Genomic DNA, 288,358 nt, shown 5'->3' with positions numbered 1-288,358 from the left:
CGGTTTGAAGTGCAGAACTGAGTGCTGCCCTCTGCGGGGGAAACCTGGAATTAACACGCATTATAATTTCCAGTTATCCATTTCACCCCAGCTCTGGTTGAAGAGTTATATCTCCGGCGCGCTGCGTCGGATTTCCTCCAGGAATGAATCGTTTCAATGAGCAAACTGAGGCACAGCAGGCAGTGTCAAGTAACAGGATATGTGATGCTGCACGGCGGTGTTAGCATGATAGGATAGAAAACCACTGTACGTCCTATATCTCAGCGGGTCGATGGCCGAATGTGTCACTTCCACACCTGTTCCTAGGGTGGGCGCAGGGGCACCGAATGCTACCCGAATGAACTCGGTCCGACACTGGGAAGCGGAGTGACGGTCCCTGATACCGAGCCAGAGCGGCCGGTTTAAAGTGCGGACAGGAGTACTGCCCTCTGCGGGGGAAACCTGGAATTACCCTGTTTTATAATTTCCAGTTACCCATTTCACCCGAGTCATAGGCTCTGGTTAAAGAATTATCTTTCTCGGGCATACGGAGTCCGATTTCCCCCAGTCCTAGCTCGTTCTGAAGAATAGTCGCAGACGCAGTAAGTTGTACCAAGGATGTGGAGCTGTCGCTCTGTTGGGCAGAGTTACAATAGCCGGACGGAATACCGATGTGCGTCCCATATCTCAGCGGTTCTGAGGCCAACCGTGTCCCTTCGACAACTGGTTCTGGTGTGAACTGTAACAAGTTCCATGCCGGACTCTAGCTATGGATCCAAAAATTGTTTTATTGTATGACACTAAATGTAAATACATACAATATATTCTAACATTAGACGTACAGATAAATAAATCATACAACCGCGTGCACTTTCCCTGGGTAGAGAACTCTTGTTGCTCCTTCCACTGATGATTTTCTCTACAAATTGTACAGAAAAGCTCGGAATCTTTATACTGGGATTCTCACGAAACAGTCAGCAGCAATGAGTTATCAGTAGCTGGTGTTGTTTTTTTTTATTTCAAAATATACTTTATTCATAAAAAGAATCTGTACAGTACATTCAATGGCATTTCAGTACAAGCATTGAACAAGACTCCTGGAAAGATTATTTCCTACGAAGGATCAGATGCATCTTGTTTTTACCCTGTTAACCATTGTTCCTTACCCTGGCTAACTCTTAAGTGGGCACAAAACAAGTCACGAATCCTACGTCATGTGTTGCAGCAAACAATTGCAAAGCAGTGTCTGTTGAAATAGATGCTGCCCTCATCGAAATCTAAATCATCTTAGAAATGATCATCTATAATCTTTTCATTCAGTAAAAAGCAACCAAAATCTCTAATTATATGAGATTAAACCAAATCCTAATCCTATGTATATGGGTATACACAACAAAGGTATCTAGGGCGCAGGTACACCAAGTTTGAGTGAACTCAATTCGTTACCGGCGAGTGGCTCAATGGGTCGAACTCTCGACATCTGCGCCAGAAGGTTGTTGGTTCAAGTCCCACTCTCGAAAATTGAGCACAGAAATCTAGGCTGATATTCCAGTGCTGTACTGGGGTGTACTGCACTGACGAAGGTACCGTCTTTCAGATAAGATGTTGAACTGAGTCTGTGTGTGATCTCAGGTGGGCATATGTGATCCCGTGGAACTATTTCAACAAAGAACACGGGAGTTAACCTAATAGCCTGACCAATATTCATCCCTCCATCAACATCACCAAATACAGATTATCTGGCCAGTATCTTATTGCTGTTTGTGGGAGCTTGCTATGCGCAAATTGGCTGCAGCGTTTCGCATATTACAACAGTGGCTACACTTCAAAAGCACTTCATTGGTTTTAAAGTGTTTTGGGACGTCCTGAAGTCGGAGAAGGCGCGAGAGAAATGCCAGACTTTCTATCTATCTTTCTTTATAGGGCGGCCGGTTTAAAGTGCAGAAATGAGTGCTGCCCTCTGCGGGGTAAACCTGGAATTACCTCACTTTATAATTTCCAGTTATCCGTTTCACCCCAATCATACGCTCTGGTTGAAGTCTTATATCTCCGGCATGCTGCGCCGGATTTCCTCCAGGAATGACTCGTTTCAACGAGCAAACTGAGACACAGCAGGCAGTGTCAAGTAGCAGGATCTGTGACGCTGCACGGTGGTGTTAGCTTGCTAGGATAGAAAACCCCTTTATGTCCTATATCTCAGCGGCCCAATGGCCGAATGTGTCACTTCCACACCTGATCCGAGGGTGGGCGCAGGGCACCGAATCGTACCTGAATGAACTCGGTCCCACACCGGGAAGCGGAGTGACGGTCCCCGATACCGAGCCAGAGCGGCCGGTTTGAAGTGCGGACAGGAGTGCTGCCCTCTGCGGGGGAAACCTGGAATTACCCTGTTTTATAATTTCCAGTTACACCTTTCACCCGAATCATGGGCTCTGGTTAAACGATTATATCTCCGGCGTGCGGAGTCGGATTTCCCCCAGCCCTGGGTCTTTCTCAAGATCAATCTCAAACGCAGTGGGCCATACCGAGCATATGGAGCTGTCGCTCGGTTCGGCAGAGTTACAATAGCCGGACGGAAGACCGATGCGCATCGCGTATCTGAGCGGGTCTGAGGCCAACCGTGTCCCTTCTACAACTGGTCCAGGTGTGGGCTGCAACAAGTTCGATACCTGACTGTAGCTGTGGATGCAAAAATCCTTTTATTGAATGAGACTAAATTTAAATATATATAATATATTTCAACATTAGACGTACAGAGTGATAAATCATACAACCATAGTCTCAGAATAAAGGGGCCATCCATTTAAAACTGAGATGAGAAGAATTTTTTTCTCTCAGAGGGCTGTAAACCTGTGGAATTCTCTGCCCCAGTGAGCTGTGGAGGCTGGGTCATTGAATATATTTAAGGCAGAGATAGACAGATGTTTGAGCGATAAGTGAATAAAGGATTATGGGGAGCGGGCAGGGAAGTGGTGCTGGGTCCATGATCAGATCAGCCATTATCTTATTAAATGGCGGAGCAGGCTCGAGGGTCCAAATGGCTGACTGCTGCTACTATTTATTAAGTTCTTTCGAAGGCCGCCACATCCTTCCTAAATTGTGGTGCCCAGAATTGGACACATTACTCCAGTTGGGGCCAAACCAGTATTTTAGGCAGGTTTATGATAATTTTCACACTTTTCTATTCTATACCTCTATTTATGAAGCCCGGGATCCCGTAAGCCCTTTTAGCTGCTTTATCAACCTGATCTGCCCGAATTATGCACACATACCCCCAGATCTCTCTGGTCATACAACCACTTTAGGATTGTACCATTTAGTTTATATTTCCTCTCCTCATTCGTTCTGCTAAAATACATCACTTCACACTTTTCTGCGTTAAATTTCATCTGCATGTGTTTGCCCATTTCACCAGCCTGTCTATCTCTCTCTGAAGTCGAGCACTCTCCTCCTCACTGTTCACTATACTTCCAAGTTTTGTGTTATCTGCAAATTTTGAAATTGTGCCCTGTACACCCACATCCAAATCATTAAAATATATCAAGATAAGCAGTGGTCCCCCAACCGACCCCTGGGGAACACCACTGTGTACCTTTCTCTAGTCCGATAAACAACTGTTGACCACTTACTCTGTTTCTTGTCACTTCGCCAATTGGGTATCCAGACTACCACTGTCCCTTTTATTTCATGGGCCTCAATTTTGCTGGCAAGCCAATTATGCGGCATAATAGCAGATTATTGTTGGACATGATTCGGTGATTTACAATAAAAGAGAAGCTGGAATGTACCCAGCGCTGCGCAGTTCCACAGAGCTCAGAGGGAGGGCCGTTCAATCTGCCACACAGGGTATTTGTGCGGGGAAATCCTGATATCACTTTCAATCACCAGTGGACCTCCTGTGAGGGGGTTAATGGTCAGTTAACACATCAAATTCTAAATCATCTTGGGAATGAACATCTATATTCCTTTCATTCAGTAAAAGGAAACCAAAAACTTGAATCATTTGAGATTAAACACAATCCTAATCTGACATATATAGGTTCGCCCAACAATGGTATCTCACAGGGCACAGGGACACACCGTCTCAGTGAACTCAGTCCGGCACCAGGGAGTGGCGGTCCCCAGAACCCCAGCCAGTGCCAGCCGTGGCTCAGTGGGTAGAACTCTCACCACTGAGACAGAAGATTGTTGGTTCAAGAACCACTCCAGAGAATTGAGCACAGAATTCTAGGCTGGCACTCCAGTGCTGTACTGTGGGTGTGCTGCACTGACAAAGGTGCCCTCTTTCAGTTAATATGTTAAACTCAGTCCCTGTGCGTGATCTCAGGTGGATATAGATGATCCTATGGCAATATTTCAAAAAGAGCAGGGGAGTCAACCGGCTTGCCTGGCCAACATTTATCTCTCCTTCAACATCACCAAAAAAAGGTTATCTGGTCAGTATCTTATTGCTGTTTGTGGGAGCTTGCTGTGCGCAAATTGGCTGCAGGGTTTCGTATATTACAACAATGACTAAATTTCAAAAGCACTTCATTGGTTGTAAAGCGCTTTGGGACGTCGTGAAGTCGTAGAAAGCGTGAAAGAAATGCTGGACGACTAACCATTTTCCTTTCAGGGTGGCCGGTTTAAAGTGCAGAAATGAGTTCTGCCCTCTGCGGGAGAAACCAGGAATCACCCTGTTTTATAATTTCCAGTTACACATTTCACCCGAATCATAGGCTCTGGTTAAACGATTATATCTCCGGCATACGGAGTCCGATTTCCCCCAGCCCTGGATCCTTCTGAAGACCAGTCTCAGACGCAGCGGGTTGTACCAAGGATGTGGAGCTGTCGCTCTATTGGGCAGAGTTACAATAGCCAGACGGAAGACCGATGTGCGTCCCATATCTCAGCGGGTCTGAAGCCAACCGTGTCCCTTCGACAACTGGTCCTGTTGTGGACTGTAACAAGTTCGATACGGCACTCCAACTGTGGATCCAAAATTCCTTTTAGTGTATGAAACTAAATGTGAATACATACAATACATTCCAACATTAGACATACAGAGAAATAAATCATACAACTGCGTGCACTTACTCTGATGATTTTCAAATTATACAAAAAAAAGTGGAATCTTTATAGTGGGATTCTCACGAAACAGTCAGTAGCAATCAATTATCAATAACAGGTGTTATTGAATAAGACTCCTGGAAACATTATTTCCTTCTAAAATAACAGATGCAACATGTTTTTCCCTGTTAAGAGTTAGCCATGGTAAGGAACAATGGTTAAGTGGGCACAAAACAAGACACGAATCCTACGTCATGTATTGCAGCAAACAATTGCAAAGTAGTGTCTGTTAAAACAGTTCCTGAATTATCAAATTATAAATCATCTTGGAAATGAACATTAACAATCTTTTCATTCAATCAAAAGAAACCAAAAACTTTAATCATTTGTGAATAAACACAATTCTAATCTGACATATATAGGTTTGCCCAACAATGGTCTCAGTGAACTCAGTCCAGCATCGGGGAGTGGCGGTCCCCACAACCCAGCCAGTGTCAGCCATGGGTCAGTGCGTAGAACTCTCATCTCTGAGCTACAAGATTGTTAGTTCAAGTCCCACTCCAGAGAATTAAGCACAAGAAATCTAGGCTGACACGGCTGTGCTGCACTAACGAAAGTGCCGTCTTTGTGATCTCAGGTAGACTTAAATTATCCCATGGCGCTATTTCTACAAAGAGAAGGGGAGTGAACCTGGTAGCCTGGCCAACATTTATCCCTCCTTCAACATCACCAAAAACAGATTATCTGGTAGCTATCTTATTGCTGTTTGCGTGAGCTTGCTGTGCGCAAATTGGCTGCAGCGTTTTGTATATTACAAATGTGACTGTACTTCAAAAGCACGTCATTGGTGGTAAAGCGCTTTGGGATGTCCTGAAGTTGGAGAAGGTGCTAGAGAAAGACCAGACTTTCTAGCTATTGTAGGGGGTGGTCTCAGGGGTCAGGTTCCCTTCTGACCTTCTGAGTGGTTCGAATCGCTCCCACTCAGCTGGGTTCTAGACTTTGGATTTATTTGGGGATGTGACAAAGTGGAAGAGACAACTGATTTTGGTGCAAAAAACTTCGATTTTGTTAAGGACAAGCAAGTACAATGTGAAAACTGCAATTACTAGAAAAAAGAACACTTTATTACACGTTCAAAAGGGCTAACAGCAAATAATACACCTCCCCCCTCCCAATGCCTAACTCTGACTAGGTTGAACTCCAGGGCAAACAGAGATTATGCTCACCAATCCTTTCATTGCCAGTTGGTGGTAGTTTGTGATTTCAGGGTTCGCTGGACTCTGTAGGTTCTGCTTGCCTTACCCCGAACGTCATGGAAGACTTCTTACTGCATAGTCTTTAGTTGGGTGGTGTCCGCTGATGTGGTAGGGCGCGTATTGGATTTATGGAGTGAGTACCCACTTTTCTCCCATCAGCAATAGGTTTTAAAGTTCTTCAGGTAATGTTTCATAGAAACATAGAAACATAGAAAATAGGTGCTGGAGTCGGCCATTCGGCCCATCGAGCTTGCACCACCATTCAATAAGATCATGGCTGATCATTCATCTCAGTACCCCTTTCCTACTTTCTCTCGATACCCCTTGATCCCTTTAGCTGTAAGGGCCATAACTAACTCCCCCTTGAATATATCCAATGAACTGCCATCAACAATTCTCTGCAGTAGGGAATTCCACACGTTAACAACTCTGAGTTAAGAAGTTTCTCTGCATCTCAGTCCGAAATGGCTTACCCCTTATCCTTAGACTATGTCACCTAGTTCTGGACTTCCAACATCGGGAACATTCTTTCTGCATCTACCCTGTCCAGTCCCATCAGAATTTTATATGTTTCTATGAGATCCCCTCTCAACCTTCTAAATTCCAGTGAATACAGGCCCAGTCGATCCAGTCTCTCCTCATATGTCAGTCCTGCCATCCCGGGAATCAGTCTGGTAAACCTTCGCTACACTCCCTCAATAGCCAGAACGTCATTCCTCAGATTAGGAGACCGAAACTGAACACAATATTCCAGGTGAGGCCTCACTAAATCCCTGTACAACTGCAGTAAGACATCCCTGCTCCTATACTCAAATCCCCTGATGAAGGCCAACATACCATTTGCATTCTTCACCGCCTGCTTTGTGTCTTAATGCAAGGAGTATCCGCAATAAGGTGGATGAATTAACTGTGCAAATAGATGTTAACAAATATGATGTGATTGGGATTACGGAGACGTGGCTCCAGGATGATCAGGGCTGGGAACTCAACATCCAGGGGTATTCAACATTCAGGAAGGATAGAATAAAAGGAAAAGGAGGTGGGGTAGCATTGCTGGGTAAAGAGGAGATTAATGCAATAGTTAGGAAAGACATTAGCTTGGATGATGTGGAATCTATATGGGTAGAGCTGCAGAACACCAAAGGGCAAAAAACATTAGTGGGAGTTGTGTACAGACCTCCAAATAGTAGTAGTGATGTTGGGGAGGGCATCAAACAGGAAATTAGGGGTGCATGCAATAAAGGTGCAGCAGTTATAATGAGTGACTTTAATATGCACATAGATTGGGCTAGCCAAACTGGAAGCAATACGGTGGAGGAGGATTTCCTGGAGTGCATAAGGGATGGTTTTCTAGACCAATATGTCGAGGAACCAACTAGGGGGGAGGCCATCTTAGACTGGGTGTTGTGTAATGAGAGAGGATTAATTAGCAATCTCATTGTGCGAGGCCCCTTGGGGAAGAGTGACCATAATATGGTGGAATTCTGCATTAGGATGGAGAATGAAACAGTTAATTCAGAGACCATGGTCCAGAACTTAAAGAAGGGTAACTTTGAAGGTATGAGGCGTGAATTGGCTAGGATAGATTGGCGAATGATACTTAAGGAGTTGACTGTGGATGGGCAATGGCAGACATTTAGAGACCGCATGGATGAATTACAACAATTGTACATTCCTGTCTGGCGTAAAAATAAAAAAGGGAAGGTGGCTCAACCGTGGCTATCTAGGGAAATCAGGGATAGTATTAAAGCCAAGGAAGTGGCATACAAATTGGCCAGAAATAGCAGCGAACCCGGGGCCTGGGAGAAATTTAGAACTCAGCAGAGGAGGACAAAGGGTTTGATTAGGGCAGGGAAAATGGAGTACGAGAAGAAGCTTGCAGGGAACATTAAGGCGGATTGCAAAAGTTTCTATAGGTATGTAAAGAGAAAAAGGTTAGTAAAGACAAACGTAGGTCCCCTGCAGTCAGAATCAAGGGAAGTCATAACTGGGAACAAAGAAATGGCAGACCAACTGAACAAGTACTTTGGTTCGGTATTCACTAAGGAGGACAGAAACAACCTTCCGGATATAAAAGGGGTCAGAGGGTCTAGTAAGGAGGAGGAACTGAGGGAAATCTTTATTAGTTGGGAAATTGTGTTGGGGAAATTGATGGGATTGAAGGCCGATAAATCCCCAGGGCCTGATGGACTGCATCCCAGAGTACTTAAGGAGGTGGCCTTGGAAATAGCGGATGCATTGACAGTCATTTTCCAACATTCCATTGACTCTGGATCAGTTCCTATCGAGTGGAGGATAGCCAATGTAACCCCACTTTTTAAAAAAGGAGGGATAAAGAAAACAGGGAATTATAGACCGGTCAGCCTGACCTCAGTAGTGGGTAAAATGATGGAATCAATTATTAAGGATGTCATAGCAGCGCATTTGGAAAATGGTGACATGATAGGTCCAAGTCAGCATGGATTTGTGAAAGGGAAATCATGCTTGACAAATCTTCTGGAATTTTTTGAAGATGTTTCCAGTAAAGTGGACAAAGGAGAACCAGTTGATGTGGTATATTTGGACTTTCAGAAGGCTTTCGACAAGGTCCCACACAAGAGATTAATGTGCAAAGTTAAAGCACATGGGATTGGGGGTAGTGTGCTGACGTGGATTGAGAACTGGTTGTCAGACAGGAAGCAAAGAGTAGGAGTAAATGGGTACTTTTCAGAATGGCAGGCAGTGACTAGTGGGGTACCGCAAGGTTCTGTGCTGGGGCCCCAGCTGTTTACATTGTATATTAATGATTTAGACGAGGGGATTAAATGTAGTATCTCCAAATTTGCGGATGACACTAAGTTGGGTGGCAGTGTGAGCTGCGAGGAGGATGCTATGAGGCTGCAGAGTGACTTGGATAGGTTAGGTGAGTGGGCAAATGAATGGCAGATGAAGTATAATGTGGATAAATGTGAGGTTATCCACTTTGGTGGTAAAAACAGAGAGACAGACTATTATCTGAATGGTGACAGATTAGGAAAAGGGAAGGTGCAACGAGACCTGGGTGTCATGGTACATCAGTCATTGAAGGTGGGCATGCAGGTACAGCAGGCGGTTAAGAAAGCAAATGGCATGTTGGCCTTCAAAGCGAGGGGATTTGCGTACAGGGGCAGGGAGGTGTTGCTACAGTTGTACAGGGCCTTGGTGAGGCCACACCTGGAGTATTGTGTACAGTTTTGGTCTCCTAACTTGAGGAAGGACATTCTTGCTATTGAGGGAGTGCAGCGAAGATTCACCAGACTGATTCCCGGGATGGTGGGACTGACCTATTCAGAAAGACTGGATCAACTGGGCTTGTATTCACTGGAGTTCAGAAGAATGAGAGGGGACCTCATAGAAATGTTTAAAATTCTGACGGGTTTAGACAGGTTAGATGCAGGAAGAATGTTCCCAATGTTGGGGAAGTCCAGAACCAGGGGTCACAGTCGAAGGATAAGGGGTAAGCCATTTAGGACCGAGATGCGGAGGAACTTCTTCACCCAGAGAGTGGTGAACCTGTGGAATTCTCTACCACAGAAAGTTGTTGAGGCCAATTCACTAAATATATTCAAAAGGGAGTTAGATGAAGTCCTTACTACTCGGGGGATCAAGGGGTATGGCGAGAAAGCAGGAAGGGGGTAATGAACTCATTGAATGGCAGTGAAGGCTAGAAGGGCTGAATAGCCTGCTCCTGCACCTCTTTTCTATGTTTCTATGTTTCTATGCTGTTACCTGCATGACAACTTTCAATGACTGATGTACCATGACACCCAGGTCTCATTGACCCTCCCTTTTTCCTAATCTGCCACCATTCAGATAATATTCTGCTTTTGTGTTTTTGCCACCAAAGTGGATAACCTCACATTTATCCACATTATTCACTTGTTGGTAGCTAGGAACAGATTGTAGAGTGGAATCTTTCGAATCTTCGGTTTCTTCTTGAAGAGTTTTGTTCTTGGAGTTTATCGATCGCAGTGGTTTCAATGTTACCACGTTGGCTGTGGTCAGTTGCTGCCGTGATGGCGATGTCCGAGGTTGCTGGGCACTGCTATTCTCTGCCTTGCTGATGGTTTTCCTTCTTCTTCGGTAGCAGAGCAGTGTAGCCCAGGAGTGTTGTCGAGGCAGAAGATGTTGGTGCTCAGAAGAGCTGCATAGAAGGCTGTGTAGCAAGCTGTCTGGAAGGCTTGTTAAAACTGCTGCAGTGGCCTCTCTCTTTTTTCCTTTCTTCCCCTCTTCCAACTGGTTAAAAACAGGGCCCCAGTTATTCTTTGGGAGCCATTCTAATCTGCGCGTCAAATCAGCCCCGATTCTTTGTCTTACTTTTAGCAGGCTTGATACTTCTTTGTAATATTTTGGCGGGCTCGTTAATGGAAACCTGTCTCGGATGTGTCGATCTGTCGAATTTGTTTCTTGATCGGGAAAAAATTGTTTTGGTATTTGCGATTTCTGCCTAAGCCTGGGTTTTCCATGCGGGCTGGATGGGCCATTAACATGATGTATGCGCTGGATGGGTTTCCTGCTTAGAGCAATGGCTGGCTACCTCTGGGTTGATTGTTGCCATATTAATGTCTCCCGGGGAGAAGGGTTTTCGAGTTTACACAATTCCCCTGGCAATTTGTTTAGCTTCAATACCCTAGACAGCTTCAATACCCTAAAACTGGTTTCTTTGGAGGATAGTTATCCTTTAGTTTTCAGCCCTTTTCGCACGGACCCAATATGCCTTGTGAAATCCAAAATTCGAATAAAACTCGTAGTTTCTTCCATGTGCATGTTAGTTCCAAATTGAACTTCCTTTCCAATGAGTCCAAACACTGTGTGAGGTTAGGGGAAGGGGTTCCCACGAATTTTGCTATCTTTCCAGGGCAACCGGTATAAAGTGCAGAAATGAGTGCTGCCCTCTGCAGGGGAATCTTGGAATAAGCTCGCTTTATAATTTCCAGTTATTCACTTCACCCCAATCATACGCTCTGGTTGAAATCTTATATCTCCAGTGTGCTGCATAAGATTTCCTCCAGGAATGACTCGTTTCAACAACCAGGCACAGCAGGCAGTGTCAAGTAGCACGATCTGTGGATGTGGTGTAGTTGGACTTGTCAAAAGGCTTTTGACAAGGTCCCACACAAGAGATTAGCATGCAAAATTAAAGCACATTGTATTGGGGGTAATGTACTGACGTGGATAGAGAACTGGTTGGCAGACAGGAAGCAAAGATTAGGAATAAACGGGTCCTTTTCAGAATGGCAGGCAGTGACTAGTGGGGTACCGCAAGTTTCAGTGCTGGTATCCCACCTATTTACAATATATATTAATGATTTAGACGAAGGAATTGAATGTAATATCTCCAAGTTTGCAGATGACACTAAGCTGGGTGGCAGTGTGAGCTGTGAGGAGGATGCTAAGAGGCTGCAGGGTTAGGTGAGTGGGCAAATGCATGGCCAATGCAATATAATGTAGATAAATGTGAGGTTATCCACTTTGGTGGCAAAAACAGGAAGGCAGATTATCTGAATGGTGACAAATTAGGAAAAGGGAAGGTGCAACGAGACCTGGGTGTCATGGTACCTTGTGTCCCTCATCCACCCTGAACTTCGGAAACTTAAGCTTTTCCAGGACAGATGTTGTGATCGTCGACTTGTCATCCAAACTCTATTCTAATTCCTTCCATGCTTCCTGGTAGGCCGTTTCAGGGTCGGCAATGTACCGCTGTTGGAACCTGTCTACCAATTCCTTTGGCTTATCCTTTGTATCCTTGACGAGAAAGGTAAGATTCTGCGTGGGTGGTGTGGCCACCTGGTCTGCCATAACTTTGAATGCATGGCACCATGGCTGAAACATGATCGGGTCTCCCATCAAAGACATCGGGCCTTTGTGCAGGCTGGCGCTGACAAGCAAGAGTGTCAGCTTGAGGGTTGGCTCCCCTCCTCGAGAGGATGGAGGTTCAAGTAGTTCAGTGCTATGTCGTTGGCTGGTGGGATAGCTCTTCATTCCCTTCCGGATGGCTGAAAGATCAGGGCCACTGGCTGAAGCCGGAATGCAGGGGAAGATTGAGCTGACCTGGCTGCGAGGTGCCGAAACTGTGAGGCATGGTCATTTGAGGTCTGTTCCGTTCATACCAAAGGCCTCCGTGCCTCTTGCTCGGCTTGCTGCATCACCTCTACCCTTGCTTGTTGTACGGCGGTAGTTTTCCTGGCTTGAACTATAATGAGGTCCGCCTCGGCCTCCATTTCTGCTACTTTCACGTAGGCTGTTTGTCTCGCTATGACCTCCTCGAAGTCAGCGTTCTTTGGAGCAGTCCGAGGTAGTCCGACCTGAGGTCAATTTTCTGGAGCTCCTTGTTGAGCATCCCGACCATCTGCCGATTCTCGACCTGACACTCGACCACGATTCTAGGGCCATGGTGTGGAGCGGCTCCATCTTGTGGGTGATGGTGCTGAAGCTCGACCATAATTGCAGGGACTCGGGGTGGAGCCGTTCTGTCATGTGGGCGATGGCGGTATTTGCGAGTTTGCAGTTCTCTAGGAAGATCAACAGTTTGTTGACCATCTTCCTTGAATGCTCCTGCTTTATCTTGAATGCAGAGGTCGCAGAGCGCAGCCCACAGGTCCTGATACATACGGAGTGAAGAGCAAACCTTAACTGTGGCTGTTTGTAGAGTGTTCTCATCGTCTGGAGCATCTTGAAGTTCTTATTTGGGTTCCCCACCAGTAATGATGTAATTTATTTTTTCTTGCTTTGATGTCATTGCTGAGGGCTTTTAGGGAAGGGTACCTCTCTCCGTGATTGACACAGAGGGTCTTACTCATGGGGAGAGATCGACTCAAGCTCTGAACATAGAATTTCCTCATGCAGGGTATTTGTGCTACCAGGGCTGCTTGATATGATAATCTTCTGCTGGTAACATGGGCGATTACTCGGGGTAATACTTAGTTCATGGTTCAAAGTGATTTTGCGCTGTATTGGTCAGAGTGTAGCATAATGTGAGCATAGCTCTGATTCTCCAGCTAACTTCAACAATACACCAAGAAATATGGCCAAAGGTCAGAGCTTCAGAATCCAAATCCTTTAATAATAGTGTGAAAATTGTTGATAAAGAATAAAAGACAGATCTAAAATTCTTGTAAATCAACATTATCAAATACAAGCAGTAATCAAGAAAAGTTACTTATCTCCTTCTGTACATCACATACAAATATAACAATTCCAGAACAATTGGATGAGAAGAATTTACTTACATCAATGTACATCTGGGAAGGTTTAATACAGCAAGAGGTTAATTTTTAATCACTAAAACTACAGACAGTTTCAGCTAAAATGGAAGCTTGTGGCTTCTCTGCTGCAGCTGGTTTTCCCTTTGGACAGAAAAGAACAAAGAAAGCAAAACCAATCTGAAAAATGCCACCCTGTGGCTGGAGTACTTCATGAAACCTACTGTATCCAGAATTAAACTGGTTCCAACCAATACAACCATTGTTCCTTGATATGGCTGACTCTTAGGTGACCACAAAACAAGTTACGAATCTGACATCATGTGTTACAGCAAACAATTGCAACATAATGTCTGCCAAATCAGTGCCTTGACATATAAAATTATTTTCAGTCAAAAGAAACCAAAAACTTTAATCATATTACATTAAACCAATTCCTAATCTGATGTATATAGGTATGCACAGCAATTGTACCTTACGGGGTGCAGTGACACCGGCTCAGTGAACTCAGTCCAGCACCGGAAAGTGGTGGTCCCCACAACCCAGCCAGTGCCAGCTGTGGCTCAATGGGTGCAACTCTCACCTGAGCCAGAAGATTGTCGGTTCAAGTCCCATAGCAGAGAACTGAACACACTACTCTAGGCTAACACCCCAGTGCTGTACTGTGTGTGTTCTGAACTGACGAAGGTGCTGTCTTCCAGCTAAGTTGTTAAACTGAGTCCCTGTGTGTGAGCTGAGGTGGAAATAAATGATCCCATGGCACTATTTCAACAACAAGAAAGGGAGCTAATCTAGTTGCCTGGACAATATTTGTCCTTCCATCACCAAAAACAGCTGATCTGGTCAGTATTTCATTGCTGTATTCGGGAGCTTGTTATGTGCAATTTGGCTGCAGCGTTTGGTACATTATAACAGCGATTACATTTCAAAAGCACTTGATTGGCTGTAAAGCGACTTGGGACATCCTGAGTTGATAAATGTCTGATTATATAAGTGAAGACGCGCGAGGTAAAATTACCATTGACCCTTTTCAAAGCCACCATCACTGTGTCTGCTGGGCACATGGCCTTCCTATAACAGGGAGCTTGGCGCCGTGTTCAACTTGGGGAGCTTGCAAACAGTGATTGTCGAGGCATTGACACACACCTGCCTGTGCATCTTTGATCAATTTGCCACAGAAAGCACGTGCTCAGCTACCAGAACGGGACGCATTGTGCAAACTCCCATAGCAAAACTTGCAGATTCGAGACGGCAGATATCTGCTCCAGTGCTTGAATCAGACTACTGCTGGACAAAGGCAGGTGGACGTCTCGGAATCACGCGAGAGCATACTGACCAAAGGGCAGGCTAGGAGAAGCTGGAGCCGTGCCATCAAAACTCACTACTGGATGTCCGTGTGCCACTGGGGACTGGGGACAGAACGAGGGGAACCACTGAGCCTGAACACCAGCCTGAGCTGGCCCGCCCGGGCCCTCCACATCGAACACTAGTCGCTAAATCGATCGCTGTATACCGAGCGAACAACGCAGGGGAACTTGGTGAAAAATGCGTGCTTACTCGGCAAAACAGGCCCTAACAGTGGCATCTGAGTGCTGGGAACTGCTCCGCTGTCTATTCTGAGCCGGGGGCCGAGGCTCAGTACGATTTCAGAAACACACAAGAGTTTGAAAACCTGTTTTAAGCCTCACAATTGGTGACTTTCAAGTGCTCTATTAAAGGTTGTTTGCCTGAGAGTGGCAGCCTTTTTGCAAAGTGTCTCTACGTGCATTTTAAAACGTACTCACTTTCGGAAATGTGTCCTGAAAATCATGTTCCCAAAAATCTCCAGGCACGCCGCCAACCCCCAAGGACCCGAATGACAAGTGTCAATTGGGCGGGATACTGTACCACTTCCTTCAGAACATCTGCACCGAAATCGCCGCAATGGAGCTTTTTCATTTCGGCATCTGCCCTTCCGACATTTTCCATGTTGCGATCATCGGACTTTAACCTCCCCGTCTTATTTTGGCCTTTTTGGTTATTCATTTACAAATGTTTAAATGCCAATTTTAAAATTTGTTTAACCAGCTTCTTTGGTTAATGATTTCTCAGTTTCTTTGGTTAATGATTTCCAACTTCTTTGGTTAATTATGTCCCAGCTTCTTTGGTTCATGATTTCCACATTCTTTGGTTAATGATTTCCCAGCTTCTTTGGTTAATCAGCCACCGAATCAAGGTCACTTTTTTGCCCGTAGATGGCAGCCTTCATTATCGTGGTGGAAACAGGCCCGCAACGGAAAAGCAATCAGTGACCCAAACTTAAAAAACCCCACTAATAAATACACCCTAATTCCCGCTACTGACAGTGATGCACGCACGTGGTGCGCATTAAGCCCCAACAACATGTAAAGATATAATAGCAGCGCATTTGGAAAGCAGTGACAGTATTGGTCCAAGTCAGCATGGATTTATGAAAGGGAAATCATGCTTGACAAATCTTCTGGAATTTTTTGAGGATGTTTCCAGTAGAGTGGATAAGGGAGAACCAGTTGATGTGGTATATTTGGACTTTCAGAAGGCGTTCGACAAGGTCCCACACAAGAGATTGATGTGCAAAGTTAGAGCACATGGGATTGGTGGTAGTGTACTGACATGGATTGAGAACTGGTTGTCAGACAGGAAGCAAAGAGTAGGAGTAAATGGGTACTTTTCAGAATGGCAGGCAGTGACTAGTGGGGTACCGCAAGGTTCTGTGCTGGGGCCCCAGCTGTTTACGCTGTACATTAATGATTTAGATGAGGGGATTAAATGTAGTATCTCCAAATTTGCGGATGACACTAAGTTGGGTGGCAGTGTGAGCTGCGAGGAGGATGCTGTGAGGCTGCAGAGCGACTTGGATAGGTTAGGTGAGTGGGCAAATGCATGGCAGATGAAGTATAATGTGGATAAATGTGAGGTTATCCACTTTGGTGGTAAAAACAGAGAGACAGACTATTATCTGAATGGTGACAGATTAGGAAAAGGGGAGGTGCAAAGAGACCTGGGTGTCATGGTACATCAGTCATTGAAGGTTGGCATGCAGGTGCAGCAGGCGGTTAAGAAAGCAAATGGCATGTTGGCCTTCATAGCAAGGGGATTTGAGTACAGGGGCAGGGAGGTGTTGCTACAGTTGTACAGGGCATTGGTGAGGCCACACCTGGAGTATTGTGTACAGTTTTGGTCTCCTAACCTGAGGAAGGACATTCTTGCTATTGAGGGAGTGCAGCGAAGGTTCACCAGACTGATTCCCGGGATGGCGGGACTGACCTATCAAGAAAGACTGGATCAACTGGGCTTGTATTCACTGGAGTTCAGAAGAATGAGAGGGGACCTCATAGAAACATATAAAATTCTGACGGGGTTAGACAGGTTAGATGCAGGAAGAATGTTCCCAATGTTGGGGAAGTCCAGAACCAGGGGTCACAGTCTAAGGATAAGGGGTAAGCCATTTAGGACCGAGATGCGGAGGAACTTCTTCACCCAGAGAGTGGTGAACCTGTGGAATTCTCTACCACAGAAAGTTGTTGAGGCCAATTCACTAAATATATTCAAAAAGGAGTTAGATGAGGTCCTTACTGCTAGGGGGATCAAGGGGTATGGCGAGAAAGCAGGAATGGGGTACTGAAGTTGAATGTTCAGCCATGAACTCATTGAATGGCGGTGCAGGCTAGAAGGGCCGAATGGCCTACTCCTGCACCTATTTTCTATGTTTCTATGTTTCTATCTCACCAAAACATATGAAATTCTGACAGGACTGGACAGGTTAGATGCAGGAAGAAAGTTCCCGATGTTGGGGAAGTCCAGAGCCAGGGGACATAGTCTAAGGATAAGGGGTAAGCCATTTAGGACTGAGATGAGGAGAAACCTCTTCACTCAGAGAGTTGTTAACCTGTGGAATTCCCTACCGCAGAGAGTTGTTGATGCCAGTTCATTGGATATATTCAAGGGGGAGTTACATATGGCCCCTATGGCTAAAGGGATCAAGGAGTATGGAGTGAAAGCAGGAAAGGGGTACTGAGGGTGAATGATCAGCCATGATCTTACTGAATGGTGGTGCAGGCTCGAAGGGCCGAATGACCTACTCCTGCACCTATTTTCTATGTTTCAATGTTTCTATGTGATAGATTAGGAAAAGAGGAGGTACAACAAGACCTGGGTGTCATGGTACATCAGTCATTGAAATTCGGCATGCAGGTACAGCAGGCAGTGAAGAAGGCAAATGGCACGTTGGCCTTCATAGCGAGAGGATTTGAGTAAAGGAGCAGGGAGGTCTTACTGCAGTTGAACAGGGCCTTGGTGAGGCCACACCTTGAATATTGTGTACAGTTTTGGTCTCCTAATCCAAGGAAGGACATTCTTGCTATTGAGGAGTGCAGCAACAGCTCACCACACTAATTCCTGGGATGGAAAAACTGATGTATGAAGAAAGACTGGATCGACTCGGCTTATATTCACTGGAATTTAGAAGAATGAGAGGGGATCTCATAGAAACATGTAAAATTCTAACGAGATTGGACAGGTTAGATGCAGGAAGAATGTTCCCGATGTTGGGGAAGACCAGAACCAGGTGTCACAGTCTAAAGATAAGGGGTAAGCCATAGAGGACTGAGATAAGTAGAAACTTCTTCACTCAGAGAATTGTGAACCTGTGGCATTCTCTACCACAGAAAGTTGTTGAGGCCAGTTCATTAGATATATTCAAACGGGAGTTAGATGTGGCCCTTATGGCCAAAGGGATCATGGGGTATGGAGTAAAAGGAGGAATGGGGTACTTAAGTTGCATGATCATACTGAATGGTGGTGCAGGATCGAAGGGCCGAATGGCCTACTCCTGCACCTATTTTCTATGTTTCTATGTTTCTATGCTCTAATTTCTTTGCGGTTGGCAACCGGGGTGCTACCGCTGGAAATCAGACAAGGAATTGCAGAGCAAAACACTTTTGGCCATCCAAACCGAGGGAATGTTTGATCGAAAGATTCTCCCACTGGAACGCAGAACTCACCCCTATCACTTTTCCCCAGCCGACCAAGCTCACTTCCGAGGAGCAGACCTCGGGTTCCCTGTGTCGCACCGAATCCGTTGTGGTACCGTTGGATGCCCCTTCGCCCACACTAGCCCCCGTGGAGGGATGGTTCACCGTCGGCCTGAGCTAGTCACCGGGGCCTGATGGACTGCATCCCAGAGTATTTAAGGAGATGGCCTTGGAAATAGCGGATGCATTGACAGTCATTTTCCAACATTCCATTGACCCTGGATCAGTTCCTATCGAGTGGAGGGTAGCCAATGTAACCCCACTTTTTAAAAAAGGAGGGAGAGAGAAAACAGGTAATTATAGACCGGTCAGCCTGACCTCAGTAGTGGGTAAAATGATGGAATCAATTATTAAGGATGTCATAGCAGCGCATTTGGAAAGAGGTGACATGATAGGTCCAAGTCAGCATGGATTTGTGAAAGGAAAATCATGCTTGACAAACCTTCTGGAATTTTTTGAGGATGTTTCCAGCAGAGTGGACAAGGGAGAACCAGTTGATGTGGTATATTTGGACTTTCAGAAGGCTTTCGACAAGGTCCCACACAAGAGATTAATGTGCAAAGTTAAAGCACATGGGATTGGGAGTAGTATGCTGACATGGATTGAGAACTGGTTGTCAGACAGGAAGCAAAGAGTAGGAGTAAATGGGTACTTTTCAGAATGGCAGGCAGTGACTAATGGGGTACCGCAAGGTTCTGTGCTGGGGCCCCAGCTGTTTACACTGTACATTAATGATTTAGACAAGGGAATTAAATGTAGTATCTCTAAATTTGCGGATGACACTAAGTTGGGTGGCAGTGTGAGCTGCGAGGAGGATGCTATGAGGCTGCAGAGTGACTTGGATAGGTTAGGTGAGTGGGCAAATGCATGGCAGATGAAGTATAATGTGGATAAATGTGAGGTTACCCACTTTGGTGGTAAAAACAGAGAGACAGACTATTATCTGAATGGTGACAGATTAGGAAAAGGGGAGGTGCAATGAGACCTGGGTGTCATGCTACATCAGTCATTGACGGTTGGCATGCAGGTACAGCAGGCGGTTAAGAAAGCAAATGGCATGTTGGCCTTCATAGCGAGGGGATTTGAGTACAGGGGCAGGGAGGTGTTGCTACAGTTGTATAGGGCCTTGGTGAGGCCACACCTGGAGTATTGTGTACAGTTTTGGTTTCCTAACTTGAGGAAGGACATTCTTGCTATTGAGGGAGTGCAGCAAAGGTTCACCAGACTGATTCCCGGGATGGCGGGACTGACCTATCAAGAAAGATTGGATCAACTGGGCTTGTATTCACTGGTGTTCAGAAAATGAGAGGGGCCCTCATAGAAACGTTTAAAATTCTGATGGGTTCAGACAGGTTAGATGCAGAAGAATGTTCCCAATGTTGGGGAAGTCCAGAACCAGGGGTCACAGTCTAAGAATAAGGGGGAAGCCATTTAGGACCGAGATGAGGAGAAACTTCTTCACCCAGAGAGTGTTGAACCTGTGGAATTCTCTACAACAGAAAGTTGTTGAGGCCAATTCACTAAATATATTCAAAAAGGAGTTAGATGAAGTCCTTACTACTAGGGGGATCAAAGGGTATGGCGAGAAAGCAGGAATGGCTTACTGAAGTTACATGTTCAGCCATGAACTCGAATGGCCTACTCCTGCACCTATTTTCTATGTTTCTATGTTTCTATGAAAGCAGTCTCGCAGGCTTCTGCTGTAACTCAAATGAACAGCTTGATCTACCAGAGAGATTAGGCGGAAATGGCCCGTATACGTAGAAAGGTTGTAGAATTGGCGCCTGGTGCTAATGATTTGGACTGATTGCACATCTCGTGCTCACTGATTGGATTCCTACTTCATGTCTGTCAGCCAAAACTCATTAGTTATACACTCAAAGGGAGGGCCAGGCACAGGCACAGTCTAATCGCACCTCATGATTGCCACAGATTATTCCAGTACTTAAAGGGGAGGTTCGTTGATGCTACAGAGAGTTATTCTCAGCATTACGACCGAAGGGGCTGATGGACTGCCCCATACAAGAATGTTTTGTTGTTCCAACAGGTGTTCTTGCTACTTCGAGAGTCTCTCTGTGAGAGGAGGAGATGCCTGCTACTGCGATAGAGGTGCCTGGAGAGAGGGGAGGGGAGAAACACTCTGAGGGGTGAACCACCCCTTACAGCCACCCTCCTTCCCACACGCCTCTCTCTCTCCGTCTCTCCGTCTCTCCTCCTTTCTCTGAGAGATACCTCTTTCTCTTCTTTTTAAATAAACTAAAACTACCGAGCACGGGGAAAAGCCCTCTCCCCCATTGTTAAAACAAGGGGAGAGATGTGCCTCATTAAGAGTTCGCTCTGCTCAAAAATAAGGCCAATTAAGATCTACAGGCCTGTGACTTGAGGTGGTTATAGCCCTTACTGGGACCCTGAGAGGGCGAGTCCATCTTTGCCGGTGGCGGGGCCAGCAAAGACCTATGCACACATGGCAGCCACGGCCACGGTGGCTACTGTTGCTCCTGCTGCCCCGCCACCATTTAAGTTATTAATCAAAATAATGGGGTCAAGAGCTACACTCACCCCAACATCACCATCGAGGAGTGCGTGAGGGCAATGGGTGGGGTTGTCGGCCGCTGGGCCATTGTTGCCACCTCCAAAATGTACGGGAAGACTGTGTTCTTCCTGGCATCAGAGTGGGTGGTGTCCCTGGCCCTTAATAAGGGGCTCACGGTGGGCGGGACATTCCTGCCGGTGGATCCTTTCGAGGCCACCGTGCAGAGAAGTGCTATTTCTAACGTCCCGCCCTTAGTTCACAGTGAGCTACTCCTCCCCCATCTACGTCAACTGGGGAAGGTGAGGTCGGGGATAAATCCCATACTGCTCGGCTTCAGGGAGGCTAGCGTCTGTCACGTGTTCTCCTTCCACCGCCAGCTTTTTGTTCAGCTGGCCTGGGAGGAAGTAATGCAAGGGGCCTTTAATGTGGTCCATGAGGGAACGGCATACCGCGACTTCTGGACGTCGGACGGTGTGCGGTGCCACGCCTGCAAGGAGGTGGGGCATGGCTGCAAGAACTGCCCGCCTCCAAGGCCACAAAAATATCTAAACGCCGAGGCTGGTGCCTCCGCCACTCCTCCCCCACCCCTGTTACCGTCTGTGTGTCAGGAGCCATAGATGCGCGGGGGCCAATGTCATCACAGCCTCCGGCGGGGGAGAGGGAGAGCGTCTGTGCGGATGGAAGGTGCGTTAGAAAACAAAACACCTGCAGGCGAGTCCCCTCAGTGGGCCAAACAGCCCCATTACTGTGCTCGGACTCAACTCATCACCGGCGAGCGCGGGGCGTTCCATGCCCAAGCCCTTGACCACACCTGCTCCTGCGGATGGTTTGATGTCCGCAATCGGGTTCGGGCATGAGAATGAAACCAAGGAGGAGGGAGCGGAGGCCTCAGCAGACATGGAGGTCTCCCTGCCTCCGTGTCCTTCCAGACAAAAAGGAGGCGGACCACTCCGGGGAAATGGAGGAGGACCTTGATCCCTCCGTGCAGAAGGAGTTGGTGCCTGCCGCATGAACCGCGTCCCCCACCATCGCTCCCAATGCTCGCCGAAGGCGGGAGGGTGAGTCTGTCCCTCAGGAGGGTGCCGTAGCCAAGGCTGTCCAGCCTGGGCCTCCCGGGGATTGGGAAGAAGACCTGCCTGTTGCGGGGGCCGTGGGGCCGCCGGGTCGAGCATCCTGGGGGTCTGCTCGACCTGACAGAAAACGTTTCACAGGAACCCCCGCCCACTGGAGTGGAGGGTGGTGGCGAGGAGGGTGAGGAATCTCAATCTCCAACCCTGACATTGGTGCCGGAAAAGAAGTAGAAAGAAATCAAAAGGTGATGTCACAGCCAAAGGGTTAAGTGATTGGCTGGTGATTGGTGAGTAGCTTTTCTTTTTCTTTTTAATATCAGTAAGTAATCTGTTTACATTGTTGTCACCAAATTAAGTGTATCTAAGGTTTAATTCATGGCAGGAGAGCTTAGACACGTGATATGCGCCTGCTGCACCACGTGGGAACTCAGGGACACTTCCGGTGTCCCTGACGACTACGTGTGCGGGACGTGTATCCGCCTTCAGCTCCTGACAGACCGCGTTGCGGAATTGGAGCTGAGGGTGGATGCTGAGAATGAAGTGATTAGCACGTGCAGCGAGTTGGTCTTACCGCAGGTAAAGTGTTCACAGCCAGATAGGGAATGGAAGACAAACAGGAAGAGCAGTGCAAGGAAGGTAGTGCAGGGGGTCCCTTCGGTCATCCCCCTGCAAAACAGATACACCGCTTTGAGTACTGTTGGAGGGGATGACTCATCAGGGGAGGGCAGCAGCAGCCAAGTTCAAGGCACCGTGACTGGCTCTGCTGCACAGGAGGGCAGGAAAAAGCATGGGAGAGCGATAGTGATAGGGGATTCAATTGTAAGGGGAACAGATAGGTGTTTCTGCGGCCGCAACCGAGACTCCAGGATGGTATGTTGCCTCCCTGGTGCAAGGGTCAAGGATGTCTCGGAGCAGGTGCAGGACATTCTGAAAAGGGAGGGTGAACAGCCAGTTGTCGTGGTGCACATTGGTACCAACGATACAGGTAAAAAAACAGGATGAGGTCCTATGAGATGAATTTAAGGAGCTAGGAGCTAAATTAAAAAGTAGGCCCTCAAAAGTAGTAATCTCGGGATTGCTACTAGTGCCACGTGCTAGTCAGAGTAGGAATCGCAGGACAGTTCGGAAGAATACGTGGCTTGAGCAATGGTGCAGCAGGGAGGGATTCAAATTCCTGGGGCATTGGAACTGGTTCTGGGGGAGGTGGGACCAGTACAAACTGGACGGTCTGCACCTGGGCAGGACTAGAACCAATGTCCAATGGAAACCAATGCAGGGAGACAGAGGGAAACAAAAAGGAGACAAAAGCAAAAGACAGAAAGGAGATGAGTAAAAGTGGAGGGCAGAGAAATCCAAGGCAAAAAGCAAAAAGGGCCACTTTACAGCAAAATTCTAAAGGGTCAAAGTGTATTAAAAAGGCAAGCCTGAAAGCTCTGTGCCTCAATGCGAGGAGTGTTCGGAATAAGGTGGATGAATTAACTGTGCAGATAACTGTTAAGGGATACGATGTGGTTGGCATCACAGAGACATGGCTCCAGGGTGACCAAGGCTGGGAACTCAACATCAAGGGTATTCAACATTTAGGAAGAATAGACAGAAAGGAAAAGGAGGTGGGGTGGCATTGCTGGTTAAACCTACAAATCGATTGGTCAACTCAAATCGCACGGGGTAGCCTTGAGGAGGAATTCATAGAATGCATATGAGATTGTTTCTTCGAACAGTATGTTACAGAACCTACAAGGGAGCAAGCTATCTTAGATCTGATCCTGTGTAATGAGACACTAATAATAAACGATCTCCTAGTAAAAGATCCTCTCGGAATGAGTGATCACAGTATGGTTAAATTTGTAATACAGATTGAGGGTGAGGAAGTAGTGTCTCAAACGAGCGTACTATGCTTAAACAAAGGGGACGACAGTGGGATGAGGGCAGAGTTGGCTAAAGTAGACTGGGAACACAGACTAAACGGTGGCACAATTGAGGAATAGTGGAGGACTTTTAAGGAGCTCTTTCATTGTGCTCAACAAAAATATATACCAGTGAAAAAGAAGGGCAGTAAGAGAAGGGATAACCAGCTGTGGATAACCAAGGAAATAAAGGAAAGTATCAAATCAAAGATCAATGCGTATAAGGTGGCCAAGGTTAGTGGGAAACTAGAAGATTGGGAAAATTTTAAATGACAGCAAAGAATGACTAAGAAAGCAATAAAGAAAGGAAAGATAGATTACGAAAGTAAACTTGCGCAAAACATAAAAACAGAGAGTAAAAGCTTTTACAGATATATAAAACGGAAAAGAATGACTAAAGTAAATGTTGGTCCCTTAGAAGATGAGAAGGGGGATTTAATAATGGGAAATGTGGAAATGGCTGAGACGTTAAACAATTATTTTGCTTTGGTCTTCACAGTGGAAGACACAAAAACCATGCCAAAAATTGCTGGTCATGGGAATGTGGGAAGGGAGGACCTTGAGATAATCACTATCACGAGAGGGGTAGTGCTGGACAGGCTAATGGGACTCAAGGTAGACAAGTCCCCATGTCCTGATGAAATGCATCCCAGGGTATTAAATGAGATGGCGGAAGTTACAGCAGATGCATTTGTTATAATCTACCAAAATTCTCTGGACTCTGGGGAGGTACCATCAGATTGGAAAGCAGCTAATATAATGCCTCTGTTTAAAAAAGGGGGCAGACAAAAGGCAGGTAACTATAGGCCGGTTAGTTTAACATCTGTAGTGGGGAAAATGCATGAAGCTAACATTAAGGAAGAAATAGCGGGACATCAAGCTAGGAATAGTGCAATCAAGCAGACGCAACATGGATTCATGAAGGGGAAATCATGTTTAATTAATTTACTGGAATTCTTTGAGGATATAACGAGCATGGTGGATAGAGGTGTACCGATGGATGTGGTGTATTTAGATTTCCAAAAGGCATTCGATAAGGTGCCACACAAAAGGTTACTGCAGAAGATAAAGGTATGTTGAGTCAGAGGAAATGTATTAGCATGGATCGAGAATTGGCTGGCTAACAGAAAGCAGAGAGTCGGGATAAATGGGTCATTTTCGGGTTGGAAATCGGTGGTTAGTGGTGTGCCACAGGGATCGGTGCTGGGACCATAACTGTTTACAATATACATAGATGACCTAGAAGAGGGGACAGAGTGTAGTGCAACAAAATTTGCAGATGACACAAAGATTAGTGGGAAAGCGGGTTATGTAGAGGACACAGAGAGGCTGCAAAGAGATTTAGATAGGTTAAGCGAATGGGCTAAGGTTTGGCAGATGGAATACAATGATGGAAAGTGTGAGTTCATCCACCTTGGAAAAAAAAACAGTAAAAGGGAATATTATTTGAATGGGGAGAAATTACAACATGCTGAGGTGCAGAGGGACCTGGGGGTCCTTGTGCATGGATCCCAAAAAGTTCGTTTGCAGGTGCAGCAGGTAATCAGGAAGGCGAATGGAATGTTGGCCTTCATTGCGAGAGGGATGGAGTACAAAAGCAAGGAGGTCCTGCTGCAACTGTACAGGTTAATGGTGAGGGTGCACCTGAAGTACTATGTGCAGTTTTGGTCACCTTACTTAAGGAAGGATATACTAGTTTTGGAGGGGGTACAGAGACGATTCACTAGGCTGATTCCGGAGATGAGGGGGTTACCTTATGATGATAGATTGAATAGACTGGGTATTTACTCGTTGGAGTTCAGAAGGATGAGGGGTGATCTTATAGAAACATTTAAAATAATGAAAGGGATAGACAAGATAGAGGCAGAGAGGTTGTTTCCACTGGTCGGGGAGACTAGAACTAGGGGGCACAGCCTCAAAATACGGGGGAGCCAATTTAAAACCGAGTTGAGAATGAATTTCTTCTCCCAGAGGGTTGTGAATCTGTGGAATTCTCTGCCCAAGAAAGCAGTTGAGGCTAGCTCATTGAATGTATTCAAATCACAGATAGATAGATTTTTAACCAATAAGGGAATTAAGGGTTATGGGGAGCGGGTGGGTAAGTGGAGCTGAGTCCACAGCCAGATCAGCCATGAATGGCAGAGCAGGCTCGAGGGGCTAGATGGCCTACTCCTGTTCCTAATTCTTATGTTCTTATGTTCTCATGTAAGAGGAAATTAATGCAATTGTAAGGAAAGACTTTAGTTTGGATGATGTGGAATCGGTAAGGGTGGAGCTACGGAATAACAAAGGGCTGAAAACGCTAGTGGGATTTGAGTACAGTCCTCAAACAGTGGTAGTGATGTTGGGGAGGGCATCAAACAGGAAATTAGGGGTGCATGCAATAAAGGTGCAGCAGTTATCATGGGTGACTTTAATATGCATAAAGATTGCGCAAACCAAACTGGAAATGATACGGTGGAGGACGATTTCCTGGAGTGCATAAGGGATGATTTTCGAGACCAATATGTCGAGGAACCAACTAGCGGGGCAGCCATCTTAGACTGGGTGTTGTGTAATGAGAGAGGATTAATTAGCAATCTCGTTGTGCGAGGTCCCTTGGGGAAGAATGACCATAATATGGTGGAATTCTACATTAGGGTGGAGAATGAAACAGTTAATTCAGAGACCATGGTCCAGAACTTAAAGAAGGGTAACTTTGAAGGTATGAGGCGTGAATTGGCTAGGATAGATTGGTGAATGATACTTAAGGGGTTCACAGTGGATGGGCAATGGCAGACATTTCGAGACCGCATGGATGAACTACAACAATTGTACATTCCTGTCTGGCGTAAAAATAAAAAAGGGAAGGTGGCTCAACCGTGGCTATCAAGGGAAATCAGGGATAGTATTAAAGCCAAGGAAGTGGCATACAAATTGGGCAGAAATAGCAGCGAACCCAAGGATTGGGAGAAATTTAGAACTCAGCAGAGGAGGACAAAGGGTTTGATTAGGGCAGGGAAAATAGAGTATGAGAGGAAGCTTGCAGGGAACATTAAAATGGACTGCAAAAGCTTCTATAGATATGTAAAGAGAAAAAGGTTAGTAAAGACAAATGTAGGTCCCCTGCAGTCAGAATCAGGGGAAGTCATAACTGGGAACAAAGAAATGGCAGACCAATTGAACAAGTACTTTGGTTCGGTATTCACTAAGGAGGACACAAACAACCTTCCGGATATAAAAGGGGTCAGAGGGTCTAGTAAGAAGGAGGAACTGAGGGAAATCCTTTTTAGTCGGGAAATTGTGTTGGGGAAATTGATGGGATTGAAGGCCGATAAATCCCCAGGGCCTGATGGACTGCATTCCAGAGTACTTAACTGGGTAAAATGATGGAATCAATTATTAAGGATGTCATAGCAGCGCATTTGGAAAGAGGTGATATGATAGGTCCAAGTCAGCATGGATTTGTGAAAGGGAAATCATGCTTGACAAATCTTCTGGAATTTTTTGAGGATATTTCCAGTAGAGTGGACAAGGGAGAACCAGTTGATGTGATGTATTTGGACTTTCAGAAGGCTTTCAACAAGGTCCCACACAAGAGTTTAATGTAAAAAGTTAGAGCACATGGGATTGGGGGTAGTGTGCTGACGTGGATTGAGAACTGGTTTGCAGACAGGAAGCAAAGAGTAGGAGTAATTGGGTACTTTTCAGAATGGCAGGCAGTGACTAGAGGGCAGCCACAAGGTTCTGTGCTGGGGCCCCAGCTGTTTACATTGTACATTAATGATTTAGACGAGGGGATTAAATGTAGTATCTCAAAATTTGCGGTGTGAGCTGCGAGGAGCATGCTATGAGGCTGCAGAGTGACTTGGATATGTTAGGTGAGTGGGCAAATGCATTGCAGACGAAGTATAAGGTGGATAAATGTGAGGTTATCCACTTTGGTGGTAAAAGCAGAGAGACAGACTATTATCTGAATGGTGACAGATTAGGAAAAGGGGAGGTGCAAAGAGACCTGGGTGTCATGGTGCATCAGTCATTGAAGGTTGGCATGCGGTTAAGAAAGCAAATGGCATGTTGGCCTTCATAGCGAGGGGATTTGAGTACAGGGGCAGGGAGGTGTTGCTACAGTTGTACAGGGCCTTGCTGAGGCCACAGCTGGAGTATTGTGTGCAGTTTTTGTCTCCTAACTTGAGGAAGGACATTCTTCTATTGAGGGAGTGCAGCAAAGGTTCACCAGATTGATCCCCGGGATGGCGGGACTGACATATCAAGAAAGATTGGATCAACTGGGCTTGTATTGACTGGAGTTCAGAAGAATGAGAGGGGATCTCATCGAAATTTTTACAATTCTGACGGGTTTAGACAGGTTAGATGCAGGAAGAATGTTCCCAATGTTGGGGAAGTCCAGAACCAGGGGTCACAGTCTAAGGATAAGGGGTATGCCATTGAGGAACGAGATGAGGAGAAACTTCTTCACCCAGAGAGTGGTGAACTTGTGGAATTCTCTACCACAGAAAGTTGTTGAGGCCAATTCACTAAATATATTCAAAAAGGAGTTAGATGCAGTCCTTACTACTCAGGGGATCAAGGGGTATGGCGAAAAAGCAGGAATGTGGTACTGAAGTTGCATGTTCAGCCATGAACTCATTGAATGGCGCTGCAGGCTCGAAGGGCTGAATGGCCTACTCCTGCACCTATTTTCTATGTTTCTATGTATTGGAGGAACTGGAGTTGTTTTTCAGCCCGGTTTCTCCATGCATCCCGGTGCCTGAGGCGGAGGGGTCCCCCATCCACTGACGCTTCCTGACTAGGCACCCCGAGAGGACTCCTCTGCCGTCGATCCTGGCGGTGGGATCGCGAGAGAGGTAGGGCCGGATGGTACAGCCAGGCCATTCACAATAACCTGTGGGGTCCGGCTGCTGGTCGTGACCTCCCGGTGGTGGATTCGGGCTCGGTGGTGGGCGCGGGAGAGGATTTTGAATCCATCGCCAGTGAGGCAATGAATCTCCTCGTACTCGCCGCTGAATCACCAATCATTCCTGCCAAGGAACTCCAGCACTTTATGGCAGAATGCCAGGGTTGCCGCAATAAAGTCCAGCTGGCCATGGTCAAGTGGTCCAAGCGGCGTTGCTCATCAGGTCCGTCCGCGCCGTCATCAAAACCTTGGTCGCAGAGAGTGGATTCACTCTGGAGCATCCACGATGCTGAGAATGATGTGAGTAGCACGTGTAGCAAGGTGAAGGGTCCACAGCCAGCTAGGGAATGGAAGACCAGCAGGAAGAGCAGTGCAAGAAGGTAGTGCAGGGGTCCCCTGCGTTCATCCCCCTGCAAAACAGATACACCGTTTTGAGTACTGTTGAGGAGGATGATTCATCAGAGGAGGGCAGCAGCAGCCAAGTTCATGGCACCGTGGTTGCCTCTGCTGCACAGGAGGGCAGGAAAAAGAGTGGGAGATCGATAGTGATAGGAGATTCGATTGTAAGGGGGAATAGATAGGCGCTTCTGCGGCTGCAACCGAGACTCCAGGATGGTATGTTGCCTCCCTGGTGCAAGGGTCAAGGATGCCTTAGAGCAGGTGCAGGACATTTTAAAAAGGGAGGGCGAACAGCCAGTTGTCGTGGTGCACATTGGTACCAACCACATAGGTTAAAAAAATGGATGAGGTCCTACGAGATGAATTTAAGGAGCTAGGAGCTAAGTTAAAAAGTAGGACCTCAAAAGTAGTAATCTCGGGATTGCTACCATTGCCACGTGCTAGTCAGAGTAGGAATTGCAGGACAGCGCAGATGAATATGTGGCTTGAGCAGTGGTGCAGCAGGGAGGGATTCAACTTCCTGGGGCATTGGAACAGGTTCTGGTGGAGGTGGGACCAGTACAAACCAGACAGTCTGCACCTGGGCAGGACTGGAACCAATGTCCTAGGGGGAGTGTTTGCTAGTGCTGTTGGGGAGGAGTTAAACTAATATGGCAGGGGGATGGGAACCAATGCAGGGAGACAGAGGGAAATAAAAAGGAGACAAAAGCAAAAGACAGAAAGGAGATGAGTAAAAGTGGAGGGTAGAGAAACCCAGGGCAAAAAACAGAAACGGCCACTGAATATAAAGGGGCTGCATGAAGGATCAAAACTAAAACTCATGGTTTAAAAACTAGGATTAAAACACTCGACATAAATGCACACAGCATTCGAAATAAAGTAAATGAGTTGACGGCACAAATCATTACAAATGGGAATGATTTGGTGGCCATTACAGAAACATGGTTGCAGGGTGGCCAAGACTGGGAAATAAATATACAGGGGAATCTGACAATTCGGAAAGATAGACAAGAAGGGAAAGGAGGTGGGGTAGATCTGTTAATAAAGGATGATATCAGGGCAGTTGTGAGAGACGATATTGGCTCTAATGAACAAAATGTTGAATCATTGTGGGTGGAGATTAGAGATAGTAAGAGGAAAAAGTCACTGGTGGGCGTAGTTTATAGGCCACCAAATAATAACTTCACAGTGGGGCGGGCAATAATCAAGGGAATAATGGAGGCATGTGAAAAAGGAACGGCAGTAGTCATGGGGGATTTTAACCTACATATCGATTGGTCAACTCAAATTGCACGGGGTAGCCTGGAGGAGGAATTCATAGAATGCATGCGGGATTGTTTCTTAGAACAGTATGTTACAGAACCTACAAGGGAGCAAGCTATCTTAGATCTGGTCCTGTGTAATGAGACAGGAAAATAAATGATCTCCTAGTAAAAGATCCTCTCGGAATGAATGATCACAGTATGGTTGAATTTGTAATACAGATTGAGGGTGAGGAAGTTGTGTCAGAAATGAGCGTACTATGCTTAAACAAAGGGGACTACAGTGGGATGAGGGCAGAGTTGGCTAAAGTAGACTGGAAACACAGACTAAACGGTGGCACAATTGAGGAACAGTGGAGGACTTTTAAGGAGCTCTTTCATAGTGCGCAACAAAAATACATTCCAGTGAAAAAGAAGGGTGGTAAGAGAAGGGATAACCAGCCGTGGATAACCAAGGAAATAAAGGAGAGTATCAAATCAAAGATCAATGCGTATAAGTTGGCCAAGGTTAGTGGGAAACTAGGAGATTCGGAAAATTTTAAACAACAGAAAAGAATGACTAAAAAAGCAATAAAGAAAAGAAAGATAGATTACGAAGGTAAACATAAAAACAGATAGTAAAAGCTTTTACAGATATATGAAACAGAAAAGAGTGACTAAAGTAAATGTTGGTCCCTTAGAAGATGAGAAGGGGGATTTAATAATGGGAAATGTGGAAATGGCTGAGACTTTAAACAATTATTTTGCTTCGGTCTTCACAGTGGAAGACACAAAAACCATGCCAAAAATTGCTGGTCATAGGAATGTGGGAAGGGAGGACCTTGAGACAATCACTATCACTAGGGGGTTAGTGCTGGACAGGCTAATGGGACTCAAGGTAGACAAGTCCCCTAGTCCTGATGAAATGCATCCCAGGGTAATAAAGGAGATGGCAGAAGTTATAGCAGATGCATTCGTTATAATCTCCCAAAATTCTCTGGACTCTGGGGAGGTACCAGCTGATTGGAAAGCAGCTAATGTAACGCCTCTGTTGAAAAAAGGGGGCAGACAAAAGGCAGGTGACTATAAGACGGTTAGTTTAACATCTATAGCGGGGTAAATGCTTGAAACTATCATTAAAATAGAAATAGCGGGAAATCTAGATTGGAATAGTGCAATCAAGCAGACGCAGCATGGATTCATGAAGGGGAAATCATGTTTAACTAATCTACTGGAATTCTTTGAGGATATAACGAGCATGGTGATAGAGGTGTACCGATGGATGTGGTGTATTTAGATTTCCAAAAGGCATTCGATTAGGTGCCACACAAAAGGTTACTGCACAAGATAGAGGTACGCGGAGTCAGAAGAAATGTATTAACATGGATAGAGAATTGGCTGGCGAACAGAAAGCAGAGAGTCAGGATAAATGGGTCCCTCTCGGGTTGGAAATCGGTGGGTAGTGGTGTGCCACAGGGATCGGTGCTGGGACCACAACTGTTTACAATATACATAGATGACCTGGAAGAGGGGACAGAGTGTAGTGTAACAAAATTTGCAGATGACACAAAGATTAGTGGGAAAGCGGGTTGTGCAGAGGACACAGAAAGGCTGCAAAAAGATTTAGATAGGTTAAGCGAATGGGCTAAGGCTTGGCAGATGGAATACAATGTCGGAAAGTGTGAGGTCATCCACCTTGGGGAAAAAAACAGTAAAAGGGAATATTATTTGAATGGGGAGAAATTACAACATGCTGAGGTGCAGAGGGACCTGGGAGTCCTTGTGCATGAACTCTTTTGGGAGCAATCAAGAAACATTAAACCATGCCCCCCGATCTGGGGGAAACACCAAACATTTACAAGGCCCTTTTATTTTTTTTTGTGTTTTTTTCTTGTTTTTATTTTTTGGGCACAAAATCGTATTTTTTCTCCAAGTGCCCCCTATAAAAGGGGAGGTGGGTACTAACAGCACCGGCAATTAAAACAAATGAACTTAAAAACATAAAATCAAATTAAAATTTGGTTGCGGGGCGTGATGATGCACTCCAGTCCCTCCGGTGCCCACCTCTCGCGGAAGGCCGCGAGCGTACCGGTGGACACCGCGTGCTCCAACTCCAAGGACACCCTGGACCAGATGTAGGCGCAGAACAGAGGCAGGCTGTCTGGCTGAACGACCCCCTCGACCGCCCGCTGCCTGGACCGGCTGATGGCACCCTTGGCCGTGCCCAGGAGCAGTCCTACAAGGAGGCCCTCAGACCTACCCGCTCCCCTCCGCACAGGGTGCCCAAAGATCAGGAGTGTGGGACTGAAGTGTAGCCAGAATTTCAGGAGCAGCCCCTTTAAATAACAAAACAGGGGCTGCAACCTTGTGCACTCAATAAAAACATGGAACACGGACTCTTCCAGACCGCAGAAATTGCAGGCGGCCTGGGAGCCCGTGAACCGGCTTAAAAATGTATCGCACGGCACTGCTCCGTGCACCACCCTCCAGGCCAAGTCCCCGATAAACAGTGGGAGGACCCCCGCGTAGAGTGCCCTCCATCGGGGACCCCCGCCTCCTCCGGACGGCAAGATGGTACGCCATGGCGTGTCCGGACGGCAGGCGAGGATGGCAAAGTTGAGAGTGTGCAGGAGCAGCCCGTACAGGAAACCCCTCCGCGCGGAACTGAAAGGCACGGAGGGGATTTCCTCGAGGCGGCTCAAGTTGTGAGGCGCTGGCCCCCGAGGGAGGTTCCGGGGTTTGGCGCCGATGAGGAATTCCGTCCGGATGGGGGTCAGTTCCGACGGGATCTCTCCACGTGCTTGAGCCTCCTCGATGCACCTAACGGAGTCGGGGCCCAGAGCTCTTTTTAGCGACGCGATGGCATCGGCCGCGCGGCGGACGTTGGCAGAATTTAGGCACCACGCCAGCACGTCTGGTGCCATCCAGCCCGCTCCTCCACCATCGAGCAGGTCCCTGACCCTGGTCACCTCACCAGCAACAGCCCTCTCGTCCGACCGCCACATAAAACCTCGGTCGTGGAGATACGGATTCCAGAGCAGCGGCACCTGCAAGACGGCCGCCACTCCAGCCGGTGGAGAGCTGCGCTTGGTGGAGACTTTGTTCCAGACCCTGATGAGTTCCTTGTAAAAGACAGGCAGCTCCTGGAAGGCGGTCCTGATGCCCCCCATACTCACAAACAGGAGCTGCGTGTCGTAGTTGAGGCCGTGCCGCTGGCGGAAGAAATACATCGCCAGAGCACGCCACCTAGGAGGGGGCTCGACGTAAATGTATCTCTGCAGGGTCTGAAGACGGAAAGTCGCGAGCTGGGTGCTGATGCACACCAACGACTGACCGCCCTCCCCAAGCAGGAGCCTCAAGACCGCCGCAGAGAACCAGTGCTTCCTGTTGTTCCAGAAGATGTCCACCAGCTTCTTCTGTATCTTGGCTACAAACGCAGGGGGAGGGGTCAAAGTGACCAGCCGGTACCAAAACATGGCGGCCACCAGCTGGTTTATGACTAGCGCTCGACCCCTGTAGGACAGCACTCGGAGCAGTCCTGTCCAGCGCCCTAGGCGAGCGGCGACCTTGGCCTCCAGCTCCTGCCAGTTCGCCGGCCAGGCTTCCTCGTCGGGGCTCAGATAGACTCCCAGATAGAGGAGATGGGTCGTGCTCCAGGCAAAAGGCCTGAGCTCCTCAGGCAGGGAGTCCACCCGCCACTGACCCACCAGGAGTCCGGAACATTTCTCCCAGTTGATTCTAGCGGAGGATGCGGCCGAGTAAATCTCCTGGCACTCACGCATCCTCCGCAGGTCAGCAGGATCCTCTACCGTGAGGAGCACGTCATCGGCGTAAGCCGAGAGGACGACCTCCACGCCCGGCCCTTGCAGAGCCAGTCCCATCAACCTCGTCCACAGGAGGCGCAGGAAAGGCTCCACGCAGACGGCATATAACTGGCCGGACATGGGGCATCCCTGGCGCACCCATCCCAAAGCGAAGGGGCGCTGTCAAGGACCCATTAACCTTAATCAGACACTCTGCGGTGGCGTACAAAAGTCGGATCCGGGCGACGAAATGCGTCCCGAACCTGAAAGCGCGCAGAGTTCCGAGCAGATAGTCGTGATCCACCCTGTCGAACGCCTTCTCTTGGTCGAGGGATAGGAAGGCGACCGACAGACCAGCCTCCTGGGAACAATGGATGAGGTCCCGGACCAGATGGATGTTATTGTGGATTGTCCGGCCCGGGACCGTGTAGGACTGGTCGGGGTGGATCATGTTGTCCAGCACGGCGCCGAGGCAAGCAGACATCGACCTGGCGAAAATTTTGTTGTCCGTGCTGAGGAGGGAGACTGGGCGACAGTTCTTAAGGAGGCGGAGATCGCCCTTCTTAGGCAGCAGGACGATGACTGCCCTGCGCCAAGAGAGGGGCATCTCCCCGGTCGCCAGACTTTCCCCCAGGACCCGCGCGTAGTCGCCCCCCAGGACGTCCCAGAACGCCCTGTGGAACTCCACGGTCAGCCCGTCCAGCCCCGGGGATTTTCCCCTCGAGAGCCGGTCGAAGGCGCCGGTCAGCTCCGCCAGGCTTAGCGGAGCTTCCAGATTTTCGGCGCCCTCTGGGCTGACCTTCGGCAGGTCCTCCCACAAAACTCTACGCGCTTCCTCACTGGACGGCTCCGGAGAGAACAGGGCCCCGTAATATTCACGGGCCCTGTTGTTGATGCCCTCCGGATCCGAGACGAGAGAGCCGTCGTCGGCCAGCAGCGTCAAGAGCTGCTTACGGACACTCTGTCTTTTTTCCAGCGAGTAGAAGAAGGCGGAGCCGCGGTCCAGATCCCGCAGGAACCGGATCCGCGATCTCACGAACGCGCCTCGGGACCCGACGAGCTGTAGGTCCTTCAGCGCGGCCTTCTTCGCTTCGTACACCGTCCGCAGGGCCGGGCCCTCGACGACTTGACCGAGACGGGACTCCAGGTCGAGCACCTCTTTTTCCAGGTGCCCGACCCTGGCCGCCCGCCTCTTGTTCGACCCCCTCACTTACTCTTGACACAAGACGTGGACGTGAGCCTTGCCCACGTCCCACCATAGCCTCAAGGAGGGGAAGCCCCCCTGCTTCCTTCTCCAATCGGCCGAGAAACGACGGAACGAGTCCTGGAACCGCACGTCCTCCAGCAGGCGGTTGTTAAAATGTCAGTACGCGGACCCCGTCCTCGCGCGGAGCGAAGCGAGCTCCGCCCACACCAGGTGGTGGTCCGAACACGGCACCGGCTGCAAGGAGGCCCCCGGGACGCAGGAAACGTACGCCCGAGACACGTAAAGGCGGTAGACTCTGGACCATCCTACTCCAGGCCTCACCCAAGTAAAGGCGCTGGAGTCGGGATGAAGATTTCGCCAGACGTCCACCAAGTCGAAGGACCCGACCAGGTCCCTCAACTTCCCCATCACCGTCATGCTCTGCGGGGCACCGGAGCGGTCCCTCGCCTCGAGGGTGCAGTTAAAATCCCCCCCGAGGACAGTGCAGTCGCCGACGCCGACGGAGCCAAGAAGAGCGGACACTTCTTCGAAGAAGCGCGTTTGCTGCGGGCCGGGCTGAGGGGCGTACACGTTCACGAGATGGAGCGGCACGTCCCCCAGGCGAACCGTTACGTACAGCAAGCGGCCTGGCATGGGCTCCTCGACCCCCAAGATCTCCGGCTGAAAATGCGGGGCCAGCAAGATGGCCACCCCACAAGAAATGGCGGTGAGGTGGCTCATGCGGACCTCTCCTTGCCATTCCAGGAGCCACGTGGCTTTGTCTCCCGGAATGGTGTGGGTTTCTTGCAGGAAGCACACCGCATATTTCCCCTCCCGCAGGAGCGAAAAATTGTTAAATCTACGGCGTGCCTCTCTGCCGCCGTTGATGTTGAGGCTGGCTATGGTTGTCTTCATGACCAGAGCATAGTGCAACCTCTACGTAACCTATTGTGGGGGGGGAGTGGAGTCGTTTGTTGACCTTCACTCCCTCAGCAGCCCAGCGAGGAACTTTTTGAGCCGGCGCAGCTCAAGGCCTTGCGCCTTTGATAAGGGCCCGCCCGCGGCCATGGTTTTAGCGGCGAAGCGGACGGAAGCGATGAGCATCCCCGGCTCGGACCATCTTTCCCGGGCCAGATAGGTTCGGTTGCAGCAACCCTGGCTCTGGACCAAAAAGTCCTGGAGTTCCTCTACGGGAATGAGGGGGGACTCAGCGGCGGGCACGAGGAGATCCACCACGTCACTGGCGATGGACTCGAGATCTTCACCCGCGTCCTCCACTGAGTCCCCGTCCTCCTCCGGGAGGTCGCCGCTAGCAGCCGGCCCGTCGCCCGCACGAGGTACGGCAAACGGCCCGGCCGCTCCATCTGGCCCTGGCTCCACCCCGATCCCACCCCCAGGATCCCCACTGGGCTCTTTTAAAATTGGTGCTGGGTCGGGAAGCGACAGCGGAAGGGGTTCCTCCTCCGCCCCAGGAACCGGGGAACACGGAGAGACCTGGTCAAAGTAATGTTCCAGGTCCACCAAGTACCCCAGCTCCAAAGTAGGGGGCGAAGGTTGTTGTTCTTCCCCTTCCCCGCCGCCACCCCCCGGCCCAGCATGTACAGAATTGTTAAAATGATTCATAATTGCCGTTTCTTCCGGGCCGAGCGACACCCGGGGGAAGTTGGTTAATAGCTGGGCGGGCTCAGGTTCGGCCCTTTCGGCCCCGCCCACCTCAGTCCCCTGGACGCTCGACCCGGCGGCTACGCATTCTTCCGCTGGCCCCACGCCCCCCACGACAGGCAGATCTTCCACGCCATCCCCGGGAGGCAGAGGCTGGGCAGCCTCGACTGACCCACCCTCCCCGGGGACAGACTCCTCTCGCCTACAGCACAGTTTGGGGGCGCTGGTGGGGGACGCGGGACACGCGGCGGGCACCGACTCCTCCGCGGAGGGAAGTTGTTCCCCCTCCGCCTCATTGGAGCGGCGCCTCCTTTTGTTCCTGGGGGTGCGCGGAGGCAGGGAGACCTCCATGTCTGCCGAGGCCTCACGCTCTGCCCCCCCCCTTTTTCTTATCTTGCCCGCGCCCGAGCCCCTCTGCGGTATTGGTCAAGGGCTCGGGCACGGGCTCAGGGCACCCCGCGCTCGCCGATGACTGGGTTGGGCCGAGCGCGGTGGTCAAACTTTCTGGCGCATTGAGGGGACCCGCCTCGAGATGTTTTGCCTTCCTCCGCGCCTTCATTCCGATCGGACGCTCTCCCTCCCCCCCGCCAGAGGCCGTGAAAACAAAGGCCCCCGGCGATGCCCGCGCACCTACGGCTCCCGGCACGCGGACACAACTAGGGGGAGGGGTGGCGGCGGCACCAGCCTTGGCCGCCCTCGGTGGTTTGGCGGCCTTGGAGGTGGGGCAGTTCTTGCGAACGTGCCCCACCTCCCTGCAGGCATGGCACCGCACGCCGTCTGACGTCCAGAAGACGCGGTAGGCAGTCCCCTCGCGCACCACATTGAAATTGCCCTCCGTCGTCTCCGCCCGCGCCAGCCGGACAAAGAGCTGGCGGCGGAAGGAGAACACATGGCGCAGGCTGCTCTCCCTGAGGCCGAGTGGTATGGGGTTGATCCCCGACCTTACCTCCCCCAGTTGGTGTAGGTGAGGGAGGAGGAGCTCAGCGGGAACAAAGGGCGGGACGTTTGAAATGATGACCCTCTGCGCAGTGGCCTTGAGAGGGTCCACTGGCAGGAACGTCCCGCCCACCGTGAGCCCCTTTTCGAGGGCCAGGGTCACCTCGAAGAACACGAGGGCAATTCTCCGACCCCAAGAAGAACACGGCCTTCCCAGACATCTTGGAGGCTGCGACAATGGCCGAGGGGCCGACTATTCCAGCCATCGCCCACACGCACTCCTCAATGCTCATTGTGGGGTGAGTGTAGCTCTTGACCCCGTGTTTCTTTGTCATCAGTCTGAACGATGGCAGGGCAGCAGGTGGCGCAGGAGGCGCCATGGATGTGGACGCCGCCTGCGCATATGTCCTTGCTGGCCCTGCCACCGGCATGGATGGGGTCGCCATCACGGGGTCCCTTTAAGGGCTACACCCACCCCAAAGTCACAGGCCTTAATGGTCTTTATTGGCCTCGTTGGTTTTTTGAGCAGAGGGAGCTCTTAATGGGGCACACCTCTCCCCTAGTTAACGAATGGGGAGGGGCCTTGCTCCCTCTGCTCAGTTGTCTTAATTGTTTTTTTTTTAATTAGGAGGAAAGGGCTCTCAGAGAGAGAGGGGAGAGACAGAGAGAGAGAGATAGAGTGAGGGGGTGTGGGAAAGAGGGAAGCTGCGAGGGCAGGTCTCCCCTCACAGCAATGGGTGGGTGCTTCTTGGGGTGCACTCCCCAGATGGCAAAAAAACACAGTCTTTTAAGAATGGTCTTCGGGTGTGGGGAGATGTCTTCACCTGGGGTAGCTGGAGCCACCCAGGCACACACTCCCAACGATGTTTAACAGGGTAATTAATAGTTTTCAGCCAGGTAGCTCCAGCTATCCCAGGCTAGGCAATGGGGAAGGGGTGCTTCAGTGGTGTGTGGGGCCTAGTTGTCAGCAAGACCCCCACACACACTTCCACACACACACACCCCCCGCGATGTTCCGGCCCTCGAAAGGTCTTCTTTCCTCCCCTCACCGATACAACAATGTCTTTCGGGGAATGCACCAACACGCACCTGTAGAATGTTGCAGAATCTCCCTCCTTCCACACAGGTTGTTGCTCTTTTCCCACTCTCTCCAACTCTCTGTAGTTATAATAAAGTTAGTAAATTTTTCTGCTCTCCTCTCCCTCCGGATGTTGAACTGCAGTAAGCCAGCCCTTCCCTCCTCTTCCTGGGCTGGTCTCAGGGCTCTCAAAGGCCTTCCAGACAGGAGCAAAAGCAGTAGCTCCTTCCCTCACTGCTCCAGGCTCCAACTGAATAGGCCACGCCTCCAAAGCTCCACCATTGGCCCTTGTGCATGAAACTCTTTTAGGAGCAAACAAAAAACATTAAACTGTGCCCCCCGATCTGGGGGAAACACCAACATTTACAATGCCCTTTTTTTTTTGGGGGGGGGGGTGGTTTTGGGCACAGAATTGAATTTTTCTCCAAGTGCCCCCTATAAAAGGGGAGGGGGACACTAAAAGCACCGCCCTTGTGCATGAGTCCCAAAAAGCTAGTTTGCAGGTGCAGCAGGTAATCAGGAAGGCGAATGGAATGTTGGCCTTCATTGCGAGAGGGATGGAGTATAAAAGTAGGAAGGTCCTGCTGCAACTGTATAGGGTATTGGTGAGGCCGCACCTGGAGTACTGCGTGCAGTTTTGGTCACCTTACTTAAGGAAGGGTATACTAGCTTTGGAGGGGTTACAGAGACGATTCACTAGGCTGATTCGGAGATGAGGGGGTTACCTTATGATGATAGATTGAGTAGACTGGGTCTTTACTCGGGGCTCAGAAGGATGAGGGGTGATCTTATAGAAACATTTAAAATAATGAAAGGGCTAGACAAGGTCGAGGCAGAGAGGTTGTTTCCACTGGCCGGGGAGACGAGAACTAGGGGGCACAGCCTCAAAATACGGGTGAGCCAATTTAAAACCGAGTTGAGAAGGAATTTCTTCTCCCAGAGGGTTGTGAATCTGTGGAATTCACTGCCCAGAGAAGCAGTTGAGGCGAGCTCATTGAATGTATTCAAATCAGAGATAGATAGATTTTTAACCAATAAGGGAATTAAGCATTACGGGGAGCGGGCGGGTAAGTGGAGCTGAGTCCACAGCCAGATCAGCCATGATCTTGTTGAATGGCGGAGCAGGCTCGAGGGGCTAGATGGCCTACTCCTGTTCCTAATTCTTATGTTCTTATGTTCTTATGTTCTTACGTTGAGCCGACATCACTCTGATGTCACCCTTGCGATTGTTGCCTCTGTTGAGTCGCTCCCGCTCTCCGAGCTACTTTATCCAGCTCCTCTGCTGCCCTGCTCCGCCTGCTCTTGGCTCCGCCCACATGTGTTTTATTTAAGTCATTTGGTTTTTAAGTTTTGAAATATCACTCAATTATTTAGTTACAGTTTCTAAGCTATAATCACAGCTCTTAATTTACACAGTGCCCTAGTTTTAGAGAAAAAGAGGGAAATAAAGAGAAATACTCACCAACCACTTATCTTGTTACTGCACTCGTAATTCATCAGACGACTAATGATCCAGGGACGTAAGTTCAAATCCCATTGCAGAAGCTGGGGAATTAAATTCAGTTCATTAAACAACAACCTGTAATAAAAACAAAGCTAGTATCTGTAATGGTGACCATGAAATTACCGGATTGTTGTAAAAACCCATCTGGTTCACTAATGTCCAGTATTTTGACCCAGCGACGATGAAGGAATGGCCAATATATTTCCAAGTCGGGATGGTGTGTGACTCGGAGGGGAATGTGGAGATGATGGTGTTCCCATGCGCCTGCTGCCCTTGTTCTTCTAGGTGGTGGAAGTGAGGGGTTTGGGATCCCAGACAGACAGCTGAGAGATTTATAATCTGTTTATTAAATGTGTGGAGACACCAAAACACTGAGGACATTTCAACAACTTGACAACATTTCTGTGAGAAATTATCTTTGAGCTGAAATCCAACTCCCTCCGTGATCCAGGGCAGAGATGAGATGACATCACTCCCTCAGTGCTGCACTGGGAGTGCTGGCCTGGATTATGGGCTCCAGTCTCTGGACTGGGGCTTGAACCCCTGACCTTCTGACCCCGAGGCGAGAGTGCTGCCCACTGAGCCACGGTTCACACCTAAAGTTCAACTTTCCTTTAAAAAGCTCTTTGAGATTTCACCAAACCTGTTTCTCATCAACTGTCGGTCAGAACCCTGAGCAAACAATGACACCATCACACTCCCCAATGAAATATTTACTGCCTCTGCTGACAGGATGTCCAGTGAGAGTTAAAACAAGTTGAAATAAACAGGTCGGAAAGATCAATAATTCAACGATGTGTTTCTTATTTCTGACTGAAGCCAGCTGGAATATAAATCTCAGCCCTGGACACATGGGACAGGGAGAGTCTGTGGGAAGTATTTGGGTTTCTGGGTGTTCACTTTAAACTGACCTTTTTATCATTGTTGATGTTTATTTGTAAATTTCTCCCTTCTTCCTCCTTCATTGTTCCAACCATTCCATCTTTCCTTTCCCTCCCTCTCACTGGCCAACACTGACTGGATGGGAGGGTGGGCTTGTAACTCAGTCCCAGGCCTCTGACACAGCTGCTGCATCATCTGGAAGGGCCTTAGTCACAAACTACAACATCCTTTAAAGGAAGACAGAAAATGCATTGATATAAATGGTGCTCAGGAGATAGAAAGTCCTTCAATATTGAAATATTTCTGTGAGCTCCATTATTTTTCGAATTGTTATTTGTGTTAATGCAACAACCAGTTTGGAACATCAGTGACTTCAAGGGAAATGACCTCACTGCGTTAACATGGCCGCTCCCAGTGCTGGCTCCTCCCCTTCCTTTCCGGAGTCATACGGCCAGGTGACTTAATCTCCCAGAGTGCAGTGCGGCCTGAGCTGGCAATGGGCATTTCCCCGGCGCACTGCATTGTGGGAAGGCGGGGCCGCCATTGTCGCCTCCGTTCAGCCCGTCTCCTGGAATCCGCAAACCACCCGCCCGAACGGCCCGGGCACCGGCAGAGAAAGAGCCCGTGGGAGGGAGGGAGGGGGGGTGGGAATCACACGCCAGTGTGGGACAGAGAAAATGCCCGCTGGGGTGTGGGCCACACCACGGATATAGACAGAGGGACTGAGGGAGCGCTGGAGGGGCAATGCTGAGAGAGTGCTGCACTGTTGGTGGGGCAGTATTGAGGGAGTGCCGCACTGTCGGAGGGGCGGTACTGAAGGAGCACTGCACTGTCGGAGGGGCAGTACTGAGGGAGTGCTGCACTGTCGGAGGGGCAATACTGAGGGATGGCTGAGCTGTCGGAGGGGCATTACTGAGGGAGCACTGAGGGAGTGCTGCATTGTCGGAGGGGCAATATTGAGGGAGTGCAGCACTGTCGGAGGGGCAGTCCTGAGGGAGCGCTGCACTGTCGGAGGGGCAGTACTGACTGACCGCTGCTCTGTCGGAGGGGCAATACTGAGGAAGTGCTGTGCTGTGCTGTCTGAGAGAGACAGTACTGAAGGACTGCTGCACTGTCGGAGGGGCAGTACTGAGCAAGTGCTGCAGTTTTGGAGGGGAAGTGCTGAGGGAGCGCTGCAGGGTTGGAGGGGCAGTACAGAGGGAGTGCTGCAGGGTTGGAGGGGCAGTACTGAGGGAGTGCTGCACTGTCGGAGGGGCAGTACTGAGGGAGCACTGCACTATTGGAGGGGCAGTACTGAGGGAGTGCTGCATTGTTCGAGGGGCATGTGCGATGCTGGGGACCTCGGCCTTTCTGGCTAAAGATAGTTTTTGCGCTCACGTGCTGGGCTCCGCCATCATTGAGGATGGGGATTATTCATGGACCCTCCTCCTCCCGATAGTTGTTTAATTGTCCACCACCATTCACGACTGGATGTGGCAGGACAGCAGAGCTTTGATCCTATCCATTGATTGTGGGGTCACTTAGCTCTGTCTATAGCATGCTGCTTCCGCTATTTACCATGCATGTAGCCTGTGTTGCATATTCCCCAGGTTGGCACCTCATTATTAGATACACGTGGTGCTGCTCCTGGCATGCTCTTCTGCACTCCTCATTGAACCAGGGTTGGTCCCCTGACTTGAAGTTAATGGTAGAGTGAGGGATATGCCGGGCCATGAGGTTACAGATTGTGGTGGAATACCGTTCTGCTACTGGTGATGGCCCACCAGTGCCTCATGGATGCCCAGGTTTGAGCTGCTCGATCAGTTCTGAATCTATCCCATTTAGCGTGGTGGGAGTGCCACACAACACAGTGGAGAGTGTCCTCAGTGTGAAGACAGGACTTGGTCTCCAAAAGGACTGTGCACTGGTCACTCCGACCAATACTGTCATGGACAGGCACATCTGTGATAGGCTGGACTGTTATTATAAATTAGACAAGCTGTCTTCATGGGTTTTTGTGTTAATAGTTCCTGGTGATGGTAATCCGATCTCTGTCATGTTCCGGTAATATATCAGTCCTGGGTAATCTTATCTCTGTCATGTCCCAGTAATATATCAGTCCTGATTAAGCAGAAATGAGTTAAACAATCAACAATTATTGTCCCATAATTGCCTCGGTGCCGACACAGTAAAACCAGATTCAGCCCAGGGATGTGTGAATACAAAGCCCCTAAATGTACACTGGGTGAATGCTAATCTAAACTCAGCTCCCAGTAACACACCCGTGCCTCTTAATACATTTTAATGCCATCCCATAATGATCCTGCTATGACTGTGTTTCTGGCCCCGTGTCCACTGTCAGTGGGTGAAGCCCACCGCAGGCGATCAGCCTGAAAGGTCTCAGTCTAGAAAGTGCGGCGGGAATCTGGAGCCCCGGGATTGTCTCAAACAACGACTCCCTTTTTAATGTTGGGACAATCAGAGACACTTCGTTCCACACCAATCCCAGCAAAGTTTTACTCTGCACCAATCGGGGTGTTTGAGTACAGATCCAGCCCATGATATACAGGGCAGGAAAGATTTGGAGCTTCAATTCCAATAAATTAACATGACAACAAATAATGGGAGGTAATGAGCTCGAGTGATTAGCATCGATTGTGGCCAGCAGCTGAATTATTAATGCTGGGAAATGATATCCACAGCTCTTCATTGGAATAAAACATCTCCTGTTATTGGTGGATTTTAGCAGGTTCGTTACATTAGAACTGGAGACTTACCCTGACTATTCCCATTCACCCTGACTACTGCCCCTCCTAGCCTGACTATTGCCATTCACCCTGACTATTCCCAATCATTTTGACTACTGCCCCTCCTAACTTGACTATTCCCATTCACCCTGACTACTGCCCCTCCTAGCCTGACTATTGCCATTCACCCTGACTATTCCCAATCATTCTGACTACTGCCCCTCCTAACTTGACTATTCCCATTCACCCTGACTACTGCCCCTCCTAACCTGACTATTCCCATTCACCCTGACTACATTTGGATTGTAAAATCACTGAGTGTTTTGCAGCGATGGGGAAATTCTTCTAAAGATTATTTCCAAATGTCTCCTGTCTGTCACAGACCCTGTACAGCTCGATTGCAATGTTAGAATCTTACTAGTTTTACATTGCACCGACACAACGTGAATTTAATCAGCATCACAGCAAACTGCAGAGTAAAAGAGTAACGAACTGGGCAGGAAACAATCTCTAAAGCTGTCTGTGGATCATCAGTACACAGGACATCGGCCCAGAATGTTCATCCTCACAAATCATTGAATCCTCTTCACTCAAAATAAATATCCATCATTTCTTGCAAACAAATGTAATTCCTCATGAAAATTGCTGATCTAATCCACTCCAATATCGAATCTTTTCTGATATCACCATTATAAAAAGCTTTCCCTCTCCCCTTTCCCCAAATATGAAATCTCAGGAACAGGTTGTATGTCGAAGGCCCCAGTCTTTGCTATCTGGACTCAGACACTGCAATTTGATTTCTGTTTCATTTCTCCTGCGATTTGTCAATGAAAGATTTCTGATGGTCACCACTCAGTCCAGGGGTCAAGGGTCAGTCTGATGGACACCACTTGGTCCTGGGGTCAAGGGTCAGTCTGATGGATGCCACTTGGACCAGCGGTCAAGAATCAGTCTGATGGACACCACTTGGTCCAGGGATCAAGGGTCAGTCTGATGGACACCACTTGGTCCTGGGATTATGGGTCAGTCTGATGGATACCAGGGTTGATTAAGTTGATTGGACTGGGAATTGTTGAAAGGAAAGTTGTTTTTATTTCACAGTTTAATAACGGGTGTGAAATAAAATTGAAATCCAGAGAATAGAAGCAGGATGAGAATCTCGATAACCCGTCAGATTGCAAACACTGAAATCTCTGATCCTTTGTGTGTAGGAAGCTCTTGATAGAATAATCCCAGGGATTAGAGGAATGAGACTGACATTGTCCCTGCCTGGCTACATTTCATTCTTCATTCTACCCACTGACCTCGTTTCCTCATTCGATGTATCACCGAAAAAACAATTTCAACCCACAGCTCAGTGTCAGCCGTGGCTCAGTGGGCAGCACTCTCACCTCTGGGTCAGAAGGTCGTGGGTTCAAGTCCCATTCCAGAGACTCGAGGACATAATCCATGCTGACACTCCCAGTGCAGAGCTGAGGGAGCGCTGCACTGTCAGAGGGTCAGTACTGAGGGAGTGCTGCACTGTCGGAGGGGCACTACTGAGGGAGCATTGCACTGTCGGAGGAGTAGTACTGAGGGAACATTGCACTGTCGGTGGGGCAATATTGAGCGAGTGCTGCAATGTCAGAGGGGCAGTACTGAGGGAGTGCTGCACTGTCGGAGCGGCAGTACTGAGGGAGCGCTGCACTGTCAGCGGCGCAGTACTAAGGGAGCTTTGCATTGTGTATGTCACTCATTATACAGCACAGTTTGAGGAATATGCTGTCATTGGAAATAATTGTCCAATACTTGGGACAATATATCATGGAATTCTGGAAACCAGTGCGAATTATCCAATGATTAATGGTTGTAATAATCGAGGCCACCACACTCTATAACTGAACGTTAGCGCTGGTAATTCTCCATCTATGCAAGGCCATTACTGCGAGTAATGGGACTAGACCATTGAGTGAGACTGAAGCTGGTCTTATTGCAGTAATTCTCTGTAATTTTACTGCCTGTTAAATGTACAGATGTTCTGGATGTTGATATTTTGTGAACACAATGTGTCAGGTTATTGGTGAGTTTATTAATATTGTTAGCGCTCCCAGTAATACCAGAGGATCTGAGTATCAATATAATCCCAGGAAGAGTCACAGAGAGTCCACCCTCAACAGACTGCCCCAATCCACGGGGCCAGGAGGCACTCGCTGCTTCCCGGAGAGTTTGGGCTCAATTCAGGCCATTGTTAGTTAACACTGAGCTCTCTCGCAGTAATTCTTCATTCATCACTATGGTAACAGTATCATGGGATGTATCAGTGAGGCACGGTTAGTGTAGTGGTCATCTTACAACAACATCAACTTGCATTGATACAGCACCTTTAATGTAGTAAAACATCCCAAGTCGCTTCACAGGAGCGTGAATCTGACAAAATATGACACTGAGCCACAAAAGGAGATATTAGGATAGGGGACCAAAAGCTTGGTCAAAGAGATAGGCTTTTGTTATGTATGTAAAGCTCACCAATGATTAAGACTTGCCACCAGGGGGCACACCTGCGGGAGACCTAAGGGTCACCTGTGCACCCTGGGCAAGCAGGTATAAAAGGTAATCTACCATGCTGCTTCCTCACTCTGGAGTTACAATAAAGAGACCCAAATCATTACAGTTTGAGCTGAAGATGTACAGTCTTTTGGAGTTATTCTAAACATAACACTTGTCGACGAGTAACAGATTATTTTAAGTTCACCATCCCCCCGTCCCCCCCAATAGCCCCTTGATTATCAATTATTGGGATGCTTTTTACTGTCTTCTGCCGTGAAGACCGATACAAAATATTTGTTCAACGTCTCCGCCATTTCTCTGTTCCCCGTTATTAATTCCTCAGTCTCTTCCTCTCAGAGACCAACGTTTACTTTAGCTACTCGCTTCCTTTTTATATACCTGTAGAAGCTCTTACTGTCTGTTTTTATATTCCTTGCTAGTTTACTCTCATAAGCTATCTTCTCTCTCTTTTTCATTTTTTTAGTCGTCCTTTGCTGGTTTCTAAAAATTTCCCAAACCTGTGGCCTGCCACTCTTCTTCGAAACCATAGTTTATATTTCTTCATTGAATCTCACAGCACAGGAAGATGTTCGGCCCATCATGCCTGTGCCGGCTCTTTGAAAAACCTATCCAATTAGTCCCACTCCCCTGATTTTTCCCCGTAGCTCTGAAAATTCCTTCCTTTTCAGGAATTGGTAAAAGCACCGGGAGATGAGGAATCATTTCTTTGTGCAGCGAGTTGTTGTGATCTGGAATGTGTTGCCTGAAAGGGTGGTGGGAGCAGATTCAATGCTAACTTTCAAAAGGAAATTGGATAAATACTTGAAGGGTAAACATTTGCAGGGCTGTGGGGAAAGAGCAGGGAGTGGGACTAATTGGATCGCTCTTTCACAGAGCCAGCACAGGCACGATGGGCCGTATAGCCTTCCTCTGTGCTGTATCATTCAATGATTCTATGATTTTATGAATTGTACAAAGTCACCTCATCTTCCTGAATGTTCTTCCTGTTCTGATCAATTTCGAGACACACATTACATCTTTATTGTCTCTGTGTTGTTACCAGGGCGATCTTCCAGATTGACATAGAGCAATCAACAACACGATAAGCCATTCATTGCTCTGGCCCAGATACCACAACACTTCAATATTACATTAAAGTCCCAGATTCCTGTAGCCAGCTGCTCTCTGTTTAGGTCGAGTGCATCAGATCGTTACAGATAAGTTGCTGTAATGGAGAGAGCGGCTTTAGTGAAGTCTGATTGAAGGTTCCGCATTTCTGTAACCTCCTCCCGCCCTACACCCCTCCCCATCTCTGTAACCTTGTTGAGCCCTACACGAGTCCCCATCTCTGCAAACCTCTCCCGCCCTACAACATTCCGAGATCTCTGCATTCCTCCAATTCTGGCCTCTTGTCCATCCCCCACTTCCTTCACTCCACCATTGATGGCCGTGTCTTCAGCTGCCTGGACCCTGAGCTCTGGAATTCCCTCCATAAACCTCTCTGCCTCTCTACCTCTCCCTCCTCCTTTAGGACAATCTTTACAACCTACCTCTTTGACCAAGCTGCTGGTCACCTGTCCAAAGAACACTGTATGTGGTCCAGTCGTCTTGGTTAATCCTTGCCACTGGACCAAGACCTCGCTCTGTCAAGCCCGTGTGGTGGCTGGTGTGCAACGGCCACCACACATTAAAACTTTCACACACAGGCATCTGCCACCCTTCAAGATTTATTTTGGGACCCGGAATATTAGGTCCTTCATTCAAACACCTGTGAACTTTTTGGCGTGGGAGCAAGTCATCCTCGATTTGAGGGACTGCCTATGATGATGATGATGATGACGATGTATGTGGATCAAATTTTGTTTAATAATACTCCTGTGAAGCACCTTGGGATGTATTACTATAAGCATGGAATGAGGATTGGTTAACGGACAGAAAACAGAGAGTAGGAATAAACGGGTCATTTTCGGGTTGGCAGGCTGTAACTACTGGATCAGTGTTTGGGCCCCAGCTATTCTCAATCTATATCAATGATTTGGATGAGGGGACCAAATGTCATATATCCAAGCTTGCTGATGATACAAGGCTAGGTGGGAATGTAAATTGTGAGCAGGATGCAAAGATGCTTCAAGGGGATTTAGACAGGCAAAGTGAGTGGGCAAAAACATAAAATGAAATGTGTGGAAATGTTATCTACTTTCATAGGAAAAGTAGAAAAGCAATGTATTTTTTAATGGTGAGAGATTAGGAAATGTTGATGTTCAGAGGGACCTGGTTGTCCTTGTACACAAATCACTGAAAGTTAACATGCAGATACAGCAAGAAATTAGGAAAGCAAATGGTTTGTTGGCTTTTATTACAAGAGAATTTGAGTATGAGTAAAGATATCTCACTGCAATTATATTGGGCCCTGGTGAGACCACACCTTGCGTAGTATGTACAATTTTGGTCTCCTTACCTAAGGAAGGATATACTTCCCTAAGGAAGGATATACTTCCCATAGAGAGAGTGCAATGAAGGTTCACCAGACTGATTCCTGGGATGGGGGGATTGTCCTATGAGGGGAGATTGAGTAGACTAGGCCTATATTCTCTGAAGTTTAGAAGAATGAGAAGTGATCTCATTGAAACACACAAAACTCTTAAAGGGCTTGACAGGGTAGATGGAGAGAGGATGTTTCCTATAGCTGGGATTCTAGAACCAGGGGCCACAGTCTCAGATTAAGGGATCGGCCATTTAGGACTGAAATGAGTATACATTTCTTCACTCAGAGGGTTGTGAACCTTTGGAATTTTCTACCCCAGAGGACTGTGGAGGCTGAGTCATTGACTAGATTCAAGACTGAGATCAATAGATTTTTGGATATCAAGGGAGTCAAGGGAAATGGGGATAGTGCAGGATAGTGGAGTTGAGGTAGAAACATAGAAACATAGAAACATAGAAAATAGGTGCAGGAGTAGGCCATTCGGCCTTTCTAGCCTGCACCGCCATTCAATGAGTTCATGGCTGAACATTCAACTTCAGTACCCCATTCCTGCTTTCTCGCCATACCCCTTGATCTCCCTAGTAGTAAGGACCTCATCTAACTCCTTTTTGAATATATTTAGTGAATTGGCCTCAACAACTTTCTGTGGTAGAGAATTCCACAGGTTCACCACTCTCTGGGTGAAGAAGTTCCTCCGCATCTCGGTACTAAATGGCTTACGCCTTATCTTTAGACTGTGACCTCTGGTTCTGGACTTCCCCAACATTGGGAACATTCTTCCTGCATCTAACCTGTCTAACCCCGTCAGAATTTTAAATGTTTCTATGAGGTCCCCTCTCATTCTTCTGAACTCCAGTGAATACAAGCCCAGTTGATCCAGTCTTTCTTGATAGGTCAGTCCCGCCATCCCGGGAATCAGTCTGGTGAACCTTCGCTGCACTCCCTCAATCGCAAGAATGTCCTTCCTCAGGTTAGGAGACCAAAACTGTACACAATACTCCAGGTGTGGCCTCACCAATGCCCTGTACAACTGTAGCAACACCTCCCTGCCCCTGTACTCAAATCCCCTTGCTATGAAGGCCAACATGCCATTTGCTTTCTTAACCGCCTGCTGCACCTGCATGCCAACCTTCAATGACTGATGTACCAAGACACCCAGGTCTCTTTGCACCTCCCCTTTTCCTAATCTGTCACCATTCAGATAATAGTCTGTCTCTCTGTTTTTACCACCAAAGTGGATAACCTCACATTTATCCACATTATACTTCATCTGCCATGCATTTGCCCACTCACCTAACCTATCCAAGTCACTCTGCAGCCTCACAGCATCCTCCTCGCAGCTCACACTGCCACCCAACTTAGTGTCATCCGCAAATTTGGAGATACTACATTTAATCCCCTCATCTAAATCATTAATGTACAGTGTAAACAGCTGGGGCCCCAGCACAGAACCTTGCGGTACCCCACTAGTCACTGCCTGCCATTCTGAAAAGTACCCGTTTACTCCTACTCTTTGCTTCCTGTCTGACAACCAGTTCTCAATCCATGTCAGTACACTACCCCCAATCCCATGTGCTCTAACTTTGCACATCAATCTCTTGTGTGGGACCTTGTCGAACGCCTTCTGAAAGTCCAAATATACCACATCAACTGGTTCTCCCTTATCCACTCTACTGGAAACATCCTCAAAAAATTCCAGAAGATTTGTCAAGCATGATTTCCCTTTCACAAATCCATGCTAACTTGGACCTATCATGTCACCTCTTTCCAAATGCACTGCTATGACATCCTTAATAATTGATTCCATCATTTTACCCACTACCGATGTCAGGCTGACCGGTCTATAATTCCCTGTTTTCTCTCTCCCTCCTTTTTTTAAAAGTGGGGTTACATTGGCTACCTCCACTCCATAGGAACCGATCCAGAGTCAATGGAATATTGGAAAATGACTGTCAACGCATCCACTATTTCCAAGGCCACCTCCTTAAGTACTCTGGGATGCAGTCCATCAGGCCCTGGGGATTTATCGGCCTTCAATCCCATCAATTTCCCCAACACAATTTCCCGACTAATAAGGATTTCCCTCAGTTCCTCCTCCTTACTAGACCCCCCGACCCCTTTTATAACCGGAAGGTTGTTCGTGTCCTCCTTCGTGAATACCGAACCAAAGTACTTGTTCAATTGGTCCGCCATTTCTTTGTTCCCCGTTATGACTTCCCATGATTCTGACTGCAGGGGACCTACTTTTGTCTTTACTAACCTTTTTCTCTTTACATATCTATAGAAACTTTTGCAATCCGTCTTAATGTTCCCTGCAAGCTTCTTCTCATACTCCATTTCCCTGCCCTAATCAAACCCTTTGTCCTCCTCTGCTGAGTTCTAAATTTCTCCCAGTCCCCAGGTTCGCTGCTATTTCTGGCCAATTTTTATGCCACTTCCTTGGCTTTAATACTATCCCTGATTTCCCTTGATAGCCACGATTGAGCCACCTTCCCTTTTTTTTTATGCCAGACAGGAATGTACAATTGTTGTAGTTCATCCATGCGGTCTCTAAATGTCTGCCATTGCCCATCCACAGTCAACCCCTTAAGTATCATTCGCCAATCCATCCCAGCCAATTCACGCCTCATACCTTCAAAGTTAGCCTTCTTTAAGTTCTGGACCATGGTCTCTGAATTAACTGTTTCATTCTCCATCCCAATGCAGAATTCCACCATATTATGGTCACTCTTCCCCAAGGGGCCTCGCACAACGAGATTGCTAATTAATCCTCTCTCATTACTCAACACCCAGTCTAAGATGGCCTCCCCCCTGGTTGGTTCCTCAACATATTGGTCTAAAAAACCATCCCATATGCACTCCAGAAAATCCTCCTCCACCGTATTGCTTCCAGTTTGGTTAGCCCAATCTATGTGCATATTAAAGTCACCCATTATAACTGCTGCACCTTTATTGCACGCACCCCTAATTTCCTGATCAGCCATTGATTGGCGGAGCTGGCTCGAAGGGCCGAGTGGCCTACTCCTGCTCCTATTTTTTATGTTCGTATGCTAAAGTCACTATATAAATGCTGGTTCAGTTTTTGAATAAGTGTTGGAGGGAGTTTCAGAGAATCGGTCCCATTCGGCCATGAAGTGAAAATAGTTTAATTTCTGTTGCTTGTTGACTTGATGCAGGGCTGTAATGAGCTGACTGGATATTCACAGAGTGAGCAAGGTTATATTGGGCAATGTCTGGGCCAGACAGCTAATGGAGCAATAACTCTGTGTTGTGGGCCATTCAGATTACCCACGACTCCATCCCTCTCCATGACCTCCGACTCCATCCCTCTCCCTGACCCACGATTCCATCCCTCTCCATGACCCCCGAATCCATCCCGTTCCCTGATCCCCGACTCCATCCCTCTCCATGACCCCCAACTCCATCCCTCTCTCCTACCCCTGACTCCATCCCTCTACCTGACCCCTGACTCGATCCCTCTCCCTGACTCCCAACCCCATCCCTCTGCCCTTTTTTTGGCACCACTACCCGATTACCCCATAGGAGGCAGTCTGTCTGTATAGACATTTCATCTCTGCACCGCTGGTATGGCTTTATTTTTTCCTGCATCTCTAACTGGACACTCGATCAACTCCCGTGGAGCACACCGTTTTTTACTAAAGACAGTAAGGGGTCCTGGCTCATCCATGTTCTAATCTGACGGGCAGCAACAGGTGATTGCTCACTCTCGAATGCTTCCATTACCATAACTAAATCTGCGGGCTGTGCCATCTCCACCCCTGTGGTGGGCATTGGCAGCCTACTGAGGGCATCAGCACAGTTTTCTGTGCCTGGCCTGTGGCGGATGGCGTAGTTGTATGCGGACAACGTGAGCGGCCATTTCTGGATGCGGGCCGATGCATTCGTATTTATCCCCTTACTTTCAAAAAAGAGGGATATAAGTGGCTTATGGTCAGTTTCCAATTCAAATTTGAGCCCAAACAGATATTGATGCATTTTCTTTACCCCATAAACACATGCTAACGCTTCTTTTTCGATCATGCTGTCGGCTCTCTCGGCCTTAGACAGACTTCTGGATGCACAAGCAACCGATTGCAGTTTCCCAAGTTCATTAGCTTGTTGAATACACACCCGACACCATATGACAATGCATCACATGCTAGTACCAAATGCTTACATGGATCGTACAACACAAGCAATTTGTTTGAGCATAACAGTTTCCGAGCTTTCTCAATGGCATTTTCTTGGCTTTTACCCCATTCATCTCCTTTATGCAGCAAAGAGTGCAGTGGTTCTAACAATGTGCTAAGACACAGTAAGAAGTTACCAAAGTAGCTTAAGTGTCCTAGAAATGACCGCAGCTCCTTCACGTTCTGTGGTCTCGGTGCATTCTTGATTGCCTCCGTTTTCGAATCGGTGGGCCTGATGCTGTCCACCATGATTCTTCTCCCCAGGAACTACATTTCAAGCGCCATGAAAACGTACTTCGAGCATTTTAACCTGAGCCCCACGCGATTAAGCCGACTAAAACCTCCTCCAGGTTCTGCAGGTGCTTGACGGTGTCCCGACCTGTAACCAAAATGTCGTCCTGGAACACCATGGTGCGCGGGACCGACTTCAGCAAACTTTCCATGTTCCTCTGGAATAGCTCCGCGGCTGATCGAATCCCAAACGGGCATCTATTGTAAATGAAGAGATCTTTGTGCGTGTTGATGCAAGTGAGGCCCTTCAATGATTCCTCCAGCTCCTGCGTCATGTAGGCCGAGGTCAAGTCTAGCTTCATGAATCTTTTTCCTCCCGCCAGCATCGCAAATAGGTCGTATGCCTTTGGTAGTGGGTATTGATCCTGCTGGGAGAAATGATTGATAGTTCCTTTGTCATCACCACAGATTCTGATGGTGCCATCTTCCTTGAGGACTGGAACAATCGGACTGGCCCACTCGTTGAATTTGATCGGCGAAATGAAGCCCTCTCATTACAGTCTGTCCAGCTCGATCTCCACCCTCTCTCTCACCATGTATGGTACCGCTCTCATTTTGTGATGGCTGGGTCACACCCCCGGAATCAAGTCGATCTGCACTTTTGCTCCTTGGAACTTCCCGATGCCTGGTTCGAACAGTGAGGGGGACTTGTTTAGGACCTGGGCACATGAAGTGTCATCGATGGACGAGAGCGCTCGGACGTCATCCCAGTTCCAGGGTATCTTTCCCAGCCAGCTCCTGCCGAACAGCGTGGGGCCATTGCCTGGTACCACCAGAGTGGTAAATTGTGCACCGCTCCATCGGTGGAGACTTTTACGGTAGCACTGCCGATTACGGGAATCAGTTCCTTTGTGTATGTTCTCAGTTTAGCACTGGGAGTCAGACTGGCCTTGAGGCCTTGCTGCACCACAATTTATTGAAAGTCTTTTTGCTTATTATGGACTGGTTTGCGCACGTGTCGAGCTCCATTGACACCGGGAATCCATTTAATTCAACCTTCAGCATTATCAGGGGGCACTTTGTGGTAAATGTGTGCACCCCATATACCTCTGCCTCCTCAGTCTGAGGCTCTGGTTCATCGTGATCCACCGTGGATCTGTCCTCCTCTGCAACATGGTGGTTTGCAGGATTCACAGGGTTTGCAGCTTACCTGCACATACATTGGAGGTGTTCCATTGTTCCACAGCCCTTGCAGACGTATCCTTTGAAGCGGCATGAATGGAAATGATGATCACCCCCGCAGTGCCAACAAGGTGTTAATGGCATTGCATTAACCTCCTTGATGGTGGGCTCTGAGTCACCTGTGGACGTGCAGCTGCAGGCATGTAAGTCCTGCCCTGTACATTACGATTCGAAAACAACATTACTTTGTTCATAGTACTTGCAGCAGCAATCTTGTGCTGAGAGATTTGTTTGGTATTGTCACTGGTGGCGCTAAACGCCTGGGCTATCACTATGGCTTTAATCAAGGTAGAGGTCTCTGCAGTCAAAAGTTTGCGAAGTATTACTTCATGGCCAATGCCAAGTACAAAGAAGTCCCTGAGCATGTGTTCCAAGTGTCCTTCAAATTTGCAATGTCCTGCAAGGCGCCTTAGCTCGGCAACGTAGCTCGCCACTTCCTGGCCTTCAGACCTCTTGTACGATAACTCACCGTCAAAATACTTTCCTTCGGGTTTAGTTGCTCCCGGACCAGTGTGCACAAATCATTGTATGACTTCTCTGTGGGTTTTGCTGGAGCGAGCAGATTTTTCATGAGGCCATATGTTGGTGCCCCGCAAACGGTGAGGAGGATCGCTCTTCATTTGGTAGCGTTTGTTTCTCCTTCCAGCTCGTTGGCCACAAGTATTGGTTGAGTCATTCCACAAAGGTTTCCCAATCATCTCCCTCCGAAAATTTCTCCAGGATGCCCACGGTTCTCTGCATTGCTGCGGTAGGGTTCGTCATCCATATCTCGTCGCCAGTTGTTATGACTTGAATAAAGAGTCTGACCAGATACTGCAAGCTCAAAGTAAGGTGTGACCGTAGTCCTTTATTACAGGTCTCAGAGTGCCTCTCCAGCCTGTGAGGCCTCCTTATGTACAGATGCTCCCAAGGGATTGTGGGATTCCTTGGGATGCCAGGGGATGAGCCCTCTGATGGTTAAAATGTTATTTACAGGTTTACATATATAACGCAGATATTAAACGTAATCGACCATACTGCTTCCTCACACTGGAGTTACAATAAAGAGACCAAGGTCACAAAAGTTTGAGCTGAAGATGTACAGTCTTGTGGAGTTATTCTAAACATAACAGTTTTAAGGAGCGTTTTAAAAAGGAGAGAGAGGTGGCGAGGTTTCGGGAGAGAGGTCCAAGCTTAGGGCCCAGGCAGCTGAAGGAACAACCACCAATGGTGGGTGATGGAAATTGGAGATTTGCAATTGGCCAGAATTGGAGGAGAGCAGAGAGCTCAGAGGGTTGGAGGGTGGGAGGAGGTTACAATGATAGGGAGGGGCAATGCCGCAGAGGGATGTGAACACAAGGATGTGAAAGTTGAGAGGCCGGCTAGGAGAGCGTTGGAATAGTCGAGTCTGGAGGTAACAAAGCCATGGATGAGGGTTTCAGCAGCGGATGAGCTGAGGCAGGTGTGGAGTTGGGTGATGTCACGGAGTTGGAAGTAGGCGCTTTTGGTGATGGTGAGGATATGGGGTCGGAAGATCAGCTCAGGGTCAGATAGGTTCCAAGGTTGTGAACGGTCTGGTTCAGCCTCAGACAGTGGTCAGGAAGAGGGATGAGGTCGGGGGTCATGGAGAGGGATGGAGTTGGGGGTCATGGAGAGGGATGGAGTTTGGGGTCAGGGAAATGGATGGGGTCGGGGGTCAGGGAGAGGGATGGAGTTCGGGGTCAGGGAGAGGGATGGGGTCGGGGGTCAGGGGTCAGGGAGAGGGATGGAGTCGGGGGTCAGGGAGAGAGATGGGGTTGGGGGTCAGAGAGAGGGATGGGTCGGGGTCATGGAGAGGGATGGAGTCGTAGGTCAGGGAAAGGGATGGGGTCAGGGAGAGTGATGGCGTCCGGGGTCAGGGAGAGGGATGGGGTCGGGGGTCCGGGAGAGGAATGGAGCCGGGGGTCACAGAGAGGGATGGGGTCAGGGTCAGGGAGAGGAATGGAGTTGGGGGTCAGGGAGTGGGATGGGATCGGGGGTCAGGGAGAGGAAAGGAGTTGGGGGTCAGGGAGAAGGATAGAGGAGCCAGGTGACTTAATCTCCCAGAGTGCAGTGCGGCCTGAGCTGGCAATGGGCGTTTCCCCACCGTGCTGCATTGTGGGAAGGCGGGGCTGCCATTGTCGCCTCCGTTCAGCCCTTCTCCTGGAATCCGCAAACTACCCGCCCGAACCCCCCGGGCACCGGCAGAGAAAGAGCTCGTGGGAGGGGAGGGGTGGGGGATCACACGCTGGTGTTGGGACAGAGAAAGTGATTTGTCCTTACTGTACAGTATAAATGCACACGAGGCCCATGCTTGAGAGAAGGCCAGTCTGAAACCTGTCCTTTATTCCACAGCACTCAAGTGATGAAGGTGGGTGGAGCTTCCCCTTTTATACCTGAAAGTCCAGGTTAGGACAGTCTCCCACAAGTTCACCACCTAGTGGTCATTGTTCTCACTGTGTACAACTTGTCAGTTTATACATGGGTTACAATGCTGGTTGAATACATGACATCACCTCCCCCACCCCCCCGCCAAAGTCTTATTGGGATCAAAGGTTAACTCTCTCTGGTTGTTTACGCGCCCTTGTAGAGCGCCTGAGTTTGGGCTCCGGTTGTTGGGCGCTGGCCTGAGTGTCTGCAGTTTGCGGTGCCTCAGGCCTCTCCGGACTGCTCACAGTGACTGGGCTCTCCTCCCTTTGGTTCCGGTGTTCGGTCACCTGTGGTGGAGTGAACTCTATATTGTGTTCTTCCTCTGCTTCTTCTATGGGGTTGCTGAACCTCCTTTTTGTTTGATCCATGTGTTTGCGGCAGATTTGTCCAATGGTAAGTTTAACTGCCAGAATCCTATTCCCCTCTTTTGCAATCATGGTGCCTGCGAGCCATTTGGGTTTTGCAGCGTAGTTGAGGACAAAGACAGGGTCATTTACATCAATAAATCGCGCCCTCGCATTCCTGTCAAGTAGTCACATTGTGACTGGCGCCTGCTCTCGACAATTTCTTTCATGGTGTGGTGTATAAGGGATAACCTGGTTTTGAGCATCCTTTTCATTAGCAGCTCTGCTGGTGGAACCCCTGTGAACGAGTGTGGTCGGGATCTGCAGGCCAACAGGAAGCGTGATAAGCGGCTTTGTAGGGAACCCCCTTGGATTCTGAGCATCCCCTGTTTGATTATCTGCACTGCTCGTTCTGCCTGGCCGTTTGAGGCCGGCTTGAAAGGTGCCATTCTGACATGGTTAATTCCATTGCCTGCCATGAAGTCCTGGAATTCAGTGCTTGTGAAGCGCAGGCCATTGTCGCTGACCAAGACGTCCGGTAGACCGTGGGTGGCGAACATTTCCCGTAGTCTTTCTACCATGGCAGAGGATGTGCTTGAATTTAAAATGTCACACTCGATCCATTTGGAGTAGGCGTCTACTACAACCGAAAACATTTTTACCATGAAAGGACCTGCATAGTCCACATGGATGCGTGACCAAGGCTTGGCGGACCAGGACCAGGGGCTAAGGGGGGCTTCCCTGGGTGCATTGCCCAGCTGGGCACACGTGTTGCACCTGCAAACACAAAGTTCCAGATCTGCGTCTATTCCTGGCCACCAAACGTGTGACCTCGCAATTGCCTTCATCGTGACAATGTGCTCATTGTGGAGTTCTCTGATGAACACCTCTCTGCCCATCTGGGGCATGACTTCGCAGTTTCCCCACAGTAGGCAATCGGCCTGAATTGCGAGTTCATTCCTGCGCCTGTGAAATGGTTTAAATTCCTCAGGACGTGCACTGTACGTGGCTGCCCAGTCCCCATTCAGGACACATTTCTTGACTAAAGACAATAGCGGGTCTCTATTTATGCAGACTTTAATCTGACAGGCTGTCACAGGTGAGCCTTCGCTTCCGAAAGCTTCAACAGCCATGACCATCTCAGCAGCATGCTCGGTAGCCCCCTCAGTGGTGGCTAGTGGGAGCCTGCTAAGTGCAACAGCGCAGTTTTTGGTGCCCGGTCTATGCCGAATTGTATAGTCATAGGCGGCAAACGTGACTGCCCATTTCTGTATGCGGGCCGATGCGTTTGCATTTATGGCCTTGTTGTCGGCCAAAAGGGATGTTAGGGGTTTGTGATCTGTCTCCAGCTCAAATTTCCTGCCAAACAGGCACTGGTGCATTTTCTTTACCGCATATACACATGCAAGCGCCTCATTTTCTAACATCCCATAGTCCCTTTCTGCCTGGGACAGACTTCTGGAGGCATAAGCTACCGACTGTAACTGACCCTTGGCATTGACATGCTGCAACACACACCCAACACTATAGGACGACGCATCGTACGTTAGCACAAGTTTCTTACATGGGTCATATAGCATTAACAGATTTTTGGAACATAACAAATTGTGTGCTCTATTAAAAGCCCTTTCCTGGCTGTCCCCCCCCAGACCCATTCGCGACCTTTGCATCGGAGTACGTGGAGCGGCTCTAGCAGCATGCTCAATTTTGGAAGAAAGCTGCCAAAATAGTTCAAGAGCCCCAGGAACGAACGCAGCTCCGTCGTGTTATGGGGTCTGGGTGCTCTCTGGATCGTCTCCATCTTGGACGCAGTAGGGCTGATCCCGTCTGCTGCTATCCTCATTCCCAGGAATTCTACCTCTGGAGCTCGGAAGACGCACTTCACCTTTTCCAGTCACAGCCCTACCCGGTCCATTCTGCGTAGCACCTCCTCCAGGTTGTGGAGGTGTTCTTCAGTATCGCAAGCTGTGATGAGGATGTCATCTTGAAAAACCATCATCCCTGGACTTGACTTGAGGAGGCTTTCCATATTTTGTTGGAAGGTCGCGGCGGCAGAGCGAATCCCGAATGGACATCTGTTGTACTCAAACAACCCTGTGTGTGTCATGATGATGGTCAGCTTCTTGGACTCACTCGTCAGCTCCTGGGTCATGTAAGCTGAGGTCAGGTCCAATTTTGAAATATGTTTGCCACCGGATAGCGTCGCAAAGAGGTTCTCTGCTCTCGGTAGCGGGTACTGGTCTTGCAGTGACACCCGATTGATGGTGGCCTTGTAATCACCACATATCCTGACCGACCTATCCGCCTTGAGCACCGGCACTGGCGAGATGATGCCTTCCCTCAGCAGGCGATCCAATTCGCCTTCTATCTTTTCCCGCATCACGTACGGCACCGCTCTGGCCTTGTGGTGTACTGGCCTGGCGTCCGGGTTTATGTGAATCACTACCTTGGCCCCCATGAAAGTGACAATGCCGGGTTGAAACAGTGAGTCAAATTTGTCCAGGATCTGTGAGCATGATACTTGCTCCAAGAGAGGAAATTGAATTGACATCGCCCCATTTCCAGTTCACGACAGCAAGCCAACTCCTTCCCAGTAGTGCAGGACCATCCCCCGGGACAATCCAGACTGGCAACCTGTTCTCCGAACCTTTGTGGGTCACGACTACCGTGGCGCTGCCTAGCACCGGAATGATCTCCTTTGTGTAAGTCCGTATCTGTGCGTCAATCTGTGATAATTTTGGCCTCCTGGCCTTGGATGGCCACAACTTTTTGAACTGTTTGATACTCATCAGGGGCTGGCTGACTCCATGTCTAGCTCCATTGAGACTGGGATGCCTTTGAGGAACACTTTCATCATTATCGGTGGTGTACTGGTGTATGAACTGTATACGTGCTCCACATGAACTCGCTTCCAGCAATTTCCCCCAGCGTTCATTTCTGCAATTTCTGCAGTTATTTTGCTCATCTCTACAAACTCCGGCTTAGTGTGTGCCTCCACACCTCCAACATGAGATGTTGTTGGAAACAAAAGGCCCCTTGCCAGTCGAACATCTCTGACTGCCTCTGTGACTGTCCTTAAGTGCGCCATTAACAGGTCTTGATGGCCCCATTATTGGCCGCATTGTCCCTTGCAATGGCGTGAATCGCCGTTCGGCTAGCCATTGTCTCTGTCGAACTCCCCCTCTGGGCTCGACTACATGTTGGGGCATGCCCGATTGCCTTTGTCTACCTGGAGAACTGCGTGCTGCTTTAACAATGTTGATTCTCTGTCCCAACCATTCCTTAACACAATACCTCTCGTCTGTTCTGCTAGTGGCCATGCTAGCGTGGTTTAAATCCCAGTTTCTCATCGCCATTGATACGTCCTTACTACACAGTATAAATGCACACGAGGCCCATGCTTGAGAGAAGGTCAGTCTGTGACCTGTCCTTTATTCTTAGCACTCAAATGATGAAGGTTGGTGGAGCTTCCCCTTTTATACCTCAAAGTCCAGGTTAGGAGTGTCTCCCACAAGTTCACCACCTAGTGGTCATTGTTCTCACAATGTACAGCTTGTCAGTTTATACATGGGTTACAATGCTGGTTGAATACATGACAGAAAGTGCCCGCTGGGGTGTGGGCCACACCGCGGGTATAGACGGAGGGACTGAGAGAGGGCTGGAGGGGCAGTGCAGAGAGAGTTCTGCACTGTCGGCGGGGCAATACTGAGGGAGCACTGCACTATCGAAGGAGCAGCACTGAGGGAGCACTGCACTTTGGTAGGGGCAGTACTGAGGGAGTGCTGCTGCACTGTCGGAGGGGCAGTGCTGAGAGAGGGCTGAGCTGTCGGAGGGGCAATATTGAGGGAGCGCTGCACTGTCGGAGGGGCAGTACTGAGGCAGTGTTGTGCTGTTGGAGGGGCAATACTGAGGGATAGCTGTGCTGTTGGAGAGGTACAGTACTGAGCGACTGCTCCACTGTCGGACGGTCAGTACTTAGCAAGTGCTGCAATTTTGGAGGGGCAGTGCTGCGGGAGCGCTGCAGGGTTGGAGGGGTAGTGCAGAGGTTACGCTGTAGGGTTAGATGGGAAGTATGGAGGGAGCACTGCATTGTTGGAGGGGCAGTACTGAGGGAGCGCTGCACTGTTGGACAGGCAGTACTTAAGGAGTGCTGCACTGTTCGAGGGGCATGTGCGATGGTGGGGATCTCGGCCTTTCTGGCTAAAGGTGGTTTTTGCGCACACGTGCTGGGCTCCGCCATCATTGAGGATGGTGATATTCATTGAGCCTCTTCCTCCCGTTAGTTGTTTAATTGTCCACCACCTTTCACGACTGGATGTGGCAGGACTGCAGAGCATTGATCCTATCCATTGATTGTGGGTTGCTTAGCTCTGTCTATAGCATGCTGCTTCCGCTGTTTAGCATGCATGTAGTCCTGTGTTGCATCTTCCCCAGGTTGACACCTCATTATTAGATACACGTGGTGCTGCTCCTGGCATGCTCTTCTGCACTCCTCATTGAACCAGGGTTGGTCCTCTGACTTGATGTTAATGGTAGAGTGAGGGATATGCCGGGCCATGAGGTTACAGATTTTGGTGGAATACCGTTCTGCTGCTGCTGATGGCCCACAGCACCTCATGGATGCCCAGGTTTGCGCTGATAGATCTGTTCTGAATCTATCCCATTTAGCACGGCCACACAACACGATGGAGGGTGTCCTCAGTATGAAGACGAGACTTGGTCTCCACAAGGACTATGTGATGGTCACTCTGACCAATACCGTCATGGACAGACACATCTGTGATAGGCTGGACTGTCATTATAAATTCGACAAGCTGTCTTCATGATTTTTGTATTAATAATTCCTGGTGATGGTGATCCGATCACTGTCATGTCCCAGTAATAGATCAGTCCTTGGTAATCTTATCTCTGCCATGTCCGAGTAATATATCAGTCCTGGGTAATCTTATCTCTGCCGTGTCCCAGTAATATATCAGTCCTGGGTAATCTTATCTCTGCCGTGTCCCTGTAATATATCAGTCCTAGGTAATCTTATCTCTGTCATGTCCCAGTAAAATATCAGTCCTGATTAAGCAGAAATGAGTTGAACAATCACCAGTTATTGCCCCATAATTGCCTCAGTGCCGACACAGTAAAACCAGATTCAGCCCAGGGATGTGTGAATACAAAGCCCCTAAATGTACACTGGGTGAATGTAATCTAAACCCAGCTCCTAGTAAACACACCCGTGCCTCTTAATACATTTTAATGCCATCCCATAATGATCCTGCTCTGACTGTGTTTCTGGCCCCGTGTCCACCGTCAGTGGGTGAAGCTCACCGCAGGCGATCAGCCCGAAAGGCCTCAGTCTAGAAAGTGCGGCAGGAATCTGGAGCTCTGGGATTGTCTCAAACACCGACTCCCCTTTTAATGTTGGGACATTCAGAGACACTTTGTTCCACACCAATCCCAGCAAAGTTTTACTCTGCACCAATCGGGGTGTTTGAGTACAGATCCAGCCCATAATATACAGGACAGAAAAGAATTGGAGCTTCAATTCCAATAAATTAACATCGCAGCAAATAATGGGAGGTAATGAGCTCGAGTGATTAGCATCGATCGTGGCTAGCAGCTGAATTATTAATGCTGGGAAATTATATCCATAGCTTTTCATTGGAATAAAACATCTCCTGTTATTGGTGGATTTTAGCAGGTTCGTTACATTAGAACTGGAGACTTACCCTGACTATTCCCATTCACCCTGACTAAATTTGTTTTTTTAAATCACGGAGTGTTTTGCAGCGATGGGGAAATTCTGCTAACGATTGTTTCCAAACATCTCCTGTCTGCCACAGACACTGTACAGCTCGATGGCAATATTGTAAAACGAGTTAGATTCTATTAAATTCACGTTGTGTCGGTGTAATCAGCATCACAGCAAACTGCAAAGTAAAAGAGCATTGAGCTGGTCAGGAAACAATCTCTAAAGCTGTCTGTGGATCATCAGTACACGGGACATAGGCCCAGAATATTCATCCTCACAAATCATTAAATCCTCTTCACTCAAAATAAATATCCATCATTTCTTGCAAACTAATGTAATTTCTTATGAAAATTGCTGATCTAATCCCCGCCAATATCGAATCATTTCTGATATCACCATTATAAAAAGCTTTCCCTCTCCCCTTTCCCCAAATATGAAATCTCAGGAACAGGTTGTGTGTCTTTGCTCCTTCTGTCTTCTGCCTGGACTCAGATGCTGCAATGTGGTTTCTGTTTCATTACACTGGGATTTGTCAATGAAAGATTTCTGATGGTGACCACTCAGTCCAGGGTTCAAGGGTCGGTCTGATAGTCACCTCACAGTCCTGGAGTCAAGGGTCAGTCTGATGGCCACCACTCAGTCCAGGGGACAGGTGTCAGTCTGGTGGACACCACTTGGTCCAGGGGTCAAGGGTCAGTCTGATGGACACCAGGGTCAGTCAAGTTGATTGGACGGGGAATTGTTGAAAGGAAAGATGTTTTTATTTTACAGTTTAATAACGGGAGTGAAATAAAATTGATATCCAGAGAATAGAAGCAGGATGAGAATCTCGATAACCCGTCAGATTGCAAACACTGAAATCTCTGATTCTTTGTGTGTCGGAAGCTCTTTATAGAATAATCCCAGGGATTAGAGGAATGAGATTGACATTGTCCCTGCCTGGCCACATTTCATTCTTCAATCTCCCCACTGACCTCGTTTCCTCATTCGATGTATCAGCGAAAAAACAATTTCAAACCCACAGTTCAGTGTCAGCCGTGGCTCAGTGGGCAGCATTCCCGCCTCTGGGTCAGAAGGTCGTGGGTTCAAGTTCCACTCCCGAGACTCGAGAACATAATCCAGGCCGACGCTCCCAGTGCAGAGCTGAGGGAGCGCTGCACAGTTGGAGGTGCTGTACTGAGGGAGCGCTGCACTGTCGGAGGCACAGTACTGAGGGAGTGCTGCACTGTCAGAGGTGCATTACTGAAGGAGTGTTGCACTGTTTATGTTGCTCATTATACAGCACAGTGTGGAGAACATATTGTCATTGGGAATAATTGTCCAATACTTGGGATAATGTAAATAAAACATTTTTCATGGAATTCTAGAAACAAGTGTGGTTTATCCAATTGTTCATGTTTGTAATAAATCGAGGCCAACACACTGTATAACTGAACGTTAGTGATAGTTTCATCCTTTATTATGAACGTGAGTACTGTGTACAGTGAGCAAGTGAGACCTTAGCTCCTTTAATAAGACTCCAGAGTGCAGGTACCACGTGGGTAGGCCTGCGTATATATGGTGCTCCCCAGGGATGCTGGGATCCCTTGGGACTCCAACAAGTATGCCCTCTGGTGGTAGTGTAATACAGGTTACAAGGGGTTAAATACATAACATCACTCCCTCGTGAAGTTAATAGTACACTTATTTACAGGGCGAGACGATCTGGGGCTTTTCTCTCCCTTGTCGATCGTCTCGGTATAAATGCAGGTGGGGTGAGTTGGTTCGTTCTTCGCTGGGCTGCTGGCCTTGCCGGATTGCTGGAGATGGTGAGTTCAGCTTCGTGGTCAACCATGATGTCAGTTGCCACTTGTGTATGTGTGGGAGAGTTAAAGTTGGTGGTGTCTTCTTCGGCTTGTTCGTAGTGGTTAGTAAACTGCAATTTGATTTGGTCCAAATGTTTTCTGCGCGTTAGTCTTGGCCAATTTGACCTGAAACACCCTACTCCCCTCTTTCGATATGACTTTGCCAGCGCGCCATGTACATAATTGAGTACAAACACAGGATCATTGACCTCAATATCGCGTGACAAATTTGCGCAGTTATGCCACACACTTTGTTGATGCTGCCCGCCCTTCGTGCGATCATGGCGATCAGGGTAGACAAGAGAGAGCCTTGTTTTGAGCGCTCTTTTCATGAGCAGCTCAGCTGGGGGAACTCCAGTGAGTGAGTGGGGACTGGTACGGTAGCACACAGGATAGTGGGGTCTGCAGGGAGCCTTCCGACATGCGTTTCAAGCGTTGCTTGATGGTCTGAACTGCCCGTTCTGCCTGGCTGTTGAATGCAGGCTTGAACAGGGCAGATATGACGTGCTTCATCCCATTGCGGGTCATGAATTCCTTGAATTCAACATTGGGGAAACATGGCCCATTGTCGCTGACAGGGATATCGGACAGGCTGTGCATGGCAAAGATGGTTTGTAGGCTTTCAATAGTGGCCGTGGACATACTTACAGACATTATTGCACATTCAATCCATTTTGAGTAAGCGTCCATGACAACCAAAAATATTTTGCCTAGAAATGGGCCCGCATGGTCTACGTGGATCCTGGACCACTGTTTTGAGGGCCATGACCACAAACTTAGCGGTGCCTCTCTAGGTGCATTGCTCAGCTGAGAGCAAATATTGCACTGGCGCATGCATGACTCTAAATCGGAGTCGATATCGGGCCACCACACATGGGATCTGGCTATGGCTTTCATCATTACAATGCCTGGGTGGGTGCTGTGTAGTTCACAAATGAACATATCTCTGCCTTTCTTGGTTAGGACCACGTGATTGCCCCACAACAGACAGTCTGTCTGCAGGGACATTTCATCTTTGCACCTGTGGAATGGCTAAATTGCCTCCTGCATCTCTGGTGGGACGCTGGACCAGCTCCCATGGAGGACACAGTTTTTTTTACCAAGGACAGTAAAGGATCCTGGCTGGTCCAGGTCCTGATCTGGTAGACCGTAACGGGGGAATTTTCGTCTTTTGAATGCATCCATTACCATGAGCAAGTCCGCTGGCTGTGCCATTTTCACCCCGGTGGTGGGCAATGGCAGCGGACTGAAAGCATCTGCGCAGTTCTCTGTGCCCGGTCTGTGGCGGATTACATAGTTGTATGCCAACAGTGTGAGCACCCATCTTTGGATGCGGGCAAAGGCATTGGTATTAATCCCTTTGCTCTCAGAGAACAGCGATATGAACGGCTTGTGGTCAGTTTCAAGCTCAAACTTGAGGCCAAATAAGTACTGGTTCAGTTTCTTTACCCCATAAATGCACGCCAGAGCCTCTTTCTCAATCATGCTGTCGGCCCTTTCGGCCTTGGACAAACTCCTGGATGCATGAGCGACCAGTTGCAAAATCCACGATTCGTTAACTTGTGGTAACACACACCAGACCCCGTATGACGACGCATCACACCTGGCACTAATCTTTTGCAAGGGTTATACAGGACAAGCAACTTGCTTGAACACAGATTTCTGGCATTCTTAAAGGCAGCCTCTTGTGAATTCCCCCATACCAGTCATCTCCATTGTGCAGTAGCGCATGTAGGGTTTCTAGCAGGGTACTTAACCAGGTAGGAAATAGTTAAAGAGTCCCAGGAATGACCGCAGCTCCACCACATTCTGTGATCTCAGCGTATTCTTGATGGCCTCCGTCTTGGCGTCGGTGGGTCTGATGCCATCTGCTACGCTTCTTCTTCCCAAGAACTTGACCTCCTGTGCCAGGAAAACACATTTCAAGTGTTTCAACCTGAGCCCCACGTGATCCAACCGACTAAGAATCTCTTCCAGATTCTTCAAGTGCTCAATGGTGTCCCGACCTGTAACCAGTATATCATGCTGGAAAACCCTGGTGCTAGGAACCGACTTTAGCAGGCTCTCCATGTTCCGTTGGACGATTGCCGTGGCCGACCGAATCCCGAACGGGCATCTGTTATAGATGAACAGACCCTTTGTGCGTGTTGATGCAGGTGAGGCCTTTCGAAGACTCCTCCAGCTTCTGCATCATATAGGCCGAGTTCAGGTCCAGCTTGGTGAACGTCTTCCCACCAGCCAGGGTCACAAATAGGTCGTCTGCCTTGGGTAGCAGGTACTGGTCATGTCGCGAAGAATGGTTCATCGTTACTTTATAGTCCTCACAAATTCTGACCATGCTAGTTGTGGAAGAACTTTAGTTCACGATATAGGAAGGGGTTAAATTTCTCTTTTCCTTTTAGTAAGTTTAATTCTGTGCTGAGACTGCAGAATCCTGCAAGGCCAGAAAATACTTGATGTCTCTTCTTTGTTAGAAAAGAACAGGTAACATGAAGGCTGTACATCTGGTATTTGTATATGTTAAGATACCCCCATTGCCTGGACAAACTGATTTCTCTGATATGCGAAAACAGATAAGAGGGGCTTTTAGTGATGATCCTGCTGACCCTCGAAAAGATTGAATAATGACGTGACAAGATACTGTTGGGCTGTGTAAACTGACCTTTGTGCCCTGTTTAGAATTGGTAATGTTCCTGAATAATGTAGTTGTCAATTGTAGAGATAGAATTCCTTTTTTTTTCTGTATAAAGATGGAACAAGTTTTCTGTAGAATTCAGAGTTTTTGCCTTGGTACGGTCCAAGCAGGCTCTCCGAGATATATCTCGCATTTTAAAATAAATTCTCTCGAAGTGCAGTTCTGAACGTCTCCGCCTGAGTTAATTTAAGCTAAATATTTCCTCGACACTGTCCTCTTTAAGTACCCAGACAATCAGACTAGCCCACTCATTGAATTTCACCAGTGCGATGATGCCCTCTCGCTACAGCCTATCCAGCTCAATTTCCACTTTCTCACACATCATATATGGTACCAGCCGTGCCTTGTGGTAGATGGGTTGCATACTGGGAACCAAATGGATCTGCAATTTCGCCCCCAAGAAGCTTCCAATGTCTGGCTCGAACAATGATGGACACCTGCTCAGAACCTGGGCACATGAGGCATCGTCAATGGATGAAAGCACTCGGATGTCATCCCAGTTTCAACGGATTTTTCCCAGCCAGCTTCTGCCAAACAATGTGGTGTCATCCCCTGGCACAATCCTCAGTGGGAGTTCGTGTACTGTTCCATCATAGGAGACTTTGACTTCTGCACTGCCAATTACAGGGATTAGTTCCTTGGTGTAAGTCATTAGTTTGGTGTGAATGGGGCTGAGCTTGGGCCTGTGTGCCTTTTTGCCCCACAGCCTGCCAAAGGCCTTTTTACTCATTATGGACTGACTCGCACCCGTGTCCAGTTCCATAGACACTGAAATTCCATTCAGTTCAACTTTCAACAATATTGGTGGACATTTTGTGGTGAATCTGTGTACCCCATATACTTCTGCCTCCTCGGTACAAGTCTCCAATTCAGCCTAATACACAGTGGACCGATCTTCCTCTGCAACATGGTGGTTTGCAAGGTTTTCAGCTCGCCTGCACATTCGCTGGAGGTGTTCCATTGTTCTGCAACCGTTGCATGCATAGTGCTTGAAGCAGCACTGATGGGGCCGATGATCACCTCCACAGTGCCAACAAAGTGTTAACTGCCTCGCATTAACAATTGATGGCGGAGTCTGGGTCATCGGAGGTTGGGCAGCAGCAGCCAGCATGTACGTTCTGCCATGTATATTCCTGCTCGAAAACAACATTACTTTGTGCACAGTATTGGCCGAAACTTCTTTACTCTGCGAAATTATTTGGTGTTGTCGCTGGTGGACATAAATGCCTGGGCTATCGTTATGGCTTTACTTAGATTCGGAGTTTCAACAGTCAACAGTTTGCGAAGGATTACCTCATGGCCAATGGCCAGAACAAAAAAGTCTCAAATCATTTGTTCTTGGCATCCCTCAAATTCACAATGTCCTGCGAGGTACCTTAGTTCGGCGACATTGCTCACCACTTCCTGGCCCTCCGAACGTTGACACTTGTAGAACCGATATCTCACCATCAAAACGCTTTCCCTAGGATTTAGGTGCTCCCAGACCAGCATACACAATTCTTCATAGGATTTAGCTGTTGGTTTTGCCGGAGCTGGGAGATTCTTCACGAGGCCATAGGTTGTTGCCCCACAGACAATTAGGAGGATCGCCCTTCATTTGGCAGCGTTCTCGTCCCCTTCCAGCTCGTTGGCCACAAAGTATTGGTCGAGTCTCTCCATGAAGGCCTCCCAATCATCCCCTTCTGAGAACTTCTCCAGGATAGCAACTGTTCTTTCCATTTTTGCAGTTGTTCGTTACCTTGTCGTCAATTCATACGTTCATAATAAAAGGATGAAACATAGAAAATAGGTGCAGGAGTAGGCCATCCGGCCCTTCGACCCTGCACCACCATTCAATAAGATCATGACTGATCATTCCCTCAGTACCCCTTTCCTGCTTTCTCTCCATACCCCTTGATCCCTTTAGCCGCAAGGGCCATATCTAACTCCCTCTTGAATATATCCAATGAACTGGCATCAACAACTCTCTGCGGTAGTGAATTCCATAGATTAACAACTCTGAGTGAAGAAGTTCCTCCTCATCTCAGTCCTAAATGGCTTACCCCTTATCCAAAGACTATGTACCCTGGTTCTGGACTTCCCCAACATCAGGAACATTCTTCCTGCATCTAACCTGTCCAGTCCCATCAAAAGTTTATGTTTCTATGAGATCCCCTCTCATCCTTCTAAACTCCAATGAATACAGGCCCAGTCGATTCAGTCTCTCTGAGTACTGTGTACAATAAGCAAGTGTGACCTTAGGTCCTTTAATAAGACTCCAGAGTGCAGGTACCTCGTGAGTGGCCTGCTTATATACCATGCTCCCAAGTGATGTTGAGATCCTTTGTGACTCCAACAGGTAGTCCCTCTGGTGGTAGTTTAATACAGGTTACAAGGGGTTAAATACATAACAGTTAGAAATTCTCCATCTGTACAAGGCCATTACTGCCATGGGACTAGACCACTCAGTGAGAGCATTGACCGAGACTGAAGCTGGTCTTATTGCAGTTATTCTCTGTAATTTTACTGCCTGTTAAATGTACAGATGTTCTGGGTGTTGATATTGTGTGAACACAATGTGTCAGGGTTATGGGTCAGGTTATTAATACTGTTAGCGCTCCCAGTAATACCAGGAGATGTGAGTATCAATAGAATCCCAGGAAGAGTCACAGAGAGTCCGCCCTCAACACACTGCCCCAATCCACGGGGCCAGGAGGCACGCGCTGCTTCCCGGAGAGTTTGGGCTCAATTCAGGCCATTGTTAGTTAACACTGCACTCGCTCACAGTAATTCTTCATTCATCACTATGGTAACAGTATCATGGGATGTATCAGAGGGGCACGGTTAGTGTAGTGGTCATCTTACAACAACATCAACTTGCATTTATATAGCGCCTTTAATGTAATAAAACATCCCAAGGCGCTTCACAGGAGTGTAAATATGACACCGAGCCACATAAGGAGTTATTTGGACAGGTGACCAAAAGCTTGGTGAAAGCGAGAGGTTTTAAAGAGGAGAGAGAGAGAGGTGGAGAGGTTGAGGGAGGGAGATCCAGAGCTTAGAGCCCAGGCAGCTGAAGGCACGGCCACCAATGGTGGGTGATGGAAATTGGAGATTCGCAAGTGGCCAGAATTGGAGGAGTGCAGAGAGCTCAGAGGGTTATAGGGTGGGAGGAGGTTACAGAGATAGGGGCAATGCCGCCCAGGGATGTGAACACAAGGATGTGAAAGATGGGAGGCCAGCTAGGGGAGCGAAGGAATAGTCAAGTCTGGAGGTTACAAAGCCATGGATGAGGGTTTCAGCAGTGGATGAGCTGAGGCAGGGGCGGAGTCGGGTGATGTCACGGAAGTGGAAGTAGGCGGTCATGGTGATGGAGAGGATATGGGGTCGGAAGGTCAGCTCAGGGTCAGATAGGATTCCAAGGTTTTGAACCATCTGGTTCAGCCTCAGGCAGTGGTCAGGGAGAGGGATGGGGTCGGGGGTCAGGGAGAGGGATGGGGTCGGGGGTCAGGGAGCGGGATGAAGTCGGGGGTTAGGGAACGAAGTTTGTGGCGGGACTGAAGACAATGGTTCTGGGCTTTCCAATATGTAAATATGTAAATACCGTGTTTCAGTGTAGATTCTGTTCTCTAACAAGGGACCTGGTGATGGGATATTCCCCACTCTCACACAATAACAATGGGAAGAATCCCAATGGATAGTCAACAGAAAATTATCCTTCACAAACTGTGAATAATTCCAGCACTCTGCCAGTTTCTGAGCAAGATCTTTAACTCTTTTCCTGCTCATAGTGGAGATCCTGAGACAGACGTTCCCTGGCCTGTGAGTCTGTTCCTGCAAATTATTCCAGTGTTCCCAATAAATATGAACTGTATAAATCCCAGCATTGTTCCTGAAATGAACAAATGAGTAAAGCACAAAATACAAAAGGGTCATTCGGAAATGAAGCAATCTTATTTCAAATCCAGCTGGCCATTAATAATGGGAATGGTTGGAATCTCTCCCAGGCTGGTCCTCCCCTCTCAGAATCTGTGTCCTGCTCAGGGTTACGATTACAAAAGGTCAGAAGTGGGGATGTTCGCTGATGACTGCACAGTGTTCAGTTCCATTTGCAACTCCTCAGATAATGGAGCAGTTCGTGTGCACATGCAGCAAGACCTGGACAATATTCAGGCTTGAGCTGATAAGTGGCAAGTAATATTCACGCCACACAAGTGCCAGGCAATGGCAATCTCCAACAAGTGAGAATCTAACCACCTCACCTTGAATTCAACGGCATTACCATCTCTGAATCCCCTACCAGCAACATCCTGGGGGTCACCATTGACCAGAAACTGAACTAGACCAGCCACATAAATACAGTGGCAACAAGAGCAGGTCAGAGGCTAGGTATTCTGCAGCGAGTGTCTCACCTCCTGACTCCCCAAAACCTTCCCACCACCTACAAGGCACAAGTCAGGAGTGTGATGGAATACTCTCCTCTTGCCTGGATGAGTGCAGCTCCAACAACTCAAGAAGCTCAGCACCATCCAGCACAAAGCAGCCCGCTTGATTGGCACCCCATCCACCACCTTAAACCTTCACTCCCTCCATCACTGATGTACCGTGGCTGCAGTGTGTACCATCTACAAGATGCACTGCAGCAACTCACCACGGCTTCTTCGACAACACCTCCCAAACCCGTGACCTCGAGCACCTAGAAGCACAAGGGCTACTGGCTTATGGAAACATTATCACCTCCATTCCCCTCCACGTCACACACCATCCTGACTTGGACATATAATCACTGTTCCTTCATCGTAGCTGGGTCAAAATCCTTGAACTCCCTCCCTAACAGCACTGTGGGAGCACCTTCACCACACGGACTGCAGCGGTTCAAGAAGGTGGCTCACCACCACCTTCTCACGGGCGACTAGGGATGGGCTATAAATGCCAGCCTTGCCAGCGACACCCACATCCCAGGAACGAATAAAAATAGTTTAGGCTCAATGAGACTCTTACCGAGATCCTGGAGGCAAATATGGGAATAAAGCCGGTCTAAAACAGAACACAGGGGGAGAGGTTAAATCCCCCGTTTCTGGTCACGATGCGATCTACTGCTCCCGCTGTATCCGTCCCTCCAGTTAAATGAAACGCCCCGTGTTCACCAGCTGATATATCACAGCTCCCACACACTTCAATCTTATTAGATTGTTTCATCTGAGAGCCGTTGAGCCTCAATAATCTGTTTAAAGATTCTGATTAAACGCAACAACACTGAACATCGGAGTATTGTCTTAAGTGCGTTCTTTCACAAAGATTTCTGCCTCTGGCAGCTAACGAAAGCTGACCTCCCAAACAGCCCATAATCCGGTGGCTCCGCGCTCTCGCTCTGATGTTCAGTTCTGCTTTAGGCCACATTTGACTAATAGTGATCTGTTCATCGCTCTAATTACTGTGTTATTGTGTTAACCCGGGTCCCACAGTCCATGGGATTTAATGCAACACTCGCCCATATCTCCGATCCTCAAACACTGCTCAGTGCGTGAACGGGAACATCTGAGAGAACTGCACAGAAATGTAACTCCTTAGTACTGCCTCCTTCTGGCATTCTCCTTCTGCCTGAGATTTCTGGGGATCAATCGATGTGATTAACACCAGGGCAGGCCAGGATACAAAGGGCACAATTCGAGCCAGCAATCTGTCAATCAGCCTCGCTAATTGATATCACGCGGCTCAGTGTTAGAATAGAACCATAGAATCATAGAATGGTTACAGCACAGTCGGAGGCCATTCGGCCCATCGAGCTGGTGCTGGCTCTCTGTAGGAGCATTTCAGCTAGTCCTACTCCGCTACCCTTTCCACACAGCCCTGCAATTTATTTTCCTTCAGGTACTTATCCAGTTCCATTTTGAAAGTCACAATTGAGTCGGCCTCCGCCTTTCAGGCAGAGAATTCCAGATCCTAACCATTTGCTGCTTAAAAATCTTTTCCTCATTTCGACTTTCGTTCATCTGCCAATCACCTTAAATCTGTATCCTCTGGTTCTTGACCAGTCTGCCAATGGGAACAGTTTATCTCTAACTATTCTGTCTAGACCCCTCGTGATTTTGACAACCTCTATCAAATCTCCTCTCAACCGTCTCTGCTCTCTGCTCGAAGGAGAACAACCCCAGCTTCTCCAGTCTATCCACGTCATACCTCATTCTCAGAAACATAATAAGAACAGAAGAACATAAGAATTAGGAACAGGAGTAGGCCATCTAGCCCCTCGAGCCTGCTCCGCCATTCAACAAGATCATGGCTGATTTTGCCGTGGACTAAGCTCCACTTACCCGCCTGCTCCCCATAACCTTTAATTCCCTTATTGGTTAAAAATCTATCTGTCTGTGACTTGAATACATTCAATGAGCTAGCCTCAACTGCTTCCTTGGGCAGAGAATTCCACAGATTCACAACCCTCTGGGAGAAGAAATTCCTTCTCAACTCGGTTTTAAATTGGCTCCCCCGTATTTTGAGGTTGTGCCCCCTAGTTCTAGTCTCCCCGACCAGTGGAAACAACCTCTCTGCCTCTATCTTGTCTATCACTTTCATTATTTTAAATGTTTCTTTAAGATCACCCCTCATCCTTCTGAACGCCAACGAGTAAAGACCCAGTCTACTCAATCTATCATCATAAGGTAACCCCCTCATCTCCGGAATCAGCCTAGTGAATCGTCTCTGTACCCGCTCCAAAGCTAGTATATCCTTCCTTAAGTAAGGCGACCAAAACTACACGCAGTACTCCAGGTGCGGCCTCACCAATACCCTATACAGTTGCAGAAGGACCTCCCTGCTTTTGTACTCCATCACTCTCACAATGAAGGCCAAAATTCCATTCGCCTTCCTGATTACCTGCTGCACCTGCAAACTAACCTTTTGGGGATTCATGCACAAGGACCCCCAGGTCCCTCTGCACCGCAGCATGTTGTAATTTCTCCCCATTCAAATAATATTCCCTTTTACTGTTTTTTTTCCCAAGGAGGATGACCTCACACTTTCTGACATTGTATTCCATCTGCCAAACCTTAGCCCATTCGCTTAACCTATCCAAATCTTTTTGCAGCCTTTCTGTGTCCTCTACACAGCCCGCTTTCCTACTAATCTTTGTGTCATCTGCAAATTTTGTTACACTACACTCTGTCCCCTCTTCCAGGTCAACTATGTATATTGTAAACAGTTGTGGTCCCAGCACCGATCCCTGTGGCACACCACTAACCATCGATTTCCAACCCAAAAAGGACCCATTTATTCCGACTCTCTGCTTTCTGTTCGCCAGTCAATTCTCTATCTATGCTAATACATTTCCACTGACCCCGCGTAACTTTATCTTCTGCAGTAACCTTTTGTGTGGCACCTTATCGAATGCCTTTTGAAAATCTAAATACACCACATCCATCGGTACATCTCTATTCACCATGCTCGTTATATCCTCAAAGAATTCCAGTAAATTAGTTAAACATGATTTCCCCTTCATGAATCCATGTTGTGTCTGCTTGATTGCACTATTCCTATCTAGATGTCCTGCTATTTTTTCCTTAATGATAGTTTCAAGCATTTTCCCCACTACAGATGTTAAACTAACCGGCCTATAGTTACCTGCCTTTTGTCTGTCCCCTTTTTTAAACATAGGCGTTACATTAGCTGCTTTCCAATCTGATGGTACCTTCCCAGAGTCCAGAGACTTTTGGTAGATTATAACGAATGCATCTGCTATAACTTCCACCATCTCTTTTAATACCCTGGGATGCATTTCATCAGGACCAGGGGACTTGTCTACCTTGAGTCCAATTAGCCTGTCCAGCACTACCCCCCGAGTGATAGTAATTGTCTCAAGGTCCTCCCTTCCCATATTCCTGTGACCAGCAATTTTTGGCATGGTTTTTGTGTCTTCCACTCTGAAGACCAAAGCAAAATAATTGTTTAAGGTCTCAGCCAATTCCACATTTCCCATTATTAAATCCCCTTTCTCATCTTCTAAGGGACCAACATTTACTTTAGTCACTCTTTTCCGTTTTATATATCGGTAAAAGCTTTTACTATCTGTTTTTATGTTTTGCGCAAGTTTACATGTGTAATCTATCTTCCCCTTCTTTATTGCTTTCTTAGTCTTTCTTTGCTGTTGTTTAAAATTTTCCCAATCTTCTATTTTCCCACTAACCTTGGCCACCTTATACGCATTGGTTTTTAATTTTTAATCCTCAATCCATGCTTATAGTAATACGTCCAAAGGTGCTTCATAGGAGCATTATTAAATAAAAATTGATCCACATACATCGTCATCATCATCATCATCATAGGCAGTCCCTCGAATCGAGGATGACTTGCTCCCATGCCAAAAAGTGCACAGGTGTTTGAATGAAAGACCTAATATTCTCAGTCCTGAACAAAATCTTGAAGGGTGGAAGATGACAGTGTGCGAATTTTTTAATGTGTGGTCGCCATTGCACACCAGCCACCACATGGGCTTGACAGAATTAGGTCTTGGTCCAGTGGCAAGGATTAACCAATACGACTGGACCATATACAGAGTTATTAGGATAGGCAACCAGAAGCTTGGTCAAAGAGGTAGGTTATAAAGAGTGCCTTATAGGAGGAGAGAGAGATAGAGAGGCAGAGAGGTTTAGGGAGGGAATTCCAGAGCTTAGGGACCAGGCAGCTGAAGGCACGGCCGCCAATGGTGGAGTGAAGGAAGTGGGGGATGGACAAGAGGCTAGAATTGGAGGAATGCAGAGATCTCGGAATGCTGTAGGGCAGGAGAGGTTTGCAGGTTTGCAGAAATGGGGATTGGTGTTGGGTGGGACGAGGTTACAGAGATGGGAAGTGGTGTAGAATGTGGGGTTACAGAGATGGGGAGGTGTGTAGGGGCTGGAGGGGGTTACAGAGATGGGGAGGGGTATAGGATGGTGGGGTTACAGAGATGGGGAGGGGTGCAGGGCAGGAGGAGGTTACTGAAATGCAGAACCTTCAATCAGACTTCACTAAAGCCACGCTCTCCATTACACAGTGAGCAGCTTACGACAGGAATCTGGGACTTTAATGTAATATTGAAGTGTTGTGATGTCTGGGCCAGAGCAATAAATGGCTTATGATGCTGTTGATTGCTCTATTCCAATCTGGAAGATTGCCCTGGTAACAACACAGAGACAGTAAAGATGTAATGTGTCTCTAAATCAATCAGAACAGGAAGAACATTCTGGAAGACGAGGTAATTTTGTACAATTCATAAAATCATAGAATCATTAAATGATACAGCACAGAATGAGGCCATTCGGCCCATCGTGCCTGTGCTGGCTCTGTGAAAGAACGAATCAATTAGTCTCACTCCCCGCTCTTTCCCCCACAGCCCTACAAATGTTTCCCCTTCAAGTATTTATCCAATTCCCTTTGGAAAGTTACCATTGAATCTGCTCCCACCACCCTTTCAGGCAGCACATTCCAGATCACAACAACTCACTGCGCAAAGAAATGATTCCTCATCTCCCGGTGCTTTTACCAATTCCTGAAAAGGAAGGAATTTTCAGGGCTATGGGGAAAAATCAAGGGAGTGGGACTAATTGGATAGGTCTTGCAAAGAGCCAGCACAGGCATGATGGTCCCAACATCCTCCTGTGATGTGAGATTCAATGAAGAAACATAAACTATGCTTGCGAAGAACAGTGGCAGGCCAGAGGATTGGGAAATTTTTAGAAACCAGCAAAGGACGATTAAAAAAATGAAAAAGCGAGAGAAGATAGCTTATGAGAGTAAACTAGCAAGGAATATAAAAACAGACTGTAAGAGCATCAACAGGCATATAAAAAGGAAGCGAGTAGCTGAAGTAAACGTTGGTCCCTGAGAGGAAGAGACTGACGAATTAATAACAGGAAACAGAGAAATGGCGGAGACATTGAATAATTATTTTGTATCGGTCTTCACACGAGAAGACAGTAGAAAGCGACCCAATAATTGATAATCAAGCGGCTATTGGCGGGGGATGGGGTGGAGGGTGAACTTAAAATAATCACGATCACTAGAGAAAACGTACTCAGCAAAATAATGGGACTAAAGGTAGAAAAGCCCTCTAGACATGATGGCCTGCATCCTAGGGTCTTAAAAGAAGTGGCTGCAGAGATAGTGGATGCATTGGTTGTAATCGACTAAAATTCACTGGATTCTGGAGAGGTCCCAGCGGATTGGAAAATTGCAAATGTAATGTTCCTATTTAAGAAAGGAGGGAGGCAGAAAGCAGGAAATTATAGACCAGTTAGCCTAACATCTGTCATTGGGAAAATGCTGGAATCCATCATTAAGAAAGTAATAGCAGGACATTTATAAAATCATAATTCAGTCAAGCAGAGTCAGCATGGTTTTATGAAAGGGAAATCATGTTTGACAAATTTTCTCAAGTTCTTTGAGGATGTAATGAGCAGGGTGGATAAAGGGGAACCAGTAGATGTTGTGTATTTGGATTACCAGAAAGCATTTGATTTGGTGCCACATAAAAGGTTACTGCACAAGATAAGAGCCCACGGGGTTGGGGGTAATATATTTGCGTGGATCCAGCATTGGCTAACTTACAGAAAGCAGAGAGTTAAGATAAATGTGCCATTTTCAGGCAGGCAAACTGTAACTAGTGGGCTGCCACAGGGATCAGTGCTGGGGCCTCAACTATTTACAATTTATATTAATGACTTGGATGAAGGGACCGAGTGTAATGTATTCAAATTTGCTGATGAAACAAAGATAGGTGGGAAAGCAAGTTATGAGGTGGTCACAAAAAATCTACAAAGGGTTATAGATAGGTAAATGAGTGGGCAAAAATTTGGCAGATGGAGTATAATGTGGGAAAAAGTGAGGTTATCCACTTTGGTAGGAAAAATAAAAAAGCAAATTATTATTTAAATGGGGAGAGATTACACAATGCGGTGGTACAGAGGGCTCTGGGGGTCCTTGTACATGAAACACAAAAAGTTAGCATGCAGGTACAGCAAGTAACTAGGAAGGCAAATGGAATGTTGGCCTTTATTGCAAGGGCGATGGAATATAGAAGTAGGGAAGTCCTGCTGCAACTGGACAGGGTATTGGTGAGGCCACACCTGGAGTAATGTGTACAGTTTTGGTCTCCTTATTTAAGGAAGGATACACTTGCATTGGAGGCAGTTCAGAGAAAGTTTGCTAAGTTGATTCCTGAGATGAAAGGGTTGGCATATGAAGAAAGGTTGAGCAGGTTGGGCCTGAAAAAGCTAATGTTTGACATCCCAAGGCAGCATTCTATCCTGGAAATTTTATTCGCTGTCTCGCTCCTTTCCTTCGATCAGAAACACCAATCAGAAGTTTGGGACAAAATCTATTCCTGAACCTTCTTGACTGAGGCCTCTCCATCTTTCTCTTTCTCCAATTTACCAACAGTTTTATAGACACAAACCCTGAGAGAGACGGAACCAAATTAATAAAAAATAACCCCGGACCGATTTTAAAATTCATTCTGGGGATGTGGGCATCGCTGGCATTGCCGCATTCCCATCCCGCGTTTCCCTGAGAAGGTGGGATGGGTCTTCTTGAACCACTGGGAGCGGGTTTGATACAAACTGAGTGTCTCGCTCGGCCACTTCAGAGGGCAGTTTAAGAGTCAACCACGTTGGTTTGGGACTGGAGTCACATATAGGCCCAGACAGGGTAAGGGCGGCAGGTTTCCGTCCCGAAAGGACGTCAGTGAACCAGTTGGGTTTTTACAATCCGACAGCTTCATGGTCACTTTTACTGATCCCAGATTTTTATTTCCAGAGTTTGTAAACTGAATTCTAAATTCCCAGACTGTGTGTAAATGTAGTGGTTCTATTCCTGGACCAATAATCCCGGGAACAGGATGTGAACGCCCGTTCCCTGGATTATTGGTCCAGGAACAGAACCACTACATTTACACACAATTTCACCAACATCACCGTCACGGAGCACAATCCCCTCGGGAGTCAATATTACTTCCAGTGATTGCAAACATTGACAGATTGACCTGGTGTTTGTTCCATTCTGATACGCTGTTTATCTGTTGGAATTGTAGTGATTTCAGATTCTTTTTCACCAGCCTGACCCACAATGTCCAAACTCTGGGCTTGTTGCTGCATTTTATCTGCCTTTTTATTTCTGTTGTGATCGGGTTCCATCGGGAAATCTCTCTCCTCGACCACAGCAGTTTTCAAGGTTATCTGTGGGACAGTTCCTGGAAAATTCACGCTCGGCCCATTGTTCACCCCGTGCGGAGATTAAACCTCACCCCTCGGGCTTTGTGTCTCAATCTGCAGTTTGTTTCTCTGCTCAAGGCAACGAGCAAATCAAAATGTTCCCAAGGAGTGAGGAGGGGGAAATGATCTTGGAATAATTCAGACACAAGACCCGAGGGAGTGCGGGCGAGTTGGGGACATTCTCTAAAGGGGCGAGGGGACAGTGGATTCATGTCTCAATCTCCAGAAAACCCTGCGTGGCCGACAATTCATCAGCTCAGAGTCTGCCCCTCCCCACCTCAGGGTAAACACATTGATATATCACTGCCTCTCCCCACCTCAGGGTAAACACATTGATATATCACTGCCCCTCCCCACCTCAGGGTAAACACATTGATATATCACTGCCCCTCCCCACCTCAGGGTAAACACATTGATATATCACTGCCCCTCCCCACCTCAGGGTAAACACATTGATATATCACTGCCCCTCCCCACCTCAGGGTAAACACATTGATATATCACTGCCCCTCCCCACCTCAGGGTAAACACATTGATATATCACTGCCCCTCCCCACCTCAGGGTAAACACATTGATATATCGGATCTCACAGCCCGGTGTAACTGTGTATAATTATTACCTCAGGGTATAATTAAGCTGCTGTTTATCTCGATAATCTGGAATGTTTTCCCCAAAGGCCTCGCAGGAAATCAGTGACATCTCTCCCCCGCTCAGTAACATCTCCCCCACCCTCAGTAACATCTCCCCCTCGGTAACATCTCCCCCCTCGCTCTCAGTAAAATCTCCCCCCCCCCCCCCAACCCCCTCACCCCACTCAGTGACATCTACACTGGCCCATTCCGCCTCCCCGTCCCCTTCCCTTCCCCACTGCCAAACCTTCCCTCCTCTCCACTCCACCTCCTTTGCCCTCCTTACCAGTCCTTTACATTCTCCCTCGCCCCTCTCACCCTCCCTCCCCCCTCCCATTGCCCCCCCCCCCCCGAGTTGTGCGTGGGCAGAGAGTCTCCCCCAGGAACAGCGTGCGTTGGATGGGGATTTTACGGCTGTTTATTCTCCAGCCATCGAGGCCGTGGGTGGTGAAAGTGCTGGAGATATGGGGAAAATGTGGAGTGGAATCTTGTCTCCATATTCCCTGTGACAGTGTGATCGATCGACTGAGTTCTCTCCCTCAGTGTCATTACAATCTCTCCTCAAACCTCCAGTTCCGCTCAAAGTCTGGCATCCTAATGACACTCTTTCTATGTGTCCCTGTGAACAAATCTTTCCCTCGACAGCCTCACGGGGTGGTGCAGTGGGCCACTAGGTGGAGCTGTCGGCCACTGGGTGGAGCAATGGGCCACTCGGTGGAGCAATGGGCCACTGGGTGGAGCTGTAGGCCACTAGTTGGAGCTCTATATTACAGACAGCCTCAAAGACTCGTTGTTTCACAGAGGAAGCTGACGACTTTCACCCGCAACATTCCGGCTTTTCAACAATTATTTTTGTTTAATGTTTAATATCAACAACAACTTGCATTTATACAGCGCCTTTAACATAGCAAAATGCCCTAAGGCGCTCACGATAGTCGCAGAAGAAAAAACAGATACATTTGACATCAAGCCATATAAGGAGATATTCGGTGACCAAAAGTTTGGTCAAAGAGTCAGGGGTAAGCCATTTAGGACCGAGATGAGGAGAAACTTCTTCACCCAGAGAGTGGTGAACCTGTGGAATTCTCTACTACAGAAAGTTGTTGAGGCCAATTCACTAAATATAAAGTAAATGAGTTGACGGCACAAATCATTACAAATGGGTATGATTTGGTGGCCATGACAGAATCGTGGTTGCAGGGTGGCCAAGACTGGGAATTAAACATACAGCCGTATCTGACAATTCGGAAAGATAGACAAGAAGGGAAAGGAGGTGGGGTAGCTCTGTTAATAAAGGATGATATCAGGGCAGTTGTGAGAGATGATATTGGCTCTAATGAACAAAATGTTGAATCATTGTGGGTGGAGATTAGAGATAGTAAGGGGAAAAAGTCACTGGTGGGCGTAGTTTATAGGCCCCCAAATAATAACTTAATGGTGGGGCGGACAATAATCAAGGGAATAATGGAGGCATGTGAAAAAGGAACGGCAGTAATCATGGGGGATTTTAACCTACATATTGATTGGTCAAATCAAATTGCCCAGGGTACCTTGAGGAGGAATTCATAGAATGCATACGGGATTGTTTCTTAGAACAGTATGTTACAGAACCTACAAGGGAGCAAACTATCTTAGATCTGGTCCTGTGTAATGAGACAGGAATAATAAACGATCTCCAAGTAAAAGATCCTCTCAGAATGAATGATCACAGTATGGTTGAATTTGTAATACAGATCGAGGGTGAGGAAGTAGTGTCTCAAACGAGCGTACTATGCTTAAACAAAGGGGACTACAGTGGGGTGAGGGCAGAGTTGGCTAAAGTAGACTGGGAACACAGACTAAACGGTGGCACAATTGAGGAACAGTGGAGGACTTTTAAGGAACTCTTTCATAGTGCTCAACAAAAATATATTCCAGTGAAAAAGAAGGGTGGTAAGAGAAGGGATAACCAGCCATGGATAACCAAGGAAATAAAGGAGAGTATAAGGTGGCCAAGGTTAGTGGGAAACTAGAAGATTGGGAAAACTTTAAATGACAGCAAAGAATGACTAAGAAAGCAATAAAGAAAGGAAAGATAGATTACGTAAGTAAACTTGCGCAAAACATAAAAGCAGATAGTAAAAGCTTTTACCGATATATAAAACGGAAAAGAGTGACTAAAGTAAATGTTGGTCCCTTAAAAGATGAGAAGGGAGATTTAATAATGGGAAATGTGGAAATGGCTGAGATCTTAAACAATTATTTTGCTTCAGTCTTCACAGCGGAAGACACAAAAACCATGCCAAAAATTGCTGGTCACAGGAATGTGGGAAGGGAGGACCTTGAGATAATCACTATTACTACTGGGGTAGTGCTGGACAGGCGAATGGGACTCAAGAAAGACAAGTCCCCTGGTCCTGATGAAATGCATCCCAGGGTATTAATAGAAATGGCGGAAGTTATAGCAGATGCATTCGTTATAATCTACCAAAATTCTCTGGACTCTGGGGAGGTACCATCAGATTGGAAAGCAGCTAATGTAATGCCTTTGTTTAAAAAAGGGGGCAGACAAAAGCCAGGTAACTATAAGCTGGTTAGTTTAACATCTGTGGTGGGGAAAATGCTTGAAGCTATCATTAAGGAAGAAATAGCGGGACGTCTCGATAGGAATAGTGCAATCAAGCAGACGCAACATGGATTCATGAAGGGGAAATCATGTTTAACTAATTTACTGGAATTCTTTGAGGATATAACGAGCATGGTGGATAGAGGTGTACCGATGGATGTGGTGTATTTGGATTTCCAAAAGACATTCGATAAGGTGCCACACAAAAGGTTACTGCAGAAGATAAAGATCAGAGGAAATCTATTAGCATGGATAGAGAATTGGCTGGCTAACAGAAAGCAGAGAGTCAGGATAAATAGGTCCTTTTTGGGTTGGAAATCGGTGGTTAGTGGTGTGCCACAGGGATCGGTGCTGGGACCACAACTGTTTACAATATACATAGATGACCTGGAAGAGGGGACAGAGTGTAGTGTAACAAAATTTGCAGATGACACAAAGATTAGTGGGAAAGTGGGTTGTGTAGTGGACACAGAGAGGCTGCAAAGAGAATATACTTGCTTTGGAGGCAGTTCAGAGAAGGTTCACTCGATTGATTCCGGAGATAAAGGGGTTGACTTATGAGGAAAGGTTGAGTAGGTTGGGCCTCTACTTATTGGAATTCAGAAGAATTTATCAAAACGTTTAAGCTTATGAGGGGGCTTGACAAGGTGAATGCAGAGAGTATGTTTCCACTGATGGGATAGACTAGAACTAGAGAGCATAATCTTAGAATAAGGGGCCGCTGATTTAAAACTGAGATGAGGAGAAATTTTTTCTCTCAGAGGGTTGTGGATCTGTGGAATTCGCTGCCTCAGAGAGCTGTGGAAGCTGGGACATTGAATAAATTTAAGACATAAATGGACAGTTTCTTAAACGATAAGGGAATAAGGGGTTATGGAGAGCGGGCAGGGAAGTGGACCTGAGTCCATGATCAGATCAGGCTCGAGGGGCCATATGGTCTACTCTTGCTCCTATTTCTTATGTTCTTATGTTCTTATGAATACCAACATTAGTTTCCCAGTATCAGAATTGGCAGCAAACTGGCTACAAAACAGAAAACAGAGAGTTGGTGTTCAGGTAAGTTACAGAAACAATTTGGACTCGGAAATCGGAAGCATAATTTCAAAATTTGCGGAAGTTAACAAACTGGTGGTTGGAGTTAATACAGATGGGGACTGCAACACTAACAGGAATATATTAATAAACTACAGAATGGGCGAGTATTTGAAAAATGAATTTCAATCTAGCTCAGTGTGAGGCTGTACATTTTGTTGGATGAATAAGAAGGCTATATACTCCTTGGAAAATAAGTCTAAATGGAACAGACGTCGCTACGGGCACAGATGCACAAATCACTAAAAGTAGCTTCGCAGGTTAATAAGGCCATAAATAAAGCACATTTAAAGGGACCGCGCGCAAAAAATATTGAAGGAACATTGCATAAACATTGCATGAACATAAATTCAAATCGTCATCAGATGCTATCTTACACACACAAAATGTATTCGGTACTGCTTAGAAATGACTTAAAGATAAAAGTTGAAAATATGTTATCTTCTGGTCTCTGTAAATCAATGCTGTGAAATAGAGCTGTACCCTCTTTAGAGCCTGTGTCAGCATCAATTCCCCACTTCAGTCACCCTCATGTCCCTCTGCAAAGATTACTACTGCCATCTCGCTTGGTGCTAGATGAGAACTCCCCTGCTGTCGTACTGTGGATATTGGGAGAGGAAAGATGCAACGCCAGTCACTTTCTTCGGGTAAAAGAGTTGTGGAGATGAGCAGTCAAACTCCACTCTAAAATGGATAGGGCACATTCCAGTACGCAGTGCATTCTGGATACAGATGTCTGCCATTGGAGCCCAGAATCTAGGAAGAATAAGGAGGCCACATATCCTTGGAAAATAAGTGTCTAAGAGCAGAGGAACAGATGTCTCTATGGGCACAGATACACAAATTACTACAAGTAATGACGCAGGTTAATAAGGCCATAAATAAAGCACAGTTTAAGATCGTGCCAGGGAGAATTGCTTTTGCAAGTTATAAATTTGAATGAAGTACTACTATGTTTTTTCATTGGCTGCAGTTTGAGTCTGTCTGTGACCCATGAGAAGTGAAAGTGGACAGACGAATGTGTAGCTTGCGCTCCGGCTCACGTTCAATTTCTGTCCCATCCAGCGGGCCGATAGAATGACCTGGCCGGCCGGATATGGCCCACGGGCCGTATTTTGCCAACACTGGTATAGATACATTTATGGGGAAACTAAATAAACACATGAGGGTGAAAGGAATAGAAGGATATGCTGATAGGGTGAGATGAAGAGAGTGGGCGGAGCTTGTGTGGAGCATAAACACCAGCACGGCCGAGTTGGGCCGAATGGCCTGTTCCTGTGCTGTACATTCTGTGCAATGTGACAACCTTCTGTACTATTGGGAATAGTGTCAGTGACACAAGTAAATCCCCACACTCCCCTGTTAATTATTGCCTGCTCCTCAATCTCTCACTTCCAACCCTGGGTCTCATTAGTAGGACTGTGTGAAGGGAATCAGTTCCCAACAATCCACTTCCTTTCAACACACAAAACCAGCAGCCCAGCAAGCTCAGTAACTCAACATTCCTCTCAGTTCAAATCTGCTCCAGTAACAAATCCTTTCATAAAGTGATGTTACTGCTCTGAGTAAACCTGTCAGCCTTTAATTACAGCCGGCTTTCCACTCACCAGGCCATTCACCAGACGGGCTGTTCAGTTCTAGTTATTAGATTGAAGATTGTTTTCATACAAGGAGCAACCCGGAAGTGAACTCCCAGAGGCCCCACTGATGGACTGTGTACTTGAATGGGATCGCACTGTGTAACAATGAAAGTGTACTGGCCTTATAGTGAAGGCCCGCCTGTCAGTGCTGCAGGGAGAGGGTGTGAGAGATGGACAGGAAGCAGGAAGCCAGTCACAGATGTTATGTATGTAAACACTACCAATGTGTAAGACTTGACACCAGGGGTTGCACCTGTGGAAGACCTAAGGGTCACCTGCACATCCTGGGCAAGCAGGTATAAAAGGCAGACTACCATGCTGCCTCCTCACTCTGGAGATACAATAAAGAGACCAAGGTCACAACAGTTTGAGCTGAAGATGCACAGTCATGTGGAGTATTCTAAACATAACAATTGGCGACGAGTAACAGAACACGAACTTTCACGCAGTTGTGGCTGCCATTGGTATTCTTGAGAGTTTTTTTGAAGGTGATGATTGGGAAGCCTTCATTGAGCGTCTTGCCCATACTTCGTGGCCAATGAGCTGGAAAAGGAAGAAACCACGGTCAAGCGCATAGCGATTCTCCTGACACTTTGCGGGTCCACGATATATGGCCTCATCAAAAATCTGCTAGCAGTGATGAAACCAATGGAGAAGACATATGAAGGGTTGTGCATGCTGGTGTGGATACACCTCAAGCTGAAGGAGAGCATCTTGATGGCCAGGTATCGCTTGTACATGCACCACCGCTCTGAGGGCCAGGACATGGCGAGCTATGTCGCCGACCTAAGACGTCTTGCGGGACTGTGCATATTTGCTGGATTTTTGGGGGAAGTGTTGTGAGACTTTTTCGTGCTTGGAATCGGCCACGAGGTCATCCTTCGCAAACTGCTGTATGCCGAATCCCTAGATCTGAGCAAGGCCATCACGATAGCCCAGACTTTTATGTCCACGATAACACTAAACAGATATCATTGCAGCATTGGAACTCACCGGCAAGTACTGTGCATGAAATAATGCCTTCAGCAGGCAGAACTGTACATGGCAGGGCCTACACGCCTGCAGAGGCCAGACCTAGGATGACTCAGAACCCGCTGTGGGGCGTGAATGCAAATCCATTAGCACCATGTTGGCGCTGCGGGGATAATCATCGAGCCCATCAATGTCGATTCCAAAACTACATGTGCAAGAGCTGTGGAATAATTGGGCACCTCCAGCGAATGTGCAAACGTACTGCGACTCACCACGTGGCAGAGTCAGCAGAAGATGACCGATCCGGCGTCGACCACACTGAACGAGTAGGAGAGACAACTCAACCTGAGGATGAAGAGGAAGTGTATGGGATACACACCTTCACCACCAAAAGCCCTCCGATAATGTTAAAAGTTAAACTTAACAACACTCCAGTCTCCATGGAATGGGACATGGGGCCAGTCAATCAATTATGAGCCAGAAGGCATTCGAGAGGCTGTGGGGTGACAGAGCACAATGACCCAAACTGATCCTGATTCAGGCAAAGCTGCGCCCCTACACCAAGGAACTGATACCAGTTATTGGTAGTGCAGACATAAGAGTATTCCATGAGGGAGAGGTGCACAATTTACTACTGTGGATTGTTTCAGGTGATGGGCCAACACTGCTTGGTAGACGGTGGATGGGGAAGATTCGATGGAACTGGGAAGACTTCCGTGTACCTTCTCCGACAAACGACGTCTCCCTTGCTCAAAGGCTGAGCAAGTCCCCACTTTCAGCTGAACCAGGCATCGAAGTGCAGATCCATTTGCAGATCCTCGAGGCACTGGCCGCTCATCACGACCACAAGGAGGTAAAGATCATCCGAGCAGCGGTACAGGCACGGTACCCACCACCCAAAGCCGACGACTACTTCGTGACGATGGAAGAGGATCCAGGTCGACCAAGCAGAGTGGGATTCTGGCCAGAACGATCCGAATTCGTCTTCCCGACGCCAGAGGCAAAATCCTTGGGGAGGAAGATCACAGCTGTCGGCATCACGGACACGGACAAGATTGCGTCCAGACCACGGAACGAAAGTGCATCCAAACCACGGGACGAGAGTGCGTCCAGACCACGGGATATTGCCGTAACGAAACAGAGGCATGTGTTGCCCAGCAAGGAAGATGACTGGGCTTGGGGCAAAGGAAAAGGGGCGGCCACTGAAAAGGCCAGGAACCCACTACTTTCCAATAAGTTGTTAGCACTGTGTAACTCGTGAACGCACATTCGTGGCAAATGATGAATTATTATATGGGGTTGGGGGTACCTTACAACAAGCTAAAGTAGTGGGCAAACACCAAACGGACATATATGTATCTAACAAATTACTTGTAGCAAGTGATGTGTTATCACACGGGGTCGAGCGTGTTGCACTGCAAGCCAAAATAGCGAGCAAACCCCAACCGGTTGTACATGTATCCAATAAGTTACCCAAGGCCGTAGCCTGCGTTCACGGGACAAAAGAGACATACCAAAGTGAGTTCCAACATTTGCTTGAGTCAGGCAAGCTGCCTATCTCACAGTTTTTGCCTCGAATAGGTCCAACACCGTCTGTGCACTGTAACATGATCCGCCACGGGCCAGGCACAGAGAACGGCGGCGATGCCCTTCTGTCGCAAAGACATAATGCTCATCCCATCAGATTGGTCCATATGGGGCAACCCTGCAATGTTGCAAAGAAAGGCAGTGAGGCTACACACAGTTGGTGATCCTGGGCCTCCAATCCATGGCCCAGGATTCACGGGGCTCACCCTGCTATCCCCGGTGCTACGCAGTCACTGGGCTGAATCACTCAGAACCAGGCCTTCCATATGATTTCAGCAAAGAATGCACCATGATCCTATGGCTCCTCTATGCGTCATCAGAATAAATGATGTAGACCATGTTCATGGCCGCAAATAGGCTGCTAGCACTGTATGAGCCAAAGAGGGGAATGGAGTGTTTGTTGTGAAACCATGTACTGGGCAAATGCAGAAAACATTTGGACCAGACCAAACTGTGAACTACAGGTAACCAGAACCTACTGGAAAGGACCTGGCCCCCAGTGACCCACTAACATAATCGACCTCGCTGTCAACCACGAGGATGAACCCACCATGTTCGACAGTCTGATCAGACCAGCCGCACGGCTGTGCAGCAATGATCCAACCAACTCACCCATGCCAGGATTTCAACTCAGGTGATCAACCCGGGAACGCAGAGCCCTGGATCGCCTCAAAATGTAAATAACTTGTACATAAGAATTTTGGGGGGAATGATGTTATGTATGTAAGCACTACCAATGTGCAAGACTTGCCATGTGGGTGCACACCTGTGGGAGACCCAAGGATCACCTTCACAACCTGGGCAAGCAGGTATAAAAGGCAGACTACCATGCTGTCTCCTCACTCTGGAGTTACAATAAAGAGACCAAGGTCACAACAGTTTGAACTTAAGATGTACAGTCATGTGGAGTTATTCTAAATGTAACAACAGGGATAGTCATTACTATCTATTGTGTTCCCAACGCAGATGAGACTGCACACAGGGAGATTAAAGTAACAGTGACCTCAGTCTTTATTAAGACACTCCAGAGTGAGGAACAGGCCTTAGGTGCCGGCTTATATACAGTGGTCCCAAGGGATGCTGGGATCCCTTGGGACTTCTGAGGATGCATTCCGTGGTGGCGGAACATGGGAGTACATGTTGTACAGATACACAACATCATTCCCCCCTAAAGTCAAAGAGAAAACCATTTACGACATGAGGCGGTTGGGAGCCTTTCTTTACCTGGTTGTCCTCCTCGGTACAAATGTCTGTTCTGGTGTGTTGGCTGTGCCCTCGATGGGCTGGCATGTTGTTGGCCCTGCAGGGCTGCTGGGTGAGCCTGGCCTTGCTGGGCTGTTTGGCCTGATGGGTTCGATTTCCTGGTCTGGCGTGGTGTCATTGATCCTTTGGGTGTGTGTTCTGGGCTCGAAAAAGGTGGTGTCTGCTGTGGGTTGTTCAGGGCAGTCTACGAACTGCAGCCTCATTTGGTCCAGGTGCTTTCTGCAAATTTGTCCATTGTCTCATTTGACTACAAACACCCTACTCCCTTCTTTAGCTATCACCGTGCCCGCGATCCATTGGGACCATGTCCATAATTTAGCATATACACAGGGTCATTCAGATCAATTTCCCGTGACAGTGGCGCTGTCATGTATCTTACATTATTATATATAACTGTATCCTAACATGCTATACATGACTGTAATAAGATATGTCCTGTAACCACCAGCATACCTTACCACCAGGGGTGCACTTGCAAGAGACAGGTATATAAGGACAGGTCTCAGGCAAGTGCAGCATTCCAGAGCTGTGAAATAAAGGTGCAGGTCCAGAGTGACCTTGACTTCACTATATGCCTCGTGTGAATCTGTACTGAGGGGACAAGACTTTACAGTGGCAACGGGTTACGGGATTACAGAATCCACAGAATGTCGAACAACGGATCAGATGAAAAGTACAATGCGGGAGACAATTGGGAGGACTTCATAGAAAGGCTCCAGCAAAGCTTTGTAACCAAAGACTGGTTAGGCGACGATAAGGCAGACAAGAGAAGAGCCCATCTCTTGACCAGCTGTAGCTCGAAAACATACGCTTTAATGAAGGATCTGTTGGCACCCGAGAAACCAGCAAGCAAGTCGTTTGAAGAATTGAGCACACTGGTAAGAGACCACCTGAAACCAGCGAGCAGCCTACACATGGCCAGACACAGGTTCTACAACTACAGACGCTGTGATGGCCAGAGCATACCCGACTTCATGGCGGAACTTCAGAGGTTGGCTAGTTTATGTGAGTTCTCTGATGAACTGAGGAGAGAAATGCTGAGAGAGTTTTTCATTGAAGGAATAGGCCACGCAGGCATATTCCAAAAGCTCATAGAGACCAACAACCTGACCTTAGAGGCAGCAGCACTGGTTGCACAGACATTCTTGGTAGGGGAAGAAGAAACGAGGTTGATTTACAATGCAGGTACGACAACTAACGAAATATCGGAAGAAGTTGTTCACAGCAATAAACAAGCTGCTACCCCCACACACAGACAAAACCGGGAGAATAGGCTCTCGATAGCAGGCAGAAGCCATCAAGGGCCACAGGAATGGCCTTTCACACCTCATCAACCCACAATGCGAGCAATCAACTACAAACTGAGAGAAGCTCAAGAGAGATCAGCCAGGCGCAGCTCATTCTTTGGGAACTCTTTGAACAATGGAACAGGTCTGTGCTGGAGGTGTGGGGGTGGGCACTCGTCAAGGGGATGTCGATTTCAGCAGGCTGTTTGCAGAAATTGTGAATATACAGGGCATTTGGCCCGCATGTGCAAAAAATCGGCAGCTCGGCTGGTATACGAATCGGATGGGTCAGAAAGCGGACCAGAAGATAGGGACAGTATCTGGGACACCGGTGTACAGTGGGTCAACACGATCAATGGCCACTGCTCCTACAACAGGACGCCTCCTATAATGATGAGGGTCCTACTCAATGAGATATCTGTCAACATGGAGCTGGATACGGGAGCGAGTCAATCACTCATGGGCGCTCAACAATTTGAACAACTGTGGCCGCATAAAAGAGACAGACCAAAACTCACAAGGGTCGACACCACACTAAGGACCTATACCAAAGAAATCGTACCAGTCCTCGGCAGCGCCATGCTCTCTGTCACACACAAAGGGACAGTGAACCGACTTCCCCTGTGGATTGTCCCCGGAGACACCCCCAGCACTGCTGGGGAGAAGCTGGCTGGCAAAACTAAACTGGAAATGAGATGATGTCCATGCCATGTCATTAGAGGAACGGATCTCCTGCTCAACAGTTATAAAGCGATTTGAACATCTCTTTCAGCCAGGTGTGAGCACTTTCAAAGGGGCCAAAGTCAAAATCTACATCACACAGGATGCTAGACCAGTCTATCACAAGGCCAGAGCTGTACCCTATGTGATGAGGGAAAAGATTGAACACCAACTAGACAGGCTTCTGCGGGAAGGCATTATATCACCTGTGGAATTTAGCGACTGGGCAAGTCCCATCGTCCCAGTCATGAAGCCTGATGGATCCGTACGAATCGGTGGGGAATACAAATCTACCATAAACAGAGTATCCCTACAGGACTAGTACCCGCTGCCAGAGCGGAGGACTTATTTGCCACATTGGCTGGAGGTAAACTTTTCTCAAAATTAGATCTCACATCTGTGTATATGACGCAAGAATTGACCGAGGAATCCAAGCTACTCACCACCATCAACACACATCGAGGCCTTTTCATGTACAATCGATGCCCATTCAGCATCAGGTCGGCAGCTGCCATATTCCAGCGCAACATGGAGAGTCTGCTCAAGTCCATCCCGGGGACGCTTGTATTTCAAGACGACATACTTATCACGGGCAGGGACACCGACTCCCATCTCCGTAATTTGGAGGAAGTACTAAAGCAGTTGGATCGGGTAGGCCTACAAGTCAAGAAATCCAAGTGCCTGTTTCTCGCACCCGAGGTTGAATTTTTGGGCAGAAGGATTGTCACTGATGGAATCCGCCCAACAGAGTCCAAAACAGAAGCAATTCGCCTGGCACCCAGGCCCCGGAATGTCTCAGAACTGCGGGCCTTTCTCGGGCTTCTCAATTACTTTGGGAACTTTATGCAGAACTTAATCACGCTGCTGGAGCCTCTCCACATGCTACTCAGGAAGGGGTGCGATTGGTTTTGGGGGGACGCCCAGGAACGCGCCTTCAATAAGGCACGCAACCTTCTGTGTTCCAACAGTGTTTTGACTTTCTTTGACCCGGGTAAAAAGCTAGTTCTCACATGCGATGCGTCAGCATATGGGGTTGGGTGCGTTTTGCAACATGTCAGTAGTGCGGGCAAATTACGACCCATAGCTTATGCCTCCAGGTCACTTTCGCGGGCGGAACTTCTCTCCAGGATGCCCACAGTTTGCTGCATCTTTGTGTTGGATTCGTATATTCATCGTCAGTTATGGTGTTCCTAACACAGATGAGACTGCACACAGGGAGGTTAAAGTAACAGTGACCTCAGTCTTTAGTAAGACACTCCAGAGTCAGGAACACGCCTTAGGGGCTGGCTTATATACAGTGCTCCCAAGGGATGCTGGGATCCCTTGGTACTTCAGGGGAGGTGCTCCCTGGTGGCAGAACATGGGAGTGCATGCTTTACGGATACACAACACTGTCCACACCCTTCCCTTAATTACACCTTGTGAAGAGAACTCATTCTGATTGAGTCGCTATTTCCACTGGAATCTTTCGATAGAGAAAGGACTTGCATTTCTACAGCGCCTTTCACAACCTCAGGATGTCCCAAAGTGCTTTACAGCCAATTACGTACTTTTGACATGGAGTCACTGTTGTAATGTAGGGAACGAGGCAGACGATATGCACATAGAAAGATCCCACAAACAATAATGTGATAATGACCAGATTACCTCTTTAGTGATGTTGGTTGAGGGATAAATATTGGGAAGGACACCCGGGAAAAATCCCCTGCTCTTCTTCAAAGTAATGTCATGGGATCTTTTACGTTAATATGAGAGGGCAGGTGAGGCCTCGGTTTAACGTCTCAACTGAAAGACAGCACCTCCAGGATTGCAGCGCTCCCTCAGTACTAGCTTCTGACAGTGTGGCATTCCCTCAGTATTGCCCCGCGACTGTGCAGCACTCCCTCAGTATTGCCCCTCCGACAGTCCAGCAGTCCCTCAGAACTGCCCCTCCGATAGTGCAGCACTCCCTCAGTACTGCACTGGGAAAGTTAACCTGGATTGTGGGCACGAGTATCTGGAGTGGGATTGAGCCAGAAATGAGAGTGCTGCCCACTGAGTCAAGCTGACACAATCCAAATCTTGATCACGTGACTTCGTTCAATGGCACCTTTGTGAAACTTCCTGTAACTAAAGCGGTTTGGGTGTTCAACAAGAGATCTGCTCTCCTCTTCAATGCAGCAGCACGTTGCAGGAAGGACGCATTCAGTGAGATGTTGTTGAGATATTGAGAGCTGGATCAATCCGATCACACACGGTCAGTGTCAGAGAATGTGGGGAGGGCAGTGAAAGAAAATCTGCATTTATCACCATGTTAGGCTCACTGGGTTTTGCAACATCGAATCCACGGGCAGATCGAACGATGAAACTGTAATCTGGGTTAGTGAGGGTGACCGAGTTACATGTCGCAGGATGTGGTTTATCTTCGGTTCAATACGAGGGAAATGAGCCTGGACTTGGAGGGAAGCAGAAATCAATGAAGATCAGAGAGTGATTGTGGCCCAATCTGGGTAATTTCAGATTCTGGCAGTGATTTCTATCAGAAGCGTAGGTCCTCGTTTATTGCACAGCACAGGCTTCACTTTCGCTGGAACATCTTTCTCTTTCTTTTCAAAAGCAAGGAAGTTATGGTGAACCTTTGTAAATCACTGGTTAGGCCCCAACTGGAGTATTGTGTCCAATTCTGGGCACTGCACTTTGGGAATGATGCCAAGGCCTCGTAGAAGGTGCAGAGGAGATTTACTAGAATGGAACCAGGGGTGAGCGACTTCAGTTATGTGGGGAGACTGGAGAAGCTGGGATTGTTCTCCTTAGAGCAGAGAAGATTAAACAGTATTTTGATAGTCGGGATAAACGGGTCCTTTTCAGAATGATGAGTGGAGTGCCGCAGGGCTCAGTGCTGGGACCCCAGCTCTTTACAATATACATTAATGATTTGGATAAAGGAATTGAGTGTAATATCTCCAAGTTTGCAGATTACACTAAACTGGGTGGTGGTGTGAGCTGTGACGGGGATGCTAAGAGGCTGCAGGGTGAGTTGGACAGGTTAGTTGAGTGGGCAAATGCATGGCAGATGCAGTATAATGTGGATATGTGTGAGGTTATCCATTTTGGGGGTAAAAACATGAACGCAGGATATTATCTGAATCGGCGGCAGATTAGGAAAAGGGGAGGTGCAACGAGACCTTGGTGTCAGGGTTCATCAGTCATTGAAGGTTGGCATGCAGGTTCAGCAGGCGGTGAAGAAGACAAATGGTATGTTTGCCTTCATAGCTAGAGGATTTGAGTATAGGAGTAGGGAGGTCTTACTGCAGTTGTACAGGGCCTTAGTGAGGCCTCACCTGGAATATTGTGTTCATTTTTGCTCCCCTAATCTGAGGAAGGACGTTCTTGCTATTAAGGGTGTGCAGCGAAGGTTCACCAGACTAATTCCAGGGATGGCTGGACATATGAGGAGAGATTGTATCAACTGGGCCTTTATTCACTGGAGTTTAGAAGGATGAAAGGGGATCTCGTAGAAATGTATAAGATTCTGATGGGATTGGACAGGTTAGATGCGGGAAGAATGTTCCCGATGTTGGGGAAGTCCAGAACCAGGGGACATAGTCTTAGGATAAGGGGTAAGCCATTTAAGACTGAGATGAGGAGAAACGTCTTCACTCAGAAAGTTGTTAACCTGTGGAATTCCCTGCCGCAGAGAATTGTTGATGCCAGTTCATTGGATATATTCAAGAGGGAGTTAGATATTGCCTTTACGGCTCAGGGGATCAAGGGGTATGGAGAGAAAGCAGGAAAGGGGTACTGAGGGAATGATCAGCCATGATCTTATTGAATGGCGGTGCAGGCTTGAAGGGCCGAATGGCCTACTCCTGCACCTATTTTCTATGTTTCTATGTCTCTGATAGTGGTGATGAAAATCATTAACCTTTTGATAGAGTTAATCGAGAGAACCTGTTCCCAGTGACAGGAGGTTCAGTAACCAGAGGAACAGATTTAAAATAATTGGCAAAAGAACCAGAGGGGGAAAATAGTAGAATTTATTTTACACAGCGAGTTGTTGTGATCTGGAATGCGCTGCCTGAAAGGGCGGTGGAAGCAGATTCAATCGTAACTTTCAAAAGATAATTGGATAAATACTGGAAAAAATATAATTTGCAGTGCTATGGGGAAAGAGTGCGGGAGTGGGAATAATCGAATCGTTCTTTCAAAGAGCCAGCACAGGCACGATGGGCCGAATGGCCTCCTGGGCTGTGAGATTCTGGATTCACTGCCTGCTGCCCTCCAATCATTGGGATAAACCAGTTATTCTCAGTCACTCTCCCGTTCATCATTCTTTGGGTCATTCCCAGTTCAGGGCGATGGGTTTGGGTGTGAGGAATATAAATGCTTGAAACAGACTGTGTTTTGCTGGCAGTGATTGAGCAGCTGTTGGGACCATCAGTGTGGGGTGATCGTTAGCGCTGCCGCTGGGTTTCTGTTATTGATCACTGTAGAAAAACACAAACACAATATCAGCTTTGGGAATCAATCTGCAGGAACACTGGCCGAGGCAGAACAGGGAGTGTGTGGGTGCAGCGCTCCCTCTGTCCTGCTCCTCCGACAGTGCAGCGCTCACTCAGTACTGCCCCTCTAACAGTGCAGCGCTCACTCAATACTGCCCCTCCGACAGTGCAGCACCCCCTCAGAACTGCCCCTCCGACAGTGTGGTGCACCCTCAGTACTGCCCCTCCGACAGTGCAGTGCTCCCTCAGTACTGCCCCTCTGACAGTGCAGCGCTCCCTCAGTACTGCCCCTCTGACAGTGCAGCGCTCCATCAGTCCTGCCCCTCTGACAGTGCAGCGCTCACTCAATACTGCCCCTCTGACAGTGCAGCGCTCCATCAGTCCTGCCCCTCTAACAGTGCAGCGCTCACTCAATACTGCCCCTCCGACAGTGCAGCACCCCCTCAGAACTGCCCCTCCGACAGTGTGGTGCACCCTCAGTACTGCCCCTCCGACAGTGCAGTGCTCCCTCAGTACTGCCCCTCTGACAGTGCAGCGCTCCCTCAGTACTGCCCCTCTGACAGTGCAGCGCTCCATCAGTCCTGCCCCTCTGACAGTGCAGCGCTCCCTCAGTACTGCCCCTCCAAAAGTGCAGCAGTCAATACTGCCCTGCCGACAATGCAGTGCTCCCTCAGTACTGCTCCTCTGACAGTGCAGCGTTCCCTCAGTACTGGCACTCCGACAATGCAGCACTCACTCACTACTGCCCCTCCGACAATGCAGCACTCCCTCAGTACTGGTACTTCAACAGTGCAGCGCTACCTCAGTACTTCCCCTCTGACAGTGCAGCACTCCTTCAGTACTGCCCCTCTGACAGTGCAATGCTCACTCAGTACTGCCCCTCCAACAGTACAGCACTCCATCAGTCCTGGCACTCAGGCAGTGCAGCACTCCCTCATTACTGCCTCTCCAACAGTGAAGGGAGAGTTGGCTAAGTTAGATTGGGAAACTTCATTAAAATGTATGACGGTAGTCAAGCAGTGGCTAGCATTTAAAGAATTAATACATAATTAAGGCCCAAAAGCCATACAAGAAGAAGTAATCCGATCGTGGCTAACAAGAGAAGTTAGATATAGCAGCATTAAACCACAGGAAGAGGCTTATAATGATGACAAAAAGAGCAGTAAGCCTGAGGATTGGGTGGATTTTAGAATTCAGCAAAGGAGGACCAAGAACTTGATAAAGAAAGGGAAAATAGAATATGAGAGTAAACTAGCTGCAGATATAATAACAGATTGTAAAAGCTTCAATAGTTATGTAAAAAGGAGAGGATTAGCGGAAGTAAATATGGGTCCCCTACAGACTGTGACAGGAGAAATTATAAAAAGGAATAAGGAAATGGCTGAGAAATTAAACAAATACATTGTGTCTGTCTTCACGGAAGAAGACACGAAAAACCGCCTGGAAATAGTGCTGTAACAGGAATCTAGCCAGAATGAGGAACTCAAAGAAATTCGTATTCGTAAAAAAATAGTACTGGAGAAATTAATGGGACCGACTGAAAGCCGATAAATCCCCTGGACCTGATGGCCTACATCCTAGGGTTTTGAAAGAGGTGGCTATAGAGATAGTGGATCATCTTCCAAAATTTCATAGATTCAAGAACGGTTCTCACAGATTGGAAGGTAGCTAATGTAACCCGCTATTTAAGAAATGAGGGAGAGAGAAAACAGGGAACTACAGACCAGTTAGCCTGACATCAGTAGTAGGGAAAATGCTAGAATCTATTATTAAGGATGTGGTAACAGGGCACTTAGAAAAGAAAATAGGATTGGGCAGAGTCAACATGGATTTATGAAAGAGGAATCTTGTTTGACAAATCTGTTAGTTATTTGAGGCTGTAACCAGCAGAATAGATCAGGGGGAACCAGTGGATGTGGTGTATTTGGATTTTCATAAGGCATTCGATAAGGTGCCATACAAGAGGTTGTTGTTCAAAATTAGGGCTCATGGGATTCGGGGTAATATACTAGCATGGATTAAGGATTATTTAAAGGACAGTAAACAGAGATTAGGAATAAACGGGTCATTTCCAGGTTGTCAGGCTGTAACCAGTGGGGTACCGCAAGGACCAGGGCTTGGGCCCAGCTATTCACAATCTATATCAATGATTTGGATGAGGGGATCAAATGTAATATATCCAAGTTTGCTGATGATAGCAATCTAGGATGCAAAGGGACTTCAGGGGGATATAGGCAGGCTAAGTGAGTGGGAAAGAACATGGCAAATGGAATATAAAGTGGAGAATGTTAAGTTATCCACTTTGCTAGGAAAAATAGAAAAGCTGAGTATTTTTTAAATGGTGAGAGCTTGGAAAGTGTTTGTGTGCAGAGGGATCTGGGTGTCCTTGTACACGAATAAGAGGGGGCTTGACAGGGTAGGTGCAGAGAGGATGTTTTCTCTCATGGGGGAATGTAGAACTAGGGGGCATAGTCTCAGAATAATGGGTTGCCCATTTAAAAGCAGAAATGAGGAGAAATATCTTCTCTCAGAGTGTCGTGAGTCTTTGGAATGTTCTACCCCAGCAAGCTGTGGAGGCTGGGTCATTGAATATATTTAAGGTAGAGATAGATAGATTTTTGAGAGATAAGGGAGTCAAGGTTTATGGGGAGAGGGTAGAGAAGTGAAGTTGAGTCCAAGATCAGATCAGCCATGGTCTTATTGAATGGCGGAGCAGGCTCGAGGAGCCAGATGGCTTTCTTCGGCTCCTATTTCTTATGTTCTTATGAATCACTGAAAGTTAACATGCAGGTACAGCAAGCAATTAAAAAAGCAACTTGTATGTTGTCTTTTATTACAAGAGGATTTGAGTATAACAGTAAAGACTTCTTACTGCAATAAGATAGGGCCCTGGTGAGACCGCAGCTGGAGTATTGTGTACAGTTTTGGTCTCATTATCTAAGGAAAGATATACTTGCCAGAGAGGGAGTGCAACGAAGGTTCACCAGACTGATTCCTGAAATGGGGGGATTGCTCTATGAGGAGAGATTGAGCAGACTAAGCCTATATTCCTGGGATGGGAGGATTGCCTTTTGAAGAGTGATTGAGCAGGCTAGACCTATATTCCTGGGATGTGTCGAAATCTCGACTCTCAATATAAGACTCTAACACAATCAGTTACGGTAGATGTTCCTTTAATAAGTTTTACTTGCAGCAAGGAAAAGTCTCACTCAGTCAAAGGCTAAGCGACGACTCCCAATATGGTACAGTTTCACAAGGTATTTATACAGTAAAAAACAAGTTATGGTTCCATCCTGTGTATTGGTTCTGCCTTTGCAGTCAGCAAAAACAGATAAAGAGTTAATGATTGCCACATCCTTGTCTTGATATTTTTCCCAAATGTCTCCTTTGTCCTTCACAAGGACAACTTAATCCATTCTAATCTTGCATAGTCTTTCTATTTCCATTTCCACACAAGAACCTTCAGTAGTTGTTGCTACCATAACCCGAGCGGTGGTCTCGGTTGGTAACACTGTTTTTCCCAACCTGGACAAACAAAAAATATAGGACAAAGACTATCAGCAAGAATATGATCAAACCCTGTACCAAAGATCTCCCTAGGGATCCCAACCATCCCGAGGCCCAATCCCACAAGGTGGTACCGTCCTGGCCAATAGTTTGTTTGTAATCTATTACCTTTTTCCTAATATATTCAGCTGGACTGCCGATCTTTTCTGATTTATCCGGGATATACATACAGCATTCTCCACCAATTAATGCACATGTCTCTCTTTCTTGGCTGGGAGATAATCTAAGACCATACGATTTTGGAGAGCCACTGTTCGAATGGCTACCATTTCATCATTCACCCATACGAAGGCTTGGGAAGTTGCGTTGGCTACTGATTCTACTAAATTAGCCAGTTCCCGTAATTGCCATTTGGTTGATGCTATTCCAAAGAGTGGTATCATTACCTTGAATATTCCATTTTGCCATGTCAAATCCCATTTAAGTCTATGACTTCCCTAGGCATCCCTTAGAATCTTTGTTATCCTAATGAAGGGTACCACATATCATAAGTAACAGGATCCTGTCCAGTTGGCTGGTAACCATGGGTAGGCTTTATAGCCACAAATAAAGTAAGTGTAATTATAAGACATCAGCCTTTGGTCCTTTCGTGCCATCCATACTCGAGTGGTCACCCCGTCCCACCCTTCACCTGAGGTTTTATTATGGACTATAGTCCAGTTAACGGTTGCTATCTTTCTCCCGTCAGTGAGATTTGTCATGGCTTGCCATTTAGTCATTTGGGAACACTTGCTGCATCCCATTTCTGGTCCTTTAGTCTCATTACTCACTAGGCATATTATACCTTCAGGATTTCCTATTCCGGGAGTAATACATAGGAATGGTGGCTGAAGGTTATTATTATAATTTGGCTGGTACCATCCCTGGAAGGTTGTAAGTTTATACCCTGCTGACCTCCATTCTGTTAGATCCTTTGTTTCTGACATCTTGGTTAGGTTTGTCCTATTTTGCACTATCAACCATTCTATCATTTCTGATTCATTAAAGGGGACGGATCTTAGGGGAATACCCCCTTCGGAGTGGACAGATACATGGGAACATATCCAACAACGAGACAAGTTTCTTTCTTGAGCAGACTTATAACTCAGCGTCATAAATACATTTACCTGCAGTTCCCTTCGTTCAAGTTTCTGTAGCCCTGGTATTATCAATAACGCAAAGCAAAACCCTGTTAAGCATAGCACTATCAGTCCCCATAGTCCGTACAGTTCCTATTCTGTAACATCTCACAAATCAACTCGTGTACTGAATGGTAAAATAAATCCTGTTTTATTCCCATTGTTCCACAGAATATTTCCCTTCCTTAATATCCTGCCCAGCAGACAGAAACATCAATATAAAGTCATCAGCGTTCCAATCTCACTCTGACAGCAGCTCCCTGGTGACTAACCCACCATTACTGATGGCCTTGCACTTTACTCCCAACAACACACACACCTCAAGAAGATTCTCTTCCACTCCTCTCGCTCTCCTGCCTCAATCAGCAAACAATTCACAAACTCCGCTTCACATCTTCCTTTGCCCACTCTCCCACTCCTCCCCTCCTCAGCTCTTCCCCATCTCTTTCTCTCGCTCCCTCGCTCCATCCCCTCACGGGGTAGGTTCCAAGTTTGTTCCCCTTTAATATTTCAGTAAAAGACCCCTGAAATCCCCCGACTGCCCCGAGGAAGCTCCTGAACCTTTTCTTTATGGTTACACAGCAGACAAGGAGGTATATCTTCCTGTCACAGTCAACACACAAACCATCCCAGCACAGCACAGGGACACATCTGGAAACAGCTGCTCCCAGCAAGTTGGGAAGAGGATTGTATCCATGGAATTGAAGCAAAAACCAGCCCAGTCCCTGAGTTTGTCTCCCCATAAACGAGAGCAAAGGTCCCGGAGCTGATTCCTGATCCTCACTCGGAGAAGGTGCAGACACGGAATATTGGTGAAAGTCCAGTTATTCTGTACCCTCTCATTCCTAGTCTTGGAGTAAGTGTCACAAACTGAGCCACAGATCATCGACTCATCCCTAATCACCGGCTTAATGAAAACTCCAAACCCAACCCTTCATAAACACATCATTCATTGTGTGAATCATTCACTCATACATCCTCATCCTGAGAGTGAGCGGCAAAAACCACATCGCGCTCTATATTATGGGCTGTGTCTAGTTTCAGTGCTTTGTGTGTCAGCTGTGGCTCAGTTTCTTGCCTGTGAGTCAGAAGGCCGTGGGTTCAAGCCCATAATCCAGATATTTGAGCACAAAATCAAGGCTGACACTCCCACCGGAGGGACAGTACTGAGGGAGCGCTGCACTGTCGGAGGGGCAGTATTGAGGGAGCGCTGCACTGTTGGAGGGGCAGTACTGAATGAGCGTTGCAAAATTGCACCTGTCTAATTTGGTCATGTAAGACCGGGACCAGGCAGCGGGCAGTTGAGGTGGTCGTTCAGCCAGACTGCCTGCCTCTCTTCCACGGATAGATTCGAGCCAGGGTTTCCCTGGAGATGGAGCACGCGGTGTCCACTGGTACGCTCGCGGCCTTCTGCGAGAATGGGCACCCGAGGGACTGGAGAGCATCATCACCCCCGGGAACATGATTTTAATTAAATTTGATAGGGTTGCCAAATTAATTTGTATTTATGGGTTCTAGTGCCCTTTAAAAAAGGGGTACTTGATTTAAACATTCAACTCAAAATAATTGTAAGACCACGAATATGGTGATGTTTTACCAAGGGAATATTGTGATGTTATACCTGGGGAATATGGTGATGTTATACCTGGGGAATATGGTGATGTTATACCTGGGGAATATGGTGATGTTGTACCTGGGGAATATGGTGATGTTGTACCTGGGGAATATGGTGATGTTGTACCTGGGGAATATGGTGATGTTGTACCTGGGGAATATGGTGATGTTATACCTGGGGAATATGGTGATGTTATACCTGTGTATTATGGGATGTCCATGCACTGGGTGTGAACAGTCTGGGTCCAGTCCAGTTTGATACAGATGCTGATTCTCCAGTCATTTCTTGTTGAGGTCACACTGTTTAGCTCAGATTCTGATGCCAGTGACATCCTTATAATCTCCCTGATTGGAGCCTGTCCCATTAATTATCCCTCAAGTGCCCAGAGGAACAGAAGGAGCTCATAATCTGCCAACACTCTTATTATCTGCTCGATGTATAATTGGACCCGTCGCCTGTGTTGAACCAGCAGAGATTTTCTCCAGTGAGATGTCTGATTTCCAGCCATTGCCCTGAAGTGAAGACTTGGTTTGATTTGAGATTGTTCTGCATTTCACTGGTTTCTGTGCTTCACAGAGAATGGGTTCAGGGGAGTTTGTCTGCCGCGCACAGTGTGTGTTGATTCAGCTCCAAACTAGCGTGATCACTGTTGCCTTAATGAGTCAGGTAATTAAATATTCTCCTCCATGTAAGGAGGAATGAATTGCACTCAGCATGACCTTTCATCTCTCACACGGCAAAAGACAGATGCTGAACACAAACTGTTTATGAACTTGTTGAAAATAAATATAAATATTCTTCGTGCTTCAGATGTAATGAGAGAGCCACTACACTGAGACAGTATCCATAGAATATAGGAACAGGTGGAGGCCATTGAGCCCCATGAGCCCATTACACCATTTGTCAGGAAAATGCTGCAACCAATTATTAAGGAAGTGGTAACAGGGCACTTAGAAAATGATCTTATGATTGGGCAGAGTCAACCTGGTTTTATGAAAGGGAAATCATATTTAACAAATTTATTAGAGTGTTTTGAGGATGTAACTAGCAGGGTAGATAAAGGGGAACCAATGGATGCAGTATATCTGTGAATTAGGAAACGTAGCAGCCAATTAGCACACAGAGAATGGGTTAGAAACATAGAAACATAGAAAATAGGTGCAGGAGTAGGCCATTCGACCCTTCGAGCCTGCACTGCCATTCAATGAGTTCATGGCTGAACATGCAACTTCAGTACCCCATTCCTGCTTTCTCGCCATGCCCCTTGATCCCCCTAGTAGGAAGGACTACATCTGACTCCTTTTTGAATATATTTAGTGAATTGTCCTCAAAACTTTCTGTGGTAGAGAATTCCACAGGTTCACCACTCTCTGGGTGAAGAAGTTTCTCCTCATCTCGGTCCTAAATGGCTTACCCCTTATCCTTAGACTGTGACCCCTGGTTCTGGACTTCCCCAACATTGGGAGCATTCTTCCTGCATCTAACCTGTCTAAACCCGTCAGAATTTTAAATGTTTCTATGAGATCCCCTCTCATTCTTCTGAACTCCAGTGAATACAAACCCAGTTGATCCAGTCTTTCTTGATATGTCACTCCCGCCATCCCGGGAATCAGTCTGGTGCACCTTCGCTGCACTCCCTCAATAGCAAGAATGTCCTTCCTCAAGTTAAGAGACCAAAACTGTACACAATACTCCAGGTGTGGCCTCACCAAGGCCCTATACAACTGTAGTAACACCTCCCTGCCCCTGTACTCAAATCCCCTCGCTATGAAGGCCAACATGCCATTTGCTTTCTTAACCGCCTGCTGTACCTGCATGCCAACCTTCAATGACTGATGTACCATGACACCCAGGTCTCGTTGCACCTCCCCTTTTCCTAATCTGTCAACATTCAGATAATAGTCTGTCTCTCTGTTTTTATCACCAAAGTGGATAACCTCACATTTATCTACATTATACTTCATCTGCCATGCATTTGCCCACTCACCTAACCAATCTGCAGCCTCATAGCATCCTCCTCACAGCTCACACTGCCACCCAACTTAGTGTCATCCGCAAATTTGGAGATACTACATTTAATCCCCTCGTCTAAATCATTAATGAACAATGTAAACAGCTGGGGCCCCAGCACAGAACCTTGCGGTACCCCACTAGTCACTGCCTGCCATTCTGAAAAGTACCCATTTACTCCGACTCTTTGCTTCCTGTCTGCCAACCATTTCTCAATCCACGTCAGCACACTACCCCCAATCCCATGTGCTTCAACTTTGCACATTAATCTCTTGTGTGGGACCTTGTCGAAAGCCTTCTGAAAGTCCAAATACACCACATCAACTGGTTCTCCCTTGTCCACTCTACTGGAAACATCCTCAAAAAATTCCAGAAGATTTGTCAAGCATGATTTCCCTTTCACAAATCCATGCTGACTTGGACCTATCATGTCACCTCTTTCCAAATGCACTGCTATGACATCCTTAATAATTGATTCCATCATTTTACCCACTACTGATGTTAGGCTGACCGGTCTATAATTCCCTGTTTTCTCTCTCCCTCCTTTTTTAACCCTCCACTCCCTAGGAACTGATCCAGAGTCAATGGAATGTTGGAAAATGACTGTCAATGCATCCGCTATTTCCAAGGCCACCCCCTTAAGTACTCTGCGATAAAGACCACCAGGCCCTGGGGATTTATCGGCCTTCAATCCCATCAACTTCCCCAACACAATTTCCCGACTAATAAGGATTTCCCTCAGTTCCTCCTTCTTACTAGACCCTCTGACCCCTTTTATATCCGGAAGGTTTTTTGTGTCCTCCTTAGTGAATACCGAACCAAAGTACTTGTTCAATTGGTCTGCCATTTCTTTGTTCAGAGAAGTTTGTCTACATACACAGTGTGTGTTGACTCAGCTCCAATCTGGCGAGATCAGTGTTGCTTTAATGAATCTGGTAATTAAATATTCTCCTCCCTGTTATGAGGAATTAATTGCTCTCAAATTAGAAAGAATGATTTGCATTTCGATAGAGTCTTTCACAAGCTCAGGCCAGCCCAAAGTGCATTATAGATAATAAAGTACTTTTGTTGTGTAGTCATTGTTGTAAAGTAAGGCAAGTGGCAGCCAATTTGAAGACAGCAAACTCCCACAAATAGCATTGTGATCATGGCCAGAAAATATGCTTTATCACTGCTGCTTGAGGGTTAGGTATTGGCCAGGACTGCTGAGAGAATTCTCCCGCTCTTCTTCAAAATAGTGGGACTTTTTTACGTTCACCTGAGACAGAATCTCGGTTTAACATCCCATCCAAAAAACGTAAGTTGCCAATGCAGCACTCCCTCAGTACAGCCTCTCCGACAGTGCAGCAATCCCTCAGTACTGCCTCTCCGACATTGCAGCACTCCCTCAGAACTGCCCCTCCGACAGAGCAGCACTCCCTCAGTACTATCCCTACGATAGTGCAGCCATACCTCAGTACAGCCCCACCAACAGTGCAGAGCTTGCTCAGTACTGCTCCTCTGACAGTGCAGTGCTCCCTCAGTAGGGCCCCTCTGACAGTGCAGCATTCCCTCAGTACTGCTCCTCCGACAGTGCAGCATCCCTCAATACTGCCCCTCTAACTGTGTAGCGCTCTCTTAGTACTGCCCCTCCGACAGTTCATTGGTCGCTCAGTAAGCCCCTTTGACAGTGCAGGGCTCCCTCAATGCTGCCCCTCCAACAGTGCAGCGCTCCCTCAGTACTGCCTCTCCAAAAGTGCAGCGCTCCCTCAGTACTGCCCCTCCGACCGTGCAGCGCTCCCTCAGTACTGCCCCTCCAACAGTGCAGCACTCCCTCAATACTGCCCCTCCGACAGCACAGTATTCCCTCAGTACTGCCCCTCCCACAGTGCAGCGATCCCTCATTAACACTGGGAGGTTTCTAAGCTGCCCCAACAACAACTTGCCATCTCTATGGTCCGTGTCTCAAATAGTGAGAGGCCCATCTTCCCTTCCATTTAAAAGCTTCCCAGTGAGGATTTGACAGAGTGCGGTCTGACAGATTTGTGTTGTGATCACAAGCTGTGTGTATTTTCTATCAGGAACCACTGCCCTGCCTCACTGAGAGAGATCAGCTTGCAATCAGCTCCAGTGTAAGATTCAGCCAATCACTGCACAACGGAGGCTCGGCTTCCAACCTTCACCGTTTATCTCCGCTAATGGATTCTCTTTGTCAACACTTCACTGGAGGACAAACACTCAGACAGGAAGGTGGGAATGTGATTGGCTCGGAAGTCACATTAATGACTGTGGGGAATGTTGAGTGAGGTTTGGGAATGTTTGTCGGGACTCAGTCATCAGGCAAAGCCCAAAAGGTGGCTCCAGCTCGAAACGAGTAAGTTTACACGTGTTCACAAGATGATTCCATCTCTTCCCCAGGACAAAGCAGTCCGTGTGATCCACACCCCATCCACCACCTTAAACACCCACTGCCTCCACCCCTAGCGCACCGTGTCTGCACTGTATACCATCCACAGAATGCACTGCAGCAACTCGCCAAGGCTTCTTCCACAGCACCTCCAAAACCCACTCCCTCCACCACCTCGATGGACAAGGGAAGTAGATGTCTGGGAATACCATCACCTCCAAGTTCCCCTCCGAGTCACACATCATTCTGAGGCTGTTAGCAGGGCTCTGGGGAAAGAGCGGGGAATGGGACTAATTGGATCGCTCTGTCACAGAGCCGGCACAGGCACGATGGGCCGAATAGCCTCCTTCTGTGCTGTGAGATTCTCTGAACATCTACAGCAGCCCTAATTAATTCTGTGTCTCCCAGAATTGCTGCTTTTCCAGGTTATTAAAGAGAGCCATCCTCCAGCAATCCCATCCTCTGGGCTGCTGGGAATCACTGAGCGTTCCCAATAACAGGATCCCAACTCAATGCCTGTTACAGGAAGGCCAAGGTTTCAGCCAATCACCTGCAACTGGACAACTGACCAATCGGCTTCAATTCCCCAATACGGGTTGGTTGTAAATAAATCATTACTCAAACATCAGAAGTGGGGAATGTTCTTCCTGGGTGAAGGTAATGTTCCCGGAAGGAAAACTGTGCGTCTGTCCATCAATCAGAGTCTTATTTCCATTTACAAGCTCACTCTGCCCAACTCTGGGCCTCGTTCTGTCTTCCTATTGATTGGTGTTAAAGCGGGAATTGGTTTTCAGCTTTTAATCATCAAATGAACCTCCGCGCTCACACATGCTGAGGAGGCAATAATGTGCTGCGAGCTAATTGAGAAATGGATTGCCTGCTTTCCCGTTCCACATTGCCCAGGATTTATATTGTGGATCAGTTACCCATCACTCTGGTGTTAATGAGCCTGGGCTGAGGTTTGGAGCTGGTTATCGGACAGTGCTCGACCGAGACTTCAATAGTCTTTGTGTGTCAGCCGAGGCTCAGTGCCTGCACACGAGCCCCTTTCACCTTCTCAGCACGTCCCAAAGCGCTTTAGACCCAGTGATGTACTTCTAAACTAACAAGGAACAACTTGCAGGGCTCTGGGGAAAGAGCGGGGAGTTGGACTAATTGGATCGCTCTGTCACAGAGCCGGCACAGGCATGATGGGCCGAATGGCCTCCTTCTGGGCGGTGAGATTCTGTGATGTTTATCCAGACCTTTAAAGACGTGTATCAGATCATCTCTCAGTCTGATTCTCTCCAGTGAAAGTCAATTCTTCCTCATTTAAAATATCTCCTCTCAGTATTTTACATTTGCGAATCAATTTTATGATAAATATAATAAGAATAAAATGTGGAAAATCTCACCGGGTGTCACCTTTAAAGGGCAGGAATGGAGATAAACGATACCGGGGTGAGGGGCTGCTCATTGTCTGTCTGTGTCTCTCACTGGGGGTGTGGGGCTGCTCATTGTCTGTCTGTGTCTCTCACTGGGGGTGTGGGGCTGCTCATTGTCTGTCTGTGTCTCTCACTGGGGGTGAGGAGCTGCTCACTGTCTGTCTGTGTCTCTCACTGGGGGTGAGGAGCTGCTCATTGTCTGTCTGTGTCTCTCACTGGGGGTGTGGGGCTGCTCATTGTCTGTCTGTGTCTCTCACTGGGGATGAGGAGCTGTTCATTGTCTGTCTGTGTCTCTCACTGGGGGTGAGGAGCTACTCATTGTCTGTCTGTGTCTCTCACTGGGGGTGAGGAGCTACTCATTGTCTGTCTGTGTCTCTCACTGGGCGAAGTGCCTGCATTATTCATCGGATGTCTAGCTCATGCTGAGAGTCACATTGAAACTGATTCAGATCTTTTACAAAGCATTGATAATACTGCGGCAATAGAACGCTTCATTCAATATCATTTAAATACGGAATAATCGGCCTGAAATTGCATCCCAAGACTAAACAAAGAGGAAAGAATTCATCAGATTGGAAATTTAATTTAGCACCCAGGTCAGAATCACAGAATCTTACTGCTGCGTAAAACTGTTTCATCATCTCCCCTCTGGTGCTGTTGCCAATAAAAAGAAGAAAGACTTGTATTTCTATAGCGCCTTTCACGACCTCCGGACTTCCCAAAGCGCTTTACAGATAATGAAGTATTTTTGAAGTGTCGTCACTGTTGTAATGTAGGAAACACATCAGACAATTTTCACACAAGCACGCTCCCACAACCATCAATGTGACAATGGCCAGATAATCTGTTTTAGTGATGTTGGTTGAGGGGTAAATATTGGCCCTGGATATCAGGGAGAACGCCGTGCTCTTTTTCAAATAGTGGCTATGGGATCTTCTACGGCCACCAGAGAGAGCAGATGGTCCTCAGTTTAACGTCTCATCTGAAAGACAGCACCTCTGACAGTGCAGCACTCCCTCAGTACTGCACTGGGAGTGTCAGCTTAGATTTTTGTGCTCAAGTCTCTGGAGTGGACTTAAACCCACGACCTTCTGACTCAGGTGAGAGAGCTACTCACTGAGCCACAGCTGACACTTAAATCTGTATCCTCTGTTTACTGACCCTCCTGTCACTGGAAATTATTTCTCTTTAATTATTCTATCAAAAACTTCCTGATTTTGAACACCTCTATTAAACCCCACCTTAACCTTCTCTGCTCTAAGGAGAACAACCCTAGTTTCTCCGTCTCTCGACATAACTGAAGTCCCTCATCCCTGGTACCATTCTAGTAAATCTCTTCTGCACCCTCTCCAAGGCCTTAACATTCTTCCAAAATTGTGGTGCCCAGAATTGGACACAATACTCCAGCTGGGGTATAACCAGGTTCCTCTGTCCCAGGCCTGTGATTGGAGAGATGGAATCCAGAACTTTTTTTTTAATATTGTCGTTATCGAAAGTGAGTATTAAAGATCAAAATCCGTGCACCTGTCTTGGAATTTAAAAAGATAATTCCAATAATGAGAAAGAGCTTGCATTTATACACTTAACAGGACTTCATCGGCTGGGAAGCACTTTGGGACATCCTGAGGTCATTAAGGGCGCTATAGAAATGCAAGTTTGTTCTGCCTTTTTTTTTCTTTCCTTCTCTCTTTCTCTCTTCCTTTTCTTCTCTTCTCCTTTCTTGTATTTGAGTTGCTGATTCTGCAGGAGCTCCTTTGAACAAACTCTTGGAGATCAAAACCTTTCCCTTTCCAGCAGTCGATGCAAAATCTCTCTGTGAGAGATTTCCGTTGCCAGGTTTTGTACACCGAGGATGATAAAGTTCTTTTTAGACACAGAAACAAAGCTCTCTCCTCCCTCCAGGGCCCTAACATGTTCAGATTACAGATCATACATTCACAAATGTTGTGAATTTCATAACTTGGTCACAGAGTAAGCACAGATAGAAATATTGCTCTATAAATGTCCCAGACACAGAGTTTAATGTTTCTAGTCACTCCCAGCTGCTATTTTATCCTTGCACCCTAATTAGCTGATGGTCGGGGTCGGGGGTCAGTGTGGTGTAAACGGGGCAATAAATGAAACGCGTCTCAGTGACTGAGACACAAATGTTTATTCAGTCTGTGCACGACCTCAGAGAGAATCCAACCCCCGCTCAATCTATTCATGGAGGATCTGAAGCTAAGGCTTCAAACCAGTGATTTGACAGCTCCTTACGAACAAGGACACCTTCTGGAACAGTGCGAGGGGAGACTGAGAGCTGACATCACTCTCCGCCAGCACTGTGAACTGATAGGGTAGATGGAGAGAAACCTTTCCACTGGTGGGGGAGTCTAGGGCAGGAGGACATAACCTTAAAATCAGGGCCAGGCCATTCAGGAGAGAAGTTAGGAAACACTTCTTCACACAAAGACTGGTAGAAGTGTGCAACTCTCTCCCTCAAAAAGCAATAGATGCTGGCTCAATTAATGGTGTTAAATCTGAGATCGATAGATTTTTGCTGCCCAAGGGTATTATGGGATTATGGAGCCAAGGTGGTTAAATGGAGTTAGGATATTCTAAATGGGTCACAGCTCCACTAAAACACTGAATGGAGAAAGAGAGAGAGGGAGAGGGTGAGTAAGAGTGAGAGAAAGAGAAAGAAAGGGTGGGCTGGAGAAAAAAGGGAGTGAGACAAGCAGAGACACAGAAAGAGAGGGAGAGAGAAAGAGAGGGACAGAGGGAAAGAAAGGGACGGAGAGAGAGAGAGAGATAAAGGGAGAGAGCAAGAGAAAGGCAGAGAGAGAGAAGGAGAGAAAGAAAGAGAGGGAGGGGGTGAGAGGAAGAGAGAGAGAGAGATACTGGGAAAGAGGGAGAGAGAGAAAGATAGAGAGAGAAAGAGGGACAGACAGCAAAAGAGGCAGAGGGAAAGAGAGAGAAAAAGAGAGACAGAGAGAGAGAGAGAAACAGGGAGTGAGAGAAAGAGGTGGTGAGACAGATAGGCAGAGATGGAGGAAGAGAAAGAAAAGCTGAGAGAGAGAGGGACAGAGAATGCGAAAGAGGCAGAGAGTAAAAGAAACAGAGAGCGAGAGACAGACAGAGCGAGAAAAGAGGGTGCGAGAGAGATAGACAGAGACAGAGAAAGAGGGACAGAGAGAAAGGCTGAGAGAGAGAGAGGGACAGAGATAGTGAAAAAGGCAGAGGGAAAGAAACAGAGAGAGAGAAAAAGAGAAAGAGAGCGAGAGACAGACAGAGAGAGAGAAAAGAGGGTTAGGGAGAGATAGCCAGAGACAGAGAAAGAGGGAGAGAGAGAAAGACAAAGACAGAGAGAAGTAGAAAGAGGCAGAGAAAGATAAAGATTGGAGGGAGAGAGAGAAAGACGCCCCAAAGTGCTTCATCGCCAATGAAGTTTTATGTTTGGTGCTGTCACTATTATAATGTAGGTAAACAGGGCAGCCAATCTGCACAGGAAGAGCCCACAAACAGCACTGAAATATCATCATCATAGGCAGTCCCTCGAAATCGAGGAAAACTTGCTTCCATTCTAAAAATGTGTTCTCAGGTGACTGAGCAGTCCAATATGGGAATTACAGTCTCTGTCACAGGTGGGACAGACAGTCGTTGAAGGAAAGGCTGGGTGGGACTGGTTTGCCGCACGCTCCTTCCGCTCTCTGTGCCTGGTTTCTGCACGCTCTCGGCGACGAGATTCAAGGTGCTCAGCGCCCTCCCGGATGCACTTCCTCCACTTAGGGTGGTCTTTGGCCAGGGACTCCCAGGTATAGGTGGGGATGTTGCACTTTATCAAGGAAGCTTTGACGGTGTCCTTGAAATGTTTCCTCTGCCCACCTTGGGCTCGCCTGCTGTGTAGGAGTTCCGAGTAGAGCGCTTGCTTTGGGAGTCTTCTGTCAGGCATGCAAACAATGTGGCCTGCCCAGCGGAGCTGGTCGTGTATGGTCAGTGCTTCGATGCTGGGAATGTTGGCCTGGTCAAGGACGCTAACGTTGGTGCGTCTGTCCTCCTGGAGTATTGCACAATAATGCAGAGACATCTTTGGTGGTATTTCTCCAGCGACTTGAGGTGTCTACTGTATATGGTCCACGTCTCTGAGCATACAGGAGGGCAGGTATCATAACAGCCCTGTAGACCATGAGCTTGGTGGCAGATTTGAGGACCTGATCTTCGAACACTCTTTTTCTCAGGTGGCCGAAGGTTGCGCCGGTGCACTGGAGGCGGTGTTGAATATTGTCGTCAATGTCTGCCATTGTTGATAACATGCTCCCGTGGTATGGAAAGTGGTCCACGTTGTCCAGAGCCATGCCGTAGTGCTCTGTGGCAGGGACAGGCAGGTGGAGGACCTATGTCTTACGGATGTTTAGTGTAAGGCCCATGCTTTCGTTTCCCTCAGCGAATATGTTGACTATGACTTGGCGTTCAGAATTTGAATGTGTGCAGACGCATGCGTCATCTGCGTACTGTAGCTTGACGACAGAGGTTGGGATGGTCTTGGATCTGGTCTGGAGGTGACGGAGGTTGAACAGGTTTCCACTGGTTCTGTAGTTTAGTTCCAATCCAGCGGGGAGCTTGTTGAGTGTGAGGTGGAGCATTGCAGCGAGGAAGATTGAGAAGAGGGTTGGCGTGATGACACAGCACTGCTTGACCCCGGTCCGGGTGTGGATTTGTTCTGTAATGGATCCATTGGTCAGGATCAATGCCTGCATGTCATCGTGGAGCAGGCGGAGAATGGTGATGAACTTGTGGACCAGATAACAAGGCAGAAATACTGAACCCTTTTTATCTTCCTATTGTCGGTGAGAAATCAACTTCCAGAAGTTAAGAAATAATCTATTTAATTTGAGGACCAATGTGTGCTTTCAGCTGGAGATAACCAACTCCTTGAGAGTTCAGGCTAAGGCCCAGAGTTAGTGCTTGAAATATTGTGACATCAAAACTCAGACAAAAGCTGCAGTTCTGGTTATGCTAATTGGCCAGATTTCCCGAATTGGACTGGGGTGGAAGTGTCGGAGGTTTTACGAAAGTGATTTTACCAGCGGGGAGCCTGTGATTTGCGTCAGTGAGTGACCTTGTATTGAAAAGAGACGCTGAAGGTGAGCAGAATAATCCAGACCATGAGAGAGCAGCAGCTTTATCACTGCTTCAATCCATCAGGTTCAAGTCTGATTCTCTCAGATAATGAAGAGAATTTAAACTTCTCTCCATCTAATGACCAGAAAATGTATTTGTGGGGAAAAGACTGAATAAGATTGTTAAGAAAAGGAAAACTCCACTAGCCCATCGATTAACTCCACCCAACAATATCTGCAGTGTTCGTGTAAACTATCCCACCCAACCTAATCCCACTCTCCCCCTCACTCCCCGTACCCTTTAATATCCCACCCAGTCTAATCCCACTCTCCCCCTCACTCCCCGCACCCTTTAATATCCCACCAAGTCTAATCCCACTCTCCCCCTCACACCTCGCACCCATTAATATTCCACACAGTCTAATCCCACTCTCCCCCTCACTCCCCACACCCTTTAATATCCCCCAAGTCTAATCCCACTCTCCCCTCAGTCCCCATACCTTTAATATACCACCCAGTCTAATCCCACTCTCCCCCTCACTCCCCAAGCCCTTTAATATACCACCCAGTCTAATCCCATGCTCCCTCACTCCCCGCACCCTTAAATATCCCACCCAGTCTAACCCCCCTCTCCCCCTCATTCCCCACACCCTTTAATATAGGGGAGATCTGTTACCCCTCACATTCCCGGTGTTGAAGGAGCACAGTGATCTCGGAGCGGTGTAGGGTCCACAGTGAGACCTGTTATCCCTCACATTCCCGGAAGGATCCAGTGACACTCTGAGTCTGCCTTACGTCACCCTCCACATTATTGCACTTGGTCGATGTAAACTCTTCATTGGTTGGTGGAGGAAAGTTGATCAGGACACCGGGAGATCTCTCTGCTTCTCTTCCAATGGGGCAACAGATGGATTCCCAATGGCTGATGAGTTCTTGCCCCATGAAAGTGAGTTTCTGCGAGAGCTCGAGTTTATAAAAGGAACTTTTCTTCCTTTAGATGAACTGTTTAAGAGAAGCCATTTATGGACCTGAGCTCCAGCCCACTGACTCGTGCACTGAGCTGAGCAAAGTCCTGCCCTCGGTCCCATTACTGTCAGCTCCAACTCATCCTTAACCCTTCACCTCACTCCACACTCTGACACCAGGCAGACCAACAAGTTCGTCCCCCGTCCTGCGCTTCAGACACTGAGCGACAAGGACACAAAATCATTGCAGTCAAAACATCTCAACCCAAGGCTATTATAATCGCAAATTAAATCAGTCCCCTTGAGAGGGAATAATGTGGCTGGTGCGGGCTGGAAGATGAAGGAATCAAATGTTTAACACCCATTATACTGAATATCATAGATTCAGCGGGACTGCTACATGACAGGTTGGGGCAACTATTCAGCAATTTAATATCCTGTTACTGGCTGCCGGTGATTAATGGAATCCCAGACAAGGTGTTTATTCCAAGGTCCATCTGCACATCATTCCATCAGATGATGGGATTAAGCAGACAGACGTCCCCATGTCCCTCAGCACACTCGTTCCCCAGTCACTGCCCGAGGAATGAAACTGAGGGACACTCTCTGTTATTAAAGCAGGGACAGTACTGTAATCCCCATCACTATAAACTCCTCCCACCCTACACTCCTCCCTATCCCTGTAACCTCCTCCCACCCCACAGCCCTCCCTATCCCTGTAACACCCTCCAACACTACTCCCCTCACTATCCCTGTAATGCCTTCACAACCTACACCCCCTCCTATCCCTGTAACCCCCTCCAGCCCTAGACCCCTCCCTATCCCTGTACACCCCTCCATATTTCTGCTAACCCTCCCTATCTCTGTACCCCCTCCAGCCCTACATCCCCATCCCTGTAAACCCCTCCCACACTACGTCCCTCCCTATCTCTGTAACTCTCTCCCACCCTACAAACCTCCCTATCCCTGTAACCCCCCTCCAGCCATAAACCCCTCCCTATCTCTGTAACCCACTCCCACCCTACACCTCTCACTATGACTGTAACCCCCTCCCAACCTATACTGCTCCCTATCTCTGTAACCCCCTGCCACCCTTCACACCTCCCTATCCCTATAACCCACTCTCACCCTACACCCCTCCCTATCTCTATAACCCCCTCCCACCCTACACCCCTCTCAATCCCTGTAATCCCCTCCCACACTACACCCCTCCCTATCTCTGTAACCCCCTCCCACACTACACCCCTCCCTATTTCTGTAACTCCCTCCCAACCTACTCCTCCCTATCTCTGTAACACCCTCCCATCCTACACCCCTCCCTATCCCTGTAATACCCTCCCACCCTACATCCCTCCCTATCTCTGTAACCCACTCCCACCCATCACCCTGCCCTATCTCTGTAATACCCTCCTACCCTACACCCCTCCCTATCTCTGTAATACCCTCCCACCCTACACCATCCTCTATTCCTGTAAACCCCTCCAGCCCAACAACTTCCATGATCATCCAATTCTGACCTCATCCATCCCCCACTCCCTTTGCCCCACCATTGGTGCCGGTGCTTTCAGCTGCCTGGTCACTAAGCTCTGGAATTCCCTCCCTAAATCTCTCTGCCTCTCAAGCTCTCTTTCCTCCTTTAAGATGCTCCTTAAAACCTACCTCTTTAACCAAGCTTTTGGTCACCTATCCTAACATTTCCACAAGTGGCTTAGTGTCAAATTTGTTTGATAACGTTCCTGTGAAGTGCCTTGGGACGTTTAATATCATTAAAGGCACTATATAAATGCAAGTTGTTGTTTTTAGCGTTGCCAATTGTTGTTGTTACCGATGCCAGTTGTTGTTGTTACCATGCCAGTTGTTATTACCGATGCCAGTTGTTGTTGTTACCATGCCAGTTGTTATTACCAATGCCAGTTGTTGTTGTGACCGATGCCAGTTGTTGTTACCGATGCCAGTTGTTGTTGTAACCGGTGGCAGTTATTGTTACCAATGCCAGTTGTTACCAATGCCAGTTGTTGTTACCGCTGCCAGTTGTTGTTCTTACCGATGCCAGTTGTTGTTCTTACCGATGCCAGTTGTTGGTGTTACCGATGCCAGTTGTTGTTGTTACCGATGCCAGATGTTGGTGTGGGGCTGGGTCTGTTACCGAGGCCGGGGATAAGATGCTGTTTTCTCCAAAAAAGTGAGCAATGCCTCACTGACACGGCGAGATTTGATTATTTGATGTTCAGCTTCTTACAATCTTTGATCAGTTGATCGCTACAAGGGTTGGAACTGGATCACAGGCTTCAGGTGGTGTCATGGATCGTGAGAGTAAAGCTCGGTGATTGGTCATCCAAATCCTCAATTAGAATGTAGCCTGGTGTTGGTCGCATTCAGTTCCTACAAACCAAAGATTTTGATTGGTTCAGCCAGTCCCTGAGGCTCCAGTTATTGTCTACATGGTCCCAAGTGAGCAGAAGGTTACAAAGGGATATTGACCGATTGAGTGAGGGGGAAACTGTGGCAGATGGAGTTTAATGTGGAGAAGTGTGAGGTCATCCACTTTGGACCTTAGAAAGATCGATCAGATTATTTCCTACATGGTGAGAAGCTCGGAACTGTGGAGGAGCCGAGAGATTCAGGGTCCAGGTACAGATATTGCTCAAAGCTAGTATACAGGAGAAACAATAATTAACAAGGTTGATGGAATGTTGGTCTTTATCTCGGGGGCAGATTACAGAGGGGTGGAAGTGATACGTCTGGTCAGACCCCACCTGGACACTGCATTCAGTTCTGGGCACCACCCCTCAGGGAGGATATATTAGCCTTGGAGGGGGTGAGCGCAGATTCACCAGAATGATACCGGGCTAAAAGGGTTAGATTATGAGGACAAGTTGCACAGACTAGGCTTGTATTCCCTCGAAAATACATTAAGGGGTACTCTAATCGAGGTGTTTAAGATGACTAAAGATAAATTAAGATTAATACAAGAGCAGCGGTGTTATACTTAAATTGTATAAAACATTAGTTAGGCCACAGCTAGAGTACTGTGTGCAGTTCTGGTCACCACATTACAGGAAAGCTGTGATTGCACTGGAGAGGGTACAGGCGAGATTTACGTGGATGTCGCCTGGACTGGACAATTTTAGCTATGAGGAAAGATTGGCTAGGCTGATGTTGTTTTCTTTGGGACAGACAAGGCTGAGAGGAGACCTTATTGAGGTGTATTAAATTATGAGGGGCTTAGATAGAGTGGATAGGACAGTCCGACTTTCCTCAGCAGAGGGGTCAACAACCAGGGGGCATAGATTTAAAGTAATTGGTAGGAGGTTTAGAGGGAACTTGAGGGGAAATTTCTTCACCCAGAGGGTGGTGGAGGTCTGGAACTCACTGCCTGAAAGGATGGTAGAGGCAGAAAGCCTCACCACAATTAAAAGTACTTGGATGTGCACTTAAAGTGCCGTAACCTACAGGGCTACGGACCAAGAGATGGAAAGTGGGATTAGGCTGTATAGCTCTTTGTCGGCCGTCACAGACACTATGGGCTGAAATGGCCTCCTTCTGTGCTGTAAATTTCTGTGATTCTGTGATTAAAGAGTTTGATCGGGTAGATAGAGGAACTATTTCCTGGGCTGGGGGGAGTCCAGAACAAGGCGGCATAACCTTAAAATTAGAGCCAGGCCACTCAGGGTGATGTCAGGAAGCACTTCTTCACACAAAGGGCAGTGGGAATCTGGAACTCTCTCCCCAAAAGGCTCTGGGTGCTGGGGGTCAATTGAAAATGTCACAACTGAGATTGATAGATTATTGTGGGTAATGTTATTCAGTTTTACAGAACTAAGATGTGTAGATGGAGTTAAAATACAGATTAGCACTGAACTCATTGAATGGTGGAACAGGCTCGAGGGGCTGAATGGCCTCCTCCTGTCCCTATGTTCCTGGGTGGTTTGTGGGAGCTTGCTGTGCCCAAATTGGCTGCCGTGTTTCCTACATTACAACAGTGACTACACTTTAAAATGTATGTCATTGGCTGTGAATCGCTTTGGGACGTTCTGAGGTGGTGAAAGGCTTTATAGAAATGGCAAGTCTTTAATTAGAGAGGATTGCCTTAAATCCACAAACCTCAGTGAATTGCCCAGTCTGCCATTTTCACCTCAAACCCTTCACTTTATAACACTTCTGTGAATTTGAAATGTATGGGTGGTGAAAATGTCATCTTGCTCTTTGTCACATTTATTGCGGTATTTCTGTGCAGCGAATCTTGTGTTGAGGATCCTAAGGGACTGAGTGGAATGTGTGAAGCTATTAAATCTGTGCTGACAGTCTCTGAGCAGGTAATGGTCACACAGACCATAATACCAGTCTGTAAGCACAGTCTCCCCTAAATAAACCTTCGCCTCACGTTGGCTGTTAAAGAATGTAAATGCTCATCAGAAACTGGAAAAACAGGCAAAAAGCAGCAATAATTTCCCCCAATGATTAAATGGACAATCGTGGCAATAAAATGAAAGATACTGAGCTCACTCAGTGAGAAAGGTCAAAGGCCTATCGCAGGAGAAAGTGAATCATCTGTGAGTCGCCTCACAATCTGCGCAGAGCTGCTGTCAGAGATTGGCGCAGTTTCATAGAATCACAGAATCAGACCGCACAGCAGGAGGCCATTCGGCCCATCGTGCCTGTGCCAGCTCTTTGAATGAGCTCTCCAATTAGTCCCACTCCCCGCTCTCTCCCCACAGCCAAGAAAATCTTTCCCTTCAAGTATTTATCCTTTTCCCTTTGGAAAGTTACGATTGAATCTGCTTCCACCGCCCTTTCAGGCAGCGCGTTCCAGATCACAACAACTCGCTGCGTAAAAACATTTCTCCTCATCTCCCTCTGGTTCTTTTGCCAATTACCTTCAATCTGTGTCCTCTGGTTACCAACCCCCCTGCCACTGGAAAGTGTCTCTTGATTTACTCGATCAAAGCCACTGATAATTTTGAACACCTCTATTAAATCTCCCCTGAACCTTCTCTGCTCGAAGGAGATATTTGTTGAGCAGAAATATCTCTCTTGGTGTAGGATTGTGCTGAGTGCCTCTGAGTGTTTAATGCTCCTTCCTAACCTCGCATTCTCTTCTATAATTCTCCTCACTGGAACCAAACGGCTGAGAAGCAATTACAGGGAATGGAGTCCCATTCCCAGAAGTTCCGGGCTTTGGGAAAGTGCTGCTGATCACTCGCAGCTTATTCTGGTTGAAATCTTTCTGACATAAAGTGAACCTTGTTAGAAAACGAGATTGTTTCCACAATCATCTCCCATCCCAGAGCATGACATCGTTCTGTGACCTCAGGAAATCACGTCCCTGGACAGATCACGCCGCTCACTATAGAGAAACGCTATCCTCTAATAGTTGTTTAACAAACCCTTTCCACAGAGTCTGACCGATATATAAAACGGAAATAAGTGACTAAAGTAAATGTTGGTCCCTTAGAAGATGAGAAGGGGGATTTAATAATGGGAAATGTGGAAATGGCTGAGATCTTAAACAATTATTTTGCTTCAGTCTTCACAGTGGAAGACACAAAAACCATGCCAAAGATAGCTGGTCACGGGAATGTGGGAAGGGAGGACCTTGAGACAATCACTATCACTAGGGGGGTAGTGCTGTTCAGACTAATGGGACTCAAGGTAGACAAGTCCCCTGGTCCTGATGAAATGCATCCCAGGGTATTAAAAGAGATGGTGGAAGTTACAGCAGATGCATTCGTTATAATCTACCAAAATTCTCTGGACTCTGGGGAGGTACCAGCGGATTGGAAAGCAGCTAATGTAACGCCTCTATTTAAAAAAGGGGGCAGACAAAAGGCAGGTAACTATAGGCCGGTTAGTTTACCATCTGTAGTGGGGAAAATGCTTGAAGCTATCATTAAGGAAGAAATAGCAGGACATCTAGATAGGAATAGTGCAATCAAGCAGACGCAACATGGATTCATGAAGGGGAAATCATGTTTAACTAATTTACTGGAATTCTTTGAGGATATAACGAGCATGGTGGATAGAGGTGTACCGATGGATGTGGTGTATTTGGATTTCCAAAAGGCATTCGATAAGGTGCCACACAAAAGGTTACTGCAGAAGATAAAAGGTACGTGGAGTCAGAGGAAATGTAATAGCATGGATCGAGAATTGGCTAACTAACAGAAAGCAGAGAGTCGGGATAAATGGGTCCTTTTCAGGTTGGCAATCGGTGGTTAGTGGTGTGCCACAGGGATCGGTGTTGGGACCACAACTGTTTACAATATACATAGATGACCTGGAAGAGGGGACAGAGTGTAGTGTCACAAAATTTGCAGATGACACAAAGATTAGTGGGAAAGCGGGTTGTGTAGTGGACACAGAGAGGCTGCAAAGAGATTTAGATAAGTTAAGCAAATGGGCTAAGGCTTGGCAGATGGAATACAATGTCGGAAAATGTGAGGTCATCCACCTTGGGAAAAAAAACAGTAAAAGGGAATATTATTTGAATGGGGATAAATTACAACATGCTGCCGTGCAGTGGGACCTGGGGGTCCTTGTGCATGGATCCCAAAAAGTTAGTTTGCAGGTGCAGCAGGTAATCAGAAAGGCGAATGGAATGTTAGCCTTCATTGCGAGAGGGATGGAGTACAAAAGCAGGGAGGTCCTGCTGCAACTGTACAGGGTATTGGTGAGGCCGCACCTGGAGTACTGCGTGCAGTTTTTGTCATCTTACTTAAGGAAGGATATACTAGCTTTGGAGGGGATACAGAGACGATTCACTAGGCTGATTCCGGAGATGAGGGGGTTACCTTATGATGATAGATTGAGTAGACTGGGTCTTTGCTCGCTGGAGTTCAGAAGGATGAGGGGTGATCTTATAGAAACATTTAAAATAATGAAAGGGATAGACAAGATAGAGGCAGAGAGGTTGTTTCCACTGGTCGGGGAGACTAGAACTAGGGGGCACAGCCTCAAAATACAAGGGAGCCAATTTAAAACCGAGTTGAGAAGGAATTTCTTCTCCCAGAGGGTTGTGAATCTGTGGAATTCTCTGCGCAAGGAAGCAATTGAGGCGAGCTCATTGAATGTATTCAAATCACAGATAGATAGATTTTTAACCAATAAGGGAATTAAGGGTTACGAGGAGCGAGTGGGTGGGTAAGTGGAACTGAGTCCATGGCCAGATCAGCCATGATCTTGTTGAATGGCAGAGCAGGCTCGAGGGGCTAGATGGCCGACTCCTGTTCCTAATTCTTATGTTCTTATGTTTTAATGACAGGTGATGTAAGCCAGTAATGCCAATTCTGGACAGAGATATATTATCTCAGGCTGCTGATGATGATCACTGGGACTGGATTGAAAGTGACGGCAGGTTAATGGGTGTGAAACTAGTGTGGAGGATGAGTTTGGAGCGGGTGACTGGGGTCTGATGGGAAGATGTCTGATGATTTGTGATAAGTTTATTGGGGAGTGGTGTCTGATCCTCACTAACTATTTCCTCTTGCTGAAGATTTGAAGTTTCTCTTTCCACCTCTGATTTATCATCACGGCTTTTCACTTGGAGCCTTTGCTTGTTCCACTTTACTGTCGTTCCTCGTTTTGAGGTTGCATTCTGAGATTCACAGCCCAGTCACACCTCGGTGGATTAAGCCCATTATCCAGGCCCATGCTCCCAGCACATCAGTAAGTCTCGTACCCAGTCCCGCTCACCCATCACCCCTGTGCTCACTGACCTACATTGGCTCCCAGTCCCGCTCACCCATCACCCCTGTGCTCGCTGACCTACATTGGTCCCCCAGTCCTGCTCACCCATCACCCCTGTGCTCGCTGACCTACATAGCCGCCCAGTCCAGCAAACCCTCGAATTTAAAATTCTCATTCTTGTGTTCAAATCCCTCCATGGCCCACGCTCTTCCCTATCTCTGTAACCACCTCCCACCCTATATCCTTATCTCTCTCTGTAACCCCCTCCCACGTTACACCCCTCCCTATCTCTGTAACCTCTTCCAGCCCTACAACCCTCCCTATCATTGTAACCCGCTCCCACCCTACACCTCTCCCTATCTCTGTAACCTCTTCCAGCCCTACAAGCCTCCAAGATATCTGCACTCCTCCAATTCTGGCCTCTTGTAAATCCCCCGATTTCCATCACCCCACCATTAGTGGCTGTGCCTTCAGCTGCCTGGGCCCTAACTCTGGAATTCCCTCTCTAAATCTCTCCTTCGCTCTACTTCTCTCTCCTACTTTAAGACTCTCCTTAAAACCTACATCTTCGACTAAGCTTTGGTCACCTGTACAAATATCTCCTGATGTGGCTTGCTGGAAAATGTTCTTACCGTCAAACTGACACGTACAGATAAAGACACAGACTCACTGACACAGCTACATATAAAAAGATGCGCACACACTCACACACGCTCTCGAGTACACATATTCTCACACGCTCACATTCACAAACACTCACATACACTCTCACGTACACACACACACACTCATGCACTCACACACGCTCTCACATACACACACATGCTCTCACGTACTCACACACTCACGCACGCTCTCATGTACACGCGCACTCACACATGCTCTCACGTACTCACAAACTCACACATGCTCTCACCTACTCACACACGCTCTCACGTACTCACACGCTCACGCACGCTCTCATATACACGCACTCACACGCTCTCATGTACTCACACACTCACACATGCTCTCACGTGCTCACACACTCACATGCTCTCACATACTTACACGCTCACACACGCTCCCACGTACACACGCACACACGCACACTCATTCTATCAAGGACTGACACACTTATGCAAACACACAAAGACATAAACACACACAGCTTTCCACAATCGACACACTCACACACACACACACATTCACAATGATTGACACACTTACACAAACACACAGATACTTACACATAAATATACACACAATCACATTCACACTCACACTCACACACGCGCACACTCACAATGACTGACACACTTACACAAGCATACAAAGACACAAACACACACACATGCAGATATCCACAAATGGACACAGATACACTCGCAGACACAATAAACTACCAGCGACAGGCTTATTATTCCATGAATAAAGATGATTTGTCGCTCTCTGAACCTTCTATAAACTCTCCGAAGCAGCTCATCCATCCCAGCAAATATCCCTGAGGATCAGGTTGGGGCTCCAGAAAGCCCACATCAGGCTGGAGAGATTCTCACTTCCAATATCCTCTTCAAACACGTTTCCTTCTGCGATGTGCAGATTGAAATGTCACTCCCATCAATCTGTTTGTCTCAATATTGCTGCTGCTTTGATTTTGCTGCTGTTGGGTTGTGGTGAGTTTGATCTGTCCCGGGGTAAAGATCGTCCCCTTTAGATGTGCCCGTGTCCCTCAGCTGGTCCGGAAACTCCAATCCCACAGGAAGATGATCGGGGAACACGGGAAGAGCTGGGAGTGTGGAATGTCTCGATTCTGGTGACGTGGTGTTCAGAGAATCACAGAATCTCACAGCACAGAAGGAGGCCATTCGGCCCATCGTGCCTGTGCCGGCTCTGTGAAAGAGCGAACCAATTAGCCCCACTCCCTGCTCTTCACAATAGCCCTGCTAATTTATCCTTTTCAAGAATTTATCCAATTCCCTTTTGACATTACTATTGAATCTGCTCCCACCGCCCTTTCAGGCAGCACATTCCAGATCACAACGCGCTGCGTAAACCAATTCTCCTTATTTACTCATCCACAATCCACTCAGTCCCATTAACTGCTGCTTGACTGGGACTCAGTGAGAGACTTGCCCCGACACTTTCAGCAATATCTAACCTCCAGCTTCCAGCTCCTTCCGACACAGTAACAGGAGGCTGGTCCACCCCTTGAGCCTCGTCCACCATTCGTAGAAACAAGAGGCCATTCAACCCCTCGAGCCTGGTCCACCATTCATAGGAACAAGAGGCTATTCACTCCCTCAAGCCTGTTCCACCAGTCGTAGGAACAGAAGGAGGCCATTTAACCCCCATGCCTGTTCCACCATTGAATTAGACCATGGCTGATCTTTATCTTAACCAGAGGCCTTCAAAAGAAGATATTCACTAATAAATCCAAACAGGAATTCAGGAGAAACTTCTTTACCCAGAGAATGGTGAGAATGTGGAACTCGCTACCACAGGGAGTAATTGAGGCGAATAGTATCAATGCATTTAAGGGGAAGTGAGATAAACACATGAGGGAGAAGGGAATAGAAGGATATGGTGATGGGGTGAGATGAAGAGGGGTGGGAGGAGGCTCGAGTGGAACATAAGCACCACATGGTGCAGTTGGTCCGAATGGCCTGTTTCTGTGCTGTACATTCTACATATATTTGAATGATTCCAACACACGGCTCATTCCCTAAGGTGCCTCCGATCAGCAGCGGAGTGACGATTGGAAGTGGATTTATTCACAAAGCAGACTGGAGAATGTGATCCATTTCCACAAACATGGAAATATATTCACAGGGGAATATGGAATAATCGTCAGCTGGTGAAAGAGAGATTGCACTGAGTGTGTTCATTACACACTCCAGACACGCTCAACAGCCCATAATCAGTGCTCAGAGCGGTAACATTATCCTGTCAGCGTTATTACTTTATTACACGCTTCATTATAATGGATAAACACAGTGTTTGAAACTGTGCTCCCTGGCTCGCTCAGTAAGGGGACTCAGAGCCGCAGTGACTGGGCCAATAGGAGGCTCATGTCTCTGATCTCAGTTCACCCGTAGCCCAGGCCCAAAAGCTGGGGGAGGCCCGTCATTTCCAGCTCCGTTTTCTGTCCACAATCTTTGTGTTAAATCGATGGGCCTCAATCCCAGGCTTTGGGCCTGTGCAAAACAACAATTGACCCTCAATAGAAGCTGGTTGGAGCGAGCTGGAGACCAGGCCCACAGATAAAGGAGGCTGCACTGAGAATTCATTCACTGAAATGTCGGCAACATTGAGAAATATGACATTATACAGCCAGACTCATTTTCTGCGAGCGAGTAAGATCTCGATTTCCTCCTAATGGTCGGATTGAGTCACTCGTGGAAAGGAGAATCTTTTATTTAAGATTCTTCGTATCATCAACATCGACTTTTATCTCCTTTTAGATTTGAGAGTTGGTAAAAAGTCCCGTAATAGAATTTTAATGTAATATAATTGTAATGTAATATAATTGTAATGTAACAGAATCATAGAATGATACAGCATCGGAAGAGGCCATTCACCTTCAATTTGTGTTCTCTGTTTACCGACCCTCCTGCCACTGGAAACAGCTTCTCCTTATTTACTCTATCAAAACCCCGCATAATTTTGACGATCTCTATTAAATCTCCCCTTAGCGTTCTCTGCTCTAAGGAGAACAATCGCAGTTTCTCCAGTCTCTCTATGTAATTGAAGTCCTTTATCCCTGGTACCATTCTCGTAAATCTCCTCTGCTCCCTCTCCAAGGCCTTGACATCCTTCCAAAAGTGTGGAGCCCAGAATTGGACACAATACTCCAGCTGGGGCCTAACCAGTGATTTTGTAATGTAATATAAGTGTGCTGTAGATCGAGTAAATAAAGAGAAACTCTTCCCACTGGCAGGAGGATGTGTAACCAGAGGACACAGATTGAAGGTATTTGGCCAAAGAACCAGAGGGAGATGAGGACAATGTTTATTACGCAGCGAGTTGTTGTGATCGGGAATGTGCTGCCTGAAAGGGCGGTGGGAGCAGATTCAATAGTAACTTTCCAAAGGAAATTGGATAAATACTTGAAGGGGTGATAATTGCAGGGCTATTGCAGATCCTGCATGTTTCCCTACATTACAGCAGTGACAACACTTCTCACGTACTTCATTGGCTGGGAAGCGTTTTGGGAAGGCCCACCACCTCCTTCTCAGGGCAATGAAGGGTTAATGTGACAGACCTTGAAAGGGTGAACAATCTCACAGTAACTGGGGACGGGCAATAAATGCCGGCCATGCCAGCGACGCCCACATCCCAGAATGAATTGTTTAAAATACAAACAGCTGAATATAGGAGAAAATAATCACATCCGGAATGTTGATGTGAAATAATTCATCTGATCACCGATGGAGGTTGAATATATAAACCTGATGATAATGTCACTGTATAAACGGCCTCTTCACAGCAATGTTTGGTGAATTAATGCGGTGTGTGAGAATCTTTAATAGCTCTGCAAGACGCTAATATTTAGCACACAATCCTCAATGTTGACTGTAACAGACAGTGGGGAACAAATGATGTTGTGCAGGTTGTAAGAATGAGTTGAAGTGTTGAAGTATCTCACCCTGTGCATGGTGCAGGAGTGGGGCTGCAGGCTCAACTGTAAAGAACAAAGGAAGTGTGATATATTCATACGACATCACTGAGAAACTCACTACACAAGATGGGTCCAATACAGAAACTGTCATCATGTGATTTTGCCACATGACCCTTTTATTGTACTTACATCAGTAGATGCATTATCACAGTAGTCCACGAAGTGGCGCAGTAGTCCAATAGGGGGAGCTCTATTAAGCTTCTCCCTCCTTATTGAAGAAGTAATCTTATTCCAATCCCGCTTCAGGGATCCCACCCAATTTCGACCTATCAAGGCAGGCTTGTCTCCTGTCACTACTATGAAAGACAAGCTCTGAAACTGATCCTTGTATTTCACCAGTATGGTGATGCATTCTACCAAAGGGATTTGATCTCCTGAGTACCCTCGCAGCTCTTCTTCAAATTCTCTAGTCGAAAATCATTCAACTTGTCAAGATATAGCGATTTCTGCACTATGTTCATGGATGCACCAATGACGATTTCTATGGGTATCCTGGATCCTGCAACGTCTTGAATGACAATACTTTGCGAATCACTGTTAGGTATCCTTGTGCTTCTGATAACGTGTCTCTCCAGAACCTCCTCGTCCTGTTGCTTCTCTTCATTGCTATGTGGTGTCTGGTGATTTCTACTTCCAGCATTGAAAATCAGTTTACTCTTCAGTTGGCACGCCTTCGCAAGATGCCCAGTTTTCTGGCAGAAGAAACACATATGGGCAGATTTGAGCAATGTGTTGTCCCAGGCACCGATAGCATGACTTCACTGCATTGTTACATTGGCCAGTTGCTCAAGTCTTGGGGCCCTACTGCCTTTTATTTTTAACCTGTAGGTGATTCACCTCGGTTGCCTGATGACTGGAAATGGCGCAAAATTCGCGAGTGTATTGGTCGGCCATATTGATCTCATCATCAGAGGCAGTCCCTCGAATCGAGGATGTCTTGCTTTCACATCAAAAAGTTCACAGGTGTTTCAATGATGGACCTAAAATTCCAGGTCCAAAATATATCTTGAAGAGTGGAAGATGCCTGTACATGGATGTTTTTAACATGTGATGACTGTTGCACACCAGCCACCACACGGGCTTGACAGAGTCAGGTCTTGGTCCAGTGGCAAGGATTAACCAGGACCACTGGAGACCAGCTCTGCTGCACGGACCTAGCACGCACACATATTACAGTGTGGGCTGGGCCCGTGCTGCCCCTGGGTCCTCGCCTCTTCTGGGCCCGGAACTCGCGCCTCTCCTGGGCCCCGATCACGTCCCTCTGCAGTCTCTCGCCGCTCCTTCGCCCCGACCTCGCCGCTCCTGCAGTACCTGCCCACGCTCCAATCACCGAGCTGGACCTTGATGACATCCCTTTTCACTGCTGTTGCTCTCCTGCTCCAGCACCTGGTGATCCCTGTGCCGCTACGCTGCTCCTTCTGGTGCCCGGCCTGCTCCGATGGTGCTCGCAGGCCGGGGGCCGCTACATAGCTGTCTGACGAACGAAATCAAAAGTCAGTTTCGGGGTTGTCAACAACTTCCCTCTGACTGCTTTATTTTTCATCCCACAAACAAAGCCGTCACGCAATGCTCAGTCCTGAAAGTTTCCAAAATGACAGAGAATGGATAGCTTTTTTAAAGCTGCAATGTACTCACTGATACCCTCATCAATTAACTGATCTCGTATTCTAAAACGATAACTTTCAGCAATTTCCAGGGATTCAGGACTGTAGTGCTGAATCTCCGTCAGTGATGTGTCCATCTGAGCTCTGCACCCAACTCACTTCACCTCCCTCCCCCACCTCCCCTCTCTGACCTCCCCTCCCTGACCTTCCTTCCCCACACCTCCCCTCCCCCCAACTCCTCTCCCTGACCTCCCCTCCAACTCATCTCCCTGACCTCCCCTCCCCCCAACTCGCCTCCCCCCACCTCCCCTACACTACCCCACCTCCCCTCCCCTCCCCGCAACTTCCTACCCCCACCTCCCCTCCCCACACCTCCTCTCCCCCCAACTCCCCCCACCTCCCCTCCCCCCAACTCCCCTCTCCACACCTCCCCTCCCCCACCTCCCCTCCACTACCTTCACTCTCCCCACCTCCACTCCCCCCACCTCCCTTCCCTCACCTCCCCTCCCCCCAACTCCTCTCCCTGACCTCCACTCCCCCCAACTCACCTCCCTGACCTCCCCTCCACCTACCTCCCCCCCACACAACTCGCCTCCCCTCACCTCCCCTCCCCTCCACACACCTCCCCTCCCACACCTCCCCTCCCCTCCCCGCAACTCCCCTCCCCCACCTCCCCTCCCCCAATTCCCCACACCTCCCCTCCCTCCAACTCCCCTCTCCACACCTCCCCTCCCCCCACCTCCCCGCCACCACCTCCACTTTCCCCACCTCTCCTCCCGCCATCTCCCCTCCCTGACCTCCCCTCCCCCACCTCCCCTACTCACACCTACCCTCCCCTCCCCCACCTCCCCTCCCTCCAACTCCCCTCCCCCACCTACCCTTCCTGACCCTCCCCCCACCAAACTCCCCTCATCGATCTCCCCTCCCCACACCACCCCTGCCTGACCTCCGCTCCACCCAACTCCACTCCCTGACCTACCCTCCCCCAACTGCCCTTCCTGACCTCCCCTCCCTCAACTCCTCTCCCCCAACCTGCCCTCCCCCTAACTCCCCTCCCCCCAACTTCCCTCCCTGAACTCCACTCTGCCCACCTCCCCTCCCCAAACATCCGCTCCCCTCAACTCCCCTCCCTGAACTCCCCTCCCCTGAGCTACCCTCCCCAAACCTTCTCTCACCCGACCTCCCCTCCCTCCACCTCCCCTCCCGCCACCGCCTCTCCCCCACCACCTCCGCTCCCTCCACCTCCCTTCCCCCCACCTCTCCTCCCCACACCCCAGCCCTCTCCCGACCTACCCTCCCCACACCTCCCATCCCCCACCTCCCCTCCCTCCACCTCCCCTCCCCTCACCATCCCCACTCACCCCTCCCTCCATTTCCCCTTCCTCCAACTCCCCTCCCCCCACTTCCCCTCACCCCACCTCCCCTTCCCTCAACTTCCCTCCACTCCCCCCAGCATCCCACCCCACACCTCCCCGCCAGCTCACCCACCTCCTTCCCATCACTTTCCCTCCCCTCCATGTCATGTATGCAACCTTCATGTAACTGTAACCTTCATGTAACAACACTGCATACTGTTACACCTAAGAAATGCACATCTTGACCACAGGGGGTGAACTTGTGGGAGACACTCCTCACCCAGTCATCCAGGTATATAAAGGGAGGTCCCACGCAGGGTCATCACTTTTTGGTCCTGTGAATAGAGGTTAGGGTCATAGAGTGACCTTGTCTGCAGAATGTGCCTCATGTGAATTTATAGTAGTGTGTAAGGATACAACATTTGGCGACGAGAAACAGGAATCAACGACTCACGAGAATGGCCACCGGTAGCACAGAGGAATGGGACTGTGTTGGTGAGGACTGGGATGATTTCTTTAAGAGGCTCCAGCAGAGCTTTGTCATGGAGGACTGGCTGGGAGAGATAGCGGCTGACAAGCGAAGGTCGCATCTACTGACCAGCTGTGGACCTAAGACGTATGCGCTGATGAAAGACCTGCTCATACTTCCAAGATGCTCTGGAGCATCCACGATGCTGAGAATGATGTGATTAGCACGTGTAGCGAGTTGGTCTTACTGCAGGTAAAGGGTCCACAGCCAGATAGGGAATGGAAGCCCAACAGGAAGAGCAGTGCAAGGAAGGTAGTGCAGGGGTCCCCTGTGGTCATCCCACTGCAAAAGAGATACACCGCTTTGAGTACTGTTGAGGGGGATGACTCATCAGGGGAGGTCAGCAGCAGCCAAGTTCATGGCACTGTGGCTGGCTCTGCTGCACAAGAGGGCAGGAAAAAGAGTGGGAGAACGATAGTGATAGGGGATTCAATTGTAAGGGGAATAGATAGACGATTCTGCAGCCGCAACCGAGACTCCAGGATGTATGTTGCCTCCCTGGTTCAAGGGTCAAGGATTTCTCGGAGCGAGTGCAGGACATTCTGAAAAGGGAGGTGAACAGCCAGTTGTCGTGGTGCACATTGGTACCAACGATATCGGTAAAAAACGGGATGAGGTCCTACGAGACGAATTTAAGGAGCTAAGAGCTAAATTAAAAAGTAGGACCTCAAAAGTAGTAATCTCGGGATTGCTACCAGTGCCATGTGCTAGTCAGAGTAGGAATCGCAGGATAGCGCAGATGAATATGTGGCTTGAGCAGTGGTGCAGCAGGGAGGGATTCAAATTCCTGAGGCATTGGAACCGGTTCTGGGGGAGGTGGGACCAGTACAAACTGGACGGTCTGGACCTAGGCAGGACCGGAACCAATGACCGAGGAGGAATGTTTGTTACTGCTGTTGGGGAAGAGTTAAACTAATATGGCAGGGGGATGGGAACCAATGCAGGGAGACAGAGGGAAACAAAATGGAGACAGAAGCAAAAGACAGAAAGGATATGAGTAAAAGTGGAGGGCAGAGAAACCCAAGGCAAAAAACAAAAAGGGCCACTTTGCAGCACAATTCTAAAGGGTCAAAGTGTGTTAAAAAGGCAAGCCTGAAGGCTCTGTGCCTCAATACGAGGCATATTCAGAATAAGGTGGACGAATTAACAGTGCAGATAGTAGTTAACGGATACGAAGTGGTTGGCATCACGGAGACATGGATCCAGGGTGACCAAGGCTGGGAACTCAACATCCAAGGGTATTCAATATTTAGGAAGGATAGACAGAAAGGAAAAGGAGATGGGGTGGCGTTGCTGGTTAAAGAGGAAATTAATGCAATTGTAAGAAAAGACATTAGCTTGGATGATGTGGAATCGGTATGGGTGAAGCTCCGGAATACCAAAGGGCAGAAAACGCTAGTGGGAGTTCTGTACAGACCTCCAAACAGTAGTAGTGATGTTGGGGAGGGCATCAAACAGGAAATTAGGGGTGCATGCAATAAAGGTGCAGCAGTTATCATGGGTGACTTTAATATGCATATAGATTGGGCTAACCAAACTGGAAGCAATACGGTGGAGGAGGATTTCCTGGAGTGCATAAGGGATGGTTTTCTAGACCAATATATCGAGGAACCAACTAGGGGGGAGGCCATCTTAGACTGGGTGTTGTGTAATGAGAGAGGGTTAATTTGCAATCTCGTTGTGCGAGGCCCCTTGGGGAAGAGTGACCATAAAAGGGTGGAATTCTACATGAGGATGGAGAATGAAACATTTAATTCAGAGACCATGGTCCAGAACTTAAAGAAGGCTAACTTTGAAGGTATGAGGCGTGAATTGGCTAGGAGAGATTGGCGAATGATACTTAAGGGGTTGACAGTGGATGGACAATGGCAGACATTTCGAGACCACATGGATGAACTACAACAATTGTACATCCCTGTCTGGCGTAAAAATAAAAAAGGGAAGGTGGCTCAACCAGGGCTATCAAGGAAAATCAGGGATAGAAATATAGAAACATAGAAAATAGGTGCAGGAGCAGGCCATTCAGCCGTTCTAGCCTGCACCGCCATTCAATGAGTTCATGGCTGAACATGAAACTTCAGTACCCCGTTCCTGCTTTCTCGCCATAACCCTTGATCCCCCGAGTAGTAAGGACTTCATCTAACTCCCTTTTGAATATATTTAGTGAATTGGCCTCAACTACTTTCTGTGCTAGAGAATTCCACAGGTTCACCACTCTCTGGGTGAAGAAGTTTCTCCTCATCTCGGTCCTAAATGGCTTACCCCTTATCCTCAGATTGTGACCCCTGGTTCTGGACTTCCCCAACATTGGGAACATTCTTCCTGCATCTAACCTGTCGAAACCCATCAGAATTTTAAACATTTCTATGAGGTCCCCTCTCATTCTTCTGAACTCCAGTGAATACAAGCTCAGTTGATCCAGTCTTTCTTGATAGGTCAGTCCCGCCATCCCGGGAATGAGTCTGGTGAATCTTCGCTGCACTCCCTCAATAGCAAGAATGTCCTTCCTCAAGTTAGGAGACCAAAACTGTACACAATACTCCAGGTGTGGCCTCACCAAGGCCCTGTACAACTGTAGCAACACCTCCCTGCCCCTGTATTTAAATCCCCTCGCTATGAAGGCCAACATGCCATTTGCTTTCTTAACCGCCTGCTGTACCTGCATGCTAACCTTCAATGACTGATGTACCATGACACCCAGGTCTCGTTGCACCTTCCCTTTTCCTAATCTGTCACCATTCAGATAATAGTCTGTCTCTCTGTTTTTACCACCAAAGTGGATAACCTCACATTTATCCACATTATACTTCATCTGCCATGCATTTGCCCACTCACCTAACCTATCCAAGTCACTTTGCAGCCTAATAGCATCCTCCTCGCAGCTCACACTGCCACCCAACTTAGTGTCATCCGCAAATTTGGAGATACTGCATTTAATCCCCTCGTCTAAATCATTAATGTACAGTGTAAACAGCTGGGGCCCCAGCACAGAACCTTGCGGTACCCCACTAGTCACTGCCTGCCATTCTGAAAAGTCCCCGTTTACTCCTACTCTTTGCTTCCTGTCTGACAACCAGTTCTCAATCCACGTCAGCACACTACCCCCAATCCCATCTGCTTTAACTTTGCACATTAATCTCTTGTGTGGGACCTTGTCGAAAGCCTTCTGAAAGTCCAAATATACCACATCAACTGGTTCTCCTTTGTCCACTTTGCTGGAAACATCCTCAAAAAATTCCAGAAGATTTGTCAAGCATGATCTCCCTTTCACAAATCCATGCTGACTTGGACCTATCATGTCACCATTTTCCAGATGCACTGCTATGACATCCTTAATAATTGATTCCATCATTTTACCCACTACTGAGGTCAGACTGACCGATCTATAATTCCCTGTTTTCTCTCTCCCTCCTTTTTTAAAAAGTGGGATTACATTGGCTACCCTCCACTCCATAGGAACTGATCCAGAGTCAATGGAATGTTGGAAAATGACTGTCAATGCATCCGCTATTTCCAAGGCCACCTCCTTAAGTACTCTGGGATGCAGTCCATCAGGCCCTGGGGATTTATCGGCGTTCAATCCCATCAATTTCCCCAACACAATTTCCCGACTAATAAAGATTTCCCTCAGTTCCCCCTCCTTACTAGACCCTCTGACCCCTTTTATATCCGGAAGGTTGTTTGTATCCTCCTTAGTGAATACCGAACCAAAGTACTTGTTCAATTGGTCTGCCATTTCTTTGTTCCCCGTTATGACTTCCCCTGATTCTGACTGCAATGCCCCCAGGGAGGCCACACTCAGCCCGTGGCCCTGGCCCACCAGGCCATGGTCACGCATTCACGTAGACTACGTGGGCCCGTTTATGGGAAAAATGTTCCTCATTGTTGTTGATGCATACTCAAAATGGATCGAGTGTATCATATTGAATTCGTGCATGACATTCACCACTATGGAGAGTCTGCGTGCGGTTTTTGCAACCCACGGCTTGCCGGACATCCTGGTTAGCGACAATGGCCCGTGTTTCACTAGCTATGAATTCCGGCAGTTCACGTTGGGTAATGGTATCAAACATGTCAGTACGGCACCGTTCAAGCCGGCTTCCAATAGCCAGGTGGAACGTGCGGTCTAAATCATAAAACAAGGCATGCTCCGGACCCTCCCTTCAATGCCGCCTATTGCGCCTCCTGCTGGCCTATAGGTCCCGACCGCATTCGCTCACGGGAGTCCCGCCTGTGGAACTACTCATGAAACGTACACTAAAAACTCGGCTGTCCCTCATTCATCCAGTCCTGTCAGACATTGTTGAGGGCAAGCGCCAGTCCCAAAATGAGTGCCATGACCGTAACTCAAAGGGGAGATGTATAGAAATCGATGACCCTGTATTTGTTCTTAATCACGCTTTGGGGCCCAAGTGGCTTGAGGGTACTGTAATTGGCAAAGAGAGGAATAGGGTCGGAGTGGTCAAACTTAACAATGGACAGATATGCCGCAAGCATCTGGACCAAGTAAAAAAAAGGTTCAGCATGGAAACTGAGGAATCTGAGGAAGATCATGAGATGCTGCCCACACCACCGCCAGTGAATAAGCAACAAGAACTTTCAGCAGCATGCACAGTCCCTGCGGCCAGCCCGGACAAGCCGGAATCACCACAGAGGACAGAGACGCATGCCAAGGCTCAACAACCAGAGCCCCAACTGCGGCACTCCACGAGAGAGCGTCGACCGCCCAAAATACTTCATCTTTGACCCCACAAGACGTTGGGGGGAGGTGATGTCATGTATGTAACATTCATGTAACTGTAACCTTCATGTCACAACACTGCATACTGTATACACCTAAGAAATGCACACCTTGACCACAGGGGTTGAACTTGTGAGAGACACTCCTCACCTGGTCATCCAGGTATATAAAGGGAGGTCCCACGCAGGGTCATCACTTCTTGGTCCTGTGAATAAAGGTTAGGGTCACAGAGTGACCTTGTCTGCAGAATGTGCCTCGTATGAATTTATAGTAGTGTGTAAGGACACAACACTCCCCACAACTACCCCTCTCCCCACCTCCTCTCCCCGACCTCCCCTCCCATCACATCCCCTTCCCTCCCATCCCCACCTCCCCTCCTCCCTTCCCCATATGCCACTGAGATATTCATCATGAAACGCCAGCATTTTAATTCCATGTAAACTGCGCTGTGGGAGCAGTGACTGATGGTGATGGGATGTCGAGATCAGGGCAATCATTTCATTCATTTACATTCACTGCGTCTGAGGAGAAAATCGATTGTTTGTTCCCCACACCCACAGCAGGACAGATAGAGGGCAGGCAGGAGGGAGAATCACTTCATTCGTTCTCTGCATGTAGGCATCGCTGGAGATGGCACCGGAGAGCATCATCACCCCCGGCAACCAAATTTTAATTTGACCGTTTAAAGTTTAAAGTTAAATTTGTTTAATTTCTCGGTTTTAGTGCCCCTTTGATAAAGGGGCATTTGATTTACAGGTTCAACTAAAATAGTTGTGGGCATCGCTGGCAAGGCCAGCATTTATTGTCCATTCCAGGTTGCCCTGAGAAGGTGGTGGTGAGCTGCCTTCTTGAATTACTGCAGTCCATGTGGTGAAGGTGCTCCCACAGTGCTGTTTAGGAGGGAGTGCCAGGATTTAGATCCAGCGACGATAAAGGAACAGCTGATATATTTGCATGAAATTTGGAGGGGGACTTGGAGGTGATGGTGCTCCCATGTGCCTGCAGCCCTTGTCCTTCCAGTTCACGGGTTTGGGAGGTGCTGCCGAAGAAGCCTTGGCGAGTTGCTGCAGTGCATCCTGTGGATGGTACACACTGCAGCCACGGTGCACCGGTGGTGGAAGTAATGGGTTTGGCACTAATGAGTTAATAGATGTCAGCCGTGGCTCAGTGGGCAGCACTCATACCTCTGAGTCAGAAGATCAAAGATTCAAGTCCCAATCCACAAACTAGAGCACTAAATCCAGGCGACACTTCCAGTGCTGTACTGAGGGAGCGGCGGACTATCGGAGGGGCAGTACTGAGGGAGCGCTGCACTGTCGGGGGGGCAATACTAAGGCAGCACTGCACGGTCAGAGGGGCAATATTGAGGGAGTGCTGCACTGTCGGAGAGGCAGTACTGAGGGAGTGCTGCACTGTGGAAGGGGCAGCACTGAGGGAGCGCTGCACAGTCGGAGGGGCAGTACTGAGGGAGTGCTGCACTGTCGGAGGGACAGTACTGAGGGAGCGCTGCACTGTCGGAGGTGCCATTATGCAGATGTTAAATCGAGGCCCGTCTGACTTCTTAATTAGATGTGAAAGATCCCACGGCACTCATATTGAAGATATTGCTGTTTGTGGGAGCTTGCTGTGCACAAACTGGCTGCCGCGTTTCCTACTTTACAACAGTGATTGCACTTCAAAAATAATTCATTGCCTGTGAAGCACTTTGGGCCGTCCTGAGGTGGTGAAAGGTGCTAGAGAAATGCAAGTCCTTTCTTTCCTGTCTGCGGCCCAGAGCTGGGGGTTTCAGACCTGGTTCTCGCTCAGAGTGAAACGGCTGCATTTGTTCCCTGGAGATGGACGATAAATGACGGCAGATTTCAGATTCCGCTCTGCCTCCGAGTCTCGGCCTCAGCTGATGTTTCCCGTCGCGTTTCTCAATTTTCCCAGTTTTTATTTTGATCGATCGGGACGTCGAGGATCTAATTACATCGAGCTTTGCTCATTTATCTTCCCCTGTTTACAGATCGTAGCGCTGTAAATCCTGTGAAATGAGCAGAGCTGGGCGTTGGGGATTGGGACTAATTTCACACGGTGTGACTCCTAGAATAGAATCATAGAATGGTTACAGCACAGAATGGGATTGGGACTAATAGCACACGGTGTGACTCACAGAATAGAATCATAGAATGGTTACAGCAAGGAAGGAGGCCATTCGGCCCGTCGAGCCCGTGCCGGCTCTCTGCCCGAGCACTTCAGCTCATCCCACTCCCCCGCCCTTCCCCACAGCCCTGCATATTATTTTCCTTCAGGTTCTTATCCAATTCCCTTTTGAAAGCCATGATTGATTCGGCCTCCACCACCCTTTCACGCAGTGCATTTCAGATGCTAACCAATCTCTGCGTAAAAAAGTTTTTCCTCATGTCGCCTCTGGTTCTTTGATAATCACCTTGAATCTGTGTCCTCTGGTTCTTGACCCTTCTGACAATGGGAACAGTTTCTGTCTATCTACTCTGTCTGGACCCCTCATGCTTTTGAACACCTCTGTCAAATCACCCCTCGACCTTCTCTGCTAAAAGGAGAACAACCCCAGTCTACCCATGTAACTGAAGTCCCTCCTCCCTGGAACCATTTGTGAAAAGCTTCTCTGCATCTTCTCTAAGGTCTTCACATCCTTCCTAAAGTGTGGTGCCCAGAATTGGATACAATACTCCAGTTGCTGACCTGACACTTTCTCAAACTGCTGTGCTATCTTCAACGATTTGTGCCCATATACCCCAGGTCTCTCCATTCATCCCTCTATAGGATTGTACCCTTTATATTGACTCTCATCGTTCTTCCTACCAAAATGTATCACTTCACACTTTTCTGTGTTAAATTTCATCTGCCACGTGTCCGCTCATTTCACCAGCCTTGAAGTCTTTCAATATCCTCTTCACTTTTCACAATACTTCCAAGATTTGTGTTATCTGCAAATTTTGAAATTGTGCCCTGTACTCCCAAGTCCAAACCATTAATATATAATCAAGAAAATCAGTGTTCCTAGTACTGACCTCTGGGGAACGCCACTGTATACCTTCCTCCAGTCTGAAAAACAACCTTTACCACTACTCTCTCTTTCCTGTCACTTGGCCAATTTCATATCCATGCTGCCACCGTCCCTTTTATGCCGTGAGCTCAATCAAGTTAGTTAAACATGATTTGCCTTTAACAAATCCATGCTCGCTTTCCTTAATTAATCCACAATTGTCCAAGTGACGGTTAATTTTGTCCTGGATTATCGTTTCTAAAATTTTTCCCATTACTGAGTTTAAACTGACCAGCTTATAGTTGCTGGGTTTATCCTTAGACCCTTTTTTGAACAAGAGTTTAACATTCCCTAATCAGCCCCACCTTCCTCTTACTACCCTTTTATTATTTATATGCCTGCAGAAGAATTTTGAATTCCCTTTTATGTTAGCTGCCAATCTATTCTCATAATCTCTCTTTACCCCTCTTATTTTCATTTTCCTTTCTCCTCTGAACTTTCTATATTCAGCCTGATTCTCACTGGTATTCCCAATCTGACATCTGTCACACGCACCCTTTTTCTGCTTCATCTTACTCTCTATCTCTTTTATCATCCAGGGAGCTCTGGCTTTAGTTGCCCGACTTTTCCCCCTCGTGGGAATGTACCTCAACTGCAGCCGAGCTAGCTCCTCTTTAAAGACAGCCCATTGCTCGATTACAGTTTAGCCTACCAATTTTTGATTCCAATTTACCCAAACCAGATCCATTCTCAACCCACTGAAATTGTCCTTCAGAATTTAACTCTACGTTGCTCCCTATCCTTTTCCATAGTTAATCTAAACCTCATGATACTATGATCACTGTTCCCTAAATGTTCCCCTACTGAGCTCTGCTCCACTTGCCCCACCTCATTTCCCAGAACCAGATCCAGCAATGCCTCCTTCCTCACTGGGCCGGAAATAAAACAAATAGGAGCAGGAGTTGGCCAATTGGCCCCTCGTGCCTGCTCTGCCATTTAATAAGATCATAGCTAATCTGATCTTGGGCTCAGCTCAACTTCCCTGCCTGCTCCCCATAACCCTTCACTCCCTTATCGCTGAAACATCTGTCTGTCTCCACCTTAAATATATTCAATGGCCACTGTCCACAGCTCTCTTTGGCAGAGAATTCCACAGATTTACGACCCTCTGAGAGAAGAAATTCCTCCACATCTCAGTTCTAAATGGGCGATACCTGAAACTAGGCCCACAGTTCTAGATTATCCCATGAGGGGAAACATCCTCTCAGCATCCACCTTGTTGAGTCTCCTCATTATCTTATACGTTTCAATAAGATCGCCTCTCATTCTTCTAAACTCCAATGAGTCTAGGCCCAACCTGCTCAACCTTTATTCATAAGTCCTTTATCTCAGGAATCAACCTAGTGAACCTTCTCGGAATTGCATCCAATGCAAGTATATCCCTCCTTAAATAAGGAGACCAAAACTGTACGCAGTACTCTAGGTGTGGTCTCATCAATACACTGTACAGTTGTAGCAGGACTTCTCTGCTTTATACTCTATCCCCCTTGAAATAACGGACAACATTCCATTTGCCTTCCTGAATAATTGCTGTATTTGCATACTAACTTTTTTCTGTTTCATGCACAAGGACCCGCAGGTCCCTCTGTACTGCAGCATTGTGTAATTTCTCTCCATTTATATAATAATTTGCTTTTTATTTTTCCTGCCAAAATGGATAACCTCACACTTTCCCACATTATACTCCATCTGCCAAATGCTTGCCCACTCATTTAGCCTGTCTATATCCCTTTGCAGATTTTTTTGAGTCCTCCTCACAACTTGTTTTCCCACACATCATTGTATCATCAGCAAACTTGGCTACATTATACTCTGTCCCTTCATCCAAGTTATTAATATAGATTGTAAATAGTTGAGGCCCCAGCACCGATCCCTGTGGCACCTCATTAGTTACCGTTTGCCAACGGGAAAATACCCATTTATTCCACTCTTTGTTTTCTGTTAGTTTGCCAACCCGCTAACCATGCTAATATATATCCACAAACCCCTTGAGTTCTTATCTTGTGCAGTATCTTTTTATGTGGCACCTTATCGAATGCCTTCTCGAAATCCAAATACACTACAGTCACTGGTTCCTTCTTATCCACCGTTACATCTACAAAGAACACCAGCAAATTTGTCAAACATGATTTCCCTTTCATAAAACCATGCTGACTCTGCTTGATTGAATTATGCTTTTCCAAATGTCCTGTTACTATTTACTTAATAATGGACTCCAGCATTTTCCCAACTATGGATGTCAGGCTAACTGGTCTATAGTTTCCCACTTTCTGTCGGCATCCTTTTTTAAATAGGGGCTTTACGTTTCCAATTTTCTAATCCGCTGGTACCTTCCCAGAATCCAGGGGATTTTGGTAGATTACAACCAAAGCATCCACTATCTCTGCAGCCATTTCTTTTAAGACCCTTGGCTGCAAGCCATCAGGTCCAAGGGACTTGTCCACCGTTAGTCCCATTATTTTACTGAGTACCTTTTCTTTTGTGATAGTATTTGATTTAAGTTCCTGCCTCTCTATAGCCCCTGGATTATCCATTATTGGGATGTTTTTAGTGTATTCTGCCGTGAAGAATGATACAAAATATTTGTTCAAAGTCTCTCCCATTTCCCTGATCCCCATAATTAATTCCCCATTCTCATCCCATAAGGGACCAAAGTTTATTTTAGCTACTCTCTTCCTTTTTATATGGCTATACAAGCTCTTACTATTGTTTTTATATTTCATGCTAGTTTAGTCTCATAATCTATCTTCCCTCTCTATTATTTTTTTAGTCGTCCTTTGCTGGTTAAAAAATTTCCCAATCCTCTGGCATCCCACTAATGTTGGCCATTGTTTTCAATTCGATACCATCCTTTACTTTCTTGGTTAGCCACAAAAGATGGATCTCTCTTTTCTTAAAGTCTTTCCTTCTCACTGGAATATATTTTTGTTGAAAGTTAGAAAATATCTCCTTAAATGTCTGCCACTGCTCATCGTCTTACATTTTAATCTTTTTTCCCAGTCCACTTTAGCCAACACTGCCTTCATACCTTTGCAATCACCTTTATTTAAGATCAGGGCACTGGTTTGAGATCCAACTTTCTCACCCTCCAACTGAACTTGAAATTCAACCATGATATGATCATTCTTTCTCAGAGGATCCTTTACAATGAGATCATTTATTAATACTGTCGCATTACACAGTTTCAGATCCAAGATAGCCTGCTCCCTGGTTTGTTCTGCAAGGTACTGTTCAAGGAAACCATCCAGGACACAATCTATGAACTCTTCCTCAAGGCTACCTTGGGCAATTTGATTTGTCCAATCAATATGAAGATTAAAATTGCCCATGATTATTGCTGTGCCTTTCTTCCAAAGGTACTGGTCAAGAAATTTCTCCTGAATACACTTCAGGGATCCTTCCCCCTCTCTGCCCTTTACACTATTACTATCCCAGTCTATATTAGGATCATTGATTGCAGCTCCAGTGTTTCGATATCTTGGCTATTTCTCTCATTCCAGGTCTCAGCATTCACTCTGCCTGAAACCAGTTCCTTGTTGCTGTTTCTATTTGTTTCAATCCCCTTCCCTCTGCCTCCCAATGACTCTGTGTTGGCCTGTCATTCACCAGCTCTGGTCCCCCCTCCGCATGGTACCTCGCCCCCAACTGCCCATTATTTATTTGCGAGCCCCGATATCAGCTGGCTGTTCCACCATGCGGGTATCACAGCTGTCTTCAACCATTGGTTGATAAAACTGGTAAAAAGCGCATGGGATGCTGGGCTTTATAAATGGAGGCATTGAGTACAAAAGCAAGGAAGTTATGCTAATCTTTTATAAATCACTGGTTAGGCCCCAGCGGAAATATTAGCCCTGAAATTCCGGTAACACCATTCCCGCCGGCAAACAACCTAAAAAAAGAAAAAAGATACGCACTTACCTGTTGCTGCTGCGACTGTCCGAACTACCGAGCCTGAGGCCCAGAGGTGACTGCGCGCAGCTCGTGCACGTGGGGACATGAGCAGGCCGGGATCTAGTGACAGCAGCCAATCAGGTACAGTATAGTTTCTCATTCATAACAATAGGAGTTCTGTAAGTACCGAACTCCTATTGCTATGAATGAGAAACAGCCCAAAACATTTAAAAACCAATAAAAAATAGAAAATAAAGTACACAATTAACATGCATTTAAATTTAAATTGTTTTCAAAAAATAGTTTTCCGACTTAAAACTTTTTTTTTATTAACACTTAAAATAAACTCACCTTAGCGGGGAGTGCTTTTATAACTTTATTTTTTATTTGTATGTGTTTTTTTAACCACTTGCACCTGTAAAAGTAGGCTATACACCTGGATTTTAAAGGACATTTGCAGGGCAAGATATTGGTAAATATTGGAAATCTTACCCTGCAAGTGTCCTAGCTCCTGCAATGCGGCCATCTGTCATGACCAAAAACTTGACAGATCGGAAATGTTGGTTTACAGCGCATGCGCATTGTGCGCTGGAAACCGGCTTTTCCGATGCCTTCCCGGGTCTGCAGGAACTTCTTACGGACCCTGGACATCGGAATTTCAGGGTCACTGTGTCTAATACTGGACAGCGCACTTCAGGAAATATATCAAACACTGAGACAGGGTGCAGAAGGGATTAACTAGAATGGCATGCTGTACCTGCGCTGGGAGTGTTTGATGGGACAGTGTAGAAGATAAGAACATAAGAATTAGGAACAGGAGTAGGCCATCTAGCCCCTCGAGCCTGCTCCGCCATTCAAAAAGATCATGGCTGATCTGGCCGTGGACTCAGCTCCACTTACCCGCCCGCTCCCCATAACCCTTAATTCCCTTATTGGTTAAAAATTTATCTATCTGTGATTTGAATACATTCAATGAGCTAGCCTCAACTGCTTCCCTGGGCAGAGAATTCCACAGATTCACAACCCTCTGGGAGAAGAAATTCCTTCTCAACTCGGTTTTAAATTGGCTCCCCTGTATTTTGAGGCTGTGTCCCTAATTCTAGTCTCCCTGCCCAGTGGAAACAACCTCTCTGCCTCTATCTTGTCTATCCCTTTCATTATTTTAAATGTTTCAATAAGATCACCCCTCATCCTTCTGAACTCCAACGAGTAAAGACCCAGTCTACTCAATCTATCATCATAAGGTAACCCCCTCATCTCCGGAATCAGCCTAGTGAATCGTCTCTGTACCCCCTCCAAAGCTAGTATATCCTTCCTTAAGTAAGATGACCAAACCTGCACGCAGTACTCCAGGTGCGGCCTCACCAATACCCTGTACAGTTGCAGCAGGACCTCCCTGCTTTTGTACTCCATCCCTCTTGCAATGAAGGCCAACATTCCATTCGCCTTCCTGATTACCTGCTGTACCTGCAAACTAACGTTTTGGGATTCATGCACAAGGTCCCCCAGGTCCCTCTGCACCCTCTGTAGAGGGAGCTGTACTCTGTATCTAACCCGTGCTGTACCTGCCCTGGGAGTGTTTGATGGGACAGTGCAGAGGGAGCTTTACTCTGTATCTAACCCGTGCTGTACCTCGCTGGGAGTGTTTGATGGGACAGTGTAGAGGGAGCTTTACTCTGTATCTAACCTGTGCTATACCTGCCCTGGGAGTGTTTGATGGGACAGTGTAGAGGGAGCTTTACTCTGTATCTAACCCATGCTGTACCTCACTGGGAGTGTTTGATGGGACAGTGTAGAGGGAGCTTTACTCTGTATCTAACCCGTGCTGTACCTGCCCTGGGAGTGTTTGATAGGACAGTGTAGAGGGTGCTTCACTCTGCATCTAACCCGTGCTGTTCCTGCCTTGGGATTGATTGATGGGACGGGGAGAGGGAGCTTTACTCTGTATCTAATCCATGCTGTACTTGTCCTGGGAGTGTTTGATGGGACAGTGTAGAGGGAGCTTTCCTCTGTATGTGACCCTTGCTGTACCTGCCCTGTGAGTGTTTGATGGGACAGCGTAGAGGGAGCTTCACTCTGTATCTAACCAGTGCTGTACCTGCCCTGGGAGTGTTTGATGGGACAGTGTAGAGGGAGCTTTACCCTCTATCTAACCTGTGCTGCACCTGCCCTGGGAATGTTTGATGGGAAAGTTTAGGGGAGCTTTACTCTGTATCTAACCCATCCTGTACCTGCCCTGGGAATCCCCGACCTGGATCTTGGTGACATCTGTCATCATTGCCGTTACTTTCTTGCTCCAACACGTGCTGCTCCTTCCACTCCCCGGCCTGCTCCGGTGGTGCTCGCAGGCTGGGGGCCGCTCAGCCTGTTGTGCCAGGCCGCCACACTGCTCCTTCCACACCCCAGCCTGCTCTGATAGTGCTCGCAGGCGGGGGGCCGCTCAGCCTGCTGGGCAACAAAGGCATTGATGCAGGCTTCAGCAGCAGATGAGCTGAGACGTGCGGGGACGGGCGATGTTACAGAGGTGGCAATTGGCAGTCATATATGTTCACCTTCACCTTTGGAGCACAAAATAAATGAAAAACGCTCCAGATACATGTTTGAAAAATTGCAACGTGACTTTATTCAGAGTCCCAGACCATAAATAATTCATTCCTTGATCCGCAAATATTCATTGCGTGAGAGCTAGGCTTGTGACTGGAGCTCTGCAGATTAATGGTAACCTAGTTACTGTCGGTCACTCTAATTACAGGGTGTCTGTGGGACAGAGCCCAGTATCCCAGCATAGTCTCCCATTCCCCTGTGGGACACAGCCCAGGTTCTGTATATATAGGGTTAATGTATACAGATAATAAAATAAGCACGCCCATACACACACACACCCACATGCCCAAACACACACTCAGACACATGCCCACACACAGACACTTACACACACACATGCGTCCATACACACAAATCCCCCCCCCCCCCCCCACACACACACACACACACAGCGTGTCTGTGGATCAGAAGCCCATACTGCCGCCCTTGTGCCCGCACAAAGGACTCTGCCCCTCAGTCATTCTTCTGTAACACTGCCGGGATCCAGCCTGAGGAAGGGGATTTGCAGGAAGAGTGAGAGCAGTGTCTCAGGGTGAGTGAGGGGCTGCTCATTGATTGCAGGCTCCAGTTATTGATCACTGTGTATTGATCTCCCAGTCACCTGCCCACAGGCAGTGTGTGCAAAGCTTTCACAGGCCAGCATTGACACTGAATGAAAGGGCTGCGCGGCCCCAATCTGCCCAGTGACCAGCTTCCCCTGTTGGCTCATTCAGTGCGGATGCTGCTGTGGATCCTGGGGCTGGACGTGTCGGAGCTGTCGAGAGAAGGGAACCTTCGGCCGTCTCTAGTGAACACATGACTCTCAGAAACCAACCCCACTCAAACTGGGAGTTTTAAAGTGGGGCTGGGTCAGTACAATCAGTCCCTGAAATAATCCGTGCAGGAAATAATCTTCAGAAATAGGCGGTGAGTGAGAGAGAAATCGGGGGCTCCGGGCAGGTGGGTCTAGATAGTGCAGCTTAAGACCATCAATTTATTACAGTGTGTGGACAGAGTACAGCCCACAACAACAACAACCTGCATTTATATAGCGCCTACAACACAGTAATTGTTGTACGTTGTTCCTTGAGTAGAATTTCGAAGCTCTGTTTATATTTGGATCGATTTGTTTGTCCTCAGATATCTTTTAAATCTAATCTGAGGATCAGTTTACAGAACTCTCTAAATACTAATCAATGCCCAGTTATTGCTGGTGTTGTTCTGGGGTTTATCAAACGGACACGTTAATTGTTGTACATTGTTCCTTGGGAGCAGAGTGTGGAGCAGAGTTTGGGAGAGTGTTCCTTTGGCCGTTTCTAACCGCACGGCCGAGGGTTTGATCGAGTCGATGGTCCAGTCAGCGATCCCAAGCAGCTGGATGTGGGTGTGTGGCGACGCTCTGATCCCGATTCACGGCCTGAGGATTTGCTGCTGCAACAATTGAGATGCCTGAAGGACAGAAGTTTATTGGGCGAGTCTCTGCGATCGGGACACTGGGCGTGTTGGTCACTGAGGCTTCGGAGCGGCAAATGTGCGGATGTTCCCAGATTGGGAGGTGTGGGGAGTGGTTCAGGTCCAAGGGCCCGGCACAGGGATATTATGGGATGGCCAATGGGTGGGACAGGGACACAGGGAGATTATGGGATGGGCAATGGGTGGGCCGGGCACAGAGACATTATGGGATGGCCACTGGGTGGGCCCGGCACAGGGACATTATGGGACGGGGAATGGGCTGGATAAAGGGATATTATGAGATGGGGAATGGTCTGGACAGGGACAGAGGGAATTCAATGTCAGTCAGTATGAGGTGATATATTTGGGTTAAATTAACAAGAGCAGTGTGAATGGGAGTGGGCTCGGGGCCGGGGGGAGCAGAGGGATTTTGGGGAACAGGGTCACAGGTCATTAAAGGCAGCACCTCAGGGGATAATGCTGTGAAAAAAGTTAATGGCATTCTTGGTTTATCTGGTATGGAATATAAAAGCCCAGAGGTAACAGTGAGTTTGTCTAAAACCTCAATAACTCTCAGTTCGAGCACTGTGTGCAGTATTGGGCTCCACACTATAGGGAGGGTAGTGAGGCTTTAGAGAGGAAACAGCACAGATTCACTCGGATGCTGTCTGGTGCGAGGGAATACAAATATGGAGAAAGACTTGGAAAATGGGTCTCTGTTTTTCTCTTTCTGTGTCTCTGTCGGTCTCTCTGTATCTCTATCTGTTTCCTGTCTTTCTCTTTGTCTGTTTCTGTATCGGTCTCTGTAGCTCAATCTCTCTAAATCTGTCTCTGTTTCTCTGTTTCTGTATCTCTGTATCTGTATCTGTGCCTGCCTCTCTACTACTTCTCTCTATCTCTCCCTTTCTCTTTCCCTCTCTCACTCTCTCTGTGGGGATGAATGAGATGGGATCTTACAGAGCTGTATATGACACTAAGTGGAATGGGAAAGGTGAATCCCCCGTCACTGTGTGAAGTTAAGCGGTGACTGCAGGACAAGGAGACACAGGGACAGACTGGGAAAAGGCAGGTTCAGGACTGGTGTCACACGGACAGTGACCAATATGTGAAATGGGCCCGGGGCAGGGAGTGGGATTGAAACCTCTGGGACCATTCACAAGGGTCAGTGGGAGGCTGTGATGGGCGGGGCTGGGGGATTTGTAGCATTTATTGGAAAGTGGGACTGGATGGGCTGAACGGCCTCCCTCTGCATCTCTCTTAAAGTTGCCGGACTTGCCTTTATTTCTTGAGTTAAATGCTGCAGGCACGAAGGGTCCAAGAACCCACACCCCAAGGTGCATGTGTTTAATCCTTCCACAGAATCTCACAGCACAGGAGGAGGCCATTCAGCCCATCGTGCCTGTGCCGGCTCTTTGAAAGAGCGATCCGATCAGTCCCCCTCCCTGCCCTTTCCCAAGAGCCCTGTATAGAAGGGACATTAGTCAGCTCTACCGGGAAGATTGTAAACAGAAACAGGACAGGTCCCTGAAGCAGTGCAGGAATCTGATCTCCACCCTGGACTTTCACCTCCCTCTCCCCCATATTATTAAACCTGTAATTACCGTATTTCATGTGGGTTTTATATATAAATAACAGCAGAATACTTTTCACAGCACAAACCATGCTGAATATGCGGGTCATTGTGATTGGGGCAGACGAGTGTTAAAGGAATGGGACTAATAACAGGGTTGGCTTTAGGACCGCGCGGAATGCTGAGCTGGGATGTTCCCAGTCTGAGCCCCTGGATTGAGATTTCATTTTTCTCTCTGAATCTCGGGATCTCTATTTCTCTCTCTCTGGTTTTCTTTGCCCCTTTTCTCTTTATTTCTGTCTCTCTCTGCTGGTCAAATTTTCTTTTTCTGTTTCTCATTCCCTTTCCTCACTTCTATCTCTTTCTCCTTTCTCTTTTGCTCTCTTCCCTCATTCACTCTGCCTGTTACTCCCGCTCCGCCCTCCGCCCCCCCCCCACCCCGTCTCCCTCCCTCTCCCCCCCTCCCTCCCTCTCTCCCTCTTCCTCCCTCCCTCTCTGTCTCTATCTCCCTCTCTCATTCTCTTCCTACCTCTCCGCCGCCCCGTCTCTCTCTCTCTGTCTCCCTCTCTCACTATCTCTCCCCCTCCCTTCCTCTCTCCCCCCCCTCTCCCTCCCTTCCTCTCTCTCCTCTCTCCCCATCCCTCTCTCTCCCTCTCTCCCCCTCCCTCCCTCTCTCCCTCTCTCCCCCTCCCTTCCTCCCTCCCCCTCTCTCTCTCTCCCCTCGCTATATCTCCCCTCTCTATCTCTCCTTCCCTCTCTCCCTCTCTGTCTCTCCCCCTCCCTCTCCCCCCCACTCTCTCTCTCCCTCCCTCCCTCTCTCCCCCTCCCTCCCTCGCTCTCTCTCTCTCCCCTCCTCCCCTCTCTATATCTCCCCTCTCTGTCTCTCCTTCCCTCTCTCTCTCTCTCTCTCTCCCCCTCCCTCTCCCCCCCGCCCCCCCGTCTCTCTCTCTCTCCCTCCCCTGATTGCGGATTCTGGGCTAAACTCCTCGGGTCCATTGAGAAGGATCCTGGACTTGTTGCTGAGCAATGCGGAGCTGGCTCCGGGATCTCGCCCCGTCCGGAGCTCGCTGATCTCCCCCAGAGTGAGTCAGACTCTGTCCCGGGATCTCCCGGGATCGCCTTGCTGTTTCCAGCAGCGATTGGCGGCTTGGCCCGGGGATCAGGCAGGCTCCTGTGTGTATTGTGTGGGAGGGCTAGAGAATTGGAGAGGAAGATTCTGTGTGCATTCTAGAGCAGCAATGTCCCATTGGATAAGGGGCTTCTGTGCATTGTATCTGAGGGTTGCAGTATTGTATAGGGGCTGTGAAATGTATAGGAGGGCTGTATAAATTCTATAGGATGGGTGATCGCATTGTACAACAACTTGCATTTATATAGCACCTTTAACGTAGTAAGGCGCTTCACAGGAGCGTAAATTGACAAACTTTGACACCAAGCCACGTTAGGAGAGATTAGGACAGATGATCAAAAGCTCGGTCAAAGAGGGAGGCTTTAAGGAGCGTCTTAAAGGAAGGGAGAAAGGTAGCGAGGTTTAGGGAGGGAATAGTGGAATTTAGGGCCCAGGCAGATGAAGGCACTGCCACCAATGGTGGAGTGAAGGAACTAGGAGAATGGACAAGAGGCCAGAATTGGAGGAGCGCAGAGATTTGAAAACAGGGAGCTAATGTGGGTCAGTGGGCACAAGGGTGATGGGTGAATGGGACTTGGTGCGAGCTTTGGATGAGCTCATGTTTATGTAGGGTGGAGATGTGAGGCCAGCGATGAGACCATTGGAATAGTCGAGTCTGGAGGAAACAAAGGCATGGATGGGGGTTTCAGCAGCAGATGAGCTGAGACAGGCACGGAGACGGGCAATGTTATGGAGATGGCAGTATGCAGTCTTGTTATTGGCGAGTCTATGGGGTCGGAACATAAGAACATAAGAATTAGGAACAGGAGTAGGCCACCTAGCCACTCGAGCATGCTCCGCCATTCAACAAGATCATGGCTGATCTGGCCGTGGACTCAGCTCCACTTACCCGCCCGCTCCCCATAACCCTTAATTCCTTTATTGGTTAAAAATCTATCTATCTGTGATTTGAATACATTCAATGAGCTAGCCTCAACTGTTTCCTTGGGCAGAGAATTCCACAGATTCACAACCCTCTGGGAGAAGAAATTCCTTCTCAACTCGGTTTTAAATTGGCTTCCCCGTATTTTGAGGCTGTGCCCCCTAGTTCGAGTCTCCCCGACCAGTGGAAACAACCTCTCTGCCTCTATCTTGTCTATCTCTTTCATTATTTTAAATGTTTCTATAAGATCACCCCTCATCCTTCTGAACTCCAACGAGTAAAGACCCGGTCTACTCAATCTATCATCATAAGGTAACCCCCTCATCTCCTGAATCAGCCTAGTGAATCGTCTCTGTAGCCCCTCCAAAGCTAGTATATCCTTCCTTAAGTAAGGTGACCAAAACTGCATGCAGTACTCCAGATGCGGCCTCACAAATACCCTATAGAGTTGCAGAAGGACCTCCCTGCTTTTGTACTCCACCCCTCTCGCAATGAAGGCCAACATTCCATTCGCCTTCCTGATTACCTGCTGCACCTGCAAACTAACTTTTTGGGATTAATTTGATTTTACGTTTTAAAGTTTAATTTGTTTTAATTGCCGGTGTTTTTTAGTGTCCCCTTCCCTTTTATAGGGGGCACTGGGGAAAATTGTGATTTTAGTGCCCAAAAAAAAACCCAAAAAAAGAAGAAAAAAAAAAAAACCAAAAAAAAAACCCAAAAAAAAGAAAAAAAGGGCCTTGTAAATGTCTGGTGTGTCACCCAGGTCGGGTGGCACGGTTTAATGTGTTTTGTTTTGCAGATAAACTCCAAAAAGAGTTTCATGCACAATGACCCCCAGGTCCCTCTGCACCGCAGCATGTTGTAATTTCTCCCCATTCAAATAATATTCCTTTTTACTGTTTTTTTTCCCCAAGATGGATGACCTCACACTTTCCGACATTGTATTCCATCTGCCAAACCTTAGCCCATTCGCTTAACCTATCTAAATCTCTTTGCAGCCTCTCTGTGTCCTCTACACAACCCGCTTTCCCACTAATCTTTGTGTCATCTGCAAATTTTGTTGCACTACACTCTGTCCCCTCTTCCAGCTCATCTATGTATATTGTAAACAGTTGTGGTCCCAGCACCGATCCCTGTGGCACACCACTAACCACTGATTTGCAACCCGAAAAAGACCCATTTATCCCGACTCTCTGCTTTCTGTTAGCCAGCCAATTCTCTATCCAGCCTAATACATTTCCACTGACTCCGCGTACCTTTATCTTCTGCAGTAACCTTTTGTGTGGCACCTTATCGAATGCCTTTTGAAAATCTAAATACACCACATCCATTGGTACACCTCTATCCACCATGCTCGTTATATCCTCAAAGAATTCCAGTAAATTAGTTAAACATGATTTCACCTTCATGAATCCATGCTGCGTCTGCTTGATTGCACTATTCCTTTCTAGATGTCCCGCTATTTCTTCCTTAATGATAGTTTCAAGCATTTTCCCCACTACAGATGTTAAACTAATCGGCCTATAGTTACCAGCCTTTTGTCTGCCCCCTTTTTTAAACAGAGGCATTACATTAGCTGCTTTCCAATCCGCTGGTACCTCTCCAGAGTCCAGAGAATTTTGGTAGATTATAACGAATGCATCTGCTATAACTTCCGCCATCTCTTTTAATACCCTGGGATGAATTTCATCAGGACCAGGGGACTTGTCTACCTTGAGTCCCATTAGCATGTCCAGCACTACCCCCCTAGTGATAGTGATTGTCTCAAGGTCCTCCCTTCCCACATTCCTGTGACCAGCAATTTCTGGCATGGTTTCTGTGTCTTCCACTGTGAAGAGCGAAGCAAAATAATTGTTTAAGGTCTCAGCCATTTCCACATTTCCCATTATTAAATCCCCCTTCTCATCTTCTAAGGGACCAACATTTACTTTAGTCACTCTTTTCCGTTTTATATATCTGTAAAAGCTTTTACTATCCGTTTTTATGTTTTCGCAAGTTTACCTTTGTAATCTATCTTTCCTTTCTTTATTGCTTCCTTAGTCATTCTTTGCTGTCGTTTAAAATTTTCCCAATCTTCTATTTTCCCAATCTTCTATTTTCCCACTAACCTTGGCCACCTTATACGCATTGGTCTTTAATTTGATACTCTCCTTTATTTCCTTGGTTATCCACGGCTGGTTATCCCTTCTCTTACCGCCCTTCTTTTTCACTGGAATATATTTTTGTTGAGCATATGAAAGAGCTCCTTAAAAGTCCTCCAATGTTCCTCAATTGTGCTACCATTTAGTCTGTATTTCCAGTCTACTTTAGCCAACTCTGCCCTCATCCCACTGTAGTCCCCTTTGTTTAAGCATAGTACGCTCGTTTGAGACACTACTTCCTCACCCTCAATCTGTATTACAAATTCAACCATTCTGTGATCACTCATTCCGAGAGGATCTTTTACTAGGAGATCGTTTATTATTCCTGTCTCATTACATCTCGGGGTAAAATACAACACCAAGCTCGTCTCAGGGTGAAATACAACACCAAGGTTGTGAACAGCCTGGTTCAGCATCAGACAGTTGACAGGGAGAGGGATGGAGTCGGTGAATAGGAAACGGAGTTTGTGGCGGGGACCGAAGATAATGGATTTGGTCTTCTCAATATTTAGCTGGAGGAAATTTCTCCTCATCCAGTTCTAGATGTTTGTATAGGGGGTGTGTTCATTGTATAGGGGGTGTGTGCATTGTATAGAATGATGTTTGCATTGTAAAGGTGACATGTACATTGTCTAGGGGATGTGTGCATTGTATAGGGGGTTGTCTGCATTGTATAGTAGGATGTGTATATTGTATAGGGGATGTGTACATTGTATAGGGGGAATGTGTGCATTGTATCGTGGGATGTGTACATTGTATGGGAAGCTGTGAGCAGTGCAGGGTGAGTTACACTGCTTCCTGCAATCTGCCAATCACCAAAACTCCCAGAGTCACATTCCCATTCACCCTGGGATGGAGCGGCTGGAACACTGAACAGTGCCCCCTGTCACTCGGGCCCAGTCTCACACCCTGGACCACTCCCAATGTTGGGGACAATTGGCTCTCATTGAGCCTCTCCACACTCACTCATTCCTACATTGTCGGACTTTAGAAACGATCGGAGATGCAGAAGGAGCTTTCTTTATTTCATGGTCAATGAAGAAATAATCCTGCACAGACAAACACTGAGATTGGATGAGCCTTAAATCAGCGCTGATGGAAATGAGTTTTTGATGAAGAGCCTGACCCTGAACTTGTTCTGTTTCCCCGCCGTGTGTGTAATGCTCCTGTCTGGCATCAAATTCACTTTCCCCCACATTTCATTTAATGTCGAAATCAGAGAGTGTCCAGAGCGAGGGCATCACACCAGCCCACATCCCAGAACCACACATTGGGCAAGATTCAAACCACCTCAGCTCTGAACATTCTATAAAATTAAACCCAACTGGCCAGTTCCCAAGGTGTCATTATTTACATTGATCGGCAGCTTGTGAAGATAATGTGATCTCTGAAAATAATCTCCCCTCAACTGAGCAGAAAATATCACCATCTCATCAAACTCTAGTGATGTCTGACTGTGAGAAAATCAGCCCTGCAACCCTCCAAGATCTCTGCATTCTTCCAATTCTGGCCTCTTGTCCATCTCCAACTCCATTGGCGACCATGCCTTCAGCTACCTGGGCCCTAAACTCTGAAATTCCCTCCCCAAACCTCTCTGTCTCTCTAAATCTCTCTCCTGCTTTGAGACACTCCTAAAACCTACCTCTCTGACCAAGCTTTTGACCACCGGTCCAAATATCACCATGTGTGGCTTGGTGTCAAATGTTGTCAGATTACACGACTGTGAAGAACTTTGCAAAGTTTTACTGTGTAAAGCTGCTATATAAATTCAAGTTTTTGTTGGAGTGTGACTGGAGATAGTGAGTGTGTGTTGGGGGTGTGACTGGAGATGGTTAGTGTGTGTTGGGGGTGTGACTGGAGATGGTGAGTGTGTGTTGGGGGTGTGACTGGAGATGGTGACTGTGTGTTGGGGGTGTGACTGGAGATGGTGAGTTTGTGTTGGGGGTGTGACTGGAGATAGTGAGTGTGTGTTGGTGTGACTGGAGATGGTGAGCATGTGTTGGGAGTGTGACTGGAGATGGTGAGTGTGGGTTGGGGTGTGACTGGAGATGGTGAGTGTGTGTTAGGGGTGTGACTGGAGATGGTGAGTGTGTATAGGGGTGTGACTGGAGATGGTGAGTGTGTATTGGTATGACTGGATATGGTGAGTGTGTGTTGGTGTGATTGGAGGTGGTGAGCATGTGTTGGGGGTGTGACTGGAGATGGTGAGTGTATGTTGGGGGTGTGACTGGAGATAGTGAGTGTGTGTTGGAGGTGTGACTGGAAATGGTGAGTGTGTGTTGGTGTGACTGGAGATGGTGAGTGTGTGTTGGTGTGTGACTGGAGATGGTGATTGTGTGTTGGGTGTGTGACTGGAGATGGTGAGCGTGTGTTGGGGGTGTGACTGGAGATGGTGAGCGTGTGTTGGGAGTGTGACTGGATATGGTGAGTTTGTGTTGGTGTGATTGGAGATGGTGAATGTGTGTTGGGGGTGTGACTGGAGATGGTGAGCATGTGTTGGGGGTGTGACTGGAGATGGTGAGTGTGTGTTGGTGGTGTAACTGTAAATGGTGAGTGTGTGTTGGTATGACTGGAGATGATGAGTGTGTGTTGGTGTGACTGGAGACCCTGAGTGTGTGTTGGGGTGTGACTGGAGATAGTGAGTGTGTGTTGGGGGTGTGACTGGAGATGGTGAGTGTGTGTTGGTGTGTAACTGGAGATGGTGAGTGTGTGTTGGGGGTGTAACTGGAGATGGTGAGTGTGTGTTGGGAGTGTGACTGGAGATGGTGAGTGTGTGTTGGGAGTGTGACTGGAGATGGTGAGTGTGTGTTGGGGGCATGACTGGAGATGGTGAGTGTGTGTTGGGGGTGTAACTGGAGATGGTGAGTGTGTGTTGGGAGTGTGACTGGAGATGGTGAGTGTGTGTTGGGAGTGTGACTGGAGATGGTGAGTGTGTGTTGGGGGTGTGACTGGAGATGGTGAGTGTGTGTTGGGGGTGTGACTGGAGATGGTGAGTGTGTGTTGGGGGTGTGACTGGAGATGGTGAGCATGTGTTGCGGGTGTAACTGGAGATGGTGAGTGTGTGTTGGTGTGTTACTGGAGATGGTGAGTATGTGTTGGGGGTGTAACTGGGGATGGTGCGCGTGTGTTGGGGGTATGACTGGAGATGGTGAGTGTGTGTTGGGAGTGTGACTGGAGATGGTGAGTGTGTGTTGGGGGTGTGACTGGAGATGGTGAGCGTATGTTGGGAGTGTGACTGGAGATGGTGAGTGTGTGTTGGGGGTGTGACTGGAGATGGTGAGCGTATGTTGGGAGTGTGACTGGAGATGGTGAGTGTGTGTTGGGGGTTTGAGCAGGAGGAATGACGTCGGGCCCAGAAGGTGACTGTGGATTGTGATGCTCGAGCTGAAGGGGAACAACATTACGGGGGAGGAAGTGAGACATTCAGAGGCTATTCCTGCACGCAGTGTAGCAGTTTATAAAACCCATAGTATTTATTATAGAAACTGTGTTGTAAATATCCCCATTACTAGTCTGTATACCATTCACAGCCCAAAGTAACACCTTGTGTCATAAAACAGGTTGTGGGTGTGTAACCAAACCCACAGTGTGTCAGTGTTTAAAGTGGAACTTTTTAAAATTAAGAATTAGAATAATTTTGCTTTTCCAGTGTGAGTTGCGGCTGAGATTGAGGTGAGAGGATGGAGGAAGGAGAATAGATTTTGCTTTTGCAGTTCCTCTCTCTCCCCTGTCGGAACTGACTCAATACCGCTCCAGAGACATGAGCCCAGAATCCAGCTGACACACCCGGTATAGTACTGAGGGAGCCCAGCACTGTCGGAGGGGTCATACTGAGGGAGTGCTGCACTGTCAGAGGGGCAGTACTGAGGGCGTGCTGCTCTGTCGGAGGGGCAGTACTGAGGGAGCTTTGCACTGATGGAGGGGCAGTACTGAGGGAGCGCTGCACTGTCGGAAGGTCATTACTGCGGGAGTGCTGCACTGTTGGAGGGGCTGTACTGAGGGAGCGCTGCACTGTTGGATCGGCAGTACAGAGGGAGTGCTGTACTGTCAGAGGATCAGTACTGAGGGAACGCTATATTGTTGGAGGTGCAGTACTGATGGAGTACAGCACTGTCAGTGGGGCAGTTCTGAGGGAGCACTGAACTGTCAGAGGGGCTGACCTTTGAATGAGACGTTAAACTAAGACCCTGTCTGCCCTCTTGGGTCGATGTAAAAGATCCCATGGCCCTATTTCAAAGAGGAGCAGGGGCGTTCTTCACGGTGGCCAATATTTATCGCTCAACCAAAGTCACGAAATGCAGGATAATTGGACATTTGTCTCATTGGGATCTTAACCCAAGTAATTTAACTGCCTCCTATTGGCTGCTGTCATTCCCAACTGGTGATTATTTCTGCAGCCAATGGGAGGCGGAGTCTGAGAGTGAGGACAGAAGATCGAAGGTCGAAGGTCAGAAGCAGCACCTGTTCCCAAATCCATTGATTTTATTTCTCCCCTAACAGGGATCTGATGCCAGAAGGAAGAGATGATCGATGAGAAACAGACTCTGGTCAGGAGACACTCATCTCATTGGGTCCCAGTACTGACTGACCAGCCAATCAGAGCATCTGTCTGACACAGCGAACAGCTGGGGGAAACAGCTGGAGTCTCAAAACTTGGCATATCTGCATCAACACTGGGAAAACAGCTGGAATCTCAACACTTGCAACATCTGTATCAACACTGGGAAAACAGCTGGAATCCCAATACCTGTCACATCTGCACCAACACTGGGAAAACAGCTGGATCCCCAACACCTGGAACATCTGCAAGCAACGAGATGGCCTCTCTCTGAGCGGGGTCCAGTCGGAGTGGAGACCCACTGAATCACCCCCAGACAGACCAAGATCCCTCTCTCTGAGCGGGGTCAATTGGAGCGATGTGTCTGTCCGGTTTGTTGCCCCTTCAGGCCCTTTGGGCGGCCCTGTCTCTCGCCGCGCAGCACTTCCCATCCTGGGGTCACTACGAGCTGTGTAAGGCTCAGCTTCACTGGGACCAGGAGATGAGTTGGGATTACATGACCTGCCAGCCCGAGGCCGTCCTGCTCACCAGGTTCCTGAAGGTCAGCTTGGATCCCGCCGACAGTACGTGTGGAGAGACCCCCGAGATGTACTGCTCGCTGGTGAGTAGAAGCCTTTCTGAGACAGCCTCTGTTTGTGTGGTGCTGTGAATGGACGCTCACTGAACGGCCTTTATCAAAGTCAATTCCATCCAAACTCCGACATTTGGTTCATTAACAGAGGCATCGAGTACAAAAGCAAGGGAGTTATGGTGAACCTTTATAAATCACTGGTTAGGCCCCAGCTGGAGTATTTTGTCCAATTCTGGGCAGCGCACTTTAGGAAGGATGTCAAGGCCTTGGAGAGGGTGCAGAGGGGATTTACCAGAATGGTACCCGGGATGTGGGACGTCAGTTATGTGGAGAGACTGGAGAATTGCATTGTTGCGGGTTTCAGCAGCAGTTAAGCTGAGCCAGTGGCGGAGACGAGCGATGTGACTGAGGTGTAAGTAGGTGATCTTGGTGAAGGAGGAGATATGGGGATGGTTGCATTTAACATAGAAACATAGCAAATAGGAGCATTTGGCCCTTCGAGTCTGCACCGCCATTCAATATGATCATGGCTGATCCTCTATCTCAGCACCATATTCCTGCTTTTTCCCCATACTCCTTGATGCCTTTTGTTTCTAGAAATCTATCTATATCTCTCTTAAATATATTCAGTGGCTTGGCCTCCACAGCCTTCTGTGGTAGAGAATTCCACAGGCTCACCACTCTTTGAGTGAAAAAAATTCCCCTCATCTTGGTCCTAAATTTCCTACTCCGTATCCTGAGACTGTGACCCCTTGTTCTAGGCTTCCCAGCCAGGGGAACCATCCTCCCAGTCAGAATTTTATACGTTTCAATGAGATCCCCTCTCATTCTTCTAAACTCTAGTGAATACAGGCCTAGTTGACCCAATCTCTCCTCATACGACAGTCCTGCCATCCCAGGAATCAGACTGGTGAACCTTTGTTGCACTCCCTCTATGGCAAGTATATCCTTTCTTAGGTAAGGAGACCAAAACTGCACACAATACTCCAGGTGCGGTCTCACCAAGGCCCTGTCTAACTGTAGTAAGACATCCTTGCTCTTGTACTCAAACCCTCTTGCAATGAAGGCCAACATACCATTTGCCTTCCTAACTGCTTGCTGCAGCTGCATGTTTGCTTTCAATGACTGGTGTACAAGGACACCCAGGTCTCTCTGTACATCGACACTTCCCAATCCATCACCATTTAAATAATACTTTGTCCTTATGTTTTTCCTATCAAAGTGGATAACTTCACATTTATCCAAGTTATGCTGCCATGTGTTTGCCCACTCACTCAACCTACCTAAATCGCCTTGCAGCGTCTTTGCATCCTCCTCACAACTCACAATCCCACCAAGTTTTATGTCATCAGCAAACTTGGAAATATTACATTTGGTTTCCTCATCCAAATCATTTAAATATATTGTGAATAGCTGGGGCCCAAGCACTGATATTTGTGGTACCCCACTAGTCACTGCCCACCACCCAGAAAAAGACTTGTTTATTCCTACTCTCTGTTTCCTGTCAGTTAACCAATTTTCAATCCATGCCAGTACATTAATCCCAATCCTATGTGCTTTAATTTTGTACATTAACCCCTTATGTGGGACATTATCAAAGGCCTTCTGAAAATCCAAATACTCGACATCCACTGGTTCTCCTTTATCTATTTTATCAGTTACATTTTCAAAAAACTCCAGTAGGTTTGTCAAACATGATTTTCCTTTCATAAATCCATGTTGATGTTGTTTAATCCGTTGATATTAACTAAGTGTGCCGTTATCACATAATAGACTCCAGCATTTTCCCTACTACTGATGTTAGGCTAACCGGTCTGTAGTTCCCCGTTTTCTCTCTCCCTCCTTTTTTAAATAGTGGGGTTACATTTGCCACCCTCCAATCTGCAGCAACTAATCCATAATCTATAGAATTTTGGACGATGACAACCAATGCATCTAGTATTTCCATGGCTGCCTCTTTTAGTAGTCTGAGATGCAGATCGTCAGGCCCTAGGGATTTATCTGCCTTCAGTCCCATTAGTTTCTCCAGCACAATTTTCTTACTAATTATCATTTCCTTTGATTCCTCTTGCTCGCTAGACCTTGGTTCCCGAACATTTCTGGGATGTTATTTGTGTTCTCTTCCGTGAAGAGGAACCAAAGTATTTATTTATTGTTCTGCCATTTCCTTGTTCCCCATTACAAATTCTAATTTTCTGTCTGTAAAGGACCGACATTTGTCTTCACTAATCTTGTTCTTTTTACAAACTTGTAGAAATTTTTGCAGACAGTTTTTATGTTCCTTGCAAGTTTACTCTCACACTCTATTTTTCCCCTCTTAATCAATCTCCTGGTCCATTTTTGCTGAATTCTGAACTGCTCCCAATCCTCAGGCTTTCTACTTTTTCTGGCAACTTTGTATAACTCCTCTTTGGATCTAATACTATCCTTAATTTCTTTTGTTAGCCATGGTTGGGCCACTTTTTGTTTTGTGTTTTTATGCTAGAAAGGAATGTATAACTGTTGCAATTCAAGCATTCGTTCCTTAAATATTAGCCATTGCCCATCCAATGTCATGCCTTTTAATGAATCTTCCCAATCTATCAGAGCCAATTCATTCCTCATACCTTCGTAGTTTCCTTTGTTTAGATTTAGGACCCTAGTTTCGGATTGGACCACTTCACTTTCCATCTTATTAAGAAATTCAATCATGTTATGGTCACTCTTCCCTAAAGGACCCCTCACAACAAGATTGTAAATTAACCCCTTCTCATTGCACAATACCCAATCTAGGATAGCCTGTTCCCTAGTAGGCTCCTCAACATACTGGTCTAAAAAACCATCTCGTACACACGCCAGGAATTCATCTGCCACAGTATTATTACTAATTTGGTTTGGCCACTCTGTATATAGATTAAAGTCACCTACGATTACTGTCGTACCCTTGCTACATGCATCTCTAATTTACTGTTTGTTGCCGTGGAACTGTGAGGAGATGTAACACTGCTGGACTGAACAGGAAAGGTCAGTACACTTAAATCCCAAAACTCACTGCTTCCCAGTGTCGCACCGTAAGGGGGGCAGTGTTTGTAAAATTAGACACGGTAATAGATGTGAGGAGGAGGTCGAATGATTATAAACACCCCCTGGAGCCCCTGACACTGTGTCTGAGCCCTGTCCCATATCCCCAGTGGGGAATATGTCCCATTGTGTCTGAGCCCTGTCCCATATTCCCAGTGGGGAATATGTCATTGAAATGTAAATTACGGCCTGTTTCTAAATATTAATGATCCTCTCGGTGAGTTAATTGTCTCCTCAGGATAACGGGTTCTGACATCACTGTTCGAGGGAAAACTCCTTGTTTAATAACCAACTGTATGTTTCAGCAATAATTGAAATGTATAATTTATTGCAGAACATGCAGTTTATCGGAGGTAATTATTCTCCAGCTCAATTAGTGATCTGTTATAAAAGCAATCCAAGTCTTTGAGGTAAACCTTCCAGCTGTTGCATATTGCACTGTGGGAGCTGTGTGTGAAACACTGCCCAGACCCAGTGAGACCAGACTAGGTGTTACTGTGTCAATCTCACACCTCAGGACGTCCCAAAGCTTCACAGCCAATGATTGAAACTGTGTGATGTGACAATCATTTTTCTTTCACTGATAAAAACGTGCTGAATTTATGGGTCTTTATCCCATAGTTTGCATAGTTTAATATGGAGCAGTTTTTGACACGTGTACTCGTTCCTTCTTTCCCAATCTGTTCCGGCTCTGGAACTTCTGTTCCCTGATTCTGTATTCACTGTGAGTGAGACGGAAAGACTCCAGGGTGAGAATGGATTCAGACTGTGGCTGTAACCTTAGTGCAAAGACACTAACTCCTGCTCAGAAGCTGCTGGGATCAAATGTACCGGGGTACGGTGGGACAGGGGTCTGTAACTGGACCAGTAATCCAGAGAACAGGACTTCCAATCCAACCATGGGTTTTGAGACTGGGCAGAGGGAGATACAGCCGGTCCTGCTGGGAGACTCAGTCCCACTCACATTCTTCATTTCTCTCTTACAACCTTCTCTGATCACACAGCACTTTTCAACACAAATCCTGACTGTTCTGTCGACAGTACTGGCAGGAGCTGGAAAGTCAGGTTATCGACCTGTAACCCTGTCCATATCTCTCCTCCCTTTCAATACACCTACAGCACATTCACACTCATACTCAGATACACACTCACTCACTCACACTCAGATATACACTCACTCACACTCAGATAAACACACTCACTCACACTCAGATATATTCACTCACTCACACTCAGAAATAAACATTCATTCACTCACTTACTGACACATACACTCAGAGACATACACACTCTCTCTCACACACACACATGCTCTCACAAAATACTTGGATATGCACTTGAAGTGCCGTAACCTACAAAACCTCGGAGCAAGAGCTGGAAAATGGGATTAGAAATGATACGTCCTTACTATACAGTATAAATGCACACGGGGCCCATGCTTGAGAGAAGGTCAGTCTGTGACCTGTCCTTTATTCCTTAGCACTCAAGTGATGAAGGTGGGTGGAGCTTCCTCTTTCATACCTGAAGGTCCAGGTTAGGAGTGTCTCCCACCTAGTGGTCATTGTTCGCACAGTGTACAACTTAGGTCAGATTATACATGGGTTACAATGATGGTTGAATACATGACATCACGTCCCCTCCAAAATCTTATTGGGATCACAGGTTGAGTCTCTCTGGTGGTTTACGCTCTCTTGGAGAGTGCCTGAGTTGGGGCTCCGGTTGTTGGGCGCTGGCCTGAGTGTCTGCTGTTTGCAGTGCCTCAGACCTATCCAGACTGCCTAAAGTGACTGGGCTCTCTTCCCTTTGGTTCTGGTGTTCGGTCACCTCTGGAGTGAACTCTACATCGTGTTCTTCCTCTGCTTCTTCTATGGGGTTGCTGAACCTCCTTTTTGTTTGATCCACGTGTTTGCGGCAGATTCGTCCATTGTTAAGTTTAACTACCAGAATCCTATTTCCCTCTTTGGCAGTCACAGTGCCTGCGAGCCATTTGGGCCCTGCAGCGTAGTTGAGGACAAAAACAGGATCATTTACATCAATACACCACACCCTCGCATTCCTGTCATGGTAGTCATATTGTGGCTGGCGCCTGCTCTCGACAATTTCTTTCATGGTGGGGTGTATAAGGGATAGCCGGGTTTTGAGCATCCTTTTCATTAGCAGCTCTGTGGGTGGAACCTCTGTGAGCGAGTGTGGTCGGGATCTGTAGGCCAACAGCGGGTTTGTACGGAACCCCCTTGGATTCTGAGCATCCCCTGTTTGATTATCTGCACTGCTCGTTCTACCTGGCCATTTGAGGTCGGCTTGAACGGTGCCGTTCTGACATGGTTAATTCCATTGCCTGCCATGAAGTCCTGGAATTCAGTGCTTGTGAAGCACGGGCCATTGTCGCTGACCAAGACGTCCGGTAGACCATGGGCGGCGAACATTGCCCGTCGACTTTCTACCATGGCAGAGGCTGTGCCTTGAATTTAAAATGACACACTCGATCCATTTGGAATAGGCGTCTACTACAACCAAAAACATTTTTCCCATGAAAGGACCTGCGTAGTCCACATGGATGCGTGACCAAGGCTTGACGGGCCATGGCCAGGGGCTAAGGGGGGCTTCCCTGGGTGCATTGCCCACCTGGGCACACGTGTTGCACCTGCGAACACAAAGTTCCAGATCTGCGTCTATCCCTGGCCACCAAACGTGTGACCTGGCAATTGCCTTCATCATGACAATGCCTGGGTATTCATTGTGGAGTTCTCTGATGAACACCTCTCTGCCCATCTGGGGCATGACTACGCGGTTTCCCCACAGTAGGCAATCGGCCTGAATCGAGAGTTCATCCCTGCGCCTGTGAAATGGTTTAAATTCCTCAGGGCATGCCCTGTACGTGGCTGCCCAGTCCCCATTCAGGACACATTTCTTGACTAGAGACAATAGCGGGTCTCTATTTGTCCAGACTTTAATCTGACGGGCTGTCACGGGTGAGCCTTCGCTTCCGAAAGCTTCAACAGCCATGACCATCTCAGCAGCATGCTCAGTAGCCCCCTCAGTGGTGGCTAGTGGGAGCCTGCTGAGTGCATCAGCGCAGTTTTCGGTGCCCGGTCTGTGCCGAATTGTATAGTCATAGGCGGCTAACGTGAGTGCCCACCTCTATATGCGGGCCGATGCGTTTGCATTTATGGCCTTGTTGTCGGCCAAAAGGGACGTTAGGGGTTTGTGATCTGTCTCCAGCTCAAATTCCCTGCCAAACAGGTACTGGTGCATTTTCTTTACAGCATATACACATGCGAGCGCCTCCTTTTCTACCATCCTGTAACCCCTTTCTGCCTGGGACAGATTCCTGGAGGCATAAGCTACTGGCTGTAACTGACGCTTGACATTGACATGCTGCAACACACACCATAGGACGATGCATCGCACGTTAACACAAGTTTCTTACATGGGTCGTATAGTGTTAACAGAGTGTTGGAACATAACAAATTGCGTGCTCTATTAAAAGCCCTTTCCTGGCTGTCCCACCAGACCCATTCGCGACCTTTGCATAGGACCACGTGTAGCGGCTCTAGCAGCATGCTCAATTTTGGAAGAAAGTTACCAAAATAGTTCAGGAGCCACAGGAATGAACGCAGCTCCGTCGTGTTACGGGGTCTGGGTGCTCTCTGGATCGCTTCCGTCTTGGACGCAGTAGGGCTGATCCCGTCTGCTGCTACCCTCATCCCCAGGAATTCTACCTCTGGAGCTAGGAAGACGCACTTCGCCTTTTTCAGTCGCAGCCCTACCCGGTCCAGTCTGCATAGTACCTCCTCCAGGTTGTGGAGGTGTTCTCGTAACCCGTGATGAGGATGTCATCCTGAAAAACCACCGTCCCTGGAATCGACTTGAGGAGGCTTTCCATATTTCGTTGGAAGATCGCGGCGGCCGAGCGAATCCCGAACAGACATCTGTTGTACTCAAAACAACCCCTTGTGTGTCGTGATGGTCAGCTTCTTCGACTCACTCGCCAGCTCCTGGGTCATGTAAGCTGAAGTCAGGTCCAATTTTGAAAAAGGTTTGCCACCGGATAGCGTCACAAAGAGGTCCTCCGCTCTCGGTAGCGGGTGCTGGTCTTGGAGTGACACCCGATTGATGGTGGCCTTGTAATCACTACATATCCTGACCGATCCATCTGCCTTGAGCACCGGCACAATCGGGCTCGCCCAGTCACTGAATTTGACTGGCGAGATGATGCCTTCCCTCAGCAGGCGATCCAATTCGCCTTCGATATTTTCCCGCATCACGTACGGCACCGCTCTGGCCTTGTGGTGTACTGGCCTGGCGTCCGGGTTTATGTGAATCACTACCTTGGCCCCCATGAAAGTGCCGATGCCGGGTTGAAATAATGAGTCAAATTTGTCCAGGATCTTGAGCATGATACTCGCTCCACAGAGGAAATTACATTGACATCGCCCCATTTCCAGTTCACGACAGCAAGCCAAATCCTCCCCAGTAGTATGGGACCGTCCCCTGGGACAATCCAGAGTGGCAACCTGTTCTCTGAATCTTTGTGGGTCATGACTACCATGGCGCTGCCTAGCACTGGAATGATCTGCTTTGTGTAAGTTCGTAGCTGTGGGTCAATCGGCGATAATTTTGGCCTCCTGGCCTTGGACGCCCACAACTTTTCGAACTGTTTGATACCCATCAGGGACTGGCTGGCCCCTGTGTCTAGCTCCATTGATACTGGGATGCCATTGAGGAGCATTTTCACATTATCGATGGCGTCCTGGTGTATGAACTGTATACGTGCTCCACATGAACTCACTGAACTTCAGCTTCCAGCGATTTCCCCCAGCATTCACTTCTGCGATTTCTGCAGGTATTTTGCTCATTTCTGCAAAGTCCGGCTGAGTGTGTGCCTCCACACTTCCAACATGAGCTGTTGTTTGAAACAAAATGTCCCTTGCCAGTCGATCGTCCCTGACTGCCTCTGTGACTGTCCTTGAATGCGCCATTGACAGTTGTTGATGGCCCCATTACTGGCCGCATTGTCCCTTGCAATGGCGGGAATCGCCGTTCAGCTTGCCATTGTCTCTGTCGAACTCCCCCTCTGGGTTCGACTACATGTTGGGGCATGCCCGACTGCCCTTGTCTGCCTGGAGAACTGTGTGCTGCTTTAACAATGTTGAATCTCTATCCCAACCATTCCTTAACACAGTACCTCTCGTCTGTTCTGCTAGTGGCCATGCTCGCGTGGTTTAAATCCCAGTTTCTCGTCGCCATTGATACGTCCTTACTGTACAGTATAAATGCACACGAGGCCCATGCGCGAGAGAAGGTCAGTCTGTGATCTGTCCTTTATTCCTTAGCACTCAAGTGATGAAGGTGGGTGGAGCTTCCCCTTTTATACCTGAAGGTCCAGGTTAGGAGTGTCTCGCACCTAGTGGTCATTGTTCTCGCAGTGTACAACTTAGGTCAGATTATACATGGGTTACAATGCTGGTTGAATGCATGACAAGAAACATAGAAAATACGTGCAGGAGTAGACCATTCAGCTCTTCAAGCCTGCACTGCCATTCAATAAGATCATGGTTGAACATTCCTTCAGTGTCCCTTTCCTGCTTTCTCTCCATACCTCTTGATCCCTTTAATCATAAGGGCCATATCTAACTCCCTCTTGAATATCTCCAGTGAACAGGCATCAACAACTCTCTGCGGCAGGGAATTCCACAGGTTAACAACTCTCTGAGTGAAGAAGTTTCTCCTCATCTCAGTCCTAAATGGCCTACCCCTTATCCTAAGTCTATGCCCCCTGGTTCTGGACTTCCCCAACATCGAGAACATTCTTCCCTCATCAATCCTGTCCAGTCCCGTCAGAATCTTATATGTTTCTTTGAGATCCCCTCTCATCCTTCTAAACGCCAGTGAATAAAGGCCCAGTTGATCCAGACTCTCCTCATATGACAGCCCAGCCATCCCTAGAATCAGTCTGGTGAACCTTTGCTGCACTCCCTCAATAGCAAGAACCTCCTTCCTCAGACGAGGAGACCAAAACTGAACATAATATTCCAGGTGAGGCCTCACTAAGGCCCTGTACAGCTGCATTAAGACCTCCCTGCTTCTATATTCAAATCCCCTAGCTATGAAGGCCAACATACCATTTGCCTTCTTTACCGCCTGCTGTATCTGCGTGCCCACTTTCAGTGACTGATGAACCATGACACCCAGGTCTCGTTGCACCTCCCGTTTTCCTAGTCTGCCACCATTCAGATAATATTCTGCCTTCATGTTTTTGCCCCCAAAATGGATAACCTCACATTTATCCACATTATACTGCATCTGCCATGTGTATGTCCACTCACCTAACCCGTCCAAGTCACACTGCAGCCTCTTAGCGTCCTCCTCAAAGCTCACACCACCACCCATTTTAGTGTCATCCGCAAACTTGGAGATATTACACTCTATTCCTTCATCTAAATTGTTAATGTATATTGTAAAGAGCTGGGGTCCAAGCACTGAGCCCTGCAGCACTCTACTAGTCACTGCCTGCCATTCTGAAAAGGACCCGTTTATCCCGACTCTCTGCTTCCTGTCTGCCATGTCAGTATATTACCCCCAATACCATGTGCTTTGATTTTGCACACCAATCTCTTGTGCGGAACTTTGTCAAAAGCCTTTTGAAAGTCCAAATACACCACATCCACTGGTTCTCCCTTGTCCACTCTGCTAGTTACATCCTCAAAAAATTCCAGAAGATTCGTCAAGCATGATTTCCCTTTCATAAATCCATGCCGACTTGGTCAGATCATGTCACTGCTTTCCAAATGCGCTGCTATTTCATCCTTAATGATTGATTCCAACATTTTCCCCACTACTGATGTCAGGCTAACCAGTCTATATTTACCCATTTTCTCTCTCCCTCCTTTTTTAAAAAGTGGTGTTACATTAGCTATCCTCCAGTCCAAGGGAACTGATCCAGAGTCGATAGACTGTTGGAAAATGATCACCAATGCATCCACTATTTCTAGGGCCACTTCCTTGAGTACTCTGGGATGCAGACTATCAGGCCCCTGGGATTTATCGGCGTTTAATCCATCAATTTCCCTAACACAATTTCCCGCCTAATAAAGATATCCTTCAGTTCCTCCTTCTCACTCGACCCACTGTCCCCTAGTACCTTCGGAAGGTTATTTATATCTTCCTTCGTGAAGACGGAACCGAAGTATTGGTTCAATTGGTCTGCCATTTCTTTGTTCCCCATTATAAATTCACCTGAATCTGACTGCAAGGGATCTACGTTTGTCTTTACTAATCTTTTTCTCTTCACATATTTATAGAAGCTTTTGCAGTCCGTTTTTATATTCCCTGCAAGCTTTCTCTCATACTCTATTTTCCCCCTCCTAATTAAACCCTTAGTCCTCCTCTGTTGAATTCTAAATTTCTCCCAGTCCTCAGGTTTGTTGCTTTTTCTAGCCAATTTATATGCCTCTTCCTTGGCTTTAACACTATCCTTAATTTTCTTTGTTAGCCATGGTTGAGCCACCTTCCCAGTTTTATTTTTACTCCAGACAGGGATGAACAATTGCTGAAGTTCATCCATGTGATCTTTAAATGTTTGCCACTGCTTATCCACCGTCAACCCTTTAAGTATCATTTGCCAGTCTATTCTAACCAATTCACGCCTCATACCGTCGAAGTTACCTTTCCTTAAGTTCAGGACCCTAGTTTCTGAATTAACTTTGTCACTCTCCATCTTAATAAGTAATTCTACCATATTATGGTCACTTTTCCCCAAGGGGCGTCGCACAACAAGATTGCTAATTAGTCCCTTCTCATTGCAGATCACCCAGTCTAGGATATCCAGCTCCCTGGTTGGTTCCTCGACATATTGGTCTAGAAAACCATCCCTAATACACTCCAGGAAATCCTCTTCCACCGCATTTCTACCAGTTAGGTTAGCCTAATCAATATGTAGATTAAAGTCACCCATGATTACTGCTGTACCTTTATTGCACACATCCCCTATTTCTTGTTTGATGCTGTCCCCAACCTCACTACTATTTGGTGGTCTTTACACAACTCCCACTTGCGTTTTCTGCCCTTTGGAATTCCACAGCTCCAACCATACCAATTCCACATCATCCAGGCTAATGTCCTTCCTTACAATTGCATTGATTTCTCCTTTAACCAGCAACGCCACCCCGCCTCTTTTTCCTTTCTGTCTATCCTTCCTAAATGCTGAATACTCTTGGATGTTGAGTTCCCAGCCTTGGTCACCCTGGAGCCATGTCTCCGTGATGCCAATCACATCGTATCCGTTAACTGCTATCTGCGCAGTTAATTCATCCACCTTATTCCGAATACTCCTCACATTGAGGCACAGAGCCTTCAGGCTTGTTTTTTCGAATTTTGCTGTAATGTGGCCCTTTTTGTTTTTTGCCTTGGGTTTCTCTGCCCTCCACTTTTACTATTCTCCTTTCTATATTTTGCTTCTGACTCCATTTTGTTTCCCTCTGTCTCCCTGCATAGGTTCCCCTCCCTGCATTCGGCTGGATATCTCCTTGTCACCCGGCATGAACACAATGGGCGAATGGCTTCCTGTGCTGTAAATTTCGATGATGCATTTCTGTGATTCTACACACACACGCGCACACGCACACGCGCATGCACACTCATGCACACACAGACTCGTACTCACACACACTCACATTCCTCACACACTCACACACATACACAGAGAAAGGAGATCAGACAAGCAGAATCACTGACACTGTTCAACAAAGGAGATTGGAGATTAGAGGCAGTGATTTAAGAATAAACAGAAATTCAATCAGATTAATTCATAAATTGAATGTTTGAGTCAACATGAAAAAGGATGAATTTAATCGACTTTACATATCAATGGGTTTTGTATAAAATGGAAATTAGATGAGCTTCCTCTTTTTAAACAATGCCAGGCTTCCACTTTAAAGGGGCGATGGTTTGTGGATGGTTTAAAGGGGCGATGGTTTGTGGATGGTTTAAAGGGGCAATGATTTGTGGATGGTTTAAAGGGGCGATGGTTTAAAGTGGCGATGGTTTGTGGACGGTTTAAAGGGGCGATGGTTTGCGGATGGTTTAAAGGGGCGATGGTTTAATGGGGCGATGGTTTGTGGACGGTTTAAAGGGGCCATGGTTTGTGGATGGTTTAAAGGGGCGATGGTTTGTGGATGGTTTAAAGGGGCGATGGTTTGCGGATGGTTTAAGGGGCGATGGTTTAAAGGGGCAATGGTTTGTGGATGGTTTAAAGGGGTGATGGTTTAAAGAGGCGATGGTTTGTGGATGGTTTAAAGAGGCGATGGTTTGTGGATGGTTTAAAGGGGCGATGGTTTAAAGGAGCGATGGTTTGCGGATGGTTTAAAGGGGCGATGGTTTAAAGGGGCGATGGTTTGTGGATGATTTAAAGGGGCGATGGTTTGTGGATGGTTTAAAGTGGCGATGGTTTAAAGGGGCGATGGTTTGTGGATGGTTTAATGGGGCGATGGTTTAACGAGGCGATGGTTTGCGGATGGTTTAAAGGGGCGATGGTTTGTGGATGGTTTAAAGGGGCGATGGTTTCAAGAGACGATGGTTTGTGGATGGTCTAAAGAGCTGATGGTTTGTTGTTGGTTTAAAGGGGCGATGGTTTGTGGATGGTTTAAAGGGGCAATGGTTTGTGGACGGTTTAAAGGGCCGATGTTTTGTTGATTGCTTCAAGAGGCAATACTTTTATTTATTCATTTCTGGAATATAGATGTCGCTTGCAAAGCCGGCATTTATTGCCGATCCCTAATTGCCCTTGAGAAGGTGGTGGTGAACTGCCTCTTGAACCACTGCAGTCCGTGGTGATTGGTGATTGGTGAGTAGTTTTTCTCTTTTCTTTTTTCTCTTCTATAACAGTGAGTAACTTTTAACATTGTTGTTGCCAAGTTAAGTGTATCTAAGGGTTAAGTCATGGCAGGAGAGCTCGGTCGGGTGTTATGCTCCTCCTGTACCATGTGGGAACTCAGGGACGACACCAGTGTCCCTGACGACTATATCTGCAGGAAGTGTATCCACCTCAAGCTCCTGACGGTCCACGTTGCTGAGTTGGAGCTGAGGGTGGATTCACTCTGGAGCATCCACGATGCTGAGAATGACGTGAGTATCACATGTAGCGAGTTGGTCTTACCGCAGAAGAAGGGTCCACAGCCAGCTACGGAATGGAAGACCAGCAGGAAGAGTAGTGCAAGGAAGGTAGTGCAGGAGTCCCCTGTGGTCATCCCCCTGCAAAACAGATACACTGCTTTGGGTACTGTTGAGGGAGATGACTCATCAGGGGAGGGCAGCAGCAGCCAAGTTCATGGCACCGTGGCTGGCTCTGTTGCACAGGAGGGCAGGAAAAAGAGTGGGAGAGCGATAGTGATAGGGGATTCAATTGTAAAGGGAATAGATAGGCGTTTCTGCGGCCGCAACCGAGACTCCAGGATGGTATGTTGCCTCCCTGGTGCAAGGGTCAAGGATGTCTCGGAGCGGGTGCAGGACATTCTAAAAAGGGAGGGAGATCAGCCAGTTGTTGTGGTGCACATTGGTACCAACGACATAGGTAAAAAAAGGGATGAGGTCCTACGAAACGAATTTAAGGAGCTAGGAGCTAAATTAAAAAGTAGGACCTCAAAAGTAGTAATCTCGGGATTGCTACCAGTGCCACGTGATAGTCAGAGTAGGAATTGCAGGATAGCACAGATGAATACGTGGCTTGAGCAGTGGTGCAGCAGGGAGGGATTCAAATTCCTGGGGCATTGGAACCGGTTCTGGGGGAGGTGGGATCAATACAAACCGGACGGTCTGCACCTGGGCAGGACCGGAACCAATGTCCTAGGGGGAGTGTTTGCTAGTGCTGTTGGGGAGGATTTAAACTAATATGGCAGGGGGATGGGAACCAATGCAGGGAGACAGAGGGAAACAAAAAGGAGGCAAAAGCAAAAGACAGAAAGGAGATGAGGAAAAGTGGAGGGCAGAGAAACCCAAGGCAAAGAACAAAAAGGGCCACTGTACAGCAAAATTCTAAAAAGACAAAGGGTGTTAAAAAAACAAGCCTGAAGGCTTTGTGTCTTAATGCAAGGAGTATCCGCAATAAGGTGGATGAATTAACTGTGCAAATAGATGTTAACAAATATGATGTGATTGGGATTACGGAGACGTGGCTCCAGGATGATCAGGGCTGGGAACTCAACATCCAGGGGTATTCAACATTCAGGAAAGATAGAATAAAAGGAAAAGGAGGTGGGGTAGCATTGCTGGTTAAGGAGGAAATTAAAGCAATAGTTCGGAAGGACATTAGCTTGGATGATGTGGAATCTATATGGGTAGAGCTGCAGAATACCAAAGGGCAAAAAACGTTAGTGGGAGTTGTGTACAGACCTCCAAACAGTAATAGTGATGTTGGGGAGGGCATCAAACATGAAATTAGGGGTGCGTGCAATAAAGGTGCAGCAGTTATAATGGGTGACTTTAATGTGCACATAGATTGGGATAGCCAAACTGGAAGCAATACGGTGGAGGAGGATTTCCTGGAGTGCATAAGGGATGGTTTTTTAGACCAATATGTCGAGGAACCAACGAGGGGGGAGGCCATCTTAGACTGGGTGTTGTGTAATGAGAGAGGATTAATTAGCAATCTCGTTGTGCGAGACCCCTTGGGGAAGAGTGACCATAATATGGTGGAATTCTGCATTAGGATGGAGAATGGAACAGTTAATTCAGAGACCATGGTCCAGAACTTAAAGAAGGGTAACTTTGAAGGTATGAGGCGTGAATTGGCTGGGATAGATTGGCGAATGATACTGAAGGGGTTGACTGTGGATGGGAAATGGCAGACATTTAGAGACCGCATGGATGAATTACAACAATTGCACATTCCTGTCTGGTGTAAAAATAAAAAAGGGAAGGTGGCTCAACCGTGGCTATCAAGGGAAATCAGGGATAGTATTAAAGCCAAGGAAGTGGCATACAAATTGGCCAGAAATAGCAGCGAACCCGGGGACTGGGAGGAATTTAGAACTCAGCAGAGGAGGACAAAAGGTTTGATTAGGGCAGGGAAAATGAAGTACGAGAAGAAGCTTGCAGGGAACATTAAGACGGATTGCAAAAGTTTCTATAGATATGTAAAGAGAAAAAGGTTAGTAAAGACAAAAGTAGGTCCCCTGCAGTCAGAATCAGGGGAAGTCATAACGGGAACAAAGAAATGGCGGACCAATTGAACAAGTACTTTGGTTCGGTATTCACTGAGGAGGACACAAACAACCTTCCGGATATAAAAGGGGTCGGAGGGTCTAGTAAGGAAGAGGAACTGAGGGAAATCCTTATTAGTCAGGAAATTGTGTTGGGGTAATTGATGGGATTGAAGGCCGATAAATCCCCAGGGCCTGATGGACTGCATCCCAGAGTACTTAAGGAGGTGACCTTGGAAATAGTGGATGCATTGACAGTCATTTTCCAACATTCCATTGACTCTGGATCAATTCCTATGGAGTGGAGGGTAGCCAATGTAACCCCACTTTTTAAAAAAGGAGGGAGAGAGATAACAGGGAATTATAGACCGGTCAGCCTGACATCGGTAGTGGGTAAAATGATGGAATCAATTATTAAGGATGTCATAGCAGTGCATTTGGAAAGAGGTGATGTGATAGGTCCAAGTCAGCATGGATTTGTGAAAGGGAAATCATGCTTGACAAATCTTCTGGAATTTTTTGAGGATGTTTCCAGTAGAGTGGACAAGGGAGAACCAGTTGATGTGGTATATTTGGACTTTCAGAAGGCTTTCGACAAGGTCCCACACAAGAGATTAATGTGCAAAGTTAAAGCACATGGGATTGGGGGTAGTGTGCTGACATGGATTGAGAACTGGTTGTCAGACAGGAAGCAAAGAGTAGGAGTAAATGGGGACTTTTCAGAATGGCAGGCAGTGACTAGTGGGGTACCGCAAGGTTCTGTGCTGGGGCCCCAGCTGTTTACACTGTATATTAATGATTTAGACGAGGGGATTAAATGTAGTATCTCCAAATTTGCGGATGACACTAAGTTGGGTGGCAGTGTGAGCTGCGAGGAGGATGCTATGAGGCTGCAGAGCGACTTGGTTTAGGTGAGTGGGCAAATGCATGGCAGATGAAGTATACTGTGGATAAATGTGAGGTTATCCACTTTGGTGGTAAAAACAGAGAGACAGACTATTATCTGAATGGTGACAGATTAGGAAAAGGGGAGGTGCAACGAGACCTGGGTGTCATGGTACATCAGTCATTGAAGGTTGGCATGCAGGTACAGCAGGCGGTTAAGAAAGCAAATGGCATGTTGGCCTTCATAGCGAGGGGATTTGAGTACAGAGGCAGGGAGGTGTTGCTACAGTTGTACAGGGCCTTGGTGAGGCCACACCTGGAGTATTGTGTACAGTTTTGGTCTCCTAACCTGAGGAAGGACATTCTTGCTATTGAGGGAGTGCAGCGAAGGTTCAACAGACTGATTTCTGGGATGACGGGACTGACCTATCAAGAAAGACTGGATCAACTGGGCTTGTATTCACTGGAGTTCAGAAGAATGAGAGGGGACCTCATAGAAACGTTTAAAATTCTGACGGGGTTAGACAGTTTAGATGCAGGAAGAATGTTCCCAATGTTGGGGAAGTCCAGAACCAGGGGACACAGTCTAAGGATAAGGGGTAAACCATTTAGGACCGAGATGAGGAGGAATTTCTTCACCCAGAGAGTGGTGAACCTGTGGAATTCTCTACCACAGAAAGTTGTTGAGGCCAATTCATTAAATATATTCAAAAAGGAGTTAGATGGAGTCCTTTCCACTCGGGGAATCAAGGGGTATGGTGAGAAAGCAGGAATGGGGTACTGAAGTTGCATGTTCAGCCATGAACTCATTGAATGGCAGTGCAGGCTAGAAGGGCCGAATGGCGTACTCCTGCACCTATTTTCTATGTTTCTATGTTTCTATGTATGGTGAAGGTGCTCCCATAATGCTGTTAGGGAGGAAGTTCTAAGATTTTGACCCAGCGACGATGAATGAACGACGATATATTTTCAAGTCAGAATGGGGTGTAACTTAGAGGGGAACATGGAGGTTATCGTATTCCCATGCGCCTGCTGCTCTTGTCCTTCTAGTGGTAGAGATCATGGCTTTGGGAGGTGCTGTGGAAGAAGTGCATCCTGTGGATGGTACACAGTGCAGACACGGTGCGCCGAGGGTGGAGGGAGTGAATGTTTAAGGTGGTGGATGGGTTGCTTTGTCAAGCTTCTTGAGTATTGTTAGAGCTGCACTTCTCCAGGCTGACTTGTGCTTTGCAGATTGTGGAAAGGCTTTGGGGAGTCAGGAGGTGAGACACTCGCCACAGAATACCCAGCCCCAGACCTGCTCTTGTAGCCAGAGTATTTTTGTGGCTGGTCCATTTAAGTTTCTGGTCAATGGTTATGCCCCGGATGTTGATGGTGGGGGAATCGGCAATGGTAATGCCATTCAATGTCACGGAGAGATGGTTAGAACTTCCACTTAGGTGTTGCCGGACCGGGAGCCAACATTGGTTAGTGAGCACAGGGGTGATGGGGGAACGGGACTTGGTGCAAGTTAGGATACAGAGAAGCTGAGTTTTGAACAAGCTGAAGTTTACGGAGGGTGGAAGGCGGGAGTCCGGCCAGGGGAACACTGGAATAGTCGAGTCTGGAGGTAACAAAGGCTTGGATGAGGGTTTCAGCAGCAGATGAGCCAAGGCAGGACGGAGACGGGTGATGTTACGGAGGTGGAAGTGGGTGGTCTTGGTGATGGAGTGGATATGATTGTTTTTTTAGTTTTTCCAGACCAAAGGCGTCAGGCAAAATTAAAAAGGATATTCGGAATGCTAACAAAGAGCACGAGAAAATTCTTGGCCTGTAAAACTAAGATGTTCTATAAATATATTAAGAGTAAGAGAGTAACTAAAGAAAGGATAGGGCCTATTAGAGACCAAGAGGGTAATCTTTGTGTGGAGGCGGAAGATGTTGGGAGGATTCTTAATGAATATTTTGCATCTGTTTTCACAAAGGAAAGGGGTAATGCAGATACTGCTATCGAGGAGGAGTGTGATATTCTGGATGAAATAAATATAGTGAGAGAGGAAGTATTAAGGGGTTTAGCTGCTTTGAAAGTAGATAAGTCTCCAGGCCCGAATGAAATGTATCCCAGGCTGTTGAGCAAATTAAAAGATGAAATAGCCTTGACCATCATTTTCCAGTCCTCTTTGGATCTGGCCATGGTGCCAGAGGACTGGAGGACTGCTAATGTAATACCCTTGTTTAAGAAGGGAGAAAGGGACAGGCCGAGTAATTACAGGCCTGTCAGCCGAACCTCAATAGTGGGAAAATTATTGGAAAAAATCCTGAAAGACAGGATAAATCTGCATTTGGAAAGGCAAGGATTAATTAGGGACAGTCAGCAAGGATTTGTTAAGGGAAGATCGTATCTGACTAACCTGATTGAAATTTTTGAGACGGTAACCAAGAGGGTCCATGATGGTAGTGCGTACAATGCAGTATATATGGACTTTAGCAAAGCTTTTGATAAGGTCTCACATGGTAGACTGGTCATGAAGGTTAAAGCCCATGGGATACAGGGCAAAGTGTCAAGTTGGATCCAAAATTGGCTTGGAGGTAGGAAGCAAAGGGTAATGATTGATGGATATTTTTGTGACTGGAAGGATATTTCCAGTGGGGTTCCGAAGGGCTCAGTACTGGGACCCTTGCTTGTTGCAGTATAAATCAACGAATTAGATTTGAATATAGGGAGTATGATTAAGAAGTTTGCAGACGAAACTAAAATTGACTGTGTGATTGATAATGAAGAGGAAAGTCATGGGCTGCAGGAGGATATCAATCTACTGGTCAGGTGGGCAGAGCAGTGGCAAATGGAATTTAATTCAGAGAAGTGTGAGGTGATGCACTTTGGGAGGGCTAATAAGGAAAAGGTATACACATTAAGCGGTAGGCCACTTAATAGTGTAGATGAACAAAGGGACCTTGGGAGTGCTTGTCCTGAAAGCAGCAGGCCAGGTGGGTAAGGTGGGTAAGAAGGCGTATGGAATGCTTGCCTTTATTGGCCAAGGCATAGAATATAAGAGCAAGGAGGTTATGCTTAAATTGTATAAAATTTTGGTTAGGCCACAGCTGGAGTATTGCATGCAGTTCTGGTCGCCGTATTGTAGGAAGGACGTGATTGCACTGGAGGAGATGCAGAGGAGATTTACTGGGATGCTGCCTGGAATGGAGAATCTTAGTTATGAGGACAGATTGAATAGGCTGTGTTTGTTCTCATTGGAACAGAGGAGGTTGAGAGGAGACCTCATTGAGGTGTACAAAATATTGAGGGGCCTGGACATAGTGGCTATTAAAGGGCTATTTCCATTGGTGGAGGGGGCATAGTATTAAGATAGTTGGTGGAAGGTTTAGAGGGGATTTGAGGGGTGGCTTCATCACGCAGAGGGATGTGGGGATCTGGAACTCGCTGTCTCGAAGAGTGGTGGATGCAGAAACCCTCACCACCTTTAAGAGATGGTTAGATGGGCACTTAAAGTGCAGTAACCTGCAGGGTTACGGACCTAGAGCTGGTAATTGGGATTAGACTGGATGGCCTTTTGTTGGACGCTGCAGACATAATGGTAAGTACTGCAGGGACTAGAATACGGCCAGGGTGATCTCCTGGACTGGTTTCGATCGCCTGAATAGGTCTGAGAGGAATTCTCCCAGATTTCTTCTCCCTAAATTGGCCTGGGTTTTTATTTGTTTTTTGCCTCTCCCAGGAGATCACATGGCTCCGGTTGGGGTGGAGTGTAGAATGTTTCAGTATAAGCGATGTCAGAGTTGTGGTGAGGCGGATTGGTTGGGCTGGTTGCTCTTTGCCTTTCCGTCATTATTCATAGGTTTTTTTGTAAACTTTAGGGCTGCTGACCGAGGGCCGTGATGCTCTTTGTCGGCCGGCAAGGACACGATGGGCCGGATTGGCCTGCTTCTGTGCTGTAAATTTCTATGTTTCTATAATCCTCATCGATCTCGGTGTGGGAAATAGAATCTCCCGCTGGCTCCGTAATCATCAATTTGTTCATCTCTGGCACCAGCTCAAAGGATTTGCCTCCAATTGCACTTCAGTGCCGATTTGTTCATTCATGTGAGTGTTTCTCGTGCTGCAAAGCTAAGCTCACAGTGACTCTGCACAAACCGAGGGAGAGGCACATCTGGAATACTGTGGGCAGAGTGGGCTCCTCATTGTAGGAGACAGATGGGACATGGGGCACAGTGACACAGTGTGACCAGGGGTGAGGGGAGAGAGAGATGGGACACGGAGCACAGTGACAGTGTGACCAGGGGTGAGGGGGTGAGGGGAGAGAGAGATGGACCTTGGTGCACAGTGACACAGTGTGACCAGGGGTGAGGGGGTGAGGGGAGAGAGAGATGGGACATGGGGCACAGTGACACAGTGTGACCAGGGGTGAGGCGGTGAGGGGAGAGAGAGATGGCACACGGGGCACAATGACACAGACTGACCAGGGGAGAATGAATTTATAAAGTGACAGGATCACCTCACTATTTCGCTCCCTTTAAATTCATTCACTCTCGATGAGTTTGAAGGATGATGTGGTTAACTAGACATCCTCATCTCAGCGAATTCACTACATGCGTTGTGAGAGGTTTGCTCGAACTGTCGAATTAAAGGGAGGATCATCACTACTTCTGTAGAAACACAGTCTGGGCCTTGCTTGGCTAAAAGGCTGACAGCCAATTATTTCTGAATCCGAGCACCAATTATGGAAATCCCAGCGAGTGGTGACAGCAGGTGAATGTAAATATGGAGTTTCTGCTTCTCAACTTTAAAATAAAGACTTGCATTGCTGTATCACCTTTCATGGCCTCACAATGTCCCATTGTGTGATTGATGGGACAGTGTAAAGGGAGGTTTATTCTGTAACTAACCCCGTGTTGTTCCTGCCCTTGGGAGTGTTTGATGGGGACAGTGTAGAGGGAGCTTCACTCTGTATCTAACCCATGCTGTACCTTCCTTGGAAGTGTTTCATGGGACAGTGTAGAGGGAGCTTCACTCTGTATCTAACCCGTGCTGTACCTGCCCTGGGAGAGTTTGATGGGACAGTGTTGAGGGAGCTTCACTTTGTATCTAACCCGGGTTGTTCCTGCCTTCGGAGTGTTTGATGGGGCAGGGAGAGGGAGCTTTATTCTGTATCTAACCCGTGCTGTACCTGCACTGGGAGTGTTTGATGGTACAATGTAGGGGGAGCTTTATTGTGTATCTAACCCGTGCTGTACCTGCCCTGGGAGTGTTTGATGGGACAGTGGCGATTTACTATTGTTTGCTGAGAGCTGCCAGACTTGCATTAATGGTGACCTTGGATAAATCCATGAGCTGCCCCTCCACCACGGAGAGCGGGTGAAGGATGTGAGGTCACAGGTTCTCCACTAGAGGGACAGTGGGAGATGCAGCTGAGATTTTCCCACAGTGTTGGATTGAGATGAACACCATGTTCCTAGAATCAGAGATTCATAGAATGGATCGAGCACGAAGAAGGCCATTCGGCCCGTCGAGCACCTCAGCCAGTCCCACTCCCCCGCCCTTTCCCCGTCGCCCTACAAAAATGTTTCTTTCAGGTACTTATCCAACTCCGTTTTGAAAGCTGTGATTGAGTCTGCCTCCACCACCCTGTCAGGCAGTGCATCCCAGATCCTAATCACTCACTGCATAAAAAAGTTTCTCCTCATGTCGCATTTGGTTCTTTTGCCAGCACCTGAAATCTGTGTCCTCTGGTTCTCGACCTTCTGCCAATGGGAACAGTTTCTCTCGATCCACTCTGTCCAGACCCCTCATGATTTTGAACATATCCATCAAATCTCCTCTCAATCGTCTCTGCTGTAAGAAGAACAACCCCAGCTTCTCCAACTTCCAGGGATGAGGGACTTAACTGAAGTCTTCTTGTAAATCTTCTCTGCAGCCTCTCTAAGGCCTTCAGAGCCTTCCGAAAATGCGCTGCCCAGAATTGGACACAATACTCCAGTTGGGGCAGAAACAATGTTTTATACAGCTTCATCATAATTTCCACGCTTTTGTACTCTACACCTCTATTTATGAAGCCTAGGTTCCTGTGAACCTTTTTAACTGCTTTCTCAACCTGCCCTGCCACCTTCAACGATTTATGAACACATACCCCTATGTCTCTCTGTTCATGCACCCCTTTAGGATTGTACCCTTTAGTTTATATTTCCGATCTTCATTCTTTCTACCAAAATGTATCACTTCACTCTTTTCTGCGTTAAATTTTATCTGCCACGTGTTCGCCCATTTTACCATTTTCTGTGTCCTCTTGAAGTCGATCATTCTCCTCCTCACTGTTCACTATACTTCCAAGTTTCACCCGTTCCTCCAACACCCGGGATTTCCAGCAGCAATTGCAGAATGTTCTCCGTCATGTTACAAACATTTTCATTCACAAATTGACCACTTCCCAGCGTGTTGCTGGTGCTGTTCAGAAAGCCATTCACAGTGTAAAATGTGAGGCGTTTCCCAGGTACCTGACTCCAGGATATACTTGGGTCACCTCACAGAGGTTGTGAGTGTGAACTGATTCTAAACTGGTGCCTGGGGATTGTGCCTGATCCTCTCGGGATGGTTAACATCTGTATCCGTTCCCCCGCCAGCTGTTCACACAATCTCACAGCACAGCAGGAGGCCATTCAGTCCATCGTGCCTGTGCCGGCTCTGTGAAAGAGCGATCCAATTAGTCCCACTCCCTGCTCTTTCCCCACAGCCCTGCACATTTATCCTTTTCAAGTATATTGTTCCCTGTTTTAAGGGAGTTAAGTTTAAGAAGATTCATATAGCTCTTCAAAGAGCCGGCACAGGCACGATGGGCCGAAAGGCTTCCTTCTGTGCTGTGAATTCTGTGATATTTCCTCTGTTTATTTTAAGCAGGTTGGAACAGCAGACGGGATGTCAGTCTGAATGAGCCAAACATTCGCTCTGTAATATCGCATTCCGTTCTATTGGGTCTGGGATTAAACCTTTAATACTCAGACAGGAAATCGAGGGCCCGGGAGAGGCGACAATAAGTGGATTAAACCTGAGGCCATAGACTTTATCCCCATGAATCCTGTCCCTGACCAATATCTCACTCACTGCCCACTGTCCCCAATAAACCGACTGCATATTAAACTTTCCCAGTCTGTTAGATCTCTTAGTTTTCAATTAAATGCGAACTCCGGTTGTAGATTTAACGTAATTTTATTCTGGCAGCTGCAACAAGCTCTTGGCTTTAAGCCAGGCCTTTGTCCTTCTGAGAACACATGGCAAAGCATGGCTGTTCTTATACCGGATCAATTTACAGAACAAAACACGCTTTCTTTGACCTTATTGGTTCAATTAATATACTGTTAACCTTTGATTGGCTCGCTGTCAAAGGTCCTGAAATGTCAAGTTGATTGATGACTTAATGCTATGTGCTGAGTTGCACGTAGAAGCTCTAACTGGGGGGGTCTGTGTATTCTCACAGCCTGTCTGCCTGCAGCCTGTTTGAATTCTCTGTCAATCCCCACTTTGATTCTTTCACAAACTGAATCATAAAACATCAGGTATCACTTGTTAAACATTCTACAAAATAATTTCACAGTTTCCTTCTAAAATTTGTTGATGTGTTTCACCACATGTCCGGACTAGTAGCTTCCACACAAATTTACACCAACCCGAATTCCATCGTGGCCACAACGGAAGTCTGGTTTTAGTAGGTTAATTAACCTTATTCCAATTTAATCCAAATCAATATCTTAATTCAACCAGTAAACAACCTTCCCATAAGCATAACATACCCTTGTGCCACGTACAGACAGTCTGCTGGGACCTGCAAGGTGTCTCACCTGTGGGACAGCAGCTACAGCCGCCTGGTTGCAACAACATTTAATCAACATAAACAAACAATATAAAAGTAAAATAATTGCAATGAATAGAATTAAACTTTCCACCAATGAAGTTCCTATTGAACCTAGCCATTCAGTGGCTCCCCTCCACAAAGTGAATGATGGGGGTTGCTTAAGTTTTTCTTTTGGATATGCTCCGCTAAGTGGATAATTTCTTCCGAGCTATCTGGGATATATGTGCAACACTCAGTTCCGAGTAGGGCGCAAGTACCTCCCTTTTCAGCCAGGATGTAATCAAGGGCCAGTCTATTCTGTAGGGCTACTGTGTGGATTGCTACCATTTCTGCATTGATTCTAACTAAGGCCTTTGAAGTGTCATTGGCTACCCATTCCACAAAGGATGCCATGTTAATGGATTCCCTTGCCAGTCTGGCGGTCCCATACCTGGGGATCAGAATGGCAAAGAACCTCTCTGTTTCTGTGATAGCTCTCTTAGGGCGGTGTAAATGTTCCGACAGTGACTTTATATGATACATATATGGCACAATGTAGGCTAAATAGCAGGATCCCATCCAATTCTGGGGAAACCAAGGGTAGGCCTTGTGGCCACACACCCAATAGGTGCCATTATAGGCAATGAATGTTAGCTGTTTCTTTGTCAGCAACACTCCGGGGCCTGTCCAGGCTTTTCCATCTGTTTTATTCAGAATCCCCGTTAGGTTAAAAACTCCCACATCGGCCCAGTTTGGACGGTTCCGTGGCTTGATTACATTATAATTCCGGGAACAGTTACTATACCCCATACTTTGTCCTCCTTTGATGTTTCTAATCAGACAGACCGATTCCCCCGGTCTTCCTATTCCCGTTGTATTAGTGACAACAAATGGGGGCCGTTTGGAATTATTGTAGCACGCTTAGTACCCCCGTTCAAAGGTAGTCAGATTGTAACCTGCTCACTTCCATTTACGTGCCGTGTTTTCCGTATCCTGAAAGGCATTGCCTGTTTTTTTTTTGATTAATTATCCACTCAGCCACTTCCGAGATATTCAAGGGAATTGGCCTCAATGGAATCCCTCCCTTTGAGTGAATAGGAATCTGCGCACATACCCAACAACTGGAAATGTTACTTTTTTTGCCATAAATATATGACATATATAAAAAGGTATTTACATGTAATTCCCATGGTACTCTACTATTTCCCTTTGGTGCAAAGGGTCGGCTAGTAAGAAGTAGGCTTATGCCTAGAATACCTACAGTCAATAATACAGTAAATTTATACATTTTGGCAAAAAGTAATTGTCCTTATTAGATTTCAGCTTCAGTTATGAGTGCTTGTTTAATGTGTGTGGCGTGGATCCAGGCTTTCTTTACTGGACTTTAACAGCTGCCTGGGTGGTCAATGACACTTGATAAGGTCCCTCTCACTTGGCACCGAAAGGTCCTTTATGTAACTTTTTCTTAGACCTAGACTCCCGGGATTATGTCGTGTCCTCCTTTGGGTGGATTACCCCAAGCTGCCGATACCTGTCGGGAAACTGAACTAATAGCATTGGTTAGGTCCTGACAGTATGATAACAAACTGTCATTCATTAAGTGAACATCAGCTTTCCGTAAATCAATATTTCCTGACAGCGACATGGGTCTTCCTGTTATAATTTCGGGACTCCCCATCGGGGAATGTAATCCTTCCACAAGACCTTTGCAGTGTGATTGGCTGTGGTTCTTTTCATTGGGACAGCTTCTACCCATCTCGAGAATCTGTCAACCATGACAAGAATGTTAGTGTATCCTTGGCATGGAGGAAGAGATATATAATCAACCTGCAGATGCTGGAATGGTTCGACAGGGGCAGGGGACCTCAGTTGGGGCATTACCGTGATAGGTCCAGAATTATTTTTCTGGCAGACCACACAGCGGTCTGCTACCAGCTGGACATGTTTTTTAAATCCCCAACCCCACCAGCTTTTCTGGAACCGTGTCGTCACCTGTTGTGAGGCCAAGTGTCCCCACAAATGGTTCTGTTGGGCTAAAAAGGCATAAGCGCTTGTAGCGCGACTGGCTTGTCGGTAATTCTTTGTCTCCAGACACCATCTTCACATAACTTAATTCCTGCCTCAATCCATGTCCATTTTTCCTCTCGGGAGCACTCGCCTTGCATTGTTTGAAGGTCTCGTGTCAGAGTCCTGAGTGCTTTCAATCTGCACATCTGTGTTGGTTCTTCTGAGGGAGCACCCTGTGAGGCGGCATCTTTAGTTGCCTGGTTGGGTAGGGCATTTCCCCGTGCTTCCATAGTATTTTCCTTGGTATGGGCCTTACACTTCAGGATGGACACTTCCTGAGGTAATTGTTTGGCCTCTAGTAAGTCTCGGACCTCTTTTCCATTTCAGATAGGTGTACCAGCAGTAGGGAGGAATCCTCTTTTCCGCCATAACAGACCAAAGTCATGAGCGACTCCAAAAGCATAACACGAATCTGTAAAGATATTAGCTATCTGTCCTTCTGCTATTTGACATGCTTCTGATTGGGCCGTAACTCGGCCTGCTGTGCTGACGTTCCTGAGGGTAAACATCCTTTTGCCACTACCTCATATAAGGTTGTAACTGCCCATCCTGCTTTTCTGGTACCATTGTCAACAAAGGAGAAACCATCTGTAAACAGGATGAGGTCTGGGTTGTGCAGAGGCTCCTCTGCTGCTAAGGCTGCTTCTTCTGTTTCTTTTAAAATCTCCACGCAGTCATGCTCTTCACATTCTCCCCCCTCTTGCTCCCTTGATTCTGACATCGGGAGCATAGTTGTGTGATTAACCGGGCTGGCCCGGACGATATGGAGATTAGGAGCTTCCAAAATTGCTGTTCAGCGGGTCCATCTAGCTGCCGTCACCTGAGACATTCTATTCATAGACAGCAAAGCATGTACGGTGTGGGGACACTTGACAATCAGCTTTTGGTCGAGGACTAGACCCGCTGTGATCATTACTGCTCGACCTGTAGCTTCCATGGCACTGAGGCAACTTCCCCATCCGAGGGCTACCGCATCCAGTTTTGCCGAATAATAGCCAATAGGTCTTTGCCGATCCCCATGTTCTTGTGTCAGTATAGCTGTCATGTATCCTTCTTTCTCATGGACAAACAAGGTAAATAGCTTACCACTGTCGGGGATTCCCAGAGCCGGTGCCGAACACAAAGCCTTTTTCAAACTCAGGAAGGCCTCTTGCTGTTCCTTAGTGAGGGTGATGGCTTCTTTAGAGGCACGTTTCCCCTTTAAAATATCATTCAATGGCTGAGCAAGCTGTGTGAAGGAGTCAATCCAATTTCTGTTAAAATTACACAATCCCAAAAAGGATCTTAGTTCCTGAATAGTGGTGGGTTTTTTAGCAGTCCAAATGGATGCAGTTCTATCCTGGGTAAGTTCTCTCTTTCCTTGTGAAATCTTTTGTCCCAGGTATACAACCACTTCTTGGGATATTTGTGCTTTGTCGATGCTGGCTTTATGTCCTTTCAGCCAAAGGTGGTCCAGCAAAGCTCGTAAATCTTGTTCATGCTGTTCTTCTGTGTTTGAAGCTCACAGGATATCGTCGACATATTGGATGACTGTGGATGACAGGGGAGGTAATTCTCGCAAATGGCTTTGTAAAGCCATGTGGAATACCGTAGGGCTGTTGAGGAAACCCTGCGGTAACCGGGTCCAAGTATACTGTTGCCCTTGGACAGTGAAAACAAACCACTGTCGAACCTCCGATGCCAGAGGCACCGACCAAAATCCGTTGCCCATATCTATAACCGAGAAATATTTATGTTCTGGTTTGAGGGCATTAAAAATGGTGGAGGGATCTGCGACCAAAGGAGCTTTTTGATCAATACACTGGTTAGCTTTCCTATAATCGACAGCCAAGTCTCATTAGATTTCTGTACCGGCCACACGGGGCTATTGGAGGAGCTATGCGTTTTAATAAGCACCCCTTGTTTCTCCAATTGCTGAATAACTGGTAAGATTCCCACAATGGCAGTTGGACTGATGGGATACTGTTTAGTACATGGAGGCTTGGTCCCGGTAAATGACGCAGGCTCCATCTGGAGTAGGCCACAACCATTCTTATCTTTAGCCCATATCGGGTGTTCCTTCAATTCTTCTTTCTTCAAAGTTCTAATTGACCATGTCACCCGACCATCCTCGAAATGCATCGATGAATCTACTTGGATTAGAACGTCCATTCCCAAAAGGAGTTGATCTACTGGGCCTATCCAGACCAGCATGGTTAGTTCATGTGGACCCAGCCCTATAAGTACTGGTGTTGTCCTTTTAATTTCCATTTTATGGCCCCCAACTCCATAGGCTGTACGTACCCTACCTTCCAACAGCAAAAAGTCTCCATATTGTAGGGGTAAGCATGTTAATTCCGCCCCTGTGTCTAAAAGACAGTCCACATCATTATCGCCCACCCTCACAGTTATATATAGCCCATCTCCCCTTTGTTGTATTAGTGCGAGGAGGGGGGCCAGGGCGGGCTCGAATCGTTTTTTGCTATCCCAAGTAACTCCTTCTGTTGTTGTATTGTCAGTCGCTTAAATGCTTCTATGAGGTCGTTATCTTGTGACAAGCCTGGTTTGTTGGCTGAATTGTATCCCTGGCTGCGTCCTCTTCCCCGGCCACGACCTTGCTGTTTTGCCCTGCACGTCTTGGCCCAGTGACCTTCTTTCCCACAATAATGACATTTTCCGGGTGCTTTTCCGAATAACTGTTTATCGGAATCCTGGGATTTCCATCCCACAGCCTGCAGGGCTCGGACTTTAGCTCACATATCCCGATCTAATTGGTTACATCGATCCACCAATACTGCAAAGGTAGTTCCTCTACCTTCCCAGTCCGGTAACACTACGTTGAGCATTTTAACAGTTCTGGCTTTAGACCTGCCATGAAAGCTGCTTTCAGGGGTCCAAACACTTGTTCATCCATTTCCTCATCCATATTATTCATACCCGAATGTTCTAGCCACGTGCATTTAAACCGCTTGTCATACTCCAGGACCTCCTCTGTTCCTTTCTGTTGGCAGGCTGCAATGTTTCTGTCTTAGCTGGACTGAAGGCTTGCAGCCAGTGTTTAAATGCCTCCCACCCTGCGTCTTATTCTTGCTCATCCTGCCCCAAAGCTTCTTCTACCTTGTCGTGCAATTTTCTACCCTGTGTTTTTGGCATCATTATGGTCAAAATTTGCACTCCGTCCCAGTGATGAAGTTGATATATATTTCTTAAGTGGTCCAATTGGTCCCATGTTTTCACTCCCCGTTTCTTTGGATTGGGCAACTCCTTGGACCATTTATCAATTTTCTCTGGGTCTGCCGGATCATGAACTAAATATTTTGCATACACCCTTTTCTTCATTGTTTTGGTTCCGTCCTCATCCACAGTCTCTTCTGATTTGACTACAACTCGTCTTTTTTTAAAAGGGGCAAAGTGCACCCCTAATTCTTCATCCTCCGACACTGTTTCGTCGGAGGACTCAGAATCCGCATCTATTCCTCGGTCGTGTCCTTGGGTTTGCGCTTTTAATTTATCCAAACATGGGCACCCTGGGAATTGATCAATACATTTTCCTTTTCCTATTACTGTCTCTTGACCTAATGATTTTTTCCATTCTTTAATTTCACCTTTAAGATCTTTAACTTCCACTTCCAACTTTTCAAGTTCAAGTTTTTTCTGTCGCAGCTGTTCACAAACAGCTTGCAATTGGTCCTTTGTACTGGTCAGGTTCCTATCATGTTGGGAACGTGTTATAATTTCATTCCGCTGTCGGCTCTGTCTCATAACAGCTAGGGACCATCTGATTCGCTCTTTATTTTTCATACGGGTCGTTTTTCCCCAGACCCTTTTGATCTCGTCCAAGGACCATTGTCCTTTGGAAGTACCGTATTTTTGTTCGATCTTAATACAGATTTTGGATAAGTTGAATTGTTGCTCTGTGTATTCTTTCAACTGTTTGAGGATTTCATCTATCGAAACATCAGGTGGTGCCTGCCCACCTTTAACAGTTGTCTGCAATTATTTGCTCTTATCTCCTGCTGCCATAATACTGATTTCTTTACTGGGGTCTCGAGTCGTAGGCTTTCCAGCCAATCAGTGGGTCGGTGATTTATTAACTAACACACGCCGAAGTTTAGACGTTTATGGGAGCTCGAGCCGATGACCAACCGGAGGTTTCATAAACCGGAGGCTTTCGGAATCGCGTAGAAGGAGTGGCAAATTTAGACTTTTGACCGAGGACTTTTATAAAGAGGGGTCCTTACCTCAGGATGTAGGTCCGATGTCCAAAATTCAGTTTCTTCCCTCAGTGATCCTGTTCGTAACGCCAAAATTGTTCGATCTCTTAATTTTCAATGAGATGCGAAGATTCACCAGACTGATTCTCGGGATGGTGGGACTGACCTCTCCTCCCCCTCCCTCCCTCCCTCTCCTCCCCCTCCCTCCCTCCCTCTCCTCCCCCTCCCTCCCTCTCCTCCTCCTCCCCCTCCCTCTCACTCCCTCTCCTCTCCCCACCCCTCCCTCTCCCCACCCCTCCCTCTCCCCTCCCTCCCTCTCCTCTCCTCTTCTCTCCCCTTCCCCTCCATCCCTCTCCTCTCCCCCTCCCTCCCTCTCCTCCCCCTCCCTCCCTCTCCTCCCCCTCCATCCCTCTCCTCCCCTTGCCTCCCTCTCCTCCGCCTCCCTCTCCTCCCCCTCCCTCGCCTGATTTGTAACCTATGCCTGATTTTCTAAGTGTAGGCAAGGTTTTTCTGAGCATACAAAAATCTACACTTACTCCATTCTAAGTTAGTTTGGAGTAAGTTTTCAGTGCCTAAACTTTCAAACGGGCGGAAGTGGCCGGACACACCCACTTTTGAAATAAAAAATCTGTTCAAAACTGAATCTGTTCCAACTGACTAGAACTGGAGCAAACGAAATGCCGAGAATAGCAATTTCTAAGATACTCCATTTCTAAACCACTTGCTCCAAAAAAACAGGAGCAACTCAGGCCGAAACTTGGCCCCAAAGTGTGGGCTCATTCACCAGAAACCTGTGTATTGTGTGGGTGGAGTTTAGTTCTCGCTGCGAGCTCCTATTTGATTCACCGCCCCCCAGTAACCCGCTCACTGACAGAGCTGAAATGAGCCTGGGATTACAGTGTGTTTAAATCTGGTTTGTCAGAACGTCGGTGGGTTCCTTGAACACCTGCTCACAGCCCTGAGTCCCCGTGAGGCTGGGGCACTGGGGACATTAGTTTGGGGAAAAGGCCCTTTATTGGTGACCTCCCATTTGTAGGAGGTCACCCATTGGGGACGGACGGTTTACAATTGGAAGCTCAGTTTGCAGATGACAATAAACTGGGTGGCGGTGTGAGCTGTGAGGAGGATGCTAAGAGGCTGCAGGGTGACTTGGGCAGGTTAGGTGAGTGGGCAAATGCATGGCAGATGCAGTATAATGTGGATAAATGTGAGGTTATCCATTTTAGGGGCAAAAACACGAAGGCAGAATATTATTTGAATGGCGGCAGATTAGGAAAAGGGGAGGTGCAACGAGACCTCATCAGTCATTGAAAGTTGGCATGCAGGTACAGCAGGCGGTGAAGAAGGCAAATGGTATGTTGGCCTTCATAGCTGGGGGATTTGAGTATAGGAGCAGGGAGGTCTTACTGCAGTTGTACAGGGCCTTGGTGAGGCCTCACCTGGAATATTGTGTTCAGTTTTGATCTCCTAATCTGAGAAAGGACGTTCTTGCTATTGAGGGAGTGCAGCGAAGGTTCACCAGACTGATTCCCGGGATGGCTGGACTGACATATGAGGAGAGACTGGATCAACTCGGCCTTTAGTCATTGGAGTTTAGAAGGATGAGAGGGGATCTCATAGAAATGTATAAGATTCTGACCGAATTGGACAGGTTAGATGCGGGAAGAATGTTCCCAATGTTGGGGAAATCCAGAACCAGGGGACATAGTCTTAGGATAAGGGGTAGGCCATTTAGGACTGAGATGAGGAGAAACTTCTTCACTCAGAGAGTTGTTAACCTGTGGAATTCCCTGCCACAGAGAGTTGACGATGCCAGTTCATTGAATATATTCAAGAGGGAGTTAGGTATGGCCTTTACGGCTCAGGGGATCAAGGGGTATGGAGAGAAAGCAGTAAAGGGGTACTGAGGGAATGATCAGCCATGAACCCATTGAATGGCGGTGCAGGATCGAAGGGCCAAATGGCCTACTCCTGCACCTATTTTCTATGTTTCTATGAAATGAACGAGAAAGACCGATCGACACAGGCCTGTCAGTAATGTGGGATTACACCACAGCCTGTTGAAGGTTTGCTGGAGATTCTCATTCTTTCCCCAGTCTGGTTTCCGTTCTCTGAAACCTCCCTCTGGGCTTCTCATTGCTGAACTGTTTAGACACAAACACCAGGGGCAGAGGTCTGGGTTTCATTAACTTGAGCAAACATTCATTTCTGCCGGCTCACGTTCGTTATAATTAAATTCCAAAGCCTCGAATCCCACCGAGCTCCCTGGGAAGAGGTGGACTTAAAACCACCGTTCCTTTATTAAATTCATTCTGGGGATGTGGGCATCGCTGGCACGACTGGCATTTATTGTCCATCCTCAGTTGCCCGGAGAAGGTGGGGGTCGGCCTTCTTCTTGAACTAGGAGTGTCGGCCTGGATTACGTGCTCAAGACTCTGCAGGTGGGACTCGAACCTTCGACCTTCTGACTGGGAGATGAGATTGTAGGGTGAGCGTCTGACGATGGGGAGTCTGATGATGGGGAGACTGACGATGGGGAGACTGACGATGGGGAGTCTGACGATTGGGAGTCTGACGATGGGGAGTCTGACGATTGGGAGTCTGACGAATGGGAGTCTGACGATGGGGAGACTGACGATGGGGAGACTGACGATGGGGAGTCTGACGATTGGGAGTCTGACGAATGGGAGTCTGACGATGGGGAGACTGACGATGGGGAGTCTGATGATGGGGAGACTGACGATGGGGAGTCTGACGATTGGGAGTCTGACGATGGGGAGTCTGACGATGGGGAGTCTGATGATGGGGAGACTGACGATGGGGAGTCTGACGATTGGGAGTCTGACGAATGGGAGTCTGACGATGGGGAGTCTGACGATGGGGAGTCTGATGATGGGGAGACTGACGATGGGGAGACTGACGATGGGGAGTCTGACGATTGGGAGTCTGACGAATGGGAGTCTGACGATGGGGAGACTGACGATGGGGAGACTGACGATGGGGAGTCTGACGAATGGGAGTCTGACGAATGGGAGTCTGACGATGGGGAGACTGACGATGGGGAGTCTGACGATTGGGAGTCTGACGAATGGGAGTCTGACGATGGGGAGTCTGACGATGGGGAGTCTGACGATGGGGAGACTGACGATGGGGACACAGGCTGCTGACGTGTCAGATCCACCTGTTAATGTTGCTGTGCTTGCTGGCAGTGTGGGGCAGAGCAATTGGCTCTGAAATCGGCACTGACAGCAGGCAGTGCGAATCTGGTAATCGCATAATCCGATCCGTTAATGATCACGTCCGAGACTGGGAGCGAATCAGTTTTATCTAACATCCCACGGATTATTGTGTCCCCAGCTACCTGGGCCCTAAGCTCTGGAATTCCTTGCCTAAACCTCTCTGCCTCTCTGCCCTTTAAGACACTCCTAAAAGCTTCTTCTTTGCGTAAGAGAATGTTCCTTCTCTCTGACCCACTGTGGGCCGTGGGGAGATGGACCTTCTCCCTGACCCACTGTGGGCCATGGGGAGATGAACCTTCTCTCTGACCCACTGTGGACCGTGGGGAGATGGACCTTCTCCCTGACCCACTGTGGGCCTTGGGGACATGGACCTTCTCCCTGACCCACTGTGGGCCGTGGGGAGATGGACCTTCTCCCTGACCCACTGTGGGCCATGTGGAGATGGACCTTCTCCCTGACCCACTGTGGGCTGTGGGGAGATGGACCTTCTCCCTGACCCACTATGGACCGTGGGGAGATGGACCTGCTCCCTGACCCACTGTGGGCCATGGGGACATGGACCTTCTCCCTGACCCACTGTGGGCCTTGGGGACATGGACCTTCTACCTGACCCACTGTGGGCTGTGGGGAGATGGACCTCCTTCCTAACCCACATAATTAATGACTGATGCCTGGGATGAGGAGATTGTCCGATGAGCAAAGATTGAGGAGACACGGCCTATTCCATAGAGTTTAGGTGATCTCATTCAAACAAGCTAAATTCTTATAGAACATAAGAACATAAGAATTCAGAACAGGAGTCGGCCATCGAGCCCCTCGAGCCTGCTCCGCCATTCAAAAAGATCATGGCTGATCTGGCCGCGGACTCAGCTCCACTTACACGCCCGCTCCCCGTAACCCTTAATTCCCTTATTGGTTAAAAATCTATCTATCTCTGATTTGAATACATTCAATGAGCTAGCCTCAACTGCTTCTTTGGGCAGGGAATTCCAGAGATTCAGAACCCTTTGGGAGAAGAAATTCCTTCTCAAATTGGTTTTAAATTGGCTCCCCCGTATTTTGAGGCTGTGCCCCATAGTTCTAGTCTCCCCTACCAGTGGAAACAACCTCTCTGCCTCGATCTTGTCGATCCCTTTCATTATTTGAAATGTTTCTATAAGATCACCCCTCATCCTTCTGAACTCCAACGAGTAAAGACCCAGTCTACTCAATTTATCATCATAAGGTAACCCCCTCATCTCCGGAATCAGCCGAGTGAATCGTCTCTGTACCCCCTCCAAAGCTAGTGTATCCTTCCTTAAGTAAGGTGAACAAAACTGCACGCAGTACTCCAGGTGCGGCCTCACCAATACCCTGTACAGTTCCTCCCTGCTTTTGTACTCCATCCCTCTCGCAATGAAGGCCAACATTCCATGCGCCTTTCTGATTACCTGCTGCACCTGAAAACAAACTTTTTGGGATTGATGCACAAGGACCCCCAGCTTCCTCTGCACCGCAGCAGGTTGTAATTTCTCCCCATTCAAATAATATTCTCTTGTACTGTTTTTTTTCCCCAAGGTGGATGACCTCACATTTTCCGACATTGTATTCCATCTGCCAAACCTTAGCTCATTTGCTTAACCTATCTAAATCTCTTTTCAGCCTCTCTGTGCCCTCTACACAACCCGCTTTCCCACTAATCTTTGTGTCATCTGCAAATTTTGTTATACTATACTCTGTCCCCTCTTCCAGGTCATCTATGTATATTGTAAACAGTTGTGGTCCCAGCACCAATCCCTGTGGCACACCACTAACCACCGATTTGCAACCCGAAAATGACCCATTTTTCCCGCCTCTCTGCTTTATGTTCGCCAGCCAATTCTCTATCCATGCGAATATATTTCCTCTGACTCTGCATACCTCTATCTTCTGCAGTAACCTTTTGTGTGGCACCTTATCGAATGCCTTTTGCAAATCTAAATATACCACATCCACCGGTACATCTCTATCCACCATGCTCGTTATATCCTCAAAGAATTCCAGTAAATTAGTTGAACATGATTTCCCCTTCATAAATCCATGTTGCGTCTGCTTGATTGCACTATTCCTATCTAGATGTCCCGCTATTTCTTACTTAATGATAGCTTCAAGCATTTTCCCCACTACAGATGTTAAACTAACCGGCCTATAGTTACCTGCCTTTTGTCTGCCCCCTTTTTTAAATAGAGGCGTTACATTAGCTGCTTTCCAATCCGCTAGTCCCTCCCCAGAGTCCACAGAATTGTGGTAGATTATAACGAATTAATCTGCTATAACTTCCGCCATCTCTTTTAATACCCTGGGATGCATTTCATCAGGACCAGTGGACTTGTCTACTTTGAGTCCCATTAGCCTGTCCAGCACTACCCCACTAGTGATAGTGATTATCTCAAGGTCCTCCCTTCCCACATTCCCGTGACCAGCAATTTTTGGCATGGTTTTTGTATCTTCCACTGTGAAGACCGAAGCAAAATAATTGTTTACGGTCTCAGCCATTTCCACATTCCCATTATTAAATCACCCTTCTTATCTTCTAAGGGACCAACATTTACTTTAGTCACTCTTTTCCGTTTTATATATCGGTAAAAGCTTTTACTATCTGTTTTTATGTTTTGCGCAAGTTTACTTTCGTAATCTATATTTCCTTTCTTTCTTGCTTTCTTAGTCATTCTTTGCTGTCGTTTAAAATGTTCCCAATCTTCTCATTTCCCACTAAACTTGGCCACCTTATATGTATTGGTTTTTAATTTGATACTCTCCTTTATTTCCTTGGTTACCCACGGCTGGATATCCCTTCTCTTACCGCCCTTCTTTTTCACTGGAATATATTTTTGTTGAGCACTATGAAAGAGCTCCTTAAAAGTCCTCCACTGTTCCTCAATTGTGCCACCATTTAGTCTGTGTTTCCAGTCTACTTTAGCCAACTCTGCCCTCATCCCACTGTAGTTCCCTTTGTTTAAGCATAGTACGCTCATTTGAGACACTACTTCATCACCCTCAATCTGTATTACAAATTCAACCATCCTGTGATCACTCATTCCGAGAGGATCTTTTACTCGGAGATCATTTATTATTCCTGTCTCATTACATAGGACCAGATCTAAGATAGCTTGCTCCCTTGTAGGTTCTGTAACATACTGTTCAAAGAAACAATCCTGTATGCATTCTATGAATTCCTCCTCAAGGTTACCCCGTGCGATTTGATTTGACCAATCGATATGTAGGTTAAAATCCCCCATGATTACTGCCGTTCCTTTTTCACATGCCTCCAATATTCCCTTGATTATTGTCAAGTTATTATTTGGGGGTCTATAAACGACACCCACCAGTGACTTTTTCCCCTTACTATCTCTAATCTCCACCCACAATGATTCAGCATTTTGTTTATTCGAGCCAATATCGTCTCTCACAACTGCCTTGATATCATCCTTTATTAACAGAGCTACCCCACCTCCTTTCCCTTCTTGTCTATCTTTCCGAATTGTCAGATACCCCTGTATGTTTAATTCCCAGTCTTGGCCACCCTGCAACCACATTTCTGTAAAGGCCATCAAATCATACGCATTTGTAATGATTTGTGCCATCAACTCATTTATTTTATTTCGAATGCTGCGTGCGTTTAGGTAGAGTGTTTTAATACTCGTTTTTAAACCATGATTTTTAGATTTGAACCCTCCTGCAGCCCCTTTATATTCATACATATTGTCCCTTCCCATCACCTTGTGGTTTACACTTAGCCCAGTGCTACTCTGCTCTGTTGCCTCCTGCCTTTTACATTCTTTCTTCAGGTCCTGTTTATCTGAGCTCTCACCCACTCTAACTAGCTCAGATCCCTCTCCTGTGTTCTGAATATTCCTCGCATTGAGACACCGAGCTTTCATGCTTGCCGTTTTATTACACTTTGACCCTTTAGAATTTTGCTGTACAGTGGCCCTTTTTGTTTTTTGCCTTTGCTTTCTCTGCCCTCCAATTTTACTAATCTCCTTTCTGTCATTTGCTTCTGTCTCCATTTTGTTTCCCTCTGTCTCCCTGCATTGTTTCCCATCCCCCTGCCATATTAGTTTAACTCCTCCCCAATAGCACTGGAAAACACTCGCTAGGACATTGATTCCGGTCCTGCCCAGGTGCAGACCGTCCGGTTTGTACTGGTCCCACCTCCCCCAGAGCCGGTTCCAATGCCCCAGGAATTTGAATCCCTCCCTGCTGCACCACTGCTCAAGCCACATATTCATCTGAGCTATCCTGTGATTCTTGCTCTGACTACCACGTGGCACTGGTAGCAATCCCGAGATTGCTACTTTTGAGGTCCTACGTTTTAATTTAGCTCCTAGCTCCTTAAATTCGTCTCGTAGGACCTCATCCCTTTTTTTACCTATATCGTTGGTACCAATGTGCACCACGACAACTGGCTGTTCACCCTCCCTTTTCAGAATGTCCTGCACCCGCTCCGAGACATCCTTGTCCCTTGCACCAGGGAGGCAACATACCATCCTGGAGTCTCGGTTGCGGCCGCAGAAACGCCTATCTATTCCCCTGACAATTGAATCCCCTATCACTATTGCTCTCCCAATCTTTTTCAGGCCCTCCTGTGCAGCAGAGCCAGCCATGGTGCCATCAACTTGGCTGCTGCTGCCCTCCCCTGATGAGTTATCCCCCTCTGCAGTAGTCAAAGCGGTGTATCTGTTTTGCAGGAGGATGACTGCAGGGGACCTCTGCACTACCTTCCTTGCACTGCTCTTCCTGCTGGTCTTCCATTCCCTATCTGGCTGTGGACCATTCACCTGCGGTAAGACCAACTCACTACACGTGCTACTCACGTCATTCTCAGCATCATGGATGATACAGAGTGAATCCACCCTCAGCTCCAGGGCCGCAACGCGGTCCGTCAGGAGCTGGAGGCGGACACACTTCCCGCAAACTTAGTCGTCAGGGACACCGGAAGTGTCCCTGAGTTCCCACATGGTACAGGAAGAACATATCACATGACCGAGGTCTCCTGCCATGACTTAACCCTTCGATACATTTAAATTGAGGAACAGTGGAGGACTTTTAAGGAGCTCTTTCATAGTGCGCAACAAAAATATATTCCAGTGAAAAAGAAGGGCGGTAAGAGAAGGGATAACCAGCCGTGGATAACCAAGGAAATAAAGGAGAATATCAAATTAAATACCAATGTGTATAAGGTGGCCAAGGTTAGTGGGAAAATAGAAGATTGGGAACATTTTAAACAACAGCAAATAATGACTAAGAAAGCAATAAAGAAAGGAAAGATAGATTACGGAGGCAAACTTGCGCAAAACATAAAAACGGATAGTAAAAGCTTTTACAGATATATAAAACGGAAAAGAGCGACAAAAGTAAATGTTGGTCCCTTAGAAGATGAGAAGGGGGATTTAATAATGGGAAATGGGGAAAAGGCTGAGACCGTAAACAATTATTTTGCTTCGGTCTTCACAGTGGAAGACACAAAAACCATGCCAAAAATTGCTGGTCATAGAAATGTGGGAAGGGAGGACCTTGAGACTATCACTATCACTAGTGGGGTAGTGCTGGACAGGCTAATGGGACTCAAGGTAGACAAGTCCACTGGTCCTGATGAAATGCATCCCAGGGTATTAAAAGAGATGGCGGAAGTTATAGCAGATGCATTCGTTATAATCGACCAAAATTTTCTGGACTCTGGGGAGGTACTAGCGGATTGGAAAGCAGCTAATGTAACGCCTCTTTTTAAAAAAGGGGGCAGACAAAAGGCAGGTAACTATAGGCTGGTTAGTTTAACATCTGTAGTGGGGAAAATGCTTGAAACTATCATTAAGGAAGAAATAGCGGGACATCTAGATAGGAATAGTGCAATCAAGCAGACGCAGCATGGATTCATGAAGGGGAAATCATGTTTAACTAATTTACTGGAATTCTTGAGGATATAACGAGCATGGTGGATAGAGGTGTACCGATGGATGTGGTGTATTTAGATTTCCAAAAGGCATTCGATAAGGTGCCACACAAAAGAAGATAGAGGTACGCAGAGTCAGAGGAAATGTATTAGCATAGATAATTGGCTGGCGAACAGAAAGCAGAGAGTCAGGATAAATGGATTCTTTTCAGGTTGCAAATCGGTGGTTAGTGGTGTGCCACAGGGATTGGTGCTGGGACCACAACTGTTTACAATATACACAGATGACCTGGAAGAGGGGACAGAGTGTAGTGTAACAAAATTTGCAGATGACACAAAGATTAGTGGGAAAGCGGGTTGTGTAGATGACACAGAGAGGCTGCAAAGAGATTTGGATAGGTTAAGCGAATGGGCTAAGGTTTGGCAGATGGAATACAATGTCGGAAAGTGTGAGGTCATCCACCTTGGGAAAAAAAAAACAGTAAAAGGGAATAGTATTTGAATGGGGAGAAATTACAACATGCTGAGGTGCAGAGGGACCTGGGGGTCCTTGTGCATGAATCCCAAAAAGTTAGTTTGCAGGTGCAGCAAGTAATCAGGAAGGCGAATGCAATGTTGACCTTCATTGCGAGAGGGACGGAGTACAAAAGCAGGGAGGTCCTGCTGCAACTGTATAGGCTATTGGTGAGGCCGCACCTGGAGTACTGCATGCAGTTTTGGTCACCTTACTTAAAGGAAGGATATACTGGCTTTGGAGGGGATACAGAGATGATTCACTAGGCTGATTCCGGAGATGAGGGCGTTACCTTATGATGATAGATTGAGTAGACTGGGTCTTTACTCGTTGGAGTTCAGAAGGATGAGGGGTGATCTTATAGAAATATTTAAAATAATGAAAGGGATAGACAAGATAGAGGCAGAGAGGTTGTTTCCACTGCTAGGGGAGACTAGAACTAGGGGGCACAGCCTCAAAATACGGGGGAGCCAATTTAAAACCGAGTTGAGAAGGAATTTCTTCTCCCAGAGGGTTGTGAATCTGTGGAATTCTCTGCCCAAGGAAGCAGTTGAGGCTAGCTCATTGAATGTATTCAAGTCACAGATAGATAGATTTTTAACCAATAAGAGAATTAAGGGTTTCGAGGAGCGGGCGGGTAAGTGGAGCTGAGTCCACGGCCAGATGAGCCATGATCTTGTTGAATGGCGGAGCAGGCTCGAGGGGCTAGATGGCGTACTCCTTTTCCTAATTCTTATGTTCTTCTGTTTAAATTGGCAACAACAATGTTAAAGTTTACTCATTATTATAGAAGAGGAAATAAAAAGCTACTCACCAATCACCAGCCAATCACTTAGCCCCTTGGCTGTGACGTCACCTTTCTATTTCTTTCTACTTCTTTTTTGCCTTCTCCCTGTAGCTGCACAAGCCCCGCCTCCTCCTCAACGCTGCCCGAACTCCTGCACTCGTGGCCCTCAAAGAACAGATGCAGGGAGGATGTTTCCCCTGGCTGCGGAGTCTAGAACCAGGTGTCACAGTCTCAGAATAAGGGGTCAGCTATTTATGACTGAGATGAGGAGAAATGTCTTCACTCAAAGGGTTGTGAATATTTGGAATTCTGTACCCCAGAGAGCTGTGTAGGCTCAGTCATTGAGTATATTAAAGACAGAGATTGATAGATTTTTGGAGACTAAGGAAATTAAGGGAGATGGGGATAGTGTTGAGGTAGATGATCAGCTATGATCTTATTGAATGGTGAAGCAGTCTCGAGGGGCCGAATGGCCTACTCCAGCTCCTATTTCTTCGGTAAACAAGCCATCACTCAAAATAGTGGAGTTTATGATAAAAGTCAGCGATCCGTCACAATAATGTGCAGGATGTCCATGTGTAGTTGGGGTTTGTCAATGAGTTGGTGTAAAAGTCTTGGGGTTTGGAGCTGATTTATTGTCTCTTTAACCCTCAGACAGTATCAAATATCGGGGTGAATCTCTGACCCCTTTTCTCATCTCGCTGCCTCTGTCTTGTCGCCATTCCTGGAGAACCTTTCAACTCAGCACTGGCCCACTAAATGCTGCTCATTGTATTCTTGGCCCAATCATTCCCCTCCTAACTGAGCAACTCTGCTCGACAATTAACCCCAACAAAGGGCCTGATTACTGGGTGATGGGAAGTGACAGCAGCCTGCGGGGTGTACTTTATGGAGCCACTAACTTCTGTACTCAATAATACACTGATTCACATCATTAACCAGGGACTGAACCGTGCTGATAGCGAGAGCTTTAGTTAGTGATAACACCAGGCCCTTAGTCACACCAAACAGTGTTAATCCCGATAGCAACACTTAAAGCCCGGAAGTAAATGTTAAGTGCTGAGTGAATTTGTCAAAGTAACAATGATTTATAAGATACTCCGTTTGCACTCCAGTGTCACAGGAGCAGTTTCTGTAATATATGATCCTTATATTGAAATATCTTCCCTTCCCGCGTTGATGCAGCCACACATAACAGGAGCCTGTTGTGTCTCTCTCTCCCTGGGCTGTATGGTGATGTTTCATTACTGCTTCAACAACAACAACTGGCATTTATATAGCACCTTAAACAAAGTAAATCCTCCCAAGGTGCTTCACAGGAGCGTAAATCAGGCACAGTGAGCCACATAAGGAGATATTAGGACAGGTGACCAAAAGCTTGATCAAAGACAGAAGTTTTAGGGAGCATCTTAAAAGAGGAAAGAGAAGTGGAGAGTTTTAGGGAGGGAATTCCAGAGCTTAGGACCTCGGGAGCTGAATGGTGAAGCGATTAAAATCGGAGAGGCGCAAGAGACCAGAATCATAGAACGGTTACAGCACGGAAGGCCATTCGGCCCATCGAGCACTTCAGCTAGTCCCGTTCCCCCGCCCTTTCCCCGAAGCCCTGCAAACGTTTTCCTTTCAGGTATTTGTCCAATTCCCTTTTGAAAGCAGTGATTGAGTCTGTTTCCACCACCCTTTCAGGCCGTGCAATCCAGATCCTAATAACTCACTGTGTAAAAATGTTTTTTCTTATGTCGCCTTTGGTTCTTATCCACATAACTGAAGTTCCTCATCCCTGCAATCATTCTCATGAATCTGTTCTGCACCCACTCCAAGGCCTTCACATCCTTCCAAAAGTACGGTGCCCAGAATAGGACACAATACTCCAGTTGAGGCCGAACCAGTGTTTTATACAGGTTCATCATAATTTCTATACTTTTCTACTCTATGCCTCTATTTAGGAAAACCAGGATCCCATAAGCTTTTCTAACTGCTTTCTCAATCTGCTCTGCCACCTTCAACGATTTGTGCACATATACCCCCAGGTCTTTCTGTTCATGTACCCCCTTTATGATTGTACCCTTTAGTTTCTATCGCCTCTCCTCGTTCTTTCTACCAAAATGTATCACTTTGCACTTTTTTGTGTTAAATTTCATCAGCCACGTGTCCACCCATTCCACCAGCCTGTCTCTGTCCTCTTGAAGTCGATAATTGTTAATTATGTACCGAGGACACGGCAATTCAGGAGCACTTAACATCTGCACCGTTCCTTTATCCATTCTTACTTTACACAGCTTTAGCATTCTGTTACTAATGATCACTCGATTCCTTCTACATTGAGAATTAAAAATTACCTATTCCAATATACGGCTTTAGTCAAAGCCTTTAGTCGATGCTGTGCCACTTGTAGATTCATTAATCTCGATGATCTCTGTATTTTGCCGCGTTCTCCATCTTTATCACACGCATTAGTTTTATTGATTGCTGCAACAGCCACTTGCTGAAGATCGAGGTCTAACAGGCTGTCTGATCATTGGGAAAAGGATGTTGGGCTGATTCTGTGTTGCTGATGTCAGATAGAGTCGCAGTGTGTCCGATCCACAGGATGCACTGCAGCAACTCGCCAAGGCTTCTTCAGCAGCACCTCCCAAACCCGACACCCCCAGCACCTCAAAGATCAAGGGCAGCAGGTGCCTGGGAACACCTTCACCTACAATATCCCCTCCGAGTCACAAACTGTCCCGACTTAGAATCTGAGAATCATAGAATGATACAGCACAGAAAAAGGCCATTTGGTCCATCGTGCCTGTGCCAGCTCTGTTAAAGAGCTATCCCATTAGTCCCACTCCCCTACTCTTTCCCCACAGCCCTGTAAATCTTTCCCCTCCCAGTATTTCTCCAATTCCCTATTGAATCTGCTGCCACCATCCTTTCAGGCAGTGCGTTCCAGATCACAACATGTGGAGCCGCCGCTGTGTCCATCGCTGCTTCACCGCGGAGGATGGATGACCTGAAGTGACCCCGAGGGAGCCCTGCCTCCTCCGACTGCTCCCTCACAAACCAGCCTGAGGTGAAGCATCATTAGGCCCCGAGGCTGGGCGAGGGTCTGACACACAGAGCCCAGGGTTATGGCCTGAGCACAAATAAGGGATTGTTTTACCCACAGACGATAAAAAGACAAATTCCCCTCAATCATTGCGCCCACAAAACTCCCGTCTTTTCTCTCTCTCTAACTCAAACACAGAGCTGAAGTGAGGCTCATTGTCCCATCTCTAGAGGTCACAGGTCAGAGATTCTCACACTGAACATGAACTTTGGGAAATCGAAACAAGGAAAAGGTCCAGAATGTCGAAATGTCAGAAATCTGTCCCAATGTCAGCTCGCTTGTCTCTTTACAGCCCATTATATTTTGCTCAAAGATTGACGAGGAAGATTCCAGAACTGAGAGGTTCTAACTCTGGGGAAAGGCTGAACAGTCTGGGGCTTGTTCTTGGTCCCAGGGATGGGGGGCTTCAGTTACAGGGAGAGACTGGAGAAGCTGGGATTGTTCTCCTCAGAGCAGAGAAGGTTCAGGGGAGATTTAATAGAGTTGTTCAAAATCATGGCGGGTAGTGATAGAGACAATAAGGAGAAACTGTGCCCAGTGGCAGGAGGGTCGGTAACCAGAGGGCACAGATTGAGGGCAATTGGGAAAACATTCCCAGTGACGGGAATCTCTCCCGGTGACGGGAATCTCTCCCGGTGACTGGGAATCTCTCCCAGTGATAGGGAATCTCTCCCTGTAACTTCTCCCAGTGACGGGGATCTCTCCCAGTGACGGGGATCTCTCCCAGTGACGGGAATCTCTCCCAGGGAGGATGAGGTGAGATTCTTGCAATTGTTTCCAAACCTTGTGCAGTTTAATAATTCATGTCTCTAAATATTTCACTGGCGAGAAGCTATTTTTAGTTTGACAGCTAACATCGTTCTTCGACACTCCAGTGATATAATTACCCAGCTGACTAACTGTCTGCGCACAGTGCAGTGCACTGGAGCGTGTACAGCTTTATTATCATCCCTGAGAAATGTAGAATGTGTGGATATTCCTGGATTCCAAGAGAGTGTTGAGGGTACTTTTCTCTGTATCTAACCCGTGCTGTACCTGCCCTGGCATTGTTTGATGGGACAGTGTAGAGGGAGATTTACTCTGTATCTAACCCGTGCTGTACCTACCCTGGGAGAGTTTGAAGCAACAGTGTAGAGGGAGCTTTACTCTATCTACCCCGTGCTACGCCTGCTCTGGGAGTGTAGAGGGAGCTTTACTCTGTATCTAATCCATGTTGTTTCTGTCTCGGTTTCCAGGACAACCCGTACATGTGCAACAACGAGTGTGATGCTCACATGCCCGAGCTCGCACACCCGCCCGAGCTGATGCTGGATGCCGAGGGGCGGATTCCCAACACCTTTTGGCAAAGCATCTCCTGGAGGAGTTTCTCCGAACCCCTCCTGATCAACATCACTCTGTCCTGGGGCAAGACCATCGAGCTGACCGAGGACATGGTCATCACCTTCGAGTCAGGCCGGCCGGAGCAGATGGTCCTGGAGAAGTCTCTGGACCATGGCCGGACGTGGCAGCCCTACCAGTTCTACGCGGCCGACTGCCTCACCTCCTTCGGGATGGAGCCGAGAAGGGTCCGGGATCTGAGCCAGGCCTCAGTGCTGGACATCATCTGCACAGAGGAGTACTCCAGGGGCTACGTGTGGAAGGTGGACAAGATAGTGTGCTTGGAGATCCAGGAGCGTTTCGCCCTGTTCGGGGGGCCCCGTCTCCGCGATATGGCCTCACTGTACGGCCAGCTGGACACCACCAAGGACCTGAGGGACTTCTTCACCCTGACCGACCTGCGGGTCAGGCTGCTCCGGCCGGCCACTGGGGCCACCAGTGTTGACCAGCACAACCTCTCCAAATACTTCTACGCCATCTCCAACCTGGACATTCGCGGCCGATGAGAGCTCCTCGCCCCTTCTGGTCAGAGTCGCTGATCCTACACTTCACACCCAGGGGGAGCCGTGTCGGGCCAACATCTGGGGGCACTCCCGGGCAACATCTGGGGCACTCACAGGGCATCATCTGGGGCACTCACAGGGCAACATCTGCCGCACTCACAGAGCAACATCTGGGGGCACTCAGGGCAAAATCTGGGGGCACTCACCAGACAACATCTAGGGCTCTCACCGGGCAGCATCTGGGGCACTTTCAGGGCCAACATCTGGGGGGGGGGCTCTCACAGGGAAACATCTGGGAAACTCACATGGAAACATCTGGGGGCACTCAGGACCAACATCTGGGAGCACTCAGGGCCAACACCTGAGGTGCCGTGACAGGCCAACATCTGGGAATATTCACAGGGCAAACATCTGGGGCCATTCACAGAGCAAACCTCTGGGGGCACTCACAGGGCCAACATCTGGGGAGCACTCACAGGGCCAACACCTGGGGGGACTCACAGGGAAACAACTGGGGACACACACAGGGCAACATCTGGGGGTACTCAGGACCAACATCTGGGGGCACTCACAGTGTCAACATCTGGGGCACTCACAGGGCCAGCATCTGGGGCACTCACAGGGCCAGCATCTTGGGCACTCACAGGGCCAGCATCTGGGGCACTCATAGGGCCAGCATCTGGGGCACTCACAGGGCAACATCTGGGGTGCACTCTATCAGTGATAACAGCTGGCATGGCAATCTTAATTAACATATGGAGGGCAGTCTATCAGGGCCAATATCTAATTACGAGGAGCGATCACACAAACAAGGATGGTATTCCCTAGAATTTAGAAGGTGATTTGATCGAAGGTTTCAATTTATTAAAGGGAACTGAAAGGGTAGATAGAGAGAAACCATTTCCACTAATTGGTTATTCTCGGACTCAGGGCAAAATCTGAAAAATTAGAGCCAGTCCTGTCAGGAGTGATGTTGGGAAACAGTTTTACACAAAGAGTGGTAGAAGTTTGGAAATCTCTACCGCAAACGGCAGTTGATGCTATTTCAATTGTTAATTTTAAATCTGAGATTGATCGATTTTAGATAACCAGAGATATTAAGGGATATGGGGCAAAGGCAGGTATATAGAGTTAGGTCACAGATCAGTCATGATCACATTGAATGGCGGAGCAGGCTTGAGGGGCTGAATGGCCTCCTCCTGTTCCTATGTGAGCGCTGGGTAACTGGGAGGTTTTACAGCGATAGATGGTGATCCCTCCCCCGGCCCACTCAGCACAGTCAGCTGCCCCTGTGTCGGTTGTTTGAGCTTCCCTGAATGGCTGTGTGACAGTGTGCACAGACCAGCACTGTGCCAGCTCCCCCTGCCCCTGGTGATGGGCTCGGTAGCGAGCTTTCATAGTTCTGCTGGCTGGCTGGCGATGAGTCAGCGAGTTCCTGCTCAGTGTTCAGCCAATCGAGCAGCACGGAGCGAGCAGAATCTGTCCCTTTATTCTCAACACTGCCGAGCTCCAGTCTCATCAGGATTCAGAGAATCCGAGAATCAGACTGCACAGGAGGAGGCCATTCGGCCCATCGGGCCTGTGCTGGCTCTGTGACAGAGCTCTCCAATCATTCTCACTCCCCGCTCTTTCCCCATAGCCTTGTTATCTTTCCCTTTTGGGTATTTATCCAATTCCCTTTCCAACTCGCTGTGTAAATAAACTCTCCTCATCTCCCTCTGGTCCTTTTGCCAATGACCTTCAATCTGTGCCCTCTGGTTCCTGACCCTCCTGCCACGGGAAACAGTGTCCCCCTATTTACTCTATCAAAGCCCTTTCTGGTTTGATGAATAATTGTGACTGAACGCTCCCTTGGTGTTCAATCTATATTCAGTCTGGCTCAGTGAGTTCCCATTGGCCCATCACACAATCTCCTGGCCTCTGAGCCATTCCCTCATTATTCTACACTCAGCTTCTGGGAGGCTCGCTCCAGCTTTTAGTCCCGGAGAATCTTCAGACACTAATTGGAGACCAGGAGCAGTAAAATGTTTACGCTGCTGTTAATGTGACTCCAAGGAACTGCCTCAGTTTCTGCTTAGTTCAGCAAACAGAGCCCAGAACTGCCAATTTGCTGAATGTGCAACGTACAATGTGCGGATTGTGAAGCTTCAACTTTGCAGTAAGTTAAACAGCGGCTCGATGCTGTTAGCACAGAGTCACCGAGACCAGCGTTCTCACGCTTCACGGCAGAGAGACTGTCACAGCACGTTGGGCCTTTCCAAATCGCATTTACTGAAAAACAACAACTTGCATTTATATAGCGCCTTTAACATAGTGAAACGTCCCAAGGTGCTTCACAGGAGCATAAATCAGACACAATTAACACCGAGCCACAGAAGGAGATATTAGGACTGGAGACCAAAAGCATGCTCAAGGATGTTGGTTTAAGGAGCGTCTTAGAGGAGGGAGAGGCGGAGAGGTTTAGGGAGGGAAATATTGCTGTTTGTGGGAGCTTGCTGTGCGCACATTGACTGCTACATTTCCAACATTACAACAGAGACTACACCCGAAAATTGCTTCGTTGGCTGTGAAACGCTTTGGGACATCCTGAGGAGGTGGAATGCTCTGTAGAAATACAAGTTCATTCTGTTTTAGAATGAGGGGCCAGAGAAAGATGAAATGTGAGAGATTGAGGAGGGGGCAGGAGAAAGGTCTTCACACAGAGCGTGGTGAGGCTGTGGGATTCACTCCCAGGGTCAGAGGGTGAGGAGTTGCCGATTGGGGGACGGGGGGGAGCTGGGACAGAGTTCCCGCTGTGTAGGGTGGGGGTAAACACCACCCTTTCATCTTTTGGAATGTGGGATTGTACAGGAGTAAAGTCGATCAGCGAATCTATCCACTGATCCCAAATCTCACACTGTGCTTCCTCTTTATATCCTGAATACTGAGATCCACTTCTATCAGTTTCCCTGTCCCGTTTCCTGGGGATTTGTGTGGAAAAGGAGAGTAATTTGTTGTGTAAACCACTCATTCTCTCACTGAATGTTCACCTGATCTGAACCTGTAGCTCACGGTGAACTAACACTGGAACCACGACAGGGAATTCAATCTTCAAATGAATGAATGAATGAGAGTTTATAAACAGCCAGCAAAAGAGGTGACCCTTAATGGTTGAGTGTTTAGTGTAAGAGAGTTAATATTGAATGATTCCTCAATCATCAATGACGGGACATTTACACCTGGAATTCCGGCTGCTCCTCACCCAGTGGGAATCGAATAGTTTCACTTTAAACCTTGGAAGAGATTCCCAGGTTTAACCCTTTCTGAGCAAACCCTGGAGACAATCCGGCCGCTTTGGTGTTTGGGTGAAAATGGGGAAAGTGGGGACTGAGCCAGGAGAAGAGGGAAGGTGGAGATTATCAGCCTTTCAGTCTTTATCTTCAGTCTCCGCTCCAAGTGTTTCCTCCTCATGTGTCACGGTCTCAAATTCTGCCTGATTTACGCTGCTGTGAAGCACCTTGGGACGTTTTACTGTGTCAAAGGTGCTATATAAAGGCAAGTTGTTGTAGTTGTCATTTGTTGTTGTTGCTGACCTACATTGGCTCCTGGTCCGCAAACGCCTCGATTTTAAAATTCTCGTCCTTATCTTCAAATCTCTCCATGGCCACTCCCCTCCCTATCTCTGTAACCTCCTCCAGCCCTACACCCCTCCGAGATCTCCACGCTCATCCAATTCTGGCCTCTTGCACAGCCCACCATTAGCGGCCGTGCCTTCAGCTGCCTGAGCCCTAAACTCCAGAATTCCCTCCCTAAACCTCTCTCTCCTCCTTTAAGACACTCCTTAAAACCTACCTTGTTGACCAAGCTTTTGGTCACCTGTTCTAATATCTCCTTATGTGTCCGGGTGTCACTTTTTGTCTGATTTATGTTCCTGTGAAATAACTTGGGACATTTTACTACGTTAAAGGTGCTATATAAATGCAGGTTGTTGTTGTAGTTGGTTGTTTTTGTTGTTAAGAATGTGTTTACATTTCTATTGCACCTTTCACGCCCTCAGGATGTCCCAAGGTGCTTTATAGCCAATGATCTATTTTGCTGGGAGATGCTGAGGGTTTTGAGAGGCGCTACATAAATGCAAACTCTTTGTTTGAGGGGCCTGGAACGCTGGAGCTGATCAGAAACTCTCTTCTAACTTGTTCTTGTTGCTGCCCAGAATCTGATCGTCAATCAGCGGAAACACACCCAGAAACTGTCCTGCCGCCTGGTTTGAAATGCAATAATTGGGAGAAAAATGTTGCTGTTTGCAGAGCGAAGCTGGGAAAGGGAGAGCGACTCCCGGAGCGGGTAGTCCCCAGTCTAACCCAGCTGCTCAGCTTATTTGAAACCAGCTTGCCCTTGTTTTTTGCCAGGTGTAAGTGCAATCTTCATGCCAACAACTGTATCTGGGAGAAGGGGAAGCTGAGTTGCGAGTGCGAGCACAACACGACGGGGCCGGACTGCGGGAGATGCAAGAAAGGCTTTCAAGGCCGAGTGTGGAGAGCGGGCTCGTACCTCCCAATCCCCAAAGGGACGGCCAATATCTATGAGTAACCAGAGCTGCTCCGGCCCGGCCCAGTGCCGGCGCTAGATTCCCTTCACATTTCATTGTCCTGAGATCAATATCCAGATCGTGACACAACTGCGCAGTGGGAGAGGGGTCTCTGTGAAGACTGACGCCCTCACATATTAACCCTGCGTACTTACACACTAATCGCACATAGTGGGAGTGTACCCACGCACTAACCTCACGCTCACCTTACGGGAGCACTTTAGCAACTCTACCTGGTCTCACATAGGGTTGGTGTGAGCGCTCAGAGGGTGCAGTCCGCAGATCCTCGATGTGTTCTTTGTTCGTGAGTTTGAGTGACGTCGATCTCATGAACACTCCATGTAACGGGTTGTATTAGTGTGTTTATCAATAAAGATTGTTCATCAGACGTCTCTCTAACTTTCATTGTTTCCGTTTCCCTCTCCAGGCCTCCCTGACACCGTTGTGAGTGGCCGTAAGTAGGACCTATGCTCTCTGACCTCTGACCTGCTGACCCAGAGCCCATTTCTGTATCGGGAACAAACCGCTCCCCTCAAACCTCCTTCATCGCCCACTGACCGAGGGACAGGGGCTGAGTGTGAACAGGTGTAGCTGTGAGCAGGGCTGGGATCAGGAGGCTGTGTGTCCGTGTATCTATGGAGTAAAGTATAATCTCCTCGAGCGGGGCAGCAGAAATGAAGCAGGGAAGATGTAATATATACGACGCACATCTTAGCTGAGAGGAAAGTGCTTCTTAACTCTGTCTCAGTGAGAACGTTCAGTGGGAAGTGGAGGGAAGATTTGTAGAAAGCCGATTGGTTGGTGAGGCCGAGATCAATGGGGATATGTTGTAATCCCGTTATCCCAGATACAGGAATGGGAACTGGGTGAGTGTCTCGGCCTCAATCTGTTCCCCTTTGTTCCCGGATTTTGCATCAACTTTTTCCCATTTATTTAACCCTTCGCATGCTGTTCATGTCATTCCAAACCATCCGCCACCTTGAACTCCCAAACCAACACCCAGAGTGACTGGAAGTAGAGTGACCATAAGTCCCCATACTGACCGGGAGTGAGCAAACTATCCATACTGACCGGGAGTAACTATAACTCCCCATTATGACTGGGAGTGACCATAACTCCCCATACTGATCAGGAGTGAACATAACTCCCCATATTACCGGGAGTGACCATAACTCCCCATACTGACCGGGAGTGACAATATCTCCCCATATTATCGGAAGTGACCATAACTCCCCATACAGACCGGGAGTGACTATAGCTCTCCATATTGACCGGGAGTGACCATAGTTCCCGATACTGACCGGGAGTGACCATAGCTCCCCAACCTGACTGGGAGCAAGGTGACCATAACTCCCCACACTGACTGGGAGTGACCATAACTCTCCACACTGACCAGGAGTGACCATAACTCTCCACACTGACCAGTAGTGGCCATAACTCTCCACACTGACCAGTAGTGGCCATAACTCCCCATACTGACCGGGAGCAAGGTGACCATAACTTCCCACACTAACCGGGAGTGACCATAACTCCCCACACTGACTGGGAGTGACCATAACTCTCCACACTGACCAGGAGTGACCATAACTCTCCACACTGACCAGTAGTGGCCATAACTCCCCACACTGACCGGAAGTGGCCATTACTCCCCACACTGACCGGGAGTGTTCATAACTCCCCATACTGACCGGGAGCAAGGTGACCATAACTTCCCACACTAACCGGGAGTGACCATAACTCCCCACACTGACCAGGAGTGACCATAACTCTCCACACTGACCAGTAGTGGCCATAACTCTCCACACTGACCAGTAGTGACCATAACTCTCCACACTGACCGGGAGTGACCATAACTCTCCACACTGACCGGGAGTGAACATAACTCCCCACACTGACTGGGACAGTGCTTCTATGAAACGTTACACTTTGACCCCAATCTTGCCCCTTTCCTGCCCAGGTATAGCGAGAACCTACAGGAAGAAACAGACAAACAAAACCTTTATCACTGACACAAACTGAACTGACGATAAACAAGTTCTAATGTCTGGCGATGAATCTCCACGTTGCACTGAATTACTGAGCGTGTTGTTGCTGGATTCAGTCATGCTGAATAATAACAGGGCGGTTCAGTCACATCCTGCATTACACAGTTTGCCTTTCACACCCTCAACTTACTCGAATGTACCCAAATCCCACAATAACCTGTCACCGTCCTCACCCCATTAAACCCTCGCTCCGCGGACCAGATTCCCGCTAATTAGCGATCGATCCACTTCGAGCGACAGCCCGGGCAGTGAGCAGGTCCGGAGAAGTGATTGATTGAGCCGACATTGGCTCCTGGTCCAGCAACATCTCCAATTTATAATTTTCATCCTCGTGTTCAAATCCCTCTGCGGTCTCAGCCCTCCCTAACTCTGTAACCCCTCCCACTCTGCATCCCTCCCTATCTCTGTAACACCACCCCCCCAACACCCCTCCCAATCTCTATAACTACCTCCCACCCCGCACCACTCCCTATCCCTGTAACCCCTCCCACCCTACGCCCCTCCCTATCTCTGTAACGCCCTCCCCCCTACACCACTCCGTATCTCTGTAACCCCTCCCACCCTACACCCCTCCCTATCTCTGTAACCCCTCCCACCCTACACCCCTCCCTATCTCTGTAACCTCCTCCCACCCTACGCCCCTCCCTATCTCTGTAACCTCCTCCCAGCCTAAACCCCTCCCTATCTCTGTAACCTCTAGTCCCACTCCCCTCCCTATCTCTGTATCCCCCTCACAACCTACACATCTCCCTATCCCTGTAACCCCTCCCACCCTACGCCCTCCCTATCTCTGTAACGCCCTCCCCCTACACCCCTCCCTATCTCTGTAACCCCCTCCCACCCTACGCCCCTCCCTATCTCTGTAACCTCCTTCCAGCCTAAATCCCTCCCTATCTTTGTAACCTCTAGTCCCATTCCCCTCCCTATCTCTGTATCCCCCTCACAACCTACACAACTCCCTATCCCTGTAACCCCCTCCCATCCAACACCCCTCCCTGTCTCTGTAACCCCCTCCCACCCTACACCCCTCCCTATCTCTGTAACCCCTCCCATCCTACACCCCTCACTATCCCTGTAATCCCCTCCCATCCTACACCACTCCTATCTCTGTAATATTCTCCCACCCTACACCCCTCCCTGTCTCTGTAACCCCCTCCCACCCTACACCCCTCCCTATCCCTGTAACCCCCTTCCACCCTACACCCCTCACTATCCCTGTAACCCCCTCACACCCTACACCCCTCCCTATCCCTGTAACCCCCTCCCACCCTACACCCCCTCCCTCTCGCAAAATCCCCCTCCCACCCTACACCCCTCCCTATCCCTGTAACCTCCTCCAGCCCAACGATCCTCTCTAAATTTGTAATCTCCTCCTACCCTACACCCTCCAAGATCTCTGCGTTCCTCCAATTCTGGCTCTTGTCGATCCCTCACTCCTATCGCCCACCATTGACGGCCGTGTCTTCAGCTGCCGAGACCCTAAGCTCTGGAATTCCCTCCCTAAACCTCTCCGCCTCTCTCTTCTCCTTTAAGACGCTCCTTAGAACCTACCATTTAACTGAGCTTTTGGTCACCTGTCCCAATATCGCCTCCCATGTCTCGGTGTCAGTCTCTGTCTGATTGGTGGTGAGGCGGAGATGGAAATGTCTGCTTGCTTGTCTCTCGGACCATCTTGCAGTCCTGGACAGTCTCCTCTCAATGTGTATATGCACATTACAGATGCTTTGTTCAGCCCGCGCCTTGTTCTCCAGCTGGGATCAATAATTGCTGATTTACCCCGACACATACAGCTGACCCAAAGCTCGGTCACACACAGCCATGAATCTCATCACTAGAGGTCGTGAACCCAGAGCAAGGTAGGAGCTTGCCATTAAAGTGACTGACTCAGAGCAGGAAGGGAAAGCAAGGATTGCATTTATATAGTGGTCCCTCAGTACTGCCCCACCGACAGTGCAGCAATCCCTCAGTACTGCCCCGCCGACAGTACAGCACTGTCTGAGTACTACCCCTCTGACAGTACAGCACTGACTCAGTACTGCCCCTCCGACAGTACAGCACTGCCTCAGTACTGCCCCACCAACTGTGCAGCACTCCCTCAGTACTGCCCCTCCGACAGTGCAGCACTCCCTCAGTACTGCCCCACCAACTGTGCAGCATGCCCACAGTACTGCTCCTCTAATAGTACCGCGCTCCCTCAGTACTACCTCTCCGACAGTGCAGCGCTCCCTCAGTACTGCATCTTTGATAGTGCAGCGATCCCTCAGTACTGCACTATGAGGCCCCAAGTTTCGACATGATTTGCTCCTGATTTTTAGGAGCAACTGGTGTAGAACGGAGTATCTTAGAAATTGGAATTCTCGCCATTTAGTTTGCTCCAGTTCTAGTCAGTTAGAACAGTTTCACTTTGGAACAGAATTTTTTTTTCAAAAGGGGTCGTGTCCGGCCACTTACGCCTGTTTTCAAAGTTTCGTCAGTGAAAACTTGCTCCAAACTAACTTAGAATGGAGTAAGTGAAGATTTTTGTACGCTCGAAAAAACCTTGTCTACGCTTTAGAAAATCAGGCGTAGGTTACAAATTAGGCGTAGGGAATGGGGAGGGGGGGAAGGAAAGTTATTAAATTCTACAATCAATCCTTAGTTATACTTATACAAATATTATCCAAATAAATCCAACCTGAATAAAAATTTATAAGCAAAGAAAAGATTAAATAAACCATGTTCCTACCTGTGTGAAATACCATCAGCCTAGGAGCTGCTGTGCTTCAGGCAGGCCTTTCATGTTGGAGACTGGTAGGGGTATGGCGTCAGTGTCTCGACGGCAGCGGCAGCAAGCTTCGAGCTGAACTGCGGTGCTTGAGGCAGGCCTTCATTCTCTTCGTGGCTGGCCGCGAAGAAGCAACACCGGACAGACCCGAGGCCATTCGGCCATGAGATATCAGCGGCGTCAGTGGCTGGCCGGCAGCCGAAGAATCAGCAGCGGACCGACGTGAGGCCATTCGGCCATGAGATAGCAGCGGCGTCAGTGGCTGGCCGGCAGCCGAAGAATCAGCGCAGGACACACGCAGCTCATTAAGGTTCTTGAGGCCATTCGGCCACGCTTTAGGGGCGGCGTCAGTGGCTGGCCGGCAGCCGAAGAATCAGCGCAGGACACACGCAGCTCATTAAGGTTCTTGAGGCCATTCGGCCACGCTTTAGGGACGGCGTCATTGGCTGGCCAGCAGCCAAAGAATCAGCAGCGGACGGACGTGTGGCCATTCGGCCATAGGATGTTAGCGGCGTCAGTGGCTGGCCGGCAGCCGAAGAATCAACACCTGACACACGCAGCTCTTTATGGTGCTTGAGGCCATTCGGCCACGCTTTAGGGGCGGCATCAGTGGCTCGACAGCAGCCGAAGATACAGCAGACAGCAGCAGCCTTCGAGCTGTGAGGGGGACAGAGGCCATTTGGACAGGGAGAGGCAGCCACATCGATAGTTTTATAATTAAATTTGCAGAATGGGTGCTGCATTGTCAACACCACGTATTATTGCAAAGTTGAATTGGCACTCTTATTTCTCCAAACACACAGTCCTTAATTTGCATGCACCAATGCAGCACCAGTTCTGCAAGTTTAGCAGTGAAAATCTGAACTCACTGATTTCAGCAGGTGATTTATTCAGCAGTGCTGCTAAAAGCACTTCCTCACACACAGAAATATCAAAAAAATTAAATTACAAGCCTTTGCAGGGGTCCAAGAAACAAATCTTCACTTTTTCTGCAGTCCTTTTAAAAATGGCCGAGTGCCAATGTTGGTGTGAGACTGCGCGTGCGCGCACGCGCAGGGTTGCCAGCACCACGAAGGCTAATTTAAATTGTACCCGCCCCCTGCTACTTAGAAAATCGGCGCGAGTGTTAGGCTCCGCCCCCTGCTGCGAAGAGCGCGCCGTGCCAAGCAGACATCAAGCTCCAAGGAGCTCGAGAATATGGGAGTTTTTTTTAAGCGCAGTTTTCGGCGCGAAAAACAGGCGCCCAGCTCGGAGGTGCGCCGTTTTCGCCACGGGACGAAACTTGGGGCCTGAGTGTTGGTCTAGATTCTGGGCTCGAGTCTGTGGAGTGGGATTTGAACCCACGACCTTCTGGCTCCGAGGCGAGAGTGCTGCCCACTGAGCCACAATTGAAAGGCCCCAAACTTGGCAGTACTGTATAAACCCTGGCACAGGACTCCACAAACCTGGGATTGGGACCATCCATTGCCATCTGCCTATTCAATGCAAACCGTAACTAGCCTGACGTCTGCTGTTCTTCCCTCACTGCTAAACGCCTCAGTGTTCCCTCCCTCCCATTCCAGCCGTTTCCTCCGAAACTCTCATTGTTGCAGCATGTGACCCTCTCGCAGCCTGCGACCCATCTGTGACCCGTCTACATCCCGTCTGTGTCCCGTCTGTATCCCGTCTACACTCTCTGTCTTTCCCTTGCCAGCCTGCGAATGCTTCGGCCACTCGAACCGGTGCAGTTACCTCGAGCTGCTCACCACCGCTATTTGCGTGAGCTGTCAGCACAACACTCGAGGCCGGCACTGCCAGTTATGCCGGTTGGGCTACCACCGAAACCCTTCAGCACAGCTGGACCACCACAACGTTTGTCTAGGTCAGTTCCTGGTACAATCTCTGCTCTCACCTCCTTCCTTCCCCCTTCTGCTTTCAGTCAAATACAAGATAAACAAACAAAGAAAATTCCTTCAATAGGGCTGAGCAAAAGGGGTGTCAGAAATCAGCTCCCCTTTCCCCAGCGACTCGGCCCCGACCCAACCTTTCCCCAGTGACCAGACCCCGACCCAACCTTGCCCCAGTGACTGGGCCATGACCCAACGTTACCCCAGTGACTAGACCCTGACCCAACCTTTCCCCAGTGACCAGACCCCGACCCAACCTTTCCCCAGTGACTGGGCCATGAGCCAACCTTTCCCCAGTGACTGGGCCATGACCCAACCTTTCCCCAGTGACTAGGCCCTGACCCAACCTTTCCCCAGTGACTAGACCCTGACCCAACCTTTCCCCAGTGACTGGGCCTCGACCCAACCTTTCCCCAGTGACCAGACCCCGACCCAATCTTTCCCCAGTGACTGGGCCCCGACCCAACCTTTCCCCAGTGACTGGGCCTCGACCCAACCTTTCCCCAGTGACCAGACCCCGACCCAACCTTTCCCCAGTGACTGGGCCATGACCTAACCTTTCCCCAGTGACTGGGCCATGACCTAACCTTTCCCCAGTGACTGGGCCATGACCGAACCTTTCCCCAGTGACTGGGCCCCGACCCAACCTTTCCCCAGTGACCAGACCCCGACCCAACCATTCCCCAGTGACTGGGCCCCGACCCAACCTTTCCCCAGTGACCAGACCCCGACCCAACCATTCCCCAGTGACTGGGCCTCGACCCAACCTTTCCCCAGTGACCAGACCCCGACCCAACCATTCCCCAGTGACTGGGCCCTGACCCAACCTTTCCCCAGTGACCAGACCCCGACCCAACCTTTCCCCAGTGACTGGGCCATGACCCAACCTTTCCCCAGTGACTGGGCCATGACCGAACCTTTCCCCAGTGACTGGGCCATGACCGAACCTTTCCCCAGTGACTGGGCCATGACCCAACCTTTCCGCAGTGACTGGGCCCCTACCCAACCTTTCCCCAGTGACCAGACCCCGACCCAACCTTTCCCCAGTGAGTGGACCATGATCCAACCTTTCCCCAGTGACCAGACCCCGACCCAACCTTTCCCCAGTGACCAGACCCCTAACCAACCTTCCCCCAGTGACTGGGCCCCGACCCAAGCTTTACCCGGTGACGAGACCCCGACCCAATCTTTCCTTAGCGATGAGGCATGGTCCAACCTTTCCGCACCGATGAGGCCTAGTCCAGACTTCCCCTAGCGAAGAGGCCTGTGTCCAGGCTTTCCCCAGCGATGAGGCCTGGTTCAGGATTTCCCTAGCGATGAGGCCTGGCCCTTGCTTTGTGGAGGTAAATCGAAAGTGCTGTGTTTTGACGATATAACCATTGCCTCCCTGGCTCCAGTGTTTTTCAGGAATATGTATTTTTTTTTACTCTCGGTAAACGATCATCCTGCATTGTAGCAACGTCGCTCGCCTCTGCTCAATGTTGCCCCCCCCCCCCACTGTCCACCAACAAACCTCTCTCTCCATTTCCTCATCTCCTCCCATTCTCCACACACACAATTCCACAGAATGTACAGCACAGAAACGGGCCATTCGGACCAACAGGTCCATGTGGTGTTTATAGTCCACTCGAGCCTCCTCCCGCCCCTCTTCATCTCACCCTATCACTATATCCTTCTATTCCTTTCTCCCTCATGTGTTTATCCAGCTTCCCCTTAAATGTATCTCTGCTATTTGCCTCAACCACTCCCTGTGTTAGCGAGTTCCACATTCTCACCTCTCTCTGGGTAAAGAAGTTTCTCCTGAATTCCCGATTGGATTTATTAATGACTATCTTATATTTAAGGCCCCTAGTTCTGGTTTCTCCCACACAAGTGGAAACATCTCCTCTATGTCTACCCTATCAAAACCTTTCATGATCTTAAAGACCTGTATTCGGTCACCCCTCAATATCACTTTCCCAGAGAAAAGAGCCCCAGCCTGTTCAGCCTTTCCTGACAGGTATAACCTCTCAGTTCTGGTATCATCCTTGTAAATCTTTCTTTGTACCTTCTCCAGTGCCTCTATATCTTTCTTATAATATGGAGACCACAACTGTGCACAGTGCTCCAAGTGTAGTCTAACCAAGGTTCGATACAAGTTCAACATCACTTCTGTGCTTGTGAATTCTGTCGTGTAGTGATGAAGCCAGTGCCAGGTTTGCTTTTTCTGGCCTTGTTAACCTGTGTTAATTCTGTGCAGTCGCCCCAGGGAGTAGAACACGGGCCGTGTGCAGTCAGTGTGTGGAGGATTGAAACTGTTTGTAAAGTGTTGGAGACTTGTTCCACCCCCACGTCTGAGCCTCCCTTGTCCCGGCTTGCACTCATTCCTGTCGCTGAGGTTGTGTCGCTGTGTTTTATTGGGAACAGCTGTGTGCAGTGTGTGTCTTGTCTTGTTTCTGCAGACTGTGAGTGTCACCCTGATGGCTCGCTCCACCATCGCTGTAATGACACGGGATATTGTGAGTGTAAGGAGGGGGCGACAGGGCCCAAGTGTGACAAGTGCCTGCGCGGATATTACTGGCACGGAGGCTGTCGAGGTACGTAACCATTCCAGCACCAGCCCCTCCCCTCACTCGGCCCCGGCTTCTGTGTGTCAGGGTCAGCAGAGTATCCGATAGCAGAGATACCGTGGGGGGAAACACAGAGGCTTTTAGTGAGTGAACCCTCCTGGACTCTCCCATCACCTGCCGCACAATTAGTGGCACTGTTCCTCACAAAGGGAGGTCTGGAGTTCAGTGAGGGGCATTTCATAGAATCATACAGCACAGGAGGAGGCCATTTGGCCAATCGTGTCTGTGCCGGTTCTGTGAAAGAGCTATCCGATTAATCCCACTCCCCTGCTCTTTCCCCATAGCCCTGCTAATTTTTTCCTTTCGGGTATTTATCCAATTCGCTTTTGAAAGTTACTATTGAATCTACTTCCACTGCCCTTTCAGGCAACGAATTTCAGATCACAACAACTCACTGCGTAAACAAAATTCCAAATATATTATATTTACTACATTACCTTTATCGACCCTTTCTGGTACTTCTTCATAGAATTGAATAAGGTTGGCCAAGCATGACCTTCCCTTTTGGAATCCGTGCTGACTACTCTTTATTATATTTTCAGTGTCTAGATGTTTTTCTATTACATCTTTGAGTAAAGATTCCATTATCTTTCCGACCACCAACGTTAAGTAATTGGTCTATAGTTCCCTGGACTTGTTCTGTCTCCTTTTCTACATATAGGAATCACTTTAACTGTCCACCAGTCCTCTGGCACTATTCCCTTTTCTAATGAATCCTTATTTATATGTACCTCTGCTATCTCTTCCCAAGTTCTTTTAATATGCGCAGATACAATCCATCTGGACCAGGGGTTTTATCGTCTCTAAATTTGATCAGTTTATCAATTATCTCACTCTTTCCATCTTAAATTTCTTTATAACTTTTTGATCTCTTCTTCTAATGTCATGTCCACCATATTAGTGTCCCTGGTAAATGCTGAGGCAAAGTAATTATTGAATATTTCTGCCATTTCGCTGTCATTACCTGTGAGTTTATCGTGTGTATCCCTCAGTGGCCCTCTCCCGATCCTCATTCCCCTTTTGTTATTCATGTGTCTGTCGAATACTTTACTGTTGCTTTTGATATTCCGTGATCATTGAATTCTCTACTTCCTCTTTCCTAATTGTTTCTTCACTTCTTTCCTCACCTCTTCATTTTCCCTTTTGGAACCCGGGCTGACTATTCTTTGTTATATTCTCGGTTTCTGGATGTTTCTCTAATAAAATGTTGCTGTGAAAGTGCGAGCCTGGGAGCGGCGACGGTTGGAACAATCTAACCTGGGGAGATTTTCAATGAGCTGACTTTTCTTTTCTCTGGCCTCTTGCAGCGGGCGTGTGCGATAACTTGCTGACGCGGTGTGAGAACGGAGGAGTGTGTGAGGACAATGGGAGGTGTGTGTGCCCCGCTCCCTACACCGGGCTCCTGTGTGAGAAAGGCCAGTGTGGGGAGGGAGTGGGAGGGTGTGTCTCCCAATCCCCGCGGGACCCCACCTTACACCAGGTGCTGCTGTCACTGACTGTGCTGCTAACCGCCGCTAACGGCCGCCCGCCGCTCTGACCGGCCTCCAGCGCCATGGCCGCTCACGGGAAGCTGAGAAGAGTGCAGGAGAATCCAGCGTTTACTGCATCGTCGGTAAAACACGCTCCCCTCCCCCACCCCCCCGGGAAAGGAAAACTGGAACCGAGGCCGGAGCCCACCCAGCCCGACTGGATCTGAGAGCCCGGAAGGAATGGGCAGTCAGTGAGGACTGGACTCTCGCACTCCCCGCGGGGCCGAGGCAGCTGCGAATATTCATTCTGCAATCGCCAGCCGCTCGGCCCATGTCCAGCTTTGGGACAAAGACAGAAAGAAAGAACTTGCATTTCTACAGCGCCTGTCACCACCTCAGGACGGCCCAAAGCGCCTCACAGACAATGGAGGACTTTTTCAACAAACAGCAATGTGATAATGACCAGACAATCTGTTCTTGTGATGTTGGTTGAGGGCTAAATATTGGCCAGGACACCGGGGAGAACTCCCCTGCTTTACTTCGAAATAGTGAAATGGGATCTTTTACATCCATCTGAGAGGGGGCCTCAGTTTAACGTCTCATCCGAAAGACGGCATCTCGACAGTGCAGCACTCACTCCCTCACTCACGCGCAAACTTAACACGCCTGTTACACGCCATCACTCTCATTCCATCCACTCCTGTCCTCTCTCCCACGCTCCCTCTCATCCTTCATCCCTCTCCCCTTCAGTCCTTCACTCTTCCTCCCTCTCTCTCATCTTCACTCTCTCTCTCTCTCCCTCTCTCCCTCTCTCCCTCATTCTCTCCCTCACTCTCTCTCCCCCTCCCTACTGAGTGGGGACCAGGCCTCTCTCTCGGTGCACCGTGATCTGAGGGAATGTGAGGGGGACTTCGAGCGGCCTACAACCTGGGCTTCAGTGACCGTTGCTGTGATCCTGGTCGCTGGGTTTTTGTGTAATCGCTTCCTCCGATCCCCTCCTTCTGAAATCCCGCTCCTATCCTGGTCTATCCACGGGGGCTGCATCAGTCCCATGTGGGAATAATCCTGAGCAGCGATCGGAGCGTCAGTACGTTTATTGATTCTTTTGTATTAAGATGAAGTTATTTTCTTGCATGCTGCAAGTTGCGATGTAGTTTGTGTATGAATCACGGTTTGTGTTGGCGAATATATCTGTCACTGTGGAACTCCCGGCAATGGAAGCAATGAGACCATTTTCTGGGTCTGATTTTCCTGGGCACAGATTTCTCTGTAACTGCAATTTGCTGCTTCAAAGAATCGGAGTTTCCGGCTCGGGAAAGTGTCCTAAGATCCAGCAAAGGACTCGTCGCTTTACACGGGACAACAATAAATGCTCCTGCAGCAAGTGTCCTGGGTCATGGTCCGCGTTTGGGCTGTGTGTGGGAGGGAGGGGAGTGGGGGAAGGGGATTGGGGAAGGGAAGGAGGTAGAGGCGATGGAGGGAGAGGGGGAAGGGTAAGTGGGCGGCAGGAGGGGAGTGGGTTTCAGACGGAAGAGGGGATTCAGTGGGAAGCAGCAGGTGGGACTTTTCCTTGAGGGTTCAGATTTTGCAAATTCCAGTAGCTGGTTGAAAGGGACGGCCCCATATTCCCACAATGCAATGAAATCACCTGACCTCATGACCCTGGACAGGACAGGACAGGACAGGGGAGGGGCAGCACTGGGGTGGTCATGTTGGCAAACATTGTTGTTTGTGGGATCTTGCTGTGTGCAATTTGACTGCTGTGTTTCCGACATTTTCAGTGACTGAACTTTAAAATATCTCCACAATGCAATGCGTCAAAGAAATTAGGCCATTAGTACTGCCCCTCCGACTGTGCAGCACTCCCTCAGCACTGGCCCTCTGACAGTGCAGCACTCCCTCAGTACTGCCCCTCCGACAGTGCAGCACTCCCTCAGTGCTGACCTTCCTACAGTGCAGCACTCCCTCTGTACTGGCCCACCAACAGTGTGGCGCTTCCTCAATAATGGCCCTCTGACAGTGTAGCACTCCCTCAGTGCTGCCCCTCTGACATAAATAAACAGCAACATTAGGGGCAGCACCCACAGCCTTTTGGGGGAGAGAGTTCCAGATTCCCACTGCCCTTTGTGTGAAGAAGTGCTTCCTGACATCACCCCTGAATGACCTGGCTCTAATATTAAGGTGATGTCGCCTTGTTCTGGACTCCACCATCCCAGGAAATAGTTTCTATCCAACCTATCGAATATCTTTAACATTTTAACCACCTCAACCTTCAAATACAAGCTGGTCGACACAACCTGTTCTCATAATGAACCCTCTAATGCCCAGTATCATTGAGGGAGGGGCACTGTTTTAGGCTCAGGTTTCTGAAGTGGGACTTGAACCCACGATCTCTGACCCAGTGGTGCGCGAGCTACCCACTGAGCCATGGCTGACAGCTCCATGGTGTAACTCTCCCATCCTTATAATACAGCCCCTCACAGAAGGTCCACGAGTGATTGAAAGTGACGTCAGGATTTCCCCGCACAAATACTCTGTGTGGCAGATTGAACGGCCCTTCCCCTGAGCTCTGTGGAACTGAGGAGCGCTGGGTTCATTCCAGCTTCTGTTTAATTGTAATTCACCGAATCATGTCCAACAATAATCTCCTGTCTCGCTTTCACTGAATTCAGATGACAGGCTTGTCAAACTCTGTAATGCCATAACATTCACCAAATCCCACTCGGGATTGTTAAAATTGAAAATTCCTGAAATGAGGAACTGAGTAGCTTGAGACAAGTTTTTATTTCATTCATTTATTGTCCATCGCCAGTTGCCCTCAGAATGTGGTGGTGAGCCGCCGCCTTGAATCGCTGCAGTCTGTGTGATGAAGGTGCTCCCACAGTACTATTGGGGAGGGAGTTCCAGGACTCTGAGCCAGCCACGATGAAGGAACGGCGATATATTTTCAAGTCGGGATGATGAATGACTCCGAGGGGAAGGTAGAGGTGATGGTGTTCCCATGTGCCTGCTGCCCTTGTCCTTCTAGGTGGTGGAGGTGGCGGGTTTGGGAGGTGCTGCCGAAGAAGGCTTGGTGAGTTGCTTGGTGAGATTATGGTGCTGAATGTGAGGGACCCAACTCCCCAACACAGGTCACATTATTCACAAACACTTCTCACAACTTTACAGTTTGACCTCAGCTGATTGATCGCAGTGATATCCGGCCAATAATAATGAATAACCTGCAGCCTTTGTACATGGGAAGAATGGGGTGAATATTCTGAGATTACAGGATTAAGGGCTGGGTTTTGGTATTAGGCTCCCATCATGACATCACACATCGACCTTCCCCGTTGACCTTTACCCGTTTTGAGGTTGACCTTTGACTCGAAGCCTGACCTCCATTTCACTGATTTAAAGGCCTCTCGTGAAGCCAGCTTTTCATTTTGAAAACTGAAGCCTTTCCCTGTCACTGAGCTCGGAACTTGTTGTCAATATCTTTGATATTAACATGAAGTTATTTTCTTGCAATGCCATAAGTTGCGATGTAGTTTGTGTATGAATCGCGGTTTGTGTTGGTGAATATATCTGTGTGTGTTAGCGTGTGTGTGAGGGCGTGTGTGAGTGTGTGTGTGTGGACGTTCTTAATTTAATATCTATACACTAACCCTATATATACAGAACCTGGGCTGTGTCCCACAGACACCAAGTATTTACAATGACCGAGAGTAACCAGGTTACCATCAATCTGCAATCAGTGACCAACAGTAACCAGGTTACTATCAATCTGCAGTGTTCCAGTCACAAGCCAAGCTCTCAAGCGATGAATATTTGCGGATAAAGGAATGAAATATTTACGGTCTGGGATTCTGAATAAAGACACATTGCATTTTTATCACATGAGAATCTGGAGCATTTTTCATTCCTTTTGTGCTCTCAAGGTGAAGGTGAACATATCCGCAGCCTAACTAAGACCGCCTATTTCCACCTCTAACATCACCCGTCCCCACCCTTGCCTCCACTCATCCGCTGCTGAAGCCCTCGTCCATGCCTTTGTTACCTCTAGACTTGACTATTCCAACGCACTCCTGGCTGGCCTCCCACATTCTACATTACGTAAACTAGAGGTGATGCAAAACTCGCTGCCCAAGTCCTAACTCACACTTACCCATCACCAATCGCCGATCGACATTGGTTTCCGGTTAAGCAACACATCGAATTAAAAATTCTCATACTTATTTTCAAATCCCTCTATGGCCTCACCCCTCTCTATCCCTGTAATCTCCTCCAGCCCCACAACCTCTCCGATATGCCTGTGCTCCTCAAATTCTGCCCTCTTAAGCATCCCTAATTATAATTGCTCAACCATTGGTGGCCGAGCCTCCGTTGCCTGGGCTAAGCTCTGGAGCTTCCTGCCTAAACCTCTCCGCCTCTCTACCTTTCTTTCCTTCTTCAAGTCGCTACTTAAAATCTACCTCTTTGACTATCATCATCATCATAGGCAGTCCTTCTGAATCGAAGAAAACTTGCTTCCACTCTTAAAATGAGTCCTTAGGTGGCTGAACAGTCCAATACGAGAGCCACAATCCCTGTCAAATGTGGGCCAGGTAGTCGTTGAGGGTAGGGAGGATGGGACAGGTTTGCCGCGTGTTCTTTCCGCTGCCTGCGCTTGATTTCTACATGCTCTTGGCAATGAGACTCGAGGTGCTCAGCGCCCTCCCGGATGCTTTTCCTCCATTTAGAGCGGTCTTTGGCCAGGGACTCCCAGGTGTCGGTGGAGATGTTGCACTTTATCAGGGAGGCTTTGAGGATGTCCTTTTAAAGTTTCCTCTGCCCACCTTTGGCTCAATTGCTGTGAAGGAGTTCTGAGTAGAACGCTAGCTTTGGGAGTCTCGTGTCTGGCATGCGGACAATGTGGCCTGCCCAGCATAGCTGATCAAGTGTGGTCAGTGCTTCGATGGTGGGGATGTTGGCCTGGTCGAGGACGCTAATGTTGGTGTGTCTGTCCTCCCAGGGGATTTGTAGGATCTTGCAGAGACATTGATGGTGGTATTTCTCCAGCGATTTGAGGTGTCTACTGTACATGGTCCATGTCTCTGAGTCATACAGGAGGGCGGGTATTACCACAGCCCTGTAGACCATGAGCTTGGTGGCAGATTTGAGGGCCTGGTCATTGAACACTCTTTTCCTCAGGCAGCCGAAGGCTACACTGGCGCACTGGAGGCGGTATTGAATCTCCTCATCAATGTCTGCTCTTGTTAATAAGAGGCTCCCGAGGAATGGGAAATAGTTCACATTGTCCATGCCATACCGTGGATCTTGATGACTGGGGGGCAGTGCTGTGCTGTGCGGTGAGGATAGGCTGATGGAAGACCTTTGTCTTACGGATGTTTAGCGTAAGGCCCATGCTTTTGCACGCCTCAGTAAATATGTCGACTATGCCCTGGAGTTCAGCCTCTGTATGTGCGCAGATGCAGGCGTCGTCCGCGTACTGCAGCTCGACGATAGAAATTGTGGTGGTCTTGGACCTGGCCTGGAGATGGTGAAGGTTGAACAGGTTCTCATTGGTTCTGTAGTTTAGTTCCACTCCAGCAGGGAGCTTGTGGACTGTGAGGTGGCATGGCAGCGAGGAAGATTGAAAAGAGGGTTGGCGCGATGACGCAGCCCTGTTTGACCCTGGTCCGGAGGTGTATTGGGTCTGAAATGGATCTGTTGGTAAGGATCACAGCCTATATGTCGTCGTAGAGCAGGCAGAGGATGTTGACAAACTTTGGGGGCATCCAAAACGGCATCCATAGACCCTCGCGGTTGACAGTGTCAAAGGCCTTTGTAAGGTCGAAGAGGGCCATGTATAAGGGCTGGCGCTGTTCCCTGCATTTTTCCTGCTGCTGTCGCGCTGCAAAGATCATGTCCGTTGTGTCCCGTAGGGGACGAAATCCGCACTGTGACTCCGGGAGGTGCTCCTCGGCCACGGGGAGAAAACGATTGAGGAGGACTCGAGCGACAACTTTCCCAGTGGCTGATAGCAGGGAGATTCCCCTGTAGTTGCTGCAGTCAGACTTGTCACCTTTTTTAAAGATGGTCACAATTACTGCATCTCTGAGATCTCCCAACATGCTCTCCTCCCTCCAGATGAGAGAGATGAGGTCATGTATTCACGCCAACAGTGCCTCTCCGCCATACTTTAGTGCTTCAGCAGGGATTCCATCCGCTCCCGTAGCCTTGTTGTTCTGAACATGTCTTACGGATTTTTCTACCTCGTGTAGTGTTGGAGTTTTACTGAGGTGTTGGCGGGTAGCATGTTGCGGGATGGAGTCGAGAACACTCAAGTCAAGCTTTTGGTCACCGGCGCTAATTTCTCCTTATTTGGCTCGGTGTCAAATCTTTTGTCTCATAATACTCCTGTGAAGCGCCTTGGGATATTTCAATATATTAATGGTGCAATATAAATAAAATTGTTGTTGCTTTTGTTGTTGATGTTTGTGCTGGGACAGGAACACTTCCTATGATGGTGACAGATTAGTAAAAAGGGAGGTGCAATGAGACCTGGGTGTCATGGTACATCAGTCATTGAAGTTTGGCATGCAGGTACAGCAGGTGGTGAAGAAGGCAAATGGCATGTTGGTCTTCATAGCTAGAGGATTTGAGTATAGGAGCAGGGAGGTCTTACTGCAGTTGTACTGGGCCTTGGTGAGGCCTCACCTGGAATATTGTGTTCAGTTTTGGTCTCCTAATCTGAGGAAGGATGTTCTTGCTATTGAGGGAGTACAGCGAAGGTTCATCAGATTGATTCCTGGGATGGCAGGACTGACGTATAAGGAGAGACTGGATCAACTGGGCTTGTATCCACTGGAGTTTAGAAGAATGAGAGGGGATCTCATAGAAACATATAAAATTCTGACGGGATTGGACAGGTTAGAGGCAGGAATAATGTTCCTGCTGCTTGGGAATTCCAGAAGCAGGGGTCAAAGTCTAAGAATAAGGGGTAAGCCATTTAGGACCGAGATGAGGAGAAACTTCTTCACTCAGAGAGTGGTTAATCTGTGGAATTCTCTACCGCAGAAAGTTGTTGAGGCCAGTTCATTAGATATATTCAAAAGGGCGTTAGATATGGCCCTTCTGGCCAAAAGGATCAAGGGATATGGAGAGAAAGCAGGAAAGGGGTACTGCAGTTGAATGATCAGCCATGATCTTATTGAATGGCGGTGCAGGCTCAAGGGGCCGAATGGCCTACTCCTGCACCTAATTTCTGTGTTTCTATGATGAACTGTGCTTCTTGAGTGGTTCAAGCCTCTGTAGCTGTCTTGATTTCGCCCACCACTGGGTGGAGTTTTCCAATTGGATACAGACAGGCAGAAAGACAGGGAGAGAGAGAAAGAGCATAATGGAGCAGCCTCCATTTTAGCTCGAACAATCTTTAACTTTTGTTAATCAGAAATGGATCTTTTGTATTTGCGAACCTTCCTGGAAGTAGTTATGTAAGTAACTTCTCCTTATCCAATCATTCTGGAATTATTATATTTTATCTTTGATGTACTGTAAGAGATAAGTAACTTCTCTTTATTGTTGTTTTTATTCAATTGTTACGACCCAAATTCCCTGGATTCTGAGGAGGCCCCAGCGGATTGAAAAACCGTAAATGAAATGCCCCTATTTAAAAAAGGAGGCAGACAGAAAACAGGAAACTATAGATCAGTTAGCCTAACATCTGTCGTTGGGAAAATGCTGGTGTCCATTATTAAGGAAGTAGCAGCAGGACATTTGGAAAAGCATAATACAGTCAAGCAGAGTTAGCATGGTTTTATGAAAGAGAAATCATGTTTGACAAATTTGCTGTATTTCTTTGAAGATGAACCGAGCAGGGTGTATAAGTGGGAATAAATGGATGCGGTGTATTTATATTTCCAGAAGGCATTCGCTTCGGTGTCACATATACGCTTACTGAACAAGATAAAAGGGTTGGCGGTAATATATTAGCATGGAAAACGGATTGGCTCACTAACAGAAAACAGAGTGTTGGGATACATGGGTCATTTTCTGGTTGACAAATGGTAACTAGTGGGGTGCCACAGGGATCGGTGCTGGGTCCTCAACTTTTTACAATCTATATTAATGACTTGGATGAAGGGACCGAGTGTAATGTAGCCAAGTTTGCTGATGATACAAAGATGGATGGGAAAGTAAGTTGTGACGACAGAAAAAATCTGCAAAGGGATATAGACAGGCTAAGTGAGTGGGCAGATGGAATATAATGTGGGAAAATGTGAGGTTATCCACTTTGCCAGAAATAATAGAAAAGCAAATTATAATTTAAATGGAGAAAAAATGCAAAGTGCTGCAGTACAGAGGGACCTGGGGTTCCTTGTACATGAAAGACAAAATGTTAGAATGCAGGTACAGCAAGTAATCAGGAAGGCAAATGAGAAGTTGGCCTTTATTTCAAGGGGGATAGAGTATAAAAGCAGAGAAGTCCTGCTACAACTGTACAGGGTATTGGTGAGGCCACACATACAGTACTGCATATAGTTTTGGTCTCCTTATTTAAGGAGGGATATTCTTGCATTGGAGGCAGTTCAGAGAAGGTTCACTAGGTTGATTCCTGAGATGAATGTGTTGACTTATGAAGAAAAGGTTGAACAGGTTGGGCCTATGGTGATTGGAGTTTAGACAAATGAGAGGTGATCTTGCTGAAACATATAAGATGCAGAGAGAGCTCGACAAGGTACATGCAGAGAGGATGTTTCCACGCATGGGGAAACTAGATTAAGGGAGCAGAGTTTCAGAATAAGGGGTCGCCCATTTAGAACTGAGATGAGGAGTAATTTCTTCTCTCAGAATGTCATAAATCTGTGGAATTCTCTGCCCCACATTGCTGTGGAGGCTGGGTCATTGAATATATTTAAGGTGGAGATAGACAGATTTTTGACTGATAAGGGAGTGAAGGGTTATGGAGAGCGGGCAGGGAAGTGGAGCTGAGCCCAGGATCAGATGAGCTCTGATTTTATTAAATGGCGGAGCAGGCTCGCGGGGCCAAATGGTCTACTCCTACTGCTATTTCTTATGTTCTTATTTTTCTGGCCCAATGAGAAAGGAGCCATTGTTGGATCTGGTTCTGGGGAATGAGGTGGGCCAAGTGGAGCATGTTTCAGTCAGGGAACATTTAGGGAACAGTGATCATAGTAACATAAGGGTTAGATTAACTATGGAAAAGGAGAGGGAGCAATGTAGAGTTAAAATACTTAATTGGACAAGGGCACATTTCAGTGGGTTGAGAATGGATCTGGGCTGAGTAAATTGGAATCAAAGATTGGCAGACAAACTGTAATTGCACAATGGGCTGCCCTGAAAGAGGAGATAATTCAGCTACAGTCGAGGTACATTCCCATGATGGGAAAGGTAGGGCAACTAAAGCCAGAGCCCCCTGGATGACGAAAGAGATATAGAGAGTATGAAGCAGAAAAAGAGCGTGTATGACAGATGTCAGATTGAGAATACAAGTGAGAATCAGGGTAAATATAGATAGTTCAGAGGAGAAAGGAAAATGAAAATAAGAGGGCAAAGAGATATTATGAGAATAGATTAGCAGCGAACATAAAAGGGAATTCAAAAGTCTTCTACAGGCATATAAATAATAAAAGGTTAGTAAGAGGAGGGTGGGGCTGATTAGGGATCAAAAAGGAGACTTACACATGGAGGCTGAGGTACTGAGTGAGCACTTTGCATCTGTCCTCACCAAGGAAAAAGATGCTGCCAAAGTCACAATCAAAGAGGAGGTAGTGGAGATACTGGATCAGATAAAAATTGATAAAAAAGAGGTACTAGAAAAGCTGCCTGTACTTAAAGTAGGTAAGTCACCAGGACCAGATGGGATGCAGCCTAGAATGCTGAGGGAGGTTGCAGAGGAAATCGCCATAATCTTCCAATCCCCTTGTACACGGACTGGAGAATTGCAGACAAAATTTAACGCAGAAAAGTGTGAAGTGATACATTTTGGTGGGAAGAATGATGAGCGTCAATATAAAGGGTACAATCCTAAAGGAGGATGAACGGAGAGACCTGGGGTTATATGTGCACAAATTGCTGAAGGTGGCAGGGCAGGTTGAGAAAGTGTCAAGTCAGCAACTGGAGTATTGTGTCCAATTCTGGGCACCACACTTTAGGAAGGATGTGAAGGCCTTAGAGAAGATTTACACAAATGGTTCCAGGGATGAGGGACTTCAGTTATGTGGCTAGACTGGAGAAGCTGGGGTTGTTCTCCTTTTAGCAGAGGAGGTTGAGAGGAGATTTGATAGAGGTCTTCAAAACCAAGAGGGGTCTAGACAGAAACTGTTCCCATTGGCAGAAGGTTCGACAACAAGAGGACACAGCTTCAAGGTGATTGGCAGAAGAACCAAAGGTGACATGAGGAAAAACTTTTTTAGGCAGAGATTGGTTAGCATCTGGAATGCTCTGCCTGAAAGGATGGTGGAGGCCGACTCAATTATGGCTTTCAAAAGGGAAATGGATAAGTATCTGAAAGAAAAAAATATGCAGGGCTATGGGGAAGGGCAGGAGAGTGGGACGATCTGATGTGCTCTTGTCGAGAGCCGGCACAGGCTCGACGGGCCGAATGGCCTCCTTCTGTGCTGTAACCATTCTATGATTCTATTCTATGAGTCACACCGTGTGATGTTAGTCCCAATCCCCAACTCCCAACTCTGCTCATGTCACAGGATTTACAGCGCTACAATCTGTAAACAGGGGGAGATAAATGAGCAAAGCTCGATGTAATTAGATCCTCGACGTCCGATCGATCAAAATTAAAACTGGGAGAATTGAGAAATGCGACGGGAAACATCAGCTGAGGCCGAGACTCGGGGGCAGAGCGGAATCTGAAATCTGCCGTCATTTATCGTCCGTCTCCAGGGAACAAACGCAGCCGTTTCACTCTGAGCGAGAATCAGGTCTGAAACCCCCAGCTCCGGGCCGCAGACAGGAAAGAAAGGACTTGCATTTCTCCAGCGCCTTTCACCACCTCAGGATGGTCCAAAGCGCTTCACAGGCAATGAAGTATTTTTGGAGTGTAGTCAATGTTGTAAAGTAGGAAACACAGTAGCCAGTTTGCACACAGCAAGCTCCGACAAACAGCAATAGTGCCATAGGATCTTTTACATTTACCTGCGAAGGCAGACAGGGCATCGGTTTAACATCTCAATTAAAGCACCTCTGACAGTGCAGCGCTCCCTCAGTACTGCCCCTCTGACAGTGCAACACTCCCTCACTACTGCTCCTCCGACAGTGCATTGCTCCCTCAGTAATGCCCCTCCGACAGTGCAGGGTTCCCTCAGTACTGCCCCTCTGACACTGCAGCACTCCCCCAGTACTGCCCCTCTGACAGTGCAGCACTCCCTCAGTACTGCCCCTCCGACAGTGCAGCACTCCCCCAGTACTGCCCCTCTGACAGTGCAGCACTCCCTCAGTACTGCCCCTCCAACAGTGCAGCACTCCCTTAGTACTGCCCCTCCGACATTGCAGCTCTCCCTCAGTACTGCCCCTCTGACAGTGCAGCTCTTCCTCACTACTGCCCCTCTGACAGTGCAGCACTCCTTCAGCACTGCACTGGGAGTGTCAGCCTCAATATAGGCTCCATTTTCTGCAGTAGGACTTGAACCAACGACTTTCTGACTCAGAGGCGAGAGTGCTGCCCACTGAGCCACGGCTGACGTCTAATTAGTGCCAAACTCACTCTTTCCCCCACCAGCGCACCATGGCTGCAGTGTGTACCATCTACAAACACACTGCAGCAACTTGCCAAGGCTTCTCCCCTTCAAACACTCCCTCCCTAACAGCACTGTGGGAGCACCTTCACCATACACACTGCAGCAGTTCAAGAAGGCGGCTCACCACCATCTTCTCAGGCCGACTAGGGTTGGGCAATAAATGCCGGCCTTGCCAGTGAGGCCCACATGCGGAGAATGAATGAAGTGATTCTCCCTCCTGCCTGCGCTCTGTCTGTCCTGCTGTGGGTGTGGGGAACAAACCACCGATTTTCTCCACAGTCGCAGTGAATGTAAATGAATGAAATGGCTGCCCTGATCCCGACATCCCATCACCATCAGTCACTGCTCCCACAGTGCAGTTTACATGGAATTAAAACGCTGACTTTTGATGATAAATATCTCAGTGACGCCCACCAAAAAGTTGAGTAGCTGTTCCTGTGGATCCGACCAATCACATCCCAGTCCCTCTGTGACCCCTGCGATGCCCTCATTGATTCCTTGTCCCCGCCCCCATGGCCCTGATTGACAGTCCGTGCTCCGTCTGACACTCCACTCCCTCCCGGAGTGTCTCCTTCAGACCCTGACCCATCGAGCTGGCTGGGCCACTTCTCTCTCCCTCTGACCATCGACTCTACACATGGTGGGCTTTGATCAGTTCTCCAGTGGGCAGCTCACGGTGTTTGACACGGACCCATTTAAAAATACCCATTCCAAGACTTTTATACATAACATCGGAGCAGGAGGAGGCCATTCAGCCCCTCGAGCCTGATGACAATTCAATTAGATTATGGCTGACCTGTATCTTAACTCCATTTACCCAGCTATTCCGATATTCAATGGCTGATCTATACCTCAATACGGACAGCACACAGCAATGCTGCACTAACACAGACAGCACACAGCAATGCTGCATTAACATGGACAGCACACAGCAATGCTGCATTAACATGTACAACACACAGCAATGCTGCATTAACACGGACAGCACACAGCAATGCTGCATTAACACGGACAGCACACATCAATGCTGCATTAACATGTACAACACACAGCAATGCTGCATTAACATGTACAGCACACAGCAATGCTGCATTAACATGGACAGCACACAGCAACACTGCATTAACACGGACAGCACACAGCAATGCTGCATTAACATGGACAGCACACAGCAATGCTGCATTAACATGGACAGCACACAGCAATGGTGCATTAACATGGACAGCACACAGCAATGGTGCATTAACTTTGCCACATCATTCTTTTATTGTATTTACATCAATAGTTGCATTACCACAGTAGTCCACTAGGGGAAGCTCTATTATAGGAAGATGTTTCCATCCGCGCAACAACCCAGTAATGAAAGGACCTTCCAGGCAAATTTCTATCATCAATAAATCAGTAAAGATGAGAAAGTTCTCCAGCTCACCCTTCCTCAGAACCCTGGGATTGCTGCATCTAACCGTTCCTGGAAAACCATTCCCTCTCCCAGTTCCCGACGCACAGCCCATTCTGGGAATTAATCCCTCTCGGTGTGACGTGTCTCCTGATATCAGTCCTCAACCAGCCTTTTCCCCAGTCTGTCCCTGTGGCTCTTTGTCCTGCAGTCACCGTTTAACCTGAAATACAGAAGGGACGTTGGCCCCAGGACATCGGGAGAAATCCCTGCTGTTCCTGAAATAGTTCCTGGGGATATTTCCTGGCCTGCTGAGCAGGCAGCCTGGGCCTGGGTTTAAGGTCTGACCCTGAGGACAGAAGTGCCTGTGTAGGGGTGAGCATTACTGTGGTGGGGAAGGAGACACACCAGGCTGCCCTGTCTGAGGATCAGGGGGAGCGCAGTGGGAGCGATCGTCCTGCTCATCCTTCTCCTGATATCTCGGTGTGTAAAAGTCACTCATTGAACGGCGAGAGCTTCGGGACATTTGAGAGACATGAGAGGGAACGATGGGAATGTGACTCCTGATTTGTGTGCTAAATATTGATGTCTTGCAGAGCTATTAAAGATTCTCACACACCACATTAATTACCAAACATTGGAGTGAAGAAGCACTTTATACGGTGACATTAGCATCAGGTTTATATATTCAACATCCAGCAGTGATCAGAATCAATTATTTCACATCAACATTCTGGATGTGATTATTTTCTCCTATTTTCAGCTGTTTGTATTTTAAACAATTCATTCTGGGATGTGGGCATCGCTGGCATGGTCGGCATTTATTGCCCGTCCCCAGTTACTGTGAGATTGTTCACCCTTTCAAGGTCTGTCACATTAACCCTTCATTGCCCTGAGAAGGAGGTGGTGGGCCTTCCCAAAACGCTTCCCAGCCAATGAAGTACGTGTGAAGTGTAGTCACTGCTGTAATGTAGGAAACATGCAGGATCTGCAATAGCCCTGCAATTATCACCCCTTCAAGTATTTATCCAATTCCCTTTGAAAAGTTACTATTGAATCTGCTCCCACCGCCCTTTCAGGCAGCGCATCCAGATCACAACAACTCGCTGCATAATAAACATTCTCCTCATCTCCCTCTGGTTCTTTGGCCAAATACCTTCAATCTGTGTCATAAGAACAGATGAACATAAGAATTAGGAACAGGAGTAGGCCATCTAGCCCCTCGAGCCTGCTCCTCCACTCAACAAGATCATGGCTGATCTGGCCGTGGACTCAGCTCCACTTACCCGCCCACTCCCCATAACCCTTAATTCCCTTATTGGTTAAAAATCTATCTATCTGTGATTTGAATGCATTCAATGAGCTAGCCTCAACTGCTTCCCTGGGCAAAGAATTCCACAGATTCACAACCCTCTGAGTGAAGAAATTCCTTCTCAACTCAGTTTTAAATTGGCTCCCCCGTATTTTGAGGCTGTGCCCCCCAGTTCTAGTCTCCCCGACCAGTGGAAACAACCTCTCTGCCTCTATCTTGTCCATCCCTTACATTATTTGAAATGTTTCTATAAGATCACCCCTCATCCTTCTGAACTCCAGCAAGTTACAACCCAGTAAACTCAATTTATAATCATATGGTAAACCCCTCATCTCCGGAATCAGCCGAGTGAATCGTCTCAGTACCCAATCCAAAGCTAGTATATCCTTTCTTAAATAAGGTCACCCAAATTGCACGCAGTACTCCAGGTGCGGCCTCACCAATACCCTGTACAGTTGCAGCAGGATCTCCCTGCTTTTGTACTCCATCCCTCTCGCAATGAAGGCCAACATTCCATTCGTCTTCCTGATTTCCTGCTGCACCTGCAAACTAACTTTTTGGGATTCATGCACAAGGACCCTCAGGTCCTTCTGCACCGCAGCATGTTGTAATTTCTCCCCATTCAAATAATATTCCGTTTTACTGTTTTTTTTTCCAAGGTGGATGACCTCACATTTTCCGACATTGTATTCCATCTGCCAAACCTTAGCCCATTCGCTTAACCTATCTAAATCTCTTTGCCGCCTCTCTGTGTCCACTACACAACCCACTTTCCCACTAATCTTTGTGTCATCTGCAAATTTTGTTACACTACACTCTGTCCCCTCTTCCAGGTCATCTATGTATATTGTAAACAGTTGTGGTCCCAGCACCGATCCCTGTGGCACACCACTAACCACCGATTTCCAACCCGAAAAGGACCCATTTATCCCGACTCTCTGCTTTCTGTTAGCCAGCCAATTCTCTATCCATGCTAATACATTTCCTCTGACTCCGCGTATCTTTATCTTCTGCAGTAACCTTTTGTGTGGCACGTTATCGAATGCCTTTTGGAAATCTAAATACACCACATCCATCGGTACACCTCTATCCACCATGCTCGTTATATCCTCAAAGAATTCCAGTAAATTAGTTAAACATGATTTCCCCTTCATGAATCCATGTTGCGTCTGCTTGATTGCACTATTCCTATCTAGATGTCCCGCTATTTCTTACTTAATGATAGCTTCAAGCATTTTCCCCACTACAGATGTTAAACTAATCGGTTCTCTGTCTGCCCCCTTTTTTAAACAGAGGCGTTACATTAGCTGCTTTCCAATCCGTTGGTACCTCCCCAGAGTCCAGAGAATCTTGGTAGATTATAACGAATGCATCTGCTTTAACTTCCGCCATCTCTTTTAATACCCTGGGATGCATTTCATCTGGACCAGGAGACTTGTCTACCTTGAGATCCATTAGCCTATCCACACTACCCCTCTAGTGTTAGTGATTGTCTCAAGGTCCTCCCTTCCCACATTCCCGTGACCAGCAATTTTTGGCATGGTTTTTGTGTCTTCCACTGTGAAGACCGAAGCAAAATAATTGTTTAAGGTCTCAGCCATTTCCACATTTCCCATTATTAAATCCCCCTTCTCAGCTTCTAAGGGACCAACGTTTACTTTTGTCACTCTTTTCCATTTTATATATCGCTAAAAGCTTTTACTGTCTGTTTTTATATTTTGCGCAAGTTTACTTTCGTAAACTATCTTTCCTTTCTTTATTGTTTTCTTAGTCATTCTTTGCTGTCCTTTAAAATTTTCCCAATCTTCTAGTTTCCCACTAACCTTGGCCACCTTATACGCATTGGTTTTTAATTTGATACTCTCCTTTATTTCCTTGGTTACGCACGGCTGGTTATCCCTTCTCTTACCACCCTTCTTTTTCACTGGAATATATTTTTGTTGAGCACTATGAAAGAGTTCCTTAAAAGTCCTCCACTGTTCCTCAATTGTGCCACCGTTTAGTCTGTGTTCCCAGTCTACTTTAGCCAACTCTGCCCTCATCCCACTGTAGTCCCCTTTGTTTAAGCATAGTACGCTCGTTTGAGACACTACTTCCTCACCCTCAATCTGTATTACAAATTCAACCATACTGTGATCACTCAATCCGAGAGGATATTTTACTCGGAGATCGTTTATTTTTCCTGTCTCATTACACAGGACCAGATCTAAGATAGCTTGCTCCCTTGTTGGTTCTGTAACATACTGTTCTAAGAAACAATCCCGTATGAATTCCTCCTCAAGGCTCCCCCGTGCGATTTGATTTGACCAATCGTTATGTAGGTTAAAATCCCCCATGATTACTGCCATTCCTTTTTCACATGCCTCCATTATTCCCTTGATTATTGTCCGCCCCACTGTGAAGTTATTATTTGGGGGCCTATAAACTACGCCCACCAGTGACTTTTTCCCCTTACTATCTCTAATCTCCCCCCACAATGATTGAGCATTTTGTTCATTGGAGCCAATATCGTCTCTTACAACTGCCTTGATATCATCCTTTATTAACAGAGCTACCCCACCTCCTTTCCCTTCTTGTCTATCTTTCTGAATTGTCAGATACCCCTGTATGTTTAATTCCCAGACTTGGCCACCCTGCAACCACGTTTCTGTAATGGTCACCAAATCATACCCATTTGTATTTGTAATGATTTGTGCCGTCAACTCATTTACTTTGTTTCGAATGCTGCATGCGTTAAGGTAAAGTGTTTTAATACTAGTTTTTAAACCATGATTTTTAGTTTTGACCCCTCCTGCAGCCCCTTTATTGTCCCTTCCTATCAACTTGTGGTTTACACTTACCCCAGTGCTACTCTGCTCTGTTACCTCCTGCCTTTTGCATCCTTTTTTGGGGTTCTGTTCATCTGAGCTCTCACCAGCTCTAACTAGCTCAGAGCCTTCTCCTGGGTTCCCATCCCCCTGCCAAGCTAGTTTAAAGCCCTCCTAACTGCACTATCAAAACTACCCAGCAGAACATTGGTCCCGTCTCTGTTGAGGTGTAATCTGTCCGACTTGTACAGGTTCCACCTACCCAAGAAGTGGTCCCAATTGTTCAGGAAACTAAAGCCCTCCCTCCTACACCAATGCCCCAGCCACGTATTTATCTGATTAGCCTTCATATTTCTACCCTCACTAGTACGTGGCACTGGCAGTAATCCCGAGATTACCAGCTTTGATGTCCTGCCTTTCAATCTTACACCTAGCTCCCTACACTCAGCTTTCAGGACCTCACCCCTCTTTCTACCTATGTCGTTGGTACCAATGTGGACCACAATCACTAGCTGTTCCCCTTCCCTCCCCAGAATGCCCTGCAGTCGCTCAGTGACATCATTGACCCTTGCACCAAAGAGGCAACACACCATCCTGATGTCACTTTTCCTGCTGCAAAAGCGCCTATCTGCTCCCCTAACTATTGAATCTCCTGTCACTATAGCCCTTCCCGTCATCTTCCTCCCCCCTTGTGCAGCTGAGCCACCCACGGTGCTGTGGACTTGGCCCTGGCTGCACTCCTCAGAGGCATCACCGCCCTCACCAGTAGTCAGAATAGAGTACCGGTTGGAGAGCGGGATAGCCTCAGGGGACTCCTGCACTACCTGCCTCGCCATACTCTTGTGTGCGACGGTTACCCATTCCCTATCCTCCTGCACCCTTTTAATCTGTGGGGTGACCAAACGAGCTATCCACGTGGGAACAGTTTCTCTTTAATTACTCGATCTACAGCACACTTATATTACATTACAAAATCACTGGTTAGGCCCCAGGTGGAGTGTTCTGTCCAATTTTGGGCTCCACACTTTGGGAAGGATGTCAAGGTCTTGGAGAGGGTGCAGAGGAGATTTATTATATTGGTACCAGGACTTCAGTTACATCGAGAGACTGGAGAAATTGGGATTGTTCTCCAACGCTAAGGGGAGGTTTAATAGAGATCTTCAAAATTATGCGGTGTTTTGATAGAGTAAATAAGGAGAAGCTGTTTCCAGTGGCAGGAGGGTCGGTAAACAGAGGTCACAGATTGAAGGTGAGTGGCCTATTCCTATGCTGTATCATTCTATGATTCTGTTACATTACAGTTATATTACTTTAAAATTCTATTACTTTACAATTCTATTACATTACAATTATTTTATGAGACTTTTTACCAAATTGTGAATCTAACGGTCACAAAGGAGATGAAAGTCGATGTTGATGATACGGAGAATCTTAAATAAAAGATTCTCCTTTCCGCGAGTGACTTAATCCGACCATTAGGAGGAAATTGAGATCTTACTCGCTCGCAGAAAATGAGTCTGACCGTATAATGTCATATTTCTCAATGTTGCCGATATTTCAGTGAATGAATTCTCAGTGCGGCCTCCTTTATCTGTGGGCCTGGTCTCCAGCTCGCTCCAACCAGCTTCTATTGAGGGTCAATTGTTGTTTTGCACAGGCCCAAAGCCTGGGATTGAGGCCCATCGATTTAACACAAAGATTGTGGACAGAAAACGGAGCCGGAAATGATGGGCCTCCTCCAGCCTTTGGGCCTGGGCTACGGGTGAACTGAGATCAGGGACACGAGCCTCCTATTGGCCCAGTCACTGCGGCTCTGAGTCCCCTTACTGAGCGAGTCGGGGAGCGCAGTTTCAAACATTGTGTTTATCCATTATAATGAAGCGTGTAATAAAGTAATAACACTGACAGGATAATGTTACTGCGCTGAGCACTGATTATGGGCTGTTGAGTGTGTCTGGAGTGTGTAATGAACACACTCAGTGCAATCTCTCTTTCACCAGCTGATGATTATTCCATATTCCCCTGTGAATATATTTCCCTGTTCAGTCGCTGTTTGTGGGAACGGATCACATTCTCCAGTCTGCTTTGTGAATAAATCCATTTCCAATCGTCACTCCGCTGCTGATCGGAGGCACCTTAGGGAATGAGCCGTGTGTTGGAATCATTCAAATATACGTAGAATGTACAGCACAGAAACAGGCCATTCAGCCCAACTGCACCATGTGGTGTTTATGTTCCACTCAAGCCTCCTCCCACCCCTCTTCATCTCATCCTATCACCATATCCTTCTAATCCCTTCTCTCTCATGTGTTTATCTCACTTCCCCTTAAATGCATCGATACTATTCGCCTCACTTACTCCCTGTGGTAGTGAGTTCCAAATTCTCACATTCTCTGGGTAAAGAAGTTTCTCCTGAATTCCTGATTGGATTTATTAATGACTATCTTCTATTGAAGGCTTCTAGTTAAGATAAATATCAGCCATGGACTGATTCAATGTGGAACAGGCTCAGGGGCTGAATGGCCTCCTCCTCTTCCGACAACTGGTGGACCAGGCTTGAGGGGTTGAATGGCCTCCTCCTGTTCCTACAAATAGTGGAACAGTCTCGAAGGGTTGAATGGCCTCCTCCTGTTCCTACGAATGGTGGACCAGTCTCGAGGGATTGAATGGCCTCCTCCTGTTCTGACGAATGGTGGACCAGGCTCGAGGGGTTGAATGGCCTCCTCCTGTTCCTACAAATGGTGGACCAGGCTCAAGGAGTTGAATGGCCTCCTCCTGTTCCTACGAATGGTGGACCAGGCTCGAGGGATTGAATGGCCTCATCCTGTTCTGACGAATGGTGGACCAGGCTCGAGGGGTTGAATGACCTCCTTCTGTTCCTACGAATGGTGGACCAGGCTCGAGGGATTGAATGACCTCATCCTGTTCTGACGAATGGTGGACCAGGCTCGAGGGGTTGAATGGCCTCCTCCTGTTCCTACGAATGGTGGACCAGGCTCGAGGGGTTGAATGGCCTCCTTCTGTTCCTACGAATGGTGGACCAGGCTCGAGGGATTGAATGGCCTCATCCTGTTCTGACGAATGGTGGACCAGGCTCGAGGGGTTGAATGACCTCCTTCTGTTCCTACGAATGGTGGACCAGGCTCGAGGGATTGAATGACCTCATCCTGTTCTGACGAATGGTGGACCAGGCTCGAGGGGTTGAATGGCCTCCTCCTGTTCCTATGAATGGTGGACCAGGCTCGAGGGGTTGAATGGCCTCCTCCTGTTCCTACGAATGGTGGACCAGGCTCCTGTTACTGTGTCGGAAGGAGCTGGAAGTTGGAGGTTAGATGTTGCTGAAAGTGTCGGGGCGAGTCTCTCACTGAGTCCCAATCAAGCAGCAGTTAATGAGACTGAGTGGATTGTGGATGAGTAAATAAGGAGAATTGTTTTATGCAGTGAGTCGTTGTGATCTGGAATGTGCTGCCTGAAAGGGTGGTGGGAGCAGATTCAATCGTAACTGTCAAAAGGAAATTGGATAAATACTTGAAAAGGATAAATTAGCAGGGCTATGGGGAAGAGCAGGGTGGTGGGGCTAATTGGTTCGCTCTTTCACAGAGCCGGCACAGGCACGATGGGCCGAATGGCCTCCTTCTGTGCTGTGAGATTCTGTGATTCTCTGAACACCACGTCACCAGATTAGAGACATTCCACACTCCCAGCTCCTCCCGTGTTCCCCGATCACCTTCCTGTGGGATTGCGGTTTTCAGACCAGCTGAAGGATACGGGTACATCTAAAGGGGACGATCTTTACCCCGGGACATCTCAAACTCACCACAACCCAACATCAGCAAAATCAAAGCAGCAGCAATATTGAGACACACAGATTGATGGGAGTGACATTCCAATCTGCACATCACAGAAGGAAACGTGTTTAAAGAGGATATTGGAAGTGAGAATCTCTCCTGCCTGATGTGGGCTTTCTGGTGCTCCAACCTGATCCTCAGGGATATTTCCTGGGATGGATGAGCTGCTTCGGAGAGTTTTCAGAATGTTCGGAGAGCGACAAATCATCTTTATTCATGGAATAATAAGGCTGTCTCTCTGGTAGTTTATTGTGTCTGCGAGTGTTTCTGTCCATTTGTGGATAGCTGCATGTGTGTGTGTTTGTGTCTTTGTGTGTTTGCATAAGTGTGTCAGTCATTGTGAGTGTGTGAATACGTATGAGTGTGTCAGTCATTGTGAGTGCGAGTGTGTGGTTGTGAGTGTGTGTCGATTGTGTCTTTGTCTGTTTTCATAAGTGTATCAGTCCTTGATAGTGTGAATGTGTGTGTACGTAACAGCCTGTGTGAGCATGTGAGTACGTGGGAGTGTCTGTGAGTGTGTGCGTGTGAGCATGTGTGACTATATCAATCTATGAGTGTGTGAGTATGTGAGAGCATGTGTGAGTGTGAGTGTACATGAGAACATGTGTGAAAGTGTGAGTACGTGAGAGCATGTGAGTGTGAGTATGTGAGAGCATGTGTGAGTACGTGAGAGCGTGTGTGAGTGCGTCTGTACATGAGAGCATGTGTGATTGTGTGTATGTGAGAGCGTGTGTGAGTGTGAACGTGAGAGCGTGTGTGAATGTGTGTATGTGAAAGTGTGTGAGCAAGCGTGAGCATGTGTGAGCGCATGCATGTGTTTTTATATGTATCTGTGTCAATGACTGTGTGTCTGTATCTGTGCGTATCAGTTTGAGGGTAAGAACATTTTCCAGCAAGCCACATCAGGAGATATTAGGACAGGTGACCAAAGCTTGGTCGAAGATGTAGATTTTAAGGAGTGTCTTAAAGATGGAGAGAGAGGTAGAATGGCAGAGAGGTTTAGAGAGGGAATTACAGAGCTTAGGGCCAAGGCAGCTGAAGGCACGGCCACCAATGGTGGGGTGATGGAAATCGGGGGATTTACAAGAGGCCGGAATTGGAGGAATGCAGATATCTTGGAGGGTTGTAGGGTGGGAGGGGGTTACAGTGATAGGGATGGGTATAGGGTTGGGGGGGGGGTGGTTTACAGAGATACGGAGGGGTGTAGGGTGGGAGGGGGCTACAGAGATAGGGAGTGGTGTAGGGTGGGAGGGGGTTACAGAGATAGGGAGGGGCGTGGGCCATGGAGTGATTTGAATACAAGGATGAGAATTTTAAATTTGAGGCATTGCCAGACTGGAGGCCAAGGTAGGTCAGCAAGCACAAGGGTGATGGGTGAGCGGGACTGGGGGACCAGCGTAGGTCAGCGAGCACAGGGGTAATGGGTGAGCGGGACTGGGAGCCAATGTAGGTCAGCGAGCACAGGGGTGATGGGTGAGCGGGACTGGGAGCCAATGTAGGTCAGCAAGCACAGGGGTGATGGGTGAGCGGGACTGGGAGCCAATGTAGGTCAGCAAGCACAGGGGTGATGGGTGAGCGGGACTGGGGGACCAGCGTAGGTCAGCGAGCACAGGGGTGATGGGTGAGCGGGACTGGGAGCCAATGTAGGTCAGCAAGCACAGGGGTGATGGGTGAGCGGGACTGGGTACGAGACTTACTGCTGTGCTGGGAGTGTGGGCCTGGTTTATGGGCTCAATCCACCGAGGTGTGACTGGGCTGTGAATCTCAGAATGCAACCTCGAAATGAGGAACGACAATAAAATGGAACAAGCAAAGGCTCCATGTGAAAAGCTGTGATGATAATCAGAGACGGAAAGAAAAACTTCAAATCTTCAGCAAGAGGAAATAGTTAGTGAGGATCAGACACCACTCCCCAATAAACTGATCACAAATCACCAGACATCTTCCCATCAGACCCCAGTCACCCGCTCCAAACTCATCCTCCACACTAGTTTCACACCCATTAAACAGCCGGCACTTTCAATCTAGTCCCAGTGATCATCATCAACAGCCTGGGATAATATATCTCTGTCCAGGATTGGCATTACTGGCTCACATCACCTGTCAGACCCTGTGGGAAAGGGTTTGTTAAACAACTATTAGAGGATAGCGTTTCTCTATAGTGAGCGGAGAGATCTGTCCAGGGACATGATTCCCTGAGGTCACAGAACGATGTCATGCCCTGGGATGGGAGATGATTGTGGAAACAATCTCGTTTTCTAACAAGGTTTACTTTATGTCAGAAAGATTTCAACCAGAATAAGTTGCGAGTGATCAGCAGCACTTTCCCAAAGCCCGGAGCCTCTGGGAATGGGCCTCCATTCCCTGTAATTGCTTCTCAGCCGTTTGGTTCCAGTGAGGAGAATTATAACAGACAATGTGAGGTTAGGAAGGAGCATTAAACACTCAGAGGCACTCAGCACAATCCTGCACCAAGAAAGATATTTCTGCTCAACAAATATCTCCTTCGAGCAGAGAAGGTTCAGGGGAGATTTAATAGAGGTGTTCAAAATTATCAGTGGCTTTGATCGACTAAATAAGGAGACACTTTCCAGTGGCAGGGGGGTTGGGAACCAGAGGACACAGATTGAAGGTAATGGCAAAAGGACCAGCGGGAGATGAGGAGAAATGTTTTTACGCAGCGAGTTGTTGTGATCTGGAATGCGCTGCCTGAAAGGGCAGTGGAAGTAGATTCAAGAGTAACTTTCAAAAGGGAATTGGATAAATACTTGAAGGGAAAGATTTTCTTGGTTGTGGGGAGATAGCGGGGAGTAGGACTAATTGGAGAGCTCGTTCAAAGAGCCGGCACAGGCACGATGGGCCGAATGGCCTCCTCCTGTGCGGTCTGATTCTGTGATTGTATGAAACTGTGCCAGACTCTGACAGCAGCTCTGCGCAGATTGTGAGGCGACTCACAGATGATTCACTTTCTCCTGCGATAGGCCTTTGACCTTTCTCACTGAGTGAGCTCAGGATCTTTAATTTTATTGCCACGATTGTCCGTTTAATCATTACGGGAAATTATTGCTGCTTTTTGCCTGATTGTCCACAGTTTCTGATGAGCTTTACATATTGAACAGCCAGCGTGAGACGAAGGTTTATTTGGGGGAGACTGTGCTCACAGTCTGGTATTATGGTCTGTGTGACCATTACCTGCTCAGAGACTGTGTCATAGAAACATAGAAAATAAATGCAGGAGTAGGCCATTCGGCCCTTCGAACTTGCAACACCATTCAATATGATCATGGCTGATCATGCAACTTCAGTATCCCATTCCTGCTTTCTCTCCTTACCCCTTGATCCCATTAGCCGTAAGGGCCTCATCTAACTCCCTTTTGAATATATCTAATGAACTGGCCTCAACAACTTTCTGTGGTAGAGAATTCCACAGGTTCACAATTCTCTGAATAAAGAAGTTTCTCCTCATCTCGATCCTAAATGGCTTATCCCTTATACTTGGACTTGGGCCCCTGGTACTGGACTTTCCCAACATCGGGAACATTCTTCCTGCATCTAACCTGTCCAATCCCGTCAGAATTTTATATGTTTCTATGAGACGTCCTCATTTCTTCTAAATTCCACTGAATATAAGCCTAGTCGATCCAGTCTTTCTTCATATGTCAGTCCTGTCATCCCGAGAATCAGTCTGGTGAACTTTCGCTGTACTCCCTCAATAGCAAGAATGTCCTTCCTCGGGTTAGGAGACCAAAACTGTACACAATATTCAAGATGTGGCCTCACCAAAGCCCTGTACAACTGCAGTAAGACCTCCCTGCTCCTATACTCAAATCCTCTCGCTATGAACGCCAACATGCCATTTGCCTTCTTCACCGCCTGCTGTACCTGTATGCCAACTTCCAATGACTGATGTACCTTGACACCCAGGTCTCGTGCACCATCCCTTTTACTAATTTGTCACTATTCAGATAATAATCTGTCTTACTGTTTTTGCCACCAAAGTGGATAACCTCACATTTATCGACATTATACCGCAGCTGCCATGTATTTGCCCACACACCTAACCTGTCCAAGTCACCCTGCAGCCTCTGAGCATCCTCTTCACAGCTCACACTGCCACCCAGCTTAGTGTCATCTGCAAATTTGGAGATATTACACTCAATTACTTCGTCTAAATCATTAATGTATATTGTAAAGAGCTGGAGTCCAGTACTGAACCTTGTGGTACCCCACAAGTCACTGCCTGCCATCCTGAAAAGGACCCGTTTATTCCTACACTTTTCTTCCTGACTGCCAACCATTTCTCTATCCACGTCAGTATATTACCCCCAATACCATGTGCTTTAATTTTGCACACTAATCTCCTTAGAAGCTGAGAAAGGGGATTTAATAATGGGAAATGTGGAAATGGCTGAGACCTTAAACAATTATTTTGCTTCGGTCTTCACAATGGAAGACACAAAAACCATGCCAAAAATTGCTGGTCACAGGAATGTGGGAAGGGAGGACCTTGAGATAATCACTATCACTAGTGGGGTAGTGCTGGACAGGCTAATGGAACTCAAGGTAGACAAGTCCCCTGGTCCTGATGAAATGCATCCCAGGGTATTAAAAGAGATGGTGGAAGTTATAGCAGATGCATTCGTTATAATCTACCAAAATTCTCTGGACTCTGGGGAGGTACCATCGGATTGGAAAGCAGCTAATGTAATGCCTCTGTTTAAAATACGGGGCAGACAAAAGGCAGGTAACTATAGGCCGGTTAGTTTAACATCTGTAGTGGGGAAAATGCTTGAAGCTATCATTAAGGAAGAAATAGCGGGACATCTAGATAGGAATAGTGCAATCAAGCAGACGCAACATGGATTCATGAAGGGGAAATCATGTTTAACTAATTTACTGGAATTCTTTGAGGATATAACGGGCATGGTGGATAGAGGTGTACCGATGGATGTGGTGTATTTAGATTTCCAAAAGGCATTCGATAAGGTGCCACACAAAAGGTTACTGCAGAAGATAAAGATACGCGGAGTCAGAGGAAATGTATTAGCATGGATCGAGAATTGGCTGGCTAACAGAAAGCAGAGAGTCGGGATAAATGGGTTCTTTTCGGGTTGGAAATCGGTGGTTAGTGGTGTGCCACAGGGATCGGTGCTGGGACCGCAATTGTTTACAATATACATAGATGACCTGGAAGAGGGGACAGAGTGTAGTGTAACAAAATTTGCAGATGACACAAAGATTAGTGGGAAAGCGGATTGTGTAGAGGACACAGAGAGGCAGCAAAGAGATTTAGATAGGTTAAGCGAATGGGCTAAGGTTTGTCAGATGGAATACAATGTCGGAAAATGTGAGGTCATCCACCTTGGAAAAAAAACAGTAAAAGGGAATATTATTTGAATGGGGAGAAATTACAACATGCTGCGGTGCAGAGGGACCTGGGGGTCCTTGTGCCTGAATCCCAAAAAGTTAGTTTGCAGATGCAGCAGGTAATCAGGAAGGTGAATGGAATGTTGGCCTTCATTGCGAGAGGGATGGAATACAAAAGCAGGGAGGTCCTGCTGCAACTGTACAGGGTATTGGTGAGGCTGCACCTGGAGTACTGCGTGCAATTTTGGTCGCCTTATTTAAGGAAGGATATAGTAGCTTTGGAGGGGGTACAGAGACGATTCACTAGGTTGATTCCGAAGATGAGGGGGTTACCTTATGATGATAGATTAAGTAGACTGGGTCTTTACTCATTGGAGTTCAGAAGGATGAGGGGTGATCTTATAGAAACATTTCAAATAATGAAAGGGCTAGACAAGATAGAGGCAGAGAGGTTGTTTCCACTGGTCGGGGAGACTAGAACTAGGGGGCACAGCCTCAAAATACGGGGGTGCCAATTTAAAACCGAGTTGAGAAGGAATTTCTTCTCCCAGAGGGTTGTGAATCTGTGGAATTCTCTGCTCAGGGAAGCAGTTGAGGCTAGCTCATTGAATGTATTCAAATCACAGATAGATAGATTTTTAACCAATAAGGGAATTAAGGGTTATGGGGAGCGGGCGGGTAAGTGGAGCTGAGTCCACGTCAGATCAGCCATGATCTGGTTGAGTGGCGGAGCAGGCTTGAGGGGCTAGATGGCCTACTTCTGTTCCTAATTCTTATGTTCTTATGTGTGGGACCTTGTCAAAAGCCTTTTGAAAATCTAAATACACCACATCCATTGGCTCCCCCTTGTCCACTCTACTAGTTACATCCTCAAAAAATTCTAGAAGATTTGTCAAGCTTGATTTCCTTTTCATAAATCCATACTAACTTGGACTGATCCTGTCACTGCTTTCCAAATGCGCTGCTATTACATCTTTAATAATTGATTCCAACTTTTTTCCCACCACCGATGTCAGGCTGACTGGTCTATAATTCCCTGTTTTCTCTCTCCCTGCTTTTTTAAAAAGTGGGGTTACATTAACTAGCCTATCCCTGTAAACCTAGCAGAGGTTTAATAGCTTCACATATTCTACTCAGTACCTTAGGTTTCTCAACACAAGAGTCGCTGCACAGAAATACTGCAATAAATGTGACAAAGAGCAAGATGGCATTTTCACCACACATACATTTCAATTCACATTAGTGTTATAAAGTGAAGGGTTTGAGGTGAAAATGGCAGACTGGGGAATTCGTTGTGGTTTGTGTATTTAAGGCAATCCTCTCATTAAATAAAGAGAATTTGTAATTTATATAGCATGTTTCACCACCTCAGGACATCCCAAAGCGCTTTGCAGCTAATTAAGTACTTTTTGAAGTGTTGTAATGTAGTAATGTAGGAATCACGGCAGCCAATTAGCACACAGAGAATGGATTAAGGGGTTTTTGTCTGCCGCATTCAGTGTGTGATGACTCAGCTCCACTCTGCCGAGATCAGTGTTGCTTTAATGAGTCTGGTAATTAAATATTCTCCTCCCTGTTATGGGGAATTAATTGCGCTTGACCTAGAATGCATGACTTGAATTTCTATAGCACCTTTCATGGCCACTGGCTGTCCCAAAGTGTTTTTGCAAAAAATATGCCACGGTCACCAAAGCGGTTTTGATACTAGCCCAATTGCTAGACGGACAGTTCGAGTCGCCTCGCCTTACGAAAGTCCTAGCCCCGGAATTATTATTCAGAGTCTAAATGAAATGAGTCACGGACAGGAATGCTTCGGTGAAAAATCGTACTTATATTTATTTGGTCTAACATACACTGGCTAAAACATGCACTACTTAAAAAGATCACTGTCTGTGGAGAATAAAATCCAGGTTACAAACAACATACATACAGTACAGAAATGAGACCTAGTAACATGCAATAATTCCCTGGTGGATTCTAACTTCACCCCAACCAATGAATTGCCCAGTCGAAGCTTCCTCCCCAGAATAGCCCTGAAAAGCTTCACTTCTGATAAAACCCTGAGCCCTTAGTCTCACCCAGCTTGGGACACTCGCGACCATGCTCACCACCACACGCAGCCGGCCTCGATCGCTCTTCTCCTGCGGAACAGCAGCTTCCTCCTTGGTGGCGTGAGAGGGAGAAGCTCTCTCTCTCTTCCTTCCTTTCTTACTTTCTTCTCGTACATCGATCTTGGTGGAGCGAGAGTGAGAGCGAGACAGAGCTCTCTCTAGATACAAGCTGCAACTTTAAAAAAAAATTTAAAATATACTTTATTCATATAAAAATTTGCACAATACATTGGAAGGCAGTTCAGTACATTTGGATGCGGTCAGCAATTCCATACAATACATTTAGATGCTGACGGCAGTTCCGTTCAATACATTTGCTTGCTTTATATTTCGAGGTACAATTCAGTACAATCCAGGATACATTGTAATACAGTCATCAAATTACGTTACATGTGGCACTATACAGTGCACGGAATGGGTGAGGGTACAGTTACATTTCTTTGCAACATACATTACAAAACAGAACTTGCATTATACATGGCACTACATAGGTGTTTTCAGATCACGGTGCTCTACGTATACAAAAAGTTTACATGTACAGCCCGAGGGGAGTTTTATACTGATTGCAGCCCCTGGGTTACCGTGGCGGAAGGGCTTTAAACTGTGGCTCTTCCCCATCGTGCCTTTGCGGCGACTGCACCAAGTTTTAGTGCGTCCCTCAGCACGTAGTCCTGGATCTTGGATTGCGCCAGTCTGCAACACGCAGACGTGGACATCTCCTTGCTCTGGAAGACCAGCAAGTTTCGGCAAGACCAAAGTGTGTCTTTCACCGAATTGATGGCCCTCCAGCAGCAGATGATGTCTGTCTCGGTGTGTGTCTCTGGGAACAGCCCGTAGAGCACAGAGTCCTGTGTTACAGAGCTGCTTGGGATGAACCTCGACAGCAACCACTGCATCTCCTTCCAGACCTGCCTTGCGAAGGCGCAATCCCGAAGGAGATGGATGACAGTCTCGTCCGCACCACAGCCAACTCAGAGGCAGAATGCCGTGTCTCTGAAACCCTGGCTGTGCATGAAGGATCTGACGGATAGGGCCCTCCTCACCGCCAACCAAGCAACGTCTTGGTGCTTGTGTGAAAGCTCTGGCGATGAGACATTGTGCCAAATTAGTTCGACAGTCTTCTCGGGGAACCACCTGACAGGGTCCACCCTCTCCTTCTTTCGTAGAGTGTCCACTGCTTTATGGCCTTGTGGTCAAAGGGGTTTTTTCTGAAAAACTTTTCCACGAAGGACAGGTGGACAGGTATGGTCCAACTGGTGGGGACGTTTCGCGGCAGCGTGGCCAGACCCAACCTCAGCACGTAATGACACTTGGTGTTTGCGTACCGGGAGTCAGTGCACAGCTTGATGCAGCCGCACACAAAGGTGGTCATCAGGATGAGGGCCACATTCGGAACAGCCTTTCCTCCACTGTCCAGAGATTTGTACATCATGTCTCTGCGGACATGGTCCATTTTGGACCTCCAGACAAAGTGGAAGACGGCCCGGGGGACTGCCGCAGCACAGGAGCGAGGGATAGGCCAGACCTGCGCCAAGTACAACAACACTGAGAGCACCTCACTCCTGATGACCAGGTTCTTTCCTGCAATTGAGAGGAAGTACAGCTTCCACCATCCTAGTTTTGTTTCACTTTGGCAATATGCTCTTCCCAGTTTTTGGCGAATGCCCCGTCCGCTCCGAACCATATTCCCAACACCTTCAGGTAATCTGGCATAATGGTGAAGGGAATAAACATAGAAACATAGAAAATAGGTGCAGGAGTAGGCCATTCGGTCCTTTGAGCCTGCACCGCCATTCAATGAGTTCATGGCTGAACATGCAACTTCAGTACCCCATTCCTGCTTTCTCGCCATACCCCTTGATTCCCCCTAGTAGTAAGGACTACATCTAACACCTTCTTGAATATATTTAGTGAATTGGCCTCAACAACTTTCTGTGGTAGAGAATTCCACAGGTTCACCACTCTCTGGGTGAAGATGTTTCTCCTCATCTCGGTCCTAAATGGCTTACCCCTTATCCTTAGGCTGTGACCCCTGGTTCTGGACTTCCCCAACATTGGGAACATTCTTCCCGCATCTAACCTGTCTAAACCTGTCAGAATTTTAAACGTTTCTATGAGATCCTCTCTCATTCGTCTGAACTCCAGTGAATGCAAGCCACGTTGATCCAGTCTTTCTTCATATGTCAGTCTCGCCATCCCGGGAATCAGTCTGATGAACCTTCGCTGCACTCCCTCAATAGCAAGAATGTCCTTCCTCAAGTTAGGAGACCAAAACTGTACACAATACTCCAGGTGTGGCCTCACCAAGGCCCTGTACAACTGTAGTAACACATCCCTGCCCCTGTACTCAAATCCCCTCGCTATGAAGGCCAACATGCCATTTGCCTTCTTAACTGCCTGCTGTACCTGCATGCCAACCTTCAATGACTGATGTACCATGACACCCAGGTATCATTGCACCTCCCCTTTTCCTAATCTGATCGGTCAGCCCAGTTGCCAAAGAACATGGCCTCACTTTTGCTGCGATTGACCTTCGCTCCCGAGGCCAGTTCAAACTGGTCGCAGATTGTGAGCAATCTGTGGACCGACTGCGGATCCGAGCAAAAGATGGCGACGTCGTCCATGTACAGGGAGGTCTTGACCTGAGCGCCTCTGCTGTCTGGGCTCGTCACCTCTCTAATGCCCACATCCTTCCTGATGGACTTGGCAAAGGGCTCAATACAGCACACAAACAAGACAAAGGAGAGAGGACAGCCTTGCCTGACTCCAGATCTGATCGGAAAGCTTTCAGTTTCCCACCTGTTGATTAGAATTGCACTACTGATGTCTGTGTAGAGCAGTTGGATCCAATTGCGGATACCATCCCCAAACCCCATTTTGGAGAGCACGTCCATCAGGTACGTGTGCGATATTCTGTCAAAGGCCTTCTCCTGGTCTAAGCTGATTAAGCAGGTGTCCACCCTCCTGTCCCGCATGTAGGCGATTATATCCCTGAGTAACATGAGGCTATCAGAGATCTTCCTGCCGGGGACAGCGCAGGTCTGATCCAGGTGAATCACCAGCTCAAGAGCAGACTTGACCCTGTTGGCGATGACCTTTGACAGGATCTTGTCGTCCACATTGAGCAGCGAAATGGGCCGCCAGTTTTTGATTTCCTCCCTTTCCCCCTTCTGCTTGTAGATGAGGGTGATGATGCCTTTCCTCATCGATTCTGACATGCTGCCGGCCAGAAGCATACCTCCGTACACTTCCAGCAGGTCTGGGCCCGTCCAGTCTCAGAGCTGACTACAACTTGACTGGTAAGCCGTCACTTCCGGAAGTTTTATTCGTATCGAAGGACCAAACGGCCTTTGTCAACTCGTCCAGAGTTAGCGGGTGGTCCAGACTCTCCCGCTCACTGTCGTCTAAGACCTCCGAGATAGACGACAGGAAAGTCTGGGAGGCCATGCGGTCTGTGGGCTTGACCTCATACAGCCTGGCATAGAAGGATTTGCTGCTCCTCAGTATGTCAGACTGTGAAGACATCACAGAACCGTCTTCTTCCTTTCGGCTGTTGATCACAGAGCTCTCCCTGTGTATCTTTTGGAAGAAGAAACGTGAACATCTCTCATTCTGCTCGACGGAGCGGACTCTGGAGCAGAAGATGATTTTGGAGGATTCTGAGGCAAAGAGCGAGGCTTGCTGGCCCTTCACCTCTTCGAGTTCCTCCACGACATCGACCCCCATCGACTGCAGCAGGAGCAGGTTTTGCATACTCTTCTGGAGTTGGGACAATTCCCTCTGTCCCCCTCTCGCCTCCTGAACACCTTTGAGAATGAAGAACCTCTTGATGTTTGTCTTGATTGTTTCCCACCAGTGCACCGGGGAATCGCAGAGGGGTTTTATGGTTCTCCAACCTTTGTAATCCCTCTGGAGTTCCTTAACATTTTCCGGAGTCAACAGTTTCACGTTCAGTTTCCATATCCCTCTGCCAACTTTCTGATTTTCCTGTGTGTGACAGTCGGCCAGTAGGAGGCAGTGGTCAGAGAAGAACACCGGCGTTACATCGGTGAATCTGACCTTGAGCGTGTGGGACACAAACAGGAAGTCTATTCTGGAACGTGTGATGTCTGTAAGTGCTGTAAGCTTGTAATGCTTTAGCTCCATACTGTGGATGTGGACGTATAGTGTACTGCAGCTGCAGAGTTATAATAAACAGACAGGCAGCTTCCGGTAGCTTCCGGACCAAGCAGCCTTCATGTTAGGAGCTGTGTGTATGTGCTCTGTGAAGATATCACAGTTGGCGACTGAGGATGGAGATTTTTCGGATGTTTAAGGCTTAAATTTTGTTGGTGAAGGATTCAGCCAGCCGACACAAGACTTTGGAAGTTTCTATCTTTGGAAAAAAAAAGCTACAAAATCCGAAGTAAACTACAGCGCACGGTGAGAACAGCCAGAGTTTAAACATGGCAGGTGTAATCGGATATTTGGGTGAATATAGACACGACCGGGAACGTTTTAAAGCGTATGTGGATCGGCTAGAAATGTATTTCTTTGCAAATAACATAATCGAAGTTCCAGACAATGCAGTTCAGAACCAGGCTGTGTTGGAATGGAAGAAAGCGATTTTCTTATCCTGTGAGGTCCAACATTGTACGAAACCCTTGTAAATCTGCTTGTGCCTGACGAGCCAAAGGACACAACACTTAAAGAGATTTTAACGAAGCTGGAGCATCACTATAACCCCAAACCGTTAGAAATTGCTGAAAGCTATCGTTTTGGGAAACGGAATCAAAAGATTGATGAAAGTATTGCTGATTACATCATAGCATTAAAAAAGCTATAGATGCAGTGTAATTTTGGGAACTTTCAAAACCGAGGATTATAGGATCGTTTTGTTTTTGGGGTGAAAAATGATGCGATCAGAAGGAAGTTATTGACGACTGATGACTTGACTTTTGAGATTGCTTGTCAGACAGCGAGGTCGATGAGCATGGCCGAACAATACTCCCGAGAATTAAATAATGATTACGGTCATCAGTCAACCGAGGTAAATCACCTGCAGGTTCAAAATAAAAGACGGCCAGGGCCAAAATTCTCAGAAACTGGAAATTCTACCAGAGCGTCGAAGTCGTGCTATAGGTGCCTGGTACAACACATTGCTAAAAGTTGTCCATACGTGAAGGCAGAGTGTTTCTTCTGCAGAAAGACTGGGCATCTTGCGAAGGCATGCCGACTGAAGGGTAAACCAGCTTTTAAAGCTATGAGTCCAGCGTTCAAAGCTATGAGTAGTAATCCATGTGGGAACTCAGGGACACTTCCGGTGTCCCTGACAATTACGTGTGCGGGAAGTGTATCCGCCTCCAGCTCCTGACAGACCGCGTTGCGGAGTTGGAGCTGAGGGTGGATTCACTCTGGAGCATCCACGATGCTGAGAATGACGTGAGTATCACGTGTAGCAAGTTGGTCGTACCACAGGGAAAGGGTCCACAGCCAGATAGGGAATGGAAGACCAACAGGAAGAGCAGTGCAAGGAAGGTAGTGCAGGAGTCCCCTGTGGTCATCCCCCTGCAAAACAGATACACTGCTTTGGGTACTGTTGAGGGGGATGACTCATCAGGGGAGGGCAGCAGCAGCCAAGTTCATGGCACCATGGCTGGCTCTGCTGCACAGGAGGGCAGGAAAAAGAGTGGGAGAGCAATAGTGATTGGGGATTCAATGGTGAGGGGAATAGATAGGCGTTTCTGCGGCCGCAACCGAGACTCCAGGATGGTATGTTGCCTCCCTGGTGCAAGGGTCAAGGATGTCTCGGAGCGGGTGCAGGACATTCTAAAAAGGGAGGGAGAACAGCCAGTTGTCGTGGTGCACATTGGTACCAACGACATAGGTAAAAAGAGGGATGAGGTCCTACGAAACGAATTTAAGGAGCGGGAAGTGTATCCGCCTCCAGCTCCTGACAGACCGCGTTGCGGAGTTGGAGCTGAGGGTGGATTCACTCTGGAGCATCCACGATGCTGAGAATGACGTGAGTATCACGTGTAGCAAGTTGGTCGTACCACAGGGAAAGGGTCCACAGCCAGATAGGGAATGGAAGACCAACAGGAAGAGCAGTGCAAGGAAGGTAGTGCAGGAGTCCCCTGTGGTCATCCCCCTGCAAAACAGATACACTGCTTTGGGTACTGTTGAGGGGGATGACTCATCAGGGGAGGGCAGCAGCAGCCAAGTTCATGGCACCGTAAAAAGTAGGACCTCAAAAGTAGTAATCTCGGAATTGCTACCAGTGCCACGTGATAGTCAGAGTAGGAATCGCAGGATAGCGCAGATGAATACGTGGCTTGAGCAGTGGTGCAACAGGGAGGGATTCAAATTCCTGGGGCATTGGAACCGGTTCTGGGGGAGGTGGGACCAGTACAAACCGGACGGTCTGCACCTGGGCAGGACCGGAACCAATGTCCTAGGGGGAGTGTTTGCTAGTGCTGTTGGGGAGGATTTAAACTGATATGGCAGGGGGATGGGAACCAATGCAGGGAGACAGAGGGAAACAAAAAGGAGGCAAAAGCAAAAGACAGAAAGGAGATGAGGAAAAGTGGAGGGCAGAGAAACCCAAGGCAAAGAACAAAAAGGGCCACTGTACAGCAAAATTCTAAAAGGACAAAGGGTGTTAAAAGAACAAGCCTGAAGGCTTTGTGTCTTAATGCAAGGAGTATCCGCAATAAAGTGGATGAATTAACTGTGCAAATAGATGTTAACAAATATGATGTGATTGGGATTACGGAGACGTGGCTCCAGGATGATCAGGGCTGGGAACTCAACATCCAGGAGTATTCAACATTCAGGAAAGATAGAATAAAAGGAAAAGGAGGTGGGGTAGCATTGCTGGTTAAGGAGCAAATTAAGGCAATAGTTCGGAAGGACATTAGCTTGGATGATGTGGAATCTATATGGGTAGAGCTGCAGAATACCAAAGAACAAAAAACGTTAGTGGGAGTTGTGTACAGACCTCCAAACAGTAGTAGTGATGTTGGGGAGGGCATCAAACATGAAATTAGGGGTGCGTGCAATAAAAGTGCAGCAGTTATAATGGGTGACTTTAATATGCACATAGATTGGGTTAACCAAACTGGAAGCAATACGGTAGAGGAGGATTTCCTGGAGTGCATAAGGGATGGTTTTTTAGACCAATATGTCGAGGAACCAACTAGGGGGGAGGCCATCTTAGACTGGGTGTTGTGTAATGAGAGAGGATTAATTAGCAATCTCGTTGTGCGAGGCCCCTTGGGGAAGAGTGACCATAATATGGTGGAATTCTGCATTAGGATGGAGAATGAAACAGTTAATTCAGAGACCATGGTCCAGAACTTAAAGAAGGGTAACTTTGAAGGTATGAGGCGTGAATTGGCTAGGATAGATTGGCGAATGATACTGAAGGGGTTGACTGTGGATGGGCAATGGCAGACATTTAGAGACCGCATGGATGAACTACAACAATTGTACATTCCTGTCTGTCGTAAAAATAAAAAAGGGAAGGTGGCTCAACCGTGGCTATGAAGGGAAATCAGGGATAGCATTAAAGCCAAGGAAGTGGCATACAAATTGGCCAGAAATAGCAGAGAACCCGGGGACTGGGAGAAATTTAGAACTCAGCAGAGGAGGACAAAGGGTTTGATTAGGGCAGGGAAAATGGAGTACGAGAAGAAGCTTGCAGGGAACATTAAGACGGATTGCAAAAGTTTCTATAGATATGTAAAGAGAAAAAGGTTAGTAAAGACAAACATAGGTCCCCTGCAGTCAGAATCAGGGGAAGTCATAACGGGGAACAAAGAAATGGCGGACCAATTGAACAAGTACTTTGGTTCGGTATTCACTGAGGAGGACACAAACAACCTTCCGGATATAAAAGGGGTCGGAGGGTCTAGTAAGGAGGAGGAACTGAGGGAAATCCTTATTAGTCGGGAAATTGTGTTGGGGAAATTGATGGGATTGAAGGCCGATAAATCCCCAGGGCCTGATGGACTGCATCCCAGAGTACTTAAGGAGGTGGCCTTGGAAATAGTGGATGCATTGACAGTCATTTTTCAACATTCCATTGACTCTGGATCAGTTCCTATGGAGTGGAGGGTAGCCAATGTAACCCCACTTTTTAAAAAAGGAGGGAGAGAGAAAACAGGGAATTACAGACCGGTCAGCCTGACATCGGTAGTGGGTAAAATGATGGAATCAATTATTAAGGATGTCATCGCAGTGCATTTGGAAAGAGGTAATATGATAGGTCCAAGTCAGCATGGATTTGTGAAAGGGAAATCATGCTTGACAAATCTTCTGGAATTTTTTGAGGATGTTTCCAGTAGAGTGGACAAGGGAGAACCAGTTGATGTGGTATATTTGGACTTTCAGAAGGCTTTCGACAAGGTCCCACACAAGAGATTAATGTGCAAAGTTAAAGCACATGGGATTGGGGGTAGTGTGCTGACATGGATTGAGAACTGGTTGTCAGACAGGAAGCAAAGAGTAGGAGTAAATGGGGACTTTTCAGAATGGCAGGCAGTGACTAGTGGGGTACCGCAAGGTTCTGTGCTGGGGCCCCAGCTGTTTACACTGTACATTAATGATTTAGACGAGGGGATTAAATGTAGTATCTCCAAATTTGCGGATGACACTAAGTTGGGTGGCAGTGTGAGCTGCAAGGAGGATTCTATGAGGCTGCAGAGCGACTTGGATAGGTTAGGTGAGTGGGCAAATGCATGGCAGATGAAGTATAATGTGGATAAATGTGAGGTTATCCACTTTGGTGGTAAAAACAGAGAGACAGACTATTATCTGAATGGTGACAGATTAGGAAAAGGGCAGGTGCAAAGAGACCTGGGTGTCATGGTACATCAGTCATTGAAGGTTGGCATGCAGGTACAGCAGGCAGTTAAGAAAGCAAATGGCAGGTTGGCCTTCATAGCGAGGGGATTTGAGTACAAGGGCAGGGAGGTGTTGCTACAATTATACAGGGCCTTGGTGAGGCCACACCTGGAGTATTGTGTACAGTTTTGGTCTCCTAACCTGAGGAAGGACATTCTTGCTATTGAGGGAGTGCAGCGAAGGTTCACCTGACTGATTCCCGGGATGGCGGGACTGACCTATCAAGAAAGACTGGATCAACTGGGCTTGTATTCACTGGAGTTCAGAAGAATGAGAGGGGACCTCATAGAAACGTTTAAAATTCTGACGGGGTTAGACAGGTTAGATGCAGGAAGAATGTTCCCAATGTTGGGGAAGTCCAGAACCAGGGGACACAGTCTAAGGATAAGGGGGAAGCCATTTAGGACCGAGATGAGGAGGAATTTCTTCACCCAGAGAGTGGTGAACCTGTGGAATTCTCTACCACAGAAAGTTGTTGAGGCCAATTCACTAAATATATTCAAAAAGGAGTTAGATGAAGTCCTTACTACTAGGGGGATCAAGGGGTATGGTGAGAAAGCAGGAATGGGGTACTGAAGTTGCATGTTTAGCCATGAACTCATTGAATGGCGGTGCAGGCTAGAAGGGCCGAATGGCCTACTCCTGCACCTATTTTCTATGTTTCTATGTTTCTATGACTGCATAGCTTGGAAGAACAACAGCAGGATGAGGAGATGTTAGAATTACACATCATCAGCAGCATGAGGTTAATGGACAGCGATTCGGAAAGCATCAAATTCCATAAAGATGTTGCGGGATTCGAGATACCAATGGAAATTGACACGGGTGCCTCCATGAGTGTAGTACCGGAGTCACTGTACAGAGACAAATTGCGTGATTTTCAACTGGAGAAATCTAAGATAGAGCTGCGAGGCTACTCGGGAGAGAAAATTCCTGTAGTAGGCCGTATCACCGTACCGGTGAAATATAAAGATCAATTTCAGAACTTGCCTCTAATAATAGTGAAAGGAGACAAGACTGCTTTACGAGGAAGAAATTGGTTAAGCTCACTGAAGCTGGATTGGAGTAAGATTTTCTGTGTGGAAGCGAGATTTTCATCAACGGATGAGGTTATCAAATAATATTCAAAGGCGTTCTGCGAAATGGGCAGTCCGATCCAAGGCTTCAAGGCGAGTGTCAGGGTACAGAAGGACGCTTGATCAGTTTACTACAAGCCACGTTCTGTACCATATGCACTCAAAGAGAAAGTTGAGCAAGAACTCAAAAGACTAGAGACTGAGAACATTATTTGTAAGGTAGATCGATGTAATTGGGCTACACCCATTGTTGTTGTACCTAAGTCTGATGGTAAAGTAAGATTGTGTGGTGATTATAAGGTAACCGTAAACCAGGTTCTAGAGGGTAATGTCCCCAATACATTGCTGAATATAGAAGAATTCACAACACTGACAGGTGGTCAGATCTTCTCAAAACTGGATCTTACGAATGCCTACTTACAGCTTGAACTAGATGAGGAGTCCAAGTCATGTTTGACTATAAACACTCATCTCAGCCTATATCTAGGCTACCGTTTGGAGTGTCTTCTGCCCCTGCCATATTCCAAGGGGTGATGAACCAGATTTTGCAAGGTATTGAAGGGGTAGTATGTTATTTGGATGACATACTAATTTTAACACCAAATAGGCAAATTCATAATAAGATATTGAATGAAGTCCTCAAACGGCTAGAGGAGCACAGATTACGAGTGTCTGCTCATAAGTGTGACTTATTTAAAAACTCACTGGAGTACTTCGGGTACAGAATAGACAAAGATGGTTTACATCCGACCAAGGAAAAATTGGATGCAATTAGAAATGCACCCATTCCCAGGAATGTCACTGAACTTCGTTCATTCTTGGGTCTTTTGAACTATTATGGGAAGTTCCTACCAAGTTTGGCTACCGCATTACATCCACTGAATGAACTTTTGAAAAAACAGGTTCAGTGGAAGTGGTCAAAAGAATGCGAAACAGCATTCAAGGAGTGTAAAATCAAATTGGTAGAGAGCACCATGTTAGTTCACTAATATCTAAGGAGATTAAATTAGCATGTGATGCCTCTCCCTATGGAGTTGGGGCAGTAATCTCTCATGTATTAAGTATTGGGGAGGAGAGACCAATTGCTTTTGCTTCACGCACTCTCAGTGTCAGTGAGAGAAATTATGCGCAAATTGAAAGGGAAGCTTTGGCATTAAGTTTTGGGGTCAAGAAGTTTCACAAATACTTGTATGGTCGTAAGTTTACCATCGTTACAGACCATAAGCCCCTAACAGCAATCCTCCATCCAAAGTCCCCAGTTCCAACATTAGCTGCAGCCCGAATGCAGAGATGGGCTTTGATTTTGTCAGCATATATATATGATATTGAATACAGACGATCAGCTGATCACAGTAATGCTGATGCAATGTCTAGATTGCCTTCCCCATCACAGGTTACACCTGACAGGGAAGAAGTGATTTATTTTTCATATATTGATGAACTACCAGTCACAGCTGAAGAGATTGGTAGAGCAACCAAACATGACCCCGTGATGTCAAAGGTGTATGAGTATATTGCAACTGGATGGCCAAACCAGGTAACACACAAAGATACACATCCATTCTTCATTCGTAGGAATGAATTATCAATAGATAAAGATTGTATCCTGTGGGGTGCACGAGTGGTTATACCAAATAAATTCAGTTCCAAATTATTAGGAGACCTCCATGACCAGCACCTGGGAATGTGCTTGACCAATAGTTTTGCACACAGTTATTTATGGTGGCCAGGTCTTGATAAAGATATAGAGTACATTGTGAGTCAGTGTACGACATGTCAATCGGTAAACAAGCAACCACCACCAGTACCATTACAGCCATGGAAATGGCCTCCCAGGGTGTGGCAAAGGCTACATATTGATTTTGCTGAGTTAGATGGACAACAATTGTTCATTGTAATTGATAGCCATTCAAAGTGGGTTGAGGTGTTTCCAATGTGGAAAATAACAACAATTTAAAATATTGGACATTTTACGAAAATTATTTTCTGCATTTGGCCTCCTTGAAGAAATTGTTTCGGATAATGGACCACAATTTTGTTCAGAAGAATTTTCACAATTCACAAGCAAAAATGGTGTGAAACATACCAAGGTTCCACCATACCACCCTGCTTCGAATGGTGCAGCAGAGCACACAGTACAATTTGTCAAACGTACCCTCATAAAACAAATGTTAGATCCAAATCCAAGAAAACGACAGTTGTCATTGGATCACAAATTGGCTAATTTTTTGATTACATATCAAAATACTCCTCATACAACTACTTGTAGAACGCCAGCGGAGTTGTTTCTCAAACGACAGCCACGAACCAGATTCTCATTGTTAAAGCCAAATTTGGCACAGTCTGTAAAAGAGACACAAATTAGACAAAAAGAGAATCATGATAAAGGGAGACTAAAAGAGAGAAGAGTGAAATTAAACCAGAAAGTGAGAGTGAAGAACCATCGCCATAAATGGTTAAAGTGGTTACCCGGAAGAATGGTGAAGATATGTGGTCCTCGCACATATTTGGTAAAGATGTTTGATAATGGACAGGTTAGGTTTGTCCATATTGATCATATTTTACCTACAGGCATGGAAGGAGTTGAAGGTGGGAATGATTCAATTATTTCTGACTCATCAGATAGTTTTGATTATACCAGTAGCAAATCCTAAATCCAATGTACTGGAAACAAATCCAGGAGAGAATCAGAATGAAAGTCTGAGTCCGAGTCAGGAAAACAAAGAGCCTGAAGTTAGAGTGAGTTCAAATGAAAATCAAGGAAATTCCATGGAGGGAAATGTTCCTCAGGATGAGCCTCAAATGAGTGTGAAATCAACACCATGTTTGGAAGGTTCTGTTCAAGAGCGAAGGTATCCTCTTCGAAACAGAAAACAAGTGGTAAAGTTAAATTTTAAACATGTATAAAAATGAAGTTATTTATGATGTTTGTTATGATGGCTTTTTCATTAAGGAGGGAGAAGTGTAATGTCTGTAAGTGCTGTAAGCTTGTAATGCTTGTAGCTCCATACTGTGGATGTGGTCATTATTGTGTACTGCAGCTGCAGAGTTACAATAAACAGACAGGCAGCTTCCAGTAGCTTTCGGACCAAGCAGCCTCCATGTTCGGAGCTGTGTGTGTGTGCTCTGTGAAGATATCACAGAACGGACAGACCCGTCTGGTCTCGACCAGGTGTATCTGCGTGGTGCTCCATCTGCAGGGTTGCTGAAGATGTCGCACAGCTTAGCATCTTTTACCACGTCCATCAGGAGCCTGGACGTGGCGTCCAGTTTGCTGTCGACTCTGCTGGATCGTCCAGCCGCATCAATGATGCAGTTGAAGTCACCGCCCAGAATGACCAGCCTGGATGTTGCCAGTAGCAGTGGGAGCTGCTGGAAGAGGGCCAGCTGCTCGTTCTTGAGAGCTGGGGCATAAACATTTATTAACCTGAGAGGGGAATTTTTGTACATTACATCTGCAACGAGGAGGCTGCCGCCCACCACCTCATTAACTTCGGTGATGGTGAAGTGGCCTCCACACAGCAAAATGCCCAAGCCGGAGGCCCGGCAGTCGTTGCCTCCTGACCAGATGGATGATCCATGGGTCCACCATCGTGATCACTGCCTGTAACTACTGAAGGCGGCAGACCGCACTCCTGCAAGAACAGCAAGTCTGCTTTGACTTTGGCGAGGTACCCCAAGGTGGAAACACATCGTGTAGTGGATTTTACGCTACGCACGTTAATAGATGCAATTTTTAAATCCATTTTAAAGTTACTGGTTACAGTTCAAAACATTACATTACAAATAAACCATCCTTTAAGTCGGAGACCTGCCCAGTGGCCAGTTTCTGCATACATAGATTAACACTATAAAAGTCTACTTCACCTGGGCTGGGATACAGGTCATCTACTGCCGTGGGGGTGCTTTGACCACGGGACTGCTGCAGTGTTGTCAGATAGTCCGATATGTCCTCTGCGCTGTCCTCGCCCGGAGTTGGTGGTTCCCTCTTTTCATCACTCCCAATGTTCTCGAGCTGGGGTGCTTCGGTCGCTGCATTGCTCCCGGTATTCTGGAAGTGGGGTGTGCTGGGCACTTCGCTGCTCCCATGTTCCAGAGCTGGGCTGCGCTGGTCGCTTCTTCACTCCCGGTATTCCGGAGCTCGTATGCGCTGGGCACTTCGCTGCTCCCATGTTCCAGAGCTGGGCTGCGCTGGTCGCTTCTTCACTCCTGGTATTCCGGAGCTCGTATGCGCTGGGCACTTCGCTGCTCCTAGGTTCCCGGAGCGGGGCTGCACTGGTCGCTTCACTGCTCCCGGTCGCCTGGGGCTGTGTGCTTTACAGACAATGAAGTTTAGTCACTGTTGTAATGTAGGAAACGCAACGGCCAATTTGCGCACAGTAAGCTCCCACAAACAGCAATGTGATAATGGCCAGATAATTAGTATTTTTCGTGATGTTGGTTGAGGGATAAATATAAGCCAGGACACCTGGGCAAACCTCCCTGCTCTTCTTCAAAATAGTGTCATGGGATTATTTTCCTCCACCTGAGAAAACAGGTAATGTAATGAAACAGCTTGTCTTTATATAGCGCCTTTAATTGGGAAACCTCCCAAGGCGCTTCACAGGTGTGTAATCAGATAACATTTGAAACCGAGCTATGGAATGAGATATTAGGAGAGATGACTAACAGCTGCATCAAAGAGGTGGGTTTTAACGAGTGTCTTAAAGAAGGAGAGAAAGCTGGAGAGGTTTAGGGAGAGAGATCCAGAGCTCAGGGTCCAGGCAGCTAAAGGCACGATCACTAGTCATGGAGCGAAGGGAGTGGGGGATGGACAAGAGCCAGAATTGGAGGAACGCAGAGATCTCGGAGGGTTGTAGGGTAGGAGGAGGTTAGAGAGATAGGTAGAGGTGTAGGGTGGGAGGAGGTTAGAGAGATAGGGAGAGGTGTAGGGTGGGAGGAGGTTACAGGGATAGGGAGAGGTGTAGGGTGGGAGGAGGTTACAGAGATAGGGAGGACTGTAGGGCTGGAGCAGGTTACAGGGATAGGGAGGGGTGTAGGGCTGGAGGGGGTTACAGAGGTAGGCAGGGGTTTAGGTTGTGAGGGGGTTAGAGAGATAGGGAGGGGTGTAGGTTGGGAGGGGGTTACAGGGATAGGGAGGGGTGTAGGTTGGGAGGGGGTTACAGGGATAGGGAGGGGTGTAGGTTGGGAGGGAGTTACAGAGATAGGGAGGGGTGTAGAGTGGGAGGAGGTTATAGAGATAGCCAGAGGTATAGGGCTGGAGGGGATTACAGAGATAGGGAGGGGTGTAGGGTGGGAGGGAGTTACAGAGATAGGGAGGGTTGTAGAGTGAGAGGAGGTTGCAGGGATAGGGAGGACTGTAGGTTGAGAGGGAGTTACAGAGATAGGGAGGAGTGTAGGGTGGGAGGGGGTTACAGAGATAGGGAGGGGTGTAAGGTGTAGGGTGGGAGGGGGGTACAGGGATAGGGAGGGGTGTAGGTTGGGAGAGAGTTACAGAGATAGGGAGGGGTGTAGGATGGGAGGGGGTTACAGAGATAGGGAGGGGTGTAGGGTGGGAGGGGTTACAGATAGGGAGGGGTGTAGGGTGGGAGGGAGTTACAGAGATAGGGAGGGGTGTAGAGTGAGAGGAGGTTACAGGGATAGGGAGGACTGTAGGTTGAGAGGGAGTTACAGAGATAGGGAGAGGTGTAGAGTTGGAGGAGGTTACAGGGATAGGGAGGAGTGTAGGGTGTGGAGAGTTTATAGTGATGGGGATTACAGTACTGTCCCTGCTTTAATAACAGAGAGTGTCCCTCAGTTTCATTCCTCGGGCAGTGATTGGGGAATGAGAGAGCTGAGGGTCATGGGGACGTCTGCCTGCTTAATCCCATCATCTGATGGAATGATGTGCAGATGGACCTTGGAATAATCACCTTGTCTGGGATTCCATTAATCACCGGCAGCCAGTAACAGGACATTCAATTGCTGAATAGTTGCTCCAACTTGCAATGATTTTCTGTCCTTGTCGCTCAGTGTCTGAAGCCCAGGACTGGGGATGAGCTTGTTGTTCTGCCTGGTGTCAGGGTGTGGAGTGAGGTGAAGGGTTAAGGATGAGTTGATGCTGACTGTAATGTTCCTCACCCTCCAGGACGCGTCCGACTCCCTTTAAAGTTATTGATGGACTCAGCTTCCATCACCCAATCCCCACAACTCTCCTCATCGCCCTCTAGATCTTTGGCCAATGATTTTAAATCTATGGTTAATGACCTACACTCAGCGATAATAGTCTTTCACTATCTTCTCTATCAAAACCCCTCATCGACTTGAAAATGTCTATTAGGTCACTGCTGACGTTGTCTGTTCCAAGGAGCACAATCCTAACTTTTCCAAACTCTCCTCATAATTGAAGTCCCTCATTCCTGGTAACATCCTGGGAATCTCCTCTGCACCCTCTCTGAGGCCTTTACATCTTTCCTGAAGTATGGTGCCCAGAATTGTCCACAATACTCCAGCTGAGGCCTAACCAATGATTTATAAAGTTCTCGCATGATCTCTTTGCTTTTATATTCTATGTCTCTATTTATAAACCCAAGTAACCCATATGTTTTTTTAATCACCTAATCAACTTGTCCTGCTACCTTTAAGGATTTGTGTACATGGACACCAAGGTCTCTCTGCTCATCTTCACTTTTCAAAACCATGCCAATTACAGTTTACTGTTTCCCCATATTCGCCCACCCAAAGTGCATGACTTCACACTTCTCCGCATCGAATTCCGTCTGCCATACTCCTGCCCACTTCACCATTCTGTCTGTCATCCTCACAACTATCCCCATCACTATCTACTACTTTGCTAAGTTTCATATCATCTATAACCCTTACAATGGGAAAGTGTGAGGTCATGCACTTTCGCAGAAAAAAATCGAAGAGCAAGTTATTATTTAGATGGAGAAAGAATGAAAAGTGCTGCAGTACAGCGGGACCTGGGGGTACTTGTGCATGAAACACAAAAGGATAGTGTGTAGTTACAGCAAGTGATCAGGAAGGCCCATGGTATCTTGGCCTTTGTTGCAAAGGGGATGGAGTATAAAAGCAGGGAAGTCTTGCTGCAGGTGAGGCCACACCTGGAATACTGCGTGCAGTTTTGGTTTCCATATTTCCAAAATGATATACTTGCTCTGGAGGCAGTTCAGAGAAGGTTCACTAGGCTGATTCCGGGGATGAGGGGGTTGACTTATGAGGAAAGGTTGAATAGGTTGGGCCTCTACTCATTGGAATTGAGAAGAATGAGAGGTGATCTTATGAAACGTATAAGGCTATGAGGGGGCTTGACAAGGTGGATGCTGAGAGGCTGTTTCCACTGATGGGGGAGACTAGAACTAGGGGGCCCGATCTTAGAATAAGGGGCCGCCCATTTAAAATTGAGATGAGGGGGAATTTCTTCGCTCAGTGGGTTGTAAACCTGTGGCAGTCGCTGCCTCAGAGAGCTGTGGAGGCTGGGACATTGAATAAATTTAAGACAGAAATAGACAGTTTCTTAAACAATAAGGGGACAAGGGGTTATGGTGAACAGGCGGGGAAGTGGAGCTGAGTCCATGATCAGATCAGCCATGATCATATTGAATGGCAGAGCAGGCTCGAGGGGTCATATGGCCTACTCCTGTTCCTATTTCTTATGTTCTTATGTTCTTATTAATGCTGCTCCCTACACCCGAGTCTGGGTCATTTATAAACATTGGAAAGAGTAATGGATCAAACCTGACTCTTGAGGAACATCACTGTAATCCCTCCTAGTCTGAACACCATCATCCGTCACCCCTTGGTGTACACCACTGTAAACCCCCTCCCAGTCTGAGAAACTTCCATCCACCACCCCTTGGGGTACACCACTGTAAACCCCCTCCCAGTCTGAACACCATCCGTCCACTACCACCCTCTGCTTCCTGTCACTGAGCCAATTCCGTATCCATACCGGGTCTGGCTTTTCCAGATTCATATCGCCATTTTCCCCTTAATTCCATGGGCTTCCATCTTTTTAACAATTCCTTCCAAAAGTCCATATATATAGCATGTACTGCACTACCTTGATCAATCTTCTCTGTTACCTCATCAAAGAATTCAATCAACTTAGTCCGACATGATTTTCTTTTAACAAACCTGTCATGTATTCTACTGTCATTGTAATCCACGTATAAACTGACCTAAGTTGTACACCATGAGAACACTGACCACTAGGTGGTAAACTTGTGGGAGACACTCTTAACTTGGACTTTCAGGTATAAAAGGGGAAGCTCCACCCATCTTCTCCACTTCAGTGCTGGGTAATAAAGATTACTGATCACAGAGTGACCTTCTCTCTAGTATGGGCCTCGTGTGCATTTGTACTGTATAGTAAGGATATATTATTGACGACGAGAAACTGGGATTTAAACCACGCAAGCATAGCCACTAGCAGCACAGACGAGAGGTACTGTGTTGGTGATGATTGGGACGATTTTATTGAGAGATTACAGCAAAGTTTCGTCACTAAGGAATAGCTGGGACAGGATTCAGCCGACAAATGCAGGTCTCATCTCCTGACGGTTTGTGGATCCAGGACGCACTCCCTGATGAAGGACCTTCTAGCGCCAGAGAAGCTGGCGGACAAGACTTTTGAAGAGCTCAGTAAGTTGATTGGGGAACACTTTAAACCAGCGAGCAGCATGCACATGGCGAGACACTGGTTTTACACACACCGGCTCTCCTTAATTAACACATGCCTTTCCAAATGAAGGTTTATTTTGCCCCTGATGATGGTTTCCAATAATTTCCCCACCAGCGATGTTATGCTGAATAGCCTGTAGTTTCCTGGTGTATCCCTCTGCCCTTCCTTGAATGGTGGCATAACATCAGCAACCCTCCAGTCCTCCGGCACTACTCCTGTATCCAATGAGGACCAAAAGATTGTGACCAATACCTCTGCTATTTCTACCTTTGCTTCTTTCAGCAACCCAGGATGCATTCCATCCAGACCAGGTGACTTCCCAACTTTCAGTAATGCTCATTTTTTTAGTGCGTCTTCTCTATCTATGACCATCCTATCCATAACTTCCCTCTCCTCCTTTAATGTAATCTTCACATCATCTGCTCCCTCTGTGAAGACAGATACAAAGTATTCTTTAAAACTTAATTCATGTCCTCTGCCTCGACATGAAAATTTCTCTTTGGGTCTTTAATAGGCCCACATTTCCCCAGCTAACCTTTTACTCTTTATATGTTTATAAAATGTTTTACGATATAATGTTTCCCGGATTGGTCCAAGTCAGCATGGATTTATGAAAGAGAAATCATGCTTGACAAATCTTCTGGAATTTTTTGAGGCTGTAACTAGTAGAGTGGACAAGGGAGAACCAGTGGATGTGGTGTATTTGGACTTTCAAAAGGCTTTGGACAAGGTCCCACACAAGAGATTGGTGTGCGAAATTAAAGCACACGGTATTGGGGGTAATGTATTGCGTGGATAGAGAACTGTTTGGCAGACAGAAAGCAAAGAGTAGGAATAAATGGGTCCTTTTCAGAATAGCAGACAGTGACTAGTGGGGTACCGCAAGGTTCAGTGCTGGGACCCCAGCTATTTACAATATACATTAATGATTTAGACGAAGGAATTGAATGTAATATCTCCAAGTTTGCAGATGATACTAAGCTGGGTGGCAGTGTGAGCCAAGAGGAGGATGCTAAGAGGCTGCAGGGTGACTTTGACAGGTTAGGTGAGTGGGCAAATGCATGGCAGATGCAATATAATGTAGATAAATGTGAGGTTATCCACTTTGGTGGCAAAAACAGGAAGGCAGAATATTATCTGAATGGCGACAGATGAGGAAAAGGGGAGGTGCAACGAGACCTGCGTGTCATGGTACATCAGTCATTGAAAGTTGGCATGCAAGTAGAGCAGGTTGAAAAAGGCAAATGGCATGTTGGACTTCATAGCGAGAGCATTTGAGTATAGGAGCAGGGAGGTCTTACTGTAGTTGTACAGGGCCTTGGTGAGGCAATACCTTGAATATTGTGTACAGTTTTGGTCTCCTAATCTGAGGAAGGACATTCTTGCTATTGAGGGAGTGCAGCAAAGGTTCACCAGACTGATTCCTGGGATGGCAGGACTAACATATGAAGAAAGATTGGATCGACTAGCCTTATAGTCACTGGAATTTAGAAGAATGAGAGGGGCTCTAATAGAAACATATAAAATTCTGATGGGATTGGATAGGTTAGATGCAGGAAGAATGTTCCCGATGTTGGGGAAGTCCAGAACCAGTGGTCACAGTCTAAGGGTAAGGGATAAGCCATTTAGGACCGAGATGAGGAGAAACTTCTTCACTCAGAGAATTGTGAACCTGTGGAATTCTCTACCACAGAAAGTTGTTGAGGCCAGTTTGTTAGATATATTCAAAAGGGAGTTAGATGTGACCCTTACGGCTAAAGGATCAAGAGGTATGGAGAGAAAGCAGGAATGGGGTACTGAAGTTACAAAAATGATCAGCCATGATCATATTGAATGGTGGTGCAGGCTCAAAGGGCCAAATGGTCTACTCCTGCACCTCTTTTCTATGTTTCTAATCTTTTTTCGGAACCTCCCTTAAACTCCCGTACCAATTTGTTGAATTCCCTCCTGTGCATTCCATAATATTCCTGGTTATTAACTGAATCTTGCCCCTGATATTTTTCATAAGCCTCCTTTTTCTGTTTTATTTAAATGTTAATACATTTGTTATCCTGAGTGAACATACAAACATAAGAAATAGAAGCAGGAGTAGGCCAGTTGGCCCCTCAAGCCTGATCTGCCATTCAATAAGATCATGGCTGATCTGATCATGGACTCAGCTCCACTACCCTGCCTGGTCTCCATAACCCTTTATTCCGTCATCGCTCAACAATCTGTCTATCTCCACCTTAAATATATACAATGACCCAGCCTCCACAGCTATCTGGGGCAGAGAATTCCATAGATTTACAACCCTCTGAGAGAAGAAATTCCTCCTCATCTCATTTTTTAATGGGCAGGTCCTTACTCTGAGACTATGTCCTCTAGTTTTAGTTTCCCCTATGAGTGGAAATATCCTCTTTGCATCCACCTTGTCAAGCACCCTTATTATCTTATTTGTTTCAATAAGAGCACCTCTCATTCTTCTGAACTCCAATGTGTATAGGCCCAACCTAGTCAACCTATCTTCATAATTAAACCTCCTCATCTCTAGAATCAACCTAGTGAACCGTCTCTGAACAGTCTCCAATGCAAGTACATCCTTCCTTAAATACGGAGACCAAACTGTATGCAGTACTCCAGGTGTGGCCTTACCAATACCCTGTACAATTGTAGCAGGACTTCTCTGCTTTTATACTCTATCCCCCTTGCAATAAAGGACAACATTCCATTTGTCTTCCTGATTAATTGCTGTACCTGCATACTAACTTGTTCTGTTTCATGCACAAGGATCCCCAGCTCCCTTTATACTGCAACAATTTGCAATTTTTCTCTATTTAAATAATAATTTATTGTCCTACTTTATCTGCCAAAGTGGATAACTTCACCTTTTCCCACATTATACTCCATCTGCCATATTTGTGCCCACTCAATTAGCATGTCTATATCTCTTTGCAAATTTTTTATGTCCTCCTCACAATTTGCTCTCTCACCCATCTTTGTAGGCTCAGCAAACTTAGATACATTACACTCGCTCCCTTCATCGAAGTCATTAATATAGTTTGTAAATAGTTGAGGACCCAGCACCGATCCCTGCGGCACCCCACTCGTCACTGTTTGCCAACTGGACAATGACCTATTTATCCTGACTCTCTGTTTTCTGTCAGTTAGCCAATCCTCTATCCATGTTAATATATTACCCGTGAACTTTTATCTTGTGCAGTAACCGCTTATGTGGCACCTTATCGAATGCCTTCTGGAAATCGAAATACACCACATCCATTGGTTCCCCCTTATCCACCCTGCTCGTTACATCTTCAAAGAACTCCAGCAAATTTGTCAAACATGAGCAGGCTCGAGGGGCTAGATGGCCTACTCCTGTTTCTAAATCTTATGTTCTTATGATTTCCCTTTCTTAATAGTATGCTGACTCTGCTTGATTGAATCGTGCTTTTCCAAATGTCCCGCTACTGCTTTTTTAATAATGGATTCCAGCATTTTCCCAATGTCAGATGTTAGGCTAACTGGTCTATAGTTCCCTGCTTTTTGTCTGCCTCCTTTTTTAAATAGGGGCATTACATTTGTGGTTTTGGGAATTTTGGTATATTACAACCAAAGCATCCACTATCTCTGCAGCCACTTCTTTGAAGACCCTAGGATGTAAGCCATCAGCTCCAGGGGACTTGTCCGCCTTTACTCCCATTATTTTACCGAGTACTACTTCATCAGTGATAGTGAATGTGTTAAGTTCCTCCCTCCCTATAGCCCCTTGATTATCCACTATTGGGATGTTTTTAGCGTCTTCTACCATGAAGACCGATACAAAATATTTCTTCAACGTCTGTGCCATTTCCCTGTTCTCCATTATTAATTCCCCAGTCTCATCCTCTCGGGGACAAACATTTACTTTCGCCACTCATTTCCATTTTATATACCTGTAGAAACTTTTACGATGTGTATTTACATTTCATGCTAGTTTACTTTCATAATGCATTACCTTTGGATGCTGTCGCTTTTACCGCCAAAGGAACTGAGTGTAAATGTAGCCAAGTTTGCTGACGATAAAAAGATGGGAGGAGAAGCAATGTGTGAGGAGGACACCAAAAATCTGCAAAAGGATATTGACAGGCTAAGTGAGCGGGCAAAAATTTGGCAGATGGAGTATAATGTTGGAAAGTGTGAGGCCATGCATTTTGACAGAAAAAAAATCAAAGAGCAAGTTATTATTTAAATGGAGAAAGAATGAAAAGTGCTGCAGTACAGCGGGACCTGGGGGACTTGTGCATGAAACACAAAAGGAGAGTATGCAGGTATAGCAAGTGATCAGGAAGACCAATGGTATCTTGGAGTTTATTGCGAAGGGGATGGAGTATAAAAGCAGGGAAGTCTTGCTACAGTTATACAGAGTATTGGTGAGGCCACACCTGGAATACTGCGTGCAGTTTTGGTTTCCATATTTAAGAAAGGATATACTTGTTTTGGAAGCAGTTCAGAGAAGGTTCACTAGGTTGATTCCGGGGATGAGGGGGTTGACTTATGAGGAAAACTTGAGTAGGTTGGGCCTCTACTCATTGGAATTCAGAAGAATGAGAGGTGATCTTATTGAAACATATAAGATTATGAGGGGGCTTGACAAGGTGGATGCAGAGAGGATGTTTCCACTGATGGGGGAGACGAGAACTAGAGGGCATGATCTTAGAATAAGGGGCTGTCCATTTAAAACTGAGATGAGAAGAAATTTCTTCCCTCAGAGGGTTGTAAATCTGTGGAATTCGCTGCCTCAGAGAGCTGTGGAAGCTGGGACATTGAATAAATTTAAGATAGAAATAGACAGTTTTTTATCGATAAAGGGATAAGTGGTTGTGGGGAGTGGGCGGGGAAATGGAACTGATTCCATGATCAGATCAGCCATTATCTTATTGAATGGCGGAGAAGGCTCGAGGGGCCATATGGCCCACTCCTGTTCATAGTTCTTATGTTCTTATGTTCTTATAACTTGCCCAGTTTGAACCTGAACAGATTAAGTGAGAGTTGGATTCTCTCTGAGGTCGCGCACAGACTGAATAAACATTTGTGTCTCAGTCACTGAGACTGGTTTAATTTATTGCCCCATTTACACCACACTGACCCCTGACCCCGGCCATCAGCTAATTAGGAAAAAATTGCAGCTTGGAGTGAACAGAAAAGTTAAACTCTGGGTCTGGGACATTTACAGGAGCAATTTTTCTATTCAGACCAAGGTATGAAATACCCAACATTTGTGAGTGTATGATCTGTAATCTGAGCATGTTAGGGCCCTGGAGTGGAGAGAGATTTGTTTCTGTGTCTACAAAGAACTTTATCATCCTCGGTGTACAAAACCTGGCAATGGAAATCTCTCACTGAGAGAGATTTTGCATCGACTGCTGGAAAGGGAGAGTTTTTGATCTCTGAGAATTTGTTGAAAGGAACTCCAGCAGAATCAGCAACTCGAATACAAGAGAGAAGAGAAGGAAGGAAGAGAGAATGAGAGAGAAAGAAAGAAGGATAGAAGAAAGAAAAAAGGCCAAACAAACTTGCATTTCTATAACACCTTTAAAGACCTCAGAATGTCCCAAAGCGCTTCACAGCCAATGAAATCCTTTTGAAGTGTAGTCAATGTTGTTATTAGCAGGGCTCTGGGGAAAGAGCGGAGAGTGGGACTAATTGGATCACTCTGTCACAGAGCCGGCACAGGCACGATGGGCCGAATGGCCTCCTTCTGGGCTGTGAGATTCTGTGATGTTTATCCAGACCTTTAAAGACGTATATCAGATCATCTCTCAGTCTGATTCTCTCCAGTGAGAGTCAATTCTTCCTCATTTAAAATATCTCCTCTCAGTATTTTTCATTCACGAATCTATTTTATGATAAATACAATAAGAATAAAATATCGCCAATTCTCACCGGGTGTCACCTTTAAAAAGCAGGAATGGAGATAAACGATACCGGGTGTGGGGCTGCTCATTGTCTGTCTGTGTCTCTCACTGGGGGTGAGGAGCTGCTCATTGTCTCTGTCTGTGTCTCTCACTGGGGCCGAAGGACACTGCATTATCATCGGATGCCTGCTCATGCTGAGTGTCACATTGAACTGATTCAGATCTTTTACAAAGGTGACACCCGGAATACTAGGCAATAGAACTCTTATTGTATTTATCATTAAATACGGAATACAGAGAAATTGTGCAGACAAAACAAAGAAGAAAGAATTCATGGAGGAATTCAGAATGTAACTCAGCACCTGGGTCAGAATCACAGAATCTCACAGCACAGGGGGAGGCCATTTGGCCCATCATGCCTGTGCTGACTCTGTGAAAGAGTGATCCGATTAGACCCACTCCTCTGTTTTTTTCCCATTGCCAAATCTTTCCCTTTCAAGTATTTATCCAATTCCCTTTTGACAGTTACTATTGAATCTGCTCCCACTGCCCTTTCAGGCAGCGCATTCCTGATCACAACAACTCGCTGTGTAAAAAATGTTTCCTCATCTCCCTCTGGTGCTTTTGCCTATTTAATAAAAAGAAAGACTTTCTACAGGACCTTTCATCACTGTTGTAATGTCGGAATCACGGCAGCCAATTTACACACAGCATGCTCCCATCAACAGCCATCATCATCATCATCATAGGCAGTCCCTCGAAATCAAGGAGGACTTGCTTCCACTCTAAAAATGATTTCTTCGGTGACTGAACAGTCCAATACGGGAATTACAGTCTCTGTCACAGGTAGGACAGACAGTCGTTGAAGGAAAGGGTGGGTGGAACAGGTTTGCCCCACGCTCTTTCCACTGTCTGCATGTTCAAGGTGCTCAGCGCCCTCCCGGGTGCACTTCCTCCACTTAGGGCGGTCTTGGGCCAGGGACTCCCACGTGTCAGTGGGGATGTTGTATTTTATCAAGGGGGCTTTGAAACGGTGCCTCTACCCACCATGGACTCGCTTGCCGTGTAGGAGTTCCGAGTAGAGCGCTTGCTTTGGGAGTCTTGTGTCAGGCATGTGAACAATGTGGCCCGCCCAACGGAGCTGGTCGAGTGTGGTCAGTGCTTCAATGCCGGGGAGGTTGGCCTAGTCGAGAACACTAACATTGGTGCACCTGCCCTCCCAGGTTATGTGCAAGATTTTGCGGAGACATCGTGGATGATATTTCTGCAGCGATTTGAGGTGTCTACTGTACATGGTCCATGTCTCTGAGCTATTGATACAGCACCTTTCACAGCCTCAGTATGATGTGTGACTCGGAGGGGAACTTGGAGGTGATGGTGTTCCCAGGCACCTGTTGCCCTTGTCCTTCTAGTTGGTGACAAGGGAGTCCAAGACGACTGAAGACCAGGCCCTGCTGTATGGACCTAGATGCCTATGGTGGGATATGAGCTGTAAGCTCTGCGCTGAGCAGTGCCTTTTGGAGAGATGGTGTGAGATCCGAGGTGTGTATTTTTTTAACGTGTGGGACTATGGAGCATCCTCCTCCCATCCTCTTTCATCTAACTACAGTAGGCGGACGATGCTTACATCTGCGCACACTCAGAGGCCGAATTCCAAGCCAGCGTCAATACGTTCACCGAGGCACATGAAAGTATGGCCCTTCGACTAAATATCCATCAGACAAAGGTCCTCCACCAACCTGACCCCACCACACAACAATGCCCCTCGGTTATCAAAATCCACAGTGAGGCCTTGGACAATGTGGACCATTTTCCATACTTTGGGAGCCTTCTATCAGCAAGGGCAGACATCGATGACGAGGTCCAACACCGCCTCCAGCGTGCCAGCGCAGACTTTCATCGCCTGAGGAAGAGAGTATTTGAAGATCAGAACCTCAAATCTGGCACCAAGCTTATGGTCTGCAAGTTCATAGTGATAACTGCCCTCCTATATGGCCCAGTGACATGGACTATATACAGCAGACATCTCAAAGTGCTGGAGAAGTACCACCAGCGCTACCTCCACAAGATCCTGAAAATCCACTGTGAGGACAGACGCACCAACGTTAGTGTTCTCGCTCAGGCCAACAACCCCAACATCGAAGCACTGACCACACTCGACCAGCTCCGTTGGGCAGGCCACATTATTCGCATGCCCGACATAAGACTCCCAAAGCAAGTGCTCTACTCGGTATTCCTACACGGCATGTGAGCCCCAGGTGGGCAGAGGAAACGTTTCAAGGGCACCCTCAAAGCCTCCTTGATAAAGAGTAACATCCCCACAAGCACCTGGGAGTCCCTGGCCCAAGACCACTCAAAGTGGAGGAAGAGTATTTGGGGTGGGCGCTGAACACCTCGAGTCTCGTCGCTGAGTACATGCAGAAATCAAGCGCAGACAGCGGAAGGAGCATGTGGCAAACCAGGCTCCCCACCCACCCTTTCCTTTAACCATTGTCTACCCCATCTATTACAGAGATTATAATCCCCGCATTAGACCTAACAGCCACTTGAGAACTCAGTTTTAGAGTGGAAGCAAGTCTTTCTCGATTTTGAGGGACTGCCTATGATGATGATGATGAGGTGGTGGAAGGAGTGGGTTTGGGAGGTGCTGTGGAAGAAGCTTTGGTGAGTTGCTGCAGTGCATCCTGTGGATGGTACACACTGCAGACACGGTGCGCTGAGGGTGGAGGGAGTGGGTGTTTAAGGTGGTGGATGCAGTGTGGATCACACGGGTTGCTTCGTCCTGGGGAAGAGATGGAGTTATCTTGTGAACACTTGGAAACTTATTCCTTTCGAGCTGGGAACCACCTTTTGGGCTTTGCCTAATGACTGAGTCCCAACAAACATTCCTGAACCTCACTCAACATTCCCCAGTCATGAATGTGACTTCCTAGCCAATCACATTCCCATCCTCCTGTCTGAGCGTTTGTCCTCCAGTCAGTCATAGGCGGTCCCTCGAAACGAGGATGACTTGCTTCCACGACAAAAAAGGATGATTTCACAGGTGTTTCAATGAAGGACCCGAACTACATCCTGAAGGGTGGAAGATGCCTGTGCGTGAATTTTTTTAACGTGGGGTGGCCGTTGCATACCAGCCACCACACGGGTTGTCAGAGTTAGGTCTTGGTCCAGTGGCAAGGATGAACTAGGCCGAGTGGAGACCAGCTCTGCTGCACGGGCTTAGTGCGCGCACATATCGCAGTGTGGGCTGGCCCATGCTGCCCCTGGGCCCCCGGCCCTGAACTCAAACCTCCCCTGGGCCCCGATCACTGTACTCTACAATCTCTCACCACTCCTTCGCCGCTCCTGCTGTATCTGCTCATGCTCCAATCACCGACCTGCACCTTGATGACATCACTCTTCGCTGCCGTCCTTGTGTACAAAGATATTAAATATCTTAAAGCGAAGTATTGACAAAGAGAATCCATTAGCAGAGATAAACGGTGAAAGTTGGAAGCCGAGCCTTCGCTGTGCGGTGATTGGCTGAATCTTATACTGGAGCTGATTGTGAGCTGATCTCTCTCAGTGAGGCAGGGCAGTGGTTCCTGATAGAAAATATGCACAGCTTGTGATCACAACACAAATCTGCCAGACCGCACTCTGTTAACTCCTCACTGGGAAGCTTTTAAATGGAAGGGAAGATGGGCCTCTCACTGTTTGTGACACGGACCATAGAGATGGCAAATGGTTGTGGGGGCAGCTCAGAAACTTCCCAGAGTTCTTGAGGAGCACTGCACTGTAGGAGGGCAGTACTAAGGGAGTGCTGCAATGTCGGAGGGGCAATACTGAGTGAGTGCTGCACTGTCAGAGGGGCAGTACTGAGAGAGTGCTGCACTGGCGGAGGGGCAGTACTGAGGGAGTGCTGCACTGTCGGAGGGGCAGTACTGAGGGAATGCTGCACTGTTTAAGGGGCAGTACTGGGGGAGTGCTGCACTGTTGGAGGGACAGTACTGAGGGAACACTGCATTGTTGGAGGGACAGTATTGAGGGATTGCTGCACTGTCAGAGAGGCAGTACTGAGGAGCACTGCACTGTCGGAGGGGCTGCTCTGAGGGAATGCTGCACTGTAGGAGGGGCAGTACTGAGGAGCACTGCACTGTCAGAGGGGCTGCTCTGAGTGAGTGCTGCACTGTCGGAGGGGCAGTAGTGAGGGAGCGTTGCTCTGTCGGAGGGGCAGTACTGAGGGAGCGTTGCTTTGTCGGAGGGGCAGTACTGAGGGAGCGCTGCACTGTCTGAGGGGCAGTACTGAGGGAGCTGTGCACTGTCTGAGGGGCAGTACTGAGGGAGCACTGCATTGTACGACGGGCAGTACTGAGAACGTGCCGGCTTTTGAATGGGATGTTGACCGAAATTCTGTTTCAGGTGAACGTAAAAAAATCCCACGGCAGTATTTTGGAAAAGATCAGGGGAATTCTCCCAGGAATCCTGGCCAATACTTATCCCTCAAGCAGCAGCGATGAAGCAAATTTACTGACCATTATCACAATGCTGTTTGTGGGAGCTTACTATGCGCAAATTGGCTGCCACTTGCCCTACATTAGAACAATGACTACACTCCAAAGATACTTTATTGTCTCTAACGCACTTTGGGCTGGCCTAAGATTGCGAAAGACTCTATCAAAATGCAAGTCATTGTTTCTAATTTGTGAGCAATTTTTTTTAAATAGGTGCAGGAGTAGGCCATTCGGCCATTCGAGCCTGCACCACCATTCAATAAGACCATGGCTGATCATTCCCTCAGTACCCCTTTCCTGCTTTCTCTCCATACCCCTTGATCCCTTTAGCCGTAAGGGCCATATCAAACTCCCTCTTGGATATATCCAATGAACTGGCATCAACAACTCTCTGTGGCAGGGAATTCCACAGGTTAACAACTCTCTCAGTGAAGAAATTTCCCCTCATCTCAGTCCTAAATGGCCTACCCCTTATCCTAAGTCCCTGGTTCTGGACTTCCCCAAAATCGGGAACATTCTACCCGCATCTATCCTGTACTGTCCCGTCAGAATCTTATATGTTTCTATGAGATCTCCTCTTATCCTTCTAAACTCCAATGTATAAAGGCCCAATTGATCCAGTCTCTCCTTATTAGTCAGTCTAGCCATCCCGGGAATCAGTCTGGTGAACCTTCGTTGCACTCCCTCAATAGCAAGAACATCCTTCCTCAGATTAGGAGACCAAAACTGAACACAATATTCCAGGTAGGCCTCACCAAGGCCCTGGTACAACTGCAGTAAAACCTTCCTGCTCCTATACTCAAATCCGCTAGCTATGAAGGCCAAATACCATTTACCTTCTTCACTGCCTGCTGTACCTGTATGCCAACTTTCAATGATTGATGAACCATGACACTCAGGTCTCGTTGCACCTCCCTCTTTCCTAATCTGCCGCCATTCAGATAATATTGTGCATTCGTGTTTTTGCCCCAAAATGTGAGGTTATCCACATTATACTGCATCTACCATGCACTGGCCCACTCACCTAACCTGTCCAAGTCACCCTGCAGTCGTTTAGCGTTCTCCTCACAGCTCACACCACCACCCAGTTTAGTGTCATCTGCAAACTTGGAGATATTACACCCAATTCCTTCATCCAAATCATTGATGTATATTGATGTAACAGGGAGGAGAATATTTACTTAGCAGAATCATTCAAGCAACACTGATCTCGGCAGATTGGAACTGAGACAACACACACTGAGAGTGGCAGACAAACCGATGTAACTCTGTGTACGGCATTTTTTTGACAAACAGGCTTCTGTTCAGCCCCCCGCCCATAATGCACTTTTTTTTACAAACAAACGACAAGCCCCGCCCCTGTCAAGCTATGCCCCCCCCTACCCTGCCGAATCATTCCATGAACGTGGTGTCAAGAAGCAGGACCAGAGACTCCGACACTCTCCGCCCCCCCCCGCCCCCTGTCAGCCTGGGCCTGTTAGCGGCGGCCCCGGGGCTGATGTTGCGGGGGTGGTGGGTGTAGTGATGGCGGTGGTCCTGGGCCCCATGGCGGATGAGAGGCTGGGGTGAATGGTTGTTGGGGGGAGAGGCTGGGGAGAGAGAGAGAGGCTGTGGGGAGAGAGAGAGAGGCTGGGGGAGAGAGAGAGGCTGGGGGAGAGAGAGAGGTTGCGGGGGGAGAAAGTGACTGTGGAGGAGAGAGAGATGGAGAGACATGGGTGGGAGGTGGGGGGTCGGAGGGTTGAGATGGAACTCAGGAAGACAGATCACGTTCTTCCAACCCACTACAAGGGAAATCATTGGAGTGGATGATAACCAGAAGTCACGACACTGTCACTATTCACTTCATACCCAATAAACCTGTTAATAATCCGTACACAATGCCCCATCTGTGGTGCGGGGGGAAGGATGCACTCGCGCTGGGATAAGGCACTTCGGCTGCGGGAGGGATGTACTTGGACTGGGGAATGGGACTTCGGCTGTGGGAGAGATGTATTTGGACTGGGGTAAGGCACTTTGGCTGCGGGAGGGATGTACTTGGACTGGGGTAAGGCACTTTGGCTGGCCCTTGCTGTCTTCTGGGGATCTCTGTCCTCTGTCGCTTCAGGAAGTCAAACTGGATCGAGTTACAATTTGCAAAGTCAGTGAGATCTTGGTAAAGGCGGTTTTAGTTACACATTGCTGTGAAACTTCAGGGCGTGGCATATCCACCAAGGGGATCAATCAGAAACAAAAGGTGGAGCATGTTGGTCATTTTGGCAGTACAAATAAACTCGAGCCATAAAAACTCCCCTTGGCCAATTCTCTGTGTGCTAATTGGCTGCTCGGTTTCCTACTTCACAAATATACTACATCCACTGGTTCCCCTTTATCTACCCTGCTAGTAACATCCTCAAAAAACTCTAACAAATTAGTTAAACCTGATTTCCCTTTCATAAAACCATGTTCATTCTGCTCAATCATATATTAATTTTCTAAGTGCCCTGTTACCACTTCTTTAATAATGACCTGCGAGGGAACATCTGCAGCAGGTCGGGGCCGTAAAAGGAGCATACCACTCCAGGGAGCAGCACAAGCTGGTGCAGGAGGGCGACGGCAGTGAAGAGGGCGACTGGATTGAACATCACCATAATCCACATCGGTGTTTGGTGTATGGGCAGGCCCAGCAGGAATGGCGAGGTCGGTGCGAAGGAATGGCGAAAGATTGCAGAGTGACCTGCTCCACCTTTTGTTTCTGATTGATCCCCTTGGTGGATATGCCACGCCCTGAAGTTTCACAGCAATGTGTAACTAAAACCGCCTTTACCAAGATCTCACTGACTTTGCAAATTGTAACTCGATCCAGTTTGACTTCCTGAAGCGACAGAGGACAGAGATCCCCAGAAGACAGCAAGGGCCAGCCAAAGTGCCTTACCCCAGTCCAAGTACATCCCTCCCGCAGCCAAAGTGCCTTACCCCAGTCCAAATACATCTCTCCCACAGCCGAAGTCCCATTCCCCAGTCCAAGTACATCCCTCCCGCAGCCGAAGTGCCTTATCCCAGCGCGAGTGCATCCTTCCCCCCGCACCACAGATGGGGCATTGTGTACGGATTATTAACAGGTTTATTGGGTATGAAGTGAATAGTGACAGTGTCGTGACTTCTGGTTATCATCCACTCCAATGATTTCCCTTGTAGTGGGTTGGAAGAACGTGATCTGTCTTCCTGAGTTCCATCTCAACCCTCCGACCCCCCACCTCCCACCCATGTCTCTCCATCTCTCTCTCCTCCCAGGAGAGGCAAGGGCCCAGGGGCAGCATGGGCCAGCCCACACTGCGAGATGTGTGCACTACGTCCATGCAGCAGAGCTGGTCTCCAGTCATCTTGGTTAACCCTTGCCACTGAACCAAGACCTAGCTCTTTCAAGCTTGTGTGGTGTCTGGTGTGCAACGCCCACCACACATTAAAAGAATCCATGCACAGGCATCTGCCACCCTTCAGGATGTAGCTCAGGACCTGGAATATTAGGTCCTTCATTTATACAGCTATGAACTCATCCCTTTTTGGTGTGGAAGCAAGTCATCCTCGATATGAAGACGTAAGAAGAATAATGCATGCCAGCATTTTCCCGGTGAATGGCGGAACAGGCTCGAGAGGCTGAATGGTCTCCTCCTGTTCCTATATTCCTATGGATTCTGTCTCAGTGTAGTGGCTCTCTCGCTATATCTGAAGCACGATGAATATTTATATTTATTTTCAACAAATCCAAAAACAGTTTGTGTTCAGCTCCTGTCTGTTGCCGTGCGAGGGGTGAAAGGTCACACTGAGCGCAATTAATTCCTCGTAACAGGGAGGAGAATATTTAATTACCAGACTCATTAAAGCAACATTGATCACGGCAGATTGGAGCTGAGTCAACACACACTCTGCGCGGCAGACACACTCCCCTTAACCCATTCTCTGTGAAACACAGAAACCAAGTGAAATGCAGAACAATCTCAAATCAAACCAAGTCTTCACTTCAGGACAATGGTTGGAAATCAGACATCTCACTGGAGAAACATAGAAAATAGGTGCAGGAGTAGGACATTCGGCCCCTCAAGCCTGCACCACCATTCAATATGATCACGGCTGATCATGCAACTTCAGTACCTCATTCCTGCTTTCTCTCCATACCCCTTGATTCCTTTAGCCGTAGGGGTCACATCTAACTCCCTTTTGGATATATCTAATGAGCTGGCCTCAACAACTTTCTGTGGTAGAGAATTCCACAGGTTCACAATTCTCTGAGTGAAGAAGTTTCTCCTCATCGCGGTCCGAAATGGCTTAGCCCTTATCCTTAGACTGTGTTCTGGACTTCCCCAACATCGGGAACATTCTTCCTGCATCTGACCTGTCCAATCCCGTCAGAATTTTATATGTTTCTATGAGATCCCCTCTATTTCTTCTAAATTCCAGTGAATATAAGCCTAGCCGATCCAATCTTTCTTCATACGTCAGTCCTGCCATCCCGGGAATCAGTCTGGTGAACCTTCACTGCACTCCCTCAATAGCAAGAATGTCCTTCCTCAGATTAGGAGACCAAAACTGTACACAATATTCAAGGTGTGGCCTCATCAAGGCCCTGTACAATTGCAGTAAGACCTCCCTGCTCCTATACTCAAATCCTCTCGCTATGAAGACCAATATGCCATTTGCCTTCTTCACCGCCTGCTGTACCTGCATGCCAACTTTCAATGACTGCTGTACCATGACACCTAGGTCTCGTTGCACCTCCCCTTTTCCAATTCTGTCAGATAATATTCTACCTTCCTGTTTTTGCCACCAAAGTGGATAACCTCTGCTGGTTCAACAGAGGCGATGGGTCTAATTATGCATTGAGCGGATAATAAGAGTGTTGGCAGATTGTGAGCTCCTTCTGTTCCTCTGGGCACTTGAGGGATAATTCGTGGGACAGGCTCCAATCAGGGAGATTATAAGGATGACACTGGCATCAGAATCTGAGCTAAACAGTGTGACCTCAACAAGAAATTACTGGAGAATCAGCATCTGTATCAAACTGGACTGGACACAGACTGTTCACACCCAGTGCATGGACATCCCATAATACACAGATATAACATCCCCATATTCCCCAGGTATAACATCACCATATTCCCCAGGTATAACATCACCATATTCCCCAGGTATAATATCACCATATTCCCCAGATATTACATCACCATATTCCCCAGGTATAACATCACCATATTCTCCAGGTATAACATCACCATATTCCAGGTCTTACAACTATTTTGAGTTTAAATCAAGTACCCCTTTTTTAAAGGGCACTAGAACCCATAAATCCAAATTAACTTAGGAACTTTATCAAATTGAATCAAAATCATGTTCCCAGGGGTGATGATGCACTCCAGTCCCTCCGGTGCGCACTCTCGCAGAAGGCCGCGAGCGTAAAGTGGACACCGCGTGCTCCATCTCCAGCGACACCCTGGCTCAAATGTACCTGTGGAAGAGAGGCAGACAGTTGGGCTGAACGACCCGCTCGACTGGTCCAGATCTTACATGACCAAATTAGACAGGTGCAATATGGGCTTGAACCCACGACCTTCTGACTCAGAGGTGAGAGTGCTGCTCACTGAGCCACGGCTGACACACAATGCACTGAAACTAGACACAGCCCATAATATAGAGCGCAATGTGGTTTATGGTGCTCACTCTCAGGATGAGGATGTGTGAGTGAATGACTCACACAATGAATGATATGTTTATGAAGGGTTGGGTTTGGAGTTTTTATTAAGCCGGGTGATTAGGGATGAGTCGATGATCTGTGGCTCAGTTTGTGACACTTGCTCCAAGACTGGGAATGAGAAGGTGCAGAATAACTGGAATTTCACCAACATTCCATGTCTGCACCTTCTCCCAGTGAGGATCAGAAATCAGCCCCGTGACATTTGCTCTCATTTATGGGGAGACAAATTCGGGGACTGGGCTGGTTGTTGCTTCAATTCCATCGACACAATCCTCTTCCTAACTTGCTGGAAGCAGCTGTTTTCAGATGTGTTCCTGCGCTGTGCTGGGATGGTTTGTGTGTTGACTGTGATGGGAAGATGTCCCTCCTTGTCTGCTGTGTAACCAGGAAGAAAAGGTTCAGGAGCTTCCCTGGGGCAGTCGGGGGATTTCAGGGGCCTTTTACTGAAATATTAAAGGGGAAGCAAACTTGGAACCTGCCCCGTGAGGGGATGGAGCAAGGAAGCAAGAAATTAGGGACGCATGCAATAAGGGTACAGCAGTTATCATGGGTGACTTTAATCTACATATTGATTGGGCTAACCAAACTGGTGACAATACTGTGGAGGAGGATTTCCTGGCGTGCATAAGGGATGGTTTTCTAGACCAATATGTCGAGGAACCAACTAGAGAGCAGGCCATCCGAGACTGGGTCTTGTGTCACAAGAGAGGATTAATTAGTAATCTGGACTTTCGAGGCCCCTTGGGGAAGAGTGACCATAATATGGTAGAATTATTCATTAAGATGGAGAGTGACACATTTAATTCAGAGACAAGGGTCCTGAACTTAAAGAATGGAAACTTTGACAGTGTGAGATGTGAATTGGCTAGGATAGACTGGAGAATAATACTTCAAGGGTTGATGTTGGATAGGTAATGACAGACATTTAAATATCACATGATGAACTACAACAATTGTACATCCCTGTGTGGCATAAGAATAAAAAAGGGAAGGTGGCTAACAAGGGAAATTAGGGAAAGTGTTAAATCCAAGGAAGAGGCATATAAATTGGCCAGAAAAAGCAGCAAACCTGAGGACTGGGAGAAATTTGGAATTCAGCAGAGGAGGACTAAGGGTTTAATTAGGAGGGAGAAAATAGAGTATGAAAGTAAGCTTGAAGGGAACATAAAAACTGACTGCAAAAGCTTCTCTAGATATGTGAAGGGAAAAAGGTTAATGAAGATTAATGTAGGTCCCTTGCGGTCAGAATCAGGTGAATTCTTAATGGGGAACAAGGAAATGGCAGACCAATTGAACAAATACTTTGGTTCTGTCATTAAGGAAGACACAAATAACCTCCTGAAATGCTAGGGGACCGAGGGTCTAGCGAGAAGGGGGACCTGAGGGAAATCCTTATGAGTCAGGAAATGGTGTTAGGGAAATTGAAGGGACTGAAGGCCGATAAATCCCCAGGGCCTGATCGTCTGCATCCCAGAGTACTTAAGGAAGTGGCCCTCAAAATAGTAGATGCATTGGTGGTCATTTTCCAACATTCTATGGATTCTGGTTCAGTTCCTCTGGACTGGAGGGTAGCTAATGTAACACCACTTTTTAAAAAAGGAGGGAGAGAGAAAACAAGGAATTATAGATCAGTTAGCCTGACATCGGTGGTGGGGAAAATGCTGGAATCAATTATTAAAGATGTAATAGCAGCGCATTTGGAAAGCAGTGACAGAATCGGTCCAAGTTAGCATGGATTTATGAAAGGGAAATCATGCTTGACAAATCTTCTAGAATTTTTTGAGGATGTAACTAGTAGAGGGGCCTTTTACTGAAATATTAAAGGGGAAGCAAACTTGGAACCTGCCCCGTGAGGGGATGGAGCAAGGAAGCAAGAAATTAGGGACGCATGCAATAAGGGTACAGCAGTTATCATGGGTGACTTTAATCTACATATTGATTGGGCTAACCAAACTGGTGACAATACTGTGGAGGAGGATTTCCTGGCGTGCATAAGGGATGGTTTTCTGGACCAATATGTCGAGGAACCAACTAGAGAGCAGGCCATCCGAGACTGGGTCTTGTGTCACAAGAGAGGATTAATTAGTAATCTGGACTTTCGAGGCCCCTTGGGGAAGAGTGACCATAATATGGTAGAATTATTCATTAAGATGGAGAGTGACACATTTAATTCAGAGACAAGGGTCCTGAACTTAAAGAATGGAAACTTTGACAGTGTGAGATGTGAATTGGCTAGTGAATGTGGTGTATTTGGACTTTCAAAAGGCTTTTGACAAGGTCCCACACAAGAGATTAGTATGCAAAAGTAAAGCACATGTTATTGGGGGTAATGTACTGACGTGGGTAGACAACTGGTTGGCAGACAGGAAGCAAAGAGTGGAAATAAACGGGTCCTTTTCAGAATGGCAGGCAGTGACTACTGGGGTGCCGCAGGGTTCAGTGCTGGGACCCCAGCTATTTACGATATACATTAATGATTTAGACAAAGGAATTGAACATAATTTCTCCATGTTTGCAGATGATACTAAGCTGGGTGGCAGTGCGAGCTGCGAGGAGGATGCTAGGAAGCTGCAGGGGGATTTGGACAGGTTAGGTGAATGGAAAAATGCATGGCAGATGCAGTATAATGTGGATAAGTGTGAGGTTATCCAATTTGGTGACAAAAATAGGAAGGCAGATTATTATCTGAATGGCGACAGATTAGTAAAAGGGGAGGTGCAATGAGACCTGGGAATCATGGTACATCAGTCATTGAAGGGAGGCATACAGGTACAGCAGTCAGTAAAGAAAGCAAATGGCATGCTGGCCTTCATAGCGAGGCAATTTGAGTATAGGAGCAGGGAGGTCTTACTGCAGTTGTACAGGGCCTTGGTGAGACCACACCGTGAGTATTGTGTACAGTTTTGGTCTCCTAATCTGAGGAAGGACATTCTTGCTATTGAGGAAGTACAGCTAAGGTTCACCAGACTGTTTCCCGGGATGGTAGGACTGACATATGAAGAAAGACTGGATCGACTAGGCTTATATTCACTGGAATTTAGAAAAATGAGAAGGGATCTCACAGAAACATATAAAATTCTCACAGGATTAGACAGATTAAATGCAGGAAGAATGTTACCAATGTTGGGGAGGTCCAGAACCAGGGGTCACAGTCTAAGGATAAGGGGTAAGCGATTTAGGATCGAGATGAGGGGAAACTTCTTCACTCAGAGAATTGTGAACCTGTGGAATTCTCCACCACAGAAAGTTGTTCAGGCCAGTGCGTTAGATATATTCAAAATGGAGTTAGATGTGGCCCTTACGGCTAAAGGGATCAAGGGGTATGGAGAGAAAGCAGGAATGGGGTGCTGAAATTGCATGATCAGCCATGATCATATTGAATGGCGGTGCAGGCTCGAAGGGCCGAATGGCCTACTCCTGCACCTATTTTCTATGTTTCCTATGTTTTCTATGTAAGAGATGGGGAAGAGCTGAGGAGGGGAGGAGGGGGAGAGTGGGCAAAGGAAGATGTGAAGCGGAGTTTGTGAATTGCTTGCTGATCGAGGCAGGCGAGCGAGAGGAGTGGAAGAAAATCTTCTTGAGGTGTGTGTGTTGTTGGGAGTAAAGTGCAAGGCCATCAGTAACGGTGGGTTAGTCACCAGGGAGCTGCTGTCAGAGTGAGATTGGAACGCTGATGACCTTATATTGATGTTTCTGTCTGCTGGGCAGGATATGAATGAAGGGAAATACTCTTTCTGCTCTTTTCACTCTTCGATAGTACACAGCCCACTAATTACTGGGAGGATCGCCACCCCAATGTGACGCGGTTTGCATTTTAGAAATGTGGAGCCTGTCATACTGCCCGTGCCCTTTGAACTACGAACTCTTGAGACAGTTTCCGACCTGCCCGGATTGCAGCTGGATATGGAAAGAATGTCTAACCATTTACTGTCTCCATCCTGATCACTGGACCCTCCCTATATCTCATAGAGTCAGAGAATCTCACAGCGCAGGAGGAGGCCATTCGGCCCATCAGGCCTGTGCTGGCTCGTGAAAGAGCTATCCCATTAGTCCCACTCCCTGCTCTTTACCCAGAGCCCTGCTAATTTCCTCCCTTCAAGTATTTATTCAATTCCCTTTTAAATATTACTTTTGAATCTGCTTCCACCATCCTTTCAGGCAACGCATTACAGATCATAAAACTCGCTGCATAAATAAACTCTCCCCTTAACGTCCCTGCTCTAAGGAGAACAATTCCAACTTCTCCAGTCTCTCCACATCCCTTCAGTTTATCCTCACGCTTTCCAATGGGTTCAGGAAGCAGTGACTGTAACGATATAAAGTACCCGAGCCGGGCAGTGTTATTGATTCATTCTCGGGATGTGGGCATTTCTGGCAAGGTCTTCATTGGCTGTGAATCACTTTGGGACATGCTGAGGTCATGAAAGGCGCTATAGAAACGCTAGTTCTTTATTTTCTGTAGAACCATGGGAATAAAACAGGATTTATTTTGCCATTCAGAACACAAATTGATTTGACACTGTGTTTGACACTGTGTGTAATGTTTCTGTCGGTCTTGTCTTTAACCTCGCTGAACCGTTATTACTCTGGGCAGATCCCAGCTCTATCTGGAATCTCCATCAGCTGCAGTGACAGCACAGTCCCAGTACTGGACGCGTGGAATAAAGGTACAGCAGTTATCATGGGCGACTTTAATATACATATAGATTGGGCTCACCAAACTGGTAGCAATATGGTGGAGGAGGATTTCTTGAAGTGTATTAGGGATGGTTTTCTAGACCACTATGTCGAGGAACCAACTAGAGGGCTGGCCATCCTAGACTGGGTGATGTGTAATGAGAAAGGACTAATTAGCAATCTTGTTGTGCGAGGCCTCTTGGGGAACAGTGACCATAGTATGGTAGAATTCTTTATTAAGATGGAGAGTGACACAGTTAATTCAGAGACGAGGGTCCTGAACTTAAGGAAAGGTAACTTCGATGGTATGAGCCGTGAATTGGCTAGAATCGAGTGGCAAATGATACTTAAAGGGTTGATGGTGGATAGGCAATGGCAAACCTTTAAAGATCACATAGATGAACTTCAACAATTGTACATCCCTGTCTGGAGTAAAAATAAAACTGGGATGGTGGCTCAACCGTGGCTAACAAGGGAAATTAAGGATAGTGTTAAATCCAAGGAAGAGGCATATAAATTGGCCTGAAAAAGCAGCAAACCTGAGGACTGGGAGAAATTTAGAATTCAGCAGAGGAGGACAAAGGGTTTAATTAGGAGGGGGAAAATAGAGTATGAGAGGAAGCTTGCTGGGAACATAAAAACTGACTGCAAAAGCTTCTATAGATATGTGAAGAGAAAAAGATTAGTGAAGACAAATGTAGGTCCCTTGCAGTCAGATTCAGGTGAATTTATAACGGGGAACAAAGAAATGGCAGACCAGTTGAACAAATAATTTTGTTCTGCATTCACGAAAGAAGACACAAATAACCTGCCGGAAGTACTAGGGGACCGAGGGTCTATGAGAAGGAGGAACTGAAGGATATCCTTAATGGGCGGGAAATTGTGTTAGGGAAATTGATGGAATTGAAGGCCAATAAATCCCCGGGGCCTGATAGTCTGCATCCCAGCGTACATAAGGAAGTGGCCATAGAAATAGTGGATGCATTGGTGATCGTTTTCAAACAGTCTATCGACTCTGGATCAGCTCCTATGGACTGGAGGGTAGCTAATGTAACACCACTTTTTAAAAAAGGAGGGAGAGAGAAAATGGGTATTGATAGACCAGTTAGCTTGACATCAGTGTGGGGAAAATGTTGGAATCAATTATTAAGGATGAAATAGCAGCGCATTTGGAAAGCAGTGACTGGATCGGTCCAAGTCAGCATGCATTTCTGAAAGGGAAATCATGCTTGACAAATCTTCTGGAATTTTTTGAGGATGTAACTAGTAGAGTGGACAAGGGAAAATCAGTGGATGTGGTGTATTTGGACTTTCAAAAGGCTTTTGGCAAGGTTCCACACAAGAGATTGTTGTGCAAAATCAAAGCACATAGTATTGGGGTAATGTGGATAGAGAAGGGTTGGCAGACAGGAAGCAGAGTCGGGATAAATAGATCCTTTTCAGAATGGCAGGCCATGACTAGTGGGTTGCCGCAGGGTTCAGTGCTGGGACACCAGCTCTTTACAATTAATGATTTAGATGAAGGAATTGAGTGTAATATCTCCAAGTTTGCAGATGACACTGAACACGGTGGCGCTGTACTGTGAGGAAGACGCTAAGAGGCTGCAGAGTGACTTGGACAGGTTAGGTGAGTGGGCAAATGCATGGCACATGCAGTATAATGTGGATAAATGTCAGGTTATCCACTTTGGTGGCAAAAACAGAAAGGCAAAATATTATCTGAATGGCGGAAGATTAGGAAAAGGGGAGGTGCAACGAGACCTGGGTGTCATGGTTCATCAGTCATTGAAAGTTGGCATGCAGCTACAGCAGGCGGTGAAGAAGGCAAATGGTATGTTGGCCTTCATAGCTAGGGGATTTGAGTATAGGAACAGGGAGGTCTTAATGCAGTTGTACAGGGCCTTGGAGTATTGTGTTCAGTTTTGGTCTCCTAATCTGAGAAAGGACGTTCTTGCTATTGAGGGGGTGCAGCGAAGGTTCACCAGACTGATTCCCGCAATGGCTGGACTGACATGTGAGGAGAGACTGGATCAACTGGGCCTTTATACACTGGAGATTAGAAGGATGAGAGGGGATCTCATAGAAACGTATAAGATTCTGATGGGACTGGACAGGTTAGATGCAGGAAGAATGTTCCCGATG

The 288,358-nt window shown here is 47.4% G+C and overlaps 1 pseudogene; it reads left to right on the top strand.

Annotated features, from left to right (window-relative positions):
* The first annotated feature begins 87,945 nt into the window (after positions 1–87,945).
* On the top strand, positions 87,946–218,289 carry LOC139268367 (netrin-G1-like; annotated as a pseudogene).
* The last annotated feature ends 70,069 nt before the right edge of the window (positions 218,290–288,358 follow it).

This window comes from Pristiophorus japonicus, chromosome 8 (genome assembly GCF_044704955.1).
Source record: "Pristiophorus japonicus isolate sPriJap1 chromosome 8, sPriJap1.hap1, whole genome shotgun sequence".
Classification (NCBI taxonomy): Eukaryota; Metazoa; Chordata; class Chondrichthyes; family Pristiophoridae; genus Pristiophorus; species Pristiophorus japonicus.
This window is presented reverse-complemented; position numbering and strand designations above follow the sequence as displayed.